General features: G+C 41.5%; 10 protein-coding genes across 15 annotated transcripts; 7 read left to right on the forward strand and 3 right to left on the reverse strand.

The window, feature by feature from the left end:
* Positions 1 to 4,325: 4,325 nt before the first annotated feature.
* CFAP221 (cilia and flagella associated protein 221) lies at positions 4,326 to 25,915 on the forward strand. The gene is made up of 23 exons (XM_005153784.2): positions 4,326 to 4,464; positions 4,926 to 5,026; positions 6,008 to 6,094; positions 6,200 to 6,295; positions 6,740 to 6,840; positions 9,209 to 9,312; positions 11,427 to 11,586; positions 12,219 to 12,342; positions 12,429 to 12,540; positions 12,761 to 12,869; positions 13,449 to 13,536; positions 15,220 to 15,309; positions 16,654 to 16,749; positions 18,171 to 18,261; positions 19,922 to 20,049; positions 20,493 to 20,573; positions 21,594 to 21,701; positions 21,845 to 22,021; positions 23,596 to 23,754; positions 24,175 to 24,269; positions 24,785 to 24,874; positions 25,080 to 25,199; positions 25,792 to 25,915. The coding sequence occupies exons 1-23, from the start codon at positions 4,326 to 4,328 to the stop codon at positions 25,913 to 25,915; spliced, it is 2,580 nt and encodes an 859-aa protein (XP_005153841.2).
* Positions 25,916 to 47,696: 21,781 nt separating this feature from the next.
* Positions 47,697 to 81,693, forward strand: ESYT3 (extended synaptotagmin 3). Its single transcript, XM_005154052.4, has 23 exons — positions 47,697 to 48,079; positions 54,064 to 54,105; positions 55,004 to 55,138; positions 55,668 to 55,744; positions 62,124 to 62,190; positions 62,793 to 62,882; positions 63,905 to 63,960; positions 66,511 to 66,631; positions 67,660 to 67,833; positions 68,350 to 68,432; positions 68,910 to 68,958; positions 69,605 to 69,694; positions 71,148 to 71,210; positions 71,305 to 71,373; positions 72,913 to 72,978; positions 74,078 to 74,164; positions 74,922 to 75,071; positions 75,585 to 76,027; positions 77,197 to 77,286; positions 77,800 to 77,931; positions 79,313 to 79,418; positions 79,986 to 80,035; positions 80,875 to 81,693. The coding sequence occupies exons 1-23, from the start codon at positions 47,795 to 47,797 to the stop codon at positions 80,909 to 80,911; spliced, it is 2,562 nt and encodes an 853-aa protein (XP_005154109.1). The 5' UTR covers positions 47,697 to 47,794; the 3' UTR covers positions 80,912 to 81,693.
* A 424-nt stretch (positions 81,694 to 82,117) lies between these two features.
* On the reverse strand, positions 82,118 to 92,964 carry CEP70 (centrosomal protein 70). 2 transcript variants are annotated; one of them, XM_013130265.3, is made up of 16 exons: positions 92,781 to 92,964; positions 92,224 to 92,323; positions 91,801 to 91,924; positions 91,305 to 91,485; positions 90,821 to 90,990; positions 89,571 to 89,630; positions 88,816 to 88,915; positions 88,328 to 88,416; positions 87,900 to 87,974; positions 86,751 to 86,853; positions 85,896 to 86,066; positions 85,104 to 85,250; positions 84,412 to 84,580; positions 83,732 to 83,846; positions 82,705 to 82,784; positions 82,118 to 82,320 (listed from the first exon to the last, which is right to left on the reverse strand). In XM_013130265.3, exons 1-16 carry the CDS (start codon positions 92,787 to 92,789, stop codon positions 82,259 to 82,261), a joined length of 1,755 nt encoding a protein of 584 aa, XP_012985719.3. In that variant the 5' UTR covers positions 92,790 to 92,964; the 3' UTR covers positions 82,118 to 82,258. The 2 variants fall into 2 exon arrangements, with proteins under 2 accessions (XP_012985719.3, XP_030909177.2); XM_031053317.2 differs by having other exon boundaries at positions 92,224 to 92,386.
* An 89-nt stretch (positions 92,965 to 93,053) lies between these two features.
* FAIM (Fas apoptotic inhibitory molecule) lies at positions 93,054 to 99,849 on the forward strand. Of its 2 annotated transcripts, none has more exons than XM_031053164.2 (5): positions 93,054 to 93,103; positions 96,471 to 96,606; positions 96,959 to 97,187; positions 97,871 to 97,920; positions 99,382 to 99,849. In XM_031053164.2, the coding sequence occupies exons 2-5, from the start codon at positions 96,496 to 96,498 to the stop codon at positions 99,529 to 99,531; spliced, it is 540 nt and encodes a 179-aa protein (XP_030909024.1). In that variant the 5' UTR covers positions 93,054 to 93,103; positions 96,471 to 96,495; the 3' UTR covers positions 99,532 to 99,849. The 2 variants fall into 2 exon arrangements, with proteins under 2 accessions (XP_030909024.1, XP_030909025.1); XM_031053165.2 differs by lacking the exon at positions 93,054 to 93,103 and adding an exon at positions 93,110 to 93,411.
* A 1,743-nt stretch (positions 99,850 to 101,592) lies between these two features.
* On the reverse strand, positions 101,593 to 109,093 carry PARP9 (poly(ADP-ribose) polymerase family member 9). Its single transcript, XM_031053391.2, is given in 9 exon segments — positions 101,593 to 101,764; positions 101,766 to 101,907; positions 103,070 to 103,244; positions 103,794 to 103,942; positions 105,176 to 105,309; positions 105,311 to 105,621; positions 106,455 to 106,497; positions 107,255 to 107,517; positions 109,079 to 109,093. Coding segments are annotated over 9 exon segments (1,404 nt in total).
* On the forward strand, positions 108,906 to 116,682 carry DTX3L (deltex E3 ubiquitin ligase 3L). The gene is made up of 5 exons (XM_031053058.2): positions 108,906 to 109,385; positions 109,704 to 109,924; positions 111,737 to 113,278; positions 114,023 to 114,240; positions 115,816 to 116,682. Exons 1-5 carry the CDS (start codon positions 109,211 to 109,213, stop codon positions 115,883 to 115,885), a joined length of 2,226 nt encoding a protein of 741 aa, XP_030908918.2. The 5' UTR covers positions 108,906 to 109,210; the 3' UTR covers positions 115,886 to 116,682.
* A 2,948-nt stretch (positions 116,683 to 119,630) lies between these two features.
* LOC101880888 (protein mono-ADP-ribosyltransferase PARP14) lies at positions 119,631 to 140,642 on the forward strand. Of its 2 annotated transcripts, none has more exons than XM_031053057.2 (18): positions 119,631 to 119,930; positions 120,034 to 120,140; positions 120,224 to 120,257; positions 122,627 to 122,824; positions 123,821 to 124,108; positions 126,589 to 126,825; positions 127,673 to 129,927; positions 131,060 to 131,293; positions 131,578 to 131,799; positions 132,814 to 132,904; positions 133,840 to 133,989; positions 134,525 to 134,587; positions 135,597 to 135,764; positions 136,610 to 136,816; positions 136,911 to 137,498; positions 138,631 to 138,776; positions 139,321 to 139,495; positions 139,905 to 140,642. In XM_031053057.2, exons 1-18 carry the CDS (start codon positions 119,744 to 119,746, stop codon positions 140,201 to 140,203), a joined length of 5,649 nt encoding a protein of 1,882 aa, XP_030908917.2. In that variant the 5' UTR covers positions 119,631 to 119,743; the 3' UTR covers positions 140,204 to 140,642. The 2 variants fall into 2 exon arrangements, with proteins under 2 accessions (XP_030908917.2, XP_033917927.1); XM_034062036.1 differs by having other exon boundaries at positions 119,635 to 119,930; positions 127,673 to 128,271.
* Positions 140,643 to 142,281: 1,639 nt separating this feature from the next.
* LOC101881050 (protein mono-ADP-ribosyltransferase PARP14) lies at positions 142,282 to 166,554 on the forward strand. 3 transcript variants are annotated; one of them, XM_031053446.2, is made up of 17 exons: positions 142,282 to 142,468; positions 143,467 to 143,606; positions 143,698 to 143,731; positions 146,933 to 147,199; positions 148,172 to 148,408; positions 149,455 to 151,745; positions 155,196 to 155,432; positions 155,690 to 155,911; positions 156,329 to 156,392; positions 157,354 to 157,503; positions 158,181 to 158,243; positions 159,290 to 159,457; positions 160,943 to 161,149; positions 161,238 to 161,846; positions 163,043 to 163,188; positions 164,524 to 164,698; positions 166,225 to 166,554. In XM_031053446.2, the coding sequence occupies exons 1-17, from the start codon at positions 142,282 to 142,284 to the stop codon at positions 166,512 to 166,514; spliced, it is 5,487 nt and encodes a 1,828-aa protein (XP_030909306.1). In that variant the 3' UTR covers positions 166,515 to 166,554. The 3 variants fall into 3 exon arrangements, with proteins under 3 accessions (XP_030909306.1, XP_030909303.1, XP_030909305.1); XM_031053443.1 differs by lacking the exon at positions 142,282 to 142,468 and adding an exon at positions 142,998 to 143,113; XM_031053445.1 differs by lacking the exon at positions 142,282 to 142,468 and adding an exon at positions 142,998 to 143,113 and having other exon boundaries at positions 160,943 to 161,131.
* A 4,927-nt stretch (positions 166,555 to 171,481) lies between these two features.
* On the forward strand, positions 171,482 to 190,096 carry LOC101880383 (leishmanolysin-like peptidase). Its single transcript, XM_005153787.3, has 17 exons — positions 171,482 to 171,691; positions 172,045 to 172,142; positions 172,252 to 172,282; positions 172,788 to 172,870; positions 173,318 to 173,435; positions 174,295 to 174,473; positions 175,036 to 175,141; positions 175,379 to 175,473; positions 176,337 to 176,454; positions 177,659 to 177,766; positions 179,441 to 179,517; positions 180,151 to 180,261; positions 181,010 to 181,142; positions 181,728 to 181,887; positions 182,610 to 182,740; positions 183,520 to 183,730; positions 186,501 to 190,096. The coding sequence occupies exons 1-17, from the start codon at positions 171,518 to 171,520 to the stop codon at positions 186,593 to 186,595; spliced, it is 2,028 nt and encodes a 675-aa protein (XP_005153844.1). The 5' UTR covers positions 171,482 to 171,517; the 3' UTR covers positions 186,596 to 190,096.
* A 119-nt stretch (positions 190,097 to 190,215) lies between these two features.
* Positions 190,216 to 207,170, reverse strand: LOC101881216 (glycerol-3-phosphate dehydrogenase [NAD(+)], cytoplasmic-like). The gene is made up of 8 exons (XM_034062156.1): positions 207,000 to 207,170; positions 201,422 to 201,599; positions 199,465 to 199,605; positions 198,123 to 198,261; positions 195,584 to 195,696; positions 193,841 to 194,074; positions 193,584 to 193,690; positions 190,216 to 192,290 (listed from the first exon to the last, which is right to left on the reverse strand). Exons 1-8 carry the CDS (start codon positions 207,038 to 207,040, stop codon positions 192,194 to 192,196), a joined length of 1,050 nt encoding a protein of 349 aa, XP_033918047.1. The 5' UTR covers positions 207,041 to 207,170; the 3' UTR covers positions 190,216 to 192,193.
* Between the last annotated feature and the right edge of the window lie 5,105 nt (positions 207,171 to 212,275).

A 212,275-nucleotide genomic window follows, 5' to 3' on the forward strand; every position in this document is an offset into this window, starting at 1 on the left:
AAGAAACCACGTTGGCAATGCTGCATTATCTCAGTGGGGTGCCAAGTCATTCTCTCTCTTCCTTTGGCTGAAGGAATATTTTATTATTCCACTCATATTGTAACAGCTTCCCCTGAAAACCACCACTCCTCCTCATGTTTGTGTGTGTCATCGAGGGAGCTTTGTTCCTGAACATACTTCAGAATGTGGGGTATTTTCTGAAATAGGCAATGGAGCTTTGGAGATGATGCTAGATTTAAACACCAACGGTGTGAATGAAGAGGCAATATTTTGTGACCCTCCTATTATATTCATGTGCAGGCTGAGCATTTGAAAAAATCTGGATACAAAACTAAACCTGGAAAATTCTCACCTAGGCAAACCACTGCTTGACTCACAGTGCAGCAGAAGTCAGCACAGTGGGACAGATACCATGGGCTGGGAAACCTGACAACTGCAGCAGACTACAGAGAATTATTACCAAGAATTCACATATACTGAAATGGGATGTTTGTCTAATTAAATAATATAGCGTTGCACTTGGCTGTGTGCATCCACTTTTACTGCCACACAAAATATGTAGCATTTTGCAGAGACACCACCCCTTGGGCCAGGGAGCCCTCTTCAGGCAGCCCAGTCACCACCACTGCAACCATCATCATCGGTTATCACTATCATTATCATCATCAGATCGTTTGGGTTGGAAGGGACCTTAAAGATCACTTAATTCTATCCCTCTGCCATGGGCAAGGACACCTTCCATTAGATCAGGTTGCTCTAAGCCCCATCCAGCCCAGCCTTGAACACTGCCAGGGATGGGGCACTGCCGTAGTTCCCTGTGAGAACTCTCCAGCAGATCCATTCTGCAAGAGAAAAGATTGTCAAACCATCTCCCCAGATTGTTGGGTGGAGAATAAACTGTCTGCCTTAGTCTGTTTACCCAGCTGAGGTGACGGATGGTTTGGAATGGTGCTAGCTTACTTTTGCCCCCACTGTTTGAAATGGTCAAATCTCCATCAGAGGCAGACAGCTGCACACATGGAGCTAAGAGGAAGAGGTGCAAGCACCCAGGAAAGGAAGGCTGAGACAGAAGTTTTGGCAGACAAGAGATGTTTCAGGTACCTTTCTGAGGGGTGACATTCCTTTAGAGTGATGTAGCACACTGGGCACATGCAGATGTGAGGTGAGAACCAACTCTGACAGGCAACATGCTGTGAAGTGGTGGGGTAGCGGCTGTCACAGCATGCAAATGCACTGTAGAAGCAGATCCTGAACTTCCTCCTAAGCCCATTTTGAATGCTGTCATCGCTGGGCATCTCTCCCCAGCCTTGTCAAGGATGCAGGTGTCATTCTTTCCTAATCAACAGCAATTACATTTTACTAAGTATGAGAATCACTTTCAGGGACATGAATTTTATGATATGAAATTTTTCTTCCTTCCTTTTTTATTGAATTTGAGCATTGCATTACTTTTGGTCATATTCTACCTCCATGTTATAAAGCTGAAAGAGAATAATTTTCTTTATTCTTAGTTAATAATTTTCTTTATTCTTAGTTAATAATTTTCTTTATTCTCAGTCTTGCCAATCTGTTCTTTCCCTTGCCCTCCGTATACGTAAATGTGGAATAAGTTGTGACAAAATGGGGTCAGGGTTATGCTTCACAAGACTGCTTTTTACTACTGAAAAGTGAGAATGTATAGGTTGTGGGAAGAAGAGGTGGTCTCTTTTAAAATACTGTAATAAAACTTTCCAGGTCTGTTTTGAGCCAGTGCAGGACCTGACAGACACTGCACGATGCAAGCTGGCTTTGTATCACCTCACCTTAGAGAAGAAGCTTTATCTGAGCCTTGTCAAGGAAGAACAATTTCTGTGGTTTTAAGGAATGATGACTTTTTAGAACAATGATGCCACACTGTGGATCCTGAAAACGACGCTTACTACCAAAAAAAAAGTGGGTTCGTTTTTATTTTTTGCACTTTCGCCGTCAAAGCCAGTTGAGCTGCAGCTGACGGATCTACCCCCCGGCCCCGAATGGGCGCACTCAATCACTGCGGGGCGCTGCAGCACTTACCACCCCCTCCAGCCGCGAGTGGTGCGGTCCAGTTGGCCTGCCCGGTTGCCTGGCAACCGGAGCGGCGCGGCGCGGTGCTGGGGTGAGGGCCGGGCCGGGCCGGGCCGGTCCTGGTCGGGTCGCGGGCAGGGATCGGGCCGGCTGCTGGGCCGGCGGGAAGCGCCTAGGAGGGGGGGTGGGGTCAGCAGGGGCTCCCGTCGGGCCGGGACAGCGCGTAGGGCAGAAGTGCGGATTGTTTCGGTCTCAGTCTCGGCGTGGTGCTTCGCTGGAGGTCGAGGCGGATGTGGCACTGACAGGGCTACCTGTTGGGGAGCTAGAAGCCCTTCTGCCCGCTAAGCAACTCTGCTAGTCTAATTATATAGAGTGGACCTTAAAAGCACATTCTGCGTTGCTCTCAAAGCACGTCGATGCTTTTGTAAGTGTGTAATAGGGTTAAACTGCACCCCTTTCAGGTGCTGAGGTGTGCCAAGAGCTCTGAGACACTGAGGGATTAGAAAACCCAAGTGCTGACAGAAGAAGAGTGTTATCCAGGCCTGAGGGCATTTGGGGTGAGTTTGGCCATTGCCTCCAAGGCGACCAGGATTGTACAGGATTCTGCTATTGGGGGCTTTGCACAAAAAAAGAGTTGTGTTAAGGATAGACACAGGTATCTGGAAAATTTACGATCATCACTCTATCACTCAGAGATTCCAGGACCTTGGCAAGTAAGTGTTCATCCATTATTCTCCTTTTGAGGGATACTGCAGTGTGTTATTAAACTTGGTGAGTGGATGGTGCCATCACTTTATACTACGGTTTAGATTACACCAGGAATCTTTTGCTAACATAAGTCTGTCTAGAGCTTTTCAAAAGCTGTATTCCTGATGGGGAGCACTGACCAAGAGAAAAAGGGTGGCAGTTTTACAAGTTAAAGTTGATCAACACAAGTGGAAAGAATATAAACCTCGTGCTTAGAATTTACTTTAGCATGGTTTTGTCTGAGTTTAGTTGGGGTCACTACCTCAGCAGAAATTTACTGTTGTTGTGCAAAATAATACAGTTCCTCTTCCAGATCTTCTGTTGCAAATGGAAAATTTGTACTTGGAGCCATAGAGTGGAAAATATTCTTGAGGGCAGGGTTCTGGTAGCACATTATTTTAAGCTTCTTATTTATTATTTAGTACTGCACAAGGCCATAAATCAAAGCTGCACTTTATGAGTTTGAAGCACCTCTCAACTTATGAAAGATCTAACACAGGCTAGAAAACCAGACAAATGCTAGAGATGAGACCATAAAATGGATCACGGGAAGTGGACCTCTTCAGTCCTCAGAAGTCTTGATCCAGGTATGCTGGGCATCACTTTGATTCTCCCCTCTGCCTTTCTTCCCTCAAACTTTTAATGATCAGTGTTAATTTTAAGCTGGGGGCCTTCAAGGACATTCAAGCATTGAGTGAGTTCAGTTGCCCATTGATATTAACGCAGCACCATCCTGAGCTGCACACCCACCTTCCCTTCATGAAAAACAAAAGACAAAATGAAGGGGTTTCAACCCCTTTCTTGAGGGCTGAAAAGGTCAGCATGCTTTTTCCAAAAATAGTTCTTTGGTTCATAGGAGAGCTAAGAGCTATATGCTATTTTTATGAAGATAATTTCTTGTGGATAGATTGTGTCTGGTGTCCTTATTGCATATTTGCACTTGTCATTAGAGAAATTTATGTTCTGATAACTGTGCTTACTTAACAGAGGTTCTATAATACCAAGGCCTTCTGGTTTTACGGTTATCTTCATTAAATATCCCAGATGATGCTGTCCAAACAAAAGATTCAGATGCCAATATTCTTATCCCTCATATTAATATTTAAAAATAAAGAATTAATCTGCAAGTTAACAACCCAAACACTCATGAGAGTTTGGAAGAATATTTCTGTAGAAATCAGTTTGGATAGCAGGATTACCAAAAGAACCTTCTCTCCTTTTGTGTGATGGGAGATGTGAAGGAAGAGAGAGATGTTTTACACAGTCTGAAAAGCAGATAGCCCTGATAAGCCTAACATGGCCAAAGTGCTAGGGCTTGCAGTGGGAGCAATAATGTTTCATGGAATCACTCAGTCCTTGTACTTCATACACACAGAAAAACCTACTTCAGTAGGAAAAAAAGTAACTCCCTATCCTAATGTTTTTAGGCAGTTTTAGGTAACAAGTGCTATCAGAACAAGGAAAGACATTTTGATCTTTATGTTATTTTGATTTTACCCCAGGTGCTGAGGAAACTGACTCCATTTCTGTCCAACATGGATGTAGTTCAATCAGCTTCAGCAGAAATCACAATTGCTGAAAAATCCTTCAAGAAAATACCCAGTGTCCTTCTGGACAGCCTAGTGGAGGAACCTAAAAAAAGACATGCTGTTCCTCATCACCTGCTGGAAACAAGTAAGTTTCTGCTCTTTGACTGTTTCCCAACCTTAGTGCAATTCAAGAAGACACTTGGTTATTATTATATTTTTTTGTAACTCATAAGTAAAACTCCCACCCTGCTGCTTAAATTGTGTCTTCCTGTGAGGCCAAATCATAGGTAGATAGTCAGAATGATTACAAAGAAAGTAACAATGGCTGTGAGGATTCTGGATGACCCTCACATTTTGGGGAGGCTTGTTGAAGCCATGATGCTAGGAGGAAACTGACAACAGAATCATGGCTCTGTTGGGGTAAAAATGCTGCCTTAACTTTCCATTTAAAAAGTCATGCCTACTTACAGAAGAAATAATCTGTCTCTTTTTTTTCTCTATAATACATTGGGTGCAGCATAAAATGCTTTATCAACATAAATAACAATCATCATGTGCATTTCATCCGGTCTCCTTTTCTCCTTGTTTTATTTTCTATCCCTATAGAAATTTATTCAGAACATCACAAGAGCAAAGTTGTACAGGCTGAGCCTGCTGTGTTACACTATGGAGGGTATGAAGTTGGAAAACATCACCAACAGACACTTGTAAGTGTCCAAGCAGGGATCCTCTTGGGGCTCATAAAAGGGTAACAGAAGCTGAGTAGACTGCTTGTGGTTGTGAGGCCTTTTGCTCTCTAGACTGCTCTAAAAAGCAGCACTTAAAATGAGTGGCCCTGCGGTAACAAAACAGATGAATATCATGCTGTGTGTATCACTGTTTGTCTGTTTTACCTTTCTGCTTTCTGTGTCTGCAAGTACTGTTAGTGAGTGTGACTTGCACGTCATGATTGAAGGATTCATTCTTGAACTCTATAAGAGGCTGTTCTCAAAATGTACTTGGATGGCTATTGTGTCTGCAAACCTGTTCACTGGTGGGAAAAATTTGAAAGCACCTCTGGTCTTCTGCCAAAAGCAATTTAATCTAAGGGAAGAAATAGTACCTGGGTTTGATTACCTTTCCTAGTTGGAGTATTTCCTTTTCTTCTCTCTTTTTTCCCTTTGACTGCCTTCTTTATTCATGTTGTAAGTGTTTTGAGGCAGAGGTTGGTTGATTATGGTGGACTAGGTTCTCCAGATATAATGAAAATAAACAAGATGCAGGAGACTTTACAGGCTGAACTGACACCATCCAACAGTTTGTTGCTCTGTGATGCAAAACAAACTCATGGAATATTACAAAATGTCTGTTGTTTCAGACCTGTGAAAAGTTAAGTCAACAGGTTGTTTCATTTTTTGTTCTTTTTGCACATAAGCAAAACAGGACCAGAATTTTATTCAACATCAGCATTGCCTTTAGCAAGACCGTTACTCCTAGGTAAGGAATTGTGACTTAGTTACAAAGACTGAAAAAGCAGGATGCAAATTTTACGTAATTTTCTTTAAAATTCAGAGCATATTCGGAATTATTTCTTCTAAAGTAAAAATTGTTACTTCTTTGCGATGGATAGTTTTACAAAAAGAACAGTTGGCATTCTCAATTGACCTCATTGTAAAGTGTTTTGTGGTTTGTTTTCTTTTGTTCTACAGAAGCTAATAAATACTTCTGTTGATGTAATAAACCTTCACATAATACCACCTCAGACAAAGTATTTTCAGATCAAATACAACAAAACAGTAAGTGTTGGAAAGCCTTTACACTGCTCTTTGCACGAAGCACTGGTTTTATGTCATATAAGCAGCTTTTACATGTCTTCTGCTTTATTTTGTGTCGTTTCTTAGTATCGGCTTGTCCCTGGCTTGTCATATGTGGTTACTGTTGATTTTTGTCCTGATGAGTGGAGGTACTACTATGACTGTATCAGAATTCACTGTCAGGTGAGAATTTATTATAAAATACATATACAGTTGTAATGGAATGAAACAACTATTAGGACATGGTGATAAAGTAAAGGTACAGTTAATCTCCTAGAGCTGCATGGATTTACTCCCAGTAAGTCTGGATTGAAGCATTTCATTTTAAGCATATAAATTTTTTCTCTCTGTAACATTCCGGAGCTGTGGGTGGAATATCTTCCTTATTCTGTTATTCTTTGCTAGTAGTTTAGTCTTTGTGCCACACTGATGTAATGTCTTAGCTGAAGAGGCTTAGAGGAACTCTAGAGAGTTGCTGGAAAATCCTGAGGTGCAACACAGTGATCTCAAAAATGTTTTATGCCCACTTACTGGCCAACTGCTACAGAAACATTTTCTTTCCATAGCATTTATTCCTTGTAAGAAATAAGTATTTATCTCTTTTTTTTATTTGTTATTTTTCCCCAGGGAGATGATACATTAGTTGTTCCTGTGCATGCTTATCCTGCTATGAATGTTGTAGAATTTCCATCATTTATAAATCTGTCTGATGTACCAATTGGTCAGAGGTGAGTTAAGGACAGACATCTGTCCACGTGCACAAAATCTGCAAAATCTCCTTTTTCTCTATTTGTACAGCTTAATGTCTTGGAAGCTTTAAGGAAGTCAGCCTCCATCTGGACTGCAGAATAATTCTGTATATGAATAGTTTCAGGCACATGTTCAGAGGAAAGTGAATGTTGTGCAAACTAAACATACACATAGATGTAACCGGGGTATCAGTTAGTCTGAATCTGTGCTGACTCACTTCACTCATCATATGTGAAGTGATATGGCTGCTGTTTGTAACCTGTACACTCCCAAGTGTTATGCTTTTTAGCATTAATAAGTGAATGGATCTTCCTTTCAAGATGAAGTACTCTGGAAATGAAGTTATGGTAGGTGTGATAGCAAATAGCTAGCCTCATTCCACATTTTGATCAGTCATTAAATTTGTTTCTTCTGTTTAAAAATAGTTGATGTGATCTTTTGATGTGGAGCTCTAAATAGCGGCGATTTCATCTTACTCTGTTGCATAGATGGAACATTGAGTGTTCTCATGAAGTAATCATAGTAATTGCTAATAGGAACTGGGAAGGGGGAAAGTAGAAGGGAAATTCTGTTGATTAGGATCTAGTTCTGTAGTATATTTGCTATATTAGTTGTAATTATGATGATATGTGTTGCTGTAAAGATGTGAGTGAAATCTAGGAACTGAAGGTGTTAGCAAGTAGGGTTTTTTCTTAGCCTGTGAGTTGAAAGTAACTCATGAATTTTACTTAAGGATAGAAATAAGAACAGGCAAAGCATCTACAAGGAACATGCAAACTTCTGCAGTAAAAATGAGCCCAGCATTGCAGAATGAACATTTGTGTCTTTTTGTTCATTTGTTTTTCTAGTCCCCCTTAATCTGCTAAACTCTAGTGAATATACCAAAAGTAATGTTACAGCTTTCTCACAGGGCTGGACATAACTCCTGACTTTCTGGGTGCCTCTAGGCACGATGTGATTCTATTTATTTCCTTCATTTTTACAAGTGTTGAAGTATACAGAATTTTCATACTCTCAGAATACAGAGAAGAGATTAGACAGAGTACAAAATACATTTTTAAATAACAGGAAATTTTTTCAATGCAACAGGGATGGTCAGAGATGCCCTGAGGGAATTTGGAATTTTTCCTGAAGAGAAAACTGATGGTTTCTTTTGAAACCTAAGGTTTTAAGGTAAAACCTTAACTTTCACAGGTACTTTTCTTCATTAGTCTGTTAAAAACTTCCCGAAAATGAAAGCTCTCTGAAATGCTTGGTACTGTACAGAGCTCAAGGGACTATGGACTCAATCCATAGCCTACTGAGATCAATGGAAAAACTGCCTTTTACTTCCAGTAAGTGTAGGATATGTTCTAACACCCAGCTTTCTCCTTAGGTACAGAAGGTCCATCATGCAACAGCCAGCATAACTGTCCTGGCTTTAAGGCATTTTGTTTACCGTACACGCCACACTAAACATTAAATTGCCTCCTCAGTCTGCTGTTGCATCTTCTATGTGAACAGGTCATATGGAAGCAGCGTAAAAAGCGCTTTGTTATTATTGTTTATTTCCTTAGGCATTTCCAAATGTGCTTTCCAAAGGAACAACTGTATAACATACATTCTTTGCTAATCACCAGGGTAAGATTTCAGTCAGACAGTTTACACAAACCAAAAACAAGGCTAGGTAAATTGGTGTTGATTTGTAGGATGATGGATGGTATTACACCAATGCTTTTGTATTTCAAGTTGATACATGAAAATAGATGCATACAAAAGCACGACAGCTTGAAAAGATGTGTGCTAAAACCCCTCACATCACTTGTGTGAGACATACAGGGCTTTTATGAAAATCATGCCATTGTATCATTATTTCCACAGTGGTTAAAATCCAGTCATTCTTATGTGTTGCAGTTTTTAACACTTTTGAATATTGCACAGTGTTTTCTCATCATCTTTCACAAAGAGAGCCACAGAAGAAGACTGATTTCTGGTCCTCTTGCTCTCATTTGGATTGTTAGTACTGATAGATATTGCAGTTTGTAAGACTTTGAGGATACACATAAAGAGCTTCTAAAAAGTAATTCTTTTATTTTTACTGTAGTCAGATTCTGTATGGGTAGGAGAAAGTAAGTCAAGATGTAAAATATCCACCATTTGAATCAAGATTTAGCTCTCGTTTCCTCACTGAGTGAAATGTCTGAAATGCATTGCTATTTTGGAACGACTGTTTTCACACTAATATGTAACCCATTCCTCTGAACACGGATAAATTCAGTGCATGTTGTATATAATATAAATTTCCAACCTGTAATTGATGGTCAGCTGTAGTTTTATTACTTTATTTCTTCTTTTCTCTCTTTTCAGTAAAGAGTATGTTATCCCATTGCAGTGCAGCTGTCCAATAGATTTTGAATTCCACATTGATTTAATTCAGCCTCACAGAGCCTTCACTGTCCAGCCAATGTATGGTAAATTGAACTTATTTAGAGTTCTAAATGTTAAATGCATACTTATGAAGGTTGGTTACTTGTGACAATGTATTCAGTGCTGTACAGTAAAAGCCTTTGCTTCAGAGTGTTTCCAGGTACATGCTGGATAATTAAGAAGAGTCATATGCAGCCTCATAGCAAATAGGCATCTGTGGCTGGTAGATTTTTTTTTGTCAGTGCCCAGCTGCAGATCTCTGCAAAATACAGGATGTCTCAAGCAGTCCATCCGGCCTTTGTATTCTCTTCTTTGCCAGCATAGCCTTTTGAAAGGAGAGGGTCAGGAAGCCCAGCCTTCACCTCTTTATCACACCTTTTCCCAGGACTGTCTGGCTCCTGCCCCATCAAAGGAACATCTGTCTTTGTGGAGTAGGCATGCATCAGATTACTTGACTGGGGGTACAGGAAATAAAAGGTGACTTATGCTCCATCAAACATACTCCCAGACCTATTTTTTGCTGGTGGTCTGTAAGAATTTGTTAGAATTGTATCTGATGCTTCAGGAGCTGTTACAGTGAAGGGCACAGAACACACCACTGCAGATGTTTCGTGGGAGGGCATGGATGTTAGAGTCAGTCTAGACCTGTGTATGCAGGCTTTACAAGAGGCAGAGAATTTTGGAACAGTATGCTCAGCTATTTTCATGCCTAATGCTGGAGGTGGCTCTGTCTTGACACAGACATACATTTGCTGGTCCGGTGCTGTCATTGTTACATTGGTCAGATGCTGGCAGAAGCATATAAGTGCCCAGGTGTTCCAATAAAAATGTTTATGCAGACCTAGCTGCATAATTCACCTATGCAGCCTGGTCAATTCCATGGAAATACATAAAGATTTGAAAAAATAAAAACCTTAAGTCTGTCATTTAGTGTCATTTGTGACACTGGAATTTAAACTTTGATTATTTATGCACTGCAATAAAAATTGCTGTTGCTTCTATATGTACAATGATATGTTTTTTTCCCTGTCCTGCCAGATGGATTTTTATTTTTTAGAAGTAGTAGTTGGATTCTATCAGGTGTGTGCTTCACAAAGATGAACTATGCTGCTGCCTTGATTAGGGTCATTCTTTCAGGATAATATTCTTTCTTATTTCATGCTTAAAGAGGTTTTGATATATCAAGAGAGGACAGGAACAATGTTACAATTGAATAATACGAGAGAGAAGTTGTAAAATTCCCCAGGAAGTTTTTGTGGGTTTGCACAGTCATAGACAAAGTAGCTGGAACTAATTCATGCTTTCTAAGTTGGTTTAATTCTTGGAAGAAAGGGGATCAAAATATGCCAGAAAAAACATCAACCCAGTAACAGTGAAGTCAGAAACTTTGGTAGCTCAGAATTCTGAGGCACTGAATGACATCTGCAAAGCACTAAGAAGTTTTAGTGCCTATTCAAGCTGTTGTGTTGTGAGATATGACGAAATAATGAAAGAAATTCCACACACATACACAAAAACCCAAAACATCACAATGAAACTAACTGGTGTTTAAAACTGCAGGATACAGAAAACCAGGCAATGGTCACTTTACAGAGATGAGAATATTTTTGATGAGCTGAATAAATTTGTTGCAAAATGCTGAGGAGCATCAGGGCCTGTATCCTGGAATTCCACTGAATGTTTAGGGATATGAAGGGTAGTTAAAGTGGCTGAGAAAATAATGGAGTAGGTAATAATGAAAAAAGACCAAGTAGAGACAAGTAACGCATCAAATCCAGATGATTCCTCAACTTGGAGGGAGGCAGAGGAATATGTTTATAATGTTAATGAAAGCAGGACATGCCAGACACTTAAGACTGGCAGAAGCAAGTGAAGAATTTCTACATATAAACAGGCAATCATTTTCACAATAGTAGGAAATATTGTAGTCTTACTGTAAAATCTTTCTGCTGTTGCAAAATATCTCCCATTATCTGGCAATGGATAGTTCTTGAAAGATGCTTTAAGACCTGAAATATTTTCCAGGCCTACTGCCATCCATTCAAATATTAATACTGTTTTTAAAAACAAAAAACAAAAATGTAGTACAGAGTCAATTTCAGCATACTTAAGTGGGCTCATGTTAGATGGACTCATTGTTTTTCTCCTCTAATCACAGGAATCATTCCAGGCAATGGGAAAGTGGAATTAACTGTGAAATATTCCCCAGTTGCGTATGGAACAGCACAAATGACAATGCAGTTACGGATTTCACAGTTTAAATCAAAACCCTATATATGTGTATTCACAGGAACATCAATACCACATCTGGGTCTAACGTATGTGTAGCTGACTGATCTCTGAGTATTTTTGCCCAGTGCTAAAAGATACAGCCATTTGCTGTAATCATTTCAAGCATTTGTATCTATGCACTTATGTAGTTTGACTGTTAGTACATGTACCTGCTCTTCTACATCATTTGCTCAGAATGCCCTTAATCTGTATGAAGTGAAACTGTACCTAACTAAACATAGTTGTAGAATCATTGAATGGTTTGGATTGGAAGGGACCTTAAAGATCATCTAGTTCCAAGCCCCTGCTGTGGGTGGGGACACCTCCCACTAGACCAGGTTGCTCAAAGCCCCATCCCACCTGGCCTTGAACACTGCCAGAGGTGGAGCAAAGTGAAAAATAACATACCCTTAAAGAAGTGTTGATCATCCTCAGTTTCTAGTATAACTGTTCTATGTTATTTTTATTGCTGAGGCCTTGCAACATGCAGGGGATTGTGAGCAATGAAGTTTTTTGGGCTGCACTTATTTTTTGTGAACTCTGAAGATTAGAAAGTTTGCTTCCAAGCATAATTTGGGAGATACATTTACAGTCTCCTTGTATATCTAAAGGGGGTGTAAATGCATGTATTAGACTTATATGCCGTTTAAAGAGCAATATCTGTCCTTCTGACACCTAGAAAAGCACATTTTGACAAACTGCAAAGTCATCCAGAGAAAAAAACTATGTCTGCAGGAAAATGTGTGGTGTGGAGAAGAAACCAATTCAGTCGACCACAAGCAAGGCCTATTAAAAAAGTAAAGGTGAGAATAGATAATAATTACAAGTATTTTTCTGGGCTGAAAATATTTCTTGTTTGTATTTCTTCCTATTAATTTATATCTCATAGGAAATTGAATACCAGAACCTCAGATTCCCCACAGACTTGTCAAATCCATATGCTGTAGCTACTGTTTTGAATCAGGAACCAGGCAAATTGAGGATTAAAGACTTGAAAGAAGGTAATGTAATTAAGCAGCATAAACATGGTTATAGCATTATTTGTAGGTTTTTGATGAGGAATTCTGCTCCAGAATTGCTGATGTGATGTTACTGTAGCTTCTATAACAAATCTTACCTTAGCTTTGTGTCTTAATGAGTTCAGTTATTGTAACAGTGGATTTCACAATTAAAAAATCAGTCTGGTCTGAGGTGTGATACGTTTTTCTGATATTCCTGCAGTCCTTTCTCAAGGCTATGAAGGGATAAAAACAAGACAGATGAAGGAAACTCTATTTCAACTAAAAGTTAAACAAAATATTCAGGAAGAGGAAGCAAGTCATCTGAAGTGGTAAGTGTTAGTTAACCAAATTAACAAAACTGGGTTTGCTTAACTAAGGCCTCTGTGAACGATGTATGCAATATCCTCTAGTGCATAATGCTGACATTTCATGTCCTGATAGGTCTGTTTTACAGTTAAGTTGTTTTCTTTTCTTTTCTTTTTTTTTCTACCTAAGTGCAGTCTCAGCAGTAATCCATATTAGTACTCAATGGGGTCTTTGATTGTGTTATGGTTGTGTTCAGAAAGACACCTGCTGAAAACCTTGTTCACTTAACCTTGGTCTCAGACATCTCATTTTGTCCCCTTAAAGGCAAAGGAAGCTTTTGGTATGGTTGTTCATAAATCTGGGTTAAAATGTATAATGGAGTGAACAGAACTGCACATGTACATCAAATGGCATAAAGCAAAACACATAGTCATGTGTGTAAGCACACTGTGGTTTCATCTGCAATCCACAGATCTGCCCTTTATGCAAAACATTATGGATCCCTGGACCCCTTAGGAAGAGAAGAATAAGTCTGTTAGCCTTTAAATAAAGCAAACCATGCATTGAGTAAAGCATTTTTCTTGTCTCCACTCTAAATGCAGGCAAGTTCGTAAAGGCCAAGATCCAATCTCTGTGGAATTTAAAAAACAGATTATCGAAAACCGAGAGAGGGAAGAGCAACAATACAAGGTTAGTTTTTCTGGGCTTTTTTCTACAAATTTAAAAAAACCCTTATACTTTTAGATTACACAGTACACTAGTGCATTGCATCAAGTTCTTTACATCTTCAGTTTTCCTTCATACACCCATGCAAACCTGTACTGGTAGTACAGGTTACTGTAGTTATATCTTTATTATGCCTATGTATCATTGTTTCAGAGGTGGTTTTTATCTTTGAGGTAGACACAGAGGATAAGTTATTAATTGAAATGTAACTAGATGTTTACAGATTTGCACTCAGCCACATCACAGTGCAACACTGCAGTGTAATCCTGTCAGCACTATCGCTAAATCCAACCTGCTGTTTATGTTGTACCTCTCTGAAGAGGTGACGTCATGAAAGGCTCAGTCAAAGAGCTAAACACAGTCAGTACTCTCACACAGAGCCATGAGGAGGTAATTGATTGGTCTTCTGAACCTTCACTTTCTCTTTGGTTTGTTCCAGTCATCCCAGATTGCAAGTCATCTTCCATGGAGGTGACACCATCAATACATGGTGGCAGGAAGTATTTTTCCCCAGGTGGTGCAGCCTGCAGGGACAGGTGGGGCTTGTCCCTCTTATCCTGCCTCCTGGATATTCAAGTAGCTTTTGATATCCCACTGATTGCCAAGAAGCTTTTTATAGGAATAAAATTATTTATAGCTATGGTAAAAGCTTAATTTATACAGTGAATTAGGCACAGTGAATTCATTCAAACATTATATTTAATGCAAAAGAGAAAGTGAATAAAAAGGGAATCTAAGTTGTGAGATTGATGTATCAGTGAATTAGATGAACATTAACTTTGTTTAGAAACATTTATTTACCTACATGTTGACCATAGAGGATCTGGAGATGTCTGCCTGGTTTCACAGTTGCCCCCATGACTTTTTGATAGAGGCATATTTTTGCTCATGTTGTCAGTTTTTTCTCCTTGAGTGTCATCAGGCTTCGCAGAGTATTTATTATCCTTTCATCATTTGCTCGGATGGTCAATCTGTTATATAGCCTGGGAGTGCCTGTCCTGGAGACCTTTAACTGCTCTATCTTCCATTATAATAAAACCTCAGTCTATGAAAATCATGGAAATTTGACTCTGCAAAATAAAGCCAAGGTCTCTATTTAAGACATAACGGTATGTTGGAAACAAAACAACAGGAGAGTAGGACCGAGATGAAAGAGGCACAATGAAGCACTGGTATTCAGCCAGCATGCCTGAACACTGAGGGGATCTCAAAGAAGTGAAGTGATATCAATAGTAAACTGTTTCATGCATGAGCAGATTAAGGAGCTGGCATCATTGGAAAGCATGACGGTAGATGTTCACAGAACATGGAAAAGGTGCAGGAAATTTAGGTAGTGCTACCATGATCTGTTTGAATGCTAACTTTTGGTATCAGTTCTGTAACCCCTCTCTGGCTGAATTTGTCTGTGCAAAGCAAACTGTATTTCATTAGGGCAGAGATCTGAGTGAAACACAGACCCAAAAATACATTATTTAACTTTGACTTGCTCAAGGGTTGCAGTAATCACTGTCTAGAAGGGAATGAAGTCTGTGTTTTGTCAAGCACCTCCAATTAATATTACAGCATAAATTCTACTAGTTGTAAGGGAGGAAAGAATCCACTGGATGCATTGTTCTAATGCGATTTTTCTTCCTAACGATAAACTAGATCCAGAGAGGAGATCCTATCGTAGAACATGAATTTCAAAGGAATAAAGTAGAAGTTTCTTTCAGACGTGTTATCCGGCCTGTTGACCAGGTTTGTTTATATGTTGTTATTGCCTGCCATATGTTATTATCACCTACTAAGCTAACAAACAGATAGATACTTGGCACTGCATACTTTTTCTCCTAATACTCCTATTTCTGTGTCAGTGTCTTATTTCCCATTTTACTTTCAGTACATTAGCACTGTGCTACATGCACAACATATCTTCTGACATTCTACTCTAATATGAGAGACAAGTGGAAATTTGCAGGCCTAACTGCAGATTCATGTTGCTTCTTTCTGTAAGTTCTCTTAGGAGTAGCTTTGTCATGCCTAAACTTAAGGTTAAGCATATCACAAGGTTTACAACCTTTACCTGCAGGTCAGATTGACAGGAACCTGTCTGATATTTGGATTTTTTTGTCCTTCTCTGTGATGTGAGGTACTTCCTAAGATCCATTTCCTAGGATTATTTGGAGCTTTATTTAATAGATAACCTGGTGCTGAATGAACTTCTAGTGGTAGTAACACAAACTGCCTTCTTGAGGAACATAATAGCTGTGAAAGTTGTCTTTTGCTGTACTCTTACACCTGTTACAACATGCTGAAAATCGTTTGGTGGGGCATAGCATGGAGTTGTGTGGGGCTGGTGTTCTAGGTGTCTTCCTAATCTAAATGTTGGTTGAGCAGCTGCTCTCCTCCTGAGAGGTACTGTACTCTGGGAACACTGGTGTCTCTTCTAGTGCCATGTTCTTCTGTTACAGTTTAAAACTAGATCTTTAAAAGAGATTAATGCATCAGGAAGATTTACTTGTGTTCAAAGAGTATTTCAACAATTTAAGGCATTAAATATAGAGATGTCACCTCTTCCTCAAGTATGTCCAGAGCCAGAGATCACTACATATGGGGACATTTTTCTGGGGAATTATCACTCTAAATTTATCTTTGTCTTTTGCCCTTCTCTATGTGTGTACTGTCAGCCATTATTGGAGACAGGATGGGCCACTGGTTTGACCGCTTACAGCTCACATTCATACAAGATGAAGTGTGGATTTGGTAGAGAGCTACCACATTCTCTCCAGTGTCTGACTGCCCATGTGTTACACTGAAGTAATAGTATGTGGTTGTCACGTGTGTGGATGCCAACTATGCCATGTTATCTCTGCGTTCCCCATACTGCATCTGAAAATATTTGGTGATTACTTCCCATTAAGCCCTGCAGTGAAGGCTTCTGGTTAAATGCCAATACTGCAAATGCTTTCACTTGACTTAATTACAGTGTTTAGAAACAGCATACAGATTCAGGCCAACAAATGGCTCAGGCTGGAAGAAATGTCTCACTAATTGTAAAAAGGTTTTGATTTTTCTTTTCTGTTTCTTTTAAATACCATGCAGTATCCAAGTGTCCATCCCACATTTGACCTGCTCCATAATGACCCTTGGGAGAACAGAAACAGGATGTTCAGGAAATTCCAACAAGCAGCATACAGGGTAATGTGAACAACCAGAATGCGGTGTGATGGCATGATGCCTTGGAAATAGCACAAGGGAACATGCAAACCAGAACATAAGAAGTCTTCACAGATAGCCAGAGATTTGATAGTTTAATAAGTATGTCCCTGCTCCACCAGGAAATAAGGACCGGGAGTAAGTTTTGTATCCTGTGGGTGCTCCTGCTGGTGCTTAATATTGCAATCAATGCTAAGTAAATTCAAATGAATTTAGATTTTTTTAAAGTGAAAAATACGTCTACGTATCAAAGAGCAGATTTCAAAATGCATATAGTTGCTCAGTTTTGGACCCCTAGGACAAGAAAGACATGAATAAACTGGAGTGAGTTTAGTGTAGAGCCACCAAGATGGACAGGGTCCTGAGTCTGTGAAGAGACACTTAGCCTGGACAGGAAAAGAGAAGGGAGAGAACAGTACCTTCCAAGAACTCTGATGAAGTTCTTGATGATGAAGCCAGTATCTTTGGACTGGTGCATGGTGGGAGTATGGGAAACAATGGGCATCAATTCAAATAAGGGAGGTATAGACCATGTATAAGAAAATTCTTTTTTACCATGAGGACAGTCATTCATTGGAGCACATTACCCAGAGAAGTTGTACAGCCTGCATCATCCGTGGATGTTTTTGAGACCAGACTGGGTAAAGCCCTGAGCAACTTGGTCTTATCTTGTCACCAACCTTTCTTGGAGCAGGAGGTTAGACTAGGACCTTGGACTAGACCTAGGACTAGAAGCTAAAGACTAACTAGTAAAATCACTTAACTCAGTGGATTTAAATAGTATCTTGCATCTCCACTGCTCTTTTCCCAATAAATCTAAATGTAGCAAGCAATATGGATGTTTCCTGCTTTCCTAGTGTTCAGTTTGGATAGCGTCCAATCTATTTACAGTATTAGGCTCCTCTTTCCTCTATTGGACAAATAAGGAGGTAGTTAAATGGCCCCTTCTGGTATTAAAACCTAGGACTCCTCATTGTGATATATGACACCAGACAAATTTCACAGTGCAGGTTGATACTTACTGTCTTCATTCATTAAACCACAAGTATTCATATGGCCCTAATCAACCAACTACCTACCCACTGTTAAATCTGTATATGCCAGTAGACACAGCCGAAGGATTCAGACCTAGCTAAAAAGTCTGATTAACCTGTAAGACTAAATGAAAACTTGAACTATTTTTGTTGAATAATGTCATGTTAGTTGAGATCCATTCTACATCTCCTAACCCTAACCCTTCCCATTTTCTCTCTCCTGATCAGAAAACTTACCATAGTTAAAAAATCTGAGAGACAGTCAAGGGAGCTCTGTAGAATAAATACAGTTGTAATGGATGTTTTTTCCTACAGCGGTAAATCTTATGGTGTTTGGCTGAATGTTAAACTCAAAAATTACTCTCTCAGATTGTTGTGCAGAATCGGCTAAATCGTTTACTACTTCTGTTCCGTGGGCTAAGCAGAGAAGCCAGAGACTTGGAGGAAGGCTCTGTGTATGGTAAGGAATAGAAGAACAATTTGATATTTTGGCTATGAATTATGATAATCCTGGTTGTACTGTAGTGTGTCAGGTGTGTTACAGAATCTTTAAAATGTTTAAAGACAGAATCTTTAAAAAGGAGTCTTCCAAAAAAAGACAACAGTGTGACAAGTTAGAATCACAGAATGCTTTAGGTTGGAGGGGACCTTTCAAGGTCATCTAGTCCAACTCCCTTGCAATGAACAGAGACATCTTCAACTAGATCAGTTTTTTTTATTATAAGGAGTTTTCCTCCTTATAATTTTCTCATACAAGTGCTTTCAAAAAAATCACTTTTCTTTATGGTGAAATGAAAGTGCTGGCCTGGATAAGTCACTTGTTCTTTAACAGCCATAGAAGAAAACTGGCCTTGGATGGCAGTCACAGTTGGATATAGTGGGGACAGAATAGAATTTGTGTTTCTTATTTCCCACTCCCTTGTACACAAACAGTTTGACAACTGCTGAAATGTCTTTCCATGTCAGGCCTTTTCCTGCTTCTGCAAATAGGCATTTATAATTCCCAGAATGTAGAAATTGCAGGGATGCTTCAAGTAGAAGGCATAACAGCAGTTGGTGTAGCAGAGGCCTTCTGAACCATCTCTGCCTTGCTGAGCAGAATGAGGTAGAGGACCATGCTGGAATAAGGGAGGTTTAATATCATTTTAGAAAAGGGGAAATCGGATCTGTCTGATAGTCAAGATATTGTGCCTGCTGTATTGTAGATGTGGCATTTAAAGTCTTTAGGAAATACTACCTTTTTGTATTGAACTAAGTCTACTTATATTTGTATAAGTGTGCTCTTGCAGCCCAGAAAGCCAACTGTATCCTGGGCTGCATCAAAAGGAGTGTGACCAGCAGGTCGAAGGAGGTGATCCTGCCCTTCTACTCTGCTCTTGGGAGACCTCACTTGGAGCATTGTGTGCAGTTCTGGTGTCCTCAACATAAAAAGGACATGGAACTGTTGGAACAAGTCTAGAGGAGGGACACGAGGATGATCAGGGGACCAGAGCACCTCCTGTATGAAGACAGGCTGAGAAAGTTAGGGCTGTTCAGCCTGGAGAAGAGAAGGCTGCGTGGAGACCTCATAGCAGCCTTCCAGTATCTGAAGGGGGGCTATAGGGATGGTGGTGAGGGACTATTCATTAGAGACTGTAGTGACAGGACAAGGGGCAATGGGTTAAAACTTAAACAGGGGAGATTGGATATAAGGAAGAAATTCTTTACTATGAGGGTGGTGAGGCACTGGAATGGGAGGAATGGCCCAGGGAGGTTGTGACTGCGCCATCCCTGGCAGTGTTCAAGGCCAGGTTGGACAAAGCCCTGGGTGATATGATTTAGTGTGAGGTGTCCCTGCCCATGGAAGGGGGGTTGGAACTAGATGATCTTAAGGTCCTTTCCAAACCTAACTATTCTATGATTCTATGATTCTATATATAATCATAAAATAATATTTATAAATTTAGAAATCAATATATAAATATCAAGCTATAAAGTAATAAATTGAAATTTATATTAAAATTACTAGACACACACTGTCTTAGGAAGACGTTAAATATATATTGTGGCTTGATTCTATTTTTGAACACTGTATTGACATATATTGAAAAATCTTTGTATTTGCTTTCCATTCATGACAGAAAGCAGGAGTTTCAGCAAACTAGAGAAGAGTGAAGAATGCAAGGGCTTTTCTTCCAGCATAACTGAAGATCGTATATTGCCTTTTGAATTCCCCTTTTACAGTTCCTATGAGTTGCAGCAAGATTTGGTAGGTACAGTAATGAAATGATGGCCCACACTCAAGATGATAGAATTTTCTTGCAGACATTGGCCTCAGGCCCAGTACTGCCTTTATTAAAATTTCACAATGTGACTCGTGTTCTGGGGTTCTGACAGAATTCATTCAGGACTTCAGATTTACCAAGGCTGATGCTGAAAAGAGTAAAAAATCTTTGCATTTTCTTACTGGCATTCTAAAATTCTGAATAATACATTTATGATCAGAGTTAGTTAACATCCATGATTTTGCAGAAGGAAAGAAATGAGAAATAACTGAAATGCCAAAGTCCAAGGCAGAACACGAGAAATATCAAACAAAATGTTTGCATAATTATTTCCATATGTTTTCAAGTAGCTGTGCTTATGGATTGCTGACAATGCATAAACAAAGACCCACCATATTACTGGGTTTTAAATACTGCATTTTTTCAGGCACCTGATGCACTTGGCCTAGTTCCTATTGAATCTGTAGATGTGAAAGTGAGACATGTTCTTCCTTTTTATGACTTAAAGGTGAGTCAGAACAGCTTCCTCAGATGTATCATTTTTCTCTCTTCACCAGTCCAGTTAGACATGTTTCCTGCCTGATTCAGTGGCTCCAGTCTGCAGCCCAGTAGAAATGTTGTCTTAATATGGTTATTATGTTTTTATTAAAAACAAATTTTACCTGTTTCCAAAAGTAACAAGCTTATAGCCAGCAATACTCTCCTCTCCAGATAGAGGTGAGCCACTTCAGCTGAAATTATTATATTCCAACCAAAAAAAATCCCTCTGTGAATAAAGGTACTGCAAGCCCCACACATCACAGTTTTTCCTTTGATTTCAGAGTTTTATGAAGGTGATATTATAGAAGTGTACTTCCTTTTAGAGAGTAATGGAAGTCTTCTGTTTAGTTGGCATTCAGCTCTGCATGATTTGTTTCTTCATTCTTGCAAACATCTCTTTGAAATATGTATATATTTTCAACTTTATAAGTACAGAAACTTTTTTTTTCTCCTGACTTCTACACCCTTTTCTCTCCAATTTTTGAATAACAAAAGTTCAAATTTTGCACCCCATTGAAGTCAAAATATTCCCCCAAGTTCAAATCAATACAGATTTGGGCTCAATGTTCACTTTTTCTTTTTTTTTTTTTTTTTTCAGATGATGTAACAAGTCTATAAGCATTCTTGTAACTTCTTTTACCCTTATTACACATTGGTTCATCTACCACTGTTATGTGTATTACTTAACACAGCTTTTGTCCACCACATTGAGTTCAGAATATTTGAGCAAAACCCTATTAAATCCATGATATGTTATAGAAAAGGGAGAATGGAAATATTCCTCTCTGCCCTCATTCAGCTTGTCCTGGTGAAGTATGGCTTCTCAAAGCTTTGTCATACACCGCATTCCACAATAGTGATCCAAGTATCTTTTACCACAGAGGTGTGATGTTTGTGTGATAAAGCTGTAATGCTCCATTCCACCTATAAGTTAATCAGTAGTGATTATTGTCATCTCCTGCAGCACATCTTTTTTATTTGCACTTAGGTTCCTCAGCATTGCAGCATTATGAAGTATCAGCCATTCTGTACACACTATGCAGCCACAAGCTACAAACCTCAAAAACTTTCCCGACCACTGAGGCAGGGAGCCCAGGTAACAAGTTACCACAGATACAAACTTTGCTGAAGTCACTCCCAACCTAACATTCTTACAATTATTTGATTCGTTTTGTCTCAACATTTTATGCCAAAAGGCTTACTATACTCTGAAAACATTTGACATCTGTGTTTTTCAAGGATGAGTTGATTCAAGTTATTGCTTCTCCTGAGGGGCACCTTGACCTGGTCTCCCAGAAGGCAGATTTTCACAAACCATCCCCAGAAGAAGTGGCAGAAAGGGGTATCAGCCTCTTAAAACTGGTTCCTCCCCGAGCTTTAGTCTACCCTACAGAGAGCATCCCACTTCGTATTTTTGTAAGTAGAAGTTGACTTCTGCAAAGAACCTAAAAACAGAGGGGAAGAGGGGTTTGTTTCATCAGAAGCCTGATGTGGAATTGGTGGGCAATTTTCTTACTCAGATTGGTATATAAACCTATCTACAGTGATAGTAATCCCTCAAGGTGCAAGCCCTGGTAGGTAGAAGTTTTTGCAAATTGCACTGAGAGGGGAACCATTTCATTTTGATGTGGAATTTGGTCAGTTTAGGAGAGGAATGATAAAGCAAAGTTGCCAGTGAACTGGAGACCCTTCCAGCCTCACACTCCACAAATGGTCACTGATCCCAGGATTCCCTGGAACACCATGGGGCCTCTCCCATCTTCTCATTTGTTTCCTCATTTGGACGTTAGAAGAAAAGCTGTGATTTTGGCATCTCAGTCCTTCTATAATCTCATGCTCTTGCCCAGGTAATTGGGACAGGTGCAGTCTTTCTCCTTCTTTTCAGCTAGGGGACTGCAGTTCTCCCTGATCCTTAGGTAGACTGAGAAAAGTGAAGTCAAGCTCTTTACTCACGTTGTGTCCTGCTGCCTTAGAGTTTCCAATAGTTCTCATAGCATCTGAAAACCGCATTTCCAAGTTATTAGGCACAGAGATTAAAAACATCACAGCCACATGTGTGGGAGGATTTTCTGTAAATTGTCATGTAAACTGTACTACTTGGCATCGAGTGCACAAGGTATTTCCCAGACAGTGCATCACAACCTGAAGGTCCCTGAGGTGTCTCTGTGCAGACAAAGACAGATGTATAGCTCAGTGAAGTGTTGTGCATTGGTACAGGCAGCATCTCTAAGCCAGCACGGCACTATGTCTGACTTGGGTGGCTTTGTCTTTCATCAGTACTTAGCTGCAATGGGCCAGAGCCCAGAGTGCTAGTATGGTGAACTTGGCATGACATATATGGTATAGACTTGTACTCACTGCACGTGGCCAGGACTCCAGTGGACTTAGTAATGAGATCCTCTCTGCATCACTTTCATATCAGTTTCATCCCTCTGTCATGTCAGTGTAAGAGCCAGGCACAGCTTGATCCCACGCTACCCAGCATTAGACTTTACTCAGAAACAGATGCTAGTTCAGTAAAACAGATAAGAAAATCATAGAACCATAGAATCATAGAATAGTTGGGGTTGGAAAAGACCTTAAGATCATCTAGTCCCAACCCCCCCGCCATGGGCAGGGACACCCCACACTAATGGTCACTAGCTCACTAGCTTCCACCACAGCAAAGTCAGTTCCCATTCTGAACTGTTCAAAGAATCAGCAATGGATTTTGGAGTAATCAGGAAATAGTTTTTTCTTCCAAACTTGGAGACAACACCTAAATTGCTGTATTTTAGATAGCAGAGAGCATGGATAAACCAGGCAGATTATGGGTCTGTGATGAGGGGAAGAGACAGGAAATGAATGGTCAGACCAAACAGAACAGTCACAATGAGGCACAGGTGTGAATCTGGGGAGACTACATCATTTATAAGAGCTGAATTTTCATCAGTTTAGTTCTTTATGATGCTCAGAATGATTTTGTAAGATAATCTCTTCTTTTTTTTTAGAATCCTACTCCAGGAATATTTCCAGTTTTACTACCTTTGGCCTATTCTGAAACAAATATTGAATATCATCTTTGTCCTCATCCAAAATACACCTTTACCAAGGAATGCCCCAAAGGATCCAGTATTCCAGTCACACAAAAGAAATTTTTACATCACAAGGTATAGCCTTTTGAGTTTATTGTATCAGTACCAGGCTTGGGTATATTCTTGCTAAGAATTTGTTCCAAGCAATCTAAAAGGAAGATCAAGAGTCATCCTAGATAGAAAACATTTTTAAATATAAATTATGCAACACCTAAATAGCCAGTACGTGGGTCAAAATAACTTGTTCTTTTTAGTCTTTATCCATGCCTCTTATTTATCCCTGAATATTTCTCTGCTCTTTCCTTCTTTTCACTGTCTATTGTATTTTCATGACCTTGCAGTCGAGGAAGCATTGTTTAAATACGGAGAACTACAGCTTACCAGATTCAATTCTCAGCCAAGAATTCAGACAGTCTGTCCATCAAGACTCTCTCCCCACTGCATACACTGCATTATGTAATAGAGGACTTATTGCTGTAGCACTTGTCATTTCAGGATGTGATTTCTGGAGTAATGGAATGGAAAAGATTCTTACCAGTGGTGTATTCTACTTTTTCTAACACACCCAAATGGACAAGTATAATACCTAGGTAAGAAAGAATTTGAGTGTACAGTGCCTCTACCTGGCACTAGTTTCTGCTGTCTCTAACTACATTGACCAATAACTAGTCCCACAGATAAAAATGGGACTACAGGTGGCATTCATTGCTGCTCAGAAATTCAAAACCGATGGGAAAAACCCCTGCTGACCTCATTGAAGGGTGAGTTAAGAACAATATTATTAGAGGAAATACCTAGCCCTGGAAGAATTCCAGTCTGGGCTTTCAGTAATAACTCTCCTGAATACTTTTGGTTCAGTTCTAGAAGACCCTGAGAGCTACAAACTCTTGTCTGTCCTGCAGAAGTATGAATGGTAAAACCTGTCACATATGGGCACCTGTACTCAGTAGTAGCCAGCATGTCTCAGACTCACATTCCATCCTATCACAGCAGTTGCTGACTACATCTTCTTCATTGTAATTACAGTTACTATGAAGTTTCAAAATATAAACATTTAGTGCATTTACTCTCTGCCCCTCTTAAATTTATACCATTTTCATCACAGGGATCCTTACAGTTCAGATATGCTTCCAAGAGATGTACCACCAATGCTGTGTGACTTACCAGAGAGAGACAAGGAGAACATAATCGACCAGTAAGTTTCTCCTCTTTTTTGAACTAAATGTGGCTGATGATTATTTCTTAAAGACTTGTATGGATGTACCTAAACCTGTCCCAAGAGATCCCCAAAGGCAAAAGCACAAAGTCGCTCTTGCATGAAACATACTTTTATTTTTGTTGGCTAAAAAAATACTTTAAAAAGAATCAAGCCAACTGTTCTTCATCTTATAAATTTTTAGAGAGACAGATGAAACTGAGTTCAAAATTACTCTTACTCCAGAGATGGTTAAAGCTGAATTTCCACAAATTGGGCAGACACTCTCAGAAGAAAGCAACAAGAAATCAGCAAAAGAAGAAAGGTTGGTATGATTTGAAGTTAGGGGAGAGGAATGGGAGGAAATCTGAAGACAAGCATCCCCTTCAGAATTATGTAGAAAGTCATACTGAGATGCTCTAGAGCCATCCTATTTGGCTTTGTAAAGAGGGAAACAAAAAACTATTAGTAAACAATAAAGTCCCAATCCTTTCTTTTGTCACTAGAAGGCTCTTTGTTCTTATGGATAGAGTGATGTTTCTCTAGAGGACAGAGAACACTTGCTTCTTTACAGCAGTTTCAACATTTTGTCTTTAAGGCAAATTAGTTTTTCATGTGGATGCTCTTGTTCTGGCCATTACATCATATGTTCCTTCATAGGTAAAATGTAAAACTAGTATGTATTTAGCTTACCTAACTGGCCAAACGAAGAGTAAATGTTCATTTCATAGTTTCACTCCTTTTCTAGTTCGGCATAAGTAGTGAAGTACCCTCTGTGTTCATTATATATATATATATACATATATAATAAAGAAAAAGAGAGAAATTTTGTGTGTCTCTTCCTTTGTTTTTGTCAGCATTCCTAAGCAGCTTCCCTGGTTATTATAAATAAAAATGACATTTTAAACTTCTTGCAGAGACCTGCACAAGCATCCAGATGGACATTTTAAACTCCAAAACAATGAGCTCAGAGAGAAGGTTCAAAAACATGTGGAGGAAATGAAGCTGAAAGCACTTAATAAAACTCTTATTCTGGATTAAGAATAATTTTACAAAGTCCATGGCTTGGCATTGCTTATCCTATTAATGCATGAGGCTGCCTATGTCCCTGCTACATGTACTTATGTTCAGTGAGGCGAGGAACTTCTCATGCAGAAAGAAGAGAATCACCACTAATGCCACCTCTGTCAAAGACTTTCACTGTGACCATTACCCCACACAGTAATTGCTCCAGCGAGAATCCTCAGCCATGTGCCTGCTCATTTTGTCCTGGTGCAAAGGATCAGAAAACTGCAGTACTACTATATAAATAGTTTGGTAATTAATGTACAGCCCAATATTTACAAATAAAAAGTGAAAAGTCTTCATGACCAAATTCTTCTGATTTTGGGTTTTTTTTTAGTTATGATCTGGCCTTGAATTTTTGCAGGTAAGTCACTGAATCTCAGGCTTGACTGAATCTCACACTTGAGAATTTTAATAAAAGGGAAGACTTGAACACAGTTGCTGTCCATAAATGTCCAAGCAGATCTCATTAAATGTTCAGAGAGTTAAATCAATGTACAGATCTTTTGGCAATAGGGTGCATGGATTGGGTGAATGAACTCCAGAGCCTCATGAGAAAGCTGTGATGCTCAGGGTGTGTTCCCTAGGAAAGCAAATACATCAGCATATTGTGTTTCAGCTGTGATGTCTCTTGCTTTCTTGTGGGCAAGCTGGATATTAGACAAAATTGGTTTTATCCATAGTGAGTTGATGGCTCATTTTGAAGAGTGCTCTAGGCTATTTGTGCTAAAAAGCACGAATTTTCTGAACTAAAAGGCATAGAAAATGCAGGAATACATACTGCATTCCTAGAACCCATACTTCTTTCCAGACACTCTTAAAACCCCTAAGAAAATAAGTTTATTTCAGATAGAGGAGATCAGTGTAGACAAACTGTCCAGGGAGATAGACAGTGGGAAAGCAGGGTGAAAATAATGCCACAGAGTAGCCTCTATTATACTAGCTACATACTATTTTTGCGCACTTCAGAGAAATAATTGGCAAAGGATTGTTCACAATGCAGGTCTGGATATGTGCAGAATTTCTCTGAGTACAAACAACTGCTTAAATACATACACATTGCTTTTTTTCTTCTGCTAGTCATTAGGAAAGCAGTTGATCTTTTAAGAGTTTCTTAAAATGACCATGACACAAACATTTTCACAGTTGACAGTGAAAGCATTCACAGTTCATAATTCACAGTTAATAATTCACAGGTCAGGTTAAATCAAACAGATAATTCTTAGGACCTGCTAGCTATCAGCTTAATTTCAGTGTCTAGGAAATATGGATCAGGTGTTCAGAAACTGGTGATCAACAAAAATTGATCTCTTTTTTCTTACAGTAGTATCCTCTTTCCTCCATAGGGTTTCCTCATTATCCCAATGGAAATTAGTCATGCTTCTCCATTCTCCACTGGAGACACCAGCCTCTAAAGAAACGAGCCTCTTTGCTGTTCAAGCAACCCTTCTTTCTGCATTTCAAGTTTATTATGGGCCAGGTTTCAGTGTGCAGAGAAGGTAAGAAAAAGCTGTTAAATTGTTCCTAAAATCCAAGGAGACAGGTAGGAATACACAAACTTCTGTACATTACTTCCCTCCAAGATACAAGTACTCATAGTACAAGGCCAACTCTTCCCAAGGTGATAAGCTATCAGAGGCAATCCAGCTGTGTCTAAAAACATGAAACTTAGCTAAATAATTCAAAGTCTTAAGTTTTCACATGAAGCCACTTAAGTATTCTTCTGGTTAACTACTGAACACTTTTAGAAATTGGATATAAACTGTAAGAATTCTGTAAGAATATATAAACTGTAAGAATTCTATAATATAACTGTAAATTATAAACTGTGAGAATTCTAACCTCCAGTTGGTGGTTATTCACAGTTCTAAGCCTATTCAGTGTTTTATGGAAAGGACTGTGGAACTAAAGAAAATAAATCAGAGGAAAAAGAAATGATGTAATGGAAATTGTGCTTTTGGTGTAACATTACCCAGCACACTGTAATATTTCTGACAGTTGTTTTAATCTGGATTATCATTTATAATTTATAATGTACTGAACCAGAGCATACATTCTGGAGTGTGTTTTTATATTTAAAAGACATATATACAGTTGTCTCTGACAGACTGCTAATACATGTTAATAAACACTCAGATGCTCTATAGGGTCTTAAATTTTAAGGATCAGCTAGCAATTCAATAGCAATTGGGTGAAATGCCAACACGCAACATCAGTGCTATTTAAAGCAACCTTAATGTAAACTTCAGCCTTAGGCCTTTGTTTTTACAAACTCTGGAAAACAGTCTATTAAGGCAACTTTTAATGTGCTTTTTTATGCCTCTATTAAAGGTAGAAATCACTCTCTTTTAAAGGAAATGTATCATTCAATTCTAGATTAATATGAATGTGCCAATTGAGTTTACATACAGATTGCAAGCAAAGATAAAATAGAACTATATATATAGGCATATTTCCATACATACTAATGTTAATTTGTGGGTTGCCTTATTTTGGGAATCAAAGAACTGCCTTCTGACTGAGCTAACTGGGAAATTAAGAGTGTAAATTGATAGGCAGAATGTGTCAAGTTTATTTCCATTCACTGCAAATTAAATTGCTTCTGCTTCCCTTGTTTGGAAAGGATTAATTGGCTAAATAACCATGGAACAGTTTTACCAGTTAACATATATCCATCTTGCCTGAAAAAGCCTGTCTTATTAGCAAGGTTAATAAACACTGACTCATTCTTTAGCTTTTCTCCCTTTTATTACATAAGAAATGAGCATCAACCTCTAAATCAAATAAAAGGTGCATTTTAAGAATTAAGAAAATGTTAATGTTTTTATGTGGAAATGATCCACGAAGTGCTAGTAACTGGGTTATTAATCTCACTTACTGTTCCATGATGAGAGAAAACTCATCCAGGTCTATAAAATGTAAATTAATTTTATTTTAAAAGAAGGCTGGGAGAAAAACAGCAGCGTGTGTCTGATGTAAAGAAGTGGGTGAAACTGTATTTTCAGCTCATAAGAATAGTTTAATGAACACCAAATTAAAGAAACCTTGATACCTTTGGATTTATAATTCAAGGTCCAATTATTCCAAACTCCAATTGAATTTTGTCTTGTGGTCTGAGCATTTATTTGGACTCTCTTTTGCACAGGTTTTCTTGTGTTTAATAAGAGCTGTGGTCACACTGTATCCTTTGCTTTATGGAAACACTGTGAAGGCTTCTCTCCATCTGTTTAATCATGGAGGATTTTAATTCTTGATGAGATCCCTTCTGTTTCTTCAGTTTGGTTGGAAATAGCAGCAGGTTTAGGATTTATCAGGTGAGATATACACAATGGCATTTCCTTAGAAAGCTGGATAAAGGCAGAGAATAAGGCTTTCTCTGTGTGCTTAGTGTAGGTAAACTTATTTGTAAATGTAATTGTGAAGTGCTGCATTGCAATCACTAAGTACGTAATTCATAAGGTCCCTGTAGATACACCAAACAGCTGATGTGCTAAGGGCTTCTATGACCTCTGAAAACCATACCTGTCACTGGTGTACCTAGGTTTTGCACACAAGGTACTTTAAGGCAGAACTGGTTTTAGAAATGTTTTAATCTCATTTGTTTTCTGCTTCTCTTGCTGGCAGCCTGTGCACTGAGTATCGACACTGCTTGCTTGGATTAAGTTCCCTTCAAGCAATTGCAACTAGCAGTATACAGTGATAAGAAAACCTTCTCAAATTTTCATTTTGTTTTACTTATTTATTTCTGAAGTGTGAAAAGCTTTAAGAGAGAACTTTTTAAAGAAGTGAGCAGAGTCTACAACTGTTTAGTCTGGTGGCACAGGAATCAGCTTTTCTAGCCTGAGAAACTTCTTTGGCCTCCTCCAGCTTTACTTGTGCTAAAGATTGGTCACTGGTGCTGCTTTGGTGCAAGCCCTGGAAAGCCATCAAGAAGAATCCAGTGTACAGTAACAAACAGTTCTTCTCAGGATCTTGTGGCATGGGGTATTGTCAGGGGCAGGGTCTCAGCATGTGCTTGAAAAAGACCTGTCATTCCCAGGAATGGATCCCCATTCATACTGCTCCCACAGACTGAAGGATTTTGGTCAAAACTGCCTTGTGATTCTTCATTTTTATGGATGTCTCAAGTAACATGTCATTTCTATGAAGCTAGAATTTGTCAGAACTCTCCCATAAATACTGCTGTACTGCTGCCTTTCATTGGCCATGTCCTTCTGTGTCCTGTAAGAAAGCTGAAAACCAAAATCAGCCCAATATCATGAGGATAACTTGAACCACAAAAAGGATCCAGAGATTACAGGATTTGGGAAAAAAAACAAACAAACAAAAAAAAACCCAAAAAACAAAGCCAGCCACATCTGACAGGACTATCTTGTGCCACTTAACACCTGCAGAAGCTAATTGGTTGTGAGGGACCTTCCAGACTATGTCTGTATGACCACAGCAGGGACTTGCAAATTAAATCAAGCAGCTCCTGTAAAACTCCAGGTGATTTCAGAACACCTGCAGGAATAAATTTTCCAAAGTGCTAGTACATCAGAAAAAGACCTTTTGATGAGCTGCTCACTTGTGCCAGACACTGTTTAGTTCCAACACATTCATGTTTTACCATTCAAAGGTTAAACTGCATTTGAGTGAGGGCTCTCTAGGATGAAGAGCAATAGCATGCCCTTTTGCCCATAAAGAAAAAAAATTTTCAGAACCCAATATTACTGTTAGTTGGGCACATTTTTAAATGGTTACAGTTTTTCCCACTTCCTTCCTTCCCTTCCTTCTACTTCAGTTAGGTTCTGTGAATTTTTAATTGCACAAGTGACTGAGTTAGCAGTGCATTATTTTTCATCAGTTGTTTTTTTCTAGCTTCAGAATTTTGAACCAAATTATACTTGCATCACCAACGCATCACTGGTTTATAAAAATTTCACAGTGTGGAGTCTCCAATAATCCAATATGCATTGCCTGCAGATCAACAATGCACCTTGTTACCTCAGGGATATTGGTTGTGTTTATTGTTGGCTGAATTTCAGAACACCAGATGAAGAAATCAAGGCTTATTTCCCTTGAGTTTGGATTTGCATGATAAGTTCTCTGTATGTTACACTGAAAATGGACATCAACTATCAAGAGAGATTTGCTTTCAAACAATTCTCTCTTTGCTTCCCTGCCTCGGAATCACCTTTTTCTGCAGGCAGCATTGTGTTTCAACAAACTTGTTACTTCTGGTAGCACAGTAGGCACAGACGTCTTTGTGCAGGTACTGGTGGTAGTCACAGACAATCATTTTATATATTGATACAAGAAAGCCAGATACAGCTCAGAACGGAGACAAATGTAGTTGACAACCAATATCCGGCCCCAGAGCTAGCAGGCAGAAAAGCTTTTGATTCCTCATGTAGCTAACAGACAGGGAATCTCAAACTCATGAAGTTCAGTGCTTCCTGCTAATAACCCATCCATGTCAATGTATTTTCATCCACTGATGGAGCACAGCAGAATTTTTTGCAGTTTGGTTATACTGTAGAACAGCTGAAAAGGAACAAAGCAGCTATGTCATATATACATAGTTATGCAATTAAAAATGTGTTAGTTAATCATCCACAAAACAGTAATTTATAACAGCACCAGACACTGTGAGATTCCAGGCTGTTACTGCTGTGCTCTAAAAGTAGTATTTATGTCCTGGTATCAATTAAGATGAACCAGCTTCATCTGAAGACTGGTTTAGGTCTGTTCCTGCTCTTCAGAGAATAATCGAGCCTTTGAAAAAATCACCAGTTTTAGATGTATTTGATTCTTTCTGTCTGTCAGTGCTTGGAATTACTGGTTGTCATCCTTGATGCTTTCTGGTCCAAAGAGGGTGCAGTAAGGGAGCAACAGGCCCCAAGACAATTCCAGCAGAATACCACTATAAGAATTAAACTGTAAACAGCAGAGTCTGTGTTAACATTAAAACTACTTTTCTGCCATTTCTTTTGGAGTCTCAAACTGTGTTGATTGCACGGTTTGAGAAATTCCTGGTCACATGTGGATGTGGTGTGATAATTATGGCTATGTTTAGCCATTGCTGGATTCATTATCCTGATGTATTATTAAGAAAACTGTTTATACCAATAGGCAGATAAAAGGAAAGTTAATTTTTCAAAAATTACATACTGAATTTTCTTCAGACACTTTGAGTTTTGGCTCTCTTCTGCCTTGGCTGAAAACAACAGGCATTTTGTTACTGACATCAATGGCATTAGCATTAGCCCTTTTGGGCTATGGTGTTTCTTGGTACATTAAACATTTGCCATTGACATAATCCTATATTTAATGTGATAGATTAGAACATGGTGCCTCAGAGACCACTTCATCTTTCTAGGTTCAGATTACACAGGAAGTGTCTGACAGTAGCCTGCTTTCCTTAGAAAGCTTTGACTTCTGCTGTTAAATGCTGCTAAATGTTCCCTGTTAAATCTTGTGTGCTTATAATGGCATCAGATGTTACTGTGAATCACTGAGAGCAGATGGCAAAGAATTCAAGTATCTAACTCCCTTTGTTGCCCCTGGCATCAAAATATCTTCACAGATTTGAGCCCAAGGAGCTGTGCAGTGTGTGAACAAATAAATCTTTAGCCTTAGACATTGCAGCAACTTGCTGATTATGGACAGTGTTCCTTTCAGTCTCTCAGACCCCACAGGTTGTTTGTGCTTATTACTATAGAGTGTGTTAGACTCCCAAAGGGACAGAGCGACATTATTAATTTATATTAATCACTTTAAAAATAACCAAAAAGCCATGGAAAATATCAAGAAGGAGGAAATGGAAAAGCACAACTATCCTATCTGCTTTTCCAACCCCGCAAACACACCAGATCACAGTGAAATCTCCTTTAAAGGAAACTTGGTGCCATAACTTTGTAAGTACCTTGAAGGATGTCAAAATTTCTCACTCTGTATACTGATGATATCTCACACAGGAGAAGTAAAGCTATTCATGTACTTGTTGGAAAGGAATGATGAATTATTACTGTTATTATGGTTATTATTTGAGTGTCTGTTTCAGGAGATGAAGACAGATGTGCAATCAAACGTCATTGCTAAGGTGAAGTTTATATATTAGATTAAAATAAATATTCGGGGGGGGGGGGGGAGCTAGATAGTGGAAGAAAGTGCTTCGCAAAAGGTTGAACTGAGAGTAGGTAAAGTCCATGACAGTGGCCCAGTTGAAAAAAATATTTTCCCAAAGTGTCTCTTCATTAAACCAGAGTGATCCAAGTCTGATAAGAGGGTGATAAAAAAAGAAAGAGTGGTATCAGTGATGGAAAGAGGTGCCTGTGTTTCATCACTGGATTTTTTGGTTTAAAGTGAAAGTTACTTGGTGAGACTGATCATGCAAGAGGTTGTGGTAGTCTCTCTTATCCTTGAGACAAGTGCACATGCTAGTCTGTCTCTATTAAAGTATGTAAATGTGAGGAACTGATGTTTGCCATCTGATTTTAGGCCCCAGAAAGTAAAGAAATCCAGGCATGATGACACAGAGACAAAAATAACTAATTACATCGGCATTTACTTGTTTAGCCTCAGGCAGAACTCAGGTCAGTGTAAAAGTCATTTTTATACAGCTTAACACTGGAAAGTTTTGCATACTTTTATTTGGTTTTTAATTTCTACATTTGCTTATCTCTTATCTTGTCCCTTTCGAGTGTTTGCTGCACTTGCTGTGTGTAACAGAAACAGTGTCCATAGCTATCCAACCGAAGTCCAACAACACAAAGCTTTCCATTTATAACAGTGGAATAATACCTTTTTGGCATGGAGCACTCTTGGAAGGCCTACTTACAGATGATACAGCTGAGGTGAATTCTTACACTGCCAACAGCAGAACAATCCTGGTGTTTCATCGAGAAAACCCAATAATGTTTTAATTTTATCACTCAGTGTTATATTGGAGTTACTGGTCCTTTAGACTCACCCATAGTAGTCAGACCTCAGGAGGCTAGTTGGCTCTAATGGACTTTCCTTCAGCTGGAAAGATTCCTGGTCACTTGTAATACTTGAACTACTGGATGCTTTAAAGAGTGCTGCCTTTTGCAAATGTTCCCCAGAGTCTTCAAATACATTCTACCTGTGACTGACATGTAACATGATAGTTTTGCATTTTCTTGTATTGTACTAGACACTGCCATGGAGATATTTTGGGTTTAATAAAAGTCTTTATCTGTTTTCTCTTTGCTTAAAGATACAATTGTACTTCTGGTTTTCTTCAGCAAGAATGGCCTGACTTTTTCAGACCCATGGGGTCAAGATAACCTTTTTCCAACTGTTTATTTGGGGGCTTCAGTTTGGAGGATTCTTAGTATATTTCCTTGATGAGATTAGCAGTGCAGCTCAACCCTAAACACTTCAGAAATCATTAGTGAGAGTACCCATATCATCACCTTATTCACATCTCCAGGTAAGGCTTTAGTTCACATTGCATAAAACAAATACTAATTTACATAAAATCTGCAGCTGTAGACTTGAACAGATGTCTCAATGGCTGTTAGCTATCTCAGATCAGTTATGCTGACTTAGATCCTGACTCTAATTTAGACTAGCACTCAACTGCTAAAAGAATTTCTGTAGAACTGTATTATTTTCTACCTAACCCTGTTAGCTGCATTCCCTATGGGCACAATAGCAAAAAAGGCTATTGATGTTTTGTGTGACCAACATTAAACACCACAAGAGGGATACGAACTTATGGACTCCACGTGATTGTGTCTGCAGCCAGGCACCCAGAATTTCTAGTCAATTTTAGAATTTGGCTTGAGTGATTTCATTAGTAGGCATCAATTCATATCAGAAAACTACTTGATAAAAAGCTATCTGTCTCTGAGCTATGTATCTAATCCATTTTGAAATCTTTTGATTTAATGTACTTTAGTTTGTCTTCAGCTACTTGAGTAATGTAAGAAGGAACAGCTTGTTTCCTTTGGAATGGAAATACTATTCATGAAATAGCCTTTCCAGGAGTGAGTCACTGATGAAAAGAGGAAATTTATTTAATATGCTCCCATGAAAACTGCAGAGAGAAAATTGAGTTTTCAGTTGACTGAAAGAAAACAGAGAGTTGACAATGTTGGGCAGCAATAAATATGGGATCTTCAGCTGCCACATGAAATAAACTCTCGAGTTTGTTCTGATTTTGATGGCATTCAAAGTAAAAAATGTACCTGGATTATAAAAGGGCTAGCATCTCAAACTGCAATGCCAAACTGCCTTTACTAGAAACAAGAACAGTATGAAATATTTGATCCAGTCACATGCAATTAATTCTGAGGGAGAGCCATCTCCATGGTAGTTGGGAACCTGGCAGTGAGAGTGCACAGACTGCATGTCCAGGGAGTGGGACACCAGGTGTCCACTCATAGCAGCTCTTTCCTGAGCATGTCCAATGTCCAGCCTGTGAGTCTGAGGTGGAGCCTAGACACCACTTCTGCTTGTGCACATCAAATGTGCCTCTGAACTGCATGCACAGGCATAGAAACGACCTCCTGTGAGGCACTTTTCACCCCAGCAAGCTCAGATCCCAAATCCTGCTTGCCTGTGCTGGAGACCTTATGTGGCCATATGTGAGAACATATGAAACCCATGGGCCAAGTTCAGCACTTGAATTCAACTCTATTCATTTCAATTCGTGACTGACTGGTCAGCACTGTTGGGGCCAGTCCTGTTTGGGTTTGCTCACTTCAACCGATAATTGTCATAATAGGTTTAACTATAGTCAGTCAGAGGCTTTATTAGGAGCCTTCTTATTACACATGAACCCTTATTAGAGCCTTAGTTTTATAGGCATCTGCAGTCATGAAATCATTCAGAAAAAAGAGCATCTCTTAGTTTATATCTGTTGAGTTCTGATTGACTCATGACAGCTTCCATTCAGCAGAACACAACTTTTGTTTATCTTTCTTTCTATGCCTTTCCAGCATGTACGGCTAGATTCAGGCCTGCCCTCCAGTGGATGTATTTTCCGCACTTTGATCTGACTTACATTTTCTGTAAGAAAAAGCGTTACTGAAAAATGCCAAACAAAATCACACAGTAATACTGGAAAAACTGAACAGTTTTCAAGGAGATACATTTAGTGGGCCTTTTCTCTGCTCCTCTGAGCAAAAGATTTTGTGGTAACAAACATACTAGAAACAAATGCAGGAAGTGGAAAGAAAAGATGGTTTTCAGCTATAAGCTAATTTACAGAAAACAGATGCAAAAGAAAAAGACTTAGACAAAGAGACAGGGCTACTATTGTGTTTCCAGTTTGAAATCAATCATGACTTTATTTGCCATGGTGCTCATAAGAGGAACATTATCTCAGTGTTGTGGTTTAAGCCCAGCCATAAATCAGACCACGCAGTCTCTCACTCTCCCCCTTCTGCACAATCCCCCCCACCCCCCCCACCCCCCAGCTCCCAGAGGGATGGGGATGAGAATCGAAAGAACGTAACTCCCATGGGCTGAGATAAGAACAGTCCAGTAAGTAAGGTGTAACACAAACCACTGCTGCTGCTACCAATAATAAAAATTGTAAGGGGAATAACAAGGGGAGAGAATATAACCACTCACCACCTGCCAACTGATACCCAGCCAGGCCTGAGCAGTGATCTAGCCCTTGAGGTTAACTGCCTACAGTTTATATAGTGGGCATGGCGTGCTGTGGTATGGAATACCTCTTTGGCTAGTTTGTTTCAGGTGTCCTGTCTCTGTTTCTTCCCAGCTTCCCCTCCTTCCTGGCAGAGCATGAGGCTCACAAAGTCCTTGGTCAGAGTAAACATGACTTAGCAACAACTAAAAACATCGGTGTTATCAGTGCTGTTCCCAGGCCGAAAGTCAAAACCACAGCACTGCACCAGCTACTAAGAAGGAGAAAAATGACTACTACTGCTGAACCCAGGACACTCAGTAAGCAGAATCTTAGACTTTTTCACACTCACTCTGTTGTGAATGGCATATCCCATCTCACCAGGTTTTGTTGGTAAATGGTGTAGGACAGCCTTTTCTTACAACTGTTAGCCTCCAGGGCCCTTGGTACTCTGATCCTGCCATTATTGAAAAAGCATGCCCAGATGGCACTTTATTGAAACAAACGGTATTTTAACCTTTTGCAAAAGAATTCACCTAAAAAAAAGGGAATTATACAAGACTCAGTTTCTGTCTGTGATTTCCATTGCCACCACAGCAGATGTCACAAAAAAGACAGCAGAGCAGTTCTGCTGGTGGAGAACTACAGATAGACCTGGTTTGGCATCTGGCCCCCCAGCCACTGTAAATAGAAGTCTGAGGGAGCTGAGTGTACAGCTGGGAGTATAGCTGCCCCCACAGAACAGCCACTAACTGTGCTGAATGGTTCAGTGGGGTGGACTTAGCCTTTGCCTTACTCTCCTAACAATGTGTAATGGAAACCACCATGCTGTGATCATATCCTGTAGGGGGATAAGTGGACTTCCCATCCGACACTATTGCTTTGCATCATGGGACCATAAGAATAGTGATAAGGGTTCAGACCAAGAGTTATCCCAGTATCCATAAGCAGCCACTTAGGGGAGAGTAAGGACAAGTACTTACAGTACTCCCCCAAAGCTCTCCCAGCCTCCAACAGTTGTTCTCATCTCAGGGATTTCCTGAGCCTCATGTGCTAAACCTCAACAAACTTGTTGAGGTTTAACAAAACTCAGTACATGTCCATTCTCTCCTTGAATCCATGTGATTTTTTAACTTTCCAGTTTCCTTTGGCAAGGGGCTCCAGAGTTCTGTTACCACAGCATAAAGAACCTTCTCTCATGTTTTCTCCAAAGAGTCACAATTTTTCTTTTATGTGGGAAAGAATGATAGGAACAATCCTGACTTGGAATTTTCCTGACTCTGCTCCTTTTCTCTCTCTCATATTAATTTTTTTCTTTATAATATGCAAAAATCAAATTTTGTAGGAATTCTCTTGAGTGGAAGAGGAGATACTTTTTTTTTAATAAAATAATCCACCTTTCTCTTTTTGTTTCAACAAAGTTTTTGATAGGCAGCTACTGGAATCATGAGCCTCTAAGGGACTGGAGGCTGATCAGAAGGTAAGAGAAAAAACATGGAGCTATGAGATCTCTAAAAGAGAAATCTTTCAGTGGAAGACAACCAAGCTGTCATAGAAAAAAGCAAAGAAAAAATATGTTTATAATAATAGAGTATTATTAGTGTCATATTAGACTGGCCTATATTGTGAGGGAATGCAAATGAACGACTTCAAGAAAAGGTAGGATATAACTAGCAATCATTTACTTTTAAATTTGTTGCTTGCTGCAATCTGGAAACAAGTTTGCATCCCACAGATCACAACGGTGAGCAAGACAGGACCAGCAGCAGCAAATGGCTTGCACTGCAAGTACCCTCTATATAGAGAAAAAAATGCTGATCATTTTGCTAGTATGAGAAAGCTTGTCCCCAGTAGGTCTTTCCTTTGTATACAGTGGCAGAAACAGTTCGTCAGATATGACAGCTTGCTCAGTAGCCAGGTGAAAAATGGATATCTTAATTGTTGTGCCAAAAAGAGATAAACATAGTGAACAAAGCTGGCTCCAAGCCACAGAACTGAGGGCACCAAGACCAAGGGATGTGAAGTACTTCCCCCATGGTTCCTCTGTAACACAGTATACTATAACACAGAGATACAAATTCTTATTTTCTGGACATCAGGTAACTTATTTCTGTATTGATTTTTCCCCAGTCTCAAGCCTTTTCAGTGTCTACTAAAACATACAATAGGATAGCACTGTACAAAAAGTAAAGAGTACAAAAATTAGCATAGCCCCTCTGCTAATAATGTTTCCTCTGCTAATAATGTTTCCTGCCTGGGTTAAAGAAACTGTCTCAGCCTCTGACAGTACCCCTCTGTCCTTCTCTGCTTGTGAGAAACTACAGACACTTGTGCTTTCTCTCTGCAGGGGGAGAATTTCATCTCTCATTGACAAACACTTCCTCAGGAAAATGTTCTGTTCCTCAAATTTCCTGTGTATTAAATTTGACCTCGTAAAGGATGGTTATAAATAAAGGTAATTAGCCTGAAGTTCCAGAAACTGAGTGGCAGAAGCTAGCTGATTTTCCAGGCAACTGTTTTCTTTTTCTAGTGCAAGTACACTGTGAAAACATAAAAATTTGACATCCAGAGCTCCAAATGCTACTTCCTAACACCTGTTTGTGAATGTTTAATATGCAACAGTGAATTTACCCTAGGAATGAACAGTATTTGCTATCTGAAATGGAACTCAGAAAGGAACAAGACTGGATCAACTACTACATTTTTTTTTCATAAAATAAATTATATCCATTTGGAGGTTGTATTTTTTTGTCTTTTTTAAACCTTAGAAGAGAGCAGTAAACAATTACTCCAGTTAACATAACCCCAGATGTAGTGCTGGCTTCCCTGATTCGTTAACACTCTCTCTCTCTTGCTCTCTGAATAAGACCAGGGCCACAAATACAGTGCAAATATTGGCTTGGAATCATAGACCAGCTAGGATTCCTCATTTTATTACTAACCCAGTTATTTAACTTCTCTACTCCAGTTTCTGCTTTTGGAAATGGGCTTTAATAGCATTAGTATTATGTATATTGAACTGCAGGTCAGACAATCAGCTGCTCTGTATTAATTTGGCTCCACTAAATGTAATGGAGCCATAATAGTTTGCAACAGCCAATGATGTGTTTCAGTCACTCTCATATTCCTCAGTGTTAAGTGTTTTCTTACTTTCCTATTCACTTATCTTTTTATCCATATTGGAGGACATCTATCCTTGAGTACCAATCTCAACATATGACTTAAGCCTTTGCATACCTCTTATGCACTTTTGTCACTTACCAAAGCTTTGGGTGAAGAAGTCTTTGGGAAGAAATTTCTCTAGGACATGGCTTATAGTGCCTCACATACTAGAAAGGGTGCCTGCACCTGCATACAGAAGTGAAGTAGGAAAGACTTGGAAAATCTGGGCTATTTTGCAAGGCCCTTGATACTGTGTTGGTGACACTGACTGACCTGAGCAACATGCTCAGTATCAGGTAGGATGCTTGCATATTAATACAGCACTGTAGACTGTGTCTCTACTGTTGTCACCAATGGAATACCTAGGTAAATTTTAGCTGGATTCAGGATTGTTAACACTTAAACAGATGCCAGGATCTCAGTCTTGGCCAGCAGAGGCCACTACGAGATTGCGGAAGAGCTGTTGTACAAAGCCCTGGAGACCTTGATCAGCATGCTCACTGATGGAGACATAGCATCTGGGCTATAGATTAGGACTTTTACTAAAAACAAAGAATCTTCTGAGGATTCTCAGACTTTCCAAGATTTTTAAAATAAACTTGGGATGAATATTGCTTTTGCCACTGGTCTGCTCTCTGATTGGGCTGGTACTTGCCAGCAATGAGCTGGAGCAGGTGCAGAGGGAAAACTATAAAAAAGGTATTCTTGTGCACAGTGCTACGGAAAACTTTGTAAGTGCACTGTGCAGTTTGGTACAGTTAGCCAAAGGCACACTGTCAGCATGCTTATGTCAGGGTTTAATGGCCAAGCCGAGATGTCACTTGTCATCCCTTTTGGATGGATAGTAGTAAAAGCTTGGGTCTAGCCCATGAGGCCCAGCTGTCTGTGTCACAGGGATGCAGTGAAGTGGCTGAGGTGGGCTTTGAATCTGCTGAGTTTACTGTAATCTCATGTTCCTCTTGATGGGGATTTTGTGTTTGTGAGCAGCAGTGTTAGCTTACTCCAAAGTTGTCTTCTTTCCTCGAGTTCTTCTCAGCCACTTTGTGTTTTATAAAACCCAACTAATACCATCACGTCTTTCTCCAGTTCAAACAATTCATTATTCTGTGCCTAGCCTTATTCAGTTCTAAGGTACCCATTGCTGAAAAGGGAGAAGCATTGGGTAAAAGAAATCAATTTTTGCTTGGTAAACTGTTTCCACAGTGTTGTACAATTGTGTCAAGTCTTGAGCTTGTTTGCATGCTGCAGCTGGACATGGCAAGCTAAGAAAAGTCATCTGAAAATTCACTCAGTGCATGTCTTCAAGTGCAAAACTCTGTCACACAGCAGTTCTTCTTGCTCAGAGACATTTCTGGACACTAATGGCTTCAGCACTCATTCTGCTGTGAACAGACTTTTCACTGACCTTTCTGGGGCTTTGAAGGCAGCACTCCCACAGATTCAGGTCTTCATTTTAGAGCATCAACTTTTTGCTGAAAACACACCCTAAAAAGAGTTGGTAGGAGCTCTTCAGAGGCAGCAATTCAGTCAGGCTGTATGTATTTTCCATTCTCAAAGAAAAGTCTAGGCACACTAAGCAGAAACTGAGCAGGAGCTGGGATGTGCAGCCTGGCATAGAGGCAAGAGGCTGTCATTGCTCCTTGGCAATAACTTGGTTTGAAGAAAGTGGCTTCTGACTGACTGAATTCCCAACCCTGCACCAGCCTGGCTGTGCCATTGCAAACTGTGCTTGTGCCATCTTTGGCAGCCCACACTCCAAGTAGGAGACAGCAGGCAGGTGTTCCTGTGTCAGGATCCATTATGATGAAGGGATGTCTGAGCAGGCAAAAATGCAAACAGCATTTGCCACAGTTTCACATGCATTGTTCCTGCTGCTGCTCTGTAGGTCTGAATCTGATCTGTGTCCCATGCCATATCAAGCACAGATCACAGACATGAAGAATTTTCTGGCAAAGCTGTACTTCAAATATGCAGTTATGACAGAGCCCTGCAGCAGAAAAAAAGGAGCAGAAAGTGTCACTTTTTACCTTCCTCTTTTCCTTCTGTGGAGAGAAGGTGTAGCAGATGATGTATCCACTACTTCTTCAAAGCTTGTGTGTAAAGAAACTAGCTTTGTAGGGATGGTGTTGTTAGGTACGGTGTAAAATCATTGAATCATAGAATTTAGGTTGGAAAACACCCTTAAGATCATTGAGTCCAGGCATTAACCTAACACTGTCAAGTCCATCATTAAACCACTTCCCTGGACAGCCCTGGACAATCCAATGCTTGATAACCCTTTTTGTGACGATTTTTTTCCAGATTTCCAATCTAAACCTCCCCCTGATGCAACTTAAGGCTGTTTCCTCCTGTTCTATCACTTATTACTGGGGAGAAGAGATCACCACCCGTCTTGCTACAACCTCCTGTGGTTGTAGAGAGTGGTAAGGTCCAGTTTATCAAGAAACACTTTTGTTTTGTGACACTTCAAATGGAAAGCGTCAGCTAAACAAGATGTAGCTCATCAAGAAATGCAACCAAGAAAGTTTCTCCTTCCTGGTTTCACCGCTGATGGGGAGATGCCAGTTGGGACAGCAGCTCTGTAGTTCATTATTTTTTTCCTACTGTTTGACACTTATAATGTGTTTTACAAAGGCTGAGCACTTGAATTCCATAAAGAAGAAGTTTCTGTGGCCTCAGTCAAGTCCTTTAAGCACTTAAAATACAGCAAGATGTAAGTGGTACAGATTACAGACTAAGCTATACATTATTAATAAGCTTGTTCTGAAAATTCATCACACACTGAAAGGCAATTTTTACAGACTAATGTGTTTCAGTAGCCTGTACCAGCATGCTCTTTCATTCAGCAAAGTAGAAAAGGATTTAAAAGGTTGTGGAGACCGGTTTTTTTCCTAGGAATTTCTTGCTTGCTGTTCTCTAACTGACATAACGACATTTACGAAATAGTTTATCCTCCAAGTAATCTGTTGTGCTGTTTTTAGATGGAAGATATTGTACCTTGTGCTCACAGATCCTATTGAAGATGCAGTTGTTCAAACAGCAAAATGGAATAAATTAATGTTATAACAATGGCAATATTTAAACCAAACAGATTTAACAGGTTGTGCTTCTGAGATTAAAATGTATAGTACGGTAATAGAAGTTGTACTCAAAAGACTTATAAAAATAAATGGGAGTTCCTGTGGCTCGTTGCAGTTCTCTGCTGATTCTGTTAAGTGTGAAATACAGTCTAATTTCAGCAAGATTTGATTTTCGAGCAAAAATTGTTTTACCTCAATCCAGATCATAAATTTCATGCCAAATCTGGACTGCATACTGACATCAATGTTGGGATGCAAAGCCATCTTGTGTCAGCATCCAGGGATCTGACCTGGGAGGACACTCCTAGCTACCCTCCGACAGCTCTATTGCCTGCAGCCTGCCTTCCGGAAGTAAAAGCTGTGCTCAGCAGGCGGCACGAGCTACTTACGGGTCAGTGCAGGCTCCAAGGTGACCCAAAGGGACCCTGTGAAAATCTGAGTCGTACCCGGAGCAGGAAAGTGACAGCTCCAATTCGCAGACCGACTCGGAGTACTAGAAAATCATGTCCTCACCATAAAACAAGTTTATTTTTTTCCTCCTTCTGCTATTGTCATAGAATGCACTTTGTATTCTTTCACTTTCTCGTGCCTCACCAGTGCAGTTATATAGTTTGTGTATCCAAAACACAGCTTTTCTCAGCACTCTGCTTAGTCAGATGTCCACTGCACCTCTCAGTGTCAGAGGAGCGTGGAATTTGCTGACAGGAAGGACAAGGCTGAGCAAGGGGTGCTGGATCACTCCACCGATTACTTCCTGTGGTGGATACTCTGCATCCTACTGCACTGTTCTCATATTAATGGCCTTGATGTAGAAAGAATAGGTGGATGTGTGAAATAAATTGCTGTTTCTGGTTTTGTTACACTGCCAAAAGTACCAGCTGTTCAGTGCCTCTCTTCACTGCCCACAGCATAAAAGCCGTGAGAAGCCATGAACTAGATAGAAGGCAGAAAATGGGAGAGTGAGCACAGTGGTGCAGAGACTTTAAAATCAAGAGTAATCCCAGCCCAGTTTTGCACGTATTCCCAAGTAAAGCACTGGTCTTGCAGTCTTATGCACGTCATTATTTTTCACTTGAGAAGAAATCCTATTAGCTTTACCAGTCCAGACCAGGTTTATAGATAATACTGTTTAGTCCTAAATCAGTCTTGGTTTAGCTAGTCATTATCCCACAGATAGGCCTGAGGTTGGTATTGTTTTATGCCACTGGAATGATTGCCAGAACAAGATATACATACATAATTATTTTTATGACCATATTACACATCTCCAGCCAGAATAATATACCTGGCTGAACAATGTAACATGGGCTCATTTGAGCTGCCCAGCTCACGTTTAATCTCCAGACAGAACCAGACAGAATGAAGGAGCTGCAGCTTTCCCTGGGGAAGTGCACCCTGGACTCAGTGGGAGTGTTTGCCTGAGAACAGAGAATAGGAGTAGATACAAGGCTTTTGCCCTATGATGGCAAAATCTTGATATGGCTTTGCTTGACAGGGTGAACAGTGCGTGGATGGAGAGCATAAACTCAAAGGACACTAAATAACTATTTCTTGTCAAGTGACAAGGAGTGCCAAAAGAGGCAAGGGCTTTAATCAGGTCTTGATACAGAAATCATTCTGTTACTGCAAGGAGTAAGGTTTTATCCTTACATAAGTGTTTTCTATTTTGCTGTGGATGCACAGAGAAAAGACATAGTGCCCCTGTAATATTTGCTGGCATTAATGTGGGAATTTCACACTGATCACAAGCCTTGAAGCCACAAGAAAGTTAAGTTAGAAAGTAATCTTCAGTAAAGCCTTTGATAGCTCATTGGTATGCACTTCAATAGATATTTCAGATTAAGTCCTTTGCATATTTTCTATAGTTAAAAGAAAAAGCGTTGGCAGTGGTTTTTCATAGCTCCCCACCTTTAAAATGGGTTGCCTTAGTTACCATGGCCAGCTTGAGAGACAGCAAATTTAGTACTAATACATTTTCAAAGCCTTACAGTTTCTGTAAAATCCCTGTGTCATAATCAGCTACAACATACACTTTTACCAGTGTTAAAAAGCTACACAGGTGATATCTGTAAATCACAGGTGAAGACTGTCACAGGCCAGAACAATAGCCATGGGTCATTACCTTGGTGATTGTCCTGTGTATATTGGGAGAAACAGGTTGTGAATTTTCCTGTAACTGAAAACAAGATTGGCTTCAGGTGGCTCAGGTATCTGGTGCTTGAAAGCAGCCTACTGCTGTCAAGATCATACATTCACCTGTAGGAAACTGGTAGGACTTAAGTTGTCCTCTTGGTTGGTGATTGGGTATTTCCTCTGACATTTATGAAAATTGCAGGAAACAATTGTTCTTTAAAGGGTCACTACTATCCATCATAAACAGAGGTCTCAAAGGCTATTGATTTGTCATGGTATCATGGGCACAATATTTGGTTTGAGAACAGCTCTCTGTGTTACCTGTTGAGATAATTTTTCACCTCTACTCTTCTTCTTTTGTTTAACTTTAAAATTTTTAAGTAGTATGAGGCAAAGTGTAAAGAAATTCTATGCTATTTGTGTCATTGTTTAAAGTTCCTAAAACCGTCTTTTCACAAGGTGAAGGGTTGGCAGCAAAGGAACAAGCAGTGCCCAAGAGCGTGTGGCTGTTTCTGAGCTTGGGGTCTTGGGGGACAGTGCAGGATGAGACACAGAGTTCTGCTTTCATGGAAGCATCTCCTTCATGAAACAGCAGCTGTGGGCTGTGCTGCAGGACTGAAAGTGCCCTGTTCATTTGTTCAGAGGGAGGTCTCTTATCCTTTCATCTGAGCCTAGGGGTTTGTGATCAGCTGAGTGAAGAATAAGGAAAAAAAAAAGAAACAAACAAAAAAATCAGTTTATGCAATTATCCGGTATGTATTTCCCTGCAGCCCCTCTGTTTCCGTGCTTTATAGTCTGCCACCTGTTGGTGCTTCTAAAATGCATAGCTCTCCGAGTCTGAGCTATCTCAGACTCTAAGAGTAGTAATTTGAAGGAGGAAAACACTGGATCACCTTTTATTATAGCTTCTCCTGGTAGCAAAAGTAACCTTCTAAGCTTCAAACCACTAAAAAAGCCCCCTTTTTTCGGAAGCTTCTGTTTTTCGGAAAGGTCAGACTTTGGGGCTGAGGTTATCCATGCGAAGTTTCATCCCTCGCTGAGATGTCACACTGAAAATGTTTTACAAAGCTTTAAATGGCAGTGAGGAAAAACAAATAACAAGTCAGCCACAGTCTTTGATCAGAGAACAAAACCACGTGTGTTTTTGCCTGTAAACAAATCTCCTGATGTGTATAATTGTGCAAAATAACCATTGCATGGGGTTTTTATATATGATATCAAGATGGCGGCTACTCTAGTTCTTAGATCCATCAGCTTCTGGTCTTTCTTTACAGCTTTACAAACAGAAATGCCTTTTGGGGCCAGCCTGTCAGTCCACTTGGTTATAGGAGTTGCTGTTTAGGGAGGAGGCCCTGTCCCTCCTGCAGTCCTTTCCCCACAGCCTACCTCAGCACCCACAGCTGGTGTATCTGTGATGTTAGGGAGGACATGTATGGGCCTTGTTTGAGTATGTATCCAGTCCCATTTTGGACCTGTCTGCCTTGCAGCCTCCACCAAGTTCCACAGGTATACTGTATAAAGATGCACTTTCTTAAGTGTGTTTTATAATGACTTGCCTTTGCAACACCCACAGGAAGAAGAGCATATTCATCCTCATTTAACAGAAGGGAAAGATTTGGGGGATTGTTTCCAAAAATAGCCTGTCAATAGTGGATCTCTCATGCATGAGTCTGTCTAATGCAAGGTATTTAAAGCTTGATTTTTTCAGATGCCTGAACTAATTTCTGTTCCTGATAAGTCATGTGAAATGATTGACATACAAATGAGGATCAGTTGTGGTGGTCTTTGATTTATTGACTGACCCATAATTAAATATCAATTTCATGGCAAAATGGAGGCCAAATGTAATTCTCCTGGTCCTGGTCAGCTTCCTTTTTTTTTTTTTTTGGAGGCTTGTGTCTGGCTCATCATTCACTGATGTTCCAGACTTGTCCACTGAACAAAGAGTGGCATTTGCCTGATTCAGGGACAGCTGCAGTAGAAAACACAGACACACAGTGTCAAACCATACAATTACAGCCTCTCTTTAAAGGTCTGTACAGAAAGTTTTAGAATTAGTATTGCTGGGAGTAAAAGCATCTCAAAAAGTGTCTCATGGTGCCCAAATAATGCTTCATTCCCTAATTCATAATTCTCAGTATTTCAAAATCCAACCCCCCCCCAATATCCCCATCAAAATCAAAAGAGAAGAGAAAAATACTCTCATTCTTCCAAACAGCAAGGGCGGGTGGGTTGCTCTGGGCTGCATGGCTGTTCAGAACCAAAGGCTGTTTATGCCTCATATCCTATATTAAGCAGCAAGCAGGGTTTGGTTAGGCCCTCTGAAAGAACTGGACCATAGCAACGTGTGGAGCAATCCAGGCCCCTCTAGGGTCAGTCTCCCATTCAGTGGTGGGTGACCCCATATCTTGCAGCAGAGCTGTCCCTGGCACATGGGAGAGACGCCTTTTCAGCAGCAGCCCATCAGCTGCTCCACGCCTTGCCGTGCTTGTGATGGGTCTCCCCACTCTCACCCCTTTCGCTGTTGGATGCAGTGACCGCCCTCTCCCCAGCAGGCTGCTGCTTAAGGCCGGTGCCGCTGGAGCTCCGCGGCACCCGCCTGCCCCTTGTGTGTGTGCCCCCGCGGTGCGCTCGCTGGGGGGCGCCACAGCGCGGCTTGCCCCGCAGGTGCTTCGCGCGCGCCCGCTGGGGGGCGCCATAGCTCGCGGGGCGGGGCGGGGCGGGGCTGGCTCTTGGCGCTGGCGGCCGGGCCGGGCGGGTGGCCCGGTGGTGGGGTCGCGCCGCCCCCCGGGCGGGGGCAGCTGTGACAGCGGCTTCTCGGGGACGGTGCAGTCAGCAGGGGTGACCCCACGGAGCCCGGGGCTCCGTGCTCGCACCATGCACCCCGCAGCTGTCTCCCGCCCCGCTGCCCGGCGGGCCGGCTCCCTGCCGCGGCTGCTGCTCTCGTCCGCCGCACGGACGCTGCTGTGGCTCGGTCCCGTCTACCTGGCGGGGTACCTGGGGCTGAGCGGCAGCTGGGTGTTGTTGGGGCTGGCGCTGTGGCTCTGCTGGGGACACAACCGGCGGTGGAAGCGCGACCGGCTGGCTGCCGCCTTCGCGCTGCTGGAGGACGAGCAGGAGGCGGTGTGCCGGGGCTTGGCCGCCAGGCACCTGCCCGCCTGGGTGAGTGGGGACTCAAGCGGCGGGAGCCCCGGCCGTGGGGACGCTGCGAGGTGTGCGAGCTCCGGGGTGCACAGCTGGGGAGCGCCCGGCGGTGCCGCCGTAGCAGTGTGAGGAGCTGGGTGCTCCGTAGCGAGCAGCCGAAAGGCAAAGAACAGAGGTAGCGGCGATACCTTGAACCGAGCGGTAACGTCTCTGATTTTGAGGTCTTGCTCAGTAAAGTGAATGCTAAACTGGAAGCTGTTGTAGTCGAGCAGATGCGCGTGTTGCTGTAACCATGCTTGTAGAAGAGACTGCTGTATCTCCGGAGGAATCTTCTTTCAAATATCTGCTGTTGTATTGCAGGTATTTTGGTGTAGATGTTACTTTAGACCTTCTCATCCAGAAGACTTTTTTCCCCTTCTCTTTAGTGTCATTGGAAGAAGATAAAAATCTATAAGCATAGTATTCTCTGCCTCCAGAAACAATATTTAAAGCCATCTCTTGATGGTATGGAGAGCCAGCCCCTGTTTTTTCTTCACATATTTTCCTAGCTACTCTAGGTTTTAAAGTGAAGAAACTCAAAAAACTAGCTGCAGGTTTTATTCTATGTCTTTGGTTATTTGTTGTGTAGCCTTGATTTGATAATGGAAAAGGATGAGGATTGTTTTTTTTCCTCCTTCATAGTCATTTGCTTAGCATTTAAAACATGCCAGGGACTGGTAGGGAAATGCCTTTATTGTAAGAAAGAATGTCAACGAGCTCTATTTGTAAGAAGTGTTGCATGGGGACATTTATAGTCAGCAAACTGTTTTATATAGCCTACAGCATTTGGCTTTTCTTAATAGTGTGGGAAACTAAAGCAGTTGGCGCTTCTGAGAAGTGAGGCCAGGGTCTCCTAGCAGAGCTGATGCAGCTCCCTGCACATGTTCCTTCCCGCTGGGCACATAAGCCTGTGTCTGAATGAAGTTTCTGCTTGTTTGCATTGACAGAGCATTTAACACAACCCTGAGCATTAAAGAGTGTGGTGGTGTCAGTTCTCGCCCTGATCGTGTAAGAATAGTGTTGTATTTTATCCTCAAGTGCCCTGAATCCTGCTAATGAGAAACTGAGTTTCTTAGTGTTGAAAAATCAGCATCACCCCCCACAACACACTCTCTCTCTCTCCCTCCAAAGTTCTTGGGTTTTGTGTCCGAAAGTATCAGGCTTTACTAGGGTGTGGGCAGGTGGTTGATGGAAAGGATCATTGCCTCAGCATTCAGGAGGCAGCACTGTGAGCACTGTGTCTCCCAGGAAGGGTTTTGACAAAACGGAGACTCCAGCGGAGCCTGTTCTGATGATCAGGGTCTGGAGCACCTGCAATGTGAATAGAGGCTGATAGAGCTGGGGCTGTTCAGCACCCTTCAGGGGAAGGGAAGGGTTAAGGGGGATCTCAGCGCTGTCTCCAATGGCCTAGCACAAACTCATAGAGAGGGTGGTCAGACTGTCTTCAGAGGCCTCGCTCCTGACTTGTGAATCCTTGGAGTTGGCTGCTGGAAGGCAGGATGTAGGATCTAGGGGTAAAGGGGCTGCAAGTGTGTGCTTTTAGTCTTAGCATTTATCCATATTGCCACTTCTCCTCCTTTTCCACAGTGGTAACTTTTATTCTCCATCAGTGGTGCTTGCTTCCACATCTCATTTGTGCTTGATATTTTTTTTAAACTCCTCAGTTTAGAATTTTCTTCTATCCTCTTCTTTGATTTGATCATCTCCTGCTACCCTGTGCCTGTCTTGGGGACTGATCCTCACCTCCTGTGTGTTCAGTTTATTCTCTGTGGTATAATCTTTTTTTATCTTTAATTTTTGCCTTTCAGTGTTCATGAACCTTCAATTGAAACAGCTCTAAAAATGTCCCTTGTGTTCTTCTCTCCTGACATGCAGAGGTGGGAGTAGAAATGCAATTCGGGCTCAGGGAAGCAAGGGTTCGATGTGTAGTGTTGTAATCCTAGAAAAGGTTCTGGAGTTGTGAAGCAATGGCAGTGTCTTAGGGGACTGGTAAATAGTTGTCTGCTCATGTGCCCTGTGGTAAAATGAGGACGGTCCATTCAGTGAAGAGCTAAGACCATTCATTGATTGGACTGCTTGGTTAAAAACCATTCTCCCTTAGAGCAGTGCAGTGAGTGGCTCCTTCAGGTGTGACTCGGGTTCTGCTCAATCCTGATATCGGCTGTTAGGAGATGCATTCACATTGCAGCCTTTCCTTTAGAGGGGGCGCGGGGAGGGTTTCCCTCATCTACTCAACCATCTGTTCCAGGGAGCTTGCACGGTTCTTTTGCAGCACTGATTTCTTGGCTGAAACCAGCCAGTGAGTTCGGAATAGAGGCATTCCTGTTCTAGACATCTTACGTGGGCAGGCTGTGCTTCCTCAGGAGGCCAGGCTGAAAACCTGCTCATGTTGAGCAGAGCCAGGTCTGTGTCTTGGAGAGGTGACTTCAGCCTGTGCCGCCTTTAGCAGGATTTCTGTAAAACCAGTCAGTGCCTGGCACAGAGGTAGCTGGGCTTCCACCTTCATTCTGGCTCCTTCGCTCTGGTGGTGGTGATTTCTCCATGTTGATCTTGCAGCTTTTAGCAGGTTGCAGATGAAAATGTCCGAGCATGCTGAATTTCTTCCTGATGTTAAACTCCTTTTATCAGGATGAACTGATGTTACTGGGTACAGAGCAGTCCTTTTGAACCTTTACCAGTTATTTCCTCCTTTGACCAAAAGGTTTGTTTAGACACTTGGTTTTGCCCCTGCACAGGGAGCTAAAAACCCTGTGTGTGTGTCCCAAAAAACCTCAACAAAACACAAACCCAACCAATCCAAAACCCCCAAACAAAACCCCAAGCAAACACATGCACGCACCCCCATGGAGAAATTCGTGTGTTGAAGAGAATGGCACTGTTGTGTCAGACAAGGGTTTTGCTGTTACTGTAATTGTTAGTGTGCCCTGCTTCAGGGCAAGGTGGAGCCATGCAGAAACTTACTCCTTTTCTTCACTTAATGGTAATGGGCCCTTACCTGGTGTTTTTGATCTTCAAAGCTCTTTTCAAATGCTAAGTAATTTTTGCATCACTCCAAAAATATTGACAAGAAGTAGGCTTGCTTTTGTAAGTGAGGAAAACTGATTTTGATAGTGTGACTTACCCAAGGCTTCTTGGGATAGTGTTAACTTTGGCAGCTCTTTGTGGCTGGTTCTGAGCTTAATAGGAAATGTTTTGAGCTTCTCTTACCTGTGCTGTACTGATGACAAACTTGAGGACAAGACCTTGCTGCTAGGGCTCTCACCAGTTACAAGGGCCAGAAGTGAGTCTGAAGTTCAGAGCATGTGGTTAAAATACGGAACTATAGATGGCTTGTTTGTTTTGGTTTTTTTTTGGGGGGGTGGTGGTGTCCCAAAATGTATTAGGGTAGAGTAAGTTCTTGGAGTAAACTGTTGGGATAAGAACAGAGCTTGGGAGTTTCACTGGGCCAACTAGTGGGACATGCATGTAATAAGAATACCCTGTGGGTGAGAAAGGCTTTGCTTAGAGCTTATGTCTTAGTGGATAATAGATGTAACAATTGGATACCAAGCTCTGCTTCTTCTGCAGAACTGCTCAGCTGACCTTTGGCATTGGGAACCCATGGATACGTGGTGGTGTCTCCTAATAGACAGAAAGCTGGTTTTCACCAGAAAGCTGTAGTTGGCTGATTTGTGGTGTTTGCCTCTGTGAGAGCCCTGTTGTGTTAGCCAAGGAGCTCCTGGTGGTCTTTGGTACCATAGAGCCACAGCAGTGCTATTCCTTCCATCTGTGAAAGGAAACTGAGGCATAGAGTGCCTGGGTAGGAGCTGTGTTGCAAACACATGCATGAGGCAGTGTCAGGTGGGATGGAAACATACCACAAACTGCTGCTAATCCTATCACAGCAATCTGAGGTGTGACACAGGGATATGTGATTCATTGTGGTTGCTTTTGGAGTTTGCCGTGGGCTGTCTGGTTTGGCCAGTGTCTGTGGCCCAAATAGTGAATTCAGTTTTGCTTTTTCTCAAGGTGGATCTAGCTGCTGCCTCCTTCTCATGGTTTTTGCCTGTTTCCTGATGCTTCTGAGTGCAGTTCCAGGTCTCTTAAGCCACTAGTTTGCTTCTTGGTTGCCTCTTGCAGTTGCATCTCTAGCAGCTTTGACTTTAGTGAATAATCCCAGCTATCTTTTGTGGTTTATGTTGTGCTAGATTTCTCCTCTTAACATTGGTGGATCTCACATGTGGGCTGTGATTTTCTCACTGGGATGTGGTGAGAAAGTCATAGCTTCACTGTTGCCCTGAGTCCTGGTCTGTCCTTCCTTTTGGGTCACATCTCTCTCCTTGCTGCAAGGTCTTTTGAAGGACAGCTTGCTGTGCAACTTCCATAACTTCTGTACCCTGCCTGTGGCTGATCCAGAGCTGTGGTACAAATAGTGTGGAACGCTGGCACTTGGCAGTTATGTGGGAGCTGGGGACCAGCTGCCTTCAGGCTACCCTGGATTTCTGTGTCCTGGCAGAGGAATGTTTGGTGAAAGATGAAAGGCTGGCAGGTGAAGTGGAGGTCCCCAATTCACATAATATACCTTACTGTAAAATGTCAGCAGTATTCTTTCAGTATTGCTTGTCCCTCCTGGTGCTCTATTCTCACTTTATCATGCAAATAGAGCTGGGTAGGCTGACATTTCAGTGGACTTGCGTTGTCTCATTTAATGAAAAAGTTGCTATTTAGAGCATCAAAAGAAATTGCTTGTAAAGAATATGGTAATATAATTTTTTAATGCAATAATTGAAGATAATTTGAAGCATTATTTGAACAGGGGAAATGGGCTCTGAAATCATACATGAAACTGGAATAAAAGGCAAGCTACTGTCCATTCCATCTGAACATCTCTGAACACCTGTCTGGAAGCTGCTGAGTTAAACAGCAAGCCTTTGACTGAAGAGGTGTAATTCACAGTTCTTGTACAAGGAAGTAATGTATTGTCCTACCCAATGACTATTATCAAGCTAGATGATAGTTGAAGGAGTCCCTTTGTATTTGGGTGCTCTTGTGGAGCTGAGCAGAGCTTGAATGTCCCCTGCTGCACTGTCCTTCCCTTCTGCAATAACCTGGTACCAGCTCATAACACTGGCTGAAAATACCACATCCATCAGACTTTAATGTGTGATTGTAGTGAGGTGATTGTGGCTCTTCACTCAGCAGCTTCTTGATGAGGTCTGAGAGATCAGTTAGTTACTTGTGAGTGGCCTCATATCTGACTGTCCTGATGGTGATTAAACAAGTCAGCACTTCAGGGAACTTGGAGGATTTTGTAATGGGCACGTATGCTTCCCGTTGGCATTCAGTGCATCCCACTTGAAAACATGATGCATAAGTGACTACTTCATTTTAATCTGTCCTTAATATCTTAAAAAGCTCTGAGATGTGAAAACCCTGGAGTGTTACATATGATAGTGTATGCTAATAGGCTTGAACTCTTACAGTGCTTCTTTTGCCTAAAGCCATTGGCACTGTGTTAATATTGGTGGAGAAATGCTGCCACAACCAATAAACTGAGTTCCTCAAGCAGGTTCTTATTTTCCAAAGCACAGTGTCCTGGTTGAGGTGAGCCAGTACAGGAAACAGGACCTGCACAGCTCATAATCTTGAAGGGAAGCAGGTTCTTATGGCTTCCCAAGGCATGACCAAGAGAAGGATGAGAAATCTAATCATGCTGTATGCCATGAACAGGATATGATACTTGCTTTAATTATATACATGTGCCCAGAGGCATGCTGGTGTATCAGTGCACATGTTCTACTGTTTTTCGAGGTAGTAAATTATGAAGGATGTATGCAACCCTAACTATTTTATGATTCTATGAGGGCAGAGGGATCTCGACTTACTCTGAACGTTGCTCATGCTCTGTGGTATGTTTTGCATGTGTTGCAGTATGCAGAAGCAGCATGTGGCATTAACTGTTTTATTTTTTTCTTTGCATCCAGGTTCACTTCCCTGATGTTGAACGAGTAGAGTGGCTGAACAAGGTGAGGAGCTGTCTGCTCTGAGCTGCATCATAGCACAGACTGTGTTGGCCAGGTCTGAGAAACTTATCAAGTCACTACAGTACAGCTCAGTCATATGAGTGTCTGTACTTAAGTCTTGGAGCCAACTCTGGTATAGAGTTGCCACTGAGGTTTTGGTGGGAGCCAAATGTGTGCCTGGTTGGTGATACAGGTTTGATGAATTTGACCACAACACTGCATTCTGAGATTAAAAAAATAAAAGCAAGCGTGTGTGTGTATGTATGTATACCTGTCTGATGTATGTGTACCTGTCTGTATGCATATGTGTGGCAGTAGTATTATTTTAGCAAAAGCAGTTGCATTTCCTCATACCACACAGGTACCCAGCAAGCTCTGAGGCAGGTGCTCCTATAAGCAGAATTAGTCAGGCTCTGACTGAAAGTGGACTTCGGAATTCAAAGCAAAACAGTTGAACTTGCAATTTAGCACCCAGTAACTATCCTGGTTTTCTTTTTAGCAAACTTTCTTCTTCATGAAAAGCTCATTTCCGCTCCTTTTTAAATAAACGTGACCCCAGGGAACTTTGTGACACTTTAGAGCAATTATGAACTATTGTGCTTTAGCAACTTTAACCCTGGGCTTTGCTGGCTCAGCCCCTGAGGTTAGAAGCAGCCAATAGACTATAGTCTATGTAATAGTCTATAGTGCTGAAAACTCACCCTTCAGTTCCTAAAACAAATTCCTTTGCTGAGGAGCTGAGATGGATCCTTCCATAAGGATGACTTAACTTCACAAATGTGACTTGGTAAAAGGACAGATGTTAATAGCCAGGTGTTCTTTAATTTTTGTGTCTGTTTCTCAGCAAAAGATATCTTATATAAAGAATTCTCAGAGCGTTTCCCCTTTTGCTATTTTTTAGGTCCTTGTACAGGCTTGGCCGTACTTTGGAACAATCCTGGAAAAAACATTTAAAGAAATCGTTGAACCAAAAATCAGAGCAAAGAATGTACACCTGAAAACATGCACCTTTACCAAGATCCACTTTGGCGAGAAGGTAGTGTAAATCCTTTGTGACATTTGTGGGTCAGTCTTTTCTGGAAAGCTTGGATGCAAGGGGAGTCTGATATTCAGCTCTTTAATGGCCCTGAGTGGTACAACACTGCTGCCTCCTTTGTTCCCTCCTCATGTTGACTTGAGCGTCTTCACCATGAAGGAAGAATTGTATAGGAGACACACACATTCCTTCCCACCAGCTGTCAGTATCATGGGATTGGAGATGGAAAAAGGGGCATGTATCCACATTTATTTTTGTAAAATACCCTTGCAACAGGAGTTTTCTGTGCTTCCTAAAGCTTGCAGCTTGTACTACTTGCAACCAGCCTTGGATTTGAGGACTGCAAAAGCTGCTCACATTGCCTCTTTAAGGGAAAAACTAGTCTAATTTACTTGTACTTCACATGCAGTTGTGCAAAGTCTTTAATGAATGCTTCTGTAATCAAATTGATTGAAGTTAGTAGGACTTTCCACTTAGGCTTAACTTCAGAGATATGAACTATGTCATATCTTGTTTGTCTTTATTTCAGTGTCCTAGAATCAATGGAATAAAAGCCTACACCAAAGAAATCGACAGAAGACAAGTTACCCTAGACCTGCAGATATGGTAACATTTTATCACTGGTTATGTAGATGGTTCTTAACTCACTGCCCATTTGACATCTGCATGTGAATTGTCGTGCTGGACTGAACATGTGGGCCACCAAGATCAGCGTGAAGTGCAGAGGTCCTTATTTCATATTGAACTAGAATGATACAGGGTAATCTGTCCCCAGCTGGATGTCCTCAATATTTAGAGAAGTGAGATGTTGTGCAGCAGCCTTGAAGTCAGAAAGCAGTGTCACCTGCACAGGTCTAGGTGTTACCTGTTCTGGCCCATCACTGCTGCCATGGGTATAGGAATGTTCTCATTGGCTTTGCCATTCATGGTAGTAAGAACCCAAATTTTGGAATTGTATTTTCTGTTCTGACAGCTCTCGGGCATGGAGGCACTTGGTCTGTCTTGTCCCACTATGGTTCCTGTTCAGTGCAACCTCTCCAGTTCTTCCAGAACTACTCATGCTGTTTATTTTTTGGTTCCTTCCCCTAGATTAATCCTCTTGTTTTAATCACCATTTGTTCCATGTGCCACCCTGCACATCTGCTTTCTTGATTACAGCTGTTCTCTGAGCAGAAAACTGCCTCTAGCTCTATTAGCAACAACAACAACAAAATTAGATAAAACATTTCATACCTCCCAGGCTGTTTTGAATGAGCTTGTGTGTTTTATTAACAACAGAGGCAATGTAGAGCTAAACTTTCTCCTGGCTTAGCCTGGAGAATGGAATTACTGGGGGAATTGCCACTTGCATGCTGCTGTAGCTCTGTAAATTTAGCAGTTTGAGCTGCCTAATTTAAACTGCTTTTCTTCATGGTAGTGCCAGAAAAAGGCAGTTGTGAAATTGTAGAGCATCTTGGCAACAGCGCAGAGCTGCTCAGAACTGTGCCTGCTGCTTAATGTGGCAATGGCATGGCAGCATCCCCAGCCCTGGCAGAGCACAATCACTCCCTGCAAGATGACATGCTTGATTTTTCATCCAGAACATGTTGTGCTTCAGTGCTGTCAGTGAAGTGCTCTTTGTAATAGCCAGACCAGTTTAGGAGCATTTGGCAAATCATTTCTGCTTTCCACGTTGACATCGAGGGATTTGATGCCTTCAAGGCTCTGCAGGAGGTTGCTACTGCTCACTGTTAAACTACTTACCCAGGCTGCTTCTCCCACATACTCATTTTCACTGTCTTTTAACAACCCTCTGCAGAGGGATTCCCACACCTGCTCATTCCTGTCCCTCTGGCAGACCCATCAGCATCTCCAAGTGGCCAGACACTTTCTGTTCCTCATACTTATGATAACTTAACCTGAACTGTCATCTGATAACCCAAGTATTCTCTGTATTCTCATGGGAGTGTTCAGACTACCTTGTCCCTCTGATAGGCTCTGTTAAGGACCCAGTTTCTCTTACATTAATAGATTAAGATCAGCAACTAAGCCGGGAGTTGTGAAACGTACAGTGTCCACAGGAGGTAGTGTAGTCCACACATGGAGAGAAGCAAATCTATGAGCATATGAGTAGTGGTGCTTTCCTGCTTTTTTCTGGATTGCCAAAGGAACTTATTTCTTTTTTTTTTCTTTTTTTACTTTTTTGTTTCTTTTTTTTTCTTTTTTTTTTTAATCAAAGAAATGGACAATTTCCACTTTTCTGGAGTGGGAATAATGAGGCAAATCCCCATTACAAAATAGGCTCTCTTAGCTACATGAATAGCAGTGAGTGCTTGTACTACTGAAGCTGGTGCTGGGAGAAGAGCTGCTTAGAGATGAACTTGAACTGTCCTATGTGACTGTGCTGCCCTTTGCACTACCTTTCTTGCCTCTCTGCCAGCTGCATGCTGGTGATGTTTAAATGGCTGTGTCTGTCCAAAGAGCGTGGCCTGGCATCACAGTTGTGGAGAAGAGAGCAATGTGCTGTGGGTGCCAGTATGGCAATGCTGAGACCACAGTGACTGACTTTCCTCTCTAGGGTTAGGTTTCGGAGGAGTGTGGCTATGTTGCAGTGGACATTAAAGGATTAACATGTCTCCATGTTATAAACATGACTCCTCTGTCTTGGTGCTTGCTAGCTGTAATTTTCTGGGAGTTCCTTCACTGGTGAACCCACATGAACTGGCCTCTTGGCTGCTTGGCTGGCTCACCACTGACCAGGGTGGCTGCAGCAGGGAAGGCTGAGCAACTTCTTCACGCAGGGTGCTGTTATCCTCATGGACAGCACTCCTTCCTTAGCAGCTCTCCCCCTCTCCGAAGCCAGATTACCCTTTGTGTTAGGCGGTGTCTTGCTCTGTAAATGCTTTGTGCTTTCAGTTTCACGATCCTTATGCTGGGGGCTCCAGAGCTGGATGCAGTACTGCAGGTGAGGCCTCATGAGAGCAGAATAGAGGGGCAGGATCACCTCCTTTGACCTGCTGGTCATGCTCCTTTTGATGCAGCCCAGGATATGGTTGGCTTTCTGGGCTGTGAGAGCACATTTTGAGTTATGCTGAGCTTCTCATCGACCGACACCCCCAAGTCCTTCTCCTCAGGACTGCTCTCAGTCCAGTCTCCACCCAGCTTGTATTTGTGCTTGGGGTTGCCCTGATCCCCATGCAGGACCTTGCACTTGGCCTTGTTGAAATTCATGAGGTTTTCATAGGTGAACATGATGTGGTACTGAATGCTATGGTTCAGGGTTGTGCTGTGTGAAGAATTACTTCCTCTGTGTTAAATTTGTCATGTGATGTCATAGATTACCTCCTTTACATGGGAACTGAAAAATAGCACATAGAGATCCCTTACTTTTATGGGCAGTAGCTGTCAGCAGAGCCAGTGATGCAGTAGATCTGATATGGCATGGAGCAGAATTTGAGAAGGTACTTTAATCAAATCTGTTAACAACAGATTGCATGTCTGCAGCATCAGAGCACTGGAAATGGTTCTGTAGAGCACTGCCTCGTTACAGTATTTGCTGCCCCACGTGAAAGGACTATAGTTGAATTTTTGGCAGGAGAACCAAGGCACAGAGGTGATTGCTTGTGAGGCACAGAGGCCTTTTGGCAAAGGCAAGGAAGGAGGCTATAGATATTTCAAAATCTTTTGCTTGGTCCCTGAGATGATGCACACAATTGGTGGAATTAAGCTATGTAAATTTTGTCACAGCTTACGGGACTGGACAGGAATACAGGTTACCCTCAGGTCTTTTTGTGCACAGTTTGTCATTTGTCTGTCTGAAGGTCCTGGTGACTGCATTCTGTGCATGTCTGCTTTCCAACAGATATACCCAATCTACATCTTTCATATGACATGTAAGAAAGAATCAGGGTTCTTGCAGTGGCTAAATGAAATATGAGATCCCCGACAGACTGGGATTTGAAATCCCCAAACCTGAAATATGAGATCCCAGCTGGAAAAAAAATGGCAATACTCTGGGGTCTCTAAACAATTTGCCCTAGATCCAAATCACAGATCTGTCCTCTGAGCATAGGGGGCTGACAGTTGCATTTTCCAAATGAATTAATGTCGAAGCATTCCAGAAATGGTCTCCAAAACTGCGTTTTTCAAAGTGGGAACTTTTCAAGTGCACCCACTTGATCTCCTACAGCTGCTTTTCTTCCCACTAATTCTGCAGTTGCCTGAGCCATTGTGTAGCCATGTAATAATTGGCTATAATAATAAGTTTAAAAGTATTTGAAGGCACTGTTACCTCTCAGAAGAATATATTTTAATCCATAGAATCATAGAATAGTTAGGGTTGGAAAGGACCTTAAGATCATCTAGTTTCCAAAAGAACTGTTTCATGTTTTCATTTCCAGGCTCTTCTGTGTCATTTACAGTACATAAGAAGTCATACAAGAATGGTGAAAAAATATGTATAAAAATACGTAGGCATTGCAATTTACTCTTAGAAGAGACTCTCTGGACTTCCTAATGGACAAGTTTTAGAACGGAAAACAGTTTCTGTCACCTAGTGCAGAACTGGAGAAAGTAATCAAAAAAAGCACAGAAATTAAGAGCTTTGGTGGAGTTTGGGTTAACTAAGTCTGTAGATCTTACAGGAACTAAACACAATTTGGAAACTCATCAGTCTTGAGCAAAAAGGGAACACTTGCCCTCAGGAGTCTGAGGTGATAGGCAACGGGAAAAAGGCAGAGGTAGTCTGTTTTTTCTTGCTACTTGATCACACTTTCTTGTCTCTCTTATTTGTCTAATACTGCTTGCTCATTTACCCAAGTCCACAGTCAGGCAGACTAAGCAATAGTGTCTGCTTTACAAAGCACTTGAGAAGGATAGACCAGACGGCACTTTCTGCATGTGGGCTGATGATAAGAAAGGGCTTGTGTGGAGTTACTTTACAGACGGAAGAATTGCACATGCCTTTTCTAAACGGAGACATAAATACCCAGGTTAATCAAACTTGTCAGTATGTGGTCTTGTAGCATCCATGCTTTCACCCATTGTATCATAAACAAGTACAGAATAGATACAGATACATCTATTTACACAAGCTTCTTCATTTCACATCCATGGCATAGGCGTGCTTATCTGCATTACCTTGTGCAACAGCTGGTGTAGGAGAGACATGGGTAGCTCTTCCACCCTTCACAGGTGAGTAAAGCATGGTCCCCTTGACAGTGGCAGAGGGGCTCAGCCCTGCACGCTTTTGAGTGTCAAGGCTTGAGTTTGGCTCATTCATACTCTCTATGGGGGAGAAGAGCAGAGAGCACAGCGAAGTTACACTGAGCAGAGGTGGCAGGCGAAGGCATGAGCAGCCTGGACTGGAAATGAGGAGTAGAGCTAGTGAACAAAGCATGCATCCTTTTCACTGAGCACCCTGGTGTGGGGGTGATGCCTGTATGAAGCAGACTTAAGGATAATTGAAGACTTGGGCTCTGATGAAAGAGGTAAAGACTTCTCAGACATCTTAAAACACAATTGCATGTATTGTAGTGTTATTGGAGAAAAGAGAGATCTAGGACTGGGTGGGAAGAGGTTTTGACTCTGTGGAAAGCAATAAAAGTTGTAAATTGAAACATCCAGCTATTATTCCTTGTGTTGGACACAGGCAATGGTTGAATTAAATCCTCTTGGATTAATTACTGCAAACTGAAGAACTCATTTTGGCTTCACATTTAGACATCTCTTGTGACAAAACTCTATTAGCACCCAGTGTAATGGGCTGTAAGATAATGCCAAGACTGTAGAAACTAATAAATGTAAAAATAAGCTTAATTATGTGACTAGCTCATAGGGAAGAATGTGTTAACTTTGGCATGGCCTGTGAGGTTGGTTATTGAAGAAATGAGAATGTTCTAACATTAAAGGCTTTAATTTGTATGTTATGAGCTTTTAAAATTCTGTTAAGTGACTATTGTAAACAAATATTTGAGAACATTGCTTGCAAAGATGGAGACAAATTCACCAGGTTACTCATTCCTGACATTTTTCTGGGGGACAGGTAATATGTTTGTGTGCAAATTACAGGGTGAATTCTTGGCAACTACAGCACTATTTGCCCATATACATGTGGTCAGAGATAAATCTTGTCCTTTGATTATGGGCTGAAATTACGCATGCAGGTGGCAAGTGCAGCACATTCACTGTGCTGCAGTACCTTTACACCCTGCTTTACCTGCAGGGTGTTTGTGTGTCTGCATCCAGAAGGAGCTATTTCTCAGTGGACTGAAAAGGAACATGGTAGCTCCCTTCAATTATTTTCTGCCAGCAGCATCAACAGATCTGCCAGGTTCTGCTTCCTGGGGAGTGGCTATCAGTTTCTGCATAAGGTGATGTTTGTACTTTTATTAAAGTCTAAAGTGGTTTCTAAGTTGCAAAAGTACCACACTCAGCATTCATTTTATTTAAAGCCTGATGTTCTCCATGGCAACTGACCAAAATCTGATCCAAATCATTGTCTTTTAATTCAGCCTCAAGGAAAGTAGGTTATTTTTAGTGAAGAATTTGTCCTTCAAGTGGACAGGGTGAGGACCCCATATATAATGGTAGGATGGCTCTGCATTAGCTTGGGAGCTGGATCACCAGGTGGTGGGGTGGGATCAGGCCTTTGGCAGAGAAGGGAGCGAGAGGACAATTGCTCTCACTTTGAGACTTAAATGAGCCTGTCGATCCCCTCCTTAGAGCAAGTTTGCCTCAGCCAATGGTCAGTGTTAAGAATGGAAAAGTAACTGTGAAATACAGATGTTGATTTGACAATTTGCAGGTAGATCAGTCACAGCTGACTGCATCATTTCTCTTGTGAATATCTGACCCTTGTTCAATCTGCTCAACTCTCCCTTTTAAGTTGCTTGAAAATCCATCTCTGCCTATGGGGTCATATTGTCAGTCATTAGCCTAATTTTATTTATACTCTGTGCAGCCTAAAATTTTCAGACTGTGGAATAATGTGAGAATTTTCTTTCAGTTATGTTGGGGACTGTGAGATTCACATGGACATATCGAAATTTAATCTCGGAGTGAAAGGCATACAGGTGCGTGCAGTGCTAATGTCTGTTCAAGGTTCTGTGATGCAGGAGTTAGCATGTACCAATGGGAGCAGGAGATCACGCCACTTAACTGGAAAACCACTGATGAGTAGGCTTACAGTAATCAGTTTTATCTCCTTTGGTTTTGTCTAGACAAATGATGCCTTCCATGGAAGGCACCCAAATACCTCTTTAAGTTTTTTAATGCGACTTTTAAACAGGGCCAGTGCTAGAGCATGGAGCTCATGTAGGACAGCTGCTGCCACTGGCACTCAAAAGAGCTGCAGGTTGGTAGAGAACTTCAGAAGAGACAGATTTGTCAGGGTGTTCATAACTGGTTCTTACATCGTTGAAAGCTAATAAGCAGATCACTGCATTATGTGGCAGTCAGGGATGCAGGGAAGCTCCATAAACTTAGAAAGCATTCCCTGATATCCATATCAGAGGTTTTGGGGAGGGAGGAGGTTATTGTTGTCATTAAGTTCTAAATAAAATTATGTCAAGTAGGATTTTTAAAATTATCTCCATCACTGAAAAGCTCACAGTTTTGAAACTGCATCCTGAAAGTACCTTCAGACTATGTTTTCCTTGCTCTCTTCTATTTACAGTTGTATGGAACATTGCGGGTGATACTGGAACCTCTTCTAACCGATGCACCTTTCGTTGGAGCAGTGACCTTGTTTTTTATGCAGAAACCGGTGAGTCTGTAGTGGACTGCACTCTGCAGTGTTCCTGCTTCTTGGTCTGTCTTGGTGAATGGATAGGTCTTCAGTGACACAAGCTGCCCATTACTGGTAACCCAAACTGTGCAACTGTTGAAGGCATTTGAAAGCTCCTCTTGAGCTCCGAGAGGACAGGAATGACTTTGCCCTGTTGTTTTGTAGTAGTGCCTGAAAATTACTTGGTTCACTCTAAGAATGGGAGGACTTTCCAATGGTGACAGCACAGGAGCCATTTCCTAGGCCTTTGCTGCAAGTATTCTGGCAGGTGGATTTTAATTCTTCCCATTCATAGATTTTAAATACAGTCATCTTGGGAGACCATTCAGTCATGCTTGTGCTTTGAAAATTTAAGGTCACTTGCCTTGTGGTTTAATAAAATTGTGGTTTAATAAAATATGAGAAACCTTCTAGTCTTGTAAAAACTAGTTACAGCACACGGCTTTGTTTGCTTCTGGGTTATGGTCTGCTTGAGTTCATGGAAGTCATACATTTTTGAACTAGGATGAGGTGTCTTTGTGTTTAGATGTAGTAGTATTATTTTAGCACATAAAAAAAACCCTTGTTTATTGTGTGATTAGAAATACAAACTCCTGAATTCAGGTGGTGTTTGTAAATCCCCTTGCCTCAGGGTATAGGCCAACCCCTAAGTGAAAGGATGAGGAAACAACTTCAGAGTCTAGGTAGAGCTGTCAGATTTACTATGTATAACCCCAGGGCATCTGCCAGTGGCCGTTGCTAGGGGCTGAATGCTCTCTTTCCCTGTACGTGCAGGGTAAGTCCAAGTGATACCCTTATTTCATGTATGGCAGATAAAATAGGTAAGGGAGTAGATACCAGCTGTTGGTCTCAATGTACAGATGCAGTCACTGGGGCAGATTTTGCTTTCTTTAAACAGCCGGCTTTGTTTTAAAAGCATTTGCTTCCCCTTTAAAATCTACGTTTTTTCTGAAATAAATTTTAATAGTCCTGTATAATTTTTCTCCCTGATCTTGTTGTAGCACTTGGAAATCAACTGGGCAGGCATGAGCAACCTCCTGGATGTTCCAGGGATTAAGTGAGTGTTCACTTTCCTTCATTTTGTTCTTCCTTAAAAAAACCTTTGGAAGCTGGGACAACAGTGTTCTTCAGTACTCATCAAAGCTATTCTCAGGAGCATTGTATAAGAGGTGTTGTGCTGATACTTATCCCATTGTATCTGGCTGTGGAGTTCACAAAACCTGAGGAGTGTGCTTTTTACAATCTGTCAAGATTGCTTCAATCACTTCATTGCATTTAGGATGGAAATAGTAAATCCTCAGAACAGCAATGTTCTGTAAACTAAAATACAAGCCCTTGCATTTTCCACGTGTCAGTTACTTGCAAAGGTAGATGAAGTAGACCTAGGTGACTGACAGTTTGAGCTTACCTTTTTTTGCCTTAAAGTAAAAAAAGGCAAGGTATTCACAGAGTTGCAGTCCCTCTGACAAACTGCGATACAATCCATGATAAAGGGAACTGCACCAGATTTATAACAAGAAATGTTCTTCTGTGTCTGTGTAATCTGCTCACCTTTAGGTTCTTCAGAAAATGTAGCAGTTCTTCCCCAGTGCCTCTTGGGTTGATCTTGTACATAAAACTTGCAGAGCAAGGATGAAAATCTGAGTGGTTTTCAGTACTAAGCTTCAAACTGTTTCTCCAGGTTGGAGGTTTGCTTTGTCCTTTCTCCTTAGCGCAAGCAGAAATTTCTGTTATAGAAGAATGAAATACATTTGGTTACTCAGCCATTGCCTTTCTCCCTTTAAATGCAATTGCAGACACTTCTGTTCCCCTTTCTTCCTCTGTAGCTCATGGTTTGCAGACTCATAGGAAGTGGCTGGCTACATCAGGTGCCAGTTTATGCATTAAAGGGTCTCTGAAGACCTTTGATGTTGAGTAAGAGGAAATTTTCTTTTTCTCTTAATTTGAGGCCAAGGTGGCCTTTTGCCCTGAAGTGAGCCTTGGGAGCTCCAGTTTTTATCAGAGAAATTAATCTGTCTTTTCTAATATGTTTTCCTTAATCCTTGCAGGGAGAATGTGTGTAGGTGTGCCAACCTACAGCCTCTCATATAATGAAGTGCAAATTTGATGTCCCAAATCTTCACTCCCTGGTTCTCTCACAGGGATTTGAACACAGAAAGCCTTTCTTGATCATCAGCACTGCACATGAAAGCCAGGAGCAAAACATGCCTGACCACAAATAGGTTGAAGTACAGGTTAAACAAGAGCTCCCCCTTTCAAATGAATTACGCTTATTTAAGAGTAATGAAACTGGATGCGGTCGTCTGTCCTCATGTACAAGCTGTATTTAGTTGGGTGTACCCTGAGACTCAAGAGAAGGGACAATTCTGTGACCTTCTTGTGAGTTGGTTGGTTGGTTTTTTTATAATGGGAAAGCCAACAGCCTGACCAAGGGCTTTCAGGCTTCTGGTTTCACATTTGGAGTAGGAGAGGACTTCTGTGTGAATCTAGCCTCCTCTGAGAGCTGTGATAATTTTGTTGCAGTCTTACCTTGAGAAGCTACCTTGTAAGCACTAGGTTTATCAAGAGGATGAAAGTCTTTCAGATGTTTAATGCAAAAATAAGCCAAGCTATTTTGTTTTGAATGTGGCTGGCTTCTTCCATTTTACAGTAAGGTCTCTGAGCCCCCTGTGAAATGAAGAAGCTTACTGATTCCCTCCTCGCCTTGTCCATCACTGGTGTTGGCATTCCCAAGAAAACACATAAGACACATGAGTTTGTATGACTTGTTTAGGGGAGTGACCATCATATGGCCTATGCTTCCATTCACTGTTTACAACGTGGTAGATCTAAATTTCCCTCTAGCCCTAGTAAACCTGGAGTGGAACATCCCTGCATCAAGTGGGCACTTGCACGGTGTGTGCCACACAGAAATGACACTTATTTGCAGAATGATAGGGAATAGATTGAAAGAGATCTTGAGAGACTGCCCCATGTTCATATTCTTCTTTGCAGCAGCTCAGCTGGATACAGATTACTGACAGGAGACAGCCTTACTTTCTGCAGTGATCCATGTCCACCCTTGATGGTTGATTTTGGTGTTGAACTGTCCATTTCCTCTTATTCTAAGCTAAGTCACAAGCATGACTTTCTTCTGCCTGTGTGCAATTTTATGTAGGCACTCACAGAAACATTTAGGTTGGAAAAGACCCTAAAATCACCTAGTCTAAACATAAACCCGAGACTGCCAAGTCCACCACTAAACCATATCCCTGAGTGCCACATCTACACATCTTTTAAATACCTCCAGGGATGGTGACTCCACCACTTTTCTGGACAGCCTGTTCCAGTGCTTGATAACTCTTTGGGAGAAGGTGGCTGCCACGGAAGTTTTCAAGGCCAGGGGGCTTTGAGCAACCTGGTCTAATGGAAGGTGTCAGGAACTAGAACCTGATCTGTAGCAGGGGGTCCCTTCCAAGCCAGATCATTCTATGATTCTATGAAGGCAGGCAGTATAATTCATTTTACAGTGCCCATTTATTTCACTGTGCCTCATTATTTCCTTCTAACTGAAATTCTGATTGATTGTAGAGATTTAGGTTGCTTTTTTTTCCACCCTCACATGCAGTGTAATGTCAGACTCACTAATTCAAGACTTCATTGCTGCACGGCTGGTTCTACCAAACAGGATCACAGTGCCTCTGAAAAAGAACATGAACATTGCCCACTTGAGGTTCCCCATCCCGCATGTGAGTTGGTTTTAGTTTGGGGGTTTTTTCTTTCTTTTTTTTCAGCAGAGGTGTTAATCTGCCTGAATTTGCATTTGCTGCAATGTGGATGCATACAAGCTTAGTGTCTTAGGCTCCTGTATCAGCTCTTTCCACCTGGATTGTAGGCTTTCTGTAGCCAGAATTTCACAATATAAAAGCAGATGTTGGGTGGTTTGCAATTTGGGGAAGAGGTGGGACTAGAAGGGTCCTACTCTATGTGGCGTAAGAAGTTTGTTTCAACACTGAGTCACTGACCAGTTGAAGACTTTAGTCACCTTTGAGAATACCACAGATCTTCAGTTAGAGAAGGTAAATACACGAGCAGTGTCAGGCTACTTAGTGTTTTGCTAACACTGTGAAGGTGTGTAAATGAGCAACTCGGAGGGTGACTTCTCTTTGTTACAGGAAAAATAATCAGGGCAAAAAACCCAACAACCAATCTGAATGCTTGACATAACCAGATCTTCAGTTTCCTTCATGCATCAAATACCTAATTCACTCTTTATGGGGGTAAATACAAATGAATAACAAAGGGATGCTCCGTATTACAACCTTACATCACCAAAATGAAGTTGAATGGCCACTCCACAATAAACTAAAAACCTATCAATGGGTGCTTAGCTCCTCCTTTAGTTAGCAGGAATTGATTTTTACTTTTGATTTACTTTATTTTTTTTATTTTTACTTGTAATCCCATGTGCATAAGCATGCTTCTGATTTAAAAATAAATTGAAGAATATCTTCTACTCAGTTATCTTGATTGGTTTGTGTATCTGTTTAAGGTGTTTGTTTTGAGTTGGGTTTTATTTTACTCCTATAGGTAAATGGTGCAAAAAATGTTTTAATACAATTGTCATTAGAAATATGCTGCATCAAAATACATGTCTTTGCAAAGCTGTCATGGTGACTACTCTTGCTGCCTGAAATAACTATTTTTAGGAGTTAGCGTATTATAATTATTTAAAGATCACCTTTTAATGAACAATTTTGTATCTTCTTTTATTCAGGGAGTAGTAAGGGTTCACCTGCTAGAAGCTGAAAACCTTGTCCAGAAAGACAGTTTCCTTGGTGCAATCAGGGGGAAGTCGGACCCATATGCTCTTCTTCGCGTTGGCACGGTGCAATATCGAAGCAAAACAGTTTCCCGAGATCTTAATCCCATTTGGAATGAGACATTTGAGGTACTGAATCTTTTGACCTCTCCATCTGTAGGATGCACAGCCATTTACATCCCTGTGCTTGGAGGACCTTCTCTTAGCTGACTGCACTGAAGCAGGTGGACTTCCTTGTTACTTGATTGAGGCACTTCTCTGCCTTAAACAAATTCAAATTTACATTGCAAACTTGAAATGTCATTCAGGTTGATCTGATTTACATATGTGGGTTTTTGGAGGAGGTGCAAAGCACTGCTTTAAATATCAATCAGTACAGCAGTCTGTGCAGCTGTAATCTGTTCTAGTATTGATTCTTCTCTTCTTATTAGGAATACCAGTTTGAGAGGTTTAACTTGCAGTTCAAAACCAAGAAAACTGGTTTTGAAACATTCTCACCTATAATCAATTGCATTTCTTATACAATTAACCATGAAACAGCAGGGAATGTCCTTAATGTGTTAAACAGCTTTGAAGTGTCCATGTCACATATATAAACATATGTGAATGGGTTTTAATTTTAATCAATACTTGTTTCTCTTCCAGTTTGTTGTTCATGAAGTGCCTGGCCAGGACTTAGAAGTGGACTTGTATGATGAAGATCCAGATAAAGATGACTTTATGGGCAGGTAAATTAAGGTGCAGGGCAGGTAAATTAGAGGTTACTAGACCCTTGTTGCAGAGGTTACTAGAGTCTAGTAACCTCTGCAACAGGACACCCGGATTACTCATACGGGGAATTTAATACTGCAGGGAGTTACTCTCTCTGTCCATGTATTGATACCAAGTTATTAGTTCTTAGTGCAGCTAACTTTGAACAAGATAGAGAATGCTCCAAGAGTCCTTCAAGGAATCCTGGGAAGCTATTAGAAGGCTGGTTACACAACTTGAGATTTACTTTCAACTTACTTTAGTTTTGGAAGTATTTCAAGGGGGAAACTTTGAAAGTGTAAGTGCGTTCCAGTGCACATGCATGCAGGTAATGCAGGGAAGGTGTTATTTGAAGCAGATTTGAGTGTGGGCTTTATTGGTGGTGGCTTCTCCCCCCAACAGCAATATGTTATATGCCTAAATATACATTGAAATGTTTGCTTTTTGTATTTCAGCTTGCTTATAAGCCTAGTGGATGTAATGAATGACAGAACTGTTGATGAGGTAAAAATCACGGCTCTATATTTCTGTATGTGGTTGGCAGCATATGCTAATGTGTTCATTTGTGCTCTCCCTCTGCTACTGCATTGTTTCTGTGTGCTTAAAGATTCCTTGCACACTTGTACTGTGGTATTTTCACAAAGAGAAGATACCTTCACTCATAAAACTTCAATTAGCCATTACGATAATTTTTCCAATGAAGCTGGCAAACTCAGGCAGCCCTGAGGTTATGCTGAGCCAGCAGTGGGGTATCTTATGTTGGTATCTCATGTCCTGTAAGTACCAAACATTTTGTACAAGGCTGCAAGTTAGTTTGGTGAAACAGTCTGATTGCTGGGGAAAGAAATGATCCAGCCTTCTTGTGGTTCATTCTGTAACCCAGCACTCTGCAAACAGTGCCAGGGTGCCTGTCTTGTGCTGCTGATTGGAAATATCCATGTGCTTTGCATGTACATGGTATCTTGGTTTTGGTTTTTTTCTGGCTTGTGTTTCTGAGTAGATGGACATGCTACAATCTAAGCATCAAAAATGCAAGCTAAGGCGCTCAAACTACAATTCATATATCTATTGTATGTAAGGCTCAGAATGCAAGATTTATGCAAGATTCTGCCTCACCTTTCTCAAGTTACTCTTTGTTGTTTCCACTTAGTGGTTTCCCTTAAGTAAGACAACAAGCGGACATCTGCATTTAAAACTGGAGTGGCTTTCACTAGTAAATGACCAAGAAAAGCTACATGAGGTGAGTATATTTTCTTAAAGGATTCCAATACTCTGATCTCTGTCCATCCAGTGATCAACAAAGGAGTGTGTGAAAGCAGGGACACGAGGCAAACTCACAGGAGCTTATTTTTCTATTCTATGAATCTATGATTCTGTTTTTGTCTGAAAAGGTTTTGATGTGATTTTACATCTGTCGTGGTTTAAACCAAGTCCACACACAGCTCGTTACTCACTCTCCCCCCTTGCTCCCCCAACTACCGGAGAGTTAGGAAGGAGAATCCAAAGAATGTAGCCCCCATGGGTTGAGATAAGCGCAATTTAATAGCTAAGATATAACATAAATCACTACTGCCACTACTACTACAAATAATAATGATACAGCAAACAACAAGTGAAGAGAATACAACACCTCACCAGCCACCGACCCATAACTCACCCCACCCTGCCCGACTGAGCACCGACTGATACCTCCTCCATCCCCCCAGAGCTCCAGCCCTTCCGGGTTTCTCCCAGTTACATCCTGGGTATCACATGCTATGGTATGGAATACCTCTTTGGCTAGCCTGGGTCCGGTGTCCTGTCTCTCCTTCCTTCCGGCCTCCCCTCCTCCCTGGCAGAGCATGAGCTCAGAAAAGGCCTTGGACAAAACCAAACATTTAAGCAGTAACTCAAAACGTACGCGCCACCAGCAACCACTCCCAGCCCAAAAGTCAAACCACAGCACTGCACCAGCTACCAAGAAGGAGAAAAATGACTGCTACTGCTCAAACCAGGACAACATCTCTGCCCCTCCTGATGAGGAAGGGCATTTTCTTGCCCCAAGGTCCCTTGGTAATTCAGGAGTAACTCAAATCTGGCAGCTCTTTTTACTTGAATTAACAAAGCTTGAACTTACTGCAAAGTTCCCTTCTTTGATAATTTTTCCCTTCTCTCATCATCTAGGATCTGTGTAGGATCCCTGTCTATAACCTGTACCACTCACAGACAAATAACCCAGCACTGGTGCTTGGTAGGGCCATGCTTCCCAGTGATGTCGTGTATCCAGCAGAGTTGCTTGGATAAAGCCCATCTCCCAAGGATGCTGCTGCTTCAGAATCAAGCAAAAGCATTTGAGTTCCACTGAAGTGAAAAAAATTGTTTCCAGGCTTTGTTCTGCTGACACTGATGTGGATGTATGTGGCTGAGCATATTTTAAGGTGTCCTGCTGCTCTGGGGAATCCAAGCAGTTCTGCATTAGAAAGATTGAAAAGCATTAAGACCAGTGAATTGAAAAGACTTGCACCTTTTCTTACTGGTTTGCTTAAAATTGTCGTGCTGTTCTGGCTTGTACTCATCTAAATGGCAAGTTTTAAGAGAAAGGTGAAGAGATGCTTAGCTTTCAGAAACTGTGTTTTGAATTTGTGTTGTGCCTTACATTGTCCTTGATGGGTGATCATGCCTACCCTGTGCTTTATCTTTCCTGGCCTTCACAGGATAAGAAGGGTCTGTCTACAGCTATTCTGATAGTCTACTTGGACAGTGCCTTCAACCTTCCAGTAAGTACAAATCACCTGCAGGCAGCCTTCACTCCTAACCTTTTATCAAAGCCCACAAATTTAACTGTTTCTAAATACTCTTTCAATAATTCAGAAAAACCACTTTGAGTATTCGAATGGGGAATGTGGAGCAAAGAAGATCAAAAATAACAAGTACCTCAAGGTAAAATTTATATTCTTCCCCCATGCTCGCAACACAACATTCTGGATTATGCGGTATCGTAGCAACTGAAACTAGCTGTGGTTAAGAAGAAATAATCTTACCACCATCAGAATGAAACTGACTGGGGTTCAAAATAGTGCTTGAAAGCCCACCCCCACCCCAGTGAAAATCTAGGAGGTCCGAGGGGAATCAGAAATATCTCACTGTGTGTGGGGCTGTCTTTATTTTTATTTTATACCTTGGACAGAGAACCTCCAGACATCAGCCCAAGTCAAGTCTCTTCATCAGGGATTGTAGTGACAGGGCAATGGGTAATGGGTTCAAAACTTAAGCAGGGGAAGTTCAGGTTGGATGTAAGTAGGAAGTTCTTTACTGTAAGGGTGGTGAGGCACTAGAATGGGGTGCCCAGGGAGGTTGTGAATGCTCCATCCCTGGCAGTGTTCAAGGCCAGGTTGGACAGAGCCTTGGGCAACATGGTCTAGGGTGAGGCATCCCTGCCCATTGGAACTAGATGATCTCAAGGTCCTTTTCAGCCTGACAATTCTATGATTCTATGTTACCCTTTTTGGCTGATACAGGGCTTCTTCCCACACTGAGCTGTTCCAGTGTGACCTTCCACATTGGGAGGGGAGGAATATGCTTTTCTGTGGTAACCTTCCTGTCCACTGGAGGCCTCATCACCAGATTCCTTCCCCTCAGTTTTAGAGGGATTCAGAAGCCATGCTGTCACTCATGCCTTCTCTGTCTTTGCTTCTGCTTACCTTTTCCCCAAATATTGCATTTTGCTACTGTGATGTAAATAGTGGTTACAGGGAGCAATGTCTTTCTCCCTTTTTTCTTGAACAAGCTACACATCACCACAGCTCTGAGCAATGGATAAAGCTTCCTGTTTTCTCTGAGCAGCTCTTCTCTTAAATGCAGTGTTTTTAGATAAGTTCCCAGCACTGTCATACACGTCACATTTGATAATCCTTAATTTTGGACTTCACCGTACCCACTTGGTATACAGTGTTGTGCCAAGACCAGCCTTAACTTCTATAGTATTAGTGCAAAGAAGCACACTACAATAGGTTCAGTGTTACTGCTTCTGGAAGGAATTCTTACTTGATGGCAAAGACTTGCTTCTAATTGCTTCACAGCAAGTTTTCTGAGCCTTGGAAACCAATTCTGAGAGTCCTGTTTCACACAGGAATGATGAAGGTTTCCACTGAGCCTTCAGCTCTCTTCTCTGTTTCCTTCCAGCTGCTGACAAATTTTTAACTGCTCACCTATTGAAACCTGAATACATGAAACTGTGGCTTAAATGTGTACTCTAGATGGCAGAGGGTAAGACTGTGCTGTGTTTTGGCTGGAGTTTCTCCTGTGTACTGCACTCTTCAGATGTCCCGCATCTGAAAACTAGTGTCAGCTTTCCAGCAATTTGTCTCACTAAAAGTAGTGGTTTGATATTGTTTCCTGTAAACTATAAATGTATCTTCTTTTTAATTTTATATTTTTTTACTTCTCCTGCTTGCTTTGTTTTTTTCCTTGTATTGACAGAAGATGGAGCGAGAACCTTCCTCCTTCGTCCTGCTCACAGTAGGAAACAAGACTCAAAAAAGCAAGGTGAGGATGTTTGACTCTTCTACTTTCCTTAAATACTTTCTATTTTATGAGTGACTATCACCAAGTAACCCCTAGGAAGAGTAGGACCAGTGAAGCTGATGTGAAGAGCTGTAGTTATAGTGGGACCTGCAGAGGCTAGGATGTGGAGGTCAGCTTCAGCATGTGGAAGCATCATGTCACTGGGTTGTGCTTGATTAGTGGGTGCCTGCCCAGCTTCTGTACAGATGTGTGGTTTTGTGTTCATGCTCATGAGGTCCTGTTGGTCAAGATACTCTCGTTCTTTGAGGGTTGAAGAGTTAAAAATGATATATCTCCAATCTGGCTCATGCTTTCTCAGGGCAGGGTGTCTTTTTCATGAGGGGCATTTGCTTCCTCATCAGTCTCCTGGCTCCTGTGTTTCGCAGTTCTACTGATTTACTTTTTATTATTTATTTATTGAGGGACAAGGTGTATCCAGATCTCCTTCACTTTCAGTTAATTTTTCATTATTTAATACTTACTTTTGCCTGATGAGCATGAACAACAGCTGAGTTCTGCCTTCCTAGCAGCTGCTGTGTTCATGGCTTGGTGGAAGCAGCTGGTTTATGGAGCAGCCTCAGCCACAGCCCCTGTGGATGCTTTCCATGCTTTTATCCTTGAAGTGGATGGTGCTGAAGCTGTACACTCTTCCCACAAGCTCTACACCCACCAAACCACCCCTCTATCTTTCCTACCCTTCCCTGTCTTTGGAAGCTGGCTGTGGGTGCCTGCAAGGCTGGAAGCAGCACCCTGGCTCTCTCTTGGTGGAAGGGTGGGAGGGAGGGAGCGGTGCCTTGCTGCAGGTGAGGTAGGCTGCTGGTCCAGGTTGTGCTGGCTGGGGCCAACCGCAGCTCACCAGACTTGTTTGTCAGCATTTCCGTGCCCCACAGAACTTGTTCTGATTTTGCCAGAGAGTTTGCTTCTGCACAGTTCTGACCTGGAAATTTCACTGTCTCAATACAGCTAGGGTGTAGCATCCCTGAATAAAACAAGAGGGTCTCCTCTGTGGTGATCAGTGTTGTGGTACTCTTTGCTGTTTATAGAATAAGCTGATATATTTGCTGTAATCTTCTTGTTGCAGACCTGCAATTTCAGCAAAGATCCAACATGGGGCCAGGCTTTCACCTTCTTTGTCCATAGTGCTCATTCCCAGTCACTCCATGTTGAGGTGAGAGAAAAGCCTTTCCTTTGAAGACCAAGTGCATAACCTTAGGAAGAAACCTGTTTTGTGGTGGATGTGATCTCAGTGCTGGTTGTTTCTGTGTGCTTGTACTCCTACTTAAGAGGTGGAAGAAGCACCTGTTGTTGCATGGGTGATTCTCTGTTAGGTGATGCTGGTATCTACCTTTAGGATCATGTGCAAAGGAGGTTTTATATAGGTCTGTGTGCAGTAAAGCCATGAATATTTTGCTGTCAGAAATTGCAGCCTTCATAATTCTCAACCAGAGTTCAGTCTCTTCACCTTGGTGTTTTGTCTCACTAAGAAATCCTGTGTCTCACCAGCATACATTGCAGTCACTGTCAGTTCTCTGGCTGTTCACTTCGCTACAGAAATGGATTTTGACTTAGAAGGTATGCTGAGGATAATAGACTAAACAAGCTGCAACCTAAATAGCTTGTAAAAACCAGTTGTTAACACTGGTGCCTGGGACATTTTCCCCCAAGCAAGTAAGGAAAGTCAAGTAAATGCCAGGGCCTGATAGGGTAGTTCCTTCTCCACATAAGGGATGTGATTTTTACTCAAACATGCTAATTTATTACACTCCTGATATAGTGGCATCACCCATTTGGAAGTAACCATACTTGATAGTGTGTCCTGGAGTAACTAAGTTAATTTTGGTTTCTGTCTGGAATACCTTCTTGCTTTGCTATTCCCAGTGGTAGCTTTCCAGCTTGCTTTCTAATAACTTTCCCCCTGCTCCTAGATAAAAGACAAGGATCGGGACAGTGTCCTGGGAACTTCAGTGGTATGTCTCTCCCACTTACTTACGGACCCAAACATGACTCTGGATCAAAGATTTCAGCTGGACCATTCCAGTTCAGACAGCTTCATTAAGATGAAACTTGTGTTGCGGGTAAGTTCTTTGCTGTATTCACTCGGCTTCCTCAATGGAAACACCCAGTTCTAACGAGCAAAAGAGATGAGGGGAAAGGTGGGGTGTGGAGAAGTGCAGCTTTGCTTCACAGATGAGTAGAAACCAAAAGTGTGACAGACTTTAAGTGCCATTAAGAGTGCATGGTGGAGCTGAGATGTATCCCTTCCTAAAACAGTGCAGTACCATTACCTTATCATGACAATAAAGAGTTGGACTGAGAAAATCTAAGCTGGTGAAATCAAACTGCTAAACAGTAAAGGAGACAACTTTTTTCTCATTGTGTTCTGCATTAGTGTTTAGACAGCGTTAAATACGTACACAGTAGGACAAGGGAAGAGATCATCACAGCTAATCCCATATGGCTCTTTCATTTCCAATGGCAGATTCATGCTGTTACAGTTTTTGTGGTGAAATTTCATCCCGGGTCATAATGCTCTCATTAACCCTGGTGCTTTGGGAGCAGCATTCATTTCTCTCCCTTGTGATTTTTAGACCTTGAATGTTGAAGAACCCGATCCACAAAGAGTCAAGGCTGGTGTCAGTGCCTCAAAGCAAGGACCTGTGCATGTCATTGAGAAGGGTGGAAACCAGCAAAAGTTTGTCTCCACACCAGACCCAGAAGTCCCAAAAGTACCTCCAGTGAGCAAAGACTCTGCAGCACCTGAATCCCTGCTGAGAAAGGACAGCAAAGAAGACCTGGACACAAAGGACAGTTCAGCAGCACTGGTACCAAGTGAAGCTGTTGCTGGCCCTAATGAGGGAGAGCATAGCCAAAATCCAGAGCATCACACTTCATCAGCACTGCATAGCAGAGCAGCAGTAGCACCCACACTGCCAGTTGTACAGGAACTGAGGCTTGCTCCCAGTGTTGCTTCGCTGGGTTCTCTGCCTTCTTCTTGCTTTGAATTAAGTAGCAGCAATCTGGAACTTCATAAGTAGGTGTTCTTCCAGCTGAATTATTCTTGTGTGGAAAGGTTTAGGGTTTATAGTTTGCTGTTGTATATGGTTGAATTCATGACTGCTAACTCATTTGGAATTTCGTGTCAAATCACCTTATGAAGAATTGATCTAAGTATTCCAGTCAACAGCAAAGTAAATTACAAAGTTACTATCAGTTCAGGTGTGAAGTGAAAGTGTTTCCTTCTCTGGTTCTCCTAAAAGATGCTGCTTGTGTTTGCTTTTTATTGTTATAGAGCCTCCTGCACAGAATATCATTGGTTCCATAATGCCCATGATTTTAGCAAAAGGATATTGGAAGTCTGAATATCCCATTTCTGTAAAAACATAAAATTTTGATAAGCATTATCTGGCTGCTTAAAGGTTTGGATGCTGTCTTTTATCCAGAAACTTTTTAGGCTTTCAGAATGCTGTGAGCGAAGTTTTTGTGACTAGGTGCTCTTACATGTGTGGCCTTCCCCCTGGACTAAGTGTGAGGCTGCAGGTAGTTGGCTCCATCGAGGAGGATATAGAGCTGAGTCTGTCTCTCCTGGGATGCAGAATGGAGTTAGTAGAATCCTTAATGAGCTGAAGTAGCAAAGAAGGTCCTCAATTAAGAGAGCATCAGGGCAGTTATAAACCTCCAGCTGCTCAGTCTTGCACTTCTGGACTGACAAATTCTCTAGGTCTGAACAAGGCCTCATTTAGAAACCATTTTTAAACCATTTTAAAGCAATGGTTTTGGATTTGAAGCCACTCTAATAACATGCAGAGTGAAATATAAAAAAGGTCCTGTTTTAAATTCTGACATACTTGAAGGAGCTGTGTAATGTGCTCACCTATACTTTGCTGCTCCATCTACAGCAGGCCAAGTAGGTGCTTTTTTGGCTGTTTGTACTCAGGGACTGAAATGGGATGCTTATTGTAGAAGGCCAGCTATAGGCAGTGCTGGCACCAACAGGAGCGGGCTTTCTGTGGAACCTCTGTGGTCCATCTGCTTTCTAGACATCAAACCTTAGGATGCCAGAAAGAAGAACAGTGCCCTGAAGATCAGTTTTAGTTAAGAATCCAGCACCAGCATTGTGTCACGTTTTGTGCTGCTAGGCCTGTGCGTGTGGTTGGTTAAATAGCTGTGTTTAAAAGCTTTGATTGTGCAATTGTCTTACAGTGGGACTGAAATGCCTCTGGGAGAGATTCAGCTCACGGTGCGGTACGCTTCAATACGGCAGAGTCTCGTCGTGCTGGTGAATGGCTGCAGGTAATGCTGACAATTGCTTGCTATGCCTGTAAAGGAAAGTGAAAGATCTCTGAGCTTGTCAGATGGTCAGCAAAGCTGGAGCAGAATCTTGTGCTTTTAAGCTGCCCAGTGGAGATGCATCAGCATTGGGTGGCTTCAGTCTGTGCAGCCTCGCTAAGCCCAGCTCTGGCCAATGCAGTGCAGCTGAGGTACCTTAGCTATCATTGACCCAAAACTACTTCTGACCAGCACTGACAACTGGTGCATGCCTCGGGATGTCATGATAAGCATCATGACAAGGACTGGATACCTATAACTGAATTTGTTAACATTAATTTAGGAAAACCAGTAAGTGACCACACACTCAAGTAATGAAAATTTTGTTTGAAGTTTTATTTACTTAAGTTGCAATTCCCAAGATAAAAGTTTCTGGCCCATGAACCCATGAAGGAGTAGTCTGATTCTGAGAGAAAAGGTATGAAGACACAGTGCAAGAATGTGCCTTGCTTGTCAGCACTGTATTTCTTTTAACAGAAACTTAGTACCCTCTTCCAATCGTGGAGTAGATCCATATGTTCGTATATACCTGCTTCCAGATAGAAGATGGACAAGCAGGAAGAAGACTTCTGTTAAGAAAAAAACTCTGAACCCCCAATATGATGAGAAGTAAGAAAATGTTAATTATGATTGTTGCTGAAATAGCTATGATCTCTGTGTAATGAAAGGGCATGCACAGGGTTTGTACCTGGTGCTGCTAAGGATTGTCTTGTGGAAGGTCTGCAGGTCTTGTGGAAAACCCCAGCACTTTGTGATTTCAAGTACTTGGGGCTGGCCTTGGTTTGTCTGCGGTGGTGTCTGTTCCCACCCCTTCTGCCATCCTAGCAGGGGCAGCCTGAGCTTGCTGCTTTGCACCCAGACATCCCCCTACCGTGTTTAACTCCCTGTTATTGGAGAAGCAATCTCTCCATTTGGATACTTCACAAAGCCACTTTTTCAGTTTGTACTTTTTTGCCTGACACTTCTCTGACAGCTTTCCAAAAATCAAAGGCAGAAATACAAAGCCTTTTGAGACTGGACCGTTCTTGAGACAGAGACAGATGGATGTTCTTATCAAGACCTGATGGGAGCAGCAAAATGCTCCCACCCCTGCTGACCGTGTCATGTCCACAGCTCCCCCACTGAACTGGGATGTGTTTTCTATATAACCAAACATACTAATGCTTACAGCTCTTTTGAGAGGCTGTTTTAACCCCATATTTAGAGGAAGGTACATGTATGTGAATATTGACTGATCCTGGGTGGCTCAGTTTTCCTATGTTGGGTCTGTCCTATACATGTCAGTATAGGTCAGAAATGGAGAAAAGATTTTACAATACTTCATCTTAAACACCAGAGTGGTGGATTACTATTCTCTTGTAACACCACTGATCTTGTGCCAGCACAGCTGTTAGAACAGCATCACTTTTTCCTCATCCTTCGTATTGACGTGTCTTGTACATCCTCAATTAAGTGTAATAGGTGGAGCAATACTTAGCTCCAAAACACATTACCTGTTTTACAACTCTGACTTGAGGAAAAGCTATTCAGGTGGGCAGAACTTCAGTGATTTAGCATGGACAAAACTCACTTGACATCAGATGATGTGTGCCAGAGGCATGAGTCGGAGCCATTAAGAACTTAATTGCCACAGATTTCAACCTTTGTCTTCTCTTCATGTGGTTTAAACTGACTTTGTAAACTTAGGGGGTTGGCTCAGCCACTTCCTCTGAGTAATGCAGGTTGCACAGAAAACATGCTGATCTTCCATGAAGGGGGAAAATGATGGTAAATAGCATCTCATTACGGATGCATGTTTTCCTCCTTCCCCCTGGCACAGTGAGCAGTCTGAACAACAATGTCATAGTCTTGTGTGACACCTGGAAGAGGTTTCTTACAATGCAAATAAAATCTAGCTATAGAATTGCCTTTTCCTTACCTTCTTTCTCTGGCTACCAGTGCTTATAGGATTTTAATTGTTAAGTCTCTCCTTTCCAAACTTTACTTTTAGGTTTGAGTTTTTTGAATCTTTGGAAGATGTCAAGAAAAGGACACTGGACGTTGCGGTGAAGAACAGCAGGCCATTCATTTCACAGGATAGGAAGGAGCTGGGGAAAGTAAGTTTAGCAAAGCTGCTCTACTGGTTTAATAGAGCTGAGCATCTGTGTGGCAGGATACTGAAACACAGTTCTAGTGACTAAGCCTCAAGAGTGTGACTAGTGATCTGGAAACAACTTTTTCTGCCAGATTTTCATGTGAAGTCAGGCTGTACCCATGTGGAAGCTTGTACGGTCTCACATGACTTGTGTGCTGCTTCATTTCAAAGGGGTGCTTCTTAAGTAAAAATGTGTTTCCTGTGATCTGCTGCTGCCCCTTTGGGGAATGGCTCCAATAGCACAAACACGAAGGTCAGAAAGATGGGTGATTAAATCCAGAATTTGCCAGCAATGCTTTAATCTGTCTGCGTAAACTGGAATCACTTCTTCGGTGACAGATAAATTCCCCAGTTGTGATACTAAGTCAGGGGCAGTGCTGAGCTGGTTAGTGCCCAGGTCCTGGGAGCTCAGGAAGCTCCTTCTCCCTGAGCCTAACCTTAAGTGTGTCTGATGTGGGAGGAGTGCTAGCTTAGCTAATTGATTAGTACACTGAATAACATACACAGAAAGAACATGTGCTTTTTAAAGGTGCGGATTGACTTGTCGCAGGAGGACTTGATAAAAGGCTTTGCGCAGTGGTAAGTTTTCATCTCCATGCTTTTAGAACATGCCACCTGTTCTGCTGGAGCTTATGTACCTCTTGTTGGGGTGCTGGTAAAGGGGCCCTGTGATTTGGTGAGCAAGAACATATGACCCACAAATGTAGGACTAACTTGGAGCTAATCTGGTAGTTTTATCTAAATTGTCTGGTAATCCAGTTTCTTATGCAATACCTGCCCTGTGAAACAACTTTAATATGTCAATTATAGTCTTCAGCATATTTTAAGTTACCATGAAAGGCACTGGGAAACATAAGTACAAGAATTATGTTTATTAAAGCAATCTTGTGACAAATTTTAACTTGGATAAAAATCTTAATTGTCTGATCAGCAATATATATATATATGATAAAACTTTAATTACACAGCATTTACAGAAACTATTATAATAAGCCACCTGCAATTTTGCTTGTGTGTTCATTGTAGTTCAGAGTTAAGCATTGGAATGAGGCAAAGATTGAGAACCAGGGTTTGTTTTTTTTCCCCCTTCTATGTCTGTAGTTAATAGCGGTAGTTCTTCCTTCTTTCTCCTTCAATGGAGCCCAAGGAATGCAGCATGGTAGTCCAGAAGCCTGCCATCCATGCAGACAGGGTGCCCTGCTTGCCTGTGTGCCTCACAGAGGGATATGGCAATTACAGAGCAGGAGGAAATGACGCATCCCAAGTTCCTGGTGAAGGCTGGCCCCATCCCCACAGCTCCTTTGCCATCGTGCCTGTGAAGCACAAGCCATAAAGGAGCCCAAGATCTCCCTATTGGGTCAGTTAAAACACTAAAGAGTCTGCAACAACTGTAATTACTTGTTGTGTCTGTCTTGCAGGTATGAGCTGACAAGGAGTAGGAGCAAGAAAACATGATTTCTTCTCATGTGCATAAGTTACAAATTTTTCAACTTTGTAAGAATGTATGTATCTCCTGTAATTAACGTGTTTTGAACAGTCACTGCAAATATGAAGCAGTCTCCAGCTCAGGACATGTAAATTTAAGGATCCTACTCAGAAAAAAAAACCCAAACAAACAAAATTGCCCCACATTGGGAATAAATTGCCTCTCAATAAGGAGTTCTTTATTTTTGCTGTTTCTGGCACCTCTCTCCCAGAGAAACCTCAACTGTGGGTTGTGCCTGGAGATCCTTCAGAGCGTTGGCTCAGTGTCGTTACTTTGCTTGATGGTCTCATTTCCCCAGGATTCTGTTCATGTTGTTTTAACATGAAAGCCTTGTACTTCTCACAGAATAAATTTTAAACAACATTCTTCATCTGAGGGCTACAGAAGCCACTGGAAGAACCTGTTTCAGACTCTAACGGCAATTGGTTTTTGAGAAACTAAGAAATTGATATTCCACTGTTCAAAAGTATCTTGGCAGACTGTAGCTGCAGCTATGTATATAATGAGCTTCCAAGAAGAGGGAGGTCAGCTCACCAAGTCATTAAGGTCTCAGTTTGTGATGCCTTAACGTGTTTTATTCTTTATTGCAGTGCATTTCAAAATCTTGTAAACCTTGATAGTAAAGTGTTCTGCCTGCGGAACAGCAGAGTTTTGTAAAGTAAGCTTTCTTAACAGCAGAGCAAATTATACCAAAACTATTTTTGGAAGCTTGGTGCATTGTTTCTGTACAATAAACTTCTGTCTTGCATAATGATCTTGATCTATGCCTTTCTAAATTTTGAAAATACATAGCTTCAAATCTGTGCTAGGCAGAAGCCCATAAACCACCCCCTGAAACAAGTTTCAAATACTTTTGGCTTAGATTATGTAAATCTAGTCTGCCTCCATCCATAACCAGCAATAAATAACTCACACAGTAGAAATCTGTTCATATCCCAAACTAATCTGAAACTGTAAATAACATTTTAAAATAGGCTGTCCAGCAAACCAAGACAGGTCACTGATGGAACTGTTATGGGAACAGCAGTTACAGCACCTTTATCTCATGCTTAGTGGTTAGATCACATCTGGCCTTGGGCTGGGTTCAGTTTCCTGGGCTGATACAGAGCATACTGGTTCTCTTTCAGGGACAGCTGATCAAGGTTATAGTGAGTTTTTCTTAGACTGACAAAGAATTAAGAAAAATAAAAAGCTTTTAATTATGTTAAAAGTCTGTTGGTTAGGGTAATAGAGGATAGAGGTAGCTGTTATGTCATAGACACCAGTGTGTTCCATCACAGGTAAGATGATCTTGCTAGAGAAGACCAGAGTAACCCTTAACTAGCTGCCAACTTCAACTTTCGCACTGTAGGTAAAATATCATCCAGGTTACGAATCTCTGAAACAGAACAAAAAGCAAAACAGTAAGGTGTGTGTATTGAGAACATCTTCGAGTTCAGCCAGAGTTCTAACTAAGATGCTAGAAATACAGCTAGCAAATAAACTCCTCACATTTTCTAATGCTTTTGAAAAAAAAAACCTCAATTTAGCTTATCTTACGAGTAATATGATTGACTCTACACAACCCCTTGTTCAATAAAAATGATGTATTTGAGTCACTTCCTGAGAAAAGATGGAAAGAGAGTGAGGCAAAAGCTGGCACCTTGCCTCACATCCTCCTTGTGTTTTAGTACAGCAGCAGTAAACAAAACATGTGCTAGCTATTTAAAGTTTTAGGAGTGTTGGCGTGAAGATAATTACAACTGTTGCAAATATTACTCACCTAGAAGACAGAGCAAATCTTGAATGAGAGCTTGAAATGGTGGAAAGAAGCATTCATGTTCTTCTAACTTATTGATTATACTGAAAGGTGCAAACAAGACTGTCAGATAAAAGGTGCCAGGACATTTTTAATTCATCTCTTTGCTAGTTTGTCATACTATGCCATGACTTTCTAATAGTGCTGCTGCTTAATAGCATATAAAACCATCTACACCAAAAATATGGGTTTAAATTCTGAAACTTGCAGCCAACTATTAGCTGTCAAAAGAGGAGCTCTAATTTCACTCTTCATGCCCTACAAACATCCTTTCCTCCTTACATGGCACTAGGTAATTTTTGGACTGGAATATCAGTTTGTGTACGCTAAATATACTGCCTGGGGGTGGGTGATATAACTGACTTAGAGGTGGAGCAGGAAATATTTTATAAGCAGCTATTCCCTAGTTAAAACTGTGGTGAGTGTAGGAAGGGTGAGGGAGTCAGTATCGTTAACTCAGCATGTGTCAGGTTCCTTACCTGCCTCTGTGTTAGTACATTTGCGGAGCACAGGCTGAGTGTGAGTTCATATAGTCTGCTACCAAGCGTGTGTATGTGATCATCTGCTGAACATACAACAGTATTTGTCCAGTTCCCAGAGTATTTGCAGACAGCTTGAGCCAACTCTCTTAATAACTTGTACATTACAGCTGAAACCTTGCAACACTTTCTCCTCCCTACCCACGTGCAGTATTTGCTTTGTCTTCTTATGCAACAGGCATCCTATGAAACATTGTTTAATCACCTCCTCCACGAAAGCCACGGAAGGGTTTTGGAATCTTCTGACCATAATTTTTCTCTCTGCCCCCTTTATCCTTTTGAAAATATTCAGGATTTGTTTCATGGAGGATGGTAGCAACTCCTTTACTGCTGCAACTTGCTGACTTTGTAACAAATAAGTGAAGCTTCTTCCATTATCCATTCTAGCCTGTTCTCTCAAATACTAGATTTGATGGTTCCAAAAGGGCTGCTGGTGGAGCAGCTGCACATACCTGTGGATGTCCTGGGTCCCCAGAAGCTGCTGTACCTGCTTAGTCACGTCCTTATTAATTATGTCACACAGTTTCCCAACAGTATCCACTACCACAGTGGGTGGAGCAGAGCTGCCTATGGAAAAACAAATGCTTCATGTTCCTTGTAACAGTGTTAACAGGAAAGTTTTTTTGCCACAATCCAGTTCTTGCAGGTGCCCAGATTTTATTTGGTTTTCCCACACCCAGACATACAAATTCCACCATTCACAGAAAACCAAGTGCCTATGGTCAGAAATAAACTAATGTTAGCTAAGTTTAGCAGCATCAGATGGAAGTTTCTCAGGACTGGACATAACTACACTTGAATGAATCACTAAGGAGAAATCTACAGCAGAGGCAGAGTTATTTTTTCTTAAACTTGTTATCTTTAGAGTAGATAGTCAAGAATTAAATCAATTTCCTCTGTTACTCCTTTGTTCTGCCTCCCTTGTATTCCTCAGCAACCACCAAAGGCTTACAAATAATGGGGATTTCCTATTTAAACTGCCAGTTGACCAATTTTTATCTTTCCAGTGAATAATATACCTGGTTTACACATTTCCTAGCATCTCACCAAATTTTCAGTGGAGAGATCAGGCTTTTGATTGTCTTCTCCCTTTGGAAATAGTGTGAACAAATGCTAGGTGGCAAGTCTTTACCTAGTTCCAGGAGCTCCTGGAGATTTCTCATGGCGTTGGTCATTTCCCCAAGCTTTGTGTAAACCTCATGCATTCGTGGATAAATGCCACTGAGAGAATTCACATCAAACAACTTCTGGAAGTGAGAGACTATCGCTAACAGAGTTGGTCCTGATGGTGTCTGGCTGTTCTGTAGCAAGCAGAAGGAGCAACTCGTCAGTGTTACTGCTTAACAAAGCAAGGATTCTTCTAAACAGCAAACATTCTTAAAACTAGTCTATGAAGAAAAACAGGTGTAACTGCCCTTATTAAGCCACGGCATTTGAAATATTCTCAAATCTGAAGGCATACTGAAAAGAGTTTTCAGACACAAATATCCAGCAAACTAAAAAAATTCTCTAAAGTTTTCCTCTCTGTTGCCTAGCAAGTACATTTATGTATTCTCAATGCTGACTGAGAAACAGACAGAACAGGATAACCTGAGACTACAGGGCAATGCAAATTCCTCACTGGTCAAATGACTTTGATTAAAGCAGTCCTCCCCCAGGTGAATTTATCCATTATATTAAAATAGTCTCTGACTATTGAATGTCTTCAAACAGCTATTTGTTAAACCCCAGGAGGCCTTCAAATGCACAAATCAAATCACAGTGCTAAGACCACATTTGAGAATTCCACAGTAACTTGTGATTATAAACCCCTGGAAGAATTACCTTTTCCTTATTTTCTATTTCTTCCAAAATGGCATCTACTATGAACTGGAGGTCTTCAACTCGTATGGATTCCCTGTTGTCTTGTGGATCTTCAGTGTGCCAGGGTGCCAGTTCCAGAGACAGTTTTCTCAAGGATCTATGCAAATTCTTTTAAAAGACAGGAGGGGACACAACTTATTTTAGTAACTACTTGAAGGTGTTTTTATTACAGAAACAGGCAGATTTTTTCTTTCTCATATGCAAAAACATTCTTATACTGGAGATAGTAAGGGTTTAGTTTTCATGGAACTGCCGCACAGTATCTTGCTTACATTCTTACAGTCTTGCTTAACCTGGTAGTCTTAACAATTAAAGTACCTCAGCTATTACAGTTTCAGTGAAATAAGAAGTGCTGGTCACAGAGAGTTTGGCTTTAACCAGAATTCCTTTACTTGTATTTCGATCAGAAAGTTACTGTTCGGGCAAGACAAAGGGGAAAAAAAGAATGGATTAATTCGTGCATTAATGCACGAAACACATTGACTCTAAAATTTAAGTGTCTTCTTAGGCGGTGAACAAACCCATTTAGATGATATACACAGAGGAATACCTCTGGTGTGTAGGAACACTGCACATTTTTCACCCACTATGTTTTAAAATGGCATATAAATGGCAGAATCATTTTTAAAATTTAACACTAAGTCAGGCAATAACAAAAGCTGCACACAGAAAAAACACTACATATAGGAAGGGACCAAGGAGGGGTCACTGGATTATAGGAAAAATATATAGCCAAGTACAATAATGCATTACCTTCAGGGACATTAGCTGATCTGCCCACATTTCTATAGTAAGTGGAAGGTGCTCAAATCCACAGTCCTGCCCTTTCTCTTTAATGTGATTTTGCACTGGCCCTTTACTGCGCCTGTATATTAACAGAGGAGCTCTTGGGCTTTGCAAAATAGAATCAATATGGGACAAAACCTTCAACAACAAATAACAAATGTTATTGCTCAAATATGTACAACATTTTATAATAAAATCCCTCTTTACCAGTCATGATGGTCTAAATGTTAAATCACAAATAGCTCCAATAAATTATTATCAATGAATTTTACAGATGCATTAAATATGTTATAAAAAATATACTAGCTGGAAGATACATAAAAGCAACGCAAACATATCCCCCTTTGGGGATATGTTAACATTTATACACTTGAGGCATTGTTCTTTTCACAGTTTACATTTTGCTAAGTTTTATTATGTTTGCCTTTTTCTTTTTTGTTCAAAGAAAAATAAAACCCACTCTCTCCTCAGGCATGTTTAAAACAGTAACATAAGGATCTGTACTGCACAAGACCTCAAACAAATTCCCTGTCCTGAAAAGACCTCAGCTAAATCATTCATTCGATGTTTCCCAACCTAGTCTCTGCTTCCATGCTGTATTTTCAGGTAATTTACACTAAGATGTAACAATTAAGAAAATTAAGAACAAGCCTATATTAACTGCCAAATCCAGAACATTACACATCTCATATGGAGGACTTCATATGAACTCTTAGATTCAAAATAGCATGCTTCAGTTTACATGGTTAAACAAAAGTCATATGTTATATTTCACTGTAGTAATAATGCTAGATACACACAGCACAGATAAACTCTGCATACCTTTAAGTACTGCTGGCAAACTGCCTGCAGCCTATCCACCTCCGCAATACTCTCAGATTCTTTCTTTTCTTCTGTTCTTTCTCCGGTACTACTCCCTGAAGATCTACATGCCAAATACATACAGTGGGTTACATAAGTAGCCTTAGCAGGAGGTACTACTTTTAACTTGATTAAAGAACCAAGTATGAAGTACACATACACCTACAAAGTAAAAATCTTCATTATACGACACCTGCCAATAGAATTCCATCAAACCGAGCCACCTGAAAAATGTAAGCATCCTTAATTTATCTCCAGTCTCCAGGCCGAGGTTACTCCAGACTGCATGCCAATTTAGAAGGGACACCACCAGCTGCACAGCTGTTCTGTTACAAAGGTTCTGCTATGGCTGACGACTTAAAATGCCAGTGTTTTTCTGCTTGAACATCTTTCCTGGCTGTCTATACATAGCTCACCAGTCTTCTTGTCAAATCTGAGATGACTTTCTATAAAATTACCATTAAATCCTATCCACTGCATGAGAGAAAAGACCATGTAAATATACCTTATGTAAGATGACAAACATTTTTAAAGTTTAAGCAAGTGATGTCTTTTTCAGATTGTAAAATTTTTATCATTCAGTTTACACATGCACAAATGATTATGTGAAATTACAGATAAAAACACTCTGTCAACGGTGGATTTCTAATACCTTCAATGTATTTTCTTAGTAATGTTTCAGAAAAAATGAAGTCAATTTCTAAGAATAATATGGACATAACTTCAGCCGCTGCAATGTTTTGGCAACTCATACTTTCTCATTCATAACCCATAATGTAACCAGTAGATTTCTTTACAGCTCATGGAAGCAACAAACACCACAGTTTGGTCCTGTCCATATGACCTGTGACAGCACTCAAATCCAGTCCAGAAAGACAAAATGAAATAAAAAAGACACACTGCTGTGCCCCCCAAAGAGACCACACCATAATTTCAGAGATTCACAGTGTGTCTTTGGAGATATAGTAGCATTTGTTGCTTATACCCAGGCTCCCAGAAATGGGGATAAGGTACATGCTTTATAAGATGCTATCTACGTTACAGAGTGCAGAGAGTCTTTGCCTTCAGATGTTCAGAGGATTCATGGAAGTTACTGATATAGTTACTTACTTGACAGTTTTCTTTAAAGTTTTCTCTAGTTTCTTCACTTGGTGCTTGTAAAGTTTTAATTCCTGTGCAGTTGGTCTGTTAGAAAGAAAAAGTACCATATTGTATGTTTTGCATTCGAAGGGATCTATAAAACTCGGCCAAGTGAAAAAGTAAGCAAGCTTTGCCACTGCCACAGCAGCATTCTGGAAATGAAATTCTGCAGCTTTTCCACATGGTAAAAGCAATAAATGACAAACTAACCATCAGCAGTTGTTGCTATTAACAGCGTACGGAGGGAAGAGTGACTGTTGCTGACATTTCTTATTTCTACATATCACTTTTAAAGGCAGATTCCATACTACACTTTTACAATGATAGTGCTTTTGGCATCTTTCTCTGTAAAGCAGTCTGCTGAAGTGCCCTTGCAAAGGATGCTTATCCTTTCTCACCTGGTTTCCAAATCTTTCTTGAGATTTATATTTTCAAGCAAAAGCTGTTCATTCCTGGTTTTTGTTTCAGTAAGTTGTTTCTGGAAAGACTGCAACATAGGCTGTGTTACTTCTCTTATTTCACTCATTTCATAATCAACAAGCTTTAACAATTTAAAGTATGTACATGTTAAGAAGAGCTCCCAATTGCCTATAGAGCAAGACAGTGTGGATGAGGAATTAGTCAATTAAGATCAAAAACCTGCTGCATTAGACGATAGCTGGAGAACGTGTGATTAAGGAGATTATGCAGTCCCCAACCAAAGACAACTCACAAAATAGTACTGAATCTTTGCATGAAGACAGCGAACCCTACCCAGAGAGTGTGCAAGTTAGGAGCACATGATAAGAACAAGGGGACAGGCATCAAATACATGTATGTTTCTACATAGCATTTTAAGAGTTACCATTTAGAGATCTGCATGGAATTATTCTTAGCAGTTCCATACCGTTAGCAGTGCTCTGTAATTAGGAGTAGCATCTAGATTTAAGAATTCTTCCTTGCTTTTCACTTCTTTCTGTACCTGATCTCCATCTTTTTTATATTGCCTATTGGGAAACATAAATTGTTTCAGTTTACTGTAATTTGATTACCTCAAAGATCTATGTTGATGTAGTTAGCAGTATGTATGGTAATAATATTTCCACAAACTGCAAAGTAAATAGATTAGAAATTCTGCCCTAAGATCCACTGCTCTTCTCTATTGTTTCTGGGAAGCTGTTTCATGTACTAGTTAAGTACACTTATTCCTTGAGAGAAATTCCCATACAAGCAAATTGCATTTCTTTGTTCATGATAATAATCTCAAATGACAGGAATGTCTCAGGTATCTCAGCTTGTTACATTGTACCATTTAGGCACCACGACAGAGCTGAAGAGCTGGTAGCCTGTTTGTTTAGGGAGACGTGTCAACTGAGTGCAGCTAATGCAGTAATTCTGCCTGTGAACCATGGCAAAAGAAAAAAGGAATAATAAAAACCCAACTTCCTAGCTGTCCCAGCCTTCTGCATGACCAGCTGTTTAGCCTGATTGACAGTTATTCCCTGCATGAATCCAAACTTCCATGACCATTACAATTCTTTGCTGTTTCTTATACGCTAGTAACATCTAGGGCACAGAAAATTTACCATTATAAGATTAAAGAACAGTAAGGAGTACAAAAATTTTGAACAGTAGAACCATAAGGTAACAGATGAGACCTACCTTAGCTCCTTTTTCATTTCACTAATTTGAGATTCATAATAGTCAATTAGACAAAGGAACCTAATGAAAGGAAAAATGGCATTACTGAATCTCAGATATTCTCCAAAACCAATAAAAATCATGCCTGGAACAGGCCAGCTTGTACATCTGCACTATGCTTCAGAAGTGACTGATTCAAGAAGGGTCTCTCTCATACCAAACATGGTCACAGTTTTCCAGAACAGAACAGACATTAACTACGCACTAGTCTAAAAAGCAGAAAAATTATTCAAGAGGAGAAAAAAGCTAAATCTTCCTAACGGCCTCATCATCTTGTGACTGTTTCCCCAGCAAGTGTAATGGTGAGGCACAGTCTTCAGTGCTAGGGCTCTGTGATCACTGCAGGAGGTGAAAGCACAGGTCCCACACAGCCAGAGAACATCAGTCTCTGAAGAAACTAAATATGCTTTCAGGGTGGTTGCAAAACCTAGACCCACAAAAAACTGAACAGCTGAGAAACTGAATTTCCTCTTGAGCATTCTGAGATTGCCTGTTTTGGAGAGACATGTGAGAATGCACAGGGAACCAAACTCAGTGATGCTGTCTCTCATACAGTAAGGTTACAAGAAAAAGGCTGTGCACACACAATCCCTTTTAAATGCTACATCTAAAACATTGCTAGCCAGGTCTAGGAAATCAGCTGACAGTAGCCCAGTAAAGTGTGGCTACCTGGGGCCTAAGAGTTGTCAAATCTCCGATTACAGCAGAACCATGGAGATCTTACTGCAAGAGACACAGGCTTGGAATACTTTCAGAACTTTCCCTGAAGTACCTAGGAAGCCTTGCAGCAAACCTTCAGTCCACAGTTGCAAAGACCACTTTCCAAAACTGGAAGGTCTCTTTCTGGTGAGGCTGGGGATAGTCTTGTTTATTTTCTTCTTTGGTTGTCTTTTACTTTACATTTTTAAACTTTAGAGTCCCAGGATGAGATCACCCTAACAGATATGGAGCGCCAGAGAGTGGATCATTCACTTCTCTTTGCTGACACCTAGCGTGTCGGTTTTGAATTTCTGCCATGGTTTTATCCAGCTCACATTGTTTAAATCCCTGCACTGATGCACCTGTGCAAGAATTCATATTTCAGTCTGCACTCCTAATGTCTCCAGCCGTTCATTTTTTTTCTTAAATATAAATATTGAGAACAGTTACTTTAAAATCACTTTCTTCATTTAATGTTATAGGTCGCTCACCAACATAAGAAAATTGCTTACTGCTGATCTAGAAGATACTTTGGAGCTCTTTTGCAAAAGCGACAAAACATTTTGTTTTGAGTGGCAACACGCTGCTGCTCCTCCAGCCCAACTCTGCACAGCTCCTTCTGCAAACGGGCAATTGTCTCTTTCTGTTCTTGCAGCTTCTCCTGCTGCTGTTGATATTTTGCCTGTGAACAGATAATGGGAGAGTTACAAAATTACTCTAACCCACAAACTGGAGACAGTACTGTATGTGTCCAGGTAGGCACTTGGTCCCAAGGAGGCTCAGTTTCAGCCACATTGAAGAGGCAGTAAAAGAAGGATACAGGTATTTTTCAAAGTTACTTCTAGAAAATTCTGTATAGATTGAAAAATCCTAGCTATAAACAATGTACTAACTCTATGACTCAGAACTCATGCTTGTTTTGATCAAGGTCAATATTTTTAGAGCTCTTAAAACAAGTCAGAAGTTTGCATCCTCGGACAGCACTATCTGAATTACCTGTGAAGCCTGCTGATCTTTCTGAAGTTCTCTGACTTGATTCTGTTGCTGGCAAACTTTAGCTATCGTCTCATCTTCCAGCTGGCAAATTTTGGACTTAATGTTTTTCACCACATTTTCCAAATCATTAGCCCGTTGTTCTTGACGAGATGCCCGACCACTTTCCTGTCGGATCTCATCTCTGAAAAAACAAATAAATCCTTAATATAAATTAAACTCATTTCACTAAAGACAGTGAAGAAAGCACAGGCCTGACAACATTATCTGATGACGTTCAATAATACCCTGTAGCAGCAGGTATGGGAAGCAGCAGCAGATAAAATAGCAAAAGAGCACAAAAGGAATTAGGCCAATGTTGCTGCATATTGGACAATAATCTTAGGAAAACAGTTTTAAGCTGCTGGTGCAACAAGAGCTCCACCTGGCAGGAGCAGGACACTGATAATGCTTTTCCTTGTGCATTAGCAAGTAAATTTTTTCCACTGCTTATCCTTACCTAAGAGAACGATTGGTCTCCATCAGCCCCTGCATAATTTTCTGCTGGCGGTCAGTGTTTTCCATCAGTGTTTTTAATGCAAGTCTTATTCCTAGAGAAGACTGAGTGTCTAAGACAATCGTATCTGGAGATACATAAAATAAGCAGAATCATAATGAAAGGCTTTTAATCATAGAATCACAGAATAATTAGGGTTGGAAAGGACCTTAAGATCATCAAGTTCCAACCCCCCTGCCATGGGCTGGGACACCTCACACTAAACCATGTCACCCAAGACTCAGTCCAACTTGGTCTTGAACACTGCCAGGGATAATAACTGAAGATCACATCTCTGCTACCCTTTGGAAGTGACAGCTTTAGAAATGCCTTATGAATTTAGGCTATTTCAAAGTACAAAACCTTGTACAATTAGCATTTCCTTACCTGCTGTATTTCTGCAGCTTTGGAGGGCAGCAAGACTCACTGGTTTCAACCCATGACGCATTAATAACTTATTTAAGTTTTCCCATTCAGCCTTCTCCTGCTGCAGGTGGGAGAAGGAGACAAACCCAAGTTCTCGAGATCAGCTCATGGTCTCCTGTCTTTCCTGTTGTGCAGGCAGCAGAAAATACCAAATGCTCCCAAATAAAAACAAACCAACCCAAGCCCCCAAAAGCCCCAGTAACTGTAGGAGGACTTGTGAGACATTCCAATGCGATCTGAAACAAGTACGGGTGTAAAGTGTATTTAACAATATCCTGAGCACTCAGTTTCCCCCATCACTACTAGAAGGATGTGCAATGAGCGAAGGTTTACAACACCCAGCCCTTGGTTAACCCCCGCGCACCAGGGGTGCAGCCGGCCTCAGCCCCCTGCCCCAGCCCCAGGAGAAGCCCCCAGAGGCCACGGGCGCCTGCTTTGCGGTTTTACTCTTTGTTTTCTTTCTGTTCTGTTCTAACTACCGATCAGTAACAACACCCGCCTCAGGTTCGCCACGGTACCTCTATCATGGCGAGTACCGCCTGCTCCCCGACTGCCAGCAAAGAAGGCCGGGCCCCTCACCGCCGCCTGCAGACAGACACCGGGATGCAGGAGAGCAAAGAGGTCGGTCACCGGGGCCGGCAGCCTCAGCAGGCCCCAGTCAGCGACGGGCACAGCTTCGTACAGGGCTGGCTGCGGCGGGAAGCGCGGTGGGCCGAGGGAAGCGGTAACGGCCCACCCGCGCCGGCGGGGCGGGCGGAAGGCGGGCGGCCGCGGGGCGGCGCTAGCCGCACGCCGCCATTTTGCGGCACGGGGAGCTGAGGGGGAGGAGAGTCCCGCGCAGGTAGGAGCGGTGAGGTACGCGGATAGCCTGGCTGCTCGTCCGGCTGCCCCAGCCCTTCTGAGGCACCGCGGAGCTCAGTCCCGTCCCGACACTGGCGGGAGGCCGGGCCCGCGCGGGCGGAGGGAGCGTCTCCCGGGCTCCTTGGAGACCGCCTGGCCGTTAGAGGAGGAGGAAGGAGAGGAAGCAGGCCTCCTGTCCGGCAGCATATGCTTCCGCCTGTTGCCGCTGCCCGGCCCGGCGGAGGAGTGGGTCGAGGTGGGGCTGTGCTGCTGGCGGGTCGGGCAGGACCCGGCGTATGGAGGATAAAGGTGATGGCAGTAAGCTGCTTGGCGAGAGTTTAGAAGCGTGGCTGTCAGAGCTTAGATAAAAACAAACAAAACCCCCTAATCTTTGCTGGCAGTAAATGTGGGTGGTGTGGAGAAACTTGCTGTCTGTATAATTCATACACTTGCTAGTGCACCATCCATTCTTGTCTGTTACTAGGCATGGATTAGGGTGGATGCAGAGCGGTAATTCTAGCCTAGTTTTCACAATAAGTCCTTATGGATAAAGAAGTAAATCTCATTTTGGGCTGCTGACTTGGTTTAACGAAACATGAAAAGAGATGCCTCGCGTTCGGCAGTCAGTACAAACCCGTTTCCTTGGATGGGAGTCAGCGAGGGGATGTGAGATGTCTGGCTGCGGCAGGCAGTGTACGGCTCTCCCTTCGTCCCCGGGTACCCGCTGCCATTCAGAAGACATAAAGTTGGCCTTGAGTTTGTGTTCAGGTTTGATTACCACAGTGCCATGATTAGTTAAAAAAAAAAAGGAAATTGTATGTTCTGGGATGCTTTCTAACCCCTGTGTCATTGATCCTAAATTACCTGCTAGTATTCATGCAGCAGGGTTGCATTCTGCTGGGGGTAAGCCATTGCTGTGGGTAGCCTGTAGACATGCTCCAGGTGCATTTCTGGCGTCTTCTGGCGTTTCTTTTTGTACCTGAAGCCACTTGTGTTGATTAGTTGGCAGGGAGAAGCTGGGTCTGTCCTGAAAGCCTGGCACCCGCTCCCCTGAGGAGAAGGGAAGAGGGAAGTGCTGATATAAGAATAGTTTGAAAACAGCCCTGAGGAGTAGGACTTGGGAGTGTTGATTGATGAGAAGCTTAGGGTGAGCTGGCTGTGTGCACCTGCAGCTCAGAAAGCCAACTGCGTACTGCTCTGCATTGAAAGCAGCATGATCAGCAGGTTGAGGGAGCTAACTTCTGACCCCCTACTCTGCTGTATTCAGCTCTGGGGCCCCCAACAGAAGAGGGACATGGACCTACTTGAGCAAGTCCAGAGGAGGCCACGAAGATGCTCTGAGGGCTAGAGCCCCTCTACTATGAAGATAGGCTGAGAGAGCAGGGGTTGTTGAGCCTGAGAAGGCTCCAGAGAGACCTTAGAGCAGCTTCCAGTGCCTAAAGGGGTTACAAGAAACCTGGAGAGAGACTTTCTACAAGGGCATGTAGTGATAGGACAAGGGGGAATTTCTTTAAACTGAAAGAGGGTAGTGTTAGGTTAGACATTAGAAAGAAATTCTTCCTTGTGAGAGCTGTGAGACACTGGAACAGGTTACACAAAGAAGTGGTAAATGCTCCATCTCTGGCAGTTTTCAAGGCCAGGTTGGATGGGGCTTAGAGTAACCTGGTCTGGTGGAAGGTGTCCCTGCCCTTGGCAGGGGGTTGGAACTGGGTGATCTTTAAGGTCTCTTCCAACCCAAATGATTCTGTGATTCTATGAAATATACCCAGCCTGACTTCCACCACGTGCCAGAGGATGTGAGCCTTCACAGAAATCAATCCTTAATTTTAGGAACAACCAAAACAATTTCACTACTGTGAGAATTAAATCCTTGTATCCTTAGAAAAGTTTTAGGAACAGTAAAACCTAATTTTCAGTTTATGAACAGAAATGTGTGTACTGACAAAAACACAACAGTAATACTACAGTGTAGTTGAGCATGTTTTAAAATAGAAGCTTAAGACAGAGTGAAGGAGGTTCAGTTTTTAAATGCACCTCTGCCGGTGCATATAAAATGAGTCCTCTGTTTTGCTGAAGAGAGACCCCAGAACTTGTAACTTCACTTTTAATTAATTTTTTTTACTGAAAAGTGCAATTCATAAATAATTAACTTATTTGCACTTACTTAAATTATGCTTACTGATATGCACAGACAATGCAGATAGCAGTGGTTTAATAAAATGAGTTGGTTGGTCTTGTTGCCTGTGCTAGTTTGCTTTCCCGAAAGTGGCAATAGTCCCTGGTTTGCTTCAGTTTGTGACTGAGATGGGAAGATCTGGAATTGCTTCCTATTTTGGTCAAGTTCTTTGTTTTTAAGTTCTTGCTCACAAGTTAGGGAAACCATTTTTCCATCAAGTAACTGACAAAGCTGTGATGTGCTGATAAAGCTAGGATAAATTGCACCTTCTGATTCTGTGAAAGAATACTTATATTTGCCATTCTGTTTTAAGAGGAAAGAAATATGTTTGTATGTCACCATATATATGGCAGTGCATGACAGTTCATGACACTTTAAAAGATGTCCTGTGTCTTGAATGGAGTAAACGGGGGAAATCTAGGCTTCAACGCTTCTCTGCTGCTATTCTGCTCTTCTTTTATTTCTTGCTGCTAATTGGATTAATAGGTTACTATGGCATCCCGTGAGGAGATTACTATCTGTGAAGATGAAGTAAGGTAAAAAATCACTGTGCTATGACTTTAAACTGAAAAAGAGGTATTGTGCTATGGGCAGATTTGGAAAGATATCCATAGTCCCAGTGGTCACTTCTGACTGTATCTGAACTTTAAAGATTACTTAAATGAAAGGATTATCTTGCCAGATCTCTGCCTTTGTGTTTCTGTGTGCAGAGTTGCACTGCTGAATGATGTACGTAATGTATGAGAAAGATGACAGAGAAAGCTGTTAAAACAGGTAACATCCTGACTAGTTTTCAAGTTTAAAATGCTAAAACACTTTCTCAGAGACCAATCAAAATACTGTATTTTAATGCCTGCCAAGGCATTGCAGAACTGTCAAAGCATCTGAATTCCAAGTGTAATTTTGTAACCATACTGTAACCTGAAGACTAAGTTATAGAGGTTAGACAGATATATATGTCTTTGTATGGTGTTTGTCAAAGTGAGTCTGTTTAAGTGTCTGTTTATATTTTGTGATATTTTGTCATATTTAAGTGTTTGAAAAACATGAAAGAAGCAATTATGTAGGCTTATTCTTTCAAGTCTCACTTTCCATTTGTAAAAAGTAACTTGCCCTGATGAAGTAGCCTTTGAAGTATAGACATCAGTAACTGAACTCTTTCAATGACAATTGATTACTGTTTTTTCTATAGGTCTCTCTACAGCCACTTAGAGAAGATGACAGATTTGGTAGCTGTTTGGGAAGTAGCTTTAAGTGATGGTGTTCATAAGATTGAATTTGAACATGGGACCACTTCAGGAAAACGTGTTGTCTACGTTGATGGAAAGGTGAAATTGCTGTGTCCTCAAAATCCGCTATGATACAGATTATATAAATGCACTTCCATGCAACAGGCATCAGAACAAACAAAAAGACTAATAAATGCAAGTGAGGTGTATTCAGTTGATTAGCTTTAGCTGATTTCTTTTTTCAATTACAGTTAAGGTATGAATATTCATGAAGTGCTTTGCTGTCCTTTGGTAGAGTCATTGTAGACACAGAAAATACCATGTACTCATTCTTTCTGAAATAATAGTTAAGTACTGAGCTGTTTCCCAAGTTCTAGTTAATTTTTCTTATGCTAAAACATGCATTCATGTTTTATCAATTAATACCCATTGCCTTTGTTTTATTCCACAGGAAGAAATAAGAAAAGAATGGATGTTTAAATTAGTGGGTAAAGAAACATTCACTGTTGGAGCATCCAAAACAAAAGCTACTATTAACATTGATGCTGTCAGTGGCTTTGCATATGAATATACTTTGGAGATCAATGGGAAGAGCCTCAAGAAGTATATGGAGAACAGGTCAAAAACAACCAATACTTGGGTACTGAGTTTGGGTGGTGCAGACTATAGAGTTGTTCTAGGTAAGTAAACACTGAATGACTTTGTGTTGCTGCCTTTGAGTAAACTTGTACACATTTAATAACTGATGGTAAAGAGAAAGCACGGTTCAGTGACGAGAACTGTTGCAGTGTAAAATCCTAGGTCTGGAAGCTTAGGATTAGGTACTAAAGACAGTTTGAAAAATAACGGTCTTGTTACACCTGTGTGAGCCTAAGGCAGCATGGTCTAGATTAAAAAAAAAAACAAACAGAAAATAAAGCCCTAGCAAGGTAGCAAGACAGTTGTCCAGGTAAAGCATGTTAAATAACACTGCTGACCTGGAAGATGTTAGAGCTTCACTGGATGAGCAGCACTCAAATAATGAGCAAAAATTCCTAAATTTTTCTTTCTTCAAATTTTTCAGTTTAAGAATGTCAGAATATCTCTGACAATATTCAGAACAACCCAGAACAGTAGCCAGGGCTAGGGAGAGGTAAAAATTTATGTTGATAGCAAAAGTTGTTTGCCTATTGATGCCAGAGCCTCCCATCTCTCCAATATGAGAACAAACCCTGTAGCCTGGGTACTATGGCTAACAAGGAGCTTGTTTTGGGAACTGAAAGTAAAATTCCACAGTAAATCTTTAAAATTCTTAGATCTTCTTGTCTGTAAGGGAAAAATATATCTTGTTCTTTCCACTTTTTGTTTTCTGTTTCCTTCACAGAAAAGGACACGATGGATGTGTGGTGCAACGGTCAAAAAATGGAAACAGCGGTAGGTGATCATCTCCAAAGGTTTTTCACAGGCTATGGCTAGGTAACTAAAGCTTAGCAAAGTGAGCCGCAAAGGGGCACATTACCTCACTTTACCACAGAGTATGAGCATACACCTGGACAGGCAGTACACCATGAGTTTGTTCTGAATGATCTTCACTCTATCTTATAACTGACAATATTTGAATTGGGATGCCAAACATTAGCTATTTAAGGGTAAACAATGCTTTTGTTTATACTTTTTAGACAAGCAAAATAAACCTGTGTTGGTTGTCAAGGGTTTTCACAAGAAAACCTTCATGGGAATGGAACGGACTTGAGCGTAATGCAGAATGTAGAGCCACCTCCTCCAAATCTGCTCATGTTAGCAGTGATGGAAAGTTAAACACATGTGTCTGACTGTTTTGTTTTTTTTTCCCCATCTAGAGATGGTCCCTAACACAGGGCTTAATAGTTTCATTGGGATAAATACAAGTTTTTGTCATTCTGTCACATCTGCATCATTTGTTAGGTTAGGTTGATGGCTAGGTTTACTCTATTTGGTGTCTTTTTATACTGTGATATAAATGGCTTTCAATAGGCATACTATGTAGGCTTCCCCATCCTTAAATGGTGTGCTTTCTCACTAGAGAGCTGTCACTGTGTTTACTACTGACACAAGTAAGCCCCTGGATGAGTACAAATTGTAAAATCAACAGGTTTGCTGTGCTTGAAAACAAGATGAAAAGATTCACCAGATGTTTCTGTGGTAATCAGTGGAAGAAACATCCTCTCTCAGTGAATCAGAATTTCTGGTTTTGATGGTTCTCAGCCTTTCCCATGATGTAATAAATGCACTAGGAGATATTCTTGCAAGCTACATGTACAGGTTTGTCAAACTGCGCTTGCATTAGAGTAGCACACAGATTTTTTCTACCCTCCCAAAGATCATGACAAAAACAGTCATCAGTGGCAAAATCCATAATGGGAAATAACATAATTGCAGCAGGAGCTGCATATCCAAACTGCACAACTGTTACACTCCAATCAGGGATCTCTTCATCCTGCTGTAGGTGGCACCACTGAATACTTCATGTTTTACTACCACTTCAGCCTCAGTTGTGTGGTACTTACTGACTGCACTACACAACTCAGAAGGAAACTCTCTTTCCTATTTTTGTTTTGCTGACATGGATCAACGATACTGATTCACAAGCTTCAGTTTTACCACTTCTGATTATGTGAAATTTTGATTGCCATCTAATAGTCACAAATCTTTAACTGGACACCTCAAACACAGTCCCACTCTGAGATTCCACAGTTTTGTTCAGCATTTGCACTGTATTTGTCACAGGTACTCACAGCTGCTGCAATTGTGGTAACCAGGAGGAATCTTGACCTTGGAAACAGTCTGATGAGTTTGAGCCTTTTAGTTTACTAAAGTAGCACATGTCCGGTTTTATTCTTGTCTCTTTTCTCCCAGGGTGAGTTTGTAGAAGATGGGACTGAAACTCACTTCAGTGTTGGTGATCACAGCTGTTGCATTAAGGCTGTCAGTAGTGGGAAACGAAAGGAAGGAATTATTCATACCCTTATTGTGGATGACAGAGAAATCCCAGAGACTGTGGAGTAGCCTCCAGTTAACTGATTACTGTAGGACTAAGATAAGGAATTTTCAATTACTGTGGTAATTATTTTAATATGTACTACTTGGTACATCTGGTTTGTGCTGGGTTTATTTTCTAGTTTCTGCATATGGAATTATTCTTTTATGGACCAGTTGAAAATTATTATATACAACCTCTTACATGACCTTTTTTTAAAAGTTCTATGTATATATAAGTATATAAATATATTCATTATATCACGAAGTGCACAGAATACTGGTGAGCTTAAGTAGAAATTATATACTAGAAAATACCTTGCTATAATAAAATGGAAGATAAATATTTGGTAAGACTGAATCCTTTAAACTGCAGGTGTATATGGAGGGGGGAGGAAACGTGCTGGGCACTGGAGTTAGCTGTTAGTTTTCTCAGTAATCATTTTTTCTATTAAAAAAATGTTGTTAATCAGTTAAAAAAAAATCCACTTGCAACCTTACTGAAGAGTTGAGAGTTAGACTTTTATAACTCAGTTTCTTTTGGATGGTCCCTAGAACTGTGACTGTTAATCTTGGGAGTTGTGGGTGCAGTACAAATGTGCTGGAATTCACAAAACCAGAGAATGGTTTGGGTTGGAAGGGACCTTAAAGCTCATCCAGTTCCAGCCCCTTGCCATGGGCAGGGACACACCTTCCACTAGACCACTGTGCCCCATCCAACCTAGCCTTGAACACTGCCAGGGATGGGACACCCACATCCTATCTGGGCAACCTCTGTCAGGGCCTCAGCACCCTTATAGCAAACAAATTAGTTAATAGATTATTTTAAAAAGCTTTATTAATTGCTAATTTCATCTGTGCTTTCAGGTTCAAACTGCTCTCCATTAGCATAGTGCTTTATATGTGGCTGAAATGCTTTCCATATGACGTTGTTACTTTCTAGTAGTTCTATGTGAGCACTTCTTCTCCCCACATAATTACCATTTTAACCACAGGTGGCTTTTCAGTCTAGAAACAGGCCTGATATTGACAGACAAGCCCTTGTTTCTGTATTACAGCACTGTTACAGCCCTGTAGGTGTTTAGTTAGGGCTGTAACTGATGGTTTTAAATGCTTCAGACTGGACAAATCTGGTAGTAGCTTTTATGTGGGGGCAATAGATTTGTTCTGAGCCCTGCTAACACCAGGCATAGCTGAGGTGTTAGTACAGAAAGTTTCAAAGTACCCAAGAGCTGGACTGAATCCCCTTTTACATTAACATAAGTTACAGTAGCTCTTAGAATTTTCCAGTCACTGGCTTTGGGTCACTCCAGACCCAGCGTGTGGATACCTGGCTACAAGGATGACACTGTAATCTTTAAAAGATAACAGTAAAGGAGATGAATTAAAGAGAAATTTCATGTTGTAGCTTGAATCAGTTCTCTACTATTCTGTAGCCTTTCAAAGAGATTCAAGTGCCACTGAGAAATCTGAAGCTCAATCAAGTCATGTTCTTAAGATTATATGGAAAAATAACAGGTTAGCCAATAGTATCAGTCATACTTTTTATTTTGAGTACGTATGTCTACAATACTTGGAATATCTTAACTAATAAAAACTGTAATAGCAACTACCATTAGAAAGCATGAAGTATTGTCTCACACTTACCATAACTATGTGCATTTAATAGCTTGTCCTAGAGTCAGAAATAGCTTTCACCTCATACATTTCCATGTTTAAGTCAGAAGAAAAATTAGGAATCAAAGGCACATCCAAGATTTCTTGGGTTTCACAAACATGCATAATATCTCAGATTAAGAAAATTTAATGAAAGAGTAACAGCCTATGCAAACATCAGGTGTAGAGTCACATGCTAAGAACATTTTAAGGCATAAAGTAAATGACCAGATAAATGTTCTATTTTGTGATGCTTTTCCTTCTGCTTCCATTCACAGATAGTTTTATTCTAATCTCCTTAACATACTGACTTACTTCATTTGTTTATGGATATTTCAGAGCACTTTGCACAAGGCATTTTGATCACAGCAGAACGTCCTCTACCAGAGGAGTACCAAAAGTACCAGACCCTGTTCTAAGGGGACTTCACAATAGCTACAGGTCTAATTGATTCTTATTCAGTATACTGCTGGTTTCTTTACAAGTCAACAATTATTGTGGAAGGGCCTGAGCACTGTTGCAGATGACAAAGGTGTCAGGATTGTTTATATCATCTACCAAACTGTCATATACTTTAATGGCATCCCCCTCCACTGCTGGTGGCGTAATATGAGTTGCCTTTAATGTATAAGCCTGTTAATACCTCAGCCTCAAATACATACATTTTAGAGTCTGTTTCCTGTGTGTTTTTACCCTCAATTAGACTTTTCAGGTTCCTTTTAAAGTAGATGCCAGCTCCATATTTTTGTTCTGGAAAAAGAAAAATTTTTAGAATAAAAGCCTTTAGTGGGGTGGTGGTACTAAAAGTCTGCTTCTCGATTCAGTATTACATGTTATTGCATTTACATTACAGCTGAATGTGTGCCATCCTCTCACAAGGAAATATGCATTAAGTGGCTCTAATGCTAGCACTGGCCTTCCACTGGAATCATGAGCAGTGACAGCTGATGGCCATTCTGATTTAACTGCTGCTCCAGCGAAGACCATTCAGATTTAACTCTTAATCCAGTGATAGAATCATCAAGGTATAATGTATTTATATAAACACTTCAGTCAGCGTGTACTAAGGACTCTGATAAGGCAGTAAGATTTTAATGTAAACTACAAAATATAAGCTTTGAGATTTTTAAGAAGGATGCTGTATAAAAATGCTATTACTGTATGGCCTGGAAAAGTGCAAAGAAATTAAATGAGACCATCATCCTATTTATTACTTTGAAAGGGTGAAAATGTGCCATATATATGCATAGACAAGGAAAGGCAAACCTCCCTTTTTTGAACAGTTTATTGTCTGAAATCCCAGTTATGCATTCGACCAGCAAAATATCAGACCCTTCACCTACTGCAGAATGAAGCACTAAATGCTTATCCCTTCCATTTCTGGAAATGTCTGTCTACTACAATACTTCATAGACACCACAACTTTCTTCCTAAGCATACTCTAGTTTGAATGGCAGTCTGCTCAGTCAGATTCTGACCGCACCTGATCTGAGCAGGAGGTTAGTCTAGATGACCCTCAGAAGTACCTTCCAGCCTCAATTAGTCTGTGATTCCTTTGAACATGTTTTAAAACATCAAGCTGCAGCAAGTAAGTAGAGATGCTGACTTCTGACTTTAAAAATTGACACAATAAAAGAAAACGTGGACATGACATTATGTGTATGTATATTCTGTCAGCAGTGTCTGCTAGGCTAGAATCCTGCTTGTCCTTCCAGAGCCTTACTGACTTTACAGTATCAGGAAGGAAAATCCAGGAAAATCTTACCACCAATAAAAAAGTAAGCTCATACAACTCTAAATGCAGGTAAGAAACAGTTCTTGTTTAGGAATGCCATTTTTTCTGATTTTAATCCAACTTTACTAGTCAGTCACTATGTTCATTTTGATTAAAGATGCCAAAGCAAATTATTACCTGTTGGTGGAGAATACATCCTGTGAAACCCAGTCTGGCACACCAAGCCACAGAACTGCACTGGAACATACTGGTTCAACTTGTGTGTTACTTGGTAGGTATAATGGTTTTCTTCTACTTTTTTCTTCATTTGTTGGAATGCAGCAGATAAAAGAGGATTATGTATCTTTTCAATCTGTAACATAAATAATAGTGTAGTGTAAGCAAACAGAGACCAATATCGATGAAATTCATGAGTGCTCTTGGTCAGGCTATGTTCTATAGTGGCAGAACTTTTGATTTAGCTTAAAGGCACTGGCCACAGAGCAGATCAGGTATTTGAAGTATGCAACTGATCCACAGAAAAAGAATCACACCACTATTCCATGTCCAAGAAGAAAATAGACATGCTGCATTAGTGTCCTGGAATATTGTGCTCATTCTAACATACCAATCTCATCTTTCTCTAGAGTCCTACAAAGGAACATTTGAAGCATGAAATAAAAAATATAATATACAATACAGTTAAAAGGACTTCTCAGAATTTAACCATGCTTTTGGAGTTGTATTTTGTTTTAAAATACTTTTTATTAGCAGTAAAGACTACATCTGTTTTAAGGATTAGGCTGATTTGATCTCAACTTTTAAAAGCAATATCTTGAAATAGTTCACCTGAGGTTTTTAAGCATGTTTGGTTCAAATATATCAGCTGAGATTTATTTTTTTCCATTAATACCCTCTTTACCTTGAGAACACAAAGCCCAGCTTTTTCAAACTCTTTCTCTCTGTCTTTAAACTCCTGAAGGTGTGATTCTACCAGTGAAATCTGGATGCACTTAGTAGTATTTGTAGTATTAGTAGTATTTGTCTTGTGAAGGTGTCCTTCTGCTTGGCCTAGGTACAAATAAGGGAGTGAAATTTTCATAGGTCATAATATCTGAGGTACAGGCAATGAGGAGGGATCCAGGGATCCAATACTTTAGTTTTGTAGTTTGGTTAAAAAGAAATAATGTTAAATATTCTCTGAAGTAATGCCAGAGGCTAATACCAAAAGAGACTTTTTTTTCCTGTATTTATTAAAGAAACCAGAGAAAGAGGGAATAAAAAAAAACCCAAAAAACAATTTATCTTCTCCATTACATCTCTCCACAGCCCAACTTTTATATAATGGTAACTATTGAATGACTATACAAGCATGAGACAAAATTGATCACTTGATAGAAGTAGTGCATTACAGAAAGCTATCAGCTTAATCATAGAATGATATAACAGTTTGGGTTGGAAAGGGCCTTAAGATCGTCTAGTTCCGACCCCCCTGCCATGGGCAGGGATACCTCACACTAAACCATGTCACTCAAGGCTCTGTCCAGACTGGTCTTGAACACTGCCAGGGATGGAGCATTCACAACTTCAGCAACCCATTCCAGTGCCTCACCACCCTTACAGTAAAGAACTTCTTCCTTATATCTAACCTGAACTTCCCCTGTTTCAGTTTAAACCCATTGCCCCTTGTCCTGTCACTGCAGTCCCTAATGAAGAGTCATCTCCAGCATCTCTGTAGGCCCCCTTCAGATACTGGGAGGCTGCTATGAGGTCTCCAAGCAGCCTTTTCTACAGGCTGAAACAGCCCCAAATTTCTCGGCCTGTCTTTGTATGGGAGGTGCTCCAGCCCCCTTGTCATCCTCAAGGAAAGTCAAGGACTCTACAGAACAAGGCCAAGGTGGGTCCTGCAACAAGGGTTCAGCTGCAGCTAACAAAAGAGCTCAGCAAAGGTATGTGTTTATCCAGTGTGTGCAAATCTTGTCAGTCACCAGTGGTCAGGCTGTAAAGTGATGCTGTCCTGGAGGAAGCCAGTTAGAGTTGGCTATACAGTGATGGCCAGCCCTTCTATAAGCTGTGCCCAACTGGAAAGGTAACCAACAAGAAGGTAACCAAAGCTAACAAATGATCTTTCAGGGGCTCACAGATAGAAGTACAGCAATATTAGTAATTAAAGCTATTCTCAGTATGTGTGTGAACTGAATGCATATCTGTCTGCTCTCAGCAATACACAGATAGATGTTGCTTCATACTTGACCTTATTTAGGCACGCACTTTTCTTACTTCATTAGACACTTCTTAACATACCCATTAAGTACAGCAGTCCCTTTTGTTTGGCTGTAGTCTCTTCTTGTATATGAAGCAGTAATTTTTCAGTTGCAAGCACCGCATCAATCACAGCATCAGGAGGGCCACAAAATTCCAGTCTTGCTTTTCCATCTCACCACTTCTGATACACATACACTAGAATGATGCTTTTGAGATAGATCTGCAAACTCCTTTCTACCAAGGCTAAAAATGTAGTTGTTTTCAATAACAGCATAGTGACTTCCCTCAATCTGTATCATGCTTTGGATCCATAATTCTGCCGCTTCCAATGCCACATGTATGTTCCCTTTAAGTTCAATAGCAGACTCATTATTTGCAGCCTCTTTTACACTTTGACTCCCTGACTCTATACCTGAAAGAAAAATATTTTTCTTTGTAGAAGTGCACTGCAAGAGTGAAGAGCTTTCAAGTGCTGTCACAATTTCCTATGTGTAATCCAAGATGCAGTGTGCAGGAAACACTGCTCATCTGGTATGCTCAAAGCAAAAGAGAGTTTGGATACCAGGAGATAAGCTTTCCAGGAAAAAAAAAAAACAGCTAAACAACAAAACCAAACCAAAACACACATACAGAATTTGTTTGCCTTCCACTAAATGACTTCTAACAGGTTAAGCAGAGACAATGATTTTTATGTTTAAAATCTGAAAAGGGAATGGCCAGTTCCATTGCCATCAATGTAAAAATACAAAGCGCTCACATTTTTGCCTCCTCCTTCCCCCAAGACACATATGCAAACACTTGAGTTTTTTCTAAAGGAAGGTGATTTCAGATTCTCAAATCTGGAATGCTCATTTACTTGAAATGCCCCTTCTCCCCATTACTTACTCAGATGATCACTTTTGTTGTAATACCAATTTTTTCCCAGTTTCTGTGTCTCTGAATAAAATTTTCTCTGGAAAACCTTGGAAGAAAAACATTTAGGAACAGTTTGAAATCTCTGTTGTCAAATACACAATTTGTCTTTTCAAAACTCTAATAGATAAGCAGTTTACAGCTGCTTCCCCCCAGTTCTAAAATTATTGACAGTGGACATTTGTCAGCTTTCCCCCAAATTTTGTTGCTGACAATACCAAAAGCATTCCTATTCTACATCTCCTAAGGTAAGACACCCCTTATACACTCAATGGCACCTTTAACAACTGCTTGTTGTGTGGGATGGCTGGAACTCATGGAACCACACTAGACAAAGATGTTCATTAGCTGCAGTTTAATGCTGATGAATCCTTACTCAGTTTCAAAATCCAAACTATTCCCCTACCTTTACCTCAAAACTCTTCTTCATGATCACACATGGAAAGCCTCTGAGGGAGTGGATTTGGCATCTGGCAAATTGCCTCTTCTTTTTGCAGCAAAAAAAGTTTGATGTGCTCTGATTATCAAGGGATTAAGTGAGAAGCACATACATCTTTCTGTGGAGTTTATGAGACAGTTACAGAAGACAGATCTGATCTTGGAATTTCGAAATCATAGAATGGTTTGCATTGGAAGGAACATTAAAGATCATATAGTTCCAACTGCTCTCCACCTAGTTCTTGCACCAAGCTGAAACAATGAATGGTTGAAGTTAAATGGGGACAAAAGCAAGCTCCACTTTTATAGCTATCTAAAACACATGTGTATTAATCACATCAGCTAAATATTCAAGGTGGAAAATGGCCCACTGTAGTTAAAATTACCCACTGTCTGTTAGCAACCCTTCTATCACACTAGGTCATAAAACATGTTAATAGTGTTTTGCCCTAGGAACGTCATACAAAAGAAAATAATAAAATGGTTAAAGAAATTTCCCACGGAGGAATTAAGTTCATTCTTTAATGAGTTAAGAGTAGACTCTTATAAATTTGCTGACAGTCATGAGAATTTCAGAGCTCCTTCCCCTTGTTTATCAAAAGACAGGGTGATGACTTTGGGTTTAGTGAAGATAAATGAAGATCTGTAAAGATCAGTAATACCTGTTAACGAGAGAAACAGTTTCATTAATGGATTGGCTGCTTACAAACGTAAGTAGCACAGAATTCAGATTTCTTAATTTGTAGTCACCTATGAGAATATTTTTACAGTTTTGGGTTTTCATTATTAGTAGTTAATAACATACTTGCTACCTGATAGCCATCGTTGTCATCTGGGCAAAGGACAAACTGCACATCTACCTTTGTCTCAGGCTGAGCCCTTGCAAAATTTAAAACCTCTTCAATCATGATCTGTGCCACTATACCAATAGGCAGCATTGATGAGCAAATGCCATTTGCTGGAAAAGAAACTGAGGGAGATTGGCAGTCTCGAACATAATACAGGCATCTGGTCACTGCAGCTTTTAATTCCTACATGGAAACAACTGGTTTAGTCCCCACATCACTCAAGATGAAAATTAATTAAAACCCAATCAAACTGATTATTACCTCACACAGTAACACCGGGTGGTGGTATTGTGGCCATACAGTGTGCAGCACAAACTCACAGGGCAGATTATAGCCTCTTGTTCGTAAGATATTATAAGACAAAAGATCTTTAAGATGAGACTTAAGTTCATGCTGAAGAGCTGAACCTGCTTTTTGCAGCAGAGATCTTTCAACTGGAGAACAAGGCTCGCCATTCACAGATACAAAATTAACAACATCTGTAGTCTGGCAAAAAAGAGCAAAGTTTCAGTATAATTCAAGTTTACAATATGCAAGCTTTGCTACTATGGAGAGCACTCTTTCTAGGAACAATTAATTTTAAAAAAGAGTGGCTGCAGTACATCAGCTGTTTGAAAGATTCTCTTTCAAACACTGCTAATAAGCACTGCTTATTACTAAGGACAGGGCTGGAATACATCAAAGTATGCACATTCTGGTGGCAGTAAATGCCTACATTTTTTTCAGGGGCCAACAGCATGCACAAGACCCATTCCAGTCTTCTGAGTGTGTTCAGCAGAATTATTACTGCAGCTATGGAAGTGACCCATATGTGCCTCACCAAAGGCAATTCTGCAGTCAATTATCAACAAGCAGGAGAGAACTATGGCTGTGGCTATTATCCCAGTCCTTGCTGATGCTCCCCCTGTTACAGTAATCACCAGACTAGTGGGGTCAGTGCACACAGGAGAACTCCAAAGCTGTGGTTGCTTCAAATTCCAGTGGAAAGACCAGATTCCCACAGGTCTCTTGTATTTCAAATTAAAGATGTAAAATAAAAAAAAAAAAAACTTGTTTCCAGAATGCTGATAACAACAGTAGTTGTTCTAGGGTTTAATTGTTGAAGATTTTGTAGAGTTGTAAGACTTTGGAGCAGATTTTCCTCATAGTCTTGAAGGCATGTGGTACTTCCCAATCCTGTATAATTGCTTAATAAAATTCTCCCCAGTGTCAACTTTGCGATCTTTCACTGTCACATCACACTGCCAGGGATGGAGCATTCATAACCTCCCTGGGCAACCCATTCCAGTGCCTCACCACCCTTACAGTAAAGAATTTTCTCCTTATATCCAATCTAAACCTCTGCTGTTTAAGTTTCAACCTGTTACCCCTTGTCCTGTCACTACAGTCCCTAATGAATAGTCCCTCCCCAGCATCCCTGTAGGCCCCTTCAGACACTGGAAGGCTGCTAAGTAAATATTACTGCCTGACCGCTGGGTTCCTGCAGGAGGCGTTCTGTTGCAAGCAACTCCGGCTCAACTGTGGGTGGTAAACAGCCGGGAAATCTTACTTCTTCCCGCGAGCCAGTCCAGGAAAGAACGTTTTCTTTGGGGTTTTGCGTTTGGACTTCGGTTTATTCCCCAGGGACTAAAGCCCGGTGGCAAAGCTGGGAGGGAGGGGCCGGCGGGGCTTCGTACAGGGGCAGCCCCCCCGCAGCTCCTCTGACCCCCTAGGGGGCTGCCTCCTCCCAGCCCCGCTCTGTTACCTGGAGGATCCCCATTAATCGGAGCCGCGCGGCGTGGCCGTCTCCCCCTCAGCTTCGGTCGCGGGAAGGGTGCGGTCCCGAGCGGCGGAGCGGGAAACGAAAGCGAAAGCCGGCGGTGGTGGCAGTGGCATTATGGCGGTGTCGCCGCTGCTGGTGCGGCTCTGTCCCGCGCCCTACGAAGGCGAGAAGGTGTTGCTCAAGCTCCAGAGCTACTTCCAGTCAGGGAAGAGGTCGGGGGGCGGCGAGTGCGAGGTGCGAGCGGGCCCCTTGCCCAGCACCTATTGGGTACTCTTCCAGCAGGAGCAAGGTACGTACGGGCTTGGGGAGAGGGGCTAGGACGGGCGGTGCGGCTCTGAGGCGGCAGAACCCGCGGCTCCGCATGGTCCCGCCGCCCCGCATGGTCCCGCCGCGAGCACTGAAGGGGTGAGGACGCTGCTGAGCCTCGCCGCCCCGGAGGGCTGCTCGTACTCAGGGCCCGCGGCCGAGTGACCGTGTGAGGGGACTGGCCATGGCTGCCGTGGACAGCACTGGGTGGGCAAGGGGCAGGTGGTCTCTGTGACTACCATTTGTAGCCTTCAAGCTTTAACTTTATCAGCCTTGTCTGTCTGTCCCCAAATTACTGCAGATAAGAAGAGTGTGGAATCTCGCACGGATCACATTGTGGAAATCGGTGACAGGCAGCTGAAGATAGTCATCCAGCAGGGAGAAGACCAGAGCAAAAGCCGGTTTTCAAAGCAGGTATTCCCTAGCTGCCCCATCCCCTCCAGCTCTTCCCCACCTCCTCAGCTGGAGCAGCAGGAAGCCAAAGGCCATGGAGACACAACAAGAGAAGTCATTACCAAAAAGGTATGCCAGGAAGAGCTTGTAGTTTCACAAGTCCTTTGTGTTTCTTTATGTTGTGCTTCAATATTTCATGACAAGTATATTCATTCATGTCACAGAATGTTTAATGTCAGTTACATTATCTTAGTCAATAAAATGGGGGCAAGGAATGACTTTGGAATGGTGTAACACAGGTCATCCATACATGCTAATAGGCAGCACGTTCTCCAGCATGGCTTTAGTATATGCCAACCACTGTTTCTCAAAGCAGGTAGGTTTCAGGAAATAGAATGCACTGAGGATTGCTCCCAAAAGGTGGAAGAACTGTATAAGATTTGGATCCCTCCCTGCTACATAGACCTCTAACACTATTTCAGCACATTTTGCACCTTCCAACAGCCCTAATTGCTTCCATCCTTTGCTTCAGTGTTAAAAATATCTACCCTGATTTGGTGCAGCACAGCAAACGCTATTTCAGACACTTTGAACTAGAAGTTATGCAGAAAAGACCAACTGTGCGTTAGGAACATGGGGTAGGGCCATGCTATGCGTTACATGATGTGAACGTGACTCTACAGAGACACTGATAGCTGCCCCCAAAGGGTTTACCCTGTTTTGTGTAGTATAACAGGTATAGCATGTGCTAACATAGTGGTTACCTTGCATCTGTAGCAGTGTACTGCAAATTTCTCTATCCTTCTGTCTGTGCAAAGTAAGGATGTGAACATCCTTGTTATTTTCCAGGATCCCATTTTCTGCCTTAACCCTGAGTTACTAAAACATGACTTTTTTAAAATATAATTAAAGAACAATGCGATATTAAATGTTCTGTTAAAACATCCTGTAGCTCTGTTGCTAGACACTAAGGGGACAGGCAGTTTCTTTTAGGGAACCTTGGCAGAATGGTGATGGCCCCCAGTTATAGTTACAATTAAAGTTTTATTTTTTTAACAGGATTTTATGATTTACATAGCATAGAATTAATGATCAGAATAGCACAGGATTTCTACATGCAGAATCCGTGTAGGACAATTTTACAAATAGCATAGTACTGAATTTTACAGGAAATCTTAGCTTGTGGTTTCTAATCACTTCTGCAGGTCATGTCAAATCTTAGTACTTGGCTTGCTGTATTGATGTAACATATCTAGAGTTGAAAAAAACACATGGAAGTATAAGTCATTTGCTCAGTTCTCAGAAAGCGGAGAATGGTGGAGGTATCCCTGGCCACTGGAGGTTCACCGATCTCACTGTTCAGGAACAGTTGTGATCCAGGTTCCCACGTGGGACTTGTAACTGCTTGATTTTGTAGACAGTGCTCTGCATGCTGATTAGCTTCAAGGCCAGTAAGGAGAGTAGTTGGCCTGGTGCCCAGGAACTTTGAGGGCTGTAGGGAGAGGAAGAAGTCTGTTTGCTCCATCTACTTGGTGCACAGAACCTTCAGGGCCTGATAATGAGAGGGGAAAGTGACCAGCTTAGTTACAGAGAATGGCTGTTTGTCTTATTAAATGGCATTAGTTATGCTAACTGTATAACTGGAAGTCAGGAACAGAGGATACTGGTCACAGTCTCATAGTAGCAAAGTTATTGTCTTTGCTCCTGCAATGCTGATGACATTCATAAGTTCCATTTTTGCTGCTGACTTGGAAGCAAATTTCTTTACTTACATATGTGTAATGTCAGTATACATGACAGAAGAGAAATAGTATGTGCAAATGTGTCTGTAGTAACCTGGCCCCACTGAAATGTACCAGACTTTTTCCTTACTGAAAATATAGAAGCAGCAAAAAGACAACCTTAAAAAAAATAAATACTGATTTCTTCTTATGTGTTTAGATATTTCTTACAGTATCTGCAACTCTGAATACCAGTATGTTCACTGAGCAGCAAAGGAAGAGAATTACTATCATATGTCCAAATTTAAAGAGAGAAGGAAATGCTGATATTGATGGATCTGAGAAACTGACGGGAGATTTTGCTGACATTGAAAAAGCTTATTGCTACTTTGAGGATATCCTTTCAGGCAATGACCCAAACCTTGATTTTTCACATTCTGAAAGTAAGAATGGCTTGAAAGAGGAAAATGGTCTGAATACTGAAGAAGTGAATGAGTTTACAGTTCCATCAGCTCTCTATGAATATTTCAGTCATACCTGTAAAGAGCAAATCAAAGAACTACGTGAACGTTTTGGGGTGTGTATAACAAGTAAAGATCATTACAATGGAAATACATCCGTAGGCTTAATTTCTGATAGAAGTCCTGCATCAATACAACAAGCTAGTGATTTTTTTATCAGAACTTTTCAGAAAAATGTGGAAAACCTGAGACAGGAAGAACTTCCTGTTGCAAATAGCTACACATTAAGTGAGATAATAGCAAAATTAAATGCTAAGTTTAGTAATCTTCTTGCCAAAGAGGAAGGGAATCAGTTGCTACTTCGTGGTCCTGCGAGTGAGATTTTAGCTGCCAAAAATATTCTAGCAGAGGAAGGTGAAAACAGCCAAGCTGAAAGAAATTTGAAAATGTCATCTGAACTGTACAAATACAGGAATGGAATTGAAGTTGATGCTTCTGTGTTTAAGTTGTTGGAGACAATATTAAGCAAAGAAATTGAAGACATTAAAGACAAATTTGATACCACAATTGAAAAGAGAGATATTTCATATGACCAGAAGATGCTGATAATATTTAGGCCCAGGATCAAAACTTTTGATATGTCTTCACATGCTACTGAATGCTTCATCAATGCATTTCAGAGTGCCTTTGCAATGTTAAGAGAAAAACTCATCAGCTTGAAGCTTTCAGAAGGTCAGAAGAAAGGATTAAATATGTTACTTAATGGGAAACAATTGGAAAATCTGCATGTAAAGCTTAAGAAGGAAGAAGACAAATTGATGTTAATTGGCTTGCCAAACCATCTTTCTGATGCTGAAAAGTATGTTATGAACTTTCTTTCCATCGAAGACTCAACACAAAGTAAAAATAGGACACCACTGACCTCTGATCTCAGCTATCAAGAAGATACAGGAGCATCTGAGAAGAAGTACAATGGCAGGCAAAAGAATAATCTTACTTCTGAAGGACAGGCTAAGGCAAAGACAGAAGAAAATGACGAAGACACGTGTCCAATTTGCATGGAGATAATTAATAACAAAGAAACGCTTAGAAAGTGTAAACATGCATTTTGCAAAAGTTGCATCGACCAGGCCATGACTTACAAGCAAGCTTGTCCTATTTGCAATACTTTTTATGGAGTCATGAGAGGAGACCAGCCAGAGGGGAGAATGTCAAGTAGAACTCTGTCTTCAGCTCTCCCTGGTTATCCCAGTTGTGGTACTATTGAGATTATATATAATATGCGAGGTGGTATTCAAACTGTAAGTATAAAGATTTATAAAAGAGATTTTTCCCACAAAAAAAAATATTGAGCATAAAATTAACTGTTTTCCTATCATTTTGATGCACTTCCAGGAGAGACATTTCTTTGTTCTGTACAAATCTGCAAGCACTTAATTCAGTATTTTTGGGTGCAATTAAGTAAGACAGTAGGAACTAAAAGTTAAATAGTAGCCATTCTATTTGCAGCAGGACAGAGCTACCTGTCTGTAGTTTGCACACTGGGGATAACTGAACTGAAATCTATGGAGTAATATCATTTAAACAACATTTTGTGAGTATAGTGAGCATTTTCGTGGGAATTCTCTTAGCTGCAGACACCAATGGGCCAAAATGAATAAAGGGCTGGCTTGTAAGCTTTTCAGGTGAGATATCAGCATATGTTGTGTGCTGAAGAGTCATGGCTAAGACTAAAAAGGGGATAAATGAAGAAGTCGGGGGTGGGGTGACATGCATTTCAGAGAGCAAAGCTGAGAAAACAAATTTTAAAATAACAATGGATACATGAGTGACAACAAGAAAATGTGAATGAAACTTCTATGAAAAGAAATCATCTAATGAAAAAACTTCTCAAAATCAGTCATCAGTCATACTATGTCCTCCTCAATCAAAGACGGGACAAAAAGTATTGCAAAAGCTGGGATGTGTCATTTTCATGCTGTCAAACCATTTATGATATAAATGGGTTTGGGTTTTTTTTTTTTTTTTTTTTTTTTGCAAAACAGAACAACCATCCAAACCCAGGGAAACATTATTCTTCAACTCGTCGAAAAGCCTATTTACCTGACAATAAAGAAGGGCAAGAAATTCTGCAGCTCCTCAGAAAAGCCTTTAACCAAAAACTGATTTTCACAGTGGGGGAATCACGTACTACTGGTGCAACAGATGTTATCACATGGAATGATATTCACCACAAAACTTCTATGGTGGGAGGACCTACCAAGTAAGTAGTCTTCTCTTTATGTAATTTTATTGCTCTTCATATAATTTTATTTATTAGATGAGTCAGGAAGGCTACCCTCAATATTTTCCATGTTAGAACATTCAGATTTTGTCATTGACAAAGTGACTGTGGAATGCTCTATGGATCCAGACTTGAATGACCTCACCAGTTTGGACAACTGAACAGTCCAAGCAGCTGACCAGGATGACCTCAGGCTTCTGTTGCCCTTCAGGCCACCAGTGAGCTGTGTAAAGCACCTACTCAGTTAATAACTGCTCTGGTTAGAGACTACTTATAATACAGGAGAGCAAGCTCTTGATAACAGTGAAGGTTGGACTTCTGATCCTGGCCTCTTCTGTTACCTGCTGTTTTGCACCAGGAGGTGCTGGTCTGTTATGACCCCAGTAAAGACAGGACTCGGACTCTGTAAAATGTGATTTGAAATTCTACATATGAAGGCTAACAGCAAGAAAAGATTGTAGTATAGATATGGTTCTGTTCTTTTAGATGCTATGAACCCTGAGTTGTACAGCATTTAGTGGGCTTCCGATCAGAGCAGAGGATGCCATGCCAACCACATCCATACAGGGGGTTACCTTATTTTGGTCGTTCGAGCTATTATAGGATTTTCTTAGTAGAAGAGAGACTCTGTTCAGTATTTCTTGAGGACTTGCTGCCCTTCTAGATAAAGGCAAGGATACACAGGTCATGTAATCACCAGGATCAGCTGGGAGCTGCCCGAGTCTGTCACACAGCCATGGGATGTGCACAGCACAACACAGCCCTGAAGGTGATGCTTCACATCTAGCACAGCGCAGCATGGCACAGGCCTGGGCCTGCCCCAGTGAACTGTGGATCACTAATTCCTCAATGTATAACAGCCTTCTGGTCCACATCACTACATTCCACCCTTAATGCACATACCATTGGCCATTCTGAAAGGTATGATTAACTGCAGGTAATATCAGTAAAATTTAGCTCCTGGGAAAAGTCTTACAGAGACAAGTGGAAGCCTTGGAACAATCCTTTCAAGCTTGTTTAAACCTCTCAGGGGCAGGTGTCTTCTTGCAGGCTCTAAAGGTTATGTCTAGATCCCCTTTCTTGGGCTAGGATCATAAAAGGACAGTAAGTATCAGTTTTACTTCATCGCTTCCTTTGCCCAGCTGCTCACCCTTGTTATCATTTGCTTCATACCTACTTTTGGTGATGCACTACTTAAAATCCAGAGGTGCTACTATATTTGTGTTTTGGATGCTCACTTGGATATGCTTTACCTCTTATTTCTACAAAGATGCATGCCCAAGTGCCCTATCGTTTTCAAGTGAGACAGCAGGCAGCTTTGAAAACCAAGTTCTTGGTGTCAGTTTGGGCAACCAAATTCATCAGTTCCTTGTCTTAAGTTTTTAGCTTTACTGATGTATTACCTCTCTCATCTGCAAAATAGGATCTGTTTTCTCTGTAGATTAAGAAGGAAGTACATAAAATTTGTTAAGTGTTCTAAGAGATTTGGATGAGAAGGTTTTGTAGAACTGTGAAGTGCTTCATTGCAGAAGTATTCTTTTTTTCTTCTCCTAGCTTTGGTTATCCTGATCCTGATTATCTGCACCGGGTTCGATTGGAATTGAAAGCAAAAGGAATTGAATAAAGGAATTTATCAACTGTCGATCCTTAAGTGTAGTAACTAAAAATGTAGCGGTTAATTTACTATACAATCACTAAGAAGAAATTACTTTGTAAAACTGCTGTACTTAAACCACTTGTATTTCACAGTCAGCTAAGAAAAGTAATCATTTTCATCAAGTGATACATGCTCTTTTTACACATCGTTTACTTCCTCAAATAATGCTTCTCTAAATGTGTAGCATTTACAGAATTTGGGTCTTGTGAGTGCATTATCAGTACTCATTGCACTTGTCAGATTTCAAATTGTGTATCTTATTTTACCAGTGAATCTGATCTGCACTTTTTCCCCCACAAGTCCTCAGCCTGATCACTACTAGCTTTTATTTGATAAAATACTTTAGCTTTGTGTTATTACATCTGCCGTCATGGATAACATCAAGTAACTCACCTGCCTAGAAAATTTCTATGCAGCCTTTACAGCATCCGCTGTGATCAGGCTGTGATCTTTCACTTATTTTTCTTTCCAGGGTAGAAATAGCAGTAGTTGTTTGGGGTTTACACATTAAATTAGCGTGGATAATTTATAAGGGGGTATGTGGATGCTGCTGTGGTGGTTTTAACGTGTAGGAGTGCTAAATGCTGAGGCACATTTGAGTGAATGGAAAGTAAATGGTGCCTGTGGCCATCTCTGATCAGGGGGTCCTGGTTCTGTGCCTTCCATCCTGTTTGAACTTAAATACAACTTTTACATCAGCTTTACAACTATAAAACTGTATCCTTCCCATCGGTTCTAATATATGCTTTAAATTGTATAACAAAGACACCTTGTTGCTGTGCTCTTTACAGTCTAAATAGCCTTGATAATTACCTTTGGGCGGGGGGAGTGTAAAACAAGTAACTTTTGCATAGTGCAGCCATAATTTTTAGTTAGTTAAACCATTTTTGTAAGGCTATTGAATATAACTAATAAATAAAATATAAAAATACCATCTGCCCAGTTCTGCATTCTCCTGTACAGCTTTCCCATCCTGTTTTAAATAAGTATAGTTGTTCTGGTTTGGGTTTTTATTTAGGAATTTACCACCAGCACCACGACTTGGGGTGATTTGGACCCCATGCCACCTCCTTTCTTCTTCTCTTTATTTTAGGTTCCCACATTGTAAATAGGCAGTATTACTTTACCTCCCTGACTTTCATGTGTCATAATATCAGCACTGTTTGGTTTCCATGTTACAGTATCTTTCAGTATCTTTTCTACTGTGGTTTTATCACATTTGTTTTCACATTTTACACTATTTCACATTTCCTCCTTTTCTGTGCAGTAAGATATAAGCATTCCAATTGTTTCTAAATGGCTGTGCTTTTCTGCACAGTGAAACAAGCTGTGAATGTCAAATCTCCCCAGTTTCTTTCAGTTGCTAGTGTTGCTTTCTGTCCCAGTTAGCCAGTTCTTCAGTGTTGGGCTCCTGTCTGATAACTCCCTGGCTCCCATTTTATCTGTGGAAAAGTTTTCAGGCTGAGTTTTGCAGTGAAGTCCTGCTGACTGTCTCTGAAAGCTCCCAGACCTTTATCCTATAACCAGCTGTACCATTTATGAAGAAATTTACTTGATCTGCTTTCAAAGTCAGATACTTTGCTTGGGTTACAGCAAGAGAGGAGAGAATGTGCCTGGGCAAACTGTTGAGAAAACAGTAAATTAAGAAACAAAATATTAATGGCCCACAGAGAAACAAAGGCATCCCTGTGGGCCCACTCAGCATATCTAACTGCCGCAGAATGGACTCAGTCAGAGACCAGTATGATCAGGCAAAAAGCCATTTATTGCAAAGCATTAACTCCTTATATATTGCTTACACACACCTACAACAATTTGGCATATCATGATTGGATACTTGTCTTGAAGACCCTTAGTGACTAACTTATAATTGGTTAAGCACAGGTGTGAGAACTTGACCTCGAACACTTGCCAACAGTCCACAGTTCTCATAAGTCAGTGAATTCCAGCTTCTTCTTATCTTGCTTGCTTAAGCTTCCTCGGGCCTCCCACGGCCTTGCTGTATCCCTCGAAGTTATTCAGAGCTCATGTACCAAATATCAATTTTCCTGTGAGAACACTGTCTCCACATCTAACAAAACCAATTTTCATTTATCTGCTATTTTAGAGTCTCAGGTTTGGGCACATTAGTAAAATACACAGCAAGAAATAGCTGAAACTTTGCAAGGGGAAGTCCTGGGCACATGGCTGTAAAATGCCTCAGCTAGCTGACACATTGGTCTGAGGAATACTCTTTCATAGAATCATAAACTGGTTTGAGTTGAAAGGGACCTTAAAGATTATCTAGTTCCAACCCCACTGCCACAGGCAGGGACACCTTACATTAGACCAGGCTGCTCAAAGCCCCATCCAGTTTGACCTTGACACTTCCAGGGATGGGGCATGTGAAATACAAGCTCACTCCTCTAATCAAGATAACAGTTTTATTGAGGGACACAGTCAATAAGGCAAAGGCAACAGTGCTGGGCGTGTGACTGTAGCCAGAGGTGCACTGATTAGCATTTGTTACAGATTTATATACTTTCACTGTTGCATTAGTCTCATACATATTCCTAATTCCCACATATAGGTGGGAAATATTACAACTAGTTCCAGTAATTTATTATCGTAAGTCTCCTCCTCTTGGCGTCTGTGCACTGCTCTCCAGTGATTGTGGGCAGGGGTCTTGAGGATGAAATGAGCGTCTTCCTCATGTGGGCAGGGGTCTCCAAGATAAAGTAAGCAGTCTTCCTCATGGTGTACTTTTCACCTTTAGCACAGTTGGATGCCCCAGTAATCACAAAACTAGCTGAAACCAGCCGTATCTGTAATTTTTCTGATAGCTGGCAAAGATTTAGAACAGTGTGACCTTCATCCAAAATTTATTGCAAGCAAAACAGGATGGACTGGCAGAGTATGTAAAGCTAGCAGATGTTTGGGAGGCACTGTCTCTAAGCTAATTGATAAGTAGAGGGATGGTGTGAAGTAATTCACTCATGTTTAGTGGGGCCACTAAATTCTGTTATCTCACCACAGACTTACAACACAAACATTGCTCTTTATCTTCAGCCTAAGTTAAACTAAAAGTACTTTAACCCTATGTTTTCCAGGCTCTAGCTTTCCTCATATCGAACCGCCCCCCCCTTTTCTTTGACCTTTACAAATTCTTTTGCTATGTGACTCCATTTTGCTCAAGAGTTCCGGCCATTTTTAGCTTGTTGGTCTAATCTTGTGTCTTTAGCGAGCTTTGCAAACTCATACAGTTATATCCACATAGCACCACCTATGATTTGCAAAAGCCAACATATTCGTGTGTTTATCACAGGCATCCACAGCTTCTCTGGGCAACCTGCTCCAGAGTCTCACCACCCTCACAGTGTTTCTTCCTAATTCGTTACAATCTTGCACAGTGACAGAAGTATTTCTGATGAAGACCGATGGAAACAGGTAGTTTTGCTTTGTGCCACGACTTGGTTTCAGAACGTAAGGCAGAGAAAGTGAGTATTACCCACTGCCGGAGTTACAAATTCAGGCACTGACAACACCTGCATTTGTAAAACCAGGCTCTGCCGCGGCTCTGTGCAGGTACCGCGTTACGCTCACGGCCTCCGGAGCAGAGCGGGCTGTGTAACCAAGGCTGCTTACAGAGGCCGGCGGGAGGAGCCTTCCTGCCCGCCGTGTGGAGTGGAAGCATTCCCCGCGCGGGGCGGGGCCCTGCCCTGCTTTTGCCTGCTCTGCTGAAGAAATGAAACCGAAACTGAAGGGGGGGTGGTGTGTGTGCGCGTAGGTGTCCTAGCCGGGAAGCGAAACCGAAAGGTAGCGGGCACAGACCTGAGCCGAGCGGCCATGGAGGGGCAGCGGCTGGGAGGCTTCCCGCTGCTGGTGCGCGGGGACTGGGGCTCCGCCGAGCCGCCCCCCGCCCTGAGGAGGAAGCTGCTCCGCTACTTCCAGAGCCAGAAGCGCTCGGGCGGCGGCGAGTGCGAGCTGCGGGCCGGGGACGGGCAGCTTCTTGTTTGCTTCGTGCACCCCGAAGGTGAGCGGCCGGGGTAGGGCCACCAATGGCCGCTACCCGCGTTTGGGAACGGGAGGTCCGGCGGTGGCATCCTTCCCCTCACCGGTGTGTGTCGTGTTGACAGTGAGGCAGCGGGTGCTCGACCGGCGGGTCCATGAGCTTGAGTGGGAGCCCAGAGGGCAGCTGTCGCTACTCGTCACCGAGCTGCCTGCGGACGGCTGCCAGGAGCAGGTGAGGCGGGCGGGCGGGTTGGCGTGGAGGGCGGCCGGGAGAGCGGGGCCGCGGTGACCGCTGTCCTCCGGTTCCGCTTGCAGGAGGTGGCACCAGCTGGCGGGGCCGAGGCGTCAGGTAGGGTACTCATGAGGCGCGGTGCGGGACAGGACTCCGGGTCTGGACACCCCTGGGCCGGGGGAGGGAGGGACAGGGAACGGCGGCGGAGCCGTCTGCTCGTTGAGAGCTTGCCCAGGCTGGCGTTGAGATGTGCTCTGTCAGTTCACCACCTCCACCACTCCCCTCCGTTTGTTAAAACATAAATTTAATGTAATTTGTAAAGGATAGTGCCGAGAAATATACAGGAGTGATTCGTGTCAGAAATAGGAGTCCTTGTTGCCATTGTACTTTGTGTGAAACTAGCCCTCCTTTGTGACCGTGATTACCATAAGTGCTCCTGCCAATACAAATGATGAAAGGTAAGGAGAAACAAAGGGGATAATCTCTCCTAATCAATCGCTTTGTTTTTCAAAGGGTGCTTCCGTTTAACTGTTTGCCTGGTTTAACGAGGTTAGATAACCAAGAGACACATCTTGTTACAGGATGTTGCAAACTTGGGTACTAGGCAAAATAACCATATATGATATAGAACAAAGTGTTAAGACTACAGTTACGCTTGTAAGCGTTTTTCTGTTAATGCATTACCAAGAAAGTTCAGCAATGTGTTCACCGGAGAAAGACCCCAGCAAACAAGAAAAAGAACAAAGGAAAGGAGCCATGTCAACATTCGTGTAAAGAAGACAACAGGATTGGCTAAAACCCAAGACCGCGAAGTGTAAGAGACTATACCTCAAAGATCCTGGTGTGCGTCCTTGGTTGAGTGGAGACTCCCAGGCACACCCAGCACTGCTTGCTTATTGCCTCTCAATATTAATCAATTGTAATATAATTAATTGGATTAGATCATGGCTAAGACGAATTTTTTATAACAGTGCTTAAGTAAACTCCAAGGCATGCATAAAACCTGAACGAACTAACTTTCCATGCATTTTTTTTGTGGTTCCAGCAGACATCATCTGTGTTCTCTTTGCTTACCAGAGTTGGCTAGTCACACATACCACCTTTATCCTACATGCAAATGAGTTACTTGTGCCAATAAGAGTGGTGCACAGGTGAAGACCAAGGGTGAAAGGCCAGGAAAGCATCTTGGCAGATATTACCATTACCTTTTGGTTTCTAATTTAGCAGTGTTCCTTATTGTTTCAAGCCAGCAGGTAGAGATGTGGTGCAGAGTCAGAATCCATCACAATAGACACTTTTACAGGGGCACTTGACTTCTAAAGGCACTTCCTTCCAGGGTGGAATGTCCTCAACAGATTTCTTGTTCAACACACAGTTCCTCTCTGAGGGCTGTGCTGTAATGCATGGGAGAAGGTGCTTGCAGGGGTTCATGAAGCATGATGGTGTGCTAGTTTGGTTTTTAACATTATGCCTGAGGCTTCTTGAGCTTAAAGAGTGTTTCTGTGACCACACTTGACATATGGCTTGCAAAAAGTAATATATGGAAGTTTGTGATTCTGACAATGTCAAATAAATCTAAATTCAATCTGTGCTAGCTCCTGGTACACCAAGAGTGTGACTCTTTTCTTCTTGAAGTATCCAGTGACTGAGAAATCATTGTAACTTATGTCTAGTTAATGAACCTCAGGTGTCACTTCCCATCTGCCAGAATAAGGAAACTTATTCTGTGTGAACTCAGAAGGAGAAGACAGGCAAGCATGACACTTATCAAATAGACGCTCCTGTATTCTTCATTGGTTTTCATTGACCTCTATGCTGCAATAGTGCTCTGGTCACCTGGGTGGCTTGTGGTGTTTCTCTAATGTAGTGTAGAAATAATGATCTTGAGCTTAAATAAGTAAATAAAATATCCCACTTTTTTTTTTGTCTTTTGTATTAGGAAACTCCCCTCTTCACTGGCTACCTCAGCCATGTCAGTTCCTTAGGGACAGTGTGCAGTGGATGCTGAGTTCTGGGTAACTTCCCTGCACAGAGCTTCCCTGCTGCCACGAGCCCTGCTGGGGAGACCTGTGATAGAACATCTGTAGCTGTGTACCCCAGGTACACCTGAGCTCTGATGGCACAACATGTGTAGACCCAGCAACTGCAGCAATGGCTGGAACTGTAAATGGAGAGGCAGAAAAGTGATGGATACCCTGATCATGGATTTGTAAAGAAGCTTTCATAGCCATTATTTATACTGCTCTTGCCTGGGGATTTATGGAAGCCTTTTCTCTTCACCTGTTTATACAGCAACTCATGCTAGTGTTATGCTCAGCTTATTTGGGATTTGAAGGCTGTTGTGATAAACAACAACACCTGAAATACTATTTGCTTGTTCTTTTTCCTCATCCATGATCTGAACAAAAAGTGTTGTGAAAACTTGGAAGAAAATAAGCTTGGAGTTTTTGTTAACTTTTGCACTAGGGAGTGATGTTTCATTGCAGGATCATGTGAGGAACTGGAAGTGAAAAAAGCAAGCCCTAGGAAATCTGTCATAGTAGTAACCACTGCCTCTGGGGAGGAAATAGAAGATGAGATTGTGGAAATGTACTTTGAAAATAAAAAGAAGTCTGGTGGGGGGACCATTAAGTCCTACATCAAAAAAGATCAGCAAATGGTCATCACCTTTCAGAATGAGGAAGGTAGGATCGTATCCTTTGGCTGTTATATTACTAAAGCTCACTTCTAAAAATAGGCCTTTACCAGTGCTGGCTCTCTTTATGGGCATTGATCCATCACAAATGGTGTATTATTCCAAAGTCTGGCAGGATGTAAAAGGAACAAATGTGCCCGTCCATCCAATACAGATGTGTGCTTCTGACAGTGGTTCTCTAGAGCTGTCCCAAGTGCTTGGATCAAGGCTTACAGAGAATAATGCTGGAAAAATGATGCCAAGAGACCACAGAATACATAAGCTTTAATTCCAGTTTAGGAGACTGGATAAAGCATAGTACATTATTAACTGCAAATCATGAGTAAATACTGTTGTGTTGCATTTTCTTTCATATTCATTTCAATTGCCAGGGTTTTGAGAATTGGAAGGAAAAGTTGTAGTACATATTATGTATTTATAAGACAGAGAGGTGAATGTTCACCTTTATGGTGAAAAAGGTTTTTAAAAGTAGCTTCAATTTATCTGTTTTTTTTCTCTGTTTTCCTCTACAATAAAGTGCTGTTGGCTACTTGTTAGTGTGTGAAGGATGTATGCAAAAAGAGGAAACTGTTTATGCAGAAAGAATAGTTAAATATAATTAAATGTTTAGCATAGTCAAATATAGTTAATAGTTAAATACACAAGATAAGCAGGATGGAAGACCATTTCTTTATTTGCTATTTATTAAATGTTACTAATCTGGAGAACAGTTTCTTGCACTTGAGGTGCCCTAGGAGTTAGCACTTACCTCAAAAATAACTCTTTTCTTTTCTGTCCTGGGGGACACTGGGGACATCTGGAACATACAGTAGCCTTTATCCTTACCCTAGCATTCAGTGTAGTTTTGTCTTATTTCTGTACTTTTGTGATGTAATAAAATATGGCTGGGCAGGCTTTTAAAGTAGAGTATAATTTAACATGTTGGTCTGCTATGGCAGGAGAGGAAGGGAAGATCATATCTTTGTTTGTTTTCTTGTGGAACTAGATGCCCAAGAAGTTTTGCAAAGGAAGCGTCATTCGGTGAAGAAAATTGACCTGTTTGTGAAGCCATGGCAAGTGGATATTCTCCAGGAGCCAGGCCAAGTGAAGGACTTTCAAAGATCCCTGCCTTCCGCCACAGTTGTGATAGAAAATGTGCAGGAGACAGTAAAAGACTGCATGTTAATTCTGCTGGTAGAGAACATAAGTGGCTTGTCAGAGGATGATGGTGACTTCAGTGTGGAAATGATACCTGAAATACATGCTGCTGTAGTTACTTTTACTGAAAATGCTGGTAAGGAGTCAGAGTTGTGGATCTTTCTTATTAGCTACTTGTGTGTGTGTGAGGGAGACTAATATTTTCTGTCATAGGTTTAAAGTTTAATCTGATGTTACGACATTTTGAATGAGGATTTACTCTACTAATGTTAATGATGTGCACTGGTCTCTATACCTTACAGAAAAAAAGGTAGACAGAAGAGGGTTAGTAAACCCTCTAATTTGGATAATAGAACAGGTAGGACTAAAACCAAACTCTAACTTCACACAAGCAGTAAACGGACATATTTGGTCTTAGAAAAGATTGACGATAAAGGCTCTCCTTGCCAAAAGGTGTCACATGTGTAGTAAATTTGTATGTATTTGAGGGAAAATTGAACAAGGAGGTGGAACAAAGGTTGTCAACATTATTAAATAGGCTGCATTGGGCCTGTGGGATCTACCGTAATAGACTGGAGGCTGGGAGAGGATTAGGGAAGCAGCATTTTCTTACAGCTGTTCTCTAGAAAGATGCCTGCTGTGGTCATTGCTGGAAACTGCACTGCATGGACCCTGGGATGATGAGGCAAGTGATGCTGTCCTTATGCAGAGTAGCAGCTGTCAGTTATGTGAAGTGTGGGATTAACACTGTGTTTGCCTGATGCTCCACTACCAGCTAGCTGTAAAGGTACTGTGCACTTACTGTGACTTTTTTTTTTTTTAGGGTATTTGATACCCTAAAACATATATACTTTCTCTTCTGCCTTATTAGTGATTTACAGCAGAGGCATTTTCCAGGTGACACAGAGGTGTTTGCTCCTACTTCTCACCAGTGACACGTCAGGGGCACTTCCCGGTTGAATGAGAAAATGAACATAAGCCAGCTTCAGTGTGCGCTCGCAGCCCAGAAAGCCAACCGTATCCTGGGCTGCATCAAAAGGAGCGTGACCAGCAGGTCAAAGGAGGTGATCCTGCCCCTCTACTCTGCTCTCGTGAGAGCTCACTTGGAGCATTGTGTGCAGTTCCGGTGTCCTCAACAGAAAAAGGACATGGAACTGTTGGAGCAAGTCCAGAGGAGGGACATGAGGATGATCAGGGGACTGGAGCACCTCCTGTATGAAGACAGGCTGAGAAAGTTGGGACTGTTCAGCCTGGAGAAGAGAAGGCTGCATGGAGACCTCATAGCAGCCTTCCAGTATCTGAAGGGGGCCTACAGGGATGCTGGGGAAGGACTATTCATTAGGGACTGTAGTGACAGGACAGGGGGTGATGGGTTAAAACTTAAACAGGGGAAGTTTAGATTGGATATAAGGAAGAAATTATTTCCTGTAAGGGTGGTGAGGTACTGGAATGGGTTGCCCAGGGAGGTTGTGAATGCTCCATCCCTGACAATGTTCAAGGCCAGGTTGGACAGAGCGTTGGGTGACATGGTTTAGTGTGAGGTGTCCCTGCCCATGTCAGGGGGGTTGGAACTAGATGATCCTAAGGTCCTTTCCAACCCGAACTATTCTATGATTCTGCGATTTTATGATTTTATCAACAAATTCCATCCCAGGACATGGCAACAGTGAGTGATCTGATAAGACCAGATTCAGAAATAGTGTAAACCAATACCATAGCTGATGTTGTAGAGATAACAGCACTGTGTTACCAGGAGAACTGAATTACAGTGACGTGGTGAACTGGTTCCAGGATTCTTCAAGTGCTGCAGCACTTGAGCTCTTTTAGGGACAAGGTGATTTTACATGTACTTGATTCTGGGTGAGGAGATGCGACAGGAAAGAAGAGAGAATTCTGTCTTCTGTGTGGAAAAATTGTAAATCTCTTTAGAAGGTAGAACGTGGTGAAAATAGATTATATGCCACTTTGACTCTACTTAGCAGGAACAGGTGTATTATTGATAATATGCAAGAATTATGCTCAGGAATCTTAAAGTTGTGAAGGGACTAGTCTGTGGTATAACTAAACCAAAGTAGTTTTTAGTCTCTGAGAAAGTGTCTTCTGCTTTAGAAGTCAGAAATCATTTGCCTTTCATACTGTGGTCTACTCCCAGGTTTTTGGTGTAGCTTGCCTGGCAAATGTAAAAGACTGTCTTTTACTGTGATGACAACAGGGGGAAAACCCAGTGAAAATAGAATATGTTTATCACAAACCTGAAAGAATCCAAATTTGAACTGTTGACTTACGTCTGACTAGTTGTGTATAAAGCCATAAGCCCAAAACGAACCTGATCTTACTTTCGTTTAGGATAGACCCAGTGCTACTCAGTAGGAAAACCAGTGACAGATTCTGGCTACGGTAGTTGTAGTCAACAATCGTAACCAACCATGTGGTGAATACTAGGTGACAGATACTTAATATGTGGAAAGAACTAGCTTTGTGGGCACCTCTTAGTAATTCAGTGCTGTGGTCAATGCACAAGGAGAGTCTGCTACCATCATGATAAGAAAGCAAGGTACTAGTTTGATCTTGTTTTTAATTTTTCTGTTTCTTTTTCTTTTTTTCTTCCCGTTTCAGCTGCAGGGGAATTTGTTGAGAAGTTTAATCAAAACCACAGAGCAAAGGAGCAAAATATTACGGCACGGTCCCTTGAGCTAACAAAAAGCATTAGGGCTGAAAATATACCACCTAACATACCCAGTGACTATATAACCATCTACTTTGAGAATAAGAAGAATGGAGGTGCGCATGTGGAGGATGTTCAGCAACTGCCTGATGAAGATGCAGCTATCATTACATTCAATGACCATAAAGGTAACACAGAAATACAAATCTTACTTCTTTGAGATCCTTTCACTTAAAGATCCAAATATGGATTTTCTAGAGAAATGCCTGTTTTGCCATCATAATACAGTAGATCTGGTGCTTTGTCAGCGGGTCTCTGCCAACTGGAGTGCAAGCTTATGTTTTGGACCAGCTGAGCATGCAGCATAGAATAGTTTATTCCATCCAGGCCTTGATCTTGACAGAGTTCAGGTTACAATCTGAGTTCAGAAGAGAAAACACTCGCCTACCTAGTGCAGGACACATACCCTTCAGCTGTTACCTTCATCACCAGCTGCCCCATGGCAATGTGTGCTGTCTCACTTGTGTGAGGACAACTTCTTGGTCAGGTTTTTGGTCAAAGAGCAGGTGCTATGGTTTGTCCAGGCAGTGACAGAAACATGAGTATCTGTGAAAGGTGGAGGACTAGAGGGAAGCTGGAGGCTGAGTGAAAGTGGAAGCTGGAAGGAAGTTGAAGAAAATAGATTATCTTTTGGGGGAAGGGGGGAAATGAAGGAGTGATCACTTAATACTGCTGAGTAATAGCCCAGATAACTACTGAGTTGAGCACTTCAAGTACAGCATATAACAGAAGTGGGGACACAGCTGTGTGTACCTCCTGGAGGTGGACAGTGTTGGTTCTTAACTGTCTCTCTTAGTTTTTGGCATTTAAAACAAGTAACCCTTGAATAATGTGGAATTATTTCTATCTGGGAAATGAATGAAAAACTATTCTTAGACATAAGAAACATTATTATGTAAAATACAAAGTTTAAAAAAAATGCTTTGGTTTTAAGTGCTAGCATAATTGTTTGGGATTTTTTTTTGTTTGTTTTAGATGTAACCAATATCTTGGCAAAGAAGCATACACTCAACAAAACACCGATCTTTGTCTACCCTTTCTACACCTCACTGGGAACAGCTCTATATGGAAAGGAAGGGCCACAAATGAAGAAGCCAGATCCAATTATATTGCCTCTGGATCCATATATCTGGTATTACTTGCTGAAAAATAATAGACTAATTGAGACAATAAGTTGTGAAATGGCAAAGCATAATTGTGTGCTAACATGGCCTGAAGCCTGCTGTGAAGACCCAAAAGTTACTTTGCATCCTTCAGCTGCTTTGTCTGAGCAGAAGCGATCAGTATCTAGAGTAATCAAGACATGGAATGAAAATGTTTCCACAGCATTTTCACATAGCATATCAAAATACAAAGTAATTAAATGTCAAGTAAGTGCAGAGGTGTGGGAAGCCATTAGAAACTGCTTTACCCACGGTGAATATCTAATAATCCCGTATATTTCCAAGGATTTACATGTTCTAGTAGGTGAAAAAGAAGTTGTGAAGAATGTTGAACAAGAACTGACCCTTCTGATACAAAAGGCCACCAGAGAAACTGAAAGGGAAATAAAAAGAACTGAAGAAACAGTGTTGGTGAGTCCAGGGGAATATGCAATTTTACAGAGTACTGGCCTTGAAGAAAAGAGTCATAGGGAGTTCCCAGCCCTGCAGATAAATTATGATCCTTTGCAGAAGATAATTAACCTGTGTGGAATGCCTGAGGAAGTTTATAAAGTAAAAGGGGAAATATTAGAGAATATACACAAAATGGTAAAGAAAACAGTTAATGTTCACCCTTATATTTTCCAGTTTTTAGAGCATATTGATAATGAAACCCTGTCACAAAACCTGTTTATGACAAAACAAATTAGTGCCTTTTATGAGCTTTGCCCAGGTGCTATCATCTTGAAAGGGAATGCTCCTGAAGATCTCCTAAAAGCAGAAGCAGAAATAAAGAAGGAACTGGTCTACAAAAGCATTACATTGGAGGATGAGTCGGTCCTCCAGAAGCAGAAATGGAGAATGCTCACTAAAGAAAACTGCTCTAATGAAGCTGTAACAGTCACTCAAGTACAGAGTCAGGTCATTATCGCGGGCTGCTCTCAAGCAGTAGAAAAAGCCTTTGAGGAACTTTTTAGCTTTATAGATAAAAACACACAAGTACAAAAGTTCATCGTAGGAAAGCCCATGGCAGTCATAATCTTTTTTGAAAAAGAGAAGACCAGTGTTTGGGGTGAGTTACAGAATAAAGATGTGAAAGTTGACTTTATCACACAGAAGAAATGTAGAGTTATATCCTTGAGTGGTCCAAGAAAAGAAGTGATGAAGGGAATCACCTTAGTTGAACAAATTCTGTCTGGCTTGCATTATAAACGTGTGGTAATTAGAGAGCCAGGAGCCAAGTCATATTTCAAGGAGCGAGAACACTTCTTTGCTGCCAGTGCGAAACGAGACTTTGGGTGTCTAGTGAGGCTGGAAGAGCAGTCAGAAGGGCAGCTAGAAGAACAGCAAGGACATAGTAATGTAAGTAAACTCTATGGGCAGGTGACTGTAGGTGGAGTTGTAGTAGCAGTTTATAAAGGTGACTTGTGCACTCATCCCGTTGATGTTGTGGTAAATGCATCTAATGAAGACCTAAAACACAACGGTGGTATTGCTTGGGCACTGTTAGAAGCAGCTGGTCCAGAGATACAGCAGGAGTGTGATGAGCTGGTGAAGAAGAGCGGGAGCTTGCAGCCTGGGTGTGTGGCTATCACGGGTGCAGGGAAACTTCCCTGCAAGAACATAATTCATGCTGTTGGGCCCAGGTGGAGAAAGGATGAAGCAGAAAAGTGTGTGTGCTTGTTAAGACAGACAGTGAAGAAAAGTCTACAACTGGCTGAAACGTTTCATCATCGTTCTATAGCTCTGCCCGCTATAAGTGGAGGGATTTTTGGCTTCCCACTGGCACTGTGTACGTATTCAATTGTAGCCTCCATCAAGGAGACGTTGGAAGAATCCAAGGGGGACATCAGCTTGAAGGAGATTCATCTTGTGGATATTGCACAGAATAAAATTCAGGCTTTCAGCAAGGCACTGGGAGAAGTGTTTTCAGATTATCCACATTTCTGCACTTCACTGCATAAGACCAGTACAGTTCATCAGCCTAGAAAAATTAATATTTCTCAAAATAGCAAGAATTTCCCTTTGGTAACCACTGAGGAAGGTCTTGATATCATACTGAAAGAAGGAAGAATTGAAGATGCTACAGTAAGTATTTTAAATTACCTGCTCTTAAAATGTCAAGCTTCCCCTTTTTCTCTAAACCAGCCATACATGTGGGCTCCTGCTTACCTCAGTGATTTATCACAGAATCACAGAGTCCCAAGGGTTGGAAGTGACCTTGAAAGATCATGTAGTCCAACCCCCCTGCAAGAGCAGGGTAACTGTCATGGGTTCAGCCGTGGCAGTCATTTTTCTCCTTCTTGTAGCTGGTGCAGTGCTGTGTTTTGACTTCTGGGCTGGGAACAGTTGCTTGATAGCGAGCATGTTTTGAGGGTGTTTTCGTTCAGGGCCTTTTCTGAGCACGTGCTCTGCTGGGGAGGAGGGGAGGCCGGGAGGAAGGAGAGACAGGACACCTGACCCAGGCTAGCCAATGAGGTATTCCATACCATAGCACGTGATGCCCAGGATGCAACTGGGAGAGGGAGCTGGAGGGGTGGAGTTCTGGAGGAAAATGGAGGAGGGAGCACACGGTGCTCGGCCGGGCAGGGTGGAGTGAGTTATGGGTCGGTGGCTGGTGGGGTGTTGTATTCTTTTCACTTGTTATTGGCTTTATCATTATTATTTGTAGTGGTAATGGCAGTAGTGATTTTTGTTGTGCCTTAGCTATTAAACCATTCTTATCTCAATCCGTGGGGGCTACATTCTTTGGATTTTCCTTCCTAACTCTCCGGGAGTTGGGGGACTTGGTTTAAACCACAACAGTAACCTAGAGTACATCACACAGGAACTTGTCCAGGCGGGCCTTGAATATCTCTAACGTAGGAGACTCCACAACTGCCCTGGGCAACCTTTTCCAGTGCTCTGATTTATGTGTGAGTTTCTCCTGGAGAACAAACTTGCATAAACATTTTCCAAATGGAGGCAGAATGAGTAGACCATGAAGGCAGAATTCTCACTTTCCCCCATTAGTTTGAAATGTATTTCACTGTTAATTCAGCTTTTGTGTACTTTGGGCAGGTTTGTAATGCTAGAATTGAGCATAACGTCTCTGCTCACCCTCAGATAGCAGCCCCAAAACTTTACTTTGTAAATCAGCAGTCAGATTGTAGTAGATTAATCAGTTCAAGATTTGAAGTAGATACTTATAAACTAGAGGTTTTGCTTGTGTGTTTTTCAGACAGACATTGTTGTCATCAGTGTTGCCAAAGATCTCCAGCTTAATAAAGGGGCCCTCTCCAGAGCTTTGCTAAGGAAGGCAGGACCAATGCTTCAGAGAGGCTTAAAAGAAGAAGGCCTAGGAAAAACACCTGAGGAAGGTTCTGTGTTGAAAACAAAAGGTTACAACCTAAGTTGCAGTGTTGTGCTTCATGCTGTTGTACCTGCATGGTTACAGAGATATGCCTCTGCAAAGGTATAAGGGGTTTTATTTGCCTGAACTCTAATTTGACTGATCTTTATACTGGGTTTAATGCCACCTTTTGTTTGAAATGGGGGAGAGTGTCAAGGAAGGTGGAAGAGTTTGGCCTATTCTTTCTTTACTGTGTGTCTGATCCTTTGTTTACTCATATATTCATTGTAATGTATGCAATTACTATATTTTAATACCAAGAGGTAGCTAAAGGAGATGTGCTACACTGCATATACTGGAAAGAAAAAATTACTTTCAGTAACTGAAAAAACAATTGTGCTTTACAGGTCTTGGGTGACATCATCACAAAATGCCTGGAGATTGCTGAGGAACTATCTTTAAAGTCAATTACTTTCCCAGCGATTGGGACAGGGAATTTGGGATTCCCAAGGTCTGTTGTTGCTAAATTACTGTTTGACAAGGTGTTTGAATTCAGCAGTAAAAATGGAGTAAATTCTCTTGAGGAAGTTCACTTTCTGTTGCATCCAGAAGACATAGCTAATATTCAGGTGAGTTACCATATATTTCTGTCTCTATTATATGCAAGATTAGGGTTCTATCTTGTGATACTTGGCTGTGCAATGATCTCCAAAGAATCCACAGGGTGCTTGGGCTTATACTGAAGAAGTTTGCTGATAGTCTCTTTCTTGTGTGTACTGAAAGTTCTTTTTTCTGTTAATGGTCACCCCCCTGCCCTGTACAGCCCTATTCCCTTTCCATCCTTTTCTGTTTCCTGGTAATAATATAGATGAAAGTATAAGTGCCTTAATCTCATGAATTTGTCTAATTCTTCAGTACCAAGGACTTTCCTACAAATGAATTTGCTGCAGCTCCTGCATAGAGACCTTCACTCTTGGAAAGACGAGTGCTTTCAATGGAGTACTGGTGTCTTTTTTAGGAATAATAATGATGCTCGGATTGCTGTGCTGTAAACATCTCCTGTAGAAACGTATCAGTATTCCATATCCCCCTTTTTTCAGTATCATGTTAGCTCAGATTTTCTATATCTGCACTGAAGTCACTCATTTCACATACACATCCTTCAAAATAGAGTTGAATTACTGTGAATTACTGCCCAAAGAAATGGTTCTGCATCTCTTGACTTCTGCTGTTTTGTGCAGTAGCTAATACATTTTGAAAGGCAAACTGGAAGGTTACTGCACCAAAGTCTGAGCTATTGTGCACAGAGAAGGGTGGTATTAGCTGCAAGATTTGAATTGGAGTGTAAACTAGGCCATTGGTGTGAGGGTGCCATCTGTTAATGTTTCCCTCTGGAATGGTATCTAGGGCTTTGACTTACTTATTTATCAATTATGTCTGTTGCTCACACTGACTAACCTTGCTCTCTGAGAACAACTGTGTGTGAAGACTTGCCATGAGCACCTAAGCATATATTATGAAGTAATTTGTATTAAGCTTTTCCTAAATGTGTGTGGGTTTTTTTAAATTTAGACAGTAGAAATAAAGGTTTGAAAACTAATCTAAGGACTTCTACAGGAGTGGATTGTAATTTCCTTCTCTAGGAATTCTCAGATGAACTTAAGAGCAGGTGTGGAAATACTGTAGATGTTGAAGTGCAGAAGACTTCTCCAAGTAAGACTAGCCAAGACACAGGTAAGCTTCCTTCACAGAGGTTGTGTGCCTGCTGGATATTTTTATTCTTTTAAATATTTCAGGGAAGGTGTTCATTAGGGATGTTTAGATATTTGTTTGGAGGGCATGTCATTCCCAAAGTCCAAGTAACAGTTGAAATGGCTGCTGAAAACACAGCATATAGTATTTTCAGGCTGAGTGTCTGTAATGTCTGAAACAGTATTGGAGATGCTGAGTAAAAATGGTACCTGTGATTCATTACCTGGCTAGTGCCCCTACAGCAGAAGCTGTCGTGTGCTGAGGGCATAGGTAGAGCTGTTTCTTTTATTGCTGCAGTACTTGATTAGATCATGAACACATCAGTGTCTTCCTATGTCCTGGAAAGGCAGGTGGGTTCCTGGTTATGTGCCTTCAAGTGGCCTCTTTGGAATACTCTCAAATCTTTTACACATTCAGATGAATAGCAAAGCCAGAGTGAAATGTCTTCGGTGTTATCCAGCCTAATGGAACTGCAGAGTGTAGGACATGGTTGAAAACTTAATCCAGTTTTTACAACTAACGCATAGGTAGAAAGTTCCTGTCACAAAGTAGAGAACCTGCCCGAAAACTCTGTGAGACAGAGGAGCAAGGGAGTGAGACTTGGCAAGTTTGCTGCTCTCTTACCTTGGAGTTTTGCAAAGGTTTATACAGTAAAATGTTGTAAGGTAGTGTCTGTATACCAGATGTGAAGTGAAACAAGTTTTTCTGCCATCTCAGCATGAATAGCAATGGTGGGAATAGGTGGAAGTTGATAAGAGACTCCTGTGAGAAGGAATAATTTTCAGTTAACATGGCAAGCAGTCTTTTTCACAGGCTGAATGTGGAGCCAGACTGTGGTCTCTGTAGGCATTGTGCCCATGAACAAGTGCCTCAGCTCTTACTTCATTGCTCCTTTCTGCTCTCTTTCTTTCCTGCAGGTTTCTCTGGTACCTCTTCAATGCCAGCACAGAATGTACATGAAATGACTATTGGCTCCATCGTGTTCCAGGTGGCAGAAGGTGATATTACCAAAGAAGAGGGAGATGTTATTGTAAACATAACAAACAAAACCTTCAGCCTCAAAATAGGTACTTTAGTTGACTTACGTATGAAAACAGTGCTTGTGGTTGGAAGGGCTGGATAAGGAGAGTAAGAAGTATTCTTCCCCCTTCTTCCCCTCTCTCCCCCCAGTGTTTCAAACCCTTTTGTTTCACAGTGTGGTTTCTGCTTTGCTTCTCGGGGTACAAAGGTTCGATTAGGAAGTTTCTGAAACTTGCTTTTTCTTGTTAATCTGTGCTACAGGATGGCATGGTTAAAACTCTTGAGGAAAGAGAATCTCATAATTTTTGTTTTATGTAATCCTTTTATAGAAAATCAGTCAGACTAAAGGAGAAGACAACACTCGGTGACATTTTGACCTCAAAGAAACTAGTTAGGTTCTTTAGACATCACTTTGAATTGAAAAACATAAGCCTAAAATTTATGCTGCTTTTCATTTATAACCTTTACTGTTACCAGGATTGAGATACTTTAGATATGACATGGTATGCAGTTCTACCTCAGATAGGACTTCATGGCATTAAAAGTAGTAACTGTGGATTCATCTGCCTCTTCTCACTTAAGGTGTCTCTAGAGCAATACTGAACGGTGCTGGAAAAGCAGTTGAAGATGAATGTGCCCAACTAGGTAAGTACGTTTCTGACCTCCTTCCTGAAAGTGTTCATGTATGGCAGGAATCTGTTGGAATATTTTCTCGGTGCCTACTGTACATCCATTTGTACTATACACTGTGTTACATCAGCTAGTTTTTAATGAGTTAATGTGATACTTGTAAAACATCTAATGAGGGAAGTAAAAGAAACGTCTTGAAGAGAGGGCTTCTAATCATCTATAAAGAACTAAATGTATTTGTTATTGCATCCTGTTATTCCAATAAAGCTTTTCATGGTAAAAACAAATTGAATCTACATCAAACAGAGACATGAGGAAGGATGATGTTGACAGAAAGGTTAATAGAGAAGCCGTACCCCACTGGAAGCAACTCCTTTTGTCACTCCTGAGAAAGGGGTTGCTAGTTAAGCCAACAGCAAATCACAATCACATCCTGTGTGTGACCAAGGGGGAAAACTGGGGAAGTTGGGTTCCTGCTTCAGAAGAGGCATTTATTTTAAATCAAATACAGCTAGAACAGCAGATGTAGTGGATAGGGAGTAATGGTGGACAAATGTGTGGCCCTCAAAATAAGGGCAGTGGGGGATGCTGGCATGGAGGTCAGCTTGGAGAACCAAAGGAAAAGAACTGCGTGAAGGAGATGACAGGTAAATCTCTGTTGTACAGGCCAAGTGGGTAACTCACATTGAGTAGCATGAAGGTAGATGGCATGCTTGTGTGTGCATGAAGACAAAGGACAGTACTAGCCTGTAGGAAGATCTCAACGACTGCAGAGCAAACTTGACAAGTAAAGGTGCACATAACATTAATTCGCAAAATGAGTCAAATGTTTTGCAAACATAAAATGGATCCTTGTGCCTTGAAAGTGAAAATAGAGAGAGGAGTATGCACAGTTTGTGGAAGGAGACTTGAAGCTTATTCTGGGAAGTATTGGTCAGGAGTTATCGTGTCCTAATAAGGATTAGTACACATCTATAGTGTGGATAATTGTTGACTGATTATGTTCTCCTACTCAATGTTTCAGCTTCACAAGCCAACAAGAGCTATATCACCACCCAAGCGGGAAGGCTGCCATGCAAAAAAATAATTCATTTTGTCGCCCAAGATGATATCAAGATGCTAGTCTCCACAGTGCTCCAGGAGTGTGAATTTCAGCAGTACACCTCTGTCACCTTCCCAGCAATAGGAACAGGTCTTTATCTCCTTTTTGAAGTGGGTTTAGTATGTGTGATTCTGCTGATCTCAGGGTTCAAGTGATGAAATTGGTTTATCTGGAGGTGTTATTCTTTGTGAATATATATTCAGAAACTGCAGACTTCAAAACTGCTAGAAGAAGTTCATAAAGACCTAGAAAGGTTCACTCCTTGCAGTCACCTGGTATGTGAAGAGTATGAGTGCTCTAGATTCAACGTATTCTTGCTAACAGGGATTAAAAAGTATGACTATACTTCCTGGAGCATCAGAAGTATATGTCCCAGCAGCCTAATGGGACATTAGGGGAAGCTCATCAGAGAATATCCAGGGAACTACTTCTCCATTGCTGTAATCAGTAGATAATGAAGCTCTGGCTAGCAGCCACACAAATAGGGTTCCTATGGATGGAATGTGAACCTGTCAGAAAGGCCGGGTTGTCCTTTTTTCTACTTCAGTAGAAATCCCTAGTCAGGTAATCCAGAACTAGGCCCCATGCATGCAGGGACCTCTTGCATGAGTAAAACTAGACTTGCTTTTTGAGCGAAGAGTTTGCCACTGGGCCATTGAGCATAAGGCCCATGGCCTATTAGGTAACGAAACTATATCATCTACATCATAACCTGATCAGTTGCCATGTCAACAGCAGTAAGCTTTCATGTTTCACTTTCTGGAAAGATGTCTCAAATCTCCTTTCCCTTTCCAAACTGGTAGCCTGCAGTTATTTCTGACATATTTATGATCCAAGTGATTGTGGTATGCTCATACCTTCTTCTAGAGACTTTTTAACCATTTGTAAAAGTTCTTAGTACTTTTTAAAGGCAAAATGCTTATGACTCATTTCAGGCCAGGCAGGCCATGATGCAGCTGCAGTTGCTGAAGACATGCTAGATGCAGTAACTGACTTTGCAAGAAGTAACTCTGCTCCATATGTGAAAACTGTTAAAGTTGTCATCTTTCAGCCACATCTGCTGAGTGTGTTTCATACAAGCATGCAGAAAAGAGAAAATTCTGCTAAAACAGCAGCCAAATTACAGGTTTCCAAGTTAAAGTGTAAGTAAATATCATTTAAATACGTATTATAGACCAATCTGTTTAGCACCAGCTGATAATGGTTAATACTGATTACTTGTGTATTTCAATGTAGCATCCCAGAGCTCTGAGAATCTTTCCCCACATGGAAAAGACAAAGCAGTTTTGAAGAAGAAAATTGAGCTGGCTGTTGTGCAGATCTGTGGTGAAAGCAAAAAGAAAGTGGAAGAAACTGAAGGCTGGTTGAGAAGTGCAGTCTTAAAGGAACAGTTTCAAGTAGAAATCACAGATGAGTTTATCTCTGATTTCGTTGAAGAACAGAGTGGAGAGCTGCGTGACCTACAAAATAAATTAAGAATTGCTCTTTATTTGGATGGTCCCTCCATTCGAATTTCAGGTCTTACAAAAGATGTCTGGATTGCTTATTCGACTATTCAAGACATGATCTACAGGGTAAAAAATGCTAAACTGAAAGAGAGCAGTGCGGAACTTCTTAAAAGCGTGATTGAGTGGAAATACTATGAAAAGGACTCCTATGTGCCCTTTGACAATCTCACAAATATGCGCTTGGAAAATGCTTTCCTAGCAAAGGAGAAAGATATTTCAGTCATCATTAATGAGAAAAAATACACAGTGAATTTAGAAGCTAAGCATGTTGTGGATGACCAGGGAAAATGTACACCCATCATACGTGTTGATAAATGTAAGTAAAAGTATCTTGAGAGACTGACGTTCCCACAGAGTAAGAAATTGTAAGAATAGGCAAAATGTTGTTAGGAGTTTTGTGCAGGTCCGTTTCTGGAGAATGCAGGAGCGACCTGAATTGGGAAATGAAAATAAAAGAATCCTGCAGTTACTTTTCTTTTCTTTTTTTTTTTTTGAAATATAGGTAGTACATTCTGAAGTTCTTAACAGGCTTACTGGCAGTAGTTAGATGTTTATAACAGTGATCATTCTCAGTCTCAGCTCACTTCTGTGTTCTTGAGATGTAACTTCTTCCCTTTACTTCTGGTCCTTTCCAATAGAAAGAGCTATCTTTTTCTGACTCATCTGTACAGGACTTCCCCCAGTATTATTTTTCTGTGTCCTGCCGTGACTCAGTTTTACATGGGCACTTTTTATATCTTAATGGGAACAACCTTTTTGTCCACTTAACCCTTGAAAGTGGATGGGTTTAAATAACAGTGAAGCCCCCAGTGCTTTAGTAATGCCTCCTGCATGTATTTTCAGGGTTTATTTTTTGTTCTTTTACCAAGAAATATCACTTCTAATTGAAAGAACCTATAAGGATGGATGTCTGCAACATATGCAACAGTCAGTGTTACTATTTAACAATACAGCTAATTAGTAGGCCTCACATGAAATGAGAGAAGGGACTAAAGGAAGATAGTCTTCTCCATTTAAAAGCCTTCCGCTTTTTAAGAGGGCATATTCTTTAACTTTTTAATTTAAATCCTTCCTTGTTCAGATGCTTTGCTTCTAGTCTCTTATGAGAATTAACTACTCAGTAAATCTGCATTTGCTCCTTATACTTGAAAATTTGATTTGCAGGTAAAGCTATCAGTGAAAGATGTTGCAGAGAATCCCTCTTCAGCTGTGCAGAATAGACTTGTCTAGCAACCACTTATTCAAGCACGAGTTGCCAGTGCAGTGGCAACTAGAAACTACAATGCCCTAATCCTCTAATAAAAGACCAATGGAATACTTTTGGCTGACAAAGAGCAATAGTAACTAGTGATAAACTAGACATATGGGCGTTTAGAAGGGTTTGTAGTAGGGCATGTTTCATTTTAAGCAGAGAATTTGGGCAAATATGCTTTATGTTTCTTCTGCAGGTCAAGAGTCCATTGTACTCCCTGAAACATGGGATGATATGGAAAACCAGCGACTCAAAATAGTGGAACTAAGACCAGAAACAGAAGAATATAGGGATGTGCAGAAAAGGTTTCTGGAGACCTGTCAGTCATTTAAAATCGAAAAGGTAAAATCCTGTCATCATGTCTGAGCATAAATGCTTTTGATAGCAATAACAAAAAATACTAAAAATGGAAAAATAAATTCCACTGGGATTTCTGAAGCTGTACAAGTCTTTATGGCTGTCAGTAACTTTAATCAGCATCAGTTTAATGTTGTGGTTGAGATATTTGGAACAACTTCTAAGCTGTTGATTCTCCAGCACCAAGAGAGTGCGCTCTTCCCTTAAATTGTTTTTGCTGTAGTAGAGCAGAGCAATTGCTTGCTTAAGCCATGTATGCTTTGCAGGTAGGCATGGCATCTTTGCCCCAGAAACCTGCAAATCTTTCCTATGTGTTTTCCCATGGAGTGTTTCTGTCATGTTTTGGGCTGGGTTCTGCTGTCCATCATGCCAGAGTTTGAAGTGACTTGACTAATTTATTTCATAGTTGATATATATGCATTGGATCTAGGAGCAGAATCTTGGAAGCAGGCAGAATTGTTGATATACACTCATGTTTTTTTGATGATGGCAACCTTCTTTCTTTCTGTTTTGCCCTCAAATTCTCCAGATTGAAAGGGTACAGAACCTATATTTGTGGAAGACCTACCAAATAAAAAAGTGTGAAATGGATAACAAAAATGGTAACAAAAATAATGAGAGGCAGCTGTTTCATGGGACAAGTAAGAATTCATTAACCTTAATTAACAATGGTGGATTTAACCGGAGCTATGCTGGAATGCACGGTAATGTGAATTTTAAAACAACTCTTATTTTCTTGAATAGAATCATTGAATGGTTTAGGTTGGAAAGGACCTTAAGATCACCTAGTTCCAACCCCCCTGCTATAGGGAGGCACACCTTCCACTAGACCAGGTTGCACAAGCCTCATCCAAACTGGCCTTGAATGGTGGCAGGGATGGAGCATTCAGAACTTCCTTGGGAAGCCTGTTCCAGTGCCTCACTACCCTCACAATAAAGAACTTCTTCCTTATATCTAACCTAAACTTCCCCTGCTTAAGTTTCAACCCATTTTAATATCTCCCTATTGGAAATAAAAAGCAAAACTGTCAGGAGATTCATATGCTGTGAAGATGGCAGGTGAATGATTGCTGCTAATGAAATGCTCACAAACATTTGTTTTTCTGACTACAGCTGCGCACTTTGGAAATGGAACATACTTTGCCGTTAAGGCCAGCTATTCTGCCAATGCCACCTACTCTACACCAGATATAGATGGGAAGAAGTACATGTACTTGGCTCGAGTCCTTGTCGGAGAATATTCTCGGGGGACAAAAGGATCAATTATTCCAGCAGCAAAAAACGCTGGTAACTCTACAGATAGGTTTGATAGTTCAGCTGATGATGTGAAGCAGCCATCCATTTTCATCATATTTCATGACACTCAAGCTTACCCAGAATACCTTATCACTTTCACTGCACAAGCATTTTGATTGCAGCCATCATTTCCAGTCTTTCAATCTTTGGTTGGATGTAAACACTTCTATAACAAAATATACAGTGAAAAGGACAAGTAGTTTTAACAAATTAATTTCTTACAGCTTGTTTACATTTAAGCAACCTCTGTCATTTTTGGTACACTGAAAGACTGCTTGTTTACACTCAGTTTAGCTATTTAACATACTTAACACAAGAACTCAATATTCTACTGAAAACGGCCGTTAGGTTACATATCAATCCTTTATCCCATATTAGCCTTTCCATTCAGCCCTATGGCCATCTGAGTTGCACTAGGCGGTGGGTGGTGCTGATGGGGGAGTGGAAGGGATCTTCTTTCAGTGTTGCATTTCTGATGTCTTCTTGCACTCTGTGACAGTCTGCATTGTAAATTCTGATACAGTGGTTTTCAGTAAATGAACTAATTGTAGCTAATGGTTTGTGTTTGTCTAGATCTCTCTGAACACTCAGTATGGGTTTTCAACCAGTGATCTTCAATTAACTTGATGGCTCAAAGACCCAGTTGCGTGTTTTTAATACAATAACCCTCTCTGGCAGAGTAAAAAGTGGTTCTACAGAAAGTTACAGACGTTGCCTGAGCTATTTAGCCTGATAGAGACAGGAAGGTAAATATTGAGACAGTGTTTCTATTGCCATATACCAGCTGCAGCCACCTTCCTGTGATCTTAAGGATAAATAAATAGAGCAAAGAAAAGCACAGAGTGGTGGGGGAGTTAAGGCTTACACCAGTGTGTTGTCTCAGAGGGGTAAGTATTAAACAAACTGAAGTTCAGAGTCTGGTATTTGTGTTGTCCCATGCTGCCCCCAACATGGGAGCTGAAGCAACATCATCTTTGTAACATGTTGACAGAGTAAAAAAAATAAACCTCTTGCAGCCTTAGATGTTGTAAGATCTTCCAGTGAAAAAGCAGAGTGATGCAGCCCTTCCACATTCTAAAAACCTTTGGCTCCTCCAAACGAATCAGGTTTGACTTCTTTTGTTGGATGATTAAGATAAAATCCTCCACTACTTGCTTTATGTAGGTAGGTTGCTATTACTTTGAAGTTTTATGGTGGGTTGGTGTGTTCAGGTGAGCAGCAGACATTGCCAAAGGGCATGTTTTCCAGGGAAGGTGGTGTGAAATAATGTGAACCTGAAAGTATGATGGCAGAGCCACCACTATCAGGCTGCTTATTCACACTCCATGCCAGTGCTCCCTATGCAATGGCACCGGAACCACTCGCTTTGGGCTTTATTGCGTTAGATCGTAACATTTTCTAACTGCTGGAAAATGCTGATTGTTGGATTTTTAGTGCTTGATCTGGGTGTGGGGGCAAGTGTCTTAAGTTTTTCTTTGAAAATGAAAAACTTAGTCACTCCCTGTGACAAATAGCTGCAGTCACTAGTTCATCAATGTGACAGGAGCCAGAGATGATGGCTCTGGGTGCTGCATGGCAGCAGATGGGTCACCTGCAGCAGTCAGGGCTTTCTCTGCAGAGGATAGTAACACATCTGTCCTCAGCCTCTGCATGATCACCAAGGTGTTTTTCACCAGTACTTGCATTACAGGTTCTTAGGGCATCAAGTGCAGAGCAGAAACTGCAGCACTGGGCTCTGTGCAGGTGACAGGTACAGGATGCTGCTTCCCCCAGATGAGTTTACCAGAACCGAAAGGCAAAACAGGAGGCAGAACAAAGGGATGACCTTGTTCGCTGCCAGCTCCCAGCACGGGCAGAGGGAGCACATTTTAGCAGCGTGAGGGGGTGCCCGGGGCGGCTCTGGGTGGTTTGGGAACTTCTGTTGGGGAAAGGAACGTAAGGGCGCAAGTGCGAAGCTGTGCCTGGCGGCTGCGGGGACACGGCCCGAGGCAGGTGTGTCGCGGCAGAAGACAGCGGAGAAATCGGGACGGGAGGGGCGGAAGTCCCATCCCTGCACAGCGCCCGCTCCTCGCCCCGCTCCGCAGCCTCCCGGGACCCGCGGGCCGCTGCTGTCTGGCGGAAGCGGCCGCGCTCGCCAGCCCTTGCCGGGAAGCGAAACCGAAAGGTAGCGGGCACAGACCTGAGCCGAGCGGCCATGGAGGGGCGGCGGCCGGGAGGCTTCCCGCTGCTGGTGCGCGGGGACTGGGGCTCCGCCGAGCCGCCCCCCGCCCTGAGGAGGAAGCTGCTCCGCTACTTCCAGAGCCAGAAGCGCTCGGGCGGCGGCGAGTGCGAGCTGCGGGCCGGGGCCGGGCAGCTTCTTGTTTGCTTCGTGCACCCCGAAGGTGAGCGGCCGGGCGGGGGTCGGGACGGCCGGGGCTGCCTCTGCCTTCCTCCGAGAAACGGGCTGGTGCTTGGGCTGCGTATGGAGCGAGTGTGAGCTGCGTTGTACCTCACGAGTCGTAACTTTCTGCAAGTTAACGTACATATACTGACTGTGATTGCATGTGATGTGATACGTACTGTCTGGTATATAATATACAAATCTATAGTATATAATGTCTCATACACATCCCGCAATATGCAATGTAGCATGTATAATACATATTTGTTTACGTGTACTTGCTTAAATTTGGTAGTACTAGCTTCTAGATTGCATTTTGAATAGCTCCAGGCTACAAGTTAATAAATATATCCCTGTGTATATATATATATATGCATATATGTATTAATTTTGACAGAGTAGGATTCTCTAGATTGCACTTGGAATAATTAAGTTTATGTGAGTTTAACTTTATATGTATTATAGTGCAGGTATATATTAAAAATTATGTATAACATGCATATATTTATCAAACTTGTGGCAAGGTGGAAAGCATTTAGCTGCGGTTGTGTTAAATGTATGCATGTACATGTATGCACATTAACATATATATACACTTTTTTCCCCCCTTTGCCTTATGCTTCCTGGTTGCTGAGTCGCCCAGCAGGTAAGCTCAGGACAGACAGCCCAAAGCCCTTCTGACGCTGGCAGGGTGAGGGTGTGCAAGGCCAGTACCGGGGTGCTTGTGCTGCAACCCCCGTGCAGGGCAGCCCCTTGGGGATCTGTAGTGCAGGTGAGCTTTGCATCTCTGGTGAGCTTTCTGCAGAAAGGACATTCTCCCCCGTACTGCTTTGGGAGGGAAGCCTCGTGTGTTTTTTGTTAGCGTCATGAGATTAAAGCTCTGCCGTTTTGTGTGTGTGGTACAGCACGTGCGTCCTAATGTAATCATGGAAAACCGCTGCATAATTTCAAGTCATATTTCCCTTCAGGTTGTCAGTGGGTTTTTTTGCTTTTATTTAGCAAAGCAACGCGTTCTCGAGAGACAGTCTCATGAGCTGTATTTAGAAGAAAAAGGAAAAGTGAAGTTAATAGTTACAGAGCCTGACACAGCACTAGCCAATGAAGAGGAGGCATCCGAAGAAAAATTAAGTCCCACAAAGGTGAATAAAAATTGTAATCCTCACCACAGCTTTGCAGTAGTGGTGTGAGTGTCAAATCAGTCACTGGTGTCTTGGTTTTGTTTTATTTTAGGCTCTGGATACCCCAAGTAACCTTCAATCAAAAGGTAAAATGTTGTTATTATCACCTTTGTGCTGGTTCTTCATAAAGCAAAAATGTCGGTGCTTTTCTCCACGCGCAGCTCCAGTTCCATGGGGAGCTGTGCTGAAAGTCTCCAAGTTTGGCAGCCCGGCTCAGGTGATACAGGTCCTGTGCTTGACCTCGTGCTCCCCAACAGGGAAGGGCTCGTTGGAAATGTGACTCTCCAGGGAAGTCTTGGATGCAGTGATTACGAGATGGTCGAATTCGAAGTCCTCAGGACAGTGAGAAGAGCGTGCAGCAAGCTCACTGCCCTGGACTGCAAGAGAGCAGACTTTGGCCTCTTCAGGAACCTGCTTAGTAAGGTTCCATGGGATATAGCCCTAGAGGGCAGGGGGGCCAAGACTGTTGGTTGATATTCAAGGATCACCTGCTACAGGCTCAGGAGTGTTGCATCCCAACTAGAAGGAAGTGCAGCAGGAGGGCCAGGAGACCTCCTTGGATGGATAAGGAGCTGCTGAGAAAAATTCACAGGAAAAAAGAGGCTTATAAAAGGTGGAAGCAAGGACAGGTGGCCTGGGATGAATACAGGGATGTTGTCTGGGAAGCTAGGGACCAGGTTAGGAAAGATGAGGCCCAGTTAGAGCTAAACTTGGCTAGAGATGTGAAAGATAACAGGAAGGGATTCTATAGGTATGTAGTGGCTAAAAAACAGACTAGGGACAACATAGGCCCCCTCCGGAAGCTATTGGGAGAACTGGCTACACAGGACATGGAGAAGGCTGAGGTTCTCAATGACTTCTTTGCCTCAGTCTTCACTGGCAAAGGCTCTGACCACACCACCCAAGTCTTGGAAGGCAGAGGCAGGGACTGTGAGAATGAAAACCTTGGGCCCACTGTAGGAGAGGATCTGGTTCAAGATCTTCTTAAAATCTCGAACGTACACAAGTCCATGGGACCTGATGAAATCCATCCACAGGTCCTGAAGGAGCCGGTGAATGAATTTGCTAAGCCACTGGCCATCATATTTGAAAAATCATGGCAGTCAGGTGAAGTTCCCAATGACTGGAAAAAGGGAAATATAACCCAAATTTTCAAGAAGGGGAAAATGGATGACCCGGGGAATTACAGAGCAGTCAGTTTCACCTCTGTGCCTGGCAAAATCTGGAAGCAGATGCTCCTGGAAGGCATGCTGGGGCACATGAAAAACAACAAGGTGCTTGGTGACAGCCAGCAGTGCTTCACTAAGGGGAAATCCTGCCTGACCAATTTGGTGGCCTTCTATGATGGGGCTACAGAACTGATGGACAGGGGTAGAGCAGTTGATGTCATCTACCTGGGCTTGTGCAAAGCGTTTGACACTGTCCCACATGACATCCTTGTCTCTAAATTAGAGAGATATCAGTTTGATAGGTGGACCACTCAGTGGATAAAGAACTGGCTGGATGACTGCACACAAAGAGTTGTGGTCAATGGCTCAATGTCCAGCTGGAGACAAGTAACGAGTGGTGTCCCTCAGGGATCACTGTTGGAACCGGTCTTGTTCAACATCTTTGTTGGTGAAATGGACAGTGGGATTGAGTGCACCCTCAGCAAGTTTGCCGATGACACCAAGCTGTGTGGTTTGGTTGATACGCTGGAGGGAAGGAATGCCACCCAGAGGGACCTTGACACACTTGTGAGGTGGGCTGATGCCAACCTCATGAAGTTCAACCAAGCCAGGTGCAAGGTCCTACAGCTGGGTTGGAGCAATCCCAGGCACAGCTACAGTTTGGGCACAGAAGAGATTCAGAGCAGCCCTGTGGAGAAGGATTTGGGGGTGTTGGTTGATCAGAAACTGAACATGAGCCAGCTTCAGTGTGTGCTCACAGCCCAGAAAGCCAACCGTATCCTGGGCTGCATCAAAAGGAGCGTGACCAGCAGGTCAAAGGAGGTGATCCTGCCCCTCTACTCTGCTCTCATGAGACCTCACCTGGAGTAATGTGTGTAGTTCTGGTGTCCTCAACATAAAAATGACATGGAACTGTTGGAACAAGTCCAGAGGAGGACAGGCTGAGAAAGTTGGGGCTGTTCAGCCTGGAGAAGAGAAGGCTGCGTGGAGACCTCATAGCAGCCTTCTAATATCTGAAGGGGGCCTATAGGGATGCTGGGGAAGGGGTATTCATTTGGGACTGTAGTGATAGGACAAGGGGTAACGGCTTGAAACTTAAACAGGGGAAGTTTAGATTGGATATAAGGAAGAAATTATTTCCTGTAAGGGTGGTGAGGTACTGGAATGGGTTGCCCAGGGAGGTTGTGAATGCTCCATCCCTGACAACGTTCAAGGCCAGGTTGGGCAGAGCCTTGGGTGACATGTTTTAGTGTGAGGTGTCCCTGCCCATGGCAGGAGTGTTGGAACTAAATGATCTTAAGGTCCTTTACAACCCTAACTATTCTATGATTCTATGATCTTGAGCTCCCTGGGGTGCTCTTTGGTGCCTCACCACCCTGACTGCTGCATGCTGTGGCCTGTTGGACAGTTGTGTCATTGCATGACAATTTTAGTTTCCTCAGGCATGCAGAGGAGGATGTTCCCATTTGGAGGTTCTTTCCTGCCTCCACTCTCACATGTCTGCAGTGCTGGAGAATTGCCTTTCTCTGGCAGCTGCTGAGCTTCCGGAGTGCTTGGGGGGCACCCCTGTTATATTGTCTGTCTGCAAAATTTTGTTGCATCCCTGTCAGCCTTCTGTGCACATGGGTTCTTCATGGCCATAATGCTGCAGTGATGGCAGGGCACGGTGGTCATCAGGAGGCTTTGCACTGAATTGTGCAGAGCTACTGCTGTCCTGTGGTGCCTGCAGATGTCCCGAGCTATGTTCAGGCTTTGTTAGACCTGGGCTAAGAAACAGATGCAGAGGCTGCAGGGCCTCTCACTAACCTTAGCAATGCCTGAGCAGCCATGGTCAATTATCTCAATGGATTTTATGTTATTTTATTTGTCTTGGACCTGGAGACATACCAGTGACCTTGGACTTGTTTAACTCATGGCTATTTTTGTGCCACTGAAGAAGCTGTCTGCAGAATATTGCTTCTGGGCTGGTTTGGATCCCAAAATGTCCCAGGGTATCCTGCAGTATTTGATTAGCTAGGTGATCTCTAACCAATCAAATACTGGGAGAGAAGGCGTGAGCAAAATCTGCTTATTCCAGGAAATGTGTACCAATATGTCATGTGGCTTATTTTTTTTCAGTTGAAGATGATGCAGAAGCCTTGCAGAAAGCAGAAAGCTTTGTTGCAAGCAGTGAATTCCAGGAAGAAGCTGGTTCTGCAACAAACATCGCAGAGAAGCCCAGGGAGACCTCGCCTTCAGTGGTCTTTGAAAACATACAGGACTGCAGTCCAAAATGCTTACGTCTGCTGTTGGAGAACATCAGTGGCCTGGCAGCAGATGATGACTTCACCATGCAAGTGATACCTGAAATAAATGTTGCTGTAGCTACTTTTACAAAAAGCATTGGTAAGCCAGGATGAGCACCACTGTTCATTTCCATGTGTATGCATGAGTAATGGCTTTCTGAATGTCCTGGTTTAAGCCCACCTGGTAATTCAACACAGTGCAGCCACTTGCTCACACTCCTCATTTCCCCCCAACCTCTTCTAGGTAATTCCCTCCAGTTTACATGCTGAATGTGACGTGCTGTGGTATGGAATACCCCTTTGGCTAGTTTGGGTCAGGTGTCCTGTCTCTGCTCTCTCCTGGCTTCTTGTGCCCCTCCTCACTGGCAGAGCATGAGAGACTGAAAAGTCCTTGACCAGGGTAAATGCTACTGAGCAACAACTAAAACATCAGTGTGTTATCAGTGTTGTTCTCAGACTAAAGCTGAAACACAGCATGGCACCAGCTACTGGGAAGAAAATTAACTCCCTCCCAGCTTAAATCAGGACACACAGCTTGAGTCCTCTCCCATTAGAGTTCAGACAGTTTTATAGAAGTACCTGGACTGTAGTTTCTGAAGAAAGATGTAAGTCTTTATATATACCTCCATGAAAATGCCTGTGATCCAGGTGTTACACTGAGAAATTTGTGGTATCTTCACTAATTGAAATTGGATGAGAATATTTCATTGTGTGTCTCTTGTTTTGAGTCAGGTGGAGCAGAATTAGAAGCACACTGAGAGTGGAAATGATTTCTGCAAATTACTAAAGTGTGTAAAGTCTCCACCTGAGAAGATGGTGGAACAGTGAGAAGCACTTAGTTGACAGAAGAGATGAGTAAAAGGGGAACAGAAGCATGGTGGTAGTGAATAGCTGAGAGTCACCTGGCTGTGTGCATTCCCTGTTCTGTTCCACAGAGTGACTTGGCACCAAAGACAGCTTTGCTGCAAACACAAGGAAAAGTAGATTCAGCTCATTTCTCTGCCAGAAGTGGTAGCAGGGGCTGCTAATGGCTTGGGAAAGCACAGTCAGTTTGTACTTTTCTTGTTTACAGATACTGAAGAACTTGTCAAAAAATGTTCACAAAACGAGAGGGTTAAAGAATTCCAAATGACTGCCAGGCTTCTTGAACTGACCCACAGCATCAAGGCTGAAAACATACCAGCCAGCGTTTCCACAGGCTACATCACTGTCTACTTTGAGAGTGCGCGGAATGGTGGAGGGACTGTGTCAAGCGTCCAGTTCTTCCCCAAGGAGAGCTTGGCCATCATTACTTTCTGTGATCACAAAGGTAACACTCTCCTCAGCCTGACCAAATTGCTCTCAGGGAGAGGACCTGAAAGAAAATGGGTACAAATTTGGGCATTAGGAGAAACTTGTCTTGCTCTCCCTAAACCCAGTGTATACTGTCCTGTTGCTGGGAAGTGCTCTGGATTTATAAATACTGCTGTGTGTCTGGGCTTTCAGAGTCTCTATGGTTTTATGTTACTCAGGTCAGCTCAATATTCATTTTGTGCATGGGTTGTTCCCACTGTTGTGTTTTCCCCATTTACACAGGCTTTTATCTACAATACAACATTAATTGTACTTACAGGTAGAGGAAGCAGGATCTGTCAATGACTGCAGTCTTCACAGGCAGCTTTCAGAAACTAGTTAAGATCAAATATCTTCATTATCAGGGAAGAGCAGAGCTGAAGAGCAATCTTGTTACTATGCTTTTTGTTGAATCACCATCCCATTTTTATGCCAGTGTAACCTCGGGTAAATATCTCTGGGTTAGGAGACCCCTGGCTCAGTAAATTCCTTTAATTAAAGATATCTGCCAGGGGATTGTTTTTCTTCTGACTCTCAGAATTTGCTTATGAATATTTTGTACGTGAAGTTAATAGGTTGGATCATTGTCATGTAGTTTTAAATCCCTACCAACATTATAATGAATTTCCTTTGTCCCTACCCACTGAAATATCAGGAAAAAAAAAAGGAAACAAAAGCAAAAATTCTGTGGCACAAAGAATTTTAATGTAAGTTGAGAGTAAGGAAAGTTCCATAACAGTATGTTGGTATGGCCCTGCTCCGGGCTGGGGTTTCCTTAGCAAATGAGAGCAAGGTGTAGCTGTACAGGTAAGTACAGGCACAAGCATATTTACCAAGCTGGTTGGAGCCAAGCCTCTTATCTTGTTGCCTACAGAATAGTTTAGAAATCAGAAAAACATAAGAGTAGCTCTTTCAAATGAAAAGAAGTGAAATCATTATTCAGTGTAATTCTATTCAGAATCATTTGCTTGATTTGAAGTTAATGATACATGTGTGTTTGTTTGTTTGTATGTACGCTTTTAGATGTAAACACAGTCTTGGAAAAGCAGCATTTCCTGGAACAGACACCAATTTCCGTGCATCCGTATTACCACTCCTTGGGAACAGCTCTCTATGGAGAAGAAAGACCAACTGTCAAGATGCCAGACCCCATTGGGGTGCCACTAGATCCGTATGTCTGGCAGTTTTTACAAAGACAGGCCAAACTGATGCAAGACATAAACCAGAAAATGGCAATTTGCCATTGTGAGCTAAAATGGCCTCAGAAAGACTGTGCACACCCGGAAATTATGTTGTGCCCGTCATCATCCCTCTCAGAGCAGAAAAAGCCAATGTTTAACTTGATCAAGACGTGGAAGCAAGATGCTTCTACTGAGTTCTCACGTATCATGTCATGTTACATCGCCATAGAATGTAAAGTAAATTCAGCGGGTTGGAAAGACATGAAAAACAGATTGATGAAAAATGTTGCTTTGATCATAACTGAGATTTCTGAGGAGACAGTGGTGATTGCAGGCAACAGAGCAGCAGTGGACAGTGCAGAGAAAGAAGTGAGGGAATGCATGGAAAAAGCCACGAAGCAAAGTGAAAGGGAAAAACAAAGCATAGAAGTTTCTGTGTCGGTGATCCCAGGGAAGTATTCTATTCTGCACAATGCTGGGCTAGAAGAAAATATTCACAAAGAATATCCATGCTTAAAGATCTTTTATGATGACACAAAAAAAACTGTTCAGTTGTGTGGATTACCTGCAGAAGTATCTAAGATCAAAGCTGACTTACTGGAAAAGTTATTGAATATGCCATGTACGTCAGTTACCATTGATCCCCATGTTTTCTACTATCTACAGCGTGTAGATAATAAAACAGTGTCAGAGACATTATTCACTAGTAAAAAAATTAATAGTTTTTATGAGCTTGGGGATGATACAGTTATGCTATTTGGAGATGCTCCCAAAGATCTTTTAGAAGCAAAAAAGCAAATAAAGACAGGCTTAGAATATAAGTGCATCAGTGTGGAGGACTGTGAGGTCATTAAAAAGAAGCAGTGGAAGAGTTTTCTTGCCTCCTTGCGTTCTTCCCAGGAAACCGTAATCATTGATGAACCTGAAAAAGAGAATAAAGTGATTATTGCTGGATTTTCTAAGGATGTAGCAGAAGTTTATCAGAAACTGACTGATTTTATAGACAGAAACACACATATGGAAAAAGTAATCCCAGCTAAGTCAGTGGTGGTAATGCAGTTTGTAGAGCAGGAAAAATCCAATATTTATCTTAAACTGAAGAAGAAAGGCATGACAATACGTTTTGACACCAAGACACCATGTATTTCTGTGAGTGGACCAAGAGCAGAAGTACAAAATGCAGTCATCACATTTGAAAGAATCCTCTCATCCCTTTACTTGAAAACTGTGCAAATTGATAAGCCAGGAGCCAAAGAGCTCTTCATTGAGAGGAAAGAGTCATGTGTTTTTGAGGCAAAGCAGAAATTTGGCTGTTTGATTAGGCTGGAAGAAGAAGAACAGCACCAACAAGAAAAGATGGGTGAAAAAGTTGGTGATACAGAGGAAAGCAAGCTCTACTTTAAGAAAGTGCTGCCAGATGGAGTTGTAGTAGCAGTTTATAAAGGTGACTTGTGCACTCATCCCGTTGATGTTGTGGTAAATGCATCTAATGAAGACCTAAAACACAACGGTGGTATTGCTTGGGCACTGTTAGAAGCAGCTGGTCCAGAGATACAGCAGGAGTATGATGAGCTGGTGAAGAAGAGCGGGAGCTTGCAGCCTGGGTGTGTGGCTATCACGGGTGCAGGGAAACTTCCCTGCAAGAACATAATTCATGCTGTTGGGCCCAGGTGGAGAAAGGATGAAGCAGAAAAGTGTGTGTGCTTGTTAAGACAGACAGTGAAGAAAAGTCTACAACTGGCTGAAACGTTTCATCATCGTTCTATAGCTCTGCCCGCTATAAGTGGAGGGATTTTTGGCTTCCCACTGGCACTGTGTACGTATTCAATTGTAGCCTCCATCAAGGAGATGTTGGAAGAATCCAAGGGGGACATCAGCTTGAAGGAGATTCATCTTGTGGATGATGCAGAAGGAACTGTTCAGGCTCTGAGTGAGGCAGTTGAAAAAGTGTTTGCAGCTGAATTATCCTCCCTGATATGGCAGACTTCAAGCTCAGGAAACCTTAAGTTGAGAGAAAGCCAAACGGAGGAGGGAAAAGAGGATCTTCAGATGGCTAGAGATCATCTGCAGACGGTTACAACAAATGAAGGTCTTTGCATCCAAGTTGAGGAGAAAAATGTTCAGGAAGCCACGGTAGGTGTTTCATTTTCTGTTTCCCCTCTAACTTGATGTGAAGGAGCAGGGAAGTCATAATTCCCTTGTACTCAGCACTGGTGAGGCTGCACCTCAAATACTGTGTTCAGTTCTGGGCCCCTCACTGCAAGAGAGACATCTAGGTGCTGCAGCAGGTCTGGAGAAGAGAAAGAAATCAGGTGAAGGGTCTGGAGCACAAGTCTTATGAGCAACGGCTGAGGGAACTGGGGTGGTTTAGTCTGGAGAAGGCTCAGGGGAGACCGTACTGCTCTCTACAACTACCTGAAAGGAGGTTGCAGTGAGGGGGGGGTCAGTCTCTTTTTCCAAGTGATAGGACAAGAGGTAAAAGCTTCAAGATGTGCCAGGGAAGGTTTAGATTGGATATTAGGAAATATTTCCTCACAGAGAGGGTGCTCAGGCATTAGAACAGGCTACCCAGGGCAGTGGTGGAGTCACCATCCCTGGAAGTGTTCACAAACCATGTAGACGGGGCCCTGAGTGACATGGTTTAGTGGTGGACTTGGAAGTCCTGGGGTAAAAGTTGGACTTGATGATTTTAGAAGTCTTTTTCACAGAATCCCAAGGGTTGGAAGGGACCTCAAAAGATCATCTAGTCCAGCCCCCCTGTAAGAGCAGGGTAACCTAGAGTACATCACACAGGAACTTGTCCAGGCAGGCCTTGAATATCTCCAACGTAGGAGATTCCACAACCCTCCTGGGCAACCTGTTCCAGTGCTCTGTCACTCTTACAGTAAAGAAGTTCTTCCTGATGTTAACGTGGAACCTCCTGTGCTCCAGTTTACACCCATTGCCTCTTGTCCTATCACTGGATATCACTGAAAAAAGCCTAGCTCCATCATCCTGACACCCACCCTTTACATATGTGTAAACACTGATGAGGTCACCCCTCAGTCTCCTCCAAGGTAAAGAGACCCAGCTCCCTCAGCCTCTCCTCAGAAGGGAGGTGTTCCACTCCCTTCATCATCTTTGTGGCTCTGCACTGGACTCTTTCAAGCAATTCCCTGTCCTTCTTGAACTGAGGGGCCCAGAACTGGATGCAATATTCCAGATGCGGCCTCACCAAGGCAGAGTAGAGGGGGATGAGAACCTCTCTTGCCCTACTAACCACACCCTTTCTAATGCACCCTAGGATGCCATTTGCCTTCTTGGCCACAAGGGCACATTGCTGGCTCATGGTCATCCTCCCATCCACCAGGACCCCCAGGTCCCTTTCCCCTTCACTCCTTTCCAGCAGGTCAACCCCCAACCTGTACTGGTACATTGGGTTGTTCTTCCCCAGATGCAAGACTCTACACTTGCCCTTGTTGAATTTCATCAAGTTTCTCCCTGCCCAACTCTCCAGCCTGTCCAGGTCTCGCTGAATGGCAACACAGCCTTCTGGTGTGTCAGCCACTCCTCCCAGTTTAGTGTCATCAGCGAACTTGCTGAGGGTACACTCAGTTCCCTCATCCAGGTCGTTGATGGAAATATTAAACGGCACCGGTCCCAGCACCGACCCCTGAGGGACTCCACTAGTCACAGACCTCCAGCTAGATTCTGCCCCATTGACCACAACTCTCTGCCTTCCTTTCAACCAGTTCTTAATCCACCTCACTACCTGATCATCAAGCCCACACTTCCTTAGCTTATCTATGAGAATGCTGTGGGAGACAGTATCAAATGCCTTACTGAAATCAAGAAAAACCACATCTACTGCTCTACCATCATCCCTCCACCTAGTCACTTCCTCATAGAAGGCTGTAAGGTTGGTCAAACATGACTTCCCCCGGGTAAAACCATGTTGGCTGTTCTTAATGACCCTGTCATCCTGGATATAACTAGTGATGGCTAGTTAATTCTATGATTCTATGAAGATCTTTGAATTTCAATAGAAAAGGAAGGACAGAAGGTTATATTGTTTTATGAGACAGTTGCTACATAAGGAAACAGCAGCTATGTGCCAGCTGAACAATGATGCAAGCTTGCAAAACTGATGGATTTCAGGTTGGGATCTGTCACTCTGCAGCTGTTTCTAGTTGGCATTTGTGAATTTAGAGATGTTTTGTGCCCACCTAGGTTTTATTTGTGCTCCAGGTCTAAGGGCAACATGTAAAACAGGGTTGGTTTTTTTGGTTAGCTTTTTTAGCTTTTCTCTACAGGAGAAATAATAAAATACATTCTAAAAGTGTATGTATGATCTGTACCTACCTAGGTTGGATATTATGGAAAACGAGCACCTGTGTCTGCTGCTGTGAATCATGCTAACAGTGGGGATGGAGCTTATTTCTTTTTAGTTCCCTTCTCTTTGGATGAAAGAGATGGATTCTGGAAGATTCTGGATGGACAGAATTTATGAAGAAGTTACTAAGCGCTAGAAAAGTGATCCCATAGAAGAAGGCATACTTAAATTGTTGTGCCAAACTCTAGACCTGATTTTAATACCCCATATCCCTATTTTCTTTTTTCATTCTTTCTGCTAAAAGAGACTGTAACTATTACTAATCTAGACCCTCAAGATACAACTTACACCTCTGATGTAGCTCTTTTCTCTTGTGTTCTTTCCCTTCAGTGATGCAAAGTGCATCTTGATAAATCTCTCTTTTTCAACAGCCCCTAACTTTATACTTTGGGAATTTAAAATCTCCCTAAATTATTATTATTGTCTCGTGTTTCGACATTAGTTGCTCTTTTTTGTCATTTTGGTGCATGCAAAAGCTTATACCAATAAAAAAGCAACACTAGATGTAAAAAAACAGTATGATGCACATTAAAATATTAATTATTAAAATATTTGCTAATTAAAACATCTTCAGTGGGAAAAACAAAGCAAATACCAGATTTGGGGCTTTGCCCGTTTTACTTCATGAGAGCACAACAACCTCTCTCCACTTTGTTTTGATGCATGAGGTGCTGGTTTTCTGATAAGGTGAGATAATCCCAGTTCCAAGGAAAAGGTGGAAAGGGACATTAAATTTTCTATGTTATGCATACCTTATGCAATATATGTATTTTGCATCATGAGATGATGCTAGAGAAGGAGTGGCACTGCTGCAGTTCTTCACAAGGAAATGCAGGAAAGGCTGGGCCTGGGGAGAGGGGATGAGGCAGGCTGCAGAGATTGAGTTTATTTCACATGCCCAGACATTTAGTATCTGCTCGGGACAAGATAGTCACAGTCTTACCTCCTGTGAGGGCTCGACAGATCTGCCTGCCTGCCTGGCTCACGTGTACATACCTGTGTTGTTGGTATTCCCAGTGGGTCTGATGCTGCCTAACACAGGTTTACTACAAGTCCAGGAATGCTCAATACGTGAAGCTGTGCTGAAATTTATCCAATTATTTTTTTCATTGCCATCTTGGTTTTCATGCTGTGCATGGCTTTGGTAGTACTTGATGCATAATTTTACTTGAAGTCTGGCTACAGATATTTTTGTTGTAATTCTATTGCAGACGGATGTTATTGTTAACAGTGTTGGCACAGATCTGAAGTTTGGTGTTGGGTCTCTTTGCAAAGCCTTGCTGGAAAAGGCAGGACCAGGGCTCCAAGCAGAGTTTGACAACGAAAAACAAAGACAGGTTGCTGATGAAGGAAGTGTGCTCTGCACCAGTGGCTGTGCTCTGGCCTGCAAGTCTGTGCTACATGCCATAATTCCCACGTGGAATCAAGGAAGAGGACAGACCATGGAGGTACATTTTAATTATTTAAAAAAATAATAATAATTTTGAAGACAGATTTACTTGAGATCCTATCCTGAAATTTCAGGATTTAAAATAGTTTAGATGACTCAACTCCATTTACTTCTGTTGGAGTGACCTTAGAGATTCTTTGATGTACTGAGCGCTTTTTCTCATACCAGCATAGTCTCTATGGAAGTAATGATAAATGATGCCTTCTTTAAAAGAAAAAATGAAGATAAAAAAAACCCCTTTGCTATGTTTTACAGACGCTAAAAGATATAATCACTGTCTGCTTGAAGAAAACTGAAGAACTTGGACTGAAATCAATCACTTTCCCAGCTATTGGAACTGGAGAATTCAGATTTCCTAAAAACGTTGTTTCTAAATTAATGTTTGATGTGGTATTCAAGTTCAGTAGTAGTCACATTCGAAGGACTCTCCAGGAAGTTCATTTTGTCTTGAATCCGAATGATGTGGATAGTATTCAGGTAGTTCTCAGGAGAAAGCCATCTATGTCACATACTGTTCTAGTTATGCCTTACAATATTTTAATTATATTGCTTTCTAAGGGAAATAATTTAGCAGTTGGTCAGCACCAATTGGCTGTCTCTCCAGTATCTCTGGAATATAAACTCTCAGCAAGCATAAGCTGCAGACAAAATGGGCTTTGCTGCTGGCACTGTAAACACTTGGAGATGCTCACTCATGTTTTGGCAATGCAAAGACGGTATCGATTATCACAGTGTTCACACTGAGTCTTCCACTGTTATTAGTGATACCTAAACACGACTGTAAAGCATGTCAGATGGCTCAGCAAGAGCTACATGACTCTTAATGACAGTATTTCAGATTTACATACTGAATATTCCTATGTTTGGTACCTTTCTTTTTTTATTTTTCCTCAGGCTTTTAACATGGAACTACAACGCAGAGTAGCTGAAAGTTGCAATGCTGCAGCATCACAGTCAAGTAAGTTGTGTAGTGACTAGCAAGTAGGAGGTGGGACACAGGAGAATGTAAATACTGTAGAGACTTTATACATATCAGGAAACAGACAAAATGTCATTAAGACACAGAACATTTTTTTTCCTACTAGTGGACTGGCATTCTTAAACTCCATTTGTAAAAATCATAGAGGAATTTCTTTTGTTGAGGGCATGCTTATGTTAGTGAGGCCTATTTTATCACATGGAAGAGGATATCCTGGTAGAAGAACCATTACTTTGCCCTACTCAAAGGGTGTAAGAACTTGGTATCACTCTCCCAAACAAGACATAAGTAACATGTATTTCTGCACATCTCCTATATAGAGATATACAGAATGGAGAATTTTCATTCCATTTATTAATTGGTGGTAGTGTGACACAATAGCAAAAACAGAGGAGTGAACTGCATCAGTGGCAGAGCCTTATTCATAATATATAGCTCTTTCTTCTCAGTTGCTTTGAGTATCAGTGAGATGAAGTTAAGAATGTGCAGGTAAAATATTAACTAGATAAATTTAGACTAGAAGTAAAGAATTTTATGTCTGTAAGGGTGGAGATGAAATAGCTTACAAAATTGGTGTGATGTGATCTCCATTATTGGAAATACTTTAGCTGCATACTACATTTCTTGTAAGAGTTAATTTGGGGAAACTTGGTTACAGAGCTAGTCAGATCAGATAACCCCAGACTGCCTTTCTGAATTTATTCTGCGTGAATGTACAAGAATAGAAATAGTTTCACTTTCACAGTATTTAAATGGGAAGAACACTGTGCCTTCCTGCTTTCAGAAATGGAGTAAAGAGAAAGGCAGAGACTCTCTATGTCCTTCGAAGTGATCTAGAGCACATTCCTTAAAATTAAAAGTTGAAGTTTCTATCAGTGGAAGAGAACAATACCCCAAGCTAGAGGATAAGTGTGTTAAGGTATTTTTCTTTTCTTTGTAGGTATTTTTAGGCCTCTTTCAGCTGAAGCACTGGAAGTTCATGAAATGCAGATAGGTTCCATTACACTCCAAGTAACTAGTGGAGATATTACCGAGGAGGATACAGAGGTTATTGTAAACATATCAAATCCAACATTTGATGCCACGTCAGGTATTGTATTGAATATGTAGTTCTTTAGTGATAACTTTGGGCTACGTTTTAGAAGGGGGTAGGGGAAAGAATTGTCCATATGTGAAACTTCTATGAAGTATTTTTCAGATGAGAGAGACTTGCAATTAGTTAGGAGATAGATATTAAACGGGTTTTGTATGTGACCTGAATATTACATTTAGTTTCCAGACTACTCAGACAGAAGTCATTTGACCAGATTTTTCCTGTATAAAAACAAAAATGCTTAAATAAAAGGAAATTTTCACATCAAATATAATCCTCACAAACTGTTCCTGTCACTGTGAGCCAAAGTCCTTGTTGAGTGACCTGTAAGCAGACATTCGTTGGTGACATTGTGAATTGCAAGCATGGAAGACATCAGATGGTATAATGTAAAGCAATCAGTGAGTTTGGTGAGGAGCTTACTACTGGCTGGTGAAACAATGAAATAGAAGTTTTTCTTAATGATTTCTAATCAATAATGAAATCAGAGTTCCCTTTGCAGCTGTGTTGTGTGTCAAGGAGCAGAATTAGAGGAATGGACAAGGTTTTGCACTTTGTGGGATCTTACCATGTGAGAATTTGGGATATTTGTAGAGTACGGAAGTTTGGTGGAGTTTCGAGTAGAAATGGCTATGCTGACTTAATGAATGTGTATGCTTTTCTTATAATTTAAGGGGTCTTCAAAGCAATAATGGCTGCTGCTGGTTCCCAGGTAGAAGCAGAATGTGCTCAGTATGGTATGTAAATAGCTTTCACTTTTAGAAATCTTTAAAAGTCTGTTGTCAGCTACATGAGATCTCAAGTTCTGAAACTGAACAAAGTGGTGGAAGGCTGTATTTTGGTGTAAGCAAGTGCAGGACTGGCCTTTAAAAGCTAATATCAAATCTGAGCTGTCTGAATTCACAAATACATAATAATTTTTATTGAAATATTGTAACCTCGCTTATTGCCCTGATCATGAGTTCTGTGATCTGCATTCTGCCAGACCAGCAGAGCAGTAACATCCCAACTCACTGTGGCTGACTTCTATGAGTGCAGAAAGGAACACATTCTGGTTGCATAAACAAAATGTTCCTGCTCTGAATCCAGGAGTTAACTTTCAAGATGGAGTGTCCTGGATATTTTTCCCAGCCTTTGGCTGGGCAGGCTCTCCCTGTTTATCAGCCTACCTCAGCACATGCAGAGCATCACACAATCAGTCTTTACCTTTGTGACCAGTGAAGTGGTATGGTTCATCGGTCCATTCATCCTCACAATGTGACTCCCTTTTGAGGTGTTTGTAATCAAACATGAGTGCTCTGAAAAACACAAGCAACTTTTGAAAGATTCCATACTGCAGTTCTTAGATATCTTAATGGTGGTATTTTAACTGTTCAGCTATTCCGCAGAATAATGGTTTGAGCTTTCAAAGAGTAAATGACATAAAAGAAAGGATTTCTCACATAAATGAATTGTGCACATTCTATTGGTGTGTTTTCAAATAAAAGTGAGTTTTATTTAAATTAAACATAAATTCTTAAGTTGTACTTAACAGGCAGATACCTTGTAGCAGAGATTTTGGGAAATTAGAAAACACACAACTACTTGTATTGCTTTCTCAAAGAAGTTCTGCAATCAAATATTAACAGAGAAAGCTGGAATCAACTGAAATCAGAATAATAAAGCTCACAGTGGATTTCTTTCTACTTTTTCCGCTTCTGTCATCAATATAACCAGCTGTCCTATCACAAGAGATAGCCACTTCAAAAATATTATGTCTCCTTCTCTATCTTCTCTTTTCCAGCTGGGCAGTTTCAAAGTGGCTTTATTACTACACAAGGTGGAAAACTACTATGCAATAAAATCATCCACTTGATTCACAACAGGAACGTGAACAGTCAGGTCTCCAAAGTGCTTAACGAGTGCGAGCTAAGGATGTACAAATCTGTCGCCTTCCCAGCAATTGGAACAGGTTTGCATTTTCTTAGGAAAGTGATGAAGGGTGTGACGGGAGTTGTTCAGAAACTGGGGCAAAAATTAATACCTCTGATATGGATAACAATAACTTGTACAAGAAACTCTGTAAGCTGTGATTTCTGAAAGTTCATTGTAGTCAGTTCAAACACCACCTGCACACTTAAAAAATGTTTTTTTTAAAAAGTATAAATATTACAGTCAACATCAGTGGAGCAAACCCCCCCCCCCCCCAAAAAGGTATTGCTCTGTAAAAGTCATTCTGCCCCAAAACAGACTGTGTATCTCAGCTGGCAACCCTGCAACTTTCTTCAAACTTCCCATAGACCTTGCTTTGGGATTTCAGCCACATGTAAGGGCTGGGGCTGGGGTTTGTAGGTGAAGAAAGATGGAATTGTCCTGAGACCAAAACTGGCTGACTATGGAAATTGTGGGCTGGGTATAGAATACCTGTGGTTTTTACCGATATAGATCTTGTTTCAGCCTACCTGCTCCAGTGGAGGACTTAGAGGCAGGCTAGCTTATTTGGTTTAAGCTTCTGCTTAGCTTGGGGGTTGGGACTTGCAGAAAGCAAGGTATCCTTAGAATCATAGAATCATAGAATAGTTAGGGTTGGAAAGGACCTTAAGATCGTCTAGATCCAACCCCCCTGCCATGGGCAAGGACACCTCACACTAAAGCATGCCACGGGAAGATTCGTCCAACCTGGCCTTGAACACTGCCAGGGATGGAGCATTCACAACCTCCCTGGGCAACCCATTCCAGTGCCTCACCACCCTTACAGTAAAGAACCTCTTCTTTCTCAGACCAAGGCTCCCATTGGCTTGGGAAAAAGAAGTTATGAGCTGGTCCTTGCCCAGCATGCCTGGTTAGGGTAGGAGCTCGTATGTGCATCAGTGTGTGGGTCAGTCCAGGTCCCTTGGACTGCCAACACCATCTACATGCTGGTGTCACAATGGCTGTCCATGGGATTCATTGGCTGAAATTGGCAGGGCTTCCACCAACATTTCAGGGTAAGCTGTAGGTTGCACTTCAGGCTTGTTGTAGGGTTATGAAAGCAACTATTTTGAGCTTGGTGTTCCTGTTTGTATGTTGAAATACAGTGCAGGCTTGTGCTAAAATCCTCTGCTAGTTTTGATTTCTTTTTACTTTGGTACCCAGTTTAAAGATGGGGATAGAGTTAGTGGTGTATGGAATTAAAAATATCAGGGGGATGCTAAGGCTGAAGTTCTTGTTGGAGTCTCAAAGTAAATGGGGGTGAATCCCAGAAGGGGTTTCTGGCTCTATGTAGGGTTTTAGCTCCTTGAGCTCCAGTCTTAGGTGTAAAGCTGCTGTTAAGCATGGGGCTTTGGCCAGAAAGCATAATGGAGCGTGGGGAGAGAGGGACACCAGTCTGTATGAGCTGGGGACATGGTCTCTGTTTTCTGGATGCTATCTTGATTTAAGTACTGTTCACTGATACATGCTTTTTATTTTTGTTTAGGTCAAGCAGGACAGAGTCCAGCAAAGGTAGCTGATGACATGTTGGATGCTATAGTGGAATTTGCAAGCAAAAGATCAGTACAGCATTTGCAAAAAATTAAAATAGTTGTCTTCCAGACAAATATGCTCAAAGACTTTTACAGAAGCATGAAGAAAAGAGAGGATTCAAATTCATCTGCAATAAATTCATGTATGTCTCTGCTGAAGTGTAAGTAGATGGATTTTCTGTGTGGATGGGCACACGGAACTAAAGATCTTTTATTTAAAAGTAATAATTAACATGTATTTCCTCACAGCATTTTTCCAGGTTAAAAAACAGCCAAGTAAGAAGAAAAGGATTGTGAATTTGGAGAAGAAAGTTGATTTAGCCACATTCCAAATCTGTGGAGAAAGCCAAACAAATGTGGATAAAACTGAGTCTTGGTTAAAGGATTTAATTTTAAAAGATCATTTTGAAAACATTATTTCAGATGAGGCAATTGAGCATTTTGATCAGAGGCAAATTGACACTTTGAAGGATCTCCAGAGTAGAAAGCATGTTACCATTCAGTTTGAAAATAAACTTTTTCCCCCCTGCATTAAAATTTCTGGTATTACCAAGGACGTCTGTTGGGTTTCTATGGAAATCCAAAAACTAATCCAAAACCTTAAGGATACTGAAGAAGAACGATCCAAGGCAGAATTTGTTTATAACCTGGTAGAATGGAGGTATCGAGGAAGCAATGACAGCTTTGTTGCTTTTGATAAAATTACAAATATGCAGCTGGAGGATGCCAAAATAGCTAAAAAAACACATCTTGCAGTCAAAATTAATGGGAAGAACTACAAGGTTGATATGAATACTCTACAGGCTAATGATGACCATGGAAAAACCATAAACATTCAGCGTGTGTCAAAGAATGAAGGTAAATTATAGCTTTGTAACTTTTCTTTAATAGTGATTATGGAATGATAATTCCAATAAATGCAGACTCGGGTGTTACAAAGGAATAATCCAGTTACAGCTTTTTTCTTTTTCTCTTTTTGAATTTTTGACTTTCCTCCATGCATGCCATAGCCAGCAGTTGCACTTTCATAATCAGTGGCAGATACGACAGCAGTCAGAACACCTATTTTAAATATTATCTGTACAAATGGCATGCTGAACATAGATTCTATGCTTAAGTCTCACAAAGGAAATGCAGTATGAAATTCCTTCATGTTTTCAAACTTGTCTTAGATATTGGCATGGGGGTAATTAGACTACAGAAAATGTAAAGTCTTAGCAGTGCATTACAGAGCCAGGGAAACAAGGGGAATACAAAATCACAAAATGGAATATATAAACCTTTAGTATTAGTTTTAAGCAATGTTAAGTTCAATGGCTTTGTAACAGTAGCAATGGAAAATTACTGAGGTGCATGATACATAATAAAAAAAATAGAGTACAGATAGAGAACATACTGAGAATTCTTGTACAAGGTAAATCGTTATAGTTGACATAGTTTTAAGAAAAACAGTCTAGAAGAACAGGACACAGGGATAAGGAGTATCTGGGAATGGCAGGTGTCCAGGATGGGCTACAGTTAAACTAACTGATAAGTAGGAGGATAGTAGGATTATTATGTCTCTGGTGCTAATGAACCAATTAAACTGGCATAAGCATCTACTGCTTCAAAGGCTGCCAGAGGTGATGAAGATTGTTGGAAGAAGTGAACGACCCTCAGAGACCACCACCACAGTTCTGTATGCATGCGGGGAACTTTCTGGAAAATAACATAATCCATACGTAGCCTCATTAATATGTATGTATGCCCAGGGACTATATAAGGACTGCTTGTGTAGCAATAGAGAGAGACACATTAGGAGGAGCTATCCCCCAAGTCTCCCGGTGCTGCAATAAAGAATACCTGCTTGTCAGCTTGAAAACTTTGTTGGCAAGTTTGTTCCTGGAGTTTTCTCCAGATCAACCAGGGATCTACTGAAGATGGAGAGTATTCATGAGATAAAGTATTGTGGAAGGTATTGTCCTCTCAGCCCTGTACACGCAATTGGTTTGTAAGATGTGCCTACAAAACTGAGCCAGATAATCTGTGATGATAATGCAATGTCTGTTTTGCAGATAAGCAGCCAATAACACTTCCTTCACACTGGGAAGACATGCAAAACAAACAGGTCAGAGTGGTGAATCTCGAGCCATTTTGTGAGGAATATCTGAAAGTTCAGTCCAGATTTAAGAAGGGCTGTGGCAGCTGTGTCATAGAGAAGGTGAAATACTATGGGGAGGGAAAAAAGTGAATTCTTAGGCTGAAAATGTTAATATACTTTCTAAATATTTGTTTATAAAGTGTCTGAAACCTAATACACCTTTCATATGTCATCCTCTCCAGCACTGTACAGGGTGGATATAAATAAAATCAAATTTCCTAAGAGTTGCCTTGCCATTTCTGTCTTATAATAGTGCTAAACCCTTGTCCATCAGTCTCCAGGCTGACTCTGTGTTCATCTAATGTTGTACTCGCTAGTTAATGTGGTATTTCCAATTAGGAAATTCTGTATTGAAATGGAAGCATAAGCCAGGATGAATAATAGAATACAAAAGAAAATACAAAATCATTGCAGACTGGCCACAAATCTTTTTACTAGTTTACTAGTTCTTCCCTGTCAGCTCCAGAGCCTTTCAGCTAGACCTAATTTCATCCAAAGTATGAAGATCTGATCCTGCTTGTTGAAAAGTCTGCAGCACAGTGCACAGAGGTTTAATTACCAGAGGGAAGATGGTATTATTCAGAATCAGGGGGAGCAATAAATAGAAGAAAATATGATAAAATTAAGAGTAAGAATATGCGTTTGAAAAATTTTCTTCCATCATGAGGTTCAATGAGCTTGGTCATAAAGACACAAATAGAACAAAATAATACAATAGAAAAAAATCAGGTAATGACATTGAAGTCATTTTGCATCCAAAATGGAAACCTGTTACAGCAACGCCTTTAAGATTGTACTTTGACATAGATAGTTTCCTCCTGAGCTACGTTCACATTGTTGGCATAAGGAGCCAGCAACATCTATTTTTCCAACAACTTATTTTTACATAATCCTTATGTTGAATCTATAGTTCCTATAGATTGTTAAACTACACAGCAAAGGAAGTAATTCTGACTTCCAAACTGAGATGTAGAAAAGAAACTTTAATTCAATGTAATGCTATCGCTGCAGTCTATCATTTAGTGAGAAAATCATAGGTAAAGGTGATTAGGATATACAGAAAGGCATCTTACATCATTGTCTCTGGCAGTGGTACAATAGCATATTTCTAAAAATGATAACGCATCACTACCGTGATTGCCTGTGTACCTGGTATACTACACAGAACAAGTGTATGCTAAAAATTACCAAGCTTGACAAACTCTGCTAAGCTACATTGGTTTATTATTTTTCAGCAGGGTCAGGTATTCAGTTCCCCAACCCAAACCATATGCTAACAAGGCATATTGAAAATTACTGTCATTCTTGAAGTTTGGGTTTGTTTTCATGCTTTTCTGCTATGATAGGTATTGGTCTCTACCAGTATAAATATAGTTCTATTTTGTAACTTTGCAGATTGAAAGAATACAAAATCCTTTGCTCTGGCAGATATACCAAATAAAAAAGATGTCTGTGTGTAGAAAGAACAAAAGTAATAATAATGAGAAGTTGCTATTTCATGGGACAGCTGCATCCTCATTGAACACAATCAACTACAGTGGATTTGATCGTGGGTATGCTGGAAAGAATGGTGAGTCATTATCCAAAGCAATTAATTTCATAAACTTGTATGACTATGTATGTCAATGTTACGGTGCTGTCAGCACAACACGTAAACAGAATAAGGATGGAGAACAAAATAATGAACACCAGAATATACTCTATATAGACAGAGGAATTAACGTGTTTGGTTAATTCCTTGTTGATTAATGCCACCATCAGAAGTTCACCTACTCTGAAACCAAGGCTGAGCAGTTTTTCAGAAATGTCTTGTATGATCTGATTAGAGAAAGGAACAAGGACTGCTGTTCAACATCCTCAGCTGAGATATCAACCATTAGCTGCTGGTATCTCCTCTCCTAGTTAGCAAAGTAGAGGTGCAGATAATTCTCCTATTGCTTCCAAAGATAAGCTCAGCACAAGCAATCAGAAGATCCCACTCCCCTGAACATTAAATCCCTTGAAATTTGTGAAGTAATTTACAAAGAAACCCCCTTTAATAGTTGTTACAGACAATTATTATGTATTTAGCAGAAAGACTTTCTGCATTAGTTAAAAAATTGTTTTGTCCAGTTTTTCTAGTACAGTCAGGTTTATTATTTGGTAGTGTTCAAAGATGAAGGACCAGATCCAAAGAAGTGGAACTCTCCTCCCGTAGGAAAGGACAATCATAGAATCATAAAATAGTTAGGGTTGGGAAGGACCTTAAGATCATCTAGTTCACATCCTCCTGCCATGGGCAGGAACACCTCACACTAAACCATGTCACCCAACACTCTGTCCAACCCGACCTTGAACATTGTCAAGGTTGGAGCACTCACAACTTCCCTGGGCAACCCATTCCATTGCCTCATCACCCTCACAGGAAAGAATTTCTTCCTTATATCCAATCTAAACTTCCCCTGTTTAAGTTTTAACCTGTTACCCCTTGTCCTGTCACTGCAGTCCCTAATGAAGAGTCCCTCACTAGCATCCCTGTAGGCCCCCTTCAAATACTGAAAGGCTGCTATGAGGTCTTCACGCAGCCTTCTCTTCTCCAGGCTGAACAGCCCCAACTTTCTCAGCCTGTCTTCATATGGGAGGTGCTCCAGGGCCCTGATCATCCTTGTGTCCCTCCTCTGGACTTGTTCCAACAGTTCCATGTCCTTTTTATGTTGAGGACACCAGAACTGCACACAATACTCCAGGTGAGGTCTCATGAGAGCAGAGCAGAGGGGCAGGATCACCTCCTTTGACCTGCTGGTCACACTCCTTTTGATGCAGCCCAGGATACATTTGGCTTTCTGGGCTGCAAGCACACAGTGCCAGCTCACATTCAGTTTCTCATTCACTACCAGTCAAAACCTGGGTGTTGACACTTAGCCAACATCTAAGTGTATTTGGATTTGGATTTGCTTCTGTTACTAAAGATTATTACTAGAATTTGCTATTTAACCATATTTATAACTTCTGCAGAATTAAAAAAAAAAAAAAGGAAGGGGTGGGGGAACTTTAGAGATTCTAAAGGGAATAAGAATCCTAACTAACTATATTTGCCAATGTTGCCTTTCCGAACAGCTGCAACCATTGGAAATGGGACCTACTTTGCTGTCGATGCATGTTATTCTGCTCAGGATACTTATTCCAGACCGGATAAGAATGGCAGAAAATACATGTATTTGGCTCGGGTCCTCACTGGGCAGTATTGTGTTGGGAGCAAAGGACTAATCAAACCACCAGCAAGAAACACAGCAGATTCTAGTGACATGTATGACAGCGTGGTTGATAATGTGAAAGATCCGACAATGTTTGTCATATTTAGTGACATCCAGGCATATCCTGAATACCTTATTACTTTCAGATGTTAGAATATTCTTAATAGCCTAGGAAATTCAAGTGTCTTTTACATGTGAGAATAAACGGGAATTCTTGATTCTTGTTTACACTCAGGTTTCTTAAACTAAGTGGTTATTTATCTATCCATGTGTTTAAATGTTTTCAAATTATCAACACAATGACCCAGGTTAAACAAATATTTGAGAAAGTACTATTTGAATACTCTTACTTCAAATTCAGTCATGTGGAGGTGTAGGTAAGAACTGTGAGAACAGCCCAAACCTCTTACTATGCAAGGCAGAGTGAGCTGGTAGGAGAGGGAGGGAGCTGCTATGCCTTACCTGCAGCCTGAAGAGGTGTAGGGTAGAACAATGCACCTATACTGTCCCTGTTTCCGGTATTCACAAAACACACCAAGTGGCTGGCTGCTTGTTAAGACTTATTTAAAATGCACTGTGTTGGGGGAATTACCTTGTTTGCCAGTGGAGTTTTCAGTCATTCTCAGGCATCCACTTACCGTTATTGATACTAAGAGTCCTGAAGACAAAAACACAATATTGAACTTACCATTTGCATTCATTATTTCACCCCACTAGCTATTGTAGCATACTGTTAATACCCTGTGTATGATTTCCTTTATTCACACATGTTTCTTCGGGGCATTTTCCATGGTCCCAAGCATTATATACATCCTTCTTCCACATACAAAGTCATTGCTTCTGGAATTTTCAAGATGCTAAAGAGTCTGAGGTTCTTAATGACTTCTTTGCCTCAGATTTCACTGGCAAAGGCTCTGACCATACCACCCAAGTTTTGGAAGGCAAACACAGGGGCTGTGAGAATGAAGACGTTGGGCCCACTGTACACGAGGATCTGGTTCGAGACTATCTTAAGAACCTGAACGTGCACAAGTCCATGGGACCTGATGAAATCCATCCACAGGTCCTGAAGAAGCTGGTGAATGAATTTGCTAAGCCACTGGCCATCATATTTGAAAAATCATGGCAGTCAAGTGAATGGGAAAAGGAAAATATAACCCCATTTTCAAGAAGAGGAAAATGGATGACCTGGGGAACTACAGAGCAGTCAGTCTCACCTCTGTGTCTGGCATAATCTTGGAGCAGATTCCCCTGGAAGGCATGCTAAGGCACATGAAAAACAGCAAGGTGCTTGGTGACAGCCAGCATGGCTTCACTAAGGGGAAATCCTGCCTGACCAATTTGGTGGCCTTCTATGATGGGGCTATGGAACTGATGGACAGGGTTAGAGCAGTTGATGTCATCTACCTGGACTTGTGCAAAGCATTCAACACTGTCCCACGCAACATCCTTGTCTCTCAATTGGAGAGACATCAATTTGATAGGGGGACCACTCAGTGGATAAAGAACTGGCTGGATGACTGCACACAAAGAGTTGTGGTCAATGGCTCAATTTCCAGCTGGAGACCAGTAACAAGTGGTATTCCTCAGGGATCGGTGTTTGTAGATGCAGGAGTCATGGACAACGCAGAGACTATCAATGTGATCAAGCGATTGCCAAACTTTATTAGATACAGTGCTCTTCTTATACCCTTACACCCTTATGTAACAGCCTTGGATACTGAGCTCTAATTGGTTAGTCTAGAGGTTACTACCATTTACAAAGCTAATGTTTATAACTTGTTATAATTGCGATTAAATACCTTACTCTAAAAATACAGTGGGAAACTACAACCTTGGCAGAGATCATTCTCTGCACGTTTTCAGTGGGAAATTACAGAGGCCTAACAAAACAATTGACCTTGCTTATGCCTGCCAAGAATCTTCTTACTTTACAGTAACAAGGCTCAGGGTATCGGAATCGCTCACTACATGGCCTTGGCTCTTTAAGAATTCCCACAGGTGTTGGGACTGGTCTTGTTCAATGTTGGTGACATGGACAGTGGGTTTGAGTGTGCCCTCAGCAAGTTTGCCGATGACACCAAGCTGTGTGGTTTGGTTGATACGCTGGAGGGAAGGAATGCCATCCAGAGGGACCTTGACACACTTGTGAGGTGGGCTGATGCCAACCTCATGAAGTTCAACCATGACAAGTGCAAGGTCCTACACCTGGGTGGGAGCAATCCCAGGCACAGCTACAGGTTGGGCAGAGAAGAGATTCAGAGCAGCCCTGTGGAGAAGGACTTGAGGGTGTTGGTCGATGAGAAAATGAACATGACCCAGCTTCAGAGTGCGCTTACAGCCCAGAAAGCCAACTGTATCCTGGGCTGCATCAAAAGGAGTGTGACCAGCAGGTCAAAGGAGGTGATCCTGCCCCTCTGCTCTGCTCTCATGAGACCTCACTTGGAGTATTGTGTGCAGTTCTGGTGTCCTCAACATAAAAAGAACATGGAACTGTTGGAACAAGTCCAGAGGAGGGATACGAGGATGGTCAGGGGACTGGAGCACCTCCCATACGAAGACAGGCTGAGAAAGTTGGAGCTGTTCAGGCTGGAGAAGAGAAGGCTGCGTGAAGACCCCATAGCAGCCTTTCAGTATTTGAAGGGGGCTACAGGGGTGGTGGTGAGGGACTCTTCATTAGGGACTGTAGTGATAGGCAAGAGGTAATGGGTTGAAACTTAAACAGGGGAAGTTTAGATTGGGTATAAGGAAGAAGTTCTAGATGATCTTAAGGTCCTTTCCAACCCTAACTATTCTATGATTCTGTGACTTCGTCTTCTGGTCAGTATGGAAATATTAACATCTCTGTAGAATTAGTGGTTTGCAGAGGGTCATCTACAGTTGCATAACTCAGTTACCATGCTTAAAGCACCTGAAAGCTTTTAAAATTCTGTGAAGCAAGTAAATAATGGTATTTGTTTATCTTTTGCAAGCTGTACCTTTAATTATAGTTACAATCTTACAACTGCCAATCAAAAGCCATATACACCTGGTTTTAATGAAAGTAGTTTCAAACAGATACATTGTGTTACCAAGTGTCCTGGTTTTGGGTGGGATAATTTTCTTCCCAGTAGCTGGTGCAGTGCTGTGTTTTGGCTTTAGCCTGAGAACAGTGCTATTAACATAGTAATGTGGTAGTTATTGCTAAGTAGTCTTGACCTTGATCAGGACTTTTCAGTCTGTTGTTCTGCCAGTGAGGAGGGGCACAAGAAGCTGAGAGGGATCAGAGACAGGACACCTGACCCAAAGTAGCCAAAGCGGTATTCCATACCACAGCATCTCATGCTGTGCTGTATAAACTGGTATATAAACTGGGGGGAGTTAACCGGAAGGGACTGATTGCTGCTTTGGCCAGGCTGGGTATCAGTCAACAAGTAGTGAGCAGTTGTATTGTGCAGCACTTGGATTTTTTTGCTTTCTCTCTTTTTGTTATTTTACTTTTCATTATTAGTAGTAGGATTATACCTTATTTTAATTACTAAACTGTTGTTATCTCAACCTGCAGGTTTTACCTTTTCTCCATCCTACTTGGGGGTCAGGGGACAGTGACCAAGGGGCTGCGTGGTATTTTGAACACACTCAAATGTAAAGCAACACATTTACTTGGAGTAATTTTATGTCATAGGAATGCTATGAATAGTGAGAAGCAGAAATGGCTTAAAAGACAAAACTGTTTTCTTGTATTGGCTGAGTAACAGATTTTTATACAGACTCCAAGTGAAATTATTCTTTCTTAGTCCAAAGGAGACCTGCGCTGCAAATAGCTGCCAGGATGTCTTAAAACTCTACCAAAATGTTCTCATTACCTGCAAAGGGAAAAAAATGCTTATGGTATCTGTAGGTGACAGGCAGCAATGTAAAAAATTTCTTTTCTTCATAGCACATGCCTGTGCAACACATGTCCTGCATAAATTCCCATTTAAAGCAAAGCAGAGTTTAACCCACTCCTGCTTTAATAGATTTTGCTCCCTGTGAAAAGGTGAGGATGCTTTTCTCCCTTTTCTGCCTGTTTGGGTGCTTTTCTGTATTTTGGAACTAGCCAGAGCAACTAGCCAGAGAACTGACAGCACCAGGCATCTACCAGCTTCTCCCCTGCTGCCATAGAGCTACTGGGTGAGCCAGGACACACCACCTTCTTTTGCATGGCCCTCATTATAATTGAATGCCTTGCAATGCAACAGGAGCTGCAAGATGAAGTACTAAACAACCCCAGACAATCGTTACCCCTGTTGGTGGTATTAAGAGTTTCTTGACTAGTTTCTGTACTAGAAATTTAGGGATACTTTGTACAGAGTTTGAGGGCTGAGAAAAGGGGCTGCATCACATATGAAGATTGAAATCTCAGCTCCAGACTCGAGTGCTGGGATGGGCTGGCTGCAAGAGGACTTTACTTCCCAGCAGTAGGATTTCAGATTCAGAGCCGGGAGAAAACTCTTCTAGGTGCAGGATTCACAGAGACCAAGGAGCTCAGTCTAGGGGAGAGAATGAGAGGTCTTGCTGAGCTGGACACCTGGCTCCCAAGCCCCTAACTGGCTTTTAATAGCAGCAGGGCAACTGAAGCTCTGTGAGGCTTGCAGCAATGTGATGCATAGCTCCCCTCCCCGGCATGGACCCAACTGGATTGCTCAACAGCAGTGCGTTGTGCCACACTGCATCCAACCAGATTGCACGGCTCTGCATTGCGCCACACAGCATTCCATCGCCCAGTGTTGCCCTGCACAATGCTGCGCTGCCCCCTAACCACACTGCTACCCACCCCCCAGCGCTGCCTTGCCTCACTGTTGCCCTGTACCACTGTGCAGGAGGCTCAGCTGCAGAGCACTACATTGCATTACGCTCCATTTCCGTCGTGCTGTACTACACAGCACTACACTGCATTGATTGCATTGCATTGCATTGCATTGCCCCCACAAACGCCGCATTACGCTGCACTGCACCAAGCCGCCCGCTCCGTCACCTTCACCTCACCCCCTGCCCCACCCCTCGGTGAGCTCCTCCCAATGAGGAGCGCCCGTCGCCTCCGCCCCACCTTCTCCCGCGCTCCCCGCTCGCCCATTGGCGGGGACCGCTACCACCGGCGCTGCCTCCATGGCGACGCGGCGGAAGGGCAGCTGAAGATGGCCGCCGAGCCAGGCGATGGGCGCTTCGGGCCGCGCCGCTGTTGCCGGCAGCTGCTGGCCGCTGTTACCGCCGCGCTGCTGTTGCTGCCGCTTCTGGGCTGCGGCAGTGTCGCCGCCTTTTCTCCCTTCTCTTCCTCGTTCTGTCACCACCGCGTGCCCAGCGGCGAGGAGGTGGGGCCGCCGCGGGGGGTACTTAAGCGGCGGCGAGGGGTTGGGGGTGAGGGGTCTGCTGTTTCACGTTGTTGGGTCCGCCCCTCCCCACCCACCCCGGGCTGCCGCGGGCCGAGCTGTGCGGGTCTGGTCGCTTGGCTCCTCTAGGGTGTGGTCGGTGGCAGCGCTGGTGAGGGTGTGCTATGGTGCGGTGTGGTGCGGTGTCGGCCCGACCGTGCCGGCGGTGTGGGAGCAGAAAGGCGGGAAGGGGCTTTGTGTAAAGCCGGACAGAAGGGTGCTCTGGTAGGTGAGGAGGAGCGGGAAGCACCCGCTGGTGGGGCTGTCCTGCAGCGGCTTGGTCCTCCCCCTGCCAGGTTGTCTACCAAGTCCCTCTGAAGGAAAATCATGTCTTGAAGAGAAATGTGGATCAGCAGCTAAGAATTAACATTACATACGACAGAAGTGTTGAGGAGTGAGTATAGCGTTGTGACAATCCCCCCCCCCCTCCCCCCGCACACACACACATATCTGAGAATTAAAGTCCTATTAACTAAAGCTCGTTTGTTTTGTTTATGAAATAGTTTGCTACCTGAGAAAAGACACCTTATAAAGGTATGTCATATTTGCTTCCCCTTTTTCTTTGTACATATTTACATGGATGCTAAGCTTAGTGCAAATCTAATTAAAGGCTTTGAATACCAGCAATTTCATATCCTCTAGTCTGGGAGACTAAGGCTTTGTGTACAGATGATGCCTCTGTTTCAAATACTTCCAGTATTCTGTTGAATGTTGTTTGACAGGTGTTTGCTATATCCCAAGGTATAAAGGTTTCGGTGGGCAGGATATATATAGTTTTTTAATCCTCCTTGAAGCTGTACATTAAAATTAATGGTGGTTCTTTTCTCATTTTGCCATCCTAATACAAAACAGTGAAATCTTTAGAATAACAATATTGGAACTGAAACAAAATATTTCCTAAATATATTCATAACAATTGTACTTTTAGGGAGTGTGGGATTTTGCTATTCTGCTCTACCATATAACTTGGTAGTTAATGCTTATAAGGTGAGTTATATCTGCACTGCTGTTGGGTGACTTTTATTTTTGTTCTATTCAGAGCAAACTTTTTCCACAAGCTATATCTTATTTGGAGAAAACATTTCAAGTACGCAAATCCACGGGTACTATATTACTAAGCAGGTATGTGAAACTTCATTGAAAATCACTTGCTTTATGTGATGTTTAACACTGCATTGTATAGCCTTTGAAATGGGAACAGCAGTGTAAGGAATGCCCTCCTGAATCAGATCAGTGATCCACCTGACTCAGTGGTGGTAGTAGATGCTGTTTAGGGAACACACACAAATCTGCCTGCCTTCCATGGTCAACATCTCCATGTGTTGTATCAGAGCTGTTAAAGGGTATACATGCTGCTGGTTTCCCATACCCCTATTTATGAACTTGTTCCTAATCTCTCTTTAAACATGTGGATACTCCAACTGCGTTATCTTCCAGAGCTGGGTAACTAACAGTTCTCACTGTGGAGTTGCATTAAATATCTGTATTTGTAGTGCCGTTGGGTGCTGTAAGATTATTTTACAGTTTAATAATAAACCGGTTCTGACTGTCCTTCATGTTTTATTGAAGGCAGTGTGCCACAAACCAATACTTAAGGAGGAAAGCAGACCCTCATAGATACTGCCGAGGGTCCTGTGCAGACCACACAAGGTGTGGGCCAGTCATAGTTCCTGTGAAACATCTCCAGGTAAGCTAAGCCAAGTGCTTCTTAACCTTTGAAATATTATTGTTTGTGGGAATTAATAAAAAAAGCTAATATTACTAACTGTGCAGAAGTGACCTTTTCATGGGGGATCACTACATTTGAGTGGCAGACTCAGAACAACTTCAGTTAGTGGAATTTTCTTTAGTTTATTCTGTTCAACCAAAAGTCAAGTAAAACTGGACTGTTTACTGTTCTCTAAGCCTGTGTTATAGTGAACTGTACAAAGAGGATGAGATTCAAAGCTCGTTAAATTACTGATACTCACTTTGTAATTCACCTTGGTTCATGAGTAATTTGTCCGATTTTTTCAGAATTAATAACAAATTCTGATTTTTTTAAAGACCATATTTTAAGAGGTTATCTTCTGAAGCAGCAGCATAGTGCAGGAAATGCTTTGAACTTATTCTTTTGCGTAAACTTTTAATTCAACCACAGTATGTGTTCAGTAGATTTCTTTCTCTTATCTTGAAGTTTCAACTATGATATTACAAATGTACCAGACTACACGTGAAAAGCAGTTACTCCTTAGGTATACTGTTTCCGTGAGCCAAGAATTTTTCAATTTCTAGGCAATAAAGGGTGCTAGTTTTGGGATATCTGGCTTGGCAGACCTTTTTATTTTTCCTTCAGAAGCTGCCACCTTCCTGGTGTGTAATAAATAAAAAGAGCTAGTCATTTCAAAGTTGGCTCTGGTTTCATTTACTGTCTTCGCATGGAGTTTTCTCATTTCTGGTTGCTTACAATGGGATTTATTCTTGACTTCAAACTAATTGAATTTTGTAATGCAAAATTTTGATTACTGCTGAAGTATTTATATTGTTTCATTTGAACATTGTCAAAGCAATGCAGGGTGTGCAGTGAGAATGAATGGCACTGTGGGCCCACCGGCTTACCTGACCAAGAAGGGGTTCGAGACGCTGACTTTGTACTTTACGTTAGTGCTCTCACTACTGAAAGGTGTGGCCATGAAAATATCATTGCATATGCAGCCTACTGCCAACTGGAAGCTGAAATGGACAGGCAAGTATTCCCTCTGTTGTAAACTCTTTTCTAGATTAAGCTTACAACTGTTTTAAATTGGTTAGATGTGGAGTTTTAATTGTGTTGCATAATACAGCAAAGTAGAAGTCGTTAGTGAAATAGACAAGTGCTGTATTTATGTAAAACCACAAAACCATCAAATGGTGTTTAACTTGCAAAGCTGAAAGGCATTTAAGTCAAAGCTAATCCTCTGGTGTTACAGTCTAAACTCTATCTCAAGATCCTGTTTCTGTTGAGGTGAATGTCAGTTGTAGTCGTTGTAACACTTTGTACCTTTATAGTTTGCCTGACCTAAAATTCAGATCTCTTACACAGGCTAGCACCTGTGCCAAATACTGATTACAGAGATTGAACCCATCCCTCCCAATTTCAACTGACAGCAATACAGTTGCTGTATTGTTAACAGACATTTTAGAAATTACTTGGGAAGTTGTTTGAAAAAACTCATTTTTATTTTAAACCTTCTGCCTCTTCAAGTGAGTATCATTTGAATTTTCTAGTATTTTACTGAAAACAGTTTAATTTTAAAACTGTCTTCCAGGCCAATAGCAGGATATGCTAACTTGTGTCCAAATATGATTTCAACACAAGCTCAGGAGTTCGTTGGCATGTTATCTACAGTGAAACATGAGATTATCCATGCACTGGTAAGGGTTGATGTTATAAAATGTATTTCTCTGAAATCTGTGCTTCCAGCTTGTTGCCAGAGAAGGATGATTGGTGGAGGAAAGCTCATGCTTTGCCTCCTTCAATTTGTGTTAATTGCCTTGAAATGTGGTACTTCTAGTTTATCTGTGGTGGGTGTGATAATTCTTTCATGGCCTTTGACTTTGCATGTGCATGTCTTACCAAAGGTTTCTGTGTGCTTGGTTTTCAACTTGAAGGGTTTCTCAGCTGGTCTGTTTGCATTTTATCGTAATGATGATGGAAAACCTCTGACAACAAGATATGCGGATGGACTCCCTCCCTTTAATGAAAGGTATTTTATTTTTTGAGACCTCTCTGTATTCCATTTGAAGGATATTTTCACATTGTCTTTTTGGAATGTATTTTTGCCTGTTGAAAATTCAGCCTGATTCCATTTTTAGAATGTTTTCCCTTCATTATGTTCAAACATTCATGTACGCTGCTTTTTTAGTCTTTCTTTACATTAGCAATAAGCACTTGTATTATCCACATATATTACAAAGTAAGGCAGGATTTAATTTATCAGGAGGCTTGAAGTTAAGTGTTAAAACTACCCATGCTTAAAGGTTGATGCTTGCTGAACACCTTAACTAAATTGAGACTTGTATTTTCTGTAGTCTGTCTAATATCAGTGCAGTTCATTTTTAAGACATATATCAGTCAAGGTTTACAGTTACACAGAGCTGACTACACACTGCAGAATGTATGTAGTCTATTGTGTGATTTTTCAGACTTGTTATTGAAAAAAACATTTCTTCGATAACAATTGTTATTCAATTTATTTTCTTCATTTAGTTGATACTGTAGAAGTGTTCCAGCAATTTATGGAGGTGGGAGGGTAGAAAACTTAATTTTGTTCACCTGTTCTTTAATACCATTTCTGAGGATTTTTACTTTGTTTCTTGCAGTTTCGGTAACTGCACAAAATACATCTTAAGTCTACAGGTATCTATTTTATAATCTTTATTAAGTCAGACGTGTGCATATAATGAATTCATATCTTGCAAAGGAGAAAGGTTGCATAAGAAATTTAAACTTCAGAAAGCATGAGGATGTACAAAAATTATTCATGATTCTGTTTGTTACAGGGATAGTTCTTTGCTCAGTAGTATGTATTTGTGGGAAAGATGTGTAATCAGAATTTTGTTCTTACAGTCTAGGTTTGTATCAGTGGAGCAATAAAGTCGTTCATAAAGCAGTGAGGTTATGGGACATACGTGGAGGGAAAATGCTGCGCCATACTGTTTATCTTCTGGTAACACCTCGTGTAGTTGTAAGTGTGAATAAACTTAAAATTTTAAACTTTGGATGCCACATTCTTGAGTCATAAATATTTCTTCTTTAGGAAGTAATAACCTAGTACTGAATACCCTTTTCCTGACAGTATAATTACTTAAGAGGTTAAGATTCAAAAGTGAAGTGGAAAATGGTTGACAAGAGCATGAAATAAATAAATTGACATAGTAAAGAGACAGTTAAGGGGCTGGGAGGTAAGCTATAAAAGGTTAAGAAAAACTGATGTTGAATAGATTCCTTAATCCTCCTCTTTAGATGTCTTCCTACAAGTTTAGACATCTAGTTGCCTTAACAGATACTGTTGTCACAGCTTTTTCTCTTATAAGTTCATCCTTCTTTCTACTTTTCTCTTTAAAAGCATTGGTTTAATCTCTTTCTAATTTTATTGATGATAAAATAATGCAATGAATGTTTTGTCACATTTAAAAAAGAAATTCCTGAAGTATTCTTGAAATCTGTCTTGCTTCCCCCACTCCCAAGAGAACATAGGCTTAAACTATGCTTGGATTGGAAACAAGTTACAATGTTAATCATATTTGGCCACAAATAATCTTCTTGTTTGTTTTACATGTAACACAATATGTAGAGCAGACTTAGTTACCCCGTTTTTAAAATTGGCCATGCTGCACAAACTCTTCAGAGCATTTAAAGGTGCTCTTGGGTAGTGCCTCACTGGTGCTACCAAGAGTGTAGCTGGGCTCCTGACTGTGAAACCACAGCATTGTTATGCTCCTGACGGTTTTCAGGTATCTTGCAGAAAACACTCACCCATACAAAACTTGGTGACACATGCAAACTCCAAGTAGGAAAGTGGTTTTTATCTGAAACATTTGGCAGAAGCAGGGTGGTAAGTGCTCCTATGCTGTTCACTTTTTTGGTTGTTTAGTTTTTTTATGGTCGTGAGTGCATGCCATTCTCAGCTAATTCCATTGGTGTTTTAGTCTTGTAAACTTTCATCATGTATTTCCAGGAAATGAGTAGACACATTGTTAGACTTGGTACTGGGTTACTTCCTGGCTTACTCAGCTTCTCAGTAGAAGTGTTTTTACACTCAGAGGAAATCAAGATGGTAGAAAAAGAAATGCTAAAATATTTTGAAGAGATAATTGTAGAACACAAGGACTGTATATGGGTGTCCATTTCAATATTATGAAAGTTGAGCTGAAATGTTTTCTTTCTAGGAAGAAGCTCGAAAACATTTTAATTGTCCAATTCTAGAGGGAATGGAGCTTGAAAATCAAGGTGGCATGGGTACTGAGCTCAATCACTGGGAAAAAAGACTGTTGGAGGTTAGTGCTGGTATTGGGAGTGGGGTGGGGGTAGGAACATCTGTTCTTCTGTTTATTTTTAGGTTTATAGTGGTACGTACTGGAGCTTTGGAAAGCAGTTGTATCAAATTTCATCAAAAATTATCACAAACAGTACTAAGCTAAAAATACTTAAACACCCCATTTCTAGATAAATCTATCTTCTTATCTTGTTGCTAAGTCTCAGGGTATGAGTTTGAGGTAAGATGATCACTGAAAGACTTAATTTCTCTTTTGTCTGCCATTTGCCTTTTTGAGAAACTATGGTTCTTTTTTTTTAGGAAAAAAGGGGAATTCCTTTGAGTAATTTCAACTTTGTCACCCTCTGCCTCAAATATTTGATTGTTCTGTCTATTCATTATCTTGACTTTCTTATCTTCATTCACGTGCCCGGGGGTTAGCTTTTGCCGTCTCTACTCCAGAACCTCATCTGATCAAGGAAACGCTTTTCATCCTGAAAACACTTTTCATTCATTTAAGGTTATTTTTATTTATAACTTTGCAATATATTTGCAGAGATACATTTTCTAGTTACTGTTACATGCAGTGAAGTAAACAAGAAGGTAATGCTTCAGCACAGACCTTTTTGCAGCAGTAATCATGAAAAATGTGTTTTTCTTGAGGCCAAAATTGTCAGCTTTTCCTGCTTTTCAGTAACCTTTAGTGTGGAACAGTAGTTTGAAGCCAAATGGAAAGACTGCCATTAGAATGAGGTTAATTCTAAAGACTGAATAGGATTGACATAGTAATAGGATACTATTACTAGTCTCCTTTTTACCTTTCCAGAGAAACTTTGTCTCTGGAAAGTAACCGGTATAGTTTGGTTTTGGTCTTGATCAGGTTCTCATTGGAGAAGGCAAATTTGACACTACTAAGTTTGCTAGCGGTAACTCCTAATCACAGTAATGGAAAGGAAAGGCTGGAAAACTACATGTTTTGAAGAAATAATAGAAATGAGATGAAGTTCAGTAGTAGAAATCCCAGAGTTGTGTAATTAAGGGTGAGTGACTTTTGCTGTAAGCCCAAAGTTTATCAGATGGAAATGACTGAGCAGGAAAAAAGACATGGGTGTTACAATTGCCAGTTATAAGATGATTAAGAAACTAATTAGGAAAAGGTGACTGGAGTTGCTCTTTTGAGGATGACATGGGCTTGCTTATTTTTAAAAGAGGTGGAAAATTCAACTGCCACTCTAATAAAGCTTTATTTGTAGTGCTGTATTTCTTGAAGCATGTGGGCTATGCTGAAAAGGACTACTAGAAATTGTGTGGAAACTAAAAATCAGTCTTGCTCAAGAAAATTAAATGAGCTTGGCTTTCATCTTGCCAAAAGAAGACAGAAGACCTGGTGTGATTGCTGCTGATAAATATGCTAGAAGAGAGAAGAGTTTTATTTTGCCTAGAGAAAAACAAGTACACATTGGTCATGGATAAAATTTAGCCAGAATTTGGAATGGCATTTCTAACTTCTAGAATTCTGAAGCTTTGTAGGGTGGAGTGGGGAAAGGAGTTGTACTTTTGATCACTTTTATGGAAGAGGTTGGAGTTTGATTGTCAATAGTAAGAAGGGACTGGAAACAAAATCCTTTTTCATAGGAAGCATTTTCTTACAATAAGGCTTTTCGGTGGCTTGCTAATAGTATCTGGTGCCTTTCAGAATGAAGCAATGACTGGATCCCATACACAGAATCGAGTCTTTTCCAGGATCACCTTAGCCTTAATGGAAGATACAGGGTAAGAATTAATATGGATGAGGGAGGTTGGAAGGAGATTGTTTGATTTTTTTTTCTTTATACTTGATCTTACTTGGAATTGATGAACTTGTACTTATCAAACTGCCACACAGTAGATAATGGGTGTAATAGGCATTGCATTATACAAGGAGGTAAACCTAGTATGTTCATTTTTCTTTATGTATTTCAAAACCTGTCTATTCTTAATCTAGCCTTAAAGATTTGGATTGTATTGCAATGCATAGTACTGTTAGTAATATCTGTTTACTTTTTTCTTAATATAAGTCTTCTATGCTGCATTTATAAAACCTGTAGAATAATTTTTCAACTCTTCTTGCAGATCAAAAGCGTAATTTGTCAAAAATTTTATCTTCTTGTAGGCAGTGTTCCTTTGAAGATCACAATGCATTGCTGTTTAAGAAGCAAGCAATGCAAATTTCTTTTAGTTCATTGTGACTTGAAAAATTGTGAAATTGCAATATATTTTATTACAAGCAGAAGGGGATACAGCTTCCCTTTTTTTCTTGATTTGAAGACCTTAAGGCATAGTTTGAAGTTCTTTGAACTGTTGTTTTATTAATCAGAACACTAATTTTTTAAGTAACTGCATTCTCATTTCAAAATACCTTTGCAGTTGGTATAAAGCAAATTACAGCATGGCAGAGAAATTAGATTGGGGACGCAATAAAGGCTGTGACTTTGTGATGAAGAGCTGTAAATTCTGGATTGACCAAAAGAGACAAAAGTAAGGATACAATCTTTTTAAAGAGGAGACTCTGATGCTTGTTTACATTTGTCCTTCACATGCAACTTGGTAAAAAGAAGTAGAGGCAGATTAACAAGGAATGCCCTCATTAAGTACCTTCAGAGTGCACCCAAGAAGGAGCACACAAAATGTATTAAGAGCAGAAGCATCCCCCACAATAAATGCAGAGCCAAACATCTTATAGTGTAAGCACATTCTACACTTTAAGAGGGCTGTGCTTTACAGAGGAAAGAGGAACTTAATCTGGAAGTGTTTGCTTTCTTATTTTGTCCCTGTTAATTGGGAATGCAGCCTATGTAATTTTGAGTTACTGGATTGTACTTAAAGCAACAGAAGATGATGACAGGCATCTTCACAACAAAGCCTTCTAAAAGGCATTTTCAACACAAAGCCTTCCTTCTTTCTTTATTACAGTACTAGTAAATTTTTAGGACACAGCTGTGTGGTGGCCTGTTTTGCTTGTATGCTTTAGGGGTTTTCTTTAGAATGTACAAAGCAGTGTCATTAAAATTAAATAGGTGCATTGTAACTCTGGTTTGATATTCTTCAAATTAGAAAGGTCCCATAACCAGACAAATAACAATAATTAGCCTCCAGAGAAGAAGTGGGAGCTTTTATGTCTGATTGACCAAGCGTGGGGGAGAGTGGAAACAGCCTGACTTGACAGGCTGCTTAGTAAAATTATGAAAAGCAGTGACACTGATCTAATGTGATTTTTCTTTTTGAGGAGGCAATTAATCAGTCCATACTGTGACACTCTGAGGAGTAATCCTTTGCAGTTAACCTGCAGGCAGGACCAAAGAGCAGTAGCAGTGTGCAACTTGCAGAAGTTTCCAAAGCAGTTACCTCAGGAGTATCAGGTATAATGAATCTTGCTTTGCCACATAACTAACTGTTTTAATTCTTGTGCTTTGCAGCCAGGTGATTATATTAGTTTCTTTTTTTTTAATTCTGAACTAGTAGACAAGAGTAGATATTGTGAAAAGCATCTGCTTAGTTTATTATAAGCAGTCTGGAGGCTGGAAAAAAAAGCCTTGTGATCTTAATAAAGCAATAAGGATATCACTTGGTCATCTAACCAAATATCAGATGGAAATGTTGCTGTGCAGAGTAAGTATCCCAGAATGTTTTGTTAGTTATTTCTTCAACCAGTCTGCTGCCTTATGTCACTGCATGCTAAGAAATTTGTTGTTTTCATGCTGGAGAATGCTATGACTGCAAATGGTCCGGGGGCAGGGGAAGAGGTGGGGAGTGATACATGCAAATGTGAATCTTTCTGCATTATTTAAGTATTCTTAAATACTTCTGGCTCATCTGGTTCATGGGTATTGTAAGTTATTATTAACAGCATTCCTGAGTAGTTCCAGCTGCAGCGCTTGGTTCTATATAAGAAAGTTGTTCACTTGTCTTTGCACAAACTGTTCACTACCTGTTTTGTTTTGCAGTATTTTGACAGTCTTGATGGAGTACCAGAGGAAGAGTTGCCTTATTATGGTGGCTCAGTAGAAATCGCTGACTATTGTCCCTTTAGTCAAGAATTCAGTTGGCATTTAAGTGGCGAATTTCAACGCAGCTCAGATTGCAGAATAATTGAAAACCAACCAGGTCAGTTTTCAGAACTTCAGTATGGTATTTAAGAGACTATGTTTGTTAATCTGGAGTGAACTTGCTATATATCCTAACTAATTGGATGTGAAATTAGTTTTACAATACTAGCTGTGTAAAAGTTGTGCTGGGATGAGAAGCACAGCACATCTTATATACACAGGAAGAAAATGCATCCAATACAAGAACTGCATACGAACTGAACAGAAATTAACTCCAAATGATCCAAATATAAGACAAAGGGGGGGGGGGAGTTGGTTGCTTATATTTTAAAGTCTCTGAAAAATAATTATATTCCACCTCTGTAAGTGTGGTTTTTCTCAAGGCAAGAAGCATCGCAAATTACCAGGTCACAGGCTTATCTCCTAGGGTAGTGCATGAATGCTCAATATTGCAGAGCTCCAGAATGCTGTAGGATGTTACCTAGCTGTGCAATTGTCTCAAAACCAACCAAACACCCTCTGTCCTTCAGCCACCAATCACAGCTGGCACTCTCTGTGGGGCAAACATACCCACATAGTTCTGATGGCAAGTGCTTGCTCGGGTTTCTTCCCACTTCATATTCAAGGCAGCGTAATTCCCAAATTGATAATGATTAATGGTCTGAAAGATTCCAACCTTGAATTGCCTGTGGAGACACTGACTAATTATAGAATATTAAATTGATGTGAACTTTCTGTTCTCCTAGTAAGTTGCAATTTACTATATTCTTTCTACCTTAGATCCTACCAAAAACTATGGTGCAGAGAAGTATGGACCAAACTCTGTATGTCTGATTCAGAAATCTGCTTTTGTCATGGAACAGTGCAGGAGGAAACTCAGTTACCCTGACTGGGGTAGTGGATGTTACCAAGTACATTAATCTTTTTTTTCTTTTTTTTAATTACACTAAAGGGAAAAGTCTGGCATAAAATACAGACTATGACAGTTAGAACTTTGCACCTGTACTTTCTACTCTCTGCCTTTAATCACTATACATATATGTATATAATCATATGGCATGCTTTGAAAATAAGTATCTTCTAAGTATTTTATATCTATCTTCTATTTATAACTATTTTCTAACAATTTTAGACCTGTAGTTTAGATTATGCATGAGGTTAAATGTGTGACCGCTGGGATGGTTTGTGTGTTACTTCCAGTCTTTCTAGGGGCTTCACTTGTCTTACCTGTATGACGCTTTCTCTGCAGCTAAGTAGGAATACTTAACACTGGAATCTTCTGTTGTTGAAGCTTAATGTTAATTAGTCTCTCTGATTTTTCAAAGGTGGAAAATGCTGTGCATGTCACTTACTTTTCATTATACTCCTTATCTTCAGGACTACCTTACTAATGGTGTCACTTTCAACAACAGCACAACCCTAAAAAAGTAGTCATTAGCAGCAGCTGGATCTTACTCTGGCTCTCAGTTGTTGAGCTGCATAATTGCAGAAAGAGTACAGTCAGTCCTTTAAAGCCTCCTTGAACCAAATATTTGTTCTGAATGCATTAAAACACTTGCAGTTAATCTATGCTCTATAAAACCAAGTGTTTACTGAATGTAATACTTACTTACTGAAAGAGCCTCCAACCCCTAGAACATTTTTCTGAGAAATCATAATACAGACTTGACTTTCATTCTTTTATTTTAAGGTTTCTTGTTCTCCACAAGGGCTGCACGTGTGGGTCAAGGACATGGCGTACTTGTGCAGCCGCTCAGGTCAGGTGTTAACTGTGAGCATTCAGATGAATGGCTGGATACACGTCGGGAATCTGATTTGTCCAGCCTGTTCAGACTTCTGTGACTCCTGTCCCCCAGAGCGGGATCCTCCGTCTTCTAATTTAACAAGAACTGCACCAATCGGTAGGTTGCCTTATTTGCTGAAGTAAAACTTCAGACATTTAATATAATGTCTGAGAACTCTAAGGGTTTATGTCAGCTTGGACTGTCAGGGAGCAGGAAAGGAGAGCCATGGCCTGGCTGTTCTAAGATCCTAGATACAGGACTTAAATGAAGAAGGCAAAGGCACCCTGCTTCTTGCTGTGTAGCTGTGCAAGGTAGTGGCTAGCGTGAGAGAAATGTGTCTGAAACGTAACTACTTCATGTCATGTCTCCTTCCGGTAGTCTTCCCAGAAATCCAGCTTTAGCCTAGCAAGTCACCAGAAAATGTGAGCTGGTTTTGGAAGACCGTATCATTATTGTAACCTTCAAAATTAACATCTTGCTGGAAGGTGAGTTCTCACTTCTATAACTTCCCACTGACAATGCTAATGCTGTAATCCCAGAGCATGAAAGATTTGTCAGTTTCATATTTTGGTGGAGGAAAAAAGCTTGACTTGAGGTCTGTCGGTTAGATTTTTAGAATGAGAAAACGGTAACCTAGGAGGTTCACATCTTGTAGCATCTGTTTGAAGTCATGCTTGGTGTTTCTCTCTCTCTCTCTCTCTCTCACACACACACACACACACACACACACACACAGAGAATCATAGAATAGTTAGGGTTGGAAAGGACCTTAAGATCATCTAGTTCCAACCCCCCTGCCATGGGTAGGGACACCTCACACTAAACCATGTCACCCAACGCTCTGTCCAACCCGACCTTGAACGTTGTCAAGGTTGGAGCACTCACAACTTCCCTGGGCAACCCATTCCATTGCCTCATCACCCTCACAGGAAAGAATTTCTTCCTTATATCCAATCTAAACTTCCCCTGTTTAAGTTTTAACCTGTTACCCCTTGTCCTGTCACTGCAGTCCCTAACGAATAGTCCCTCCCCAGCATCCCTGTAGGCCCCCTTCAGATACTGGAAGTCTGCTGTGAGGTCTCCACACAGCCTTCTCTTCTCCAGGCTGAACAGTCCCAACTTTCTCAGCCTGTCTTCATACGGGAGGTGCTCCGAATCTCTTCTCTGCCCAACCTGTAGCTGTGCCTGGGATTGCTCCCACCCAGGTGTAGGACCTTGCACTTGTCATGGTTAAACTTCATGAGGTTGGCATCAGCCCACCTCAGAAGTGTGTCAGGGTCCCTCTGGATGGCATTCCTTCCCTCCAGCATATCAACTGAACCACACAGCTTGGTGTCATCGGCAAACCGATGTCCATGTCACCGACAAAGACATTGAACAAGACCTGTCCCAACACCTATCCCTGAGAGACAGTACTTGTTGCTGGTCTCCAGCTGGAAATTGAGCCATTGACCACAACTGTTTGCATGTGGCCATCCAGCCAGTTCTTTATCCACTGAGTGGTCCACCTATCAAACCGATGTCTCTCCAATACAGAGACCAGGATGTTGTGTGGGACAGTGTCGAATGCTTTGCACAAGTCCAGGTAGATGACATCAACTGCTCTAACCCTGTCCATCAGTTCTGTAGCCCCATCACAGAAGGCCACCAAATTGGTCAGGCAGGATTTCCCCTTAGTGAAGCCATGCTGGCTGTCACCAAGCACCTTGCTGTTTCTCATGTGCCTTAGCATGCCTTCCAGGAGAATCTGCTCCAAGATTTTGCCAGGCACAGAGGTGAGACTGACTGGTCTGTAGTTCCCTGCATCGTTTATTTTCCCCTTCTTGAAAATGGGGGTTATATTTCCCTTTTTCCAGTCATTGGGAACTTTACCTGATTGCCATGATTTTTCAAATATGATGGCCAGTGGCTTAGCAATGTCATTCGCCAGCTCCTTCAGGACCTGTGGATGAATTTCATCAGGTCCCATGGACTTGTGTACGTTCAGGTTCTTAAGATAGTCTCGAACCAGATCCTCGTGTACAGTGGGCCCAAGGTCTTCATTCTCACAGTCCCTGTTTGCCTTCCAAACTTGGGTGGTGTGGTCAGAGCCTTTGCCAGTGAAATCTGAGGCAAAGAAGTCATTGAGAACTTCGGCCTTCTCCAAGTCCCAGGTAGCCAGTTCTGATAGCTTCTGGAGAGGGCCCATGTTGTTCCTAGTCTGTCTTGTATTTGCAATGTAATTATAGAATCCCTTCCTGTTATCTTTCATATCCCTAGCCAGCTTTAATTCTTACTGGGTCTTATATATATGTGTGTGTGTGTATGTGTGCATATCTAGATATATAATATCTAGATATATGTAAAGACTTTTATCTGTTCAAGTTTACATGTGTGTCCATGGTTTTCTTAAGCATCATGGCTGTGTGGATTACTTACCATATGGACAGACTCCCTGATTCATGTATTGGGGTTTCTGCCTCCTCTTTTTTATCCCTCCCTTCAGCTTGCTGGTTTTGTGGCTTGGGTACTTACATGATTTACAGCCTTACAGATCAGAAGCATTAATAAAATGGTCTTTTGAGAGCTTATGGTTTTGAAATGTTTCTTCTCCCCATTCTTGCCATAGGGAACTTCCTGCTCTTGCCTTGCCACACCAATAAATTTTTTCTCATTTTTGCTCCTAATTGCTATTAGTGAATGAATGCAGAGATTTATTTAATTATGAAGGGAATAATCATGTTGTTTGTCTGGTTTGAGTTCTGGCCTTGAAAGCTAGAATAAATCAATGCAGATTACCACAAATATGGTTCTGCTTTTTGGTGGTTTTTAGTGTTCTCTTTGTTATTTTATCATCTCTTTAAGTATAACATTTATAAGTTTTACTGTGTTTTATTTTTTATTTTAGACTTATGCTCCTGCTCATCTGGTCTGGTTGTAACCCTTTGGCTGTTGATGGTGAATTTAATTCCCCTGCTAACAGGATTATTTCTCTGCGCATAGAGTTAAGCATGGGGCAAGAAGCTGTTCCAAGATGATACACCATTGTGTTGCACTCCTTATTATGGAGCATGGAGTTTTTTTTGTCTCTGCAGGCAGCTGTCTTCTGCTGAAACTCATCTCTCCTGGCAAGTATTGGTGCAGACAGCTGTCATGAAGGTGCTGACAAAAGCAGGCAGAGTCTGAGAGGAGAAAAATTTACTTTGTCATCTCAATAAGTGCCAGTATTTTCCTGAATTCCAATCTTTGACTTACCTTTTTTTTGAGGCAGTAACAAGATGCACTCTGCTGACTGCATTACACTACCTGGCAATTCCGTCAAGATTTGAAGCAAGAACTCTTCTGTTGTAGAACTGAGCATTTGGGTTTTTTTTGTTATGACCTCTGTGTGACTGGCAGCAAAGCATCCTCAACTAGAAATATACCTCAGCGGTTTAGTCAAAAGCCATGTAAAAATTGGTTGTGACCACTGCTAATAACCCAGGCCCAAATAGGTGTGGGGATTATTTTGTGGTTTTGCCAATTCCTACAAATTATGGGAGGAAGAAATAATTTAATAGAGTAGACCAGTTGTTGGCCATTGCCCCACGACTGGATTCTGCAGTCTTGAGGCTTCTCAGATTTCATACTAGTTTGCAGTGAAGTGACTAATTCTTGGGGTTCACTTAAACCTTCCTAGCTGCACAAAGCAGAATTTCAGACTGGTAACCAAGACAACTTTCTGGCAATCCCATTCTCATTCAGTATGTGCCAGTTCTACTGTGAGATCAAATACATCAGATGTTTGAATATTCTCTTGCTAGGCAAAGGCTTTTCAGTACTGACACCCAATCTGTAAAATTGGGGTAGGATTTCTACTTGTTTTTCATTTTGTTGGTTTGTTTCTTAAATAATGGAATTTTTTCTTTTAAGCAGTATGAACATCAGTGCGGCTGTTCTTACTTTTTGTTGAAGGGCAAACAAGTAGCAATGGCAGCTATAATCTTACAGTACCATGTGAGTTCTCTAAACCAAAAATGGTATTGAATGCGTAAAGAAATATTTCTTTAGCTTTTTTTTTTTTCCCTCCATTTTTTTTTTGGACATATAGGTACTATGGATTGAGTATTTCTAAGAAGTTGAGAATTGGACATTTTGAACCACATGGGGGCACAGCTTGCTATAAAGTTAATCACTTGATGGACAAAATATGTAAGAGGAAAGAAAGGAGTAAAATCTGTCTACCTAAGCACAGCTGCTCTATAGAATACTTGTAAGGATGTTTGTATTTGTTTCTGACTCTATAATGTATAGCAAATAATCCTGTTTGGGTTTTTTATTTAAAGAAACTCTTACAGCACCACTGAGGTGAGTAAGCTGCAACCTAAAACTGTCTGAAGGCATCACAGTCAAGAGAGTACCTTGCACTGGGCTAGTTCCCCTTCTTAACTGCAGGTTAAGTTTGCTTTGAATTATACAAGGCTAGCCTTAAGCAGGTGTTTCTGAGAAGCAATACAAATTAGAAATGCTTTAAATATGTACAAATTCCAATTAAGAAACACTCAGATTAATAAGTGAACACTTATTATTTTAATATATGCACAATCAGCAGTCAGAGTCAATTGATTCCTTGAAAACAGAAAGGTTTGAGAATACATCTTAGGTCCCAGAGGTTGATGTTGTATTTTTTGTCTGTTGTGCAATAATACAGTTTAAATGGTATCACTCAACAAAACAATGCTTTTGATACTTGAAAAGAAATTATTGGTTATTTTTTCTTACTGTGAAATATTTGCACTGTCTGAACTTTCTGGTTAACTTTATAACTTAAACTTTTTTACTGGTGTTAATTTATTGTGCTCGGTATTTGATATGCTGGTCTCCTGTCTGTGTGTGAAATTTGTCATATTTAATTGAATTTTTTTGTCTTCAACACAGTTGTTTATCTTGAGGGTTTTTCTTTTATTCTCTCCATAAGAATTACTGGGAGATGGTTCAAAAAATCAGTGCTCACCTACTTCTGAATTGTATGTGTGCTCTAATGAAAGAGGCCATAGTGTGTTGCACCCACGGGGGAAAACCTGCCTGCCTGTCAGAGCTCTTATAGTCAGGTTCACCTGGCTTAGCTGAGTAGCTGCATCAGTGAAGTAAAGCTATTACTGCCTTAATAATCTGAAATATCAGTCATAACTTCTTTGATGTGCAGCCCTTCAACTGGCTGTGAACTGCAGAACTGAATGTAGCTTTGGGGAGTCCGGCAAGGAAGGTGCTTTAGCCAGCAAAATCCAACACGTTCTGTCCTGTCAGTGCAATAGCAGCTGTAGCCATGTTGGAACTGCCAAGAGATGTGTTGAGTTCAAGGTAAAGTGAGAATGAATTGATGACTGTCAAGAAGAGTATTTGAGTAAAACTGACTACCTCAGTTCTGTTTGATTTAAGCTTGTAGACTGCTGTGAACTTCCAAATCTTAAAATGAAGTAAAAACATGTCTCAGGTTTTTAAGAGCAAAATAAATACTGTAGGAACCATAAGCCATTTCTGACGGTAGAACACAGCTACAACTGCAGCTTAAACTAATCAATTATGTAGCTTTAAGAATCGTTTGCCCTGTAAAAGCCAGTATTGGCTTTGAATAAACACAAAGCTTGCAGGCACCTACTTTAGGTGTCCTGACCCTTATTGTGGCAAGTCCATCCTAATGCATCTCTGATGTGAGAAAACTGAAATACAGCCCAAACACTCCTTTGTGTGTTCACCAGTGGAGGTGGGGCAGCAGGAGCCCTGGTTATGGTACTCAGAGATGAGGGAGTTACCTTGTCTATAGCAGAAACATGTTCAGTGGGTAATGCCCACAGGTTTAGTTTTTTAAAACATTCCATGTTTGCTCATGGAAGTAAATTAGTCTTGCAGTCTTTTTTCTTTACCCCTGTAGTTCCAATCTGTAGTGGCTCAAGTAGAGGTCGAGGGAAGTCATAATTTAGGAAGACATTTTTCTAATGTTTCAAATAATTATGATGAACATGCAGCAAGTAAAATCACACTGAAAACTGGAAACCCATTGCTCTTGAAATAAGTTGAGATCTTGGGAGACTGTCACAACTTTGCATGTAGGTTAATTACAGAGAACTTCCTAGGTGTGACTTTCAGCCGGCTGAGCAGGTCACAGTCTTTCCCCTGCAAGATGTAACATTCTTTAGGATTTGGGTCTATTTGTAAGCCGAATAATGTGATCTTGTACTACGAGACTTCCAAAACACAAATGTTGCCTTTTTAATGTGAAGCTTACCTTGGAGGTAAAACAACTGTTGTGAGAGAACTGGCTGACCTTGAACATGTGTTTCCTATTTTAGTACAGAATGTAAATACAGAACAAATTATTTTACATAGATTTTGATGGGATTGAGATATAAGGGCTAATTTTTATTATTTATGGAGTAAAAATTTCCTTATTTTACTGTTTAAAACAAGTATATCATTCAAGAGAAGGAAAAAATGTTCATCAATAAAATGTCTTTAGAAAATTGATTCTTCTTGTGCTTTCCTTTGAGCTGACAATTATTAACCACAGGAATAATCACAATAAAGGACCACTATTGCAACAGTCATTTTTGAGCAAATTTTGAAACATGAAATGACATTATTACTGCATAATGATCACTTTATTAAACTGTTATTTGATACACTTTGAATTTGAAACGTTCTGTATTGCTATTAGCCTGTACATGACTTATCAGAAGTTCAGCCTGCTGGAGAAGAGGGAGGTTCCTGAATTCTCTATCCCATCCTTGTGTATTTGATGCTTCAACATATTATGCAATATTGAAGTCTTTGTCCACTTGGAATGAGAGATCATCATTCCCAGTTTTGTGTAAAGAACTTGGCTATGGTTCCCACTTCAGCAGAAGGAATGGTGGTGTTGTCTGCGGTGGCTGTGACCGGACGCAGAGCTGCCTTCACTGCACTGCAGCAGGGATCAGCGCTGCTGCAGTTTCTGGTACCCACACTAGCTGGGAGACAGCTTTTTACAATAGATTTATAATTACAGTACATTTATATATATTACTCTGATAAACGTGAAAGAGATAACAGCACTCTTCTGAAATGCAGAGTAAAGATGATATTATAATCTAGCTTTTATTTACCTTTTTTGTTTCTCCTAAGCAAATACATAGAGAGATAAAAAAAACTCACTTGCCTTCCTTTCGGCTGTTCTGGAAAATTGGATAAAGCAAAGCGTAAGTAGGTTACTCTTCCTTTTTGTTGCCTTGTCTCAAAATAGGACTCTTTCAAAAGGGTATCAAAGCTTATAAAATGTGCCACTGTTCATTCTATAGATGGTTCTGACTATGAAAAACACCAGGTATGTAAATTTAGCCAAGTACAGCTATAACGTTTAAAAAATTTTAATGTTCTAAAGTTAGTGCCAGCGGTAGCAAAACAAAACCCCTGCTTTATGAACCAGTTTGTGTTTAAAATTCAGGAGGGGAGAGAGATCCCCTCTCCCCAGCTGTGAGATGCAGTGCTTAAGCTATAGCAGGGTCAGGCATTATTCCGCAGCCTGGGACGATGTAGGAAGCTGTGCTGGTATCAGCCCACTGGTGCTTCCCAGCAGATTTAAAATGCAACCCACCATCAGATGCAAGTTTTACAGCATTTCTGTGCGTCTGCAGCGGTCGTTTTCATGCATGTATAAAAAGTCAAGTATCACGGGGGGGTTCACTGTTACTGGTTGTATCCTCTGAACAACAGCACTGCACAAGCTGCAGGCTGGGCTGTGCAGACACCCTCCCTGTCAACCTCCACTTCTTCCCTCCCAGCTTCTACCAATTTATGATAATGAGTTGCTGAGAAATCCTGACCCTAACACAAATGTATCTGGTTATTCCCACTGTTTTATCTGTATTTCAATGGAGTACAGTGAGTTTAACAAAGGTCAGGCTACTGCTGAGATTTCTTACTCTCCTGAATTTGAAGCAAACATCCACCTGCAAGAAAACCCTCTCTTCTCCTTTGACCTGCCCCTAAAGCTGTTTTATATCTACATCAGCTGAACATTCGTGTGTATCTGAGCACATTGACGGTGCCCATTTTTCAAAAAAAGCCTACACGGGGAAATGAAATCCAGGAAGGAATAAAAGACACAAAGTATAAAATGTTGTTTGTGCTTGAGGGGAATTACGGAAACTCAACATTTGCCCATGTGATTGCATTTTGCTGCTGTCAGAACTTTTTTTGTAGTATAGCTTGTCTGTTTGGATGAGTCCTTCAGTTTTTCTGTATCTTGTGCTCTTCTGTAAGTAATATTAGTAGGCAAAATGTTGAGCTTCACATGAGCTGGACTGAGATCCTTACAATGGGAACTGTTTTCAATTGACAAGAAGGTAACTCTGGGAAATGCCACATTAGTAACTCAAATACTGTTAAATTTTACATTCATTTCCTGTTGGCTATAGCATTAAACTTAAAGGCAGTTTTTACCCCCAGAATGAGGATACGTAAATACATTCTTTGTTGCTTTCACAGCAAGCACTGCCACACAGCCTGTTCCTCTACTTTATTTGCCGTGGAGCTGACAGAAGTCCTGGGAAGATGAGAATGCAGCCAGGTGAGGAGAGGGGATCTCTAAAGGTGCTCTGGGTGGTTCTGCAGGCACGTGATGAAATCCTGAATCGGTAGACCCTCGTAGCAGATCTTATAGATGGTTGTAAATAATGGAAACCTAAAAGGAGTGCGTAGTAATGAAAATGGTTTTAAAAGTTGATACATATAAACATTTCTGTTCTGTTTATAATGGGAAGGGAAAAAAACACTCTCTTTTTTTCTCTCTCTTTACAATGTAATTTTAACTCAGAGATGCCTTTACTGGAACACTGCACTCTACAGTGCAATTAAGAGGAACTAGGGGCAATTTTTGGAAGGTGACAGCAGAAAGAGCCGTTTTAGAGACAAAATGCTTATCCAGTATTTTTGATTAAAAACCCCCTTGAATTGCATATCCTCTTTTTCCTTCTGTGTACAGAATGCAGGTATTATTTGCATTCATTATTCAGGTCTAAAAGACTAAAAAGAATGAAAATGTCTAACAATTTTCTTTTCCTGGCTAAAAGATTCGTTCCCTTTTCCAAGCTGTCTTAAGTCATTATGTGGTAAAATATGAGTCCGCTGCATGACTTGGAGCCAAATACGTAACTAAGTGCAATTATAGGACACTTATTAGATCAAGTTTGATTTAAAGTTCACGTCCTGTCAAAAGGAGCTTTTATTTTCTCATTTTTGAAAGATAATGCCACTTTGATTTTCTGTATCTGTTATAATTCTAGTAATTGGAGGGTTTTTAAGTATTTTTTAGTGGAGTTTGGCCTCTCGGTACTGCTCATGTACGAGAGGGAATAGGATAGAAGGAAGTTTAGCTTTTCTATTATGTAAACTGAGACAGAGGTTTAGAATTACAAGTAATCTTTCATAATCCCAAAGAATTAGAGGTACTTTTTAATCTCAGCATTCTTTGTGCCACTAAAGCATCGATATCAGCACATATTACCTATTCAACGCATGTAAAAAGTTTTATTTAGGAGTATGCTCCCAAATTTTATACTGAGAGAACCTCATTAACATTTGCACTGAGAGCAGTATTGCCACAAGCTGAAATGCTGATATACTAAGAGCAAGAAACCCTTTGACCCATAAATCATGTTTGCAAGCTGACTCCTATGGTCTTCAGCCTTGTCTAGGGGAATGGGGATGTCTGGGTAGCTCCTTTGGATTATTATTTCTTTTTTTTTTTTCCTACATGTGTGTGGCTTGTTTCTTCTAATGCTGTTTAGCATTCATCCCATTCTACTGACCACGGCAATAAGGAGCTCTAATAGTGGCCCAAGATGCAGACAGCAGTTGTTGCAGAAATAAGCAAGGTAATTAAACAGAAGTACTGTTAACAAGTACCATTAAGGAGGTTGTGAATCACTCATAATTTTTGTTGATTCAGTTGGGGTTTTTAAATCAAAGCACTTACTTATCCAACATATTTTTCTGTTTCAGAATCTTGTAGACTTCAGCTGAGGTTTGAGGACCTTGCAGCTTTTGTCCATTCAGCATCTCATTTTCCAGTTCCTGAATAGACTAAAAGAGAGGAGACTGGTTACTTGGATCACAGGGGATACTGCTGCAATACTAGCAGTTATTGAGAAGGTAAATGGCTAATGATGCCTTCATTAAACACAGAGGGGTTTCTTCATGTGTTAGTGTAAAATATTTCAAAATCTTCCTTACTTTTCCTGTGCGAGCAAAGGCTTCTGCTACCCTTCTGTTGCGTCCTCCATAGCATGTAGTGATTAGATCAGCAACCCCGCAGCTTTCCAGAAAAGTGGCTATTGACACTGGTCCCCTGCAGAACATCTTGGCAAAGGCCACCATTTCCATAAGGCCCAAGCGTATCACTGCTGCCTTTGTATTATCACCAAAACCCAGTCCATCGCAGAACCCAGCTCCCACTGCTACGATGTTCTACAACCAGTTCATTGTGTAATACAGAGGAGAAAAGGAAATAAAATAGTCAGACAAGATGTATAGTTTATCAGCATGCACTGAGCTTTAAGAAAATCTCACAAATCTGTCTGCAATTTCCAATGGCCATGAGGTTATCTTACGAAGAAGGTGGACAGCCAGTTACTGTTAAATAAAAGTAGCCAGAATACTAGAGGATTTCTTGGAAGTATCTGCTATTATTCTCATGGGCAAAAAATCAAAGCACCTTGTTTAATATGCTGCAATCACTTAGTGTGTATGCAATTAATGTTTTGTTTCTCTGCTACTTCAAAGTTGGGATACACTGACCTTTCTGTTTTAATTAGTTTAAATATCCCACATGGAGTCATGGTTTTCCAGGTTTTGTCTGTGGGTCTCTAACTTAGACAGGCATGGGTTCTACATACAGATGCTGCAGGAGATCAAATCTGGGTTTTACGTGTAAAAACAGTCGGTAGAATTGCTCTTTTCTACAGCTCTAAACAAATCTTTTGGGATCCTAAACATCTTCACAATTCCTTACCATTGTCCTGCATACCCCCTTTCCACCTTCCAATTCCCAGCCCTAAATAAGTACTTAAATAAATGTAGTTCACTGTGTATGAGTAATATGTCATCTAGCACTGCCATTGAAGTATTTGTACCAGACATGCATGTGCCCCAGTGCCGACCTTTTATCTTTAGCAAAGGCAATGCCAAAGCAATGATTTCAAGAACAAAGATTTCCCACAAAGCAGAAACAACTCCTCTCCCCTCTATGCCTGCCCCTGGTTCCAGTCTGTGGCCAAAAGCAAAATCAGGGGATATTTAGGTTTGTATGTAAAGAAAACTTTTTGTACGTAAGGTTAAACAGGACCAATTGTTTCCTAACCTCCCCCACTTCTCCAAGGAATGGTGAATTACAGAAGTACAAATCATTGAATGTATAAAAAAGTACAAAGGATCACAAGCTGGAGTCACTTTCAGCACATTTAAAATCAAACTTCGAATGTGCTGCCTCACTGCAAATTTGGTGATTTTGTTATCATTTCTGATCCAGCCTGGGATCTCGAGGTGGGCATTGGTGGATGCCACACAGATGTGCTGTCAGCACAGAGCATTGCTTCTGATGCAAACTTTCTAGCAATTTACTAGTTGAACCATGGAAATAAGTTATTGGTGGGAGCTACGATATATAGTAAGAGTCTATTTCATGTGCTTACAATGTGCAGACAAGAAAATACATGGACTAAATTCTGCCCTCTGCAGCAGAGGTGCCTCTGGTAAAATAAAAGCAAAAATACAACTATTTGGAAATACTTTGACAGCAGTTATATTTTGAAGTAAATTTTCCTTTTTTTACAGGTTGGAAAACTGGCACGTGGACTACACATCTGTGCTCATTCCATCACACAGGGGTATCTCACATTAGACCCTGTGCCTTACAGAAGACTCAGGTGAGGGCAGAACTTGGCCCTAATAAGAACATTTTGTTTTGAAATCACTCACTTTTAAGGCTCCACAGATCTCCACTGTATCAGAATCAAGCACCACGGTAATCCTGAAATTTGGGGTCTGCATTAATTCTTTAAAGATTTCCCCTTGTTTTTCGTTTTTGCAGCCTGTGGGAAGTAAGGTGACTGAGTGAGTTTGCAGTGTTTCAGAGTATGCACAATTAACTGAAACCTGAAATAAGGTCCCAGGGATCTCTTTAGGTTTGTTGTCCCAGTAACTGGGTGTTACCAAACAAGACATTTGTGTGACAGCAGCTCATGGCTGCTAGGAGCCAGTGTTAAATGTATGCAAGTCACACGGCATTGACCAAGCATCGCTTAACAACACTTTAAAGAGTTTATAAGTAGATAGCCCCCAACACAACCTTCTGCCTGAGAAATCTTGTATAACTACAAACCTTGCAAAAGATTATATTTACAAATTACTTTGTATAGCACAACAGTATAATTTCTGCTTTAAAAATGTAAGCAGGTGTAATTGTTAAATATTATTATGGGGTGCAAATAATTAATGCTCCCAATTACAGGGAGATCCACAGATAATGAAGTTGATTGTTGGCACTGCTGGAACATTTTGGTAGCCAGTTCTGTGGAGGTCATGTATGATGTCATTACAGTGCTCACCCTGGATATTGAAAGACAGCCCTCAGCAGTAAAGGGGCTGGGGTCTGACTTTATCCACAGAGCCCGCAGCCAGCTGGGCAAAGATTTCTGAATGGAGTTTCACTTAATTTTTATACAAGTAGCTCAGTTTCCTTCAGGGCATGCTCAGCAGGGAGTTTTACTAGCCTGGAGATCACACTCTGGTAGCTGTGAGGTTTCTGCTGCATCTCACAGGAACTTTGGGTTTTGCTTCTCACTCTTCACAGTAACTGATGCCGGGGGATACCCAGTCACTTTCAGGTGGCTGTTTCTAAGCTACATGGCTTACCATGAGGACAAAAACAAGGGGGAAAGCTCTTTGTACAATCATCATTACAGCATGTCTTCAAACTGGGCCAGCAGAAGTTAAATTCTGCCCAAGGAAATAGAATCATAGAATAGTTAGGGTTGGAAAGGACCTTAAGATCATCTAGTTCCAACCCCCCTGACGTGGGCAGGGACACCTCACACTAAACCATGTCACCCAAGGCTCTGTCCAACCCGACCCTGAACACCGCCAGGGATGGAGCATTCACAGCTTCCCTGGACAACCCATTCCAGTGCCTCACCACCCTTACAGTAAAGAACTTCCTCCTTATAGCCTATCTAAACTTCCCCTGTTTAAGTTTCAACCCGTTACCCTTTGTCCTATCATTACAGTCCCTAATGAAGAGTCCCTCACCAGCATCCCTGTAGCACCCCTTCAGATACTGGAAGGCTGCTATGAGGTCTCCACGCAGCCTTCTCTTCTCCAGGCTGAACAGCCCCAACTTTCTCAGCCTGTCTTCATATGGGAGGTGCTCCAGTCCCCTGATCATCCTCGTGGCCCTCCTCTGGACTTGTTCTAACAGTACCATGTCCTTTCTATGTTGAGGACACCAGAACTGCACACAATACTCCAGGTGAGGTCTCATGAGAGCAGAGCAGAGGGGCAGGATCACCTCCTTTGACCTGCTGGTCACGGTCCTTTTGATGCAGCCCAGAATACGGTTGACTTTCAGGGCTGTAAGCGCACACTGAAGCTGGCTCATGTTCATTTTCTCATCCACCAACACCCACAAGTCCTTCTCTGCAGGGCTGCTCTGAATCTCTTCTCTGCCCAACCTGTAGCTGTGCTTGGGATTGCTCCAACCCAGGTATGGGATAAATAAATATTGCTTAACTCCCCTCATCATGGCTAGTCCTATCTGCAACAGTTGCTCTGCCCACAACAAATGCCCAGCTGGTACAGTTTTCATTATCACTGTAAAATTTGCAAGCAAAGGAGCAGTATTGCTACTTTTATTTTCCTTCCCTAGCTATGGAACGATGTAACTTTAATTTTGACCAACTTTAAAAATCAGTGGGTTTTAAAAACTACTGTATAAACTTTCCAAATCAAGCCAGACCCGGTGCTGGGAGGATCTGAGGCTATGTCTTGGCAAGCAGTCGGAATGGGAGGGAGGAACAGAATGTTACTGAGTGTTTGTTCTGTTTTTTTTAAAAACAAAGAGATTTTGAAGATGGAGAAATACACCTCAGGGAGCATGAGTACATATAAGCTTCTGGTTACACTTCTCTGTCTAGACTGTATAGTATATCAACTGTATAGTGTATCAGACTGTATAGTGTGCCAACTCCTACAGAAACAGGATTAAGCTTTAATTCTTTAATGGATTAAATTAGCTCTCAGCACTGAAGCTTGCTATCAGTTTGGATCTGATCCTGCCAGCACCAAACTCCCTGGAAATAATTCTGCCCCCCTGAATGAGCTCAACATGTGCTGTGCCACTTGGGAACCGCCTGGGACCCATTACATCCCCCTGCTTTCTCCAGAGGTTATCCCTGTTGCCCAGCCACAGGTGATGCTGAATTGCAGCCAGCAGCTCTAATTTGCTCTTTGCAATAGTTACCAATGGTGGTTTCACAGAACTTCTCATCAGCCACTTCTTTGGCTATGTTGGCCCCCATAAGCACGCTGATTTCTATTTTCAGTTTCTCTCGAATGAGGTCAGATATGAGCTTCAGGCCTTCGGGACCCTCATCAATCCCCTGAATAAAAGGTGATAGTCAAAGCCAAATTGTTAGAATAAGAAAATGACAGCAGTGGAGCACTGATAAAGTATAAAGTGTTCTATTGCCTGCAGCTCTCTGATTTTAACTGGGTCTTGCATTTACTAGCATCAGTCATTGACCCAAACGTTCTCAGTTTGTACATTGGTAACTGCAAATTCAAGGCAAGTTCAGGGAAAAGAAAGCAACAGTGAGGTAACCCTGCAAGCAGCCTCACATCCAGTACTGCTTTCTTTAATGTTATATTATTCCTTTGTGCTTAATTTCTGTAATACAGAACCAGACTTTTAAATTAAGCCTATAACCAGTGGAGTTTTTGCAAGATCCAAGTATTAATGTGAGTGCTTCATTGGTATTACAGAGTATACTGAGCTGTCTTGTTTGGGTTTGGTTTTTTAAGCTAAAGAAATAAGCAAAGTTGCAGGAATTTCCTCCCTTCCCCACCTCCTCTCCTCTGTGTACTGCTTCCTGTGAGATAATTTCTATAGGGAAACAAAGTGGGGAGGGAAAGAGCTGGTATTGCAGTCTGAAAACCTTAATTATATTTCTTTCATGACAATTTTAAATTGTATATTTTCTGTAATGCAATCAAAAGAAGAAGAGGTAGACTATTCCTATGCTTTGCCTCTGGCTTTTAGTTTGATATTCTCTTAAAATATTGATTCCTTTTAAGATTCGCATAATCTGGTACCTCTAACCTTAAAAAGAGATTCCTCAGTTCATGCCAGATTTAAATGGTCTCAGTTCTGCAACTTCATTAGTTGTTATTGTGCCATTTTAACGCTGCCAAGAACAACTTTAGCATGTACTTGGAAGAGGCACTTTGACCCAGCACTCTTTCCAGTTAAGAGTTAATTGAGGCTGTAGTCTGAGTATTTTTATTGGCAGCAGCACCAGCTTGTGCAGTCCTCTCTCTGTCCATTTTCACCTCCATGCTGGTCCAAGTGGGAATTTATCCAGGCTAAAGATGGCTGGCAAAGACAGATACTCTTAGCCTGGCTAGGCTGCCCCATCCTTTCCTCTCATGGGCAGCAGGAGGGTTTTCAGAGGCTGGGTAAGTTTTAACTCTTGCAGAAAGAAATGCTTGTTTTTATGCAGAGCATGCAGCTGAGGGCTGGAGCTCTTATCCTTAAGTTATTTATTTACTCATACAGCTGGAGTCTTATGGAGATGACAACTTACCTTGATCAGGGAAATCCCAAATGTTCCAGGCTTTATGTGGTCTGCAACCTGCTCACAGATTCGTCCAATGAATTGGTGTGGCAGAACAAACACTAAAATATCTGCCCAACTTGTTGCTTCAACCACGTCTGGTACAGCCACCTGGGACAAGAGTGACAACCAAAATGAGCCAAGGTAGGAATCCTCACAATCCTCACACCTCACAAGATAACAATGCGCTGAAGCCTTTGCAGATGTGTTGCAAAACCAGCCTTAAGTTTAACTGGCACTGTGGCACAGCTGCTAGCTCTTCATTTGAGCAGCTACAGATCTCTTCTGAAAGATCCAAAGCAGACTACTTTAGGTTTGGATTTTTAATTTTTTTTTTATATAATTTATCCCAGCCCTGTGTGGATAATCTGGGGAAGACACTATACTTTCTAAACTTGCAACATCCTGGGAATCCTCTTTGCTGGTTCAGCTCCTTCAGGCAGTTCCTGAGCAACCCTATAAGGTTCTTTTGGAATGAATGGTAGTACTAGGAACACAGGAACAAACTGGGATGGTGAGACAGAGCTTCTTCTGGCAGTCTTTAGTTTCCACACGTCACCAGCTGAGATTTAGTTAGGAATAAACTACATAAAAAAGCAGAGATTAGCATAATCTTTGGGGGTTATGTGTCTTTGTTTTAAATATATACTAACATTGATCAATAGTTACAAAACCCTATGCAGCATTCTTAATAACTAGAAAGCTGTATCTTCCTCCGAATGTTAGCATTACTCAAAACAACAACTTAAGCCAGGCTGCAAAGGCACTGGCAGGTGATTTGGAGCCTGCTATCACAAGCAGTTTACAGTTAGGGAAAACATCACTCTTGGGAGCAGCCTTGGAGCACACAGCCTTAGAGCAAGAGGATTCCTAGTGGGAGAACCAGAACTGCTGCCAGCAAGGCTGCTTCTCCAGGGTAACAGCAAAGTGGGAGTGGGGCAAAAGCTAATAGTGCTGTACAGGCTGTGCTCCTCTCTCCAAAATGCTGTAGAGCAATGCAAGGAAAAAATTAGTCGGGTTTGGTTGTTTTTTCCCTCAGTAAGAGATTAAGATGTGATGGTCCCTCCAGGCTTTAGTGCTGGTGAAAGCTCAGACTTTGCTATAGACAGGATGAGGCTGATCTCAAGTCGTGATGACAAGCCTGTTGACCTGCTAGAAGGTTGTAAAACTAAGTGATAAGTCAGTTGTACCCCAGGAGAACTGTGTGCCAAGTTCAAACCACAGGAGTGCAAATATGCAATTGCAGCACTAAATGCAGTACTAAATATAACACCTCCCCAAGCAAGGAGACCCACCATGTGCAGTGCCTGAACTTCCTTTTACCACTGCAACTGTTCCAGAAACATGGTACTGCTTTCTTTAATTCACAAAACAGGGGCATTTGGCAAAATCCCAAATAGGCAAAACCCCTCACCTTGCTTGCTTCAGTAGCAGTAAATCATCTAAGCTGATTAATTTAATTAGATTAATTAGAATTGCATAACTTGGTATTTTAAATGTTCATGAAAATTAAATACCTTATGTTTTTGGTGGAATTTACAGCATTATTAATTATAGCAGTGTCTTGCTAGCCTGAAATTACCCATGAGCCAATAGCTCATTATTCAGCTCCGTGTAAACCACAGCTGTTAGCTGTGCTGTTGATTCCTTTTTTAGAAGGGAGAGCAGTAGCTTTCCCTTCTTTTTTTCCAGGAGATTCTGTGGGTTTGAAATAGCTCTGTGCAGACAGATAGATCTCTGCCTGCCATCTATAGAGCTCTGCTGACTTCTGCCAGAGAGGAGGATGGTGCATTACCAGCACCTGACAGTTGTCTGTTTGAAGTTACGTGTGACACACAAGACAAGAAGTCACAAAAGTGAATTATATTCCAGTGAGTTAGGTGGCAAACCAGAGTGAAGCAGTGGTTTGAATTTGTTTTCAACTTACCACATTTTTGGGTATCTTGTATCCAGGCAGGTATTTAACATTTTCATGCTCCTGGTTGATTATTTCTGTGAGTTTTCTTCCATTGATGATCTCTTCAAATACCCATATCTTGACAGTAGGATCAAATCTGTTGGACTTCTGGACATTTTGGCCAATGATTCTTGCTATGGCTGATCCCCTTTAAAAAGAGAAAAAAACCCCAACAATTAATAGGAAACAAAAAGTTTTACTGTGAATTGGAAACAAATTATTTTAAATATAAGAACTCATGAAAAAAGCCTGTGCTATAGAGCAGTTCAGGTGCTTGCTACATTTATCAGAAGGCTTTATCCACTACCCTCCATCAAAACCCCCTCAGTTTAAAACCACAAAAAGTAGAAATAGAAAAATAAAACTGTAACCAAGGGATTTGAAGTCATATAAAAAAACTATAGCGTTAAAGTATGATGTACCATCAACAGCACTGCAAGTACAGTATCTGCAACTAAAATCTCACTTGATCCTTGGCTAATTATTTATTTTCTTTTTTCTGAAGATCAACATATGTAGAACAACCCAGGTGGTAAGGCACTGCTGAGCAATCTGCTGTGACAGTCTTTGTACATCTCATCTAAGATAGGTGCATCCCACTTTCCTACCAATAACCAAAGAGTTGCAATTAGGAGCTTATATAAAAGCCAAATCCTCAGAAATTGTTCTTTTCTAAAAAATAAAAATAAAGTCTTCAGCCTGATGGTTTCTCTTTATTTATTGTTCTATTTATCACCATAACAGGGTCTGTAATAGTTGCAGCCTGAGGATATTTTAACCATCCAGTTTGCTCTTCTTCAGGCAGGCTGAGCATTTTTTTAATCTCAGCTCAGACACTAATTTTATTTCCCCATCACCACTGTAGCACTGCAAACATTCACTTATTTTCTTGGCAAGAGAGAATTAAAAGCCCCACAGAAAATATTTGCAGTATTGTTTAACGATCTTTAAATTACATGGGGAGAAGAGCTGATTACTTTTACTCCTCTGTTCCCTCTTTCCATATTAATGCTACTTTCATCTTTTGAGTACTGGCCATTTTACTGCCATGACTGAAGGAGGAGCTCCAGTTGCAATACTCTTATCCTCTGACCCACTTATAACACACCTGCAATGAGCAGTATGAACAGGATTTAGCTGTGATATGTTTTCTGGGACCAGTAAAGGTCTCCAGAATATCCAAGATAAAGTCCAGGTAGGTCTATGCTGCCAATGGTTCAAAGGGAAACCATGCTGTAACTGGCTCTCCTTGGCTCAACCGCATTTTTTATATAACAGGTTCACACAAGGCTGAATTGCTCAATAAGCAATAATAGAGTAAGGGCTTCATCTTAATCTTAAATGATAAAGAAATACTACTGAGATCATGTTTCACTTTGCTGAGTGTTGACTATATGCTATATCCTGAGCTGCCATAATGCTTTTTTTGCTTGTTTGATTAGTTGGGTTTGGCTTTGGTTTTGTTGGTTTTTTCTGTTTGGTTTGGGGTTTTGGTGTTGGTTTTGTTTTTTAAGGGATGATTGGTTTTAGCTCTCTAAAACATTTAGGGAAATGTTTTAGGGGTGAACCTTTATTGTAAGAGCTCTGCTTTTTTAAAATACATGCCGTCATATCATACATTCATATAATTTGTAAAAGTACTTATATTCTGGTTCCCTTATCCTGCTATCTACAGCGAGCACAAACAAAGCTTGAACTGAGGATGAATTGTGCTCTGCATAAGAAATATATATTAAAAGAAAATAGGGTTTTTTTGGTTTGATGGGGCTTTTGTTGTGGTTTTGGTTGGTTGCTTTTTCCCCAGATAAACCTGAGATTTAAATCCACTGACCAGCTTATGCCAGAGTTTCCAGCACAACCTGTGGGATGAACTGAGAACTCAAGCCTATCCATAAAACCAACTTTTCTAGCTATGACCAAGTTCATGTGATTTTCTGATGAAAGATGCACACTGCAGCTCTAACCTCTCAAATACTGAATGGGACTTTCAACTCTCAGTAGATAAATCTGATCTTCTAGCAGAGCTGTCATTACCACCACACTTGGATGCTGCCACCCAAGTGTTTTCCTTGTGACAAGATATCAGTGAAGGTATCTCAGGCATAAAGGTAGCTCCATAAATAACAGTGTTTTCCTTTGGTTTCTCTTTAGATGAATGAGGATCTGGGGCAGAAAGAATTTAATGCTTAAAAGGCATTGATCGGTCACCACAAGACCCTCAAACAGTTCAAAACCTGATGCTCTGTTTTAGTTAGTCCATTTAAAATTCAGTCACCAGCCTTGGGAAAAAGAATTGCTTTGCCTATGAAGGCGGTGTTTGGTAGACTACACAGGCTTGGCGGAAGAGGGCTGCTTATGCAAACAAGGATGCTCACGTATAAAGATTTTGCCATGGTTTTATTTTCTCCAAAATTCAATTTAGTGAAGATTAATAGAAAGCAGAGAACTCCGATAATTTTTAAAAGTAAATAAAAACTGCCCATCAGGGCTTTTTTCCCAATTATGTTAATTCATATTGGAAGTGATTTATATATTGCTAAAAAAAATAAAAGCTTCTATCTGCAGATTTTCTATCAGTATAATAAGAAAGACTTGATATAGAATAACTCAAATAAGATCTGTTATTTACATACGTGAATATGAAAGTGATTGAGACATACCTCAGATTTGGTAAAGAATAAAGGTTAATGGACCCCGCAAAGCAGCTAGTCCATTAAATACTTTAAAGTATATTAGGAACTTATGCTGTTCCTAACAGTTTTTCTGAGGAGGTCTTAAAGACTTCAACAGTTGCAGGTCTCTTCCCTTCCCTGAACAGCCCATCTTTGCTATCCTCAGCATTAGGAAGCTCATCCTCACATTTAACCTAGGTCTTTCTTACCATAGTTTAAGCCCATTTCTAGACTAGAAGGGTGGAATATTGTTTTTCTCCTTCAGATATTTGAAGATGGTCATGTCTTCTTCCAGTCTCTTTCCTAGGCAACCACCTCAGGTTTTTTAAATTATGGTATTGCTCAGGTTGGAAGGGACCATCAGAGGTCTCCAAAGTGGGAACAACACTGAGTACAGATGGGTTACCCAGGGCTTTATTCAATCAAGTCTTGAAAACTCTCCAAGAACCACCTCCTTTCTGGGCAACCTGCCCCAATGCTTTATTATTCTCAAAGAGTTGTTTTTATCTCCTCTCTTCATACATTGAGTCAGAACCTCCCCTGGTTCAATTTATGACTGCTGGCTCTTGTTTTCCTTCCATGCACCTCCGCAAAAAGCCTGGCCATCTGTCCATGTTGAAGACAAGAACCTAGCTCAAGGTGGAGCTTTGCTGGAGAATCTGCAGTCCAAGCAAATCTGAGAAGCTTGGGAGAGATTCTGGATTCTGAAAGGCCAGTCAGTGAACTAAACCTCTGTTTTTAAACATGGGTAACTGAACCATGGTTAATGTAAACACATACCCTCCTGCACCTGGCTGGCAACCGCAAAATGCAGTGCAGTACTTTGTTTAACCATACCACTCGTGAGCCTCCTGGCAGTGTTGACTTAGGAAGTCCCAGTGACCTGCTGAACTTCTGCAGCTGACATGAGCTATTGCAACACATTGCATTGTCAGCCTCAGTTCTGAGCTGCAGGAAAGACTCAAGAGCAGTGATCTGAACTGTCACCCAAATATTCAGGAGGAACATAAGAATAAAAATGTTTGCCAAAGATAAACATGGCTTTTCTATGTTGTGCTAATACAACCCATTCTGCCACAGAGCCTATGAATAGATGTGATTTGAACATCTGAGCACAATGTTTATCTCCTCCCCAAGGATTTGCAGGCTATGTATATGGTAGGAAGCAAGAGATGGGACCAGGCAGACAGGCAGCATGAGTAAGTACACAGTATTGAATGGGCTGGGGTCTCTGTATGTCTGTGGCATAACCCTTTTCAGGTTTGTAGGTACTTGTGAAAAAGGAGAACTTCCTCCTTTCTCAAGCATGGCTTCTGAAAGGAGACAACCAAGAGGTTTTGAAGAATGTCTTACAGCAAGGAGAGAGCTTGAGAAAGGCAGGGGGTGCTTGCTTAAGGATACAGTAAGAGAACAATGAAGGCTGTCACTATGGACTGACCAAAGGTAAAAGCTGACTCCCAGGGGTACAGCCATGGGAGTTCAGCGGCTCAGAAGTGACAGTGAGCTGCCTGCACAGGCTTGGATGTCTGTGGTTAGGTTAAGGTGAAGGAAAAGAGGGCAGTGATGCACTCCCTGGAATGACATGCTAAAAGCAGCAGTCACTAAAAAGCTGGTACAGAAATCATGGGGCAGGACTGTATCTGTCAGGGCCAGAGACAGGCAGATGTGTGATGATGAGTTCCCAAAGAGGACTTAGCTGTGCAGTTACGTGTCAAGGGCTGTGTCTGAGAGATGTCACGCACAAAGAGCCTGTGATCAGAAAGAGCATGCACGTGGGGGCTTGGAAAGCGATGGACTGGTTTTGCAAGGCAGGAAGGCAAAGAGCTGTACTTTAGGTACGCTGTGTTTTCAGCAGCTCACAAGCAACCACTCCCACACCTATTGATTTTTTTTTGCATTTGCTTCCATGTAAATGTCAGATATTTTAAAAAAATTTAAGAGGCTTGCTTGCCTGGTACAAAAACAGTCCACAGAGCTACCTGAAGGCTGGGTTTGCTAATCCCAAGTGCATGCACATACACGTTGGTCTGTTTATTTGTACTCAGTTTACATAAACCGTAAGAGAAGTAAGATGCGAAGTCCAGTGCAATAGGGTTTACTGCCTTCACTGGGGTCTGACTCAAGGAGCTCTGGAGCTTCTGTCCAAGCTAGAAGGGACTGAGCAGTAGCAAACATATTCTTATGAATGTGGATAAGGATAAATGGGGGACCTGAATGCAAGGCTTGTACAGGGCTGCATCTGCACCGAGATGCAAAATGACATGCCGAGGCGGATGGAAGTGAAAGATGCCAGTAAGTCATGGCTTTAAACGGAGCCTGTGCCCTAGTTCTTTCAAAGGAACACTAACAGCATCACTACTGAATGCTTAAATTTGAACCACCTGGGCCCAGTCACCAGCATACACAGCCGCAGAGCCACAGCTCTGCGCCTCTTGTGAATCTCTCCAGCCTGTCATCAGGCTTTCAGTGGCTTACACAGCCCAGTGATGCAGGAGCCCCGTGTTTTTCATGCTCTCACTGCCTGGTGCATCTCCCAGGGGCGGCTGTCCCTGCTCAGAGAGTCCGGGAGGCTGAGGCACGACATGGTCGGCACCGGAGCCGCGGTTTCAGGACCATGGAGACCCCCGGCTGCCCCCAGCGCTGCCGCTCTCGGCACCGGACCTGTTGCGGAGCACTCAGCAGTGGCGGGGGGACCCGGCCCGCGGAGCAGTACGGCCCCGCTGTCCCGGTGTGCGTCCGCTGCGGAGGTTGAGGAAGGACGACGAGGAGGGGGAGGAAATGAAAGAAATAGGAATAAAGGGAGGAATGGGGAACGGAGGAGAGCAGGGAAGAGGCGGGGGGGGGGGGCTCAGGGTTCCCCGCGCTGCGGCACTCACCAGTTCCCCGAGCCGACGATGCAGACACGGAGCGGCGACATGCTGCTGGCTGCCCTGCCGCCCGGCGCTGCTGCTGCCGGCGGCTCGGCTCCCCTCGGCCCGGCCCGCCTGCCAGCACCGCCCTTCCCGGCCCGGCCCCCGGCGCCTGCGGGAGGAACGGGAGTAAGCGGGCGGCGGTGGGGGCAGTGCCGATGCTGCCTCCCGGCTCCGCCTGCGCCGGTGCTTGCCCCTGGGGGCTGCCCTGCTATTTAGTGCCCTGGAGAGGGAACCGGGAAATGGGCACCTTCTCCGACATTCACAGGGATGAGGACCTGCGTGGGGAGGGCAGGGCAGGGCAGTCCGGCACTTCTCGTAGTGTGAAACCTTCTCGCCCATCGGCAGCCCAGGGGGTTTCTGCAGGGTGGGTAAGGTGGCAGAGATTGGGAAGGATAAAAGCCGGGCCCTTAGGGGCAGGGAGAAACATGTGGAGGTCCCATGTTCTGCCATATAGGTGTATCATGGCTTAAATGCTTCCGATAGATGAGGAGCACACCAGGGAGAGTGCTCCTCATCTATCACACACATCTGCAGAGACAAATTCAGCTGATAAATTATGGATTATATCACAACTTTTAATATGAGGCATCCCGTAAAATTTATCTGCAAGAAAGAAGGAAATGGAGTGTTGTTTCTTTTCCCCAGCATGGTCTAATCATGCATAAAACACTACAAATTATCACATTTTACCTCACAACTCTCTGCTGACCCCACATCCTCTTCAAAGCAGCCTTTCTCTCTTATTTTTGAGCCAGAGCTACATTTGCTACCTTCCCTGCACTCCTGCACCTGTGCCTGAGCTCCTCCTTCCTCTCATCCTGCCATGCTCCAGCTCCCTTCCCCTACTGGAGGCTGTAGGCTCAGCAGTGACCACATCTGCCGCCTTTGCACCAGAGCTTGGCTCAGTGGGTTTCTGGCTGTGTGTGACAAGGACACCCAACCCCATGATTCATAGATGGAGGCTGGCTGCCAGCGTTTCAGAAGCCCGTGGGTGTTTCTGGAGGTACACATATGTTCAGCTCGCCTGCTGTGAGCTTCACCGGCTCAGCTATTTGGTGTGTCCTGATGGTGGTGGGAGGGCTTGGGGACATAACAAACTAGGGCAAAATCCTACAAAATACCTTGACAAAATGGCCAGCACAGGTTGCTGAAAAGGAAGGTGTAGCTGGGCCCCTGGCCATATGTGAAGCCTGATGGGGAGCTCAGTGAGAAAAGGCATTGCCCACATACACAGTTTCAGCACAGGCAATGCACAAGAGCTTTTCTGCGATTCCAGAGCCATTTCCACCAGTTTCCTACTTCATCATTACTTGCTCTTTCCCTTGCTCCATTGCTCCTCTGTGCCTCTTAGCTCTATTATCCTTTAACTTATTCTCCTTCCATGAAGGAGATTACTGTGGAGGTGAGGAGGAGCCATAACCCTTCTTGCCCTGCTCAGTCCCTGACACTTTTCTGTTTGTTGTTCTGTCCTGGTGAGTCCCCAGGCCTCAAGTAAAGGACACGCTCAGTGAAGCACTGGCTTCCACAGCCAATGCATAAAACGGGTGTCCCTAGTCTATATAGTATTGCAAACTGTAATGTTTTCATCTAAATTAATGTGGAAGCTTTTAATTACAAAGGAGAACACTATCAGTTTGGTGGCCTCTGGACTGATGTTTATATGTGCCCTCCAAACTGAGGTTGCACTAACCATTTAGTTAGTGCACAGAAGCTGGCAGGGGTGAGACTGGCAAGGGATGAGCAGGCACATGGATACAGCAGCACTTGTGAAGAGCAGAGGATGCAGCCCAAGTCTGAGAGCATACATTAGCTTATACATCTTCCACTAATTGGCCGTGGAAGTAAGTAACTTCTGGTAGTGCTGAAGTGCGCTCTGGATTTGTGCACTCACTGCTCCATGGAGATGGATGGCAAACCATTAATGCACAAAGGACTGTTCTGGACAGTCTGCAGGCAGTTTTACTTGGCAGGTTTGAATATCAAGGCTGTCTCAGTGGCAGGATTGTGTGCGGACACAGAATGGCCTCTGGAAATGGGTCCTTTGTCAGATACCAGAGCCCCAGAACATACTGGGGGGATCCTGACAACTGTTGTTTTATCAAGCAAGGAGAGGGATCTGCCCTTTCCCACAAAGGCACAATGTTTGCTTTTCACATTAGCCCATGCACACTACCTCTCACGTGTGAGTCATTAGTATATAACAGGCATAAAAGCTAGGTCTGCTTAATGGGGAGGATAAAGACAACCCTCTGAAGGCCAGTCCCACCCAAGCTCACCTGATTGCCGGCACCTATGGGTCACACCTCTGTCAGCAGCTGGAGATTACACAGCCGAACAGTTTTCCTCTGCCTAACAGCTGCTGCAAACAGAAAAACCTCAGTGTCAGTGCCACAAAGCCAGGGCAGACCATGGGTGCTTTTTTCCTACCTCAGGCATGGCTCTTTCTGTAACAGCAATGCAGTCTTTGAACATCCTGAAAAATGCAGCTGAGAAATGTCAAACTTGGCAGCCCAAGGATGGACAGGGAGGAGAGATGGGGCTCTGTGTTCTGTAGAGAGGGATTTGAGGGCAAAGTAAAGAGCAGTATGCTCTCTCTTAAGGTATAGATACAGCTATTGCATGCTTTGCTTCCTTGGCCACTGGTTGGTGGTATTTGCATGCTCTATACAACTGAGTGACTAGGATATACCAGATGAGTATGGGATATGGTTAATCCTCTGTTCTCCTTCCCCAGGTGAGCTAGAGTTCTTGGCCCAGCTCTTGATGCCAGCCTCATCATATTCCATCTTAATATTGGTTAGGTTTTTGCCCCTTCTTCTAAGGAGAAGCTCTTTGAGACCATTACTTCTTTCACAGTGAGAGCCTTTTTCCCTATTTAATATCCAATTTATGCCCACCTGCTCCAGCACAAATGCTGTCTACAGATGTCAATGATTCTTCTCCCCTGGTGGTTATTTTCCTGCTCTGCCTGCCTTAAACCCCAATTCTGTTTACAGAAAGGAACTGGATCCCTTCTCACTGTTCATTTTGCCAAGTTCAGCAAGACATGCTCTCTTTCCTCTTTTCCTCTGATTACCTGGATGGCACTTCTCTGTACCCATTCCAGCATGAATTCAGGCTTGCTGAACACTGATAAGCTGAATGATGCCCTAAAACCACAGCAGAATTTTATCCAGTGCCTTGTATGTATTTACTTATTGTTCCTGGAAATATGTGGCTTTCAACATAAAAGACTGTATTTACTTTATTAATAACTACATCAAGAACGTGGCTCTTCCACTTCTGTTTATGTTTAGGACATAAATTTTAATTTACAGCAGTAATGCTATCAATCTCGCAGTGCATGCCCCTGTATTTTATGCTCTTACACTTCATCCCATGTCTGTTACTAGGGCATAACAATCATATGATTCTTTCTGTGGTATTTCCTCTCTATTGAAAATGTCTCCCAACTCTGCTATTAGCAAATTTCATTACACCACTCATCATTTTTTGTGTTGAGCTACCTAATGAAATTACTCAGTAAGACCAATTCCTTCAGCCCCATAATTCTGCTATCAGCCCCATCAGTAGTTTTCACCCCCAGTATTATTCCTTTGGCATTTTATAGTGTTTACGTTAATACTCATCTTCTTGACTTTAATAATTATCTAGATAATACCAAATCAAATGCTTTACCAAAGTCCAAGTTGATAAGATTTATTACTTTTCCTTCATCTACCTTTGTCCGTAAATGCAATCATCTTATCAAAGAAAGATATCGGGGTAGTCTACATATAATATGCCTAGCTTGCACTTTAACCTATTTCCTGATTCCCTCAGTGTTTTTGGTTACTCATGGCTAACATTTGTTCTAAAAAGCCTACAGATTTCAGTGATAAAGATTATTCAGTCTTCAGAAACGAAGGGTAAAGAGCTCTCCAGTTTTGTGGCTGTGTTACAGGCAGTGATTTACATATCCATGCCCTTTAGCCCATTAAGTGTGCTGCCTCTGTTCCCTGGGGTTACATTTTCTTTGTCACAGAAACTGAAGCAATATATTCCTTTGGCTTTTAGGTATCTGCCCTGCTCTTATTGCTGGTGATGCTTTCATTTGTTTCATTTGTAATCATGCAGCTAAAAACCATTTTGGTCTTATTTTCCTTCCTTGTGCTGGTCTGATTTGTTTTATTTCACCTGTACCTTTAATTTTGGCTGTTTGAAGGATAGTGTTCTCTGCTTACCACTCCCTTCTTCTTTCACTGGGCTTTCTGTGTATTCCTAAGATGTCCTGCACTGTCTGCATCACAGCTTTCATCCTATATGGGCATACAGAGCTACGGGTAATATTCTGCCTTAATTTGTCTGGTTCCTTTGGTGAGAAGTAAGATTGAAGGAGTCTCTTCCTTCTTGTGACTACTTGATAGCAAAGCAGAGTATGAACTTCCATTCCCTGGGGTGGTGCCCAGACAGCATTGGTCCCTGGCATCTCTAGGAATGTAGGCTTCAGAATTTAGGGAAAGAGGAGCTGAACATCAAGCTTTTTTGTTTGTTTGTTTGTTTGTTTGTTTGTTTTTGCCAGACGTTGTGGGCTGATGTCAGCAGGACACAAACATGTAATTGTCTCATCTGTTTAACCATGGGTAGAGTTAAGCTTGGGGTTGGTCTGGAGTTTAGAACAAGGGTTTCCAAGTTCAGCCTGGGTGTGTGAGAGGAGCTCACCTGCTGTGAGTGTCCACAGAAACCTTCCCCTGGATGAGGTCCACAGACTATCAACAACCAAATGCTTCAACTCTACCCAAACTGCAAGCACCACACACAACCCTCACCTTATGCTAGTCAGCCTCATGGACATCAAATTACTCATATAGCATAGGCCTGTTTGCTTTCCACTGGGAAATTTTTGCACATAAGCTTTTCCTCAATTATATTCTAAAAACAGATTCTAGAAAGATCTGCATTGGTTTATATACATATAAAACACTAAATTATTGCACACTTAATTATTTTTAATTATAGGTAGTAAATAACAACCATTTATACTGAGTAGCATGTAATAATGCAAAGCAGCTCTTCCAGGATGTAAGGTACAAATAAATAATGTCAGTTTATGTCCCTAAGATCTGACAGTCCAGTCTACATACAGCTTCCACACGGACTTCTTGCAGTCTGCTTTTACTGACTCATGGGATCTAGAAAACAAAGCAACAGTGTTTACTCCACTCATTTTATTTAGTTGAGTTCTCTACACCAGTTCTGAT

The sequence above is a fragment of the Melopsittacus undulatus genome, chromosome 4 (genome assembly GCF_012275295.1).
Source record: "Melopsittacus undulatus isolate bMelUnd1 chromosome 4, bMelUnd1.mat.Z, whole genome shotgun sequence".
In the NCBI taxonomy this organism is placed as follows: Eukaryota; Metazoa; Chordata; class Aves; order Psittaciformes; family Psittaculidae; genus Melopsittacus; species Melopsittacus undulatus.

What these genes read in the sequence shown, in the direction of transcription:
- CFAP221 (XM_005153784.2), top strand. Translation starts at nt 4,326, where the DNA reads ATGGATGTAGTTCAATCAGCTTCAGCAGAAATCACAATTGCTGAAAAA. An exon ending in GATGTACCAATTGGTCAGAG is followed by an intron (nt 6,841 to 9,208) that starts GTGAGTTAAGGA and finishes CTCTCTTTTCAG; the next exon opens with TAAAGAGTATGTTATCCCAT. An exon ending in GGAGGAAGGCTCTGTGTATG is followed by an intron (nt 18,262 to 19,921) that starts GTAAGGAATAGA and finishes CATTCATGACAG; the next exon opens with AAAGCAGGAGTTTCAGCAAA.
- ESYT3 (XM_005154052.4), top strand. Translation starts at nt 47,795, where the DNA reads ATGCACCCCGCAGCTGTCTCCCGCCCCGCTGCCCGGCGGGCCGGCTCC. An exon ending in ACCCTAGACCTGCAGATATG is followed by an intron (nt 55,745 to 62,123) that starts GTAACATTTTAT and finishes ATTTTCTTTCAG; the next exon opens with TTATGTTGGGGACTGTGAGA. An exon ending in AAAATAACAAGTACCTCAAG is followed by an intron (nt 71,374 to 72,912) that starts GTAAAATTTATA and finishes TTGTATTGACAG; the next exon opens with AAGATGGAGCGAGAACCTTC.
- CEP70 (XM_013130265.3), bottom strand. An exon ending in AAGTATCTTCTAGATCAGCA is followed by an intron (nt 89,631 to 90,820) that starts GTAAGCAATTTT and finishes TCCTTTCATTAG; the next exon opens with GTTCCTTTGTCTAATTGACT. An exon ending in ATTACAGAGCACTGCTAACG is followed by an intron (nt 88,417 to 88,815) that starts GTATGGAACTGC and finishes CCTATGTTGCAG; the next exon opens with TCTTTCCAGAAACAACTTAC.
- FAIM (XM_031053164.2), top strand. Translation starts at nt 96,496, where the DNA reads ATGACAGATTTGGTAGCTGTTTGGGAAGTAGCTTTAAGTGATGGTGTT. An exon ending in AGACTATAGAGTTGTTCTAG is followed by an intron (nt 97,188 to 97,870) that starts GTAAGTAAACAC and finishes TTTCCTTCACAG; the next exon opens with AAAAGGACACGATGGATGTG. An exon ending in GTCAAAAAATGGAAACAGCG is followed by an intron (nt 97,921 to 99,381) that starts GTAGGTGATCAT and finishes CTTTTCTCCCAG; the next exon opens with GGTGAGTTTGTAGAAGATGG.
- DTX3L (XM_031053058.2), top strand. Translation starts at nt 109,211, where the DNA reads ATGGCGGTGTCGCCGCTGCTGGTGCGGCTCTGTCCCGCGCCCTACGAA. An exon ending in GAGAAGTCATTACCAAAAAG is followed by an intron (nt 109,925 to 111,736) that starts GTATGCCAGGAA and finishes TTATGTGTTTAG; the next exon opens with ATATTTCTTACAGTATCTGC. An exon ending in ATGGTGGGAGGACCTACCAA is followed by an intron (nt 114,241 to 115,815) that starts GTAAGTAGTCTT and finishes TTCTTCTCCTAG; the next exon opens with CTTTGGTTATCCTGATCCTG.
- LOC101880888 (XM_031053057.2), top strand. Translation starts at nt 119,744, where the DNA reads ATGGAGGGGCAGCGGCTGGGAGGCTTCCCGCTGCTGGTGCGCGGGGAC. An exon ending in AACCTTCAGCCTCAAAATAG is followed by an intron (nt 133,990 to 134,524) that starts GTACTTTAGTTG and finishes TTCTCACTTAAG; the next exon opens with GTGTCTCTAGAGCAATACTG. An exon ending in AGATGAATGTGCCCAACTAG is followed by an intron (nt 134,588 to 135,596) that starts GTAAGTACGTTT and finishes TCAATGTTTCAG; the next exon opens with CTTCACAAGCCAACAAGAGC.
- LOC101881050 (XM_031053446.2), top strand. Translation starts at nt 142,282, where the DNA reads ATGGAGGGGCGGCGGCCGGGAGGCTTCCCGCTGCTGGTGCGCGGGGAC. An exon ending in ATGTATGTCTCTGCTGAAGT is followed by an intron (nt 161,150 to 161,237) that starts GTAAGTAGATGG and finishes ATTTCCTCACAG; the next exon opens with CATTTTTCCAGGTTAAAAAA. An exon ending in GCGTGTGTCAAAGAATGAAG is followed by an intron (nt 161,847 to 163,042) that starts GTAAATTATAGC and finishes TCTGTTTTGCAG; the next exon opens with ATAAGCAGCCAATAACACTT.
- LOC101880383 (XM_005153787.3), top strand. Translation starts at nt 171,518, where the DNA reads ATGGCCGCCGAGCCAGGCGATGGGCGCTTCGGGCCGCGCCGCTGTTGC. An exon ending in CTCCCTCCCTTTAATGAAAG is followed by an intron (nt 175,474 to 176,336) that starts GTATTTTATTTT and finishes TTGTTCTTACAG; the next exon opens with TCTAGGTTTGTATCAGTGGA. An exon ending in GGGAAAAAAGACTGTTGGAG is followed by an intron (nt 177,767 to 179,440) that starts GTTAGTGCTGGT and finishes GGTGCCTTTCAG; the next exon opens with AATGAAGCAATGACTGGATC.
- LOC101881216 (XM_034062156.1), bottom strand. Translation starts at nt 207,040, where the DNA reads ATGTCGCCGCTCCGTGTCTGCATCGTCGGCTCGGGGAACTG. An exon ending in ACAAGATACCCAAAAATGTG is followed by an intron (nt 199,606 to 201,421) that starts GTAAGTTGAAAA and finishes CTCTTGTCCCAG; the next exon opens with GTGGCTGTACCAGACGTGGT. An exon ending in TTGGGATTTCCCTGATCAAG is followed by an intron (nt 198,262 to 199,464) that starts GTAAGTTGTCAT and finishes CCTTTTATTCAG; the next exon opens with GGGATTGATGAGGGTCCCGA.